A 288,358-nucleotide genomic window follows, 5' to 3' on the forward strand; every position below is an offset into this window, starting at 1 on the left:
ATACGAGTGCAGAATGGCAGTCACTGAACACATACATATGCCTCCTCCCCTTCCACAAGCTGCTTTGGAATTTCAAAATTTCTTGTGAAACTAATTTTCATTTTTTGATTGGCTCTACTGCTAATGCTTCCCTTTGGCATATCATAAAGGCCTTAGGAGCAAAGATATATCTATTTATCTGTAAAATGGGGATATTTATCTATTCATAAATAAGCCATTTTCTTAAAGTGTTGCAAAATATTAACAGGCCATGTAAACTTAAAATGGTATCTTGTAAGCACATACTTTTGTGGTCCTATGTCATGTTGCTGTTTCTAAAGACAAAGCACCATTAGTATGTAATATCAGAGTCTTAGAGGAACTTTGAGAGTCAAAAATTCTAGAAGTAGGGGCTGTGTGAAGCACTAAAAAGTGCATGAAGATTTACTTCCAGTGAAAACCCCTGATTTTTAATAAGCAGAAATAAATAAATGTCAGCTACATCATGATAATATTAAGGGCCAATTTAAAACAACAAAACAGATGCTTAATTTGAAAATATAGAATATGAACCTGAGGATGCAAAAATTTAATTCATACATGTCCTGTTCAGTTGTATGTTCAGTACAGGTAAATGTTCACAGAGAAATTATTTAAAAAAATAATATCCTGTATATTTGTCTCACAGTATCTTATTTGAGGGTCTGATCCAGGAAAGCACTGAAGCTTATGTTAAACTTAAAATACATAGGTAATCCCATTGACTAGTCACATGTTTAAAGTTAAGACACATAATTAAATATATTGATGAATTGAAGACTGAAACATTTGCATCTCTTACTCAAAATAAATCATGTCTGATAAATTATATACACTATATAATAGAATATATTGAAATGAAACACTGAACATATTGAAATGAAGCATAGATAATTTGTCAACATTTTAAACAAAATTTATTCATCCCCATGTAATTCTTTGAATTCTTGGAATCAGAATTTTCTGCTAAAAAAAATTATTGAAACATTTTTGAACAGCTCTACTCATCATCTTATCAGTTCTTAGTAAAAGCAAACAAAGGCACAAGAACTTTAAATGGAGAAGATTTGACATTTCAAAGATTTTAAACAGTCTGGCAAAAATGCTCATGTACATTGTAAATATATTGTGCACAATGACACAAATCACTTGCGTCTAATACTTTTCTTTCAGAACTTTTACGTAATATTCAATTCATTTAAAGGAAAGAGGTCTTTAATCTTCATTGAATTACTCAAGGCTTGTTTACACTGCCCCACAGTTCAGAATAAGGAAGTGTGAGGAATAGCAGTGAAGATGTTGTGGACATGAACTAAAAAGTTCCTAGTTTGCTTTAACGTAGTCCTGTTTAAACAAGACTACATTAATCCAAACTAGGAACCTTCTAGTTCATGCCTGCAGTGTCCACATGGGGGAGTTAAAGTGCAGCACTTTGGGGTTGTCATAAACAGATAGCTAAGGGTTAATGTTCTTTTACCTGTAAAGGGGTAACAACAGTAACCTGAAACACCTGACCAGAGAACCAATCAGGAAACAAAACTTTTTCAAATATGGATGGAGGGAAGTTTTGGGTGTGAGTCCTTTGTTCTTGGTCTGTTCTTTTCTCAGCTCTGAGAGTGATCTTTCTATCTCCTGGCTTTCTAATCTTCTGTTTCCAAGTTGTAAGTACAAGGATAGTAAGACAATAGGTTTATATTGTTTTCTTTTGTATTTACATGTGTGTAGTTGCTGGAATGTTTTAAATTGTATTCTTTTGGAATAAGGCTGTTTATTCACTTTTTTTTCTTAAGCAATTGACCCTGTATCTTGTCACCTTGATACAGAGACCCTTTTATGTCCTTTTTCATTCTTTTTATATAAAGCTTTCTTTTTAAGACCTGTTGGAGTTTTTCTTTAGTGGGGACTCCAGGGAACTGAGTCTGCAGCTCACCAGGGAATTGGTGGGAGGAAGAAGTCAGGGGGAAAATCTCTTTGTGTTACATTTACTAAGCCTGACTTTGCATACCCTCTGGGTGATGGGGAAGAGAGATTAGATCTCTCGGTACTTGTGTTTCCAGGACTGGAAGCAGGGAATCTCCTAGGGTTGTCCAGGGAGGGGAGCCTGGGAGGAAGTAACAAGGAAACAAGAGGAGGGGGTTATTTCCCTATGTTGTAAGACTCAAGGCATCTGAGTCTGGGGGTCCCCCAGGGAAGGTTTTGGGGAGACCACAGTGAGCTAGGCACTGTATAATTCCTAGCTGGTGGCAGCAATACCAGGTCCAAGCTGGTAACTAAGCTTGGAGGTTTTCATGCTAACACCCATATTTTGGACGCTAAGGTCCAGATCTGGAAAGAAATGTTATGACAGGAGTGCATTTCTATTTATACCCTGATAGTCCAAACTGCAGAGCAGTGTAGACTTAGCCTCAGTTTCTACATTATATTACTGTAAAAAATTACCATTTACCAGAATGATACTCAGAACAGACTGATTTCATTTTTCTGGCTACTTGAATTTTAGCAGTGATAAAGGTCATGGAAAACGTTGGCTATAACAGAGAACTCACAAAAAATAAAACATCATAATCACCGTTAATTAGCATAGCATATTTGTGATGAGTACTGAATAAGGCTAAAAAACACTTATAATTGAAACAACTGAAGTACAGACATGAGACCAAAAATGAACCCTGAAGATGTAAAGTCAGATTGTATAGACATTGGTACTATTGCCCTGACAAAATGAAGCACTGCAACGTTTTTTTTCTCTTGAAGTTTTGGCACAAAGCTTTCCATAATATCTGTTAGTGTAAGCTCCCATCTCTATAACTGATGAAATAGATGTCCTTTTAACAAGACATTTTTAATTAAAATGTAATAAAATATTCTTCAGGTTCTTACTTTTTTTTTGAAGTAGTAACAACTATCAGGGTTTCCTATGCCCTATCCCATTATTTCAGATGGACCTTCGTTTCCCTTCAATATCTGTTGGATACTTAAGTGTGTGTTGAACCTTAAGCATGTTAATAGTGTAAAAGTTGGCTGACCCCCCTTAATAGATTACAAGCAGCCAATAGGTGTGGGGGGGAAGTACTATTCATGGACACAGTAGCCTGAACTTTTTCACTATCTCTTTTCCTCTGCCTCAAAGCAGGAAGATCCTGCTCCAAACCAGTCAGTACTACCCAGATAAGGGGAACATAAAATTTTACACTTACCAATCAAGTATTAACACGCAAGGGTCTTTGTCTGAATGTGTATAAAAGGATTGTGAAATTTGTGTAAGACAGAGTCTTTTGTACCAAGGTACAGGCTCTCCTTTTTCTGCAGAATAAAGCATTTTTCCTTATCCCTGTCAGGCTGTTAATTGGCTCTCAGCTAGGCAGACCCTATATTTCGGTAAGAATAGTCTCATTGCCTTCAGTGGTACAACTCATGTGCTTGAAATTAGTCACTTTCTTGCTAAATCAGGCCTAAATATTGCCTGCTACTTGTTTCCACCACTGTCACTAGGGCCATTAACCAGGCCTAATATTGACCTAACATTGAGGATCTCCTAAATGTGACATCACCTGTTGCTTGGTTGTAAGAGACTCCCTGCAGCACAGGGACTTGCACCATAGTGATTGCCATTCTTTTCAGCCTGTTGCTGAGCCACATTTCAAAACCAACAACTAATATTAGCAGAAAATCATCATAATTAACATAATTGTCTTCACTCCAAAAGTATCAAAACAGTAGCTTGATAAGGTAGAACAGTTTCTTCTTAGGATTTCCTTTTCATTCTTTGCTAATCTTACAGTATATCTTATTATCAAAGAAAGGTGCAGCTTTTAGTAGAAAGAAAGAAGCTTTACCCCCTTATAGAAAGCAATCTTTTCCAGCACTTTTTTGTCCTCCTCAATTATAGTAATTTACAGACATTCTGGAAATAAGCTTTTTCTATCACCCTACACAGGGTTCCATAAATAAAGAAATAAATATATTTTTTTAAAAAAGCATAAAAACCTGATCAAATTCCCAATTAAAAAATCACAATGCTTTTTTTTCAAATTGCCAGAATATTTAGATTTTTTTTAAATGGACCAAATTTTAAATGGACTGGTTGGATCAACCCTTCTTTCTCTCCAAATAGTGAAAAATTAGTCAATTTTAAATAGTTCTGGTGTAAATCAAAATATAAAAGAAAAAGTTAAATTTGAAAAACTGACGAGATTTATATCAGGTGTTTTTTTTTCAGTAGCTTTATTTTCAAATAAGAAAAAATTGCATTGTGTTATGTTTCATAGACATGTTAATAATGTCTAAGGGAAGTTGAAATTATATTATATCTGGATAAGCTTTAGTGTATAGCTCTCTTGAATCAAAATGCTTCCAGAAACTAGTTGGAATAAACACATTATTATCAGCCACAATGACAGTGGATAGAAGGAGAGTGAGATATACAATAAATACTCCCCTTCCACTCTATTTTCCAACACTCTCTCTCTCTCACACACACACACACGCATACGGTCCATCTGTCTTCCTGCAACCCATGTAGTGTTGATAGATGGTATAATACTAAGAAGAGAAAAGAGGGAAATGAACTGGACTTAAATTACCACATTTTAATAAGGAGGCCAGAGGCTCATGCAAAATGATGTGCTTGTAAGCATACAATGAGAGGGGTGGAAAAAGTCACTATGTTTTTCTAGCGATGTTACTAGGTCTAAGTATTCTCCATTTTAAGTGCAGGAAATATCACTGGATCCTGCTTCTCAGTTAAAATTAAGTCTGTTTACACCACTCTGTTTATATACAGATGCCTTAAAGCTGATGAATATAAAATGTAATTTACACTCAGTTAAGCCACCCTTGCCCATCCAGAATGAAGTAAAGCTATGCTTGTGTTACTGAGAATCCAATCAATATCTCTAACCATTTCACTGTGCCTGATGTTCCTATTAACAAAGCAAGTACAATTATTGCCTTTGAATGCACAATCACCCAATTTGTGCATGCAATCACAGAAATTGCATGCGTCAATGGAGGAATTCAATTGTGTGCATCTTTGCGTGAAGACCTTAAAAATCATTTTGCTCAAAATCCAGAGTTAAATGATAAGAAGACAGGAGCCAACAATGTAAAATTCTTTGTGTCCTGACACTATATGTAAGTGGAGGCATTTTTTGACTTTTGACTTCTGTTTAAATGGAAGTTCAGACAAGATGTGAATTACATGAAGAGAATCTGTAAACACTTTATATCCTTCAGCTCCAGCCAAGCATAATCACAAGCTCCCAGAAGGCACATTGAGTGACCACTTGTCACAAAAAATGTTTTCAGCATCTTTTCAGTATCAAATTACAGTAAAACAGTGTGACAACTCCAAGTTTTCAAATACGAGCTGTTTTGGAGTAAAAACAAAACACACATAACAAGATATTTGAGGGCAGATGTCCACATAGCTTTTATTTGTAACATTAGGAATTTAGAGAGAAAGAGGCAATAAAGACTAAAAAAACAAACGAACCAAAAAAACCAGTTTGGGTCCACAGTGTACATTTAATTCATATTTTAAAATTAGGATTTGTGCACAGTGTACAACAATATAGGGGTAACAGGTTGCTAGCAGTAACTGAAGGTGTGTCACTTCAATAGGAAAGTAGCCATTTTCACATTTCACCTTTCATACTATTGTGAGACCACTGCTGAAATTTCACTCTACTTCTGTCAACTCTGCCATGAACTGCTTTTCCAAAGCATTTTCTACCATACATCTCAACAATGGTGGAAAACATGGTCCCACTTATGCTAATTGTTATATGATTGTTTATTTATTTCTATTTCTATTTATTTTAACAAAAAGCTTATTTTTTTCTTTTGCTTTCTCTCAGAAATGGAACTTATTAGCAAATTATTCAATTCTCTAGAAGACACAATTTAAACGATTTGGAATGAATATAATTGCAATGAAAATAAAATATGTTAACCATATCTTTTTTCAAACAGAAAAAACATAACTGCGAAGGGCCCATTTCTGCAAACACTATTGGCTATGGTTACTGGACTCTAATATGTCAGTTTTAGGCCTCAATTTCATATGTCACGTTGAAATAGCAGAGATGTTTGAATGAACAATTCACATGGGTTGGTACATCAATTATTAGCTACATGGGTAGTAAACAAAAGCTTTCAGTCTGACATTAATTCACTAATTCCATCTGGGTCAGATTCTGAAACCCATAGTAATACTGATTCCTCCAATTAATCTCATTGAAATCAGTTGGTCTTCAGTACTTTTGAAGGAAGGTGCCATCACGTGTCATGGGTGTCAGCACATGGTCATCTTCTTTTATTTTTCTCATTTTTAATTTTTTTAAGTGCAGGTAATTTTCTCAAATTAATAGACATACAAATATCCAGAAAACTTTGGAGTCAATAGATGTTTGACAAAAACACTTAACTAAAGAAGAGAAAAATGAAATATGACAATATAAAATCAAGTTATATATAAGCACTGGAGTTGGAGAAAAAGCTTTATTGATTCAATCAAAATATAGTTAAAAAACAACATGATACATCTAATTCCTATAGACAATTATTGCTTTTGATTTATCTTCTGATTTCTTTTAACCTTTTATTGCATTTGAATTTTAATTTCTTTAATTTTAGTAATTTCATAATTCATATTAAATTAGTTTTTGCCCCTGATCCTGCAAGAGCTTAAGGATGTGAATTACTTTACACATGTGAGTCATCTGGTTGAGATGAGGAGTATTCATATACAGAAGTCCTGGCAGGACGGGGGCACAACCATGAATAATACTGTGTTCAGAATGTCTTCTTTAATTTTCGGGGTGCTACTTCTATAGTATCAAAAGGATTGTGGATTTGAGGTTCAAAAGTACAATCTGTATCTCTTTAAAAAAAAATTAAGAAAATTCCATCCACTCATATACTACCACATGGCCGTACTTTATTTGCTTGTCCTTCTAGTAGGATTATGGCAAGAAAATGGAGAAGACAGGGGGCAGTAGAAGGAAAAGGAAAGGCAGACTGGGGGACAAAAGAGGGACACAGCAGCAAGACCATAAATGTGAACTATTGAATAGGATCAATTTAAAGCATTTCTATATTTTCCAGGATCACCTATCATCATAGTAACTCTCTAGTCACGTTATGTGTGTCTCCCTCACTAAGGTAAAAAAGCTGATATTGATAAAATAATCAGCAGTTGTGAAGGGAAAAAAACAACCAGAGGCAAATGACATTAAGTATATAAAATTGTCTTTAGTTTAAAAAAATAGGACAAAGCAACTGTTTAATACTAGGCTAATAAAGTACTTATATCAGGGGTTGGCAACCTCCGGAACCCGACTCGCCAGGGTAAGAACCCTGGCGGGCCAGGCCAGTTTGTTTACCTGCCCCTTTGGCGGGTTTGGTGGACCGCGGCTCCCACTGGCTGCGGTTTGCCGTCCCAGGCCAATGGGGGTGGCAGAAAGCGGCGCGGGCCGAGGGACATACTGGCTTCAGCTTCCCACCATTCCTATTGGCCTGCAGCCAGTGGGAGCCGCGGTCCGCCAAACCTTCAGACGCAGCAGGTAAACAAACTGCCCTGGCCCGCCAGGGTGCTTACCCTGGCAAGTCGCGTGCCAGAGGTTGCCAACCCCTTGCTTATATACTATGAATAAATGAACCATAATACAATGACATTTCTGTATGTTTAGTTTTCAGTTGATAAATTACAAGTCAATATGTTTAAAAAAAATCCCAGGAGAGAAAACTTTCATAAAGTATCAATAATACAGATGCAAAACAATTTCTCAGAGAAACCTATAGAGAGAAAAGGCCAACAGGAATCATCTGTACAAATTCAGAGGGCATAAAATAATTAAAAGTATCTGAGCAGTATCTATTAGTAATATTCATGTAATTTGAAATTCTCCCTTGTGCTGAGTCAGCAGAAATCCTATATAACTGTTAAGTCCCAGTTACAGCCTATTTGGAGGGTGTAAGTGGGACTTCAGTGGTGACTTTGTCTTGTTCTGTTGCTGGTCCACTCTGCAAAGACTCTGATGTGAAAACTGATATGTGTGGACTGAATCCTACAACTACTTCAGTAGTTCTCAGAACGGGCTCAGGAGACCACATCAGGGGATGTGTTTGCAGAATCAGGACCATAGCCTGACTTTCTTAAATAGGCAAAACTGCTGTTGATTTCCTTGATGGTATGGACTTCAGGAGCCGGCTCATGTAGAAGTGAATTTCACTCCTTATTTTTTCATTCAATGGTTATATCAACGAGTAATAATAATCCTTGTATACTGAACATGTGAAAGTGGAATGTGCATTTTTAGGTGTTCAGAATATACTACATATATTTATGACAAGAGATAAATAAATAAATTCACAGATTTCACAGATACACATCTAGAATCGAGGCAATTCCTCTGAACTGAAGATAGAACCACAAAGTCATGCCTTATCACCACAGAGCAATCAGATGGTTGCTCTTTTGAGAATGGCTGGGGAGACAAAACACTGGGGAGTTCTCTTCATATCAGCTTGACATTAAGATACTATTTATATGGTGTTTATATGATTTTCTGACTGTAAGGAGTGCAGGTGATTTTTATTATTTTTTCTCCCTCTTTTACACCATATCAGTGCACACTGAGGTCCAGATTGTCTAGTCATTATGTTGGGAACCACCTCCATCACTCATGTAGCCTACACAAAAGCCAGTCACAGCTGTAGTGCCCAAGATAGAGGTGAGCACAGAGATCACTCCTAAAGGCATACATTTCCCTAAAGGTGGTGATGAGTGGAAAGGAACAAATGGGGCCATGTTTTCTTCACAGCACCAGCTCATGTGGTGCAGTCTACACACTCCAGTGTGCACTGCCGATTTAAGGGAGGGACTCAGTGCCTACAAAAGCACAATCCCTCTCCATGCTCTCCTTGGGGTGGTGGTGCACGGCCCTCCTGGTGTATATGGTACACAACTTGGCTGTGAGTATCTACAGTTTTGTTATTCCAAGGGTAAAAAGAAAATAGCACTAGTATACTTTTGTAAAGCATCCAGACAAAATCTACATTCCTAAAACTGCTACATAAGTATTGTTTCCATTGGCAATATTTATTTTATAACTCAGCCTTGTACTGTTCCCTTTTTCATGTAAAAAAACATGCAAGTTGAGGATTTAATATACTTTTGCTTCCCACTGTGCAGCAGGTGGAAACATAAAACCCTAATTGAATAAAAAATATCCAAATGCAAAATATATGTGCTAGTTTATCGGCACACATGGCAAGTAATAGAAGAAAAGTAAAAATTCAACACTATACTGTGTGCCTACCAGAACTACTACTTTTGACTTTTTCTCTTGGGTACAGCTGCCTTCACAGCCTCTCTTTTAATTTTCCTAGAGATAAACATTGCACTCTGGGCAGAAAGGTGCGTTGGAAGGAATAGACTGGCTCAGAATCACTCACTTGAGAAGCTGAGAAGAACTTTATTGCAATGAGACAAACAGTCATGATAACTGTTCCTGGTTCCTGGGTAGATCTCCTCATCATACAGAACTCTTCCAGTTCTTGGTTTGAACTGAATGCAGTGTTGCCATCTTTCAATATTTTGCCATTTCAGGACTTATGATAAAAGGTTTTTTTTACTTTCTTTCTTAAAGCCCAAGTTTCGGAATCAATTAATTAGGTGAGAATCTCAGCTTCAGTTAAACTAAAATCAAAACCTAATAAGTTTCTAGCCCACTTGGTTGAAATCTAGAACACTTCAAAAATGACTCAAGTTCATCTTAAAGGCTCAAAAACCAGAAAATAAATAAAAAGAACTCTTCTTTTAATCATGATTTTTAAGCTAATCTCATGATTCGGGGGCCTGAATCCTGATTTTTGAAGGTTTGAGTTTGACAATACTTTGAACCCCTGACCAAAGGGGGTTCAAAGACTGTCTAGCCCTTTACCCAATAGAGGGTGACAGTCAACCAGTCATATTGAAGGGCCTAGACACTTTCAGCATACTCAGTTATGTCCTGCATATTATTCCATCTTTTAAATTTGAACCTGAAGGTTATATTTTCTTCCATTCCCCACTCTTACATATCTCTGAACAATACAGTCAATTTAATATTGTTTTAAACACAATTCTAGGCTATGAATACCACTGTGTTCGACATAAATTACTACCAATACCAAGAATGTTGCCTTTTTCTTCCATGGCTCCACATCAGCTCCTTATTTATGGCTCAGTTCAACTACAGTCCATAAGACACTGAGATGCTGGTCAGGAATATCATTGTGTATAAGGAGGAATAGGGTTGTGTATAAAGAGTTATGTATGTGTGCTGGAACTATGTTCTTAAACTACCTTGTGAAGGCAAATCTGCCTTAGATAAGGGAATATGGTTTTACCTGTGTGGATCAAGCTTTGTAATCCATTGTCAATATATAAATACATATAATTAAACAAAAGCTTCCTCTGGCCTGGAAGGATGAGGATGCTGGTAGCTTGATGTAAGAAGAAAAATGATGTTAGGCAAAGATATAGCTTGCTACAATTAAGTTGTAAGTACTAGAAAACATGTTATTTTAGTTTGTTTATTTGTTTTCATAAAAATTTTCAATCTCTTTTATTCTTGGTTGGTATTGCTTACATTGTGTTCATTTTCAATAAATTTTAAATACAAAACCATCTCAGTGATGTATATTAGGCCTTGTCTACACTACAAGTTTCAGTCGAATTTAGCAGCATTAAATAGAATTAACACTGGACCCATCCACACAACGAAGCCATTTACTTCAACATAAAGGGCTCTTAAAATCGATTTCTGTACTCCTCTCCAATGAGGGTAGTAGCACTGATATCGACATTGCCGGTTCTAATTAGGGTTAGTGTGTATATAATTTGACGGTATTGGCCTCCAGGAGCTGTCCGACAGTGCACCATTGTGACTTCTCTGGATAGCAATCTGAACTCAGATGCACTGGACAGATAGACAGAAAAAGCCTCGTGAACTTCTGAATTTCATTTCCTGTTTGCACCATGTGGAGAGCTGATCAGCACAGGTGGCCATGCAGAGCTCATCAGCACAGGTAACCATGCAGTCCAAGAATTGAAAAAGAGCTCCACAATGGACAGTACAGGAGGCACTGGATCTGATTGCTGTATGGGGAGATGATTCCATTCTTGCAGAACTAAGTTCCAAAAGCCGAAATGCCAAAACATTTGAGAAAAAAAAATCTCCCAGGGCTTGATGCAGAGAGGCCACAATAGGGACTCACTATAGTGCCACGTGAAAGTTAAGGAGCTCAAACAAGTGTACCAGAAAACCAAAGAAGCAAACGGACACTCCGGAGCAGAGCCAGACATGCCACTTCTATGCTGAGCTGCATGCAATTCTAGGGAGGGCCACCACCACTACCCCACCCCTGACCATGGATTCCGAGGAGGGAGTACTCTCAGACATGCCTGAGGATTTTGCAGATGGGGAAGATAAGGAGGAGGAGGAGGAGAAGCTTGCCGAAAGCACACAGCACACTGTTCTCCCCAACAGCCAGGATCTATTTCTCAGCCTGACTGAAATAGCCTCCCAACCCTCCCAACGTTTAAAATCAAGCATTTGTTTTTTAATGATTAAGTTGCCCTGGGGACTTGGGTTGCATTCACAGCCAGTACAGCTACTGGAAAAGCCAGTTAACATGTCTGGGAATGGAGAGGAAATTCTCCAGAGACATCTCCATGAAGCTCTCCTGGAGGTACTCCAAAAGCCTTTGCAGAAGATTTCTGGGGAGGACAGCCTTATTCCATCTCCCATGGTAGGACACTTTACAATGCCATGCTAGCAGCAAGTAATCTGGTATCATTGCATGACAAAGCCTGACACTGTATGGTCCCGGTATTTGCTGGCATTCAAGCAAGATCTGTTCTTTATCTCACTGTGTTATCCTTAGGAGAGTGATATCATTCATGGTAACCTGGTTGAAATATGGGAATTTAATTAAGGGGACATTCAGAGGTGGCTATTCCTACTGGGCTGTTTGCCTGTGGCTGAAAAGAAATCATCCCCGCAGTTAGCCAAGTGGCTGGAGGGGGGGCATTGGTGCTGAGATGTTCGCGTATGGCAAGCAGGGATCTTCCCTGATACCAGCCATGCGGTGGGGGGAGGGGTAAAGCAATCATCCCGGAGAATTGGATGGGAGGAGTAGTTTGGTTTCTGCTGCTGCATTTTAACATATAACCGCAGCACTCAACGGGCTTTGCTTGGTATGGGAAAGGAGGGCGCTGCTTTTATGAAGGTTGCAGAAGTTGAAAGACAATGGCTTACCATGGCTGCATGTGAGCCGAATTCTATTGCCCAGACCTGCGTCTGTGATCTCTAACACCAAAGCCACAGGCACTCAATATTAAGATGCAAAATGCGACCTTGTATCGAAATCACATGTGCTATGTAATGTGAATAGTGTTGTTCACCATGAAAGAATACACATATTGTTCTGTAAAATGTATCTTTTTAAATACTTCTCTACCTTTTTTCCCTCCCACAGCTGCAAATTTTTCAAGCTTTCCTCTTCCATCCTGAAGGGTATCTCAGATAAGGTGATGAAAAAAACGCAAGTGACATGAAATGTTCTCTGAGATCATGCAGTCGACCGGCAACGAAAGAGCTCATCTGAATGAGTAGAAGGACACAGTATCACAGTACAGGAAAGTGGCCAATGAACGTGAGGACAGGAGGGATGAACGTGAGGACAGGAGGGACGCTCGAGATGAGAGGTGGTGGCAGGAAGATCAGAGGAGACAGGATGCAACGCTGGGGCTACTGCTGGATCAAACGGACATGCTCGGCGTCTGGCGGAGCGTAAGGAATGGCAGCAGGATCACAGAGTGCCATTGCAGCCCCTGTTTAACCGCCCTCCTACCTCACCATGTTCCATAGTCTCCTCACCCAGCCGCCCAAGAACGCGGCTGGGGAGGCTCCGTGCACCCAACCAGTCCACTCCAGTGGACAGCCCAAGCAATAGAAGGCTGTCATTCAACAAGTTTTGAAGGGGCCTTTTCCTTCCCTCTCCTCTCCTCCCACACCCCACCCAATCTACCTTGTCAGTTCTCTCCCTATTTTTATAATCAATTAATAAAGAATACAGGTTTTTTAAACAAGAGTGATTTTATTTCCTTTGCAAGCAAGCTGTGATCGAAGAGGGGAGGGTGGGTGGCTTACAGGGAATGGGTCAATCAAGAGGGCAGGTTTTCATCAAGGAGAAACAAATGGAACTGTCACACCATAGCCTGGCCAGTCATGAAACTGGTTTTCAAAGCTTCTCTGATGTGAAGTGCTTCCTGGTGTGCTCTTCTAATCGCCCTGGTGTCTGGCTGCATGTAGTCTGCAGCCAGGCAATTTGCCTCAACCTCCCACCCCACCATAAATGTCTCCCCCTTACTCTCACAGAGCATGTGGAGCACACAGCAAGCAGCAATAACAATCAGGGCTGGCTTTAGGAAGTGCGGGGCCAAATTCGAACATTTTTGGCGGGGCTCTGGCCCTGGCCATGACTTAAAAAGAAAAAAGTGTAAAAAAAAGCCTTCCATTTCTTCCATGTATTATTTACTTTCCATAACTATATAAATAATAAAATTGTATATTATGTACATTGCATCATATATGCTGTTGATTGGTTATTAATGACTACCGTTTCACATGTGTGGGTCCCCGCCACTCCCTGGGGGTATGCACATGTGTGGGTCCCCACTGCTTCCTGCTCCCCTCATTGAAGCAGGTGTGCAGGTTACTGGCCTGGGAACTTCAGGGTGGCAGTGGACATGGGGCTGGTTCGAGGCAGGCCAGAGGCTGACTGGAGGTAGGGTCTGGCTGCAGGCAGGGCAAAGGGTGTGGGGCTGGCTGGAGACAGGGGAGTGTGGGTCGGGATGGCTTCAGGCAGGGCCACAGAGGGGTGCAGCAGGGGTTGGCAGGGCTAGAGACAGGAGTATGGGACTGACTGGCTTCAGGCAGGGGGGTGCAGCAGGGGTTGGCTGGAGACAGGGAAGGGCGGGCAGTGCAGGGCTGGTGCGGGCAGGGGTGTGTGGCAGGGGTTGGCTGGAGACAGGGCAGGGGGTTTGGTAAGGGCTGGCTGTGGGCAGGGGGTGAAGAGCTAGCTGCAAGCAGCAGGGGGCGGGGCTGGTGCTGGCAGGGCAAGGGGTGCAGCAGAGGCAGCTGGAGCTCCGGCCCTTTAAAAAGCCCCCAGAGCCCCCCCGCTATCCCAGGGCTCTGGGGGTTATTTAAAGGGCCCAAGGATCCCCTGTTTCTACCCCGCCCCAGACCTTTTAAATAGCCGTGGGAGCCCTGGGGAATGCATGGGGGCGGAGGGGCTCCGGCGGCTATTTAAAGGACTGGAGTGGCAGAGGCAGCTGGAGTCCTGGACCTTTAAATAGCCCCCAGAGCCCCCTGCTACCCCAGGGCTCTGGGGGCTATTTAAAGGGCCCGGAGAGCTCCAGCCGGGGGCACAGGGCTTGCCACTCTCCAGCTGGAGCTCCAGCCAGTAAAGCGGGGCTGCAGGGCTTGTCGCGCTCCGGCCGAAGCTCCAGCCAGAGCCGCGGGGCTTGTCGCGCTCCGGCCGAAGCTCCAGCCAGGAGAGCGGGGCCGCGGGGCTTGCGGCGCTCTGGTCAGAGCTCCAGCTGAGAGAGCTGGGCTGTGGGGCAGCCCCGCTCCCGCCGGCGCTTTGGTCAGGGGAGCGGGGCCATGGAAGACCCCGGAGCAGACCGCAGCCAGGATAAGTAAAAAAATTTAAAAGATTCCTAAAGCGCGGGGCCCTCTTAGGCTCGGGGCCCGATTCCCATGAATCGGGCAAATCGGCCTAAAGCCGGCCCTGATAACAATGGGTATATTGGTTTGGCTGAGGTCTTAGCGAGTCAATAACGTGCATCAGTGACCCTTTAAATGTCCAAATGCACATTCTACCACCATTATGCACTTGCCCAGCCTATAGTTGAACACCCCCTGACTATTGTCCAGACTGCCTCTATATGGCTTCATGAGCCATGGCATTAAAGGGTAGGCTGAGTCCCCAAGGATAACTATAGGCATGTTAACATTCCCAACAGTTATTTTCTGATCTGGGAAGTAAATCTCTTGCTGCAGCCATTTAAACAGACTAATGTTCTTGAAGACGAGAGCGTAATGAACCCTTCCCGGCCATCCCACATTGATGTTGGTGAAGCGTCCCTTGTGATCCACCAGGGCTTGCAGCAGCATTGAAAAATACCCCTTTCGGTTTGTGTACTGGCTGCCCTAGTAGTCCAGTGCCAAGATAGGGATATGGGTTCCATCTATCGCCCCACCACAGTTAGGGAATCCCATTCCAGCAAAGCCATCTACTATGACCTGCACGTTTCCCAGAGTCACTACCTTTGGTAACAGCAGCTCAGTGATTGCTTTGGCTACTTGCAGCACAGCAGCCCCCACAGTAGATTTGCTCACTCACTTCTCAACTGTGAGGGCTGCTCTCATTGTGGTATTCAGGTGCTTCGGGGTACGGGAAAGCAAGTCACAAAGTTCCATGAAAGTGCCTTTATGCATGCGAAAGTTTCACAACTACTGGGAATTGTCTCACACTTGCAACACTAAGTGGTCCCATGAGTCTGTGCTTGTTTCCCGGGCTCAGAATCGGCATTCCACAGCATAAAACTGCTCCATTAACGCCATGATCTCCAAAGCACTGGGGCCTGCGGTTTGAGAGAATTCTGTGTCCATGTCCTCATCACTCTCGTTGCCGCACTGCTGTCGCCTCCTCCTCACCTGGTTTTCCAGGTTCTGTTTCAGTATAAACTGCATGATAATGCACGAGGTGTTTACAATGTTCATGACTGTTGTGTTGAGCTGAGCATGCTCCATGCTTGCTTTAGTATGGCTTCTGCACTGAAAAAAGGTGCAAAACGATTGTCTGCTGTTGCTCTGATGGAGGGAGGGGCAACTGATGACATGACTTATGAGGAATTAAAATCCACAAAGGAGGAGGCTTTGCATCAAGGAGAAACACAAACAACTATCACACAGAATGGCCCCCTCAAGGATTGAACTCAAAAGCCTGGGTTTAGCAGGCTGTTGATTTCACGGAGGGAGGGGAGAGCAAATGAATACAAAACAAATCTGGTCTATTTCTTGTGTTGATCCACTCCATCTATCTTTTACATCTTAGGCTGGCAGCAGATGGTGCAGTACAATACCAGATTTACAATGGCGCCACTGGTGTCAGGCCCACAGTCAAAAGGAGCCCTGGCCTGCTCTTCTCCGTCCCCCGCTCTCTCCTGTGTGGTCTCCTTGCTCAGCCCAGGAAAGCCTCAGCACAAATGAAGCATTGGCCCCAGGCCTACAGGCCACAATTCCATCTGTTTGCTATCCAACTCTGTCCTGCTATCAAACAACCCTTTGTGCCATCAGAAGTGCAGACAACAGAGTCTCCTTGCCTGGCCATTCCATGACACCTACATTAATTTGTCCAAAAGAATTGCTTTGGTCTCTGCGTGCAAGGGCCTGGGAGCACGATTGGGCTCCACGACTGTTTTATGCCCTGGCTACATGCAGAGATGTTATATGTTATTTCATTCTGACTCTGTGCTTATGACATCTGTGAAGTCCTTTGCAGTTTATTGACTGTGAGATTGGGCTGGGAGAACTGGTTTGGATAAAAAAAGAATTCCTCCTCCTCAGGAACCTTCATCCATTTTTAGACCCAATCTCAAATCAGAACTTTCAAGAGGTTCTGAAATGTTTTATTATTTCTGATCTTCATATGGGGATCAGAAATTCCAAACTAAAGCAGTGGAGAGGCTGTTCTGCTCTATAACTCTGGTCAGCTCCACCTGGGTTCTTTTGAGTAACTTAGTCTTCCTTTCCAAGCCAAGATGTTTTGTGTGTAATCTGAAATGTAGCTAGAGATGCTGTTGGCACAAAGGAAAGTAAAGGCTACTATCCAGCACTGCTGTCAGGCTCATGATCTCAGCTTAACACCTTCAATCTAAACAGTCAAAAACACATTGTAGATCTGGCACCGTGAGAACGGGTGGGGTGGATAGTGAGGTGGGGAGGTAGGGACTAATGTAAGGGGGTACACATAGGTCCCCATCCTTGGCTAAAGCAGAGGGATCTTCTGCCTCATCATTGGCTGCTGTGGTGAGAGTTCCTCCCCTATTGTATGGCTGGTCAGAGGGTAGCAGGGGGTAGCAGGACTCCAGGCTGTGTATAGACTGGGGTGGGGAACCATTTCCACAGTAATAATGAAGGGGAAAAAGGGGATTCCTCCTTGTGGGGATGGAGAGGGGGACAGATCCCCAAATCATCCCTCACCTGGTTCATACATAAAGTCCCCAGTTATGGTCACCTAGCAACCCTAGCTGTGCAATATTCGAATATCTGCAGCAGAACCAATGGGAAAGGGGGCTTGCTGGGTTAAGAGGATTGGTATGCCTGGGAACCACAGCAGCCTCTGATCCACTGTTGGCACTATGGTAAGACAGGCTGGGGACGGGGCATCTGGAGTGAGGGGCTTGGACTTCCCTCTTCTGGAATTGGAGTGACTGTGTGTGGAGCCCCATGCCCCAGAGCCCCTCGACTGATTGGGGGTGAGGGTAGAGAATCACCATCCCGAGGGTGGGGGAAGCCTGGGCCACCAGAGAGTGGCAGCTCCTTGCAGAGCACCCAGCTCTGAAGGCAGCACTGCCTCCAGCAGCCATGGTATTGCCATCCTTGCTTCTGTGCTGCTGCTGGGGGGTGCAGTGCCCTCAGAGCTGGGCAGCTGGAGAGCAGTGGCTGCTGGCTGGGATCCTAGAGGCGCTGGGGCTATGAACTGCCCAGTCTACAGGTGCTGAGGCTGAGCCCCAGCAAGCCCTGGCACAAGTTAATCACTGCCAAGCTATGTCACTCGGTGCTTCAGATTTTCCTTTGCTGTGTAGACATACTCTTAGTCTTAATTAAGCCTTAACACACTAGAAAATAGGGAACTCTCAAGTCATTTTCGATATTACTCTTGTCTATAAGGTGTTGAAGCCCAAGTTTTTTGTTATATGTTCTCTTAGGCCTGAACCTACTGAAATCAATGGGACCTTTGCTATTGCTTTCAGGATGCAAGAGCAGGCCCATACAGAGGAGTGCTGAATCCAGTGCCAGAGGCATGAAGTATGATATGCAGACCACCACATAGGAAGCTGATTTTTTTTAAAATCGCTATATATTTCCTCTTTCACAATAATATAGTCTGATAATATTCTAAGCATATACACAATATAAATTTAAAAAATGTAAAACAATTTATTTCATTTTGGTTCCTGATTCTGAGGGTGACTGCAAGGAAGTCAAGCAGTGCTCCCACATGGAGTCCTATCAGATAACAGTTTTTCTTTGTGTAATATCCTTTCTTTGTTTGTTTCATTTTATTTTTTTCCCTCTACAAACTCCAGTTCAATTATGGAGAACAAACTCGTGTTAGTGGAATAGTAAGATTGTAGTGCTGAAATCAGAAAAGGCTAGAAAACTCAGAAGCTAATGTTCCAGCTTTGCTGACACCCAGTATATTTTTTCTTCACCACATTGCTTCAGTCACATTGAGTGAATAACATTTTCCATTTAATTGTTATAAAACATGTGAAAAAATGAACAGGCCTTTATATATTGTGTGTGACATTTGAGTGTCTGACTCATCATGCCACTAGATTGCCATTCCCATCTGAAAGCATCTGTTGGCTAAGAAACACTGGGCCATACGTGGCAGTGAATAGCAAGAGTGAACTCATGCCCTCCAGTTCCAATACATAACTCACACATATCTAAGAGGACTATCCTTTTCAAATTAAAACAGCATTGAATCATTTCCCCCAGTGTCATGTCCACAGACGTTACTAAGGGTGTAAATACTCTGCTTGACAATTGTACTTTGTCTTCTCCTCCAGATGGCTAATGAAGCTAAAAGAAAAGACAACATGCACATAAAACAAGCCCTCAAGAGATGGGTTCACTTTGCATAACTCTTCTCTTTCTTAGTCATTATTCATTCAGCAGATGCTTTATGTAAGGCTGCCATCTTCATATATATTATCTCCTCCTTTGCTAATTTTATCTGCACACTTCTCTTCCTTTCTACATCACTCTTTTTTCTCTCCGTTCTTGTTAGCAGTGGTAGATGGCAAATAAATAGCTGACAATAGCACATATGTTAGTACTTGTCTGTCTTTTTCTATTATACCCCTCACCATTATATCTGGTGTTTCCCAGGATCGCTAGTTGAACTTCAAAAAAAGCCTCCTTTTCTTCATTCCCTGGTAGAGGAGGCATAGCTTGAGATTATGAGAGTTTACAAATAATAGTATGTTTTCTTTTTCTTCTTCTCCAAAATCTGCTTGTTTATGATAATAAAACTTTGTCATAAGGAGGGTTTTTGACACATTCTCCTGAAAGTGGTCAGAGTATGTTGTTAGCTGATTGCCTTCAGAAACTTCTTAAGCCATTGGACACCCTTCAGCAAGTAAAATTTGTCTCTGGCTGTCTTGTGCTTTCTACTGGGATTTTGCAAATTGAATTGTCTCAGAAGACTGTGGCTGTACTAGTTTATGGGAGGATATGAGGTAACTGACATAGAAGGGCTCTGATGCATTGAAAGCCTTTAGGGACCTGGGCTTTGAACTGGAAATAGAAGAGACCTGAGAGACAGAGAAGTGACTGGAAAACAGTGGTGACATGCTCTTCTTGGCTCCTCCCATTGAAGAAGCAGGATGCAAGCTGCAGCTAGTCAAAAAAATAATAATTTAAATATCCATATTTATACTGAAATAAAATATTATATACATATCAACCAGCTCTAGCTTCTGCATCCTGCATGAGCTGGATCCTCCAAAGTAGTGGTGAGCAACCTGTGGGCCACACACGGCCTATCAGAAAAATCTGCTGGTGGGCCACCAGACAGTTTGTTTACGTTTTCACAGCTTCTCGCAGCTCCCAGTGGCTGAGGATCACCATTCCTGGCCAATGGGAGCTGTGGGAAGCAGCAGACAGCACGTCCCTATGGCCCATGCTGCTTCCCGCAGCTCTTGCGAGTGACCATGCAAATATAAACAAACTGTCTGGCGGCCTGCCAGTGGATTACCCTGATGGGCTGCATGCAGCCCATAGGCCACAGGTTGCCCATCACTGCTCCAAAGTGTTGCCACCTTCAGATCCAGATACAGTGAGTTGCAGTAATCAAGTCTGAAGGTGAAGGAACAGTCTGGCTATATCCTACTTTAGGAGGAAGAGATGAAGCTTCTTAGCAAGATGAAGATGGAAGAAGGTGTTTTTTTTTTTATCACAGATGCTACTTGATCATCTTGGCCAGATGCTGAGTTAAACGGGATCCTGAGTTTTCACACTACTTTGACAAAGAGGGGGCATATGCCTTTAATATAAAGAGAGGACAGTGACCTATCTAGTTCTTCAGGATGTTTCCTGCTGATAAACATCATTTCTTTTTTGCTTGAGTGACTTTCCATCAGTTGCTCTTCACCTACCTATTGACTTCTGTGATGTATTGAAAACTGTGTCAAAATTATGAAGTACTGCTTTAAATACTCAAGATTCTGATCCTACTTGCAAGCTAGAGGTCTCTGTAGTGAAGTGTGCAATCAGAGTCAGTCTGCAACCAGTCAGCCTACTGTAAAATGGGCTACGTTGTGTCACTCTGTTTTACAGAGCAGTTTGCTTTGCCTCTCTATTTTGGGTTCTTGTGTGTTATCACTCTGAATTCTAAGAAATAAAATAGTGTTATGTTGCATGTTTTCACCAAGAGTATTTTATGTTTTTATCTAACTTCTCTGTTTGTATTCCATGAAACAAAACCATCTCCCTTAGGCATCATGACATCTTTGTCATGGTAGTGGTTGTGTCTATGGAAAATGAGATATTTTCAATGGGCTTAATCTGTATAGTTTTGACAGAAGAGTAAGGGCATCTGGTTTCATATAGATAAGGAAAAAGTAGTGGGGGGAGGGGGACATGTTAGATCAAACTTAACGTTGAAGGTTGGTAAACTTTTTCCTCTCATAATGGGAGGTTCCAGCAAGATAGTACTTGCAGAGGTTATGAGGATGGAGTACTGTTCCTTTTGGAGGAATGTGTGCACTGAGCCATTTTCAAGGATGGTGCCAATGTCTCTGAAGGAGATGTTGATTATTTGCAATAGTAATAGACATAATTCTTCACTAGCTTCCCATGCTCCACCCTCCTCTAGTGATCTGTTTTTCAGCTTGTGGTTCAAATATTCCTGAAGGCCTGTGGTGGTTCATTGTATTGGGCGGGGGGGAACTCTTTTAGGATTGTGAGGTGATTAATTCTGACCAGTCTGAATTCAAATTTTACTACCTGAGCAAGTGCCATTTCGATGTGGCTGAAGTTTTCTGCAAAGTAGCATGAAAGCTCTTCACAGGGGATGAAGCTTTGGTCTGATGTTTCAATCACACAAAGCAGGCTGGATTAGATAGTTCAATGACGCAGAATAGCTCTACTTACTCCTTTCCAGTGGATCTCTCTCCCCAGAGAGCTGTAATTAGGTGATTCACTTGTTATTCTTAAATCTAGCCTGAATGTGTGCAGTTTAAAGGGTGCTGCAGTTATTCATCCATACTTTAATATTTGTACAATAACAATCACAATTACTTGTAATAATTGATATCACAAATACGAATATAATCATAGTTATTTGTTTGTGTAAACTGTCTTTGAGAGCCTTAGATTAAAAAAAAGTTCTTTATAAGTGAAAATTAGTTTATAAACTTCTATGCAACATGGTGCTAATTTAGTTACAAAAGTTTCTTAGTTTCCATAGTTGTGCATCTGCTCCTGCACCATATATCGCCTCTCTCCTCCTTCATCCCACTTCTTTACTACTGAAATAGAAAAATACTGAGAACATAATGTGGCCTACAATTTCAAAAGACAGTTCAGTACAATAAATTGCACTAGAAATAAAGAAGGCAGAAGGTAATCAAACAAGAATATACCGAATCCATTATCACTTGAAGAGAAAATATAAATGGAAGCAAAAATCCCCACAGATAAAGTTGACATTAGCCAGTGAGGTTAAGGGAAATAAGAGGGCTTTTACAAATTTATCAAGGGAAAAATAAATGCTAGAGAGAAAGCAAGCCCATAAGTAAATAATGAAGGAAATAAAATCAATGATGATTTTTAAATGGCTGAGCTACTGGACAGCTATATTAAATCACTATGTAACACATACACACGCACGTGCACACACACACAAATAAAGAAAAGGGGTATGTACAATTACGAATTAATAAAGAACTTATCGGTGTAGATGATGGTAGAAAGCTGGTGTGGGACTACGGTACTTTCAGAAGTGAATGTGTACAAATTAGTAGGTCCAACTACACTGCATTCCATTGTCTTAAGAGAATTAGCTACTGAAAGTATTGAGCCACTGTTGATTAATTCTGAAAAGTCATGAAGAACTGGAGAAGAGACCAGAAGATTGGCAAAAAACAGAAATTGGATGCTAATCTTTATTAGTAACTGATTATAATGATTATTATTGTTACATGGATATCTCAAAATTTCATCACTGTGGGCTAGATTATGATTTGGACTCCATGCTTGTTCTACCATGCACAGGTTACTCAGAAATTGGAGAAGGCATGCAGAAGCAAATGGATTCTTGTATATCAGATTATTCCAACTGGCATAGGTTTGTGGGATGAGGAGCAGGGGAGAGTGGGTGGTGTTACTCCATCTATCACCTGCCTTCACTGCTGGTCAGCACAGCTGAACTAGAGCAAGCAGTTTCATAATAGTCCAAATTTAGTACTACTCCAAACGCAGAGACAAAAGTATACCTAGAAATGTAATTCAGATTTGTGTCTGAGGTGGAATGTCTTGAAGGCCTACTGATGGGCTGGTGTAACTTATGTATCACTCAGTGCTCAAAGCTATGTCTAAAGTCTCAATTTTGCCCGATGCTGCCTAGGTATTGTTTATAATGCTTCAGCAAACCTTTAAAAAATGGTGTGTATATGTGTGTGAATTTCTAGGAGTTAGCTTCCAGTATGTGTAACTTCAATTACTAGAAAAATAAGAGAATAAATACTAAGAGAAAAACATTTCTGACTATATGAACGTGTTTTACTTATCCTAATGACAAAATTAATGGACCATGGGAATGTTTGTTATATTTTATATAATATAAATTTTATATAATTATCTATTTTATTTGATATATTATAGTATACCATACTGCACCCAGAAATGTGCTATGTGTTTTACAGAGCAAGTGAGAAGATATATTTTAGCTGTGAGGACTCTAATTATAGTAATGTAGTATAGCTGAGTTGTGGTACAGAGTTTCATATATACTTTCTTTTAAAAAACTCTGCAATCGTTCAAATTTATCACCATTTTATTGCCATATTAACATCACTCTATTGTTCATAGTGATTATTTAAACTAATTCTGGGTAGTGGAGATAATCTTTTGCCACTAACTACTGTAGGTCTGTAATTTGTCCCTATGGTCCAGTGACAGTCTTTCTAGTCTCAAACAAGGTAACAACTGTTCCTTCAATGGGATGGAGTCCACACCAACTGAGTATTTGTTAGTGTCCTGTGCCAAATTTTTCTTCAGAATTTGGAAACAGTGATCTGTTGCCTGATAAATCTGTGCATTAAAAGCAGAATGTTAAGAGAATAAAAAGCCAAGGGCTTGGATTGTCTCTTTGACAATGACCTGTTGAAGAGCCTAAAGAGGAGAAAGAAGTGTCCATTTACACCTCTCCATGAGCTATTTGGACCTTGGGTCTTGGCATCAGAGGTATAAATGGCTTCTTCATGCATCTCTGAATAAGTGGGAAGGAAAAAAGCAGGAAGTGGATGGAGTCTTCGATCCTCACTGTAGGGCCAATTTCTAAATCACTATTTTGTTTTACCTGGGTTGTTGTTTTGCCTCCATGTTGGCACCCCTTCTTGTTCGTTAAGTTGGCAACCTTTTTCAAACTAAGGTGAGAACTGATCATATAACAAATGTAATCTGGCTAGAGACAAGAATTATATAGGGATTGAGTGCACAGTACTCCATACTGTCTGTGCTAGGGGCAATCCAGTACATAGTCTGTGATCCAAGCTAAGAAGCTGAGTTAAAACCAGACCTATTTACCTGCTGATCCTGATTGTTCCTAATTCTCTGCACAGTTCCTGTGTTCCTGATTTTCTGCTTCCTGCATCACATTCCTGGGTCCTAGCATAGTCCTATTCTGTCCCCTTGTTCACCAGTGACATGGTGATGTGTTAGTTTTCTTGCTTGATTGTATACCTACCAACCACCTGTATTGTTTGGGATGCTTGGCTTCAGGCCTAGGTGTGTGTTTAGATCCAAGTGCTTTATTGCTGTTCACTATAATTGGTTGTGGGGTCCCTTGTTAATAAATCTTGTTTTGTTCACACAGTTATAATTGCCTCCTTGTATTTTAAGGGTCACTGTAATCCCTGGTTATAGATATGTGAATGGAGGTGGGAGGAGCAAATCTATACTGGAAAAGAGGTTTATGGGTCCATCATTAGCTTCCTATTGAAATCTCCCTCTTAAGGCCTTAACCCTTTTAATATTACAACCAATCCATTGATCAGCATAAGGTATGGGAAGTTATATATTTTCATTTTTATGGATCTACACCAAATTAATAACTCCTTGGAGCAAATGAAGAGCAGTTAGGGAATTGCCTTTTTCTGAGACACAGTTACTTCCCTCCGCAGTATACTTACTTTACACAAGCGTTCTGGCAGTGCCTTGGTCTAGCTTTAAACTAGGGAGACAATATATAAATAATCATGTAAAAATATTCAGTGCTGAGTAACCGCATCAATATTCTTAACAGTTGTGAATAGTAGGGTTACCTTCATCAGTGATAAATTTGTTTCATGTTCAGATTGAATTAAAATATTATCCATCTCATTACTAAGAGGGCAGGTCAATAACTTCTCATGCACTGCTAAGAAGACAGGTTAACAACTACTTGCACAGTTGACATAAAGGTTGTACTATGCAGCACAACACACAGCATAGCGGTATATCCTTGTCACTGTGCCAGCCTCAATTTTCTATGCTCCACAGACAAACTGGAGTTTCCCAGCTGGTAGCATAATGAGCTGGACTAGTCCAATTTCACAGAAACTTCCTGAAAAATAAGATTTGAACACTAAGGGTGGCAAGCTTCGGAGATTTATGCTGTCAGAGATGAGGCTTAAAAATAATTTAAAGAACTTTCACCATTACTGGTTCACCTTTTCACTAGCTTAATTGTTAAGTTTGATATCCCATAGTGTTTGATTGTTTGCCTGAAAGATGAAAGAAGAACAAGGAAAGCATTTTGAATTCATCAGAATATGAAAAAAAACTGGCCCATCTGTATCAAAATCCTGAACCTGAATTGCCTTTACAGTTGGCTGGCACAATGGGACACTATATTAAGCAACAAGATGTTCCAGCTAAGCCTGGGCAGATGGTCACTATAAATGTCTGTAGAATCTCAAATGGATGAGGTCCTCGCAAATAGATATGCTAATTTCATGACATTTAATAATATCATTTTTTTTCCTTCTCTTCTGCCACTGAATTATAAAAGCGTCCTTCAGAGTTATCAGGTAAAAGAAAAGTGATGCAAGGTAATATACTGAATGCTTCTGTTTCAGAAAAGTTGGGCTGCAATAGTTAAACAGATCAGCAGGAAGAGAAACTATCAATTTACTACAAATTATACTGAATATTTTCCACTTTCAGCAAGACATATGACAGTGTAAGTAGTCTGATGATTACTGGCTCACATGGCTCATGAGTCAGGAAGTCAAATTTTCTCTCAAAAAATATCTGATTCCACTGAAGTTTTGGTTTCCCATTCATCTAGTTTGCTGAATAATTCAGAGCTAAAGAGATTACTCCATCTCTAACTCAGTTGTGCCTAGTCCATTGATGAAAAATCTTTGTCACATTTGCCTGCCATGAAATGTACAAAGCCTATTACAATGGTTTGTGCACTGCTCCACTTTCAAAAATCAGATGCAAAGGAAAGTGTATCTGGGACAGTCCCGTATATGTGAAGAAGCACCCTATTGGGCAAATAGAAGTCTAGGCTGCAGGACAAGTGGAGAGGGGGATTAGGGGTATGGTGTGGAAGTCGACACACTTTAACAAATGCCGCAGTGTGTTTCCACATGAAAATCTTTAATTTGGAACCCAGAGGCAGCGAAATAATATTCAGTATGAATTACCACATTGTATGCCTCATTCCCATTTTATGACTCTCAACTGTACCTGATTGCATGTGACATCGCTCATTATTGATCCAAATATTCAGACATATAAATCTGATACTAATTCTCTGTTAATAAACAGATTCAGAAGTCAGGAAGCTGCAATTCTAGAAAACATACCTAAAAAAAAGTTTAATGAAAATCTGCAGAAATGCCTGGTGACACTTAGATCCCAATACTACAAGATGACTGTATAAATAATGACAACAATATGCACATGCCAAAATGGTCTAATATAAATTGAAAGAATTATGGTATTTCTCAAGTAAAAATGGCAAAAGTCTTCTGATCTGTATAAGTGGGCAGCTTGTGGCATACCAAATCATGGGAATAAGATCATTTGGGCTGAACTACCACCATTGTTACTCCTAATTGGTAAGCATTGATCAAGCATTACAAGATTGTAGCCTACACAATTGTAAGTAGTAGATGTGCTGAAGAAAATTACAGTCCACAATACAGCTAAACTATTGGTCTCAGTGCATGGATAACTGGGTGAAACTTAATAGCTTGTGATATATAGGAGATCAAACCAGATGATCTAGATTAGTGGTTGGCAGACTGCAGGCCACATGCAGCTCATCAAGGTAATCTTCTGGCAGGCTGTGAGAAAGTTTGCTTACATTTGCATGCCCGCCTGCAGCTCCCAGTGGCTGGAGTTTGCCATTCTTGTCCAATGGGAGCTGCTGGAAGCTGCTCAGGCCGCAGGAACATGCTGGCCACCACTTCTGGCAGCTCCCATTGGACAGAAACAGCGAACCATGGCCACTGGGAGCTGTGAGTGACAGTACAAATGTAAAGAAACTGTCTGGTGGCCCGCCAGCGGATTACCCTGACAGGACACAGGTTGCCCACCATTGATCTAGATAATTTCATGGAGGATAGGTCCATCAATGATTATTAGTCAGGATGGACAGAGATGATGTCCCTAGCCTCTGTGTGCCAGAAGCTGGGAATGGGTGTTGGGATGGATCACTTGATGATTATCTGTTCTATTCATTCCCTCTGGGGCATCTCGCATTGGACACTGTCAGAAGACAGGATACTGGGCTAGATGGACCTTTGGTCTGACCCAGTATGGCTGTTCCTATGTTCTTATGTTTTTATCTAACGATTCCTTCCAGTCTTAAACTCTACCAGTCTGTGAATATCATCAAGTTCCCTCTGCATGCAATTGAATATACACAAATAAAATATATTTTAAAGGAAATGTCAGGCTTATATTTTTATTTTTGTTTTGTTTTGTTTTTTTCAGTTAGGTTAATTAAACAAGCTTTACAGCTACATCATTTTTCATTCAAGATAATATTCTAGCAGGTAGACAGAATAGTATTTGAGATATAGCCAGATTTCATCATTAGTGGCCTGGCAGCAGATCAGTAAATAGTCCTCTTATTCATAGAATCATGGAAGGATCCTCAGGGAGTCATCTAGTCCAACCTCCTGCTTAAAGCAGGACCAATTCCCTACTAAATCATCCCAGTCAGGGTTTTGTCAAGCCTGACCTTTAAAACCTCTAAGGAAGGAGATCCCATCACCTCCCTAGGTAACCCATTCCAGTGCTTCACTACCCTCCTAGTGAAAAAGTTTTTCCTAATAGCCAACCTAAACCCCCCTCACTGCAACTTGAGACCATTACTCCTTGTTCTGTCATCTGCTACCACTGAGAACAGTCTAGATCCATCCTCTTGGAACCTCCTTTCAGATAGTTGAAAGCAGCTATCAAATCCCCCCTCATTCTTTTCTTTTGCAGACTAAATAATCCCAGTTCCCTCAGCCTCTCCTCATAAATCATGTGGTCCAGCCCCCTAATCATTTTTGTTGCCCTCTGCTGGACTCTTTCCAATTTTTCCACATCCTTCTTCTACTGTGGGGCCCAAAACTGGACACAGTACTCCAGATGAGGCCTCATCAGTGCCAAGTAGAGGGGAATAACCACATCTCTTGATCTGGTGGCAGTGCTCCTACTTGTACAGCCCAAAATGCCATTAGCTTTCTTAGCAACAATGCAACACTGTTGACTCATATCCAGTTTCTTGTCTATTGTAACCTATAGGTCCTTTTCTACAGAACTGCTGCCTAGCCATTAGGTCTCTAGTCTTCAGCAGTGCATGGGATTCTTCCATCCTAAGTGCATGACTCTGCACTTATTCTTGTTGAACCTCATGAGATTTCTTTTGGTCCAACTCTCTAATTTGTCTAGGTCCCGCTGTATCCTACCCCTACCCTCCAGCATATCTACCACTCCTCCCAGTTTATTCGTCATTGCTGCCTTACATAGGCATGTAATAAAGCTCACAACTTAGTCCAAAGTTACTTATTTTATCATGCTACTCATGCAAACTTTTTTATTCTTACCTATATGCATCTATTGGCAGTTTGTCTTACTGAGAAGTGAAGTAGCTTTGTTACAATTTTTGATGTAAGGTATGTGCAAATTGAAGGCTATATCACATCACTATACAAGTAAAATGACATAAGGTCATGTACTAAGTGCTTCTGTTTTTGAAACTGCTCTAAATAGCTCCACTATAATTGATCAGAACAACAAGGTGAGAAACTGTGAATAAACCCTATACTCTCCATGGGAGACTGTGCTTAAAAACTGATATATTGATATGGCCTTATGTTTATATACAATTTTCTTAGCTCTATAGTTTATTTATTTTAGTTTTGTATTTATTTGTGCCTAATTAGGTATCTTAATATTTCCCTCAGTATGTTACCTACACTGCCAAAGAGGAACGAAGGTTCAATTTAGTTAAAATGAATTGTAGCCAAATCAATATTTGACCTAAATAAAAATATTACTCAAGTAACTAAGCACAGGTCCAGGACAGCATCTGACTCAATAGCATTTCTATTTAAGGAGTGATAAATTATTTTGGAGCCTGTCCCATTATAGAAAAAATGTTTCCCTATATATCCCTGTAAAACAACTGAAACTGGATCATGCACATTTAAAGACTGCCTCAGGTTCAAACAACTTCTTAATCTTTCTTTGAGAAATCACAATACAACATAAGAAACCATTTTCCTCTGTTATTTCCAGAAAGAAATAGAGCTTTTCTGAGCTTGGCCTCAATTTTCCCCTGAAAACTCACAAGATTTACAGTAGGTCGATGCATGTTTCTTTATAGCAGAGCAATAGTAATTTTTTAAAAGGTTTTGATATCAAGCTATATATGTCAATGGCTGAGTCTCCAGTTCAGTGATTCAATTTGCATATTGCAAATATTTTGCCAGTTTCTTAAGTTATCAGAGTGTAGTTCTGTGAAGGGTTGAATCACAGAACCTCCCTGGGAGCTGCCACCTGATGTGCGAGGACTACTTTTACCCCTGCCTTCCCTGCTAGCTTGTAGCCCCAGCACCCTGTCTTGCTGAGCCAGACACTCCAGTCTGCTCCAACACAGACCCAGGGTCTGAATTACTTGCCCCAAAGCTGCAGGTTTACCTGAAAACAGCTAATAGAAGTGTTCCTGTTTTTAACACTCAGATACCCAACTCCCAACGGGGTCTAAACCCAAATAAATCCATTTTAACCTCTATAAAGCTTATACAGGGTAAACTCATAAATTGTTTGCCCACTATAACACTGACAGAGAGATATGCACAGTTGTTTGCTCCCCCAAGTATTAATACATACTCTGAGTTAATTAAAAGTAAAAAGTGATTTTATTAAATACAGAAAGTAGGATTTAAGCAGCTCAAAGTAGTAACAGACAGAACAAAGTAAGTCACCAAGCAAAATAAAATAAAATGCACAAATCTATGTCTAATCAAACTGAATACAGATTATCTTACCCTCAGAGATGCTTTAGTAAGTTTTTTCCTCAGACTGGACACCTTCCAGGCCTGGGCACAATTCTTTCCCCTGGTACAGCTGGTACAGGAGAATTCCCATGTTATATAGCTTAAGGTGTGATGGCAGTCACATTTGTGAAAATGGTATATGTTGGAATCCTTTCATCTGCGAGAGACGGTGGGAATTGCAGCCTATGACGTAGATGGTTTGCAATGTCTCATGTGACTGAATAGTCCAAACCAAGATTTCCATGATCTTTGGCAGTTACTGGAAATGTATATATCTTGGTTAGGAGCTGCTTGCTTCCTACAGGCTCTTTTCTCTTAAAGCTGTAGGAGCCAGCTTCTGTCATGGACTTTGACACCATAATGGAGACAATGGTGCCACTTGTTAAATCACTTGCCAAGATTTCCCACTGGTCAGGATCAATTACAAATTCCTTCTTATCTCACTTGCATGTGTCTTATAGCAGAGCTTGGTACGTCCTGTTGTTCTTGTTCCCTCTGATAGCTCCTCGTATAACATGTCCTTGGGTATGCATCCATCTTCCAACCTACTCAGATGGCACAACCAGCGCAGTCATCTTTGCTTGAGCATGGCTGCCACACTTAGTACATTTGCCTTTTGAAGAACCTCTACATTGGTGACTTTATCTTGCCATTTGGTGTTGAGTATGTGGCATAAACAACATAGATGGAAACTGTTTAAATTTTCTCCTTATGAGCATATGTTGTCCATGTTTCCCCACCATACATGAGAGTGCTGAGGATACAAGCTTGGTACACTAGCATTTTTATGGTAAACTTTTCAGTTGTTCCAGGCTCTTTTAGTTAGTCTGCTAAAGGTGATGGCAGCCTTTCCAATGCAAACATTTAGTTCTTCATCCAGTGAGAGGTTGGTGGTCACCCTAGAACCTAAATAGCTGAACTTTTGGACTACTTCTAGCTAGTCTGCATTTAAGGCAATTGAAGGATCTTGTGGAATCCCCTGTCCTAATAAAACTGTTTTCTTGATGCTAATGGTGACAGCAAATGCCTGACAACCACTTGAAAGGTGGTCCTTGAGTTTTTGTAGTAGATTTTCATTGTGGGCTATGAGGGCAGCATCATCGGTGAATAGAAATTTAGAAAATGGTATTGTATAAGTTTGCCAGTGCCTGGCTCCAGACTGGATAAGAAAAGAAAGTGAGTATGCACTTTATAATAGATTAGCACCTTTTTGACTTTGGTCTTTGACTTATGTCAGGACAGGTTCAAGTGTTTCCCATCTGATCTTGTGTGGAGATACGCTCCACCTTTCATGTCCTTAAATGCACAGTTCAAGAGTACAGAGAAGAATAACAAATCCTGGCTTCACTCCACATTTTCTCTCAAAGCTGTCCGAAGTGGGTCCATCAAACTGGACAGTTGTTCTCATGTTATCGTGGAATGAATGTATAAGACTGAACAGCGTAGGTGAACAGTGTTCATATAGACAAGTCTTAACTGACTTGCCCAAAGTCACACAGAAAATCGGGGAGTAACACAGAGGCAGATCTGTTGAAACCCGGGGTGAACATGGGATGGCAGGAGGACTACCTACCAAGAGAAACATTGAAATAATCGCCAGTGAGACAAGGAAGAGTAGTATCATTAGAAACCAAACAGAAAACAAGATTTAGCAAAGGAGTGTATGATTCAGTGTTAAAAGCCAAGGAGAATTCCAACATAAGAAGGCTAGAGAGAGGTTCTGAGATTTTAGCCATGGCATACTTCTTGAATGCAAAACATTACACATGGCTCTTGCCAAAGTCTGAATTTTGTAACAGCTATTTGAAATGTTTTCATGAAAACATATTCAGGCCCTGATCTTGCAGGAAGTTCCAAGTGAGTGGGCCCTTCTCCCTGGACAATAATTATTCCAGGATTAAGCCCATGTTTAGAAAATGGTATTGTATAAGTTTGCCAGTGCCTAGCTCCAGACTGGATAAGAAAAGAAAGTGAGTATGCACTTTAAAAACAAAATGTATTTTTTAAAACGTCCTTGAATTATGCATCATCACACTGAATTAGCTAGCATCACATTTCTTCCCCACTCCCTTTAATCAAAATCTAAATGAAATAGTTATATTAGTATCAATTCTCATTTTTGGAGAAGATATTTTGAAATTTGTACAATTTATCCCCCTCAAAAGTGTTCAGGATTTTTAAGAAAATTAATGATATATTATTCCCACATGTTTCACTGAGAAGATATCTATTACTGGACAGATCAAAAGCTATTTTCAGTAATACTCATAAAACACATCATAGTCCTTAACAAGTGTCCTTGATCAAAAAGATAAATGAGGTTGCTTATATCCAGTATAGGCTTGATTTGATATAAAAACTGAGTTATGTGACAGCAGCAATAGCTGAGTCTTACAAATGGGCCTTTACCATGGCTGAGCTTTTCATAAAGCCCTAATAGGAGAGAGGCATTTTCAGTTGTAATGAGGTTTCCTGATATCAGATGACTTTTAAATAAAATTTACATTAATGACTGACCAAAAAATGTTAACCAGTGAATACAGAAGGATTCTAAAACAGATGGCCCTGGACTGAAGTTTTTTGAAATACCACTGAGAAATCTAGTAGCTCAAAGATCTATCCCAACAAATAGACAGAGTAAACAAGAGAGTAAACTGGGTTTTGATTATGCAGAAACCTAAGACATTATCCAAAACAGACTACAGCGCCAAACATCATTGTTTGTATTATGGTAGCACTTAGGACCATCAATCAGGGATCAAGACCCGAGTGTGCTACATCTATAAGTTAAGTAGCAAAGGACGCTGTCCCTGCCCCAGTGAAAAATTGGGTGAACTTCTGGCCCTATTTAAGTTAGTGGCAGGACTCCCATTGACTTCAATGAGGCAGGATTTCATCTGTTTTTTCTTAGCTTCAGGATCATTCCACCGTAAAATAATGGAAACAAAAAAAAAGTGTAAGGTCAGAAGATAAAATAAAGCAATTTTTTTTTGTATAAGCAATAACACAAGATTTTGGCAAAAAGAATCAGGAGTACTTGTGGCACCTGAGAGACTAACACATTTATTTGAGCATAAGCTTTCGTAGGCTAAAGCCCACTGCATCAGATGCATAGAGTGAGAGCAACAAGAATGATTAAAGGTCTTGAGAACATGACCTATGAAGGAAGGCTGAAGGAATTGGGTTTGTTTAGTTTGGAAAAGAGAAGACTGAGAGGGGACATGATAGCAGTTTTCAGGTATCTAAAAGGGTGTCATCAGGAGGAGGGAGAAAACTTGTTCACCTTAGCCTCCAATGATAGAACAAGAAGCAATGGGCTTAAACTGCAGCAAGGGAGATTTAGGTTGGACATTAGGAAAAAGTTCCTAACTGTCAGGGTAGTTAAACACTGGAATAGATTGCCTAGGGAAGTTGTGGAATCTCCATCTCTGGAGATATTTAAGAGTAGGTTAGATAAATGTCTATCAGGGATGGTCTAGACAGTATTTGGTCCTGCCATGATGGCAGGGGACTGGACTCGATGACCTCTCGAGGTCCCTTCCAGTCCTAGAGTCTATGAGTCTATGAGTCTATGAGTGGAAAATACAGTAGGAAGATATATATGTGCACAGAGGACATGAAAAAATGGATGTTGACATACCAACTGTAATGAGACTAATCAATTAAGGTGGGCTATTATCAGCAGGAGAAAAGAAACTTTTGTAGTGATAATAAGGATGGCCCATTTCAAATAGTTGACACGAACGTGTGAGTAACAGTAGGGGGAAAATTAGCATGGGGAAATAGTTTAGTTAGTTTGTGTAATGATTGATCCACTCCCAGTCTTAATTCAAGCCTAATTTAATGGTGTCCATTTTGCAAATTAATTCCAGTTCTGCAGTTTCTCGTTGGAGTCTGCTTTTGAAGATTTTTGTTGTTGTTGTTGAATAATTGTGACTTTTAGGTCTGTAATAGAGTGACCAGGGAGGTTGTAGTGTTCTCTGACTGGTTTTTGAATATTATAATTCTTGACTTCTGATTTGTGTACATTTATTCTTTTGCATAGAGATGGTCTGGTTTGGCCAATATACATGCACAGTAGAGAATGCTACATATATCCATGTATCTTGGGTGCATTGTGAATAGAAGGTTGAGGCCAAGTTCTGTCAATCAACCAATCAGTGATGAAGTGTTGTTCTCTGGTGTAACTGCACTTCTGTAACTATGTTATTGCTTGTGTTATGGCTTTGATAAAATATTGTAGGAACAAGTGGCTGATGAGTGAGGACTGATGTGATTTTAGTGGATAGCAAATCTAACATTAATCTGACAGATTTTTCATTTTCATAAAACTCATGATAAAAGGGCTGAGTAGGAGTGCATTTAGAATGTTATAAGCCAGAGATCGGCAACCTTCGGCACGAGGCTTACCAGGGTAAGCACCCTAGCGGGCCGGGCTGGCTTGCTTACCTGCAGTGTCTGCAGGTTTGGAGGATCGCAGCTCCCACTGAACTCCCGCTGTTCGCCGCTCCAGGCCAATGGGGAGGGCGGGAAGCACTGGCCAGCACATCCATCAGCCAGCACATCCCTCGGCCCGCATCACTTCCCTCTGCCCTCATTGGCCTGGAATGGTGAACCATGGCCAGTAGGAGCACGATCAGCCGAACCTGTGGAAGTGTCAGGTAAACAAACTGGCCCAGCCCTCCAGGGTGTTTACCCTGAAGGGCCACGTGACAAAGGTTGCCAATCCCTATTATAAACTATTATTACATTATGGGCTACCACTATGTAGAGGATATCACTGAGGATTTGAGGAACCAAACAGGGCAACTCTTATTTAAGCATGGCAGGGCATACTGATCATTGTCAGACTTGACCAGAATAGCTTCCAACGTAAGGAGAATAAAGGTGATTATAGCCTGAATCCATATGGGAAAGGAATGCATTAGGCATAAAGTAGCACTTATAAAATGTCTGAAGAAATTACCAGATAACATACAAAAAATTATAAATTTGTGCTATAGCGTGGCAGATAAATGCCAGGTTGTATTACAATTGTTTACAATGTGATGCAAGCATGACATTTGGCATAAACAGAGGTTTTGGAGCTGTAAAACAGGAAATAATATTTGCCACCTGGATAGTTGCTGTTTTCCAAGATGACCAATTTATAATCTCTGTGCTGTGTTTTTCATCCTTAGCAGGGAATATTATGACTAATTTCAAATATGCAGTCATCTTCATTCGTGTGCTTGCAATATTATAAATCCACTAGTGGTATTTCTAGTTGAAGCAAGATGCTATAATATCAAATTAGACATTAAAATATCTAAATAGGGAGATGGGGAATATAAGAAAATGTGATATGAATATGTACCAATAAGATGGTGATGTCTATGTGTTACTATGGACACACTGGTTGAATTCATTACTATGAAATTCTGCTTACGAGTTTAGTTTTAGATAAACGTGTTTCATCTACTCTCTCAGATGCTATTGAATGGCATCACCTATACTGATGAAATATGTGGCCCATGAAAAGGATCTGATTGTGACAATCAGGGTGTAGACACCAAAAGGGGATAATAGTGGCCTGAACCCCAAAGAGTAACCAATGAATCAACTAGCTGTATACAATATTATTGTGTATAACAATACGTCTAGTTAGGTCTTTTATGAAAGCTTGTAATATTCCAAAATTGATGGTCATTATAAGATATGTATACAGTCTGTGGTTATGAAACAATGTATTTGTGTATATAGAGTACTATGCACCTGATCTGTACTACAATTTCAAATACACCTCACAGCACAAAGGGGCTCCCTGTAATCCAGATGTTTACACAAAAGAAGACATAAGTAATAATCCATATAAAAGACAAATGATGGACCATTACAGTTAATGGGAAGACACTGAGATGCCCCAGCTATCAAGTCAAGAGGAATTCCCTCTTACCCCGAATAACCATGAATCATCATATGTTGTTGGTGCTGCAAAGTGTTGCTACTGATGTACAATTATTAGTGCTGCTATTTTTGGCACTCCAGTGTTAACTGCACAAGCAGAGATTGAAGCATGCTGATTCAACAGATCAGTAGGTTATTCATAAAGAAAGACCACAGGTTAGATTTTGTGGTGAAGACACTCGGCCAGATATGTTGTTACGAAAGCATGGTACTAGTATCCCGTAGGAGCTATGGTACACTAACACATAGAATCATAGAATATCAGGGTTGGAAGGGACCTCAGGAGGTCATCTAGTCCCATCCCCAATGTATACCCATGACAAGGTACCAACTCAAACAGCACACCAGGATGCTGTCCCTTAAGTTAGCACAAAGGTGCCCCTCCTATGATTTCTCCTTTTATACATTGATACAAACAAGTAACATATTACACTCCAGGTGTTGTTAATTACTACCCTTTGACATTGTACTTGCTAGTTCGAACAAAACATCCTTGTCCATTTTCCTGTCTTCCCCTCTTTATTTTTGTGAGGGGTCAGAGTGTTATTTTAGGAGTTTGTTTATGTTGTTACTTGAGAGATAGGAGTGTTTTTGTACCTTTCTCTCCAGTCAAGAATGTGCTTACTTGGTTAGATGATACCTAGTGTGTTACTATTCTGCCAAGGCCATGCCTAGTCTGGTTCATGGCTTTTGGTTCACATTGCCTAGGGCTCCAGTCTGAGAGAAAGAAAAAAAAATCCTGAAAGCCCTGTAAAAAGGCTTGGGGTTTGAAGTGAAGGGTATACAGAAATTAAGGGGCAGTGTCTAAGTGGGAAGTTGTCTGTGAAATACTCAATCCCCTCTATGGCAGGGAGTACTCTGGAGAACTGTTGAGAGGCAATAGGTAACATATTAGAAAAGGGTATTCATCTAATATAGAAGTGTAAAGCCTGATGTTGCACCTTGATGTTTATTTTCTGTGTAACATGTATGTGTTTGCTTCCCCTGCTGTTTCACCTTTGTGATGTTTTTATTCAAGACATGTTTTGTTTATTTTTATCACAAGCCAGTGTGTGGTGTGCAGACTATGTGGAGTATACGTCCCTAAGTGAAGTGATAACTGGGACACCTGCAGAGGTGAGAAACCAGAGGGGAAAAGCTCCACTGGTATTTAAAAATTCTAGATAGATAGATTTTGGGAGACTTGGAACTGGAAAGACTGTTGGGGGTATCCCACAAGGAGTAATTAGGTTGGTGGAAGTGAGGGTGAGATCTTTATGCTTGAGGACTGACTGGCATGAAAGTATCCAAAATTACAATGCAGGCAGTGACAGAACCCCTTACTGATCTAAGTTATCCCTCAAACATCACACAGCTTATTTAATTTAATTTGCTATAATTAGCATGACAAGACACATAAGTGTTGTCAAGAAACTAAAAGAAGAGATAGACCCTGAAGTATCTGAAGGGATTGTTAAAATCTGCGCAGAATAGGTTGGTTATGCACTGCACATGGAGTTTGATCATTTATGTTTAGGCTTTGATCCCTGTGTCAGCAGTGTCCATTCCTAATCCAGTAGCAGGTTGCTAAAATGCACAAAGCTGTTTCTTCTCTCTTTCCTTTAAGTCAGGGACTGGCATGGTTGTCCATCATTACTCTGTGATGATTTTTGATAATATGAGGAAACAGCTTTCTTCCTTGTATTTTCAGATGTTGGAGTTAAAAAAAAAATCTCAAACAAACACATACCACACCTCTGGATTTGGTTTGTTCCAATTTTCTTCTCTAATTTATGATAATTGATTCTGTATTTGGTCAGAGTCTACCTTAGTTTTGTTTATATATATGTTTAGACATATTATCATAGACAATTTTTTGAGGAAATAAAAAAGGATCCATATCTTCCTGCTCCCAAGATCCTTGCATAAATAAAAGGACCATTAACCTTCTGCCCAGAATTAACCGGATGTTTCAGATTATAAGGAATGAGGACTTCAGCAAGTGTTGATATAAAAGAATTGCTGTTGAGATGTTTGATGGCATAACATGATTGGCAATTATTTTGAAATGTAAACAGTTAAAAATAAGCAACCGGGAGAAAAGCTGCCATTTAAATTCACTAAACTTTAACTAGTGTGGATTGGCATACCATTAATGGCCCATTATTTTGATAATTGACATTGTGCCCTATCTTGGAAAATATAAAAAATAAGATAGCTAAAAGTTAGTTTCCATTTACAAAGCCAGCTTTTTGGAACCCCTGATTTGTTAACCATTAATGAGTCAGTCTATTGTCAGCTTTCTTTTTTTAACACAGAAAGGTTTCTAGTGCCTCTCATGGACAGATCCTTACAAATATAAACCCTTTAGTAGAGGTGAAACTCCATTATGATCAGCCTTTGGGATCAAATAAGGTTGTTGTCATGGTATAATTCCCCACTCTGAACCTTAGCGTCCAAAAGATGGGGTACCAGCATGAATTCCTCTAAGCTCAATTACCAGCTTAGTACTTGTAGCACTGCCACCAACCAGGAATTCCAGTGCCTGGTACACTCCGGTCTCCCCAAAACCTTGCCCGGGGAGCCCCAAGACCCAGACCTTCTGGATCTTAACACAAGGAAAGTAAACTCTTTCCCTCTGTTGCCTCTCCCAGGCTTCCCCTCCCTGGGTTACCCTGGAAGATCACTGTGATTCAAACTCCTTGAATCTTAAAACAGAGAGGAAAATCCACCTTCCCCCCTCCTTCTCTCTCCCCCTCCCAGACTCTCCCTGAGAGAGAAAGTAATCCTAATACAGAGAGAAATTAGCCTTTCTCTCCTCCTTCCCTCCTTTCTCCCCAACAATTCCCTGGTGGATCCAGACCCAGTCCCCTGAGGTCTCACTAGAATAAAAAAACAATCAGGTTCTTAAACAAGAAAAGCTTTTAATTAAAGAGGGAAAAAACTAAAAATTATCTTTGTAAATTTAAGATGAAATATGTTACAGAGTCTTTCAGCTATAGACACAGGGAATACCCTCCCAGCCTAAGTATACAAATACAAATTAAAATCCTTTCAGCAAAATACAAATTTGAACTCCTTCCAGCCAAATACACATTTGCAAATAAAGAAAACAAACATAAGCCTAACTTGACTTATCTACCCAGTACTCACTATTCTGGACATACAAGAGACTATATCAAAGAGATTGAAGAGAAACCTGGTTGCATGTCTGGTCCCTTTGAGCCCCCAGAGTGAACAACAACCAAACACTAACAGCACACACAAAAACTTCCCTCCCTCAAGATTTGAAAGTATCCTGTCCCCTGATTGGTCCTCTGGTCAGGTGACAGCCAGGCTCACTGAACTTGTTAACCCTTTACAGTCAAAAGAGATATGAAGTACTCCTGTTCTATTAACCTTTAACTATCTGTTTATGACAGTTGTGCTTACAGACACCCTGATTTTATGGGGCTGGAGAGAAGGGAAACTTGATTGATCTGTGAGCGTGGAGGAGCCCCAGACAGCTGAGTGTATATAGCAAAGTTTAAGAGAAGACCCATTCACTCCTTACTATCTGAACAGGAGGAATGGCAGAAACCCCAAGTCTGAGAGAAAAGAGACAACAGTAGGAAATTGTCCTTCTTACCCCCAGTAGTTGCACATTCTAGAGGAAGAATGGAGGAAGTGGGTTCCCATGCTGGAGTTACATGAAACAGGCAAAGAAAGGAGGGCTTCAAAGGGGAATAGTGACGTTTCTGGTAACAGAAACAAGTTCACCTCAGTCAGAATTGCTACACATTGCTACTAATTCACTATAAAAATTAATTCTGCCATTTATTGTTTGTCTTCATTGATACATAATGAGACAAATTCCTCCCCATAATTATATCAGTGTCTATGATGGAGTTATGCTGGCGATGAATTTGGCACAATGTGCTTACAAACAATTTTCATTTTTGAATCTGCAGATTCCATGTCTTGGTGTAAGAAAGTCTCTACCTGAACACTTCTGAATCCTGGCAAGATCCCAGCCTGGCAAGGTCATTTTCAAGTTGCATAATTACAATACAAATTGGTTTGCATCTACTGTTCAGCATTGTGACATCAAACTAAGAAAATAATGCCAATGGCTACACTTCACTTCAGCAGCATGTCAAGAGCAGTAAAATTAGTAACAAGTATAAGTAAAGAGGTCTTGGTGGTGCCTAAAGCAAGAAAAGCTGGTGGAAGGCTTGATTAAAACTAACTTTTAGAGCAAATGGAAATCTTGATCAAATGACACTAATGCAAATCATGACTCAATCTGCATAAAAGTAAAAATCACTCAGAATTCTGACAGCTCAATTTCAAAGTGTTGTAAATTCACAGTGCTAGTTCTTGTGGAGTTATGAATATTCACACTGAAATATTATCAGTTTACTGACATATAAAACTGTTCTAGTTGGTATGGGTTTCATTGTATATATTGTGTTTCATTCTATCAGCAAGTCTATTTGAATCAATGTGACTAGATCAGGGGTCTATTCCCTGGTGATTAGCACTTGAACTCACTACACTTTGGGACATAATTAATTTACTACAAATGCTAAAGCACAAATTTTACATTATCTTATCAGTGAATTTCTAGATCTTGAAATGTCAGAAAAGAATGCCTTGCATTGGATTAAATGTCAAAGTACAAAGACAATCTCATGAGTTTAGCCACTGAACACAAATACGTTCACACTAGTGAACAATTGTATTCTGAAAGGAATTGCCACATTGAATGTAGAGAGGCCTGGTTAACTTTTGAACGGATAGATAAAGTGTTCAATATATGAATCTGTATGTGGGGCCTTTTGCTAGAACAGGTAAACCCTGACTTTTGGAATCCAATTTTATCGCTGTTTAACCTCAAGTGACTGTGTCACCAGTCTAGCAGTAAGTTGCCAGTTTTGCAATCCCTTGATTTTGCAAATGTTTTGGGTGTTGTTTAAGACCTTTATACATCTGAGTTTCTACTGTAATTGGCCACACAAAAGTGATGCATTATGATCAACTGCATGGCATTTCTCTGTTTGTCTAGGTATGAACTTCTGGGGCAAGTGGTATAGGGACATGAAACAAGCTAACGAATAAACAGAAGGTAAAAGACAAAGCAATTTTGAGTACAGGGGCTGGTGTGTCTTACCTCCCCCTCCCCCCACCAGTCTCCATCACTGGCTCTCCCTCCTAATTAGGAAGATGTTCCAATTTCATAGGGATAACCCCCGATTTTCAGGTCTTTTTTTCTTATATAGGCTTCTATAGCCCCCCACCCTCTGTCCTGATTTTTCACACTTGCTGTCTGGTCACCCTAGTCCTAATCCTTGTTACCCCTCCCACATTCCTGACATATCCCAGGCACCACTATGATCTCTTTACTTATTGCTAGTTTTACTGCTCTTGAAATGCTGCTGAAGTGAAGTGTAGCCATTGGGATTATTTTCTTATCTCTTTGTCACACTCAGTCTACAGAAGCAATACAGAGGTAACCCTCTAGTTTAATTCTGTCAAAGGTAGTTTCCTAACAGGTACAGTAAAGGAGATACAGTTAAAGGTATATGAAAAATACAATTTAATGTTCTCTGGAATTGTGGTTGAAGCATGAAGGGAAATATGAATCTTTAACACATCTGGCATGTAAATATCTTGAAATGCCATCTACAACAGTGCCATGCGAACGCCTGTTCTCACTTTCAGGTGACATTGTAAACAAGAATCAGGCAGCATTGTCTTCTGCAAATTGTAACCAAACCTTTTTACAATGCAAATATTTGTAATAAAAATAAAGTGAGCACTGTACACTTGTATTATGTGTTGTAATTAAAATTAATGTATTTGAAAATGTAATAAACATTCAAAAATATTTAAAATAAATGATATTCTATTGTTCTTTAATGGCACGATTAATCACATGATTAATCACAATTAATTTTTTAAGCACTTGATAGCCCTAAAAATCACTGATAAAGTTTGCAGACAACATAAAGACTGGCAGAGTGCTAAAGTAATGATGAGCAATCTGGATTGTGTGGTAAATTACTCCTGTTCAAACAAAATGTGTTTTAATACTGCCAAATGCAAAGCCACGGGGGGCACTCTGCCAGTCGTCGCAAGGGCGACAGGCAGGTTGCCTTCAGCGGCATGCCTGCGGAGGGTCCACTGGTCCTGTGGCTTTAGCAGACCTCCTGCAGGCGTGCCACCGAATCCGCGGGACCGGAGACCTCCCGCAGGCAAGACGCCAAAGGCAGCCTTCCTGCTGTGCTTGAGGCAGTAAAATACCTAGAGCCTCCCCTCATCTTGAGGGTGTCTTTAAGACAGGGATAGGCAACCTTTGGCACACAGCCCACCAGGGTAAGCACCGTGGCGGGCTGGGCCGGTTGGTTTACCTGCCGCATCCACAGGTTCAGCCGATCACATCTCCCACTGCCAGTGGTTCACCGCTCCAGGCCAATGGGGACTATGAGAAGCAGTGTGGGCCGAGGGATGTGCTGGCTGCCACTTCCTGCCACCCCCATTGGCCTGGGATGGTGAACCAGAGCCAGTGGGAACCACGATTGGCTGAACCTACGGACATGGCAGGTAAACAAATCAGCCCGCTAGGGTGCTTATCCTGGTGAACCATGTGCCTAAGGTCGCTGATCCCTGCTTTAAGGCATTTCATTTGGCCTACCTGTTTCCTTTCTCCTTTAGTGAGTTGGACATACAGCAGTTGTTTTGGGAAGCATACATCAGGCATGTACACACAGTGCCTGCTCCACCTCAGCTGGTGCTGGATAATCAGGGCCTCAACACTGAAGATGTTGGTCTTTGTGAGGTTACTGACATTAGTGCTATGATCCTGCCACTATATGGTGATGATCTTTCAAAGAAAATGCTGCATGTAGAACTGTATATTGGAAAACAGTTATTCTGTAAAGATTTAAGAGATAGGGCCTAGGAAATTCAGCATGCAATACTCAGGAGAACTGAGAACATGGTATGGTAGCCAGAGTATTTATTAAAATCCAGATGGAGTGGAGATGTTTATATACAATTGGAGGCTAGAAACATTGAACATGGTGTCAAAATCAATTTCTGACATCCTTACATTATAACCAGGATAGTGGATATTAACTGATTTGCTTTACAAAGCAATTAAAGCCAAAATAATATGCATACATCCAGAATGGTTGGCCTTTATACTGTGATGAGTCTAATGTACATTAGAAATCTGCAGTTGTGACAGTGCTTGTAAGCCAGTAGTTTATCACCCTTCCAGCACCGCTGATCTTTGAGCTGGCAGTTTACGATTACATGTAGGCTATGCTTCTTTGGCTGGAGAACACTACAGCACATGCAAAACAAGCCAGTGGTCTGTGAATGTTGCCTTTTCTTTCTTTATTTTAATGGCTGCTGTGCAAAGTGACTATTCAGATGGCAAGAATATTTCTATGCTTAAGGCGAGCAGTAAGAACTGCAAGAATTTTTAAAAAAACTTCTAAAAGGGAAAAAGTTTTCCACTTAATAATAGATACAGTGATAAATGTAACAACAGTTAAAAGCACTGTAGTTACTGAAAAAAGCTAGAGCCAGAAACCTCCCCTTCGGCCATAGGCAAATTAGAATTTAACAACAGAAGAAATTGTAGTAGTAAAGCAGCTTGTTCAAAGCAAAGGAATAAGAAAGGAGCCAGATAAAACTGAAATAAGTTAACAGTAAATTGTTTTAAAAAAGAAGAAGAGATAGACAAAGAAGTAGGCTTGTATAGAAAATATGTGCCTGACAATCGCAGAAGTGGAAGATATACAAGAGATGTATACTTGGTGCCAGCTGTATATATTCTTCTTCTAGTATTTGCTCAAATCCAAAAATTCCCATTATGGGACTAGTTTAACTCCAGGCACACAGCCATGTGAGTTCTAATTCCAAATCTACCATCAGCAGCTCTTGCCTTCACTAGACCAATCATTTTTACCACTGCAGCTATTTTGAATTATGAATGTGTTTGCTAAAAGAATTTAGAGTAGAATTAACCAGGATTGCCCTTAGCAATAAGTAATATAAGATTGTTATTATATTTTGCACTTTTTGGTTGGTTCTTTTTAAAAATCTGCTATTATTTAAGTAATTAAAAATAAAACAAAGGAAGCTGATTTTAGGATGAGTGAAGCTCTGAAGATTAAATAAGAACCTGCATAAACCTATGACCAAAAACATGAACATCAGACCTAGACCGAGATTTTTGAAGGTACCTGAGTGATGTTCTGCTCAGCATTGCAACATCTAACAGATGTAGGAACCTAAAGCTCATTTTTCAAAGTGAGTTAGGCACTGAGAACCAAAATCCCATTGGAAGTAAATGGGATTTTAGCTCCTAAATGACTAAATTCCTTTTGAAAATGACAGGCTCTTGAATCAGTTAGACCAGGGGTAGGAAACCTCTGGCATGCGGCTCACCAGGATAAGCACCCTGTGGGCCGGGCTAGTTTGTTTACCTGCCATATCGGCAGATTTGGCTGACTGTAGCTCCCATTGGCTGTGGTTTGCCGTCCCAGGCCAATGGGACAGGTGGGAACCGATACAGGCGAGGCATGTGCTGGCCGCAGCTTCCCACCACCCCCATTGGCCTGGGATGGCAAACTGCAGCCAGTGGGAGCCGCAGTCAGCCAAACCTGCCAAAGCGGCAGGTAAACAAACTGGCCCAGCCCACCAGGGTGCTTACCCTGGCGAGCCGCATGGCAGAGGTTGCCATTCCCTGAGTTAGACACTGCAACACTGACCACAAGCAACTCCTACATGCCTTTAAATATCTGGCTCTAAAACATTTTTGAGGTTTTGAGAATATGCCACTACCTATACTGAAAATAATATAATAAGGCCCTATATATTTACAAGCTAAATATGTGGATCCATATTTTCTTCTCTCACTGCAGTGTGTGATCACCAGGAAACAAAATTGAATAGAAAGTCACAATAGGTCTGTGTGGATAGAAAAAGTGACTACAGTTCCATTCTCTCCATCCACTTTTTGAAAATTTGACATGGTCATTTAGTCTTCTGAAAAAGTGGGGTAGGACACTTAGAAACTTACTTTTTCTTCTTTTGCATAGCACCTCCACTAGATTTACAAATGTGCAGTGTTAATGCTGTTTGAAGAAGCATTATTTCCCACCGTGACAGTCTCAATAGTTTTCCAGTCTAGGGGGAGATTTGGCTATCTTGAACAATAGTGAGACATGGATTTTTCCAGTATCATTCCTTCTGTGAGGTAGTTGTCCTAGGAAATCTGTAAATGTTGCTCAGTATACAACTGACAGCCATCCAGTTTTCTGGGGTCAGGATTATCCCTGATGTCTTGGTTTTGCACATCAGAGGTGGCAGCCTGTGACTCTCTGTACGTCAGGGGAACACACTACACTCCCCTGTTCATCTTTATAAAATGGTTGGGCGGTATCTAGTGCAAAGTTTGTCATGTCTGCTGTCTTCGGAAGGCTCATGATGTACTGAGTGTTGCTTTTATAGTGATGTTATAGGTTATAATTTCATGTATATAGTTATGAGGCTGAAAATGTATCCTCAAGGCTTAAAGCAAGCCCAGACAAAAACTGTCCAGATGCACAGGGGCAATTCACACCTCATCAGGGTGTAGATGGGACATCCCAGCCTCACCAGAACAAAAGGCACAGGCCTATGCAGCAGCAACAAAAGAATCCGTTAGCGTATCAAGGGAGTCACTCCCCTTCCTTTGGTCAGTTTGGAACTCGAATGAGGTAATGCTTACCTGACTCTGAAGGGATGGGACGGGGGGCAAAGCCAAGAGGGAAGAAAGAACATGATAAAAGGAAGAGACATTTGCCATGTTCTTCCTCTCTCCTCCACCTATATCTACTGACACCACAGCAAGCGACTGAGGTGCTGATCAAAGGGGAGAGCCTGGCTGAGGATAAGCATATAAGTTTGTGAGGACATTGAAAGTGTTAAGATCAGCTTAGAATGCATTTTGCTTTTATTTCATTTGACCAAATCTGACTTGTTATGTTTTGACTTATAATCACTTAAAATCTATCTTTATAGTTGATAAATCTTTTTGTTTATTCTATCTGAAGCAGTGTGTTTGGTGTGAAGCATGTCAGAGGCTACCATTGGGATCACAATCCTGATACATATCAATTTATTTATTACGTTGACAAATTCATATAAGCTTGCAGTGTCCAGTGGCCATAACTGGACACCGCAAGACGGAAGTACCTAGGCTTTCTCTGGGACCGGAGATATTGGCTAGTGTCATTTGGTTGCAAGTAGCAGGGAGCAGCTTACATGCCAAAGGCTTTGTGTGAACAACCCAAGAATTGGGGTTCTCACAGGAGAGCAGGGTGAGGCTGGCTCCCAGAGTCTAGGATTGGGATGACGTATCAGCTCACCAGTCCAGTTAACTCTGGAGGGGAACATCACATAGCCCTACTGGGACATAATGGCATGCTGAACTTGAGATTCAGCAGGAGGAATTCTTCCCACATCTGGCTGGAGTGAAGGGGAGGGGAAGCAGGCATCTATCCCCTATTGGGTGTGAAAAAGAAGCACTCCCTTGAAGGAATGCAAAAATGTGGTCTTCAATATTTCCTCACAAGCCAATCCCTACTTTCTTTTGTTTCTCTTCTTTGAAAACCTTCTACTTTGTTAATGTATTTCTGGAATTGAAAAGCCCATAACTCAATATGTTATATTGCAAGTGATTTCATCAGGATTTTACAGACTATCAGCTCCTGTTCCATGACTTCATCCCTTTACATCCTCAGCTCAAAAGTACATAGAACAGTTTTAGCTTTTATACTACATAGCACATTCTGATTTAATTTCCTGTCAACTGATACATTTCAGGCCACTTTTAACATTCTGAGTGTTCCCCTAAAATGTGTGCTTCAGTGATTCTGATTATTTTCCTTACAGTTTTTACCCAATAGTGTAATTATACAAATAAAACAAAACATGCCACTTTGAGATTTTATTAGTGCAGCCTCACACTAACTCCTAATTTCCTCAAGTTAATTTATCCAAAAAAATCATATACTAGATATATATTGGTGGTATATATTGTTCATCTTAAGATTTCTCAAAGTCCTATTTTATATGTGTCTATGTACTACTCAATTGTACATTATTGCTAATACAGAGCTCACCCACAAGTCTAAAAATAAGTGCTTGAGATACTTTTGACCACTTAATCAATTCTGGTATTTTTGTCTTTTACTCTAATTAGTGATTAATAGAAATAAAAAGCCAGGAGAGCAAAGATGAATCTAATCTATTGATCACCATCCCAATCAACTTGGAAATCCATCTTCAATATCTGTTCTTTTTCTGGATTTGAAATTTGTAAGTCATTAGGGTTTTGGTTTTGTTTTCTCTTGAATATTGCATGCTGACCTGCTATTGTGTTAAATAAATAAAATTAAGTGCCTGAGTTGTATTCAAATGAGATGATATTAATCTAAATGTAACAAGAAATCAATTTAGAGAAGGTAGCTCATTTTCTTGTTTCAGTAGTAAATTTCTGAGATTTATTGTACAGCTATATTGTACCATAGCTCCAGTTATCTGGTCAACTTTGCCTAGATGGTCTTTTGAAATGTTACCAATTGACCTACAGTATTAGGTCATGCTCTTGCAAGGCTTGACTTTGAAAGATACTGAAGGTAATCGGTGTCTTCCCGCAATCACTTAGCTTCTTGCAGAAAGGGGGCTTTCTTTGGCGTGAAGCAAAACTTTAGTTTTTCAATTAAAAAAACATGCTTTTAATGTGATTTGAAACTTGTTTATCTTGAGAGACCCACTTTTTTTCTATTGTTGTGATGAATGTAATCCAGTAGTTATTTATGCATCAATGGTGCTGTGGTGTAAAATAAGGTATGACGCATGCTGCAGTGTATGTATGTTCTGTAAAATTAGTTAAGTCAACTTTTTCACACTTTGTCATTCTATGTAAACTGTATTTAAATCAAGCTTTATTTTACATTATATATACATATATTACTGGCTGAGATTCTGTTCTGTGCCTCAAGAAGATTCAGGCCAGGAGCTAAGGGAAAAAGGTGGCTTTAAATTATCTTTCAGCTATCCTATTCATGTCTTCTCCAGGGTATATGTAGACTCTGCCACAAAGTAGACCAATTCTATGCAATTCCTGTCCTGAAATTAAAGCAGCTGTGAGCTGCTGAAACTTGTGCCAACTTGCTGTGGGCCCCCATGGGACATACAGCAGCTGAAGAAAGCAGGAGGTAAGTGAACTCCAGCTATTCCTCCTCTCTGCCACAATCCCCTACCACATCCGCCACAGTGCTGCAGAAAAGGAGGCATAGAAGCTACTCAGACAGCACTTTTTGTTGTGGACTTCACCATTCCAGGTGAATCCCTACCTGAGATTTGGCGGTACCTCCTCGCTTTCAATTTCTGTCTAGTAGTGAAATATGGCAGCAAATTTAACTCAGGAGCTTTATGTCCATTTTTCATTCATGGATAAGGCAGCTATCTCAAAATCATACCAATTAAGCATTTAAAAGAGGATTTGCAAAAAGAGCTTGAGAGTTAATAGAGAGTTTAAGGACAGGAAGGACCACTATATCATCAAGTCTGATCTCTGGTATAATACAGGTTATAGTATGGCATCCTGCACTGAGCCCAATAACTTGTGTTTGGCTAAAGCATATCTTTCAGAAAGGCACCTAGTCTTGATCTAAAGATATCAAGGAATGAAAATATCTTCCACTTCTCTGGGTAGTATGTTCCAGTTGTTAATCACTCTCACTGTTAAGAATTTGTATCTAATTTGAATTTGTCTAGACTAGGGGTCGGTAACCTTTAGCACTTGGATCTCCACGATAAGCATCCTGGCAGGTCGGGCCAGTTTGTTTACCTGATGCATCTGCAGGTTCGGCCGACCGCGGCTCCCATGGGCTGCAGTTTGCTGTTGCAGGCCAATGGTGGCTGTGGGAAGCCAGTGGGAGCCACAATCAGCCAAACCTGCAGACACGGCAGGTAAACAAACCAGGCCCCGTGCCAAAGGTTGCCAATCCCTGGTCTAGCCTCTGCTTCTAGCCATTGGTCTCAATATGTCTTTCTCTGCTTTTCTAGATGAATAAGCCCTTTAGTAGTTAATATTTTCTCCCTGAAAAGGTACTTACACACTCTAATCACGTCACTTCTCAATCTTCTTTCTGATGAACTAAACAGATTGAGCTTTATAAATCTTTCAATGTAAGATGTTTTCTCCAGCCCTTGAATCATTTTTGTGGCTCTGCACCCTCCCCACCCAGTTCTGCGCCCTCTCCAGTTTTTAAACATCCTTTTTAAAATGTGGATACCAAACCTAGATGAAGTATTTCATTACTGGTCTCACCAGTGCTATATACATAGGTAAAAATCACTTCTCTACTCCTACTAACTACTCCTCTGTTTATACATCCAAGGATTGACTTAGCCTTTTTAGCCACAACATTGGACTAGGAGCACTTGTTCAGTTACCTGTCAGGAGGTTCAGAAGATGTTGAGCCTTAGAGGGTACATCTTCAGAGCAGCTGGGAGGGTGCACAGATACAGACATATACTAGTTTTGCTCAGGCTAATGCACTAAAAATAGCAGTGTGGCAGTTGCTTGGGCTAGCCACCATAGTACATACCCAGCAAGTTGGGTGGGCCAGAACTACTGCATCCATACTGCTCTGTTTAGTCCATTAGCTTGAGCAGTAATAATGCATATCTGTCTACCCACTTTGAAAAGCACCATCTCAAGTTCTGTGTAGATGTACCCAGAGATAACATTTGAGTCACACTTCCTTCTTGCTTCCTTCATGCTTCCAGGAGGAAGTAATTTAATTTTGATCTGTGACAGCTCTAAATTACTCCTTCCCCAATCCTGGACTACTCTAGGGAGGGCTTAAGTGAGAATACAATCCCAAAGACTCCTAACACAACTGGATCTAAGATGTATAAGTAAAGTTCTCACTCCTTATTTCCTTACCAAGGCACAGAGTTGAAGTCAAATAATACAGTACATCGTAATGGATCCAAATGTTTGTGATTCAAATCCTTACATTGCATTATGGAATCTCTCAAGTCCAGCCTTCCAATCAGAGGTATTCACGGCTGCAGCAGTAGTTTCCACGGTAGGACCTGCTTTGGGCAATAATCCTTTGGGGCTGAGAAAGTAATCTGTGCATGCCACAGGATTCATGTTTTTATGCATAATTTTATTTTACTCATTTTAAGTCGGTCCTTGAGATGCCACTTACAACAAATGCATGTGAAGATTATGTCAATTTTAACAATTAAAAGCCAGAGGAACAGAAATATCCAAAAGGAGGTGTTTGACTTAGAATGTGTCTGTATAGCTCCAGCCCAAACCTTGTGCAATACTAAGCCCTCATCTACCTGACAAAGGTTTTTTTGGTTTCCCTTTTGTTTTGTTTTTCCAGACAAACCCTCTTGTGTCTATAAGGAAACTTTTTAAAAAAAGTTATCTGGTATTAATTTATTTGCTTTAATTAACCACTCCGGAGGCAATATACCTCTACCACATTGTGTTAAACTTTTATAAGGCTCATGTAGACACACCCTTATTTTAACTATACTGCTTCAGGCAATCCTTCCACTGCTCTCCCACAATGTATTGCCTCTTAGTTAGACAAGCCTGACAGTTTACCTGTGTGCCTTCCATGACTCTGGGTTCATTTTGATCGGATGTTGCCTCCCTGTTTAAATGCTGGAACATTACCAGACACAATGCTCCATGATTCCGGATTGTGTCAAAGTTTACACGCATGGAGTCCATTATTGCAGCCATGTCCCATGCTTCTGCATGGATCTATGCAGAGTCCCTGTACTTCCTTTCCTTCTGGGTAGGAGAGCATGTCCAGTTCCATCTTAACAGGAGTCACTGTAATGCAAAGATCTACAGGTTTCTAGCATAACAAAGTGCAGGAGCAGAGTGAATCATGAGGCATTGTCCAGTGCTGTGCCAAAGCCAAAGAGCTCCTGTGGAATTATAAAAATGATAAGGACAAAAACTAGCTCTCCCATAATGTTCCCTGTGCACATGAATACTATGAGGAGCTGGAGAGGAATTTTGCTAGGGAGGTGTCCCCAGAACTCTTCTTTGTTGTGAACAGTTTGGAAAGCACCCAGCCCACCACAGACCCTGTTGAGGAGGAGATTCCTCTGGATAACCAAGATCTCTTTGGTCTACTTAACTCTGAACCAGAGGTCCAGGCAGACATGGCAACAAAGATAGTACTCAAAACTCAGGCAAAGAGCCAATTGGAAGAGGGGATTTCAACTAGTAAATATTATATGCTGTATTACAATAAACTGCTCAGATACTACCTGTACAGCAGGATTTAAACAACTTTTTTCTGGGTGCTGGATGATTGTGACTGGACAGACATGCCTCCCTGCATTCTTTGGCTTTTATTCCTCTCCTCATTTCCCTAGCATGCTCAAAATGGAATGATCTCCAGAAATCCAAAGGCTTATATCCCTGCAATATGAAAAATCACAACCATGTGCCAACCCCCAACCCCTCCTCGTATAGCTTGATGCTCCCTTTCCATCTCAGTTGACTTTGGGGGGTGGACTGCCACCGTCCTCCCCACACACAAGAAAGTATAACTGTAGGGGTTAAAAAAAACAAAGACATTGCACGGTAGGCATATTTACTGTAGCAGCAGTGTTAAGGTTCCTTCCCCACTCTGAACTTTAGGGTACAGATGTGAGGACCTGCTTCGACACTTCTAAGCTTAATTACTAGCTTAGATTTGGTACACTGCCACCATCCAGAATTCCAGTGTCTGGAGCACTCTCTGCCCCCCAAAACTTTCTCCTCCCTGGGTTGCCTTGAGGGACTTCACCAATTCTCTGGTGAACACAGATCCAAATCCCTTGGATCTTAAAAAAAGGAAAAATTAACAATCCCTCCTCCTTTCCCCCCACCAATCCCTGGTGAGTCCAGATCCAATCCCCTTGGATCTTAAAACAAGGAAAAATCAATCAGGTTCTTAAGAAGAAAGCTTTTAATTAAAGAAAAAAAGTAAAAATCATCTCTGTAAAATTAGGATGGAAAATACTTTTTAGAGTAATTAGATTTATATAGCCCAGAGGAACCCCCTCTAGCCTTAGGTTCAGAGTTACAGCAAACAGAGGTAAAATCCTCTCAGCAAAAAAGGAACATTTACAAGTTGAGAAAACAAAAATAAGACTAACACGCCTTGCCTGGCTATTACTTACAAGTTTGAAACATGAGAGACTGATTCAGAAAGATTTGGAGAGCCTGGATCGATGTCTGGTCCCTCTTAGTCTCAAGAGCAAACAACCCTCAAAACAAATAGCACAAACAAAAGACTTCCCTCCACCAAGATTTGAAAGTATCTTGTCCCCCTATTGGTCCTCTGGTCAGGTGTCTTCCAGGTTTACTGAGCTTCTTAACCCTTTACAGGTAAAAGAGACATTAACCCTTAACTATCTGTTTATGACAAGCAGATACAGAAAGAGAAAAAGAAATTGATAAATTACTTTGCTTCACTGTTTTATCAGTGTCCTGAGTGTTTAGCTACCTTTATATTTACAGACATGAACTGAAATATGAAACAAATTGTTCAATTGTGTGCATACACACTTCTCTTAATGCACACAAATTACAAGGCATTTGAGGCTACATAAGGAGTTACAGAAGGACACGGTTATTAACTGTCAGATTCCCAGCATTGTTAATCCCTGTGATCTTGTGCTTTGTGGGATGAAGACAGTACAGGATGCTTCTTTTGTTTATAAATCTCACTATGTTGTATGTGGTATGATTAAGTGAGTGAATGCGATGCAGATAGAGTATAAAAGGTCATTTTGTCTTTTCTTCTTTCTGCCTTACATCTATCTATTAGTCAGCACTTTTTTTGGTTTGAGTTTCTTTCTCAATTTCTTTTAGGAATCAAGTGACCATCAGCAAGTGCTGCCACCTAAGTATCTGTTTTGTTGCCTTAACAACAATTGGCCAGGAAACACAGGGGATAAATTCCCTTTGATTAATTCTGAAAGGCCAAGTGAAGTACACTGAGGAAAGTAGATTCTTGAGCCAATCAGAAACAGAGAAGGGGAAATTCAAACACTGGGAGCTACTTGTCCCTTATACTTGAATGCTGAGGCAGTTAAACTATATTGCTGGAATTAAAATTTGGAGAACTGTAGGCTGAAGAACCCTGGGCAACAATAGTGTTCTCTTTTTGGCAAAAACATTGCACAACAATGCAGCGATCTTTGGTTGCCAATAGAGGTAGTGTATCCTTTCCACTCTTGCACCAGTTGAGGCGTACCATCCTAGGAAATAGCAGTACTGGAGGTCTTCTTGGATGTGGGTTTCTCTTTTTAACAGGACCATTCTCTGCCTCCTGTGGCTATGGCTCAGGCTAATGTTCTCTAATGTAAGGACAACTTGAAAAATTACACATGCAATTACTAAGTTGCCCCTTCCCCATATGGCTAGCCTGTTCTTCCAGTCTGCATTTTGTTAAAGCTGGCAGCATTGGCAAACTCACACAGTTCAGCTTCAGTTTAACTAACTCAGATGCAGGTCATTAAAGTAGGTTCAAAATTCCTCTTGCATCATTCACCTGTCCCTACTCTCTCTACACACACACATAACAGAGACCACTAACTAGTCCTACAAGAAAAGAAAATGATACCACTAGAATTATAACTAGCACCAGATAAACTAAAGGTATAGATCTAGTTCTGGCTTAGTTTCTATGATTGTGTATGATTGAAACATAACCATTTATAGCATTAATATTGCCACTGTTGGATATTTGCAACAAATCTTTTGCAAAGTTTCACCAGGAATGGCTCCAGAGCAAATAGCTAAAAAAGTGTGTTTTACAGTAAATTGTGTAATATGTTTGGGTATGATATGCATTAATACTATGGACCTCATCTTCCGCGGCATACTTGGTAGCAATTTACCACTGTGCATAGGGGATATAGAAGGGTAACAATCTGCTTTAGTAGCATTTTATGCCACCATGCGCTCCATCAGCACAAATACAAATGACTACATTAGGTACAATGCAATGGAGAATCATGCTTAAGGGCATAATTAATATTCCACTGATAAATAAATTAGACATAGTGGATTACAGATTTTTTTTTTGGTGCTGGTGGCATGGAAATAAAGGAGAAAAAGGTTGTATAGCCTAGAAAGAAAAAAATATTCAGCAATAGAAGCGGAAGAGTTTCATGAAGCAATTTATTCCTTGATCCTGCTGAGGTATTTTAAACCTAAAGTTAAATACTATTGGGCTTCAAAGAGCATCATAGACATTAACCTTTTTTAAAATATGATTAACTGTAGTTTCATGGCCCTGAGCATGTGGTTTACATTTGACAGAGTGAGCCAAATTCATCCCTAACATCACTCCATTATGGATGTATTTAGCCTAATTTCTTTGAAATTCTAGTTGTTTAGTTAATAATAAAATAAACAATAAATATAAATAAAATAATAATTAATAACCCAATTTTCCAGAGTAGGAAAGGTTTAATGGTTGTGATTTAATGTGCTACCAACATTTCAAGAAATGTTTATGCTGAAACACAAAGAGTGGAAGAATCTTAAAAAGATTACAAATAGCACCGATGAAGGCAGTGCAGATTCAAGGATATTGGTGGTAGGCTTAGAAATATTATATTTTTATTAATTAATGTTGATTACATCATGGAGACACAGACAAATAAGATTATCATTGAGATGACCAAAATTTACACATAGGCAAAGTAAGAAAAATGCTGCTTGAGAACGTATTAGACTTTGATGTAAAGGCATTTACTTGGTAGGTTATAACTTTAAGTTTTTGAGTCTCTGCATCAATTATTGTCTGACCCACCTCTCTTCATGTCTGATCTCATATAATTTTTATAATTTTTTTTTTAATTTTCACAGTTGCAGGATATACTTTAAAATATACCATTATATTATATCCATCCAAAAATATAATGCAATAAAAATTGAATTCTCTCAAGTCTACATGACCCTGTGGAAATTTTTTTTATTTAAGTTCCTTCCTATGTAATAATTTGTCCTCCTTTTCTCTATGATCATAATAGATACCTAATTCTTACGCAGTGCTTTTCAGCTGCAGATCTCAGAGCACTTTATATAATAGGGAAACTGGTGCATGGAGGTCCAGTGACTTTCCCAGGGTCACATAGCTGGCAAGTGGCAATGCTGGTAATAGATCTTAAACCTCCTGAGTCAGAGCACAGCACTCAATATAACAGGCTGCATTTTAGTCCTTTAAAATTCTTTAAAACATTCTACTTCTTTCAAATAAAGAATTGGTGGCAGGAACCCTAATGAAGAGGCCTTAAAAAGGCAGTAGGCACAGAACTCATCAGGAATAATTAAGTGACAGGGAAGAGATGGGGACTCAGGGCACATATCTGTACCAGGAGGCACTATACCCCAATAAGGGAGAGCCAATAGTAATAGGGCTGAAGTATGCACCCTAACCAGGACAGATTGGGCTGACAGAAATAAGGTAAACTAGGGCCCAGATGAAGACCTTAAAGAAGCAGGTGTTGATAAATTCCGATTCTGAAATCCTAATTCACATTGTACGGGAATAAGGTAGATTCAATGACCTGATTAAACCTGAATCTTGTTTTCTGGTACTCAGATATATTACTTATCATCTCTAGGTTTAATATCAATTTACATTTTATTAATTACACTGCTCTACAGCCAAAATGCTTCTGAAATAAATGTAGTCCATCTTTACCAATTCTGGGTCACTGAGAATGAAAATGATGCTTAAAATTGTTGATTGGCTCTAGTTTTCAAGATATGCTATTGGGTCAGTATATACGACCCTTGACTTGGGAATGGTGGAGGATAAGTGAGTTATAAAGGGAAGGGATCTCAATTTAAACCAGAAATGACTAAAATACATCTTTGACTGGATCTATGAATAAATCTATGACTGCAGTGCCAATGATTTGGAGAGAGCCAACAGATCATAGCAGCAATTGTTACTTCTGCATGGTGCCTCCAGTTGGGAAAGGTTTATCCAAACTTTCCATCAGCTATACACCCAGTACCCCACGGAGAAGGACTGCCGGTTCCTGATGCACCAGAATCATTCTCACTTGAGTCAGACGAGGAAGAGGAAGAGGATGAAACTTCTGGTCCTGAACCATCAATGTCACAGGACCCACATTTTCTCCCATCCTCCTCCTCTGAACCACAGCTCATAAGACAAGGTGAACTGAATGACCTTGTCAGGGATTTGGAACTACTCAAGAGTAAGGCAGAGCTGTTGGGCTCAAGACTACAGCAGTGGAATCTCCTGGCAGGCTACCAGGGCAAATGGAGCCCATCAATGCTTGCAGGCTATTGCTGGACAATGACAAGAGATGCTCCATTTAATGAATACAAGAGAAAAGCCAAGAAGCGCCGAGTAGACACTGTATAGGTTTAAACTATATACATAATAGTTTTTTGCCTTTTGTTTCATAATAAATTTTATTTCTATAACCCTTTTGCTGATTTTTAAAGTGTTACATAAACAAGACGGTCAAATATTATCATGTAAAGCAACCATAAACTCATGAAAAGACCTAGGTTTACAATTTATGAATAAAACTCTACTATCTACACAATATACATAGACAAAAAATGTAAAAACTTAAATATCTTAGAAACAGTAGCCAATCAGTTGTTTTAATTGTCATATTTGAATTCAGCACATCAAAATACATAATAAATAGCACATTTTATCTCTGAAGAAGACGACTTCTCAAAAATTGTAGACCAGTGTTACAGCACTAGCTATTATTACCATGAGTAATATACGCTGTGTGGAAAGGAAAAGCTACATTCAGGACCAAGGGCACCATAACTTCTGTAGAAGTGGGAGAGAGGGCAATGGCAATGGCCCTCCTCTCTCTCTCTGTGGCTGGCTGCTACCACTTTTAAAAGGAGGGGACCATGGCCTCCTGTTCCCCCCAATTCCAGTGCCTATGTTCAACACTCTTCCTTTCTCTTGGTACTTCCCCATGTGAATTTACATGTGAGACCAGTGTTATACTGTATCCTGAACTCAGGATAGTCATGGTAAATCTCCAGTAGGGCTATAGAGTGTAGATTAGTAATATTTTAAATAGGAAAGCTCCCTTTTTCTATGATAAACCGGTATATGATACCACAGAGTTAAAGATATCATCTAGTGTCAGCAAGCAAAGCACATGCTATTGCCATTTATTGGGTGTGTATGTGAGAAAGGGAGTGAAACTTGCCAAACTTACTCTCAAGTCAAAAAGAATGCATTGTGATATGAACATGACTGCCCTGCTGAGATGGAGTCCCTTAGTTTGTAACCATAATGCTGAATACAAAGATTTTTCACTAAATTCATTATCTCAGACACCACCATTCTAATGTCTTATTCTTGACTGAGACTATCAGAATAAAGTGCTGTCATGGTATAATTCCCCAATCTGAACCTTAGAGTCCAAAAGATGGGGTGCCAGCATGAATTCCTCTAAGCTTAATTACCAGCTTAGATCTGATAAGCTACCACCACCCAAAAATATAGTGTTTTGGGGCACTCTGGTCCCCCCAAAAACCTTCCCTGGGGACCCCAAGACCCAAATTCCTTGAATCTACAACAAAGGAGAATAAACCATTTCCCCTCCTTCTCCTTTCTTCCTCCCAGATCTTTCCCGCCCTGGGTTGTCATAACATTTCTTCCCAGATCTGGACCTTAGTGTCCAAAATATGGGTGTTAGCATGAAAACCTCCAAGCTTAGTTACCAGCTTGGACCTGGTAATTGCTGCCACCAGCTAGGAATTATACAGTGCCTAGCTCACTGTGGTCTCCCCAAAACCTTCACTGGGGGACCCACAGACTCAGAAGCCTTGAGTCTTACAACAAAGGGAAATAACCCCCTCCCTTTGTTCCCTTGTTACTTCCACCTAGGCTCCCCTCCCTGGACGACCCTAGGAGATTCCCTGCTTCCAGTCCCGGAAACACAAGTACCGAGAGATCTAATCTCTCTTCCCCCTCACCCAGAGGGTATGCAAAGTCAGGCTTAGTAAATCTAACACAAAGAGATTTTTTCCCCCCTGACTTCTTCCTCCCACCAATTCCCTGGTGAGCTGCAGACTCAATTACCTGGAGTCCCCACTAAAGAAAAACTCCAACAGGTCTTAAAAAGAAAGCTTTATATAAAAAGAATGAAAAAAGGACATTAAAAATAGTCTCTGTATCCAGGTGACAATATACAGCGTCAATTGCTTAAAGGAAAAAAATGAATAAACAGCCTTATCCAAAAAGAATACAATTTAAAACATTCCAGCAACTACACACATGTAAATACAAAAGAAAACAATATAAACCTATTGTCTTACTATCCTTGTACTTACAACTTGGAAACAGAAGATTAGAAAGCCAGGAAATAGAAAGATCACTCTCAGAGACAAGAAAAGAACAGACCAAGAACAAAGGACTCACACCCAAACTTCCCTCCACCCAGATTTGAAAAAGGCTTGTTTCCTGATTGGTCCTCTGGTCAGGTGTTTGGTTCCCTGTGTTAACCCTTTACATGTAAAAGAACATTAATCCTTAGCTATCTGTTTATGACATGGGTACACTAGGAGATCACCGTGATTCAAACTCCTTGAATCACAACACAGAGAAATCAGGTTTCCCTCCCCTCTTTCTCTCCCCCTTCCAGGCGTTCCCTCCCTGGGCTGTCCTGGAGAGACAGACAGATTCAAGCTCCTTGAATCTAAACAAAAGGGATTCCCCCTTTCCCCCCTCCCTTCTTTCTCCCTGTCTCCCACCAATTTCCTGGTAAGTACAGACTCAATTCCCTTGAGCCTCAACAAGAGGAAAAAATCAAACAGGTCTTAAAAAGCAAAACTTTTAATAAAAAGAAAGAAAAAAAGTAAAAGTTGTCTCTGTAATTTAGATGGTAAAAATTACAGGGTCTTTCAGCTTATAAACACTAGAGAGAAGCCTCCCCCCAGCAAAATACAATTTAAAATACTTTCCGCAAAATACACATTTGCAAATACAGAAAACAATCAAAAGACTAAACTCCCCTTTTCCCTGGTACTTTCTAAAATTAGAACAGAAGAGATTTTTTCAGGAAGATTGGAGGAATTTGTTTACATATCTGGTCCCTCTCAGAACCCAGAGAGAACACACACAGAAAGAACACACAAAACAAAGACTTCCCTCCACCGAGATTTTAAAGTATCTTGTCTCCTGATTGGTCCTCTGGTCAGGTGTTGCAGGTTCACTGTTAACCCTTTACAGGTGAAAGAGACATTAACCCTTAACTATCTGTTTATGACAAGCGCTACACAGCATGAGTCAGGGTGGCAGACACTAGCTCTTTGCTGGAAATGGAAGGTATCAGTGATCTCATTTAAACAGACCAGTAAAGTAGCCATTCCGATCAAAGGAAAAATGGAAGAGGAAAAATGGGAGGAAAAAATATAGCCTGACCTGTAGAAGGGAGAATATTGTACTCTATTCAGATTTTTTAGAAATCATCCTACGAAATTCTATAACAGGGATATAGTTTTATTATAATTACTGTAGCACTCCATGTAGCTGTGGTAAAACATTTTCAAAACAGAATGCTTTTCTGTCAGAAAATCTCAATCCATTAAAAGTGGCATGTATTGCTTTTGACAAATCTTTCAGTGGAACACAGGCAGAGTTTGGGCTAGATTGCCCACCTAAAGAGATGAACACTTCAATTTGACCTGATTATTTATTATTAATTATTATTATTACTGAAAGCTCCAACATTATCGAGGAACTTTCCTGACCAGCAATACTGCCAATAACCATGACTGTTTTCTTCTGCATTGTATACATTCACCATTCATCTGTACATTATCTTTAAAGAGTGTAAGATCTTTGGGCAGTGATTGTCTCTCCTATATAACTGTACTTCCTTTAGCACATTTTGACACCTCCTCTTTTCCTCTTTTTTTTTTAATCATTACTCACCATCAGGTGCATAGGGCATTGACTAGCTTCCACTATTCATTCAGATCTTGTGAGGGTCTGTTCAACCTTCTGAGTGTCATGATCATGGATTTGGCTTCTTTCTTTATTTTTTCGTGTAACATTTCTCTAACTGATCTTCTTTCTCTTTTTCCAGGTGGTGTCCACATTATTATTTGTCATGGAAGTTGTGTTGGTGCCATCCTTAAAGCGTATCCTAAATATGTTCACTGTCATTTTCTTACCATATTTGATATAGCTTGGTTTGCTCTACACAGGATTTCTGATGTTGCAAGAAACTCTTTCCCCTGGAATCTGAAGATCTTCCACAGGCATGTACTTTGGAAATAAGATGAACTTATCAATTTCTGGTATAGATTTCTACAACTTTGCTCCATAAAGAAGGACAGACGCAATGCCAAAATTAAAAACAATTTTTTGTATTAATGTAAATTGTGCTACTTTTCAAAATCTTTTCAAGATTATGAAAGTTGTTTTCTGCTTTTGATATTTATTGCTTGACATCTATCACAGTGTCATCATCATCATTGTACATCTCATGGCCTAGATAGATGAAATGATTGACTTCTTTTAGGGTTTCTTTGTCCACTCTAATGGCTGCCATATATTTTATCTTCCCCTTAGTGATAGACAAACCAAATTGTTCTGCTGTACCTGTAAAAGACTGTCTTTTATTCCATTAAGTAATGGTTCAAGCATTAGCCTGCTAAACCCAGAGTTGTGAGTTCAATCCATAAGGGAGGCATTTAAGGATCTGTGGTTAAGAAAACCTGTCTCGGGATTAGTCCTGCCTTGAGCAGGGGGTTGAACTAGATGACTGCCTGAGGTCTCTTCCAGCTCTGATAGTTTATGATTTTTTTTTAACGGGAGCAGGGATAGCTTAGTGGCTTGAGCATTGGCCTACTCAGCCCAGAATTGTGAGTTCAATTCTTGAGGGAGCCACTTAGGGATGTGAGGCAAAATCAATACTTGGTCCTGCTAGTAAAGCCAGGGGCTGGACTCAATAACCTTTCAGGGTCCCTTCCAGTTCTATGAGATAGGTATATCTCTGCTTATTATTATATTATTTATTTTAGTAGGAAGGACAATGTCATTATCAAAAACAAAGTCAGCCAATTGTGCTTTGTCATTTGTCCATAAAATTCCCCAGTCATCTTCTGCAGTTACTTTCCTCAGTACCTAGTCAATAACAACTGAAAACAGCATCAGGGACATCATACACCTATGTCTTACCCCAAGTGTCACTGCAAAACATTAGTTGATGTTATCACTATCTCTGATTGCACATTCAACATTATCATATAGACACTTGGTTATTTTGATTATTTTTGCTGGTACTCCAATAGTATGACATAATTTTCCAAAGACTGTCTTTGTGTACGCTTTCAAAAGCCTTCTGGAAATCTATAGCATTTATCACAAGAGGTCCTTGCAACTCTACACTCTGTTCAGTAATACGTCTGAGAACAACATTATTGTTTGCACATTTTCTCAATGTTCTAAAACCTATCAAAGTTGAAATTATTTCTTGATCTTATTCAGGATGATATTACACATGATTTTCCCAAATACTGAGAGTAATATGATTCGTTTCCAGTTACATTTTGATACTACTGTAATATAAATAAAGAATGCTTGCAAATTTCAAGAGTTTGAGTTTTTGCATCAATAATTTTGTCTGAAAATTCATAATTATGTGATTGTTATTCATTGCTTGCCATTCTGCATTCATTCTTCTACCACTTAAAAAGTTTCAGGCCTGCTGTATACTGAAAAATTAGGACAACATAGCTGCTGCACTCAGGGGTGTGAAAATCCACACCCCTGAGCACCATAGCCATGCTGACCTGACCCCTGGAGTACATGCGGATAGTTCAACTGAAGAATTCTTCCATCCACCTAGCTACCATCGCTCAAGTAACAGAAAAAAAGCCTTCCATTGCTGTAGGCTGTGTCTACATTATGCTGGCATAATCAAACCAACATCATTATGCCTCTAGATTCCCTGTAGTGTAGACATAGACATGGTCATCCGGCCAGGGAAAAGAAACTTTACCATTAAACTTTGTTACCCAACCAGATATTACTCATAATGAAATGCAAATAGTTAATGTTAATAGTTGGTGAACAATCCATAAGCAGAAAGTTTTTAGTCAAACTATTTGACAGAAATTTATGAACAAAAAATACATTTTAAGAAAACTAGCACTGATTTGTGAAGTATCTGGTACTAGAAAATGGCTGCATCTGTAACGAGAAATTCAACTGACTCCACATATGAATGCATTGACAATCTAAAAGAGTCCTTGGCAAGGAAGAGATCCTTGTACTTTATAGTTAGAGGCAAGCCTCTGAGACTGATTCAAAGCCAATTAAAGTAAGTGGAAAGACTCCCATTGACTTTAGAGGGCTTTGAATCAGAGCCTTAGTTGTAACTTTATTTATAGTACTAGCAAAACAGGTGGTCACTCAAAACAAACCACCGCATTCCGTGCCTTCCAGTCTTCAAACTAGCTTAGTCATTCTGTTTCAAGGGCTGGTCTACACTAGGGGGGAAATCGATCTAAGATACTCAGCTTCAGCTATGTGAATAGCGTAGCTGAAGTCGAAGTATTTTAGATTGAGTTGCCTACTGTCCTCACAGCGTGGGATCGACGTCCGCAGTTCCCCCTGTCGACTTCCCTACCACCGTTCGCGTTGGTGGAGTTCCAGAGTCGACAGGAGCTCGTTTGGGGATCGATATATCTTGTCTAGATGAGACGCAATACATCGATCCCCGAGAAATCGATTGCTACCCGTCGATACGGTCGGTAGTGAAGACATACCCCAAGAGTAAACTGTTGTCAGTAAATGTGTAATAGGGAAAACTCTACAAATGCATTTCATATCAGTAAAAAAAGATTAGCAATTACTGGTGTTTTGCATTGCAGCCATTTCATTAGCAAATAATGTGTGTACTTTGCATGGATAACAATGGACAAAAAAGACAAAAGAAATGCTAAACATGAAAACTCATTTGTGTCAATCATAGAGCAATTAAATACATTTCAATTAAGAAAAAATAACAGTCCTGCTGAAAACATTTTTTAGGCACATAAGGTGTGACAAGTTAAGCAATAGAAGTGCACTAGAACTCAGATATTAAAGCACACAGTGCACTCTGGCTCTATTTTCAGCCTACTTCCCCACCTCCTTTTCATTTCATCACTGCATGTTATGTCATTAAAGGAGTTATGTAATCTCGTTTGCCCATGAGGCTGATAGAGTATCTCATAAAAACATGTATACTGCCAAAGACTCTATTTGCATAAAATTACATTTACGCTAAGGACATTTAAGCAGCAGAAGTAAGATGACATGTTTTCCCAAAGAGGCTTTTATGAAAGAACTAATTCACATTTATTTACATTCATTTTCTTAAAGCTGTTCCCTTTCCTCTGCTATGTGGAAAATGCAAGTAGTAGTTCAAAAGAATCTGGGTATCAAAGATACTGTGTGGACTGACGATAATCTGTGTGCACCTAACAAGGACTGGTAATGTACTTCTCTGCATACGGGAGATCTCACTAGAATGTTTAGTTATTTCCTTTTGATACCAGCTCCAGTTTATTTCACATGGATTCTTGAAAGCAGATACATTTTGTTGTCTTTTTATCCTGCTGATTCAAAAAGTGGTATTGCCAATGGCATAACTATGTGTCTTTCCATAAAGATAGTTTAAAACAAATCTTCCAGTACCTCTCTAACTTCCAATCTTTTTTGCTGTTTTTGGTATCTATTTTCTATCTCAACACAAGCATTAGTAGGGTAGTGCTGGCAGAGTGTGGCTAACTAACTGAATCTAATTTGGAAACTGAAATATACAGATCTTTTCCACGTTTTCAAATGAACTTCAGTGATATCACTGACTGCAGATTTTTAAAAGAAATTTAGATATAAACCACACCTTTTTCTCTCTCCAACCTCTACTCAAGGTTGATTTACTAGGTACTGCTGCTAATCGCTATCTACTTTAAAATGTGTTGAGATCCAAACTATGTCTAAAATAATAAAAAAATATGAAGACCAGTCTCTTATCTCCAGAATCCACATAAATATTAGAGGAAAGAAAAGTAATGTTGTGCTACTGATATTTTTGACTCAAAGGAAATTTGTTTCTTTTATTTAAAAATAAATCTTTTCCTCATCTCCCCTGCCCCCATTAAGAGCAGCATCCTGAGGGAATGCTTTATGAGGTCGCAGTTGAACTTTGCGTTTTATGTATTTCAAAAGCGTGTCCTCTCCCAGGATCTAGATGAAAAAAAAATCCCATATTTAATCCAATTTTGTTACATTGGCTCTGTAGAAATTGATCTCTCCCCATCTACTGTCATTGACTCTAGTACCATCTCAGTACCCTAATTTCTTAGAATCAGTTTCAGGATCTGACATCTATGCATGATGGCAACACATTGTGATGAGAATTAGATTGTAAAGTGATCTTATCTGGCTAAGTTTAAAGTCTGGATTAAAGTTTAAAGTTTAAATATCATTTAAAAAGAGAGCTGGGTAAAAAACAGATTTTTTTAAAGGGCAAGTATTAAATTAAATGAAACCTTCCTTCCTCCACTGAGAAGCAAGGGAGTGTCCAGACATGGCCAACTGCAACACAATTATCATAGATATTTCTTCTTCTGCATACAGAGAAAAATTGACAGAGTGTAACTTATTAATTGTACTTCACTTCTCCCTACCAACAACCCAGTGCCAGTTACAATGTAAATTTTTTTTCTTTTGGACATTAATTAATTTGCTATCCAGTATGTTTTCTGAATCTGTGCTCCATAACCAGGTTTGGCAGTCAAAGAATCAGTTTGTACATTGTTGAAAGATTTATTAAAATTTAGAGTCTGGACTCAACAAAAACAACAACAGCATGATAAAAAATCCAACACACATACTGTAAAGACTCTGATCTTTAAAATAAATAGAACCAAAAAGAAATTGGAGGTTCATCTAGTAGGATGTATTTTGGGAAAACCATGATAACCATTTAAAATCCTTGCATTTCCAGCTTGTTCCATCAAAAAGTTTCTTAATCAATGTCTTCACCAATTGTATTTGAGAATGAAGTTAAATTAAATGATTTATGGTTTCCTGGCTGAAACTTATTCTCCTTTCAGTACATTGCTATCATTAATGATCCTAGCGACAAATTGGTTACATATGCTGTCTTTGTTAGTGGATCCTCAGACAGCTTCCTTGAAGTGTAGCTGTAGTCTGAAAAGTGACTTTCTAAAAACAGCATGGTGATAAACCACAGTTGTTGTTTTTCAGCGACTTCCATATCAAACGTATTCCGTTTTCAAGCTAAAAGAAATTATTTTCCTACTGACAGACCTACCGATTCACTCTGGGATCTGGAAGTCAAGCTGTGCTTTTTCTGCCTTGCACTCATCAGCAGTAAAAGAGTGTCTAGGCCAAATATTGCCTTGTTAAACCTGTGCAACATGACTGACTTCAAACTGTGCCTTCAATTACATCTGTACATTCATATTGCCTTCAGTAGCATTGCATAGCTTAGAACAGGGCTTGGCAACCTCTGGCACGCGGCTTGCCAGGGTAAGCACCCTGGCGGGCCGGGACAGTTTGTTTACCTACCGTGTTGGCAGGTTCAGCGGATGGCGGCTCCCACTGGCCGCGATTCACTGTCCCAGGCCAACGAGGGTGGCAGGAAGCGGTGCGAGTGAGGGATGTGCCAACTGCGGCTTCCCGCCACCCCCATTGGCCTGGGACAGTGAACCACAGCCATTGGGAGCAACAATCGGCTGAATCAGCCAACGCAGCAGGTAAAGAAACTGGCCTATCCTGCCAGGGTGCTTACCCTGGCTAGCTGCATGCCAAAGGTTGCCAACCTCTGGGTTAGAAGAATATTTTAAGACAATATGGCTCTTCAATTGGAACTTAATTCAAAATGTTGCAGGTGGTGCTTGAACCAGAGATTCTTCCAACAGACATGAGTAACAAGAAATAAAAGCTTCCTCTTTCCCTGCCCCCACTAAAGGAAGCAGATGTGACTCTAAATACACACAGGGAGCAGATGTACTGCATGAAAAGGTGTGTTTTCCATATAGATATTTTTGTAGATTGCATTCTGCAGCACCTCAACCCCAATGATTAATTGGAACGAAGGTTTCTTCGTTATGCAAGATCAAGTCATTATTTTATCATCTTTGTTCACTAACTATGTGTATTTTCCCAGGATATTAATCCTAAAATTGTCACCTTCCCCTACTAAATATAACTTTGAGACATTATATAGTGTGATAGACCCAGGCCAGTTGGGTAAAACAAAATAGTCCTATTGGTATCCAAGAGATGGGCGGGCGAAGCCTTCTAAAGGACCTCCCCACAGCCTAAGGGGAAGATCCACAGGTCCGTGACACCAAATAAGTACAGGGGACAACTAATGAAAAAACAGGATCGGGAGTGAGGTCATAGGGGTAAACGAAGGGAACCTGATGGGGACATCGAGCAGAGAACCACAGACAACGCCCACTGCTCCTCGAAAGCATCAAGGGAGCCAGTGGATGCTGCCCAGAGGAACTCTGCCCGGATGCGTGAATGGACGGAGGAGCAGAAATAGACCCCACAATCACAGGAAATCCCGTTGGCAAATCTCCTATCTCTGGTTTTGTAGATGGCTAGTTTGGCCAGGGCCAAGAGGAGGTTGACAAGGAGATCCCGCGTCTTTGTGGGGCTACTGATGGGGAGTGCGTAGATAAACAGGTGAGGGGAAAAGTGCAACCAAAAACACAAGAAAAGGTTCAAGAGGAGCTGGAACAGGGGCTGCAATCTGGTGCACTCTAAATAAATGTGCGCCAGGGTCACTTTCATATCACAAAAAGGGCAGGTGTTGGGGACAGAGGTAAACAGCGCCAAGTACACGCCCGTGCTCACGGCCCCAGGAAGCAGCTGCCAACTGACATCCCCAGCGGGCCTCAGGACCAGGGCAGAGTATAAGCTGGCCCACTGGGGCTTCTCACCCTTGAGAGGTGGTAGGAGGTCCCGTCATTTGGTATTGGGGCGAGACGCGAGGATGAGGTAGTGAAGAGTGTGGAGCATGAGCATGTACAGATATTTCCTGGCGCGATCTAGAACAGAACCATCTGCAGATTGTGCAGCCAGCTTGCAGTGAAAGAGTGGGGTGGCCGATTGGGTCTACAGAGTAGGGGCCCGATAAAAATGTCCACAGGTCCAGGGGTGGAGGGTGGGTGGGGCGTGTCCTCTCGCAGGACCCGGCCGAGGTAGGCCCGAGCAGCAGGCTGTAAAGCGCCCTTCACCTCCTGAAGTCCACGCCAGGGAGTACGAGGGCTGGAGAGCCCTGCTGAGTGAGCGTCAGGGGATCCAGCCAGTCTCCCCGGTCATAGTCCAGGAGGTCTCCGACTATGGTGACTCCTGCTAAGACCAGCCTCTGGCGCACCGTGGGGGACTTCGTCACCTGCACATGAAGCTGAAAGTTGTGTAGCAGGGGCTCCATGAGGAGATCAACCCCCACGGTGCCCATTACAGACCTGGTTGTTGAAAAGAGCTTCCAGGTCAGGAGGAGGTCTTGGTAGAAGACCGACAGCCTGGATAGGTCTCGCGTAAGACCTCTCGGATGGAAGTAAAAGAGCTGCCGGTCGTATCAGAGCCCTCGGAAGTGGCAGAGGAAGGTGTGCACCAATACACTCCACTCTGGACTACCTGCACCATACAGAAGCCTCTGCAGGGCCTGGAGGCGGAAGACATGGACTTGAGTGTGTAGGCACTTCAGGCCCTGCCCCGCCCCTCCTCCAGGGACACGTGGAGGACCCCTGCAAAGACCCAGTGCATTCCTGGCCAAAATAACTCCAGAATCGCCATCCGGAGGTTGGCCAGGAAATCCGGGGCCGGGACCAGGGTGTTGAGCCGGTACCAGAGCATGGACAGAACCAGTTGATTAAGCACCAGTGCTCTCCCTTGAAGGGAGAGACACCGGAGTAGTCCCATCCATTTCCAGAGCCTCTCCAACACCCTGCCCTCTAGACCGTGCCAGTTCTCCGGCGGAGATGGATCCATGGCAGAAAGGTAAACGCCAAGATAGAGTAGTGGACTCGTGCTCCATCGGATGGCCTGAAGCGTGGGAGGGAGGGAGCTCACCTGCCACCCGTCCCCGACCACCAGGCCAGAGCTCTTGACCCAGTTGACCTGGTCAGAGGAGGCCACCGAGTACACAGCCTGGCAAGCCTCTATCCGCGCCAAGTCGCCCGGGTCCTGGACCACAAGGAGCACATCGTCAGCATAAGCTGACAGGACTAGCCGCAGCTTCAGCTTCCAAAGCACCAACCCCATCAACTTCCTGCGGAGGAGACAGAGGAAGGGCTCAATCACCAGAGTGTATAGCTGGCCTGAGAGGGGGTACCCCTGCCGTACTCCCCGCCCGAAGCTGATCGGCTCAGTCAGGGTCCAGTTGAGCCTAACCAGACACTCCACAGAAGCGTACAGTACTTGGAGAAAACCCACAAACCGGGGTCCAAAGCTGAACACTCGCAGAGTGCTCAGGATATACCCGTGATCCACCCTGTCGAATGCCTTCTCCTGATCCAGGGACAAGAGGGCTAACGATAAACCATCCCTACACCCTAATTCCAGAAGGTTCAGGACCAGATACAAGTTATCAAAGATCGTGCGGCCCAGGACGGTGTAGGTCTGGTCTGGATGGACCACGTCCGCCAGCACGGACCCTAGCTGCATCGAGATGGCCTTCACAACGATTTTGTAGTCCGTGCTGAGGAGCGAGATGGGATGCCAACTCTGTAAGTCACCGAGGTCCCCCCTCTTCGGCAAAAAGGCGAGCATGGCTCACCTGCAAGAGAGAGGGAGGACCCCGCTCTGCAAAGACTCAGCCCAGACAATGACCGGGTCTGGGCCGAGGATGTCCCAGAACATGCGGTAGAACTCCACGGTCAGCCCGTCCATGCCTGGAGATTTATTGGTGGGCATGTGATGGAAGGCTTCCGAGAACTTGGCCAGAGTGAGAGGCAGCTCTAGTTGGTCCCATTCGCCAGTGCTGACCATTGGGAGTCCGTTCCATAGCACTCTGCAAGCGTTAGGATCGGTTGGATCCGGGGAGAAGAGAGTTGCGTAGAAAGCACTGGCCCTCTCGCACATCTCCGCCGGATCCGTGACGGGGGTGCAGTCCTCCACCAGGAGGCAGGTGACGTGCTTCTTGGCCCCCCTCCTTTTCTCCAGAGTGTAGAAGAAGCGGGAGCCGTGATCCATCTCCCGAAGGAGTTGAATGCAGGATTGAACAAAAGCACCTCGGGCCTGATAGTCTTCAAGGGCCCAGAACCCCTCCTGCTTCTTCCAGCACGCACCGCAGAGGGATGGATCCTCAGGGCTAGTGGCCAGACACCTCTCCAGCTCTAAGACCTCCCGTTCCAACTGCTCTATTGCCGCATCCCTCTGTCGGCTGGCACCCCGAGTGTAGTCACGGCAGAAAAGCTGGGCGCGCACCTTCCACAGGTACCACCACCACCGCGCCAAGGGAAAGGCATGTCTCTGCCCTCGCCAGGCCAGCCAGAAGCCCACATCCTCCAGCAAACTATTATTAAAGTGCCAATAGGCTGGCTACAACCTCTGCGCGCAGAGAGAGCCGTCACGGTGGCAAGGTGGTGATCCGAAAAGGGGGTTGGCCAAACGCTGGAGGAGTGGGCTTGAGAAAGGTGGAAATGTGACAGGTAAATGCAGTCCAGCCGGGAGTGGCACTACCGATGGGCCTCCACCCGCACGAAGGTGAACGTTGAGATGTCGTCCGGGTGGTGGTCGCGCCAGATGTCCACCAGGGAATGGTGTTCAACGATCTCCCGGAGGACGTCCGCGGCGGATGGGCACTGCTTGGTCCCCGAGCGTTCCCGTTCCTCAAAGGTGTTAAAGTCCCCACCAGGACCAGGCACTCACGAGGATCCAGGGAGCCGAGGAAGGCGGACTCCTGCTGATAAAAACGCAACCTCTCTGGGCTCGATGTCGGGGCATAAACATTGACAAGATTAATCACAAGCCCCTCCATGCAGACCCGGTGGTGCAACAGGCAGCCGAGCACAGCCTCGGCGACCCCCAGCACCTTGGGCTGTAGGTCAAGGGAGAACAAGGTCACAACTCCAGCCGTGCGAACAGAAAGGTGGCTAAGGTAGACCCCGTCCCACCACTCCAGCCACTAGCTAGCTTCAGCGGCCGGATCCATATGGGACTCCTGCAGGAAAACCACAGAGTACCCCCTCTCCCGAAAGAAGGAAAGCACCTGGCTCCTGCAGAGACCCATCCTACAGCCCCGGGTGTTTAATGTGGCAAAGATGATCTGTGCCATGAGGAGGGCTGGGGGGGATCCTCACTGGCAGACACGTCCACGGCCTCCGTCAGGCCACGCAACAATCCGTGACCTACCCCGTAGGTGTGTAAGGAGTTGTGGAAGAGGTGGACCCGCTGGTAGGTCACGACAGCCTGCTTCCCAGTCCTTTTACCCTCCCCCATGAGGGCCCTCACGGCCTGGAGGATCTGATGGAAATCCCCCCACCGCTGAAGCGCAAGTTGGAGTTTGTTACGGGAGCCACAGACGTCCTCTTTCAGCGCATGGGGGGGCGGGGTCACTGATCTATCACTGTCTCCCAGTGAGGCCCCCGTCACAGCCCTGTGTCCCACCGAGGCAGGCAGGAAGGGGGCAGACCCCTGACGTGGCATCCGATGGGCTGATGCCACGTGACCTGCCCCGCTCCCCAGTTCAACAGGGGGTGGCGTAAGGAAAACAGCAGCCCCAATAGGTCAGGACAGGGAAAAACAACTAAAACCGCTCCCTGGGGAGTATCCCCAGGGGCGGCACTGGCAGCATGGGGAGGTGGAGGGGACAAGGACAGGGCTGACATCAGGAATAGGGTAGGGGACAGGAGTAGGGTGGGGATAAGGAAGGGAACCGGGGAGGGGGGCAGAAGTAGGATCCTGAACCTCAATAGTCGGGCCACTGGAAGGTGGCCCCTCCTGGTTAGGCTCAGAGATCTGGGAAATGGGAAGGAGACCCCTAACGATGCTGGGCTCAGCCACCATGGTTTGGGAGGTAGCCTCGACCTCAGGAGACGGATGGTCATCAATGACGTCCCTGCCCAGGAAGGAGGTTGGGTGCTCCACACCCAAGAGGGACACCCCCTAGGAACCGGGTCCCAGCAGCTGGGCACCGACCGTCGCCCCAATGGGCTTGGTGGCTGTGAGCAGGGTGCCACCCGCAGCTGGGCTGATGGAAGATTCCAGGGGACCCTCAGAGGTGGGAGCAGAAGCGGCGGTCAGGGGAAGGGAACACGGGGACAAGGGGACTGGGGCAAGGTCGCCCAGATCAAGGCCCGCTGGCAGAGGGTCTTCCTCCCCCTGCGTGACCAAGGTCAGACCCAGGGCCTCGATCTCCTCGTAGATGGAAGGGAGATCATTGTCCACCACCCCAGGGCCTTCCCCACCAGCACCTGAGGCTACGCCCACCTCGGCGCTCGCAGGGGCTTCGGGTGGTAAGGGGGTGAGAGAGGCTCCCTCTGGAGCTTCCACGGGAAGGGACCCTGGAGGAGGGCAGTGTCACCTTCTGGTGCTGCCACGATGTCCCCAGCCGGCACCACAGAACAGGAGTCATCAGTGGGCAAGGCAGAAAGCTTGTCATCGGTGCCCCCCTTCCTGCTTTTCCGGAGGGTCTCCAAATCTAAAGGATGTATCGGGTCCTGAGCTTTCCGCTTGCCCCGCTTACCCTGCATTAAGGACCAGCCCTCCATGGCATCATCCTGGGGCTGGGGTCGGGTCGGGGGGCAAGGGTGATAGCTCAGGGACTCGGGGAGGCAATGGTGGGGTAGCAGGAATGAGGGAGGATTCCTCCTGGGGCAAGCCCTCTCTCACGCCTGGTGGTATCTCCACAACACCCTCTTCCACAGCGATGGACCGAGAAGGAGGAGGGGCAGCTTCGGGGGCCAGGCAGCCAGGGGTATCGGTGGTGACAGGGCTGGTGCCTTGCTGGGACTTGGGGGTCCCGGACGCTCCTCCGCGCTAGGCCTCCCCCGTCGAATAATGCACCCGGGAGTGGGCTCCCTGGTACGGGACCAGAAGGACCCCTTGAGCACCTCTCCGCCACATGCCGCCAGCTACGGTTGAAGCTGCAGTTGCCGGCAGAATGAGAGAACGTGACGGAGGGCAGGGTCCTTGCAGCCCAACGGGAGAGGGCTGATGACGGAGATGGGGTGCCCCAGGGCAGAAAGGGCGGGCAGCAGGGTGGCATTGGGCAGGAAGGGAGGGATGGAAATCAGGATCAAGTGGACCCCCAGGTCTGCCAACGGCTCCAGGGGGACGAACATGCCTCCAACCGCCAGGCCCGTCTCTACCACCTTCTGGGTGGCGGCCTCCGATGCCAGGAAGAAGACCACCCTCCCATACATTTTGGAGGCCACCACAATGGCCGTGAGACCTACCACTCTCGTCAATGCCCGCACATAGGTCTCCACATGGGGCGAGGAGGGCACCAGGAGGCAATGGACGCCGTGCTTCCTGGTCAAGGTGGGGAAGGGGCCCCGGCCACTATAGATGGTAGCAGAAGCAGCAGTCGGAGGAGCAGCGGCAGGCAGGCAGGCTGCCACCACCTGGGCATACGCCTTGGGGGCTGGGGGAGGGATACCTGTGAAGCTGGTGGAGGGAGCAGCGGGGAGGGATGCTGCGGCCGGTAGCGGGGCTGCAGCAGCAGGAGCAGTCTCTGCCAAGGAGGTCCTGGCCTTTTTAGTGGGGCCCTTACCCTTCATCCCACCCCGACCTTTCCCGCCGCCTGGGGTGGCTCCCCCCAAATCGGTAGGGTGAGGTACGTGGCAGCAGTGGAGGTCTCCCTGGTACTCGCCGCCGCCAGTGCCCCAGCAGGGGTAATGGTAGGTGGATCGGCAGTGGCAGTCGAGGTAGAGACTTTGGGAATGAACACAGGAGCAGGTGGAGGATGGGCAGTGGGAGCATTGCGAGGGGTCTCCCCCGCCGCGTCCCCTGCCATAACAAAAGCGGGGAAGAGGACAAACAACGAGGGGAGGGGAAGAAGAGGAGGTGACCACCCCTCCCCACTAGGCTGCAGGCAGGGGAGGAGGGTGCCAGAAAGGGAAGGCTAAAGGGGCGTGGGGAGCAACCAAGGACCTAGGGGTGGAAGGGTGTCAGATCATCGACGCAGAGGGGAGATCCGTCTCCTGTAGCTTCACTAGGGGATCAGGGGGACAATGGCATAGGGGGTGCAGGGAACAAGGGCAAACTCAAACGGGGGAAGGGCACAAGCCCATGGGAAGGGGGAATGGGTGCATGAGAGGAGGGGCCAATCAAGGCTAGGAGATCACGGGAGGGGATGGGAAAAAAGGGAGAGCTGGGAATGAAGTGGACCACGCGGTTAGCTGCAGGGCTGGGGCAGAACTATCAGGGCCGCAGAGGGAAATAGGTAGGGCGGACAAATGTGGCAAAGGAAAGGGGTCAGCTCAGGGTGCGGGGGTGGAGGGGTGCGCCCACAGACACTTGTGCCAAAAAAGTCAGAGCTTGGCTGCTGCTGCTGCAGGCCCAAATGATGGAAGCGGGCGTGGTGAGCCAGGTGAGCAGCTCAGTCCCCGAGGCAGGAGTCCAAAGCAGAAGGAAAACAGCCAGCGGGGATGGTGGAGGGGGCAACAATGGTGGCGGGGGCGAAAGGGAACACAGATGGATCGGGGGCAGGCTCCACGCCACACCCCCGGTGTTCCAACAGACACAGTTCAAACCCCCACCACAAGAGCACAGTTCGAAAAATACTCAGTCCAGGAATGCGCCCTCCACAGTGCTCTTCACGCGGTCTTCAGCAGCGGGCAGTCCTCTTCTGCTTCTCCTCCTCCTCTGGGCACCATCAGCTCCCCAGAAACAGCTAAAGTAGCCCCAGCAGCTCCAGGTGGTGGTGGTCTGGTGTCCAGGCAGGAGGGACCCCACTCAGATGGTGTCCTCAGCAACAAGAGCCGGGGTCCCGCATTCCCCACCTCTCTGGGAAGCAGGCCGGCAGCCCCACCCCTTCAAGGGCTGTAGGTGAAGTAACAGCAGTAACTGTGGCGGGGGTGGGGGGAGGAATCTACTAGCCAGCCAGTAAGCAGAGAGCAGAGAGGGGTGGGTGGTGGTGTCTAGCCCAGCCAGAGGAGCAGCAGGAGCAGAAACAGCAGCAGCAGCAGCAGCAGCAGCAGCAGCGAGGGCCCAGTGACTAGCAGGAACAGCAGCAGCAGTAGCAGCCCTCTCCCTCCTTCCTCTACAGCAGTGGAATAGAAGGGAGATCTACTGCCCACAGGAGAAGCAGGTTTCTGTTCCCTGAGTGACCAGAGCAGGGGTCCTCCAGACTAATGAGAACACCTGACTCCAATTAACCTGCAAAGAGTCAGGTGAGTCCATTAAGGTAATGTGAACACCTGACTAATTAAGGCCCTTTCGATACTATAAAAGGGATCACTCTAGTCAGGCTAGGAAGAGCCAAGGAGCCAGAGAAGAGGAAGTGTGGCTGAAAGGCTGGTTAATGAAGACACCCTCAAGCCATCGTAAGGGATCCCTAAGGTAAAGGTGAAGAAGGGAGAAGCAGGAGAGCTGTGGGGAAGTGGCCCAGGAAAAAGCTAGCAGCTCTGGCAGTGAAAGGTTGGCTGCCAACAGCTGCTACCATTAGGGTCCCTGGGCTGGAACCCGGAGTAGAGAGCGGGCCTGGGTTCTCCCCTCTCCCCCCAACCTGCTGCTACAGAAACACCTCCTGGGAAAAGAAGACAATCAATTATCTCTGAATAGAAAGCAATGCATTGCCACTGGACTGTTGAAGTAATCTGCTTTGCTGAGGATTGGCACAGAAATGGGCATCTTACATTGCTCAAGAAGTTTTTGATCAATGCAAGCTCATTAATTAGTTTGTCACTCCTTCAAAGGGTAGTGGATATGCCCCAGCCTCTGTAATATAGCAGATCCCTCAAACAGTTGTGACAAACTCACTAATTTAAATTAAAAATCAAAACAAGTTTATTAGCTAGGAAAAGATAGATTTTAAGTGATTAAATGATATTGGCTTAGAAAATTAGAACTGGTTACAAAAAGAAATAAAATAGCGAAGCCACAGACTAAATCCTAAATTTTACCAGGCTAATAATTCTAAAAGCAAGAGGATTTCTCTCACCCAAAATTTCACAGCAGTTCATGCTAACTGAAACATATTCCAGTTAGATCCAACCCTTTCCAAAGTCTTAATGGAGATCTTTGTTTTCCAGATGATCTTGCTTCCTTGTGTAAAGATAGGGGGGAAAGAGGCCGGTAAAGCGATGATGTCACTATCCTTCATTTATACTTTTCATGGAATCATAGAATATCAGGGTTGGAAGGGACCTCAAGAGGTCATCTAGTCCAACCCTCTTCTCCAACCAGGACCAATTCCCAACTAAATCATCCCAGCCTTGGCTTTGTCAAGTCTGACCTTAAAAGCCTCTAAGGAAGGAGATTCCACCACCTCCCTAGGTAACCCATACCAGTGCTTCACCAGTCTCTGAGTGAAAAAGTTTTTTCCTAATATTCAACTTAAACCTTCCCCACTGCAACTTGAGACCATTAATCCTTGTTCTGTCATCAGGTACTACTGAGAACAGTCTAGATCCATCCTCTTTGGAACCCCCTTTCAGGTAGTTGAAAGCAGCTATCAAATCCCCCTTCATTCTTCTCTTCTGCAGACTAAACAATCCCAGTTCCCTCAGCCTCTCTTCATAAATCATGTGCTCCAGCCCCCTAATCATTTTTGTTCCCCTCCGCTGGACTCTTTCCAATTTTTCCACATCCTTCTTGTAGTGTGGGGCCCAAAACTGGACACAGTACTCCAGATGAGGCCTCACCAATGTCGAATAGAGGGGAATGATCACATCCCTCGTTCTGCTGGCAATTCCCCTACTTATACCGCCCAAAATGCCATTAGCCTTCTTGGCAACAAGGGCACACTGTTGACTCACATCCATCTTCTCATCCACTATAACCCCTAGGTCTTTTTCTGCAGAACTGCTTCCTAGCCATTCGGTCCCTATTCTGTAATAGTTAATGAGATTCTTCCATCCTAAGTGCAGGACTCTGCACTTGTCCTTTTTGAACCTCATCAGGTTTCTTTTGGCCCAGTCCTCTAATTTGTCTAGGTCCCTCTGTATCATATCCCTACCCTCCAGCATATCTACCACTCCTCCAAGTTTAGTGTCATCTGCAAACTTGCTGAGAGTGCAGTCCACACCATCCTCCAGATCATTTATGAAGATATTGAATAGGTGCTGGAAAAATCTTTGCTGTATCATGAAGTTAGGCAGCCCTCATAGTGTACATGCTCAAGCAACTATTTTTGTATAAAACACCACTGCTGGAGATAGCTGGTGATGGTTGCTTAACACCTGACTGGGTGTTGGTCACTCTTTTGTTATCTCTGGGGAGCTAGACTGTAGGAGTTCTCCAGACTCACAGCATGTTTAAGTAACAATTATATAGCAAAGTCTCACAATTTCATATGCAATGAAGATATGTGCACTTCAACAGTATGTTAATGTTCAACAGATTATGACTTTTCAAACAATATCTCAAAAGGCATACTTAAAATATAATACTCATATAACAGTGGTGAATATGTAGATACAAAGGGTTACATAGGGTACAATATGCCATAGTGTGTTTTAGGACAGCACCAGACTCTCATGTTTTCTTTTTATTGTGATAACAGTTATTTTCTTCACTCATGTTCTCACCCTTTGAAGGTGTGAAAAGGGTTCGAAACTGCAGTTTTGCTTCTTGGCCTTAGACAATTGGGAAAATGATGCAGCTATTCCTAAAACATTGTCAGTGTTATGATGTTTGTGGTTTTTAGGATAATTGCTTAGTTGTCTTTTAAAACACGAAAAACAGGTATAAAGTATATTTTCATTGTTTTCTCAATGTGCCTAATGCTCAAATGGGCACTGTACTTGCTCTCTAGAGTTAGCTTTGTGAAAACAAAATAAGCCTATGCATAGGCAGAAGCATTGTGCAATAATATCTTCCATTTGCTAGAATTTCACTATTTTTTTAAAATATCTTCATTTTGAAATAATAAAGGGGCAACTCTTTGCTGAAAAAAAAACATAAATGAAAGCCCTGGTGCCTTTTATGCTACAGCTGCTGCATCACATGTAGTTATTAAGAAGGCACAACTAATTTCTTGCTAGAAGCAAAACAATAGATCTTCAAGTGACTTTGATTACTATTTCACATGATTTCACAAACACTTGCCACATCAGGAGAAGCAAAATGGAATTTAAACCAATTTTACAAACATGGATTTATAAAAAGTATTATGCAAACATCACTCTAAGTAGTGTTGTAGATCTAATTCTAAGTATGATTTTACACACACATACATTTTCTGGGTAGAAAGAGCACAAAACAGTCCAAAATGAAACAATTTATTATGTGTGATTAACTACCATCATATTGTTTTAGTTGGGTTGATCACAGGATATCAAAGAGACAAGATGAGTCAGGTAACAACTTTTATTGGATCAACTTCTGTTAATGAGAGAGACAAGCTTTCAAGGTTACACAAAGCTCTTTTTTCCAGTGCTGGGGAACGTTTCTGAAGAAGAGCTCTGCGTAAGCACAAAAGCTTGTCTCTCTCACAAACAGAAGTTGTTCTAATAGAAGATATTACCTCCCCCATCTCTAATTATTGTCATTAAATCTTTAAATTAATACCATGTCTGAGAAGGTGACTAAATTTCTTCTCTAATCATTAATTTGGGATTTTCAACTTCATAATGATGTTTTAGGGAGATATTTCCCCTCTCAATGCATGAATAGACACAGGTTACAGAGGTAAATAGAGTTTTGTTTATTTTGTTGTTATTTAATACAGATGATTCTCCTCTCACCAGTGGTATCCATTGTAACTCCACTGAAGTCAGCAAAATTATTCCAGATTTATTTTGTCACAGTGAGAGAAGAATCAAGCATTTTGTATTTTAATTCCAGCCCAAGCAGTAATTAATTAAATGACTAAAAAAGTTGATGCACTTGACATTCTTCTCCTTCTACTCCTCATCCTCCTCCCCACATCTTCCTCCTGCTTTCCACCCATACTTCGCCTACCAGTTACACATGCCAGTTGCCTACAGTAAGATCTAAACCTTTACTTGGCTTTCTATTGTCTAGTACATTAGGTACTAAGTGTCTGCTCTCACTGTAGCTCTAAATAGCACATGACCTTAACAGTTGCATCATTGTGATGTTTATGCATCTTTGCATTAACATGATTTGTAAAATTTGAAGAATGATTAACTGATATTTCCAAAGGGTACACTATGAGGGAAACCAATTAACTCCTTGTCCAAAGAGCCAAGACATCTCTGTATCACCAAGTAGTGTCCTTAATATGAAGTATGTCATTATACAGAGATTTTAAAATAAGACTTTTTTGTAAATTATTATCTGAGACTAGATTATCTATCCTGACTCCAGCAACATCTTGTTTTGACCTGGTGGGTTATGAAGTAGTTTTGTTTCTAATATTTAAAGCAGTAGCATGAAACCTAAATGTTCAAACAATGAGAGCCAAATTCATCCCTGGTATCTGTCATTCCATGGACTTGGGAATCCCAGCAGTGATGACTTAGGCCCCAAGGTTTTTGTCATTTCCTGTTTGAAAGAAAGACTTAAAGAGTCTGTTTTTATCGTCCAGTAATCTTTCACTTTGACTCCATATAGAACATAACTTCCAGACTAAAAAGAAAGCTAATGATTCTCAGTTTTTCTCTTCTGATAGGTTAACTAAACTCCCCTGCCCCCTCCTTTTTTTTATTTTGTGCATCTGTGCCCATTCTGTTGGCTCTTTTGTGTTAATTATTTGACTGTATTGCCTGCTACCTTTTTTATGTATGCTTCTATGGCATAATAGTTTCACTTGTTTCCTCCTTGCTTTGTTCCTGAAAGTTATATTAATTCTAAGCAACTTGGTTTAATTTCCTGTCTATTCCTTAAAAGAAAGAAGCAATCCTTTTAGAATATATTTACGCACTAGAGAAGCAGATGTGATTCCCATATAGAGAGTTACAAAACTCTGCATTTTCTGGTAGGCTGCAGAAGTTGCAATGGAATCTAGAGATGTTAAATCAACTTGTGTGTGTATAGTGGAGAGGGAGAAATCATTCAGACACCAGTTAACATGATATAAAAGTAATCGTTAGGGTCACAATCCTGCAAAGAGATCGACACTAATAGATTCTTATACCTGTGTCAATCACTTTGTAACGTTAGGGCCAATTAATATGGTTAAAAGCACACACTGGTAATAAGTACAAGTAATTCATTACGTATTACTTTAAAAAAACACGTTTAGTAAATGACACTACAGAACATATCTATTTATTGGATAACTAGCTAAAAAGCTTCCTGTTAAGCAGGCTATAAAGTTTGAGTGTAATACAAGTTCAATGAGTTGAAGAACATTTTAATATTAGTAAAATGGGTATTAGGAAGTAAAGATATAGGTACCTACATTATTGAAGATGGCAACTTAATTATCATGCAAAGATATGTGAGCGTCACCATATAAATACTTATATCTAAGTATGATAAAATTGCATTTTAAAATTACTGACCTCTCTGCATTGTCTAGGAGCAATCTGCACCTATGATAAAAGTAAATATCCTCAGCAGTGCAAGGTACAGCACAAAGGGTACAGCACAAAACAAGACAGTTTAATAGAAGCCAGATTTCAAAGTTTGCTCGTATTTGGTTTCCTCAATTCTATGATTATATTATAGGGCTTAGTATCTTAATTGCAACGACACTGGAATCTGAACTTCTGTATTTAGATGAAGTGTTAGCCCTCAGACAGGAGAGGTCACTGAAAAGGTGCTGTCTTGGTCAGATTTTTCCCATCTACTTTAATTTATAACACATCTCTCATTGTAGCTCCAAAGGCAACAAAAATCAAAGCCAACAAGTCTGCCTGACAAAAGTTAAAGCCAAGTGTCTCCCAGGTTAACTCCTCAAACAACTTGAATATTTGAATCAGAGTCCATAGTGACAGAATCAGAAGGGGTTACATTAAGACCATTAAAAAAGGAGATAGGACTCATTTATACTCCAGCTGCCATCTAAGCTTGCAGTAAATGGAATTCCAGCTGATGACCTCTTGAATGGGCTGACTCACAGCAAGACCTAAAACCTCAGCATCAGAAATAAGCCTCTTAAGAGGCATCAATGCACATAGACCATAGAAAATGTTTGTTGCTTTTGGAGTTAGAGTCTATGGCATTCTCCTAGCTCCTCACTACCCTTTACAGCGTGCTTGTGTGATGTTAGATAGCAATTCAGTGATTTCTGTTAATTCTTTTCTCACTATTATTTTAAGCTTCATGTTACCAAGATTTTCTTATTGCTGAGAGATGGCAGACTGATAACGTGGTATAGCACAGGGGGTGTCACTGAAAAGTGAACAGTTTTACAATGCCATGATATAAATATATAATTTTGGTGTAACTATAAGACATACAACAGTAAACTCCACTATAAATTACTTTTTTAGTGGTGGCAAACATAAAAATATTAATCTGTAAGCCAAAAGGGTACTTCCTAGTGTGCTGGAGAAGGCAACGTGAGAATAGCCCAGATTTTTTAGACTAAACTTCATCCACATATCTGATTACAAACCATTTTCTTAGGCAACAATGTGTGTCCGTGCCCGTAACTTACGCCTGTTGGTATGTGTTTTATATTTTAAAGTACCAAGTTGTCTGCAGAATAGATTTTGCATATACCGGTTGGTTATGTTAAAAAAAACTTAGGCTGTTTTTCTTCAAAATTTGGCCCATTATTGTTATATTGGGAAATCAGAATTAGCTAAAAGGGCAAATGTAATGAGGTTCTTGGATGTATAAAAGGCATGTATAAAGCAGGAATATGAAGGATATATTACTTCTAAATACAGCACCAGTACAGCCACTACTAGAATAGTTCTGGGGTCAGCACTTTATGAAGGCCATTGAAAAACTGGAGGGGATCGGAGAAGAGCCAGGAGAATGATGAAAGGATTGAAAAAGCATGTATTGTAATGTTCTAAGTGAGAAGCTCAATCTGTTATTAAAGAGGTTAAGTAATAGGAGGGTTAGCCACTGAAGTACATACCTAGGATTTCCACTGGGATCCTGCTTGTGGAAGCTAGCCAATGATGCCAGTATGGTTGCAATTCTGTTTTTAGTGTACTATCTCAGAGGGGTGTGTGTGTGTGTGTGTGTGTGTGTGTGTGTGTGTGTGCGTGTGCTCGAGCTGGATATATCTCCTTACAGCTCCAGTGTAGACTTACCTACAGACATCTCAATGATGGTCATTTCTGTCCCCGATGCTTTTTTATGCAAAGGATGGGGTCAATTTGCAGCTGGTGGGAGTGTCAGCTACCCACCCCTTCCATTTGTTCCAGGGCATGGAGATGTAGTGGATATTACAACACCTGCTCACTCTTGAGAGCCCAGAAGCAAGATCTATTTTGCACATGCACAGTTGTAATAATGAGGGGAGGGGCAGAGAGGGGCTCTTATTCTCCTGCATTAGCACATAGTTCCTTTCAGAGTTTTGTCTTTCATATCAACATTACAGAGTGCTTCTGTAACTCTGTGCCTGTTGGGGGTGGTGCTCCATCCTCCTCTAGTAGCACCTAGACCAAATAGAAAATAATGAATATGCTACAGCCTTAATAAAGAACAACAGGGCTTTTAGCTCATGCAGTAGAGGCTCATGGATTTAGTTCCAGAGGTCCCAAGTTCAATCCCTTCCACCCATTGACAAAGGGGAGGGCGGATCTATCAGCTTTATACTTCCCCTCACTTTTCTCTCTAAGGTATTTAGACTCAGTTTAAAGCAATGTAGTTACAGCTGCTTATTATATTTGGCCCTTACGTTACAGAGTGTCCCTCAACAGTCTGAAAACATCACTGCTAAACCAAAACCAGACTCTTGTGAATACAGCATGGACCACCAGAGAGCAAAAGTAGTAATATTCTAAAAAGAGCTGACTGCTGTTTTAAAAGAAATACAACTTAACATACATAAGTGTTTCTCTCTCTTGATTAAAAAAATAAATAAAATAAAGCCATTTACAACAAAGATTAATGTAACTCTTTGCTAACTATTGTAAAGTAATTATAAGTTTTGGATCCTGTATGATATTACGAGTTACCTCCTACTAATATAAAATACAACTTAATGCCAGAACTAATATGATACATGACATAATTCACTGTGTGCTGCTTTAAGCCACTAGAGTTCAATTATAATAGGATATGAATAATTGAAGAGTAATGAAGTGTTTCATTTTCCAGTTAAAGTTCAATGTAAGTCCATGATCAATATAGTTAAATATGAGTAAATACATAATGAAGGATAAGTATCACCATAACTTATTCACATGTTCAATATATAAATAAGTGCGGTATTTGGTGATGCCATTTACTTCATATAGTCTACAGTAATTACTTGCCATTTAGTTTTAGTACTAACCAGGGCCAGTGCAACCATTTAGGCGAACGAGGCGGTTGCCTAGGGCGCTGAGATTTGGGGGCGCCAAAAAGCGCCCCCAATTTTTTTTTTAATGGTTGACCAGCCGCTGCTGCTAGGACAGAGAGGGAGTCTGAGCTGCCAGCAGCAGCCGGCAGCCCAGGGTGTCCCCCAGGTCAGGGTGCCGCCAGCAGCCGGCAGCCCAGGGGTTCCCCCGGGTCAGCACGCCGCCGCGGTAGCCGGCAACCCAGGGTTTCCCTGGGCCAGGGGATCCCCTGGGCTACCGGCTGCAGCGGCGGCGCGCTGACCCGGGGGACCCCCTGGGCTGTATCTCATTTAAGTTTGTATATCACTTGGCAATTATTGTTATGAATATTATTACTTATGTATTCTGTGTCCAAAAATGTTTTAGGATCTGTGCAGACAAATAAAAGAGACTCACTAGCCCAAAAAGCCTGTGATCTAAATTAAAAATGACACCAAGTGATAGTGACAAACAATGGGAGCAAAATAAGGAAATGGGAAGTGGAGGATACAAAAATCAGGTGACATAGTTACTTGTTAGGTTCACATCATGTTCTGCAAAATCTGTACAGTTTTTTATATTCTCTTTCCTGTTTGTATCTAAACTGTTCCCGCATTTTCTAAACTTGAAGTGATTTTCTGTTTCATTACTAAACAGACCCCTTACAAACAATCCATACGCCCTTGTGTGTTGTTTTAAACTATTGCATGTGTTAAAACCTACTAAGACCCCACTTCTTAGCTTAAGAGCTCGTTTACACATATTTCCTATCTTACTTCACCACCAATCACCCTTAGCCCAGATCCCCAACCCAGGTGACTGTAAGCCTCTCATCCTCTGATATCTCCACATCTCTTCCATCCCCAGCAATCATGTCCTTATTTAAGTAAGTAAGTATTTTCATTGCCCAGAAATGAGAAGTTTACAAAAGTTACTCTTGTCATCAGAGGCCTTGATCCACCTTCATAGAATCATAGAATATCAGGGTTGGAAGGGACCTCAGGAAGTCATCTAGTCCAACCCCTGCTCAAAGCAGGACCAATCCCCAGACCTTGAAGTCAGTGGAAAAATTCCCACTGATTTCAATGGGTTTTAGATCAGGCCCAGAGGCTCCAAGAGCCACTTCTTCCTCTTCCTTCACAGAAGCCCTTCAACATCATATTGCCTCCTGTTCCAGCATTCAGCTCAGGCTCTCTGTTAAATAATAAAGAACTTCTGGGGTTATTACCTCAGAAAAGCAGAAAGTTTGTTACTCCTGTTTTATTGTCCCATTTGAAATAATTCTTTAAAATGTAGGTTTCTCTTGTGTAAGGTAACAAGTGACTCAGGATCACCATCTAGCCACAACATGCACGATGCTGAGAAATAAGTAGGTGTGGTGGTTGTTTGCTGACAGGTAAAGCCCTGATTTGATACTAAATACTGTAACAGACATGAACTATTAATATCTCTAGAGCTCCCAGGCCTCTCCCATTGATGGCCTCCTCTTTCGAATCAAGCAAATGGGATTTGCATGTGAATTCTTACAATGTAACATTCAAGGATTAGCTGGACAGCTCGGAGCACCTTGAAGTTGTACCTTCTGTGAACTTTAATCTTTTATCATTCTTTCTAGCAGAGCAGCACAATAGTGGGATCCTAGGTTGTACTAGCCAGATGTTTTCCTTACTAACTTGGAAGGTTGCTCTCCTATTATTTTGTCAGATGCTTGAATAGCACCTATCTCAAGTGAGATAAAGTAGAACAAGGCAAAACATCTCAACAGATACCTCCTGCATAAGTGATTGCAGGATAGGGGTTTATTTCTTTAAAACAAACCTGGACCACAATGCCTCTGAGAAACTTGACAATCCCTAATATGGAACAACTTTTTGACCCTATCCAGAGCAGTTGCTCTTACACCAGTAGGATAAGATCTGCCTACATCTGTGCTTTTGTTTAGTGTAATGGTTGCAACATAAACCTAACAAGGCTTGAATACTCAGGCTTAAGCTTGAAAGTCATCTTGATCTCTTAATCAATATTTACGTCAAACAGTTGATGAAATTCAGATAGTTAATTATAGTAAGTGACATGCATTCTCTATCCTTTACTTTTAATAGTGAACAAGAAAAAGGACTGATAGGAATAAAATTTCATTTTTTTTCATTTACAGTTGATGCAGCCTCATGGCAGCCTAAAAAAAAAAGGTCTGGGGCACAATTTCATGACCGTGTATTGTGTATAATGTATGTGATTTTTTTGGGGGGGGGCGCAAGATGGAAGTTTCGCCTAGGGCGCAAAATATCCTTCCAGCGGCCCTCGTACTAACTAAAATAGTTTTAATGCACTTAATGATCAATGAAACTATCAATTGCTTGTGGATATCAATAACCATGTATATGTTCAGGGTAAGAAAAAAGAAATAATCAAAATGTACAGTATGAAGTTAATCAGTACTTTCTATCCCCTTCAGGAAGAATATGGGTCACTTGATTCACTTTACTGATAAGTAGTATGTTCTATTCTGTCAGTCACTGTACTACAAAGCAGTAACAACTCTAAAAATTAGAAAGTGCTGTAGTTATGGTTACACATATAACCTGAACTTAGTCCCCCAAGCATATGCATTGCAGTACATTTTCTAATGTCATGATCATATATTATACTTCATAATAAAATCCAAGCAGTTGTATTCAAAGAGTGGTTAACATCAACCAAAATTCCACTTTGCATGTTCAGAATCTGAATTGTCAAATGCTTAGTCATATATAGCCAATTTCCTCTAGATTAAGTCTGTGCACTTTTACTTAGTTAGGACTACATCCATGATAAGTTTTCAACTTTCAGTATCAGGCATTCAAAGTGTAGGTGTTTTATTTATTTATAACTCAGTGCAGATTTTTTGGAGGGGGAGAGTGGTTTCAGAAGTCACTTTCTCCTGCAGTGTTTGTCCTCACACAAAAGACACACACAATCAAGCCAACTCCATTTTCAGCAAGAGATCAAAGTTTCAGAAATGTATACACTATTGAAAGTTGAGACTGTGTGATATGGTGGGCGTGGGGGAGGAAAGAGAAGAGGAGAGGACCAGGACTCCACAGACCTGCTATCTGGACAAAGAGAGGAAAACATGGCTTGCATGACTGATACTATCTACCTTGAACAGCTGTGTAAGGAATGGTTAGAGGCATGGCTCTCTACCTCTATACTGTTTCCGGAAGAGCGGAAACAGTTCATGGAAGTGGAAGAGTAGAGAAAGAGAGCATTATACATAATGAAGGGCTGCAACAAATTACAGCTTCTCTGTTTAGAACTTTAGGGACAATTCCATGGAAGTGCTGAGTTCACCATTTTCTACTGAGGTCATCTAAAATTTTATTCCTTAAAAAATAAAAAATCCACTGGACAATATATATACACAAGAGAACTCACATCAGTTTTGAATTAAGACAGCATTAGAAGTCAACTGGAAATTAACATGTTTACCAAGTGCTCAGTAGCTCTTAGGATTTGGTCTTTGTCTTGTCTAAGTCATGACAAAACATGGGGCACGTTTCAGAAAAGAGAAAGGGTGTGCAAGGTACTGGTGAAAATAAGAAGACTTCTTTGAAGAAGTAGGGTTAACAGATGTATGTTGGAGCTTGTTAATAAAATAGTTAATTAAACCTATACCTTGATATATATACATAAAATTTTAGGGTCAGGGTTACTAAACCTCTGCTGAGAAAAACACATCAAATCAGTAGTAAATGAAAATAAAGCTCTTAAACTCATTACATTGAAGTGAGATTGCTTACTGGAACTTCCTCCAGGTACAAATTTGAAAGGGAAAAGACCATCTTCGATGGAGGCAATGATACTAATAAGAATGTGTGATAGCCATCTTGGATTTTTACAACAGCCTATAGCTTAAGCTACTGGAAAAAGTTAAATAGGTCATAGTTCACTGAATCTACAATGGAAAGGCATATAGAAGAGGCAACGTGGCTTAAAGAGTTTGAAAGAACACAAAATAGAAAGGCACAACCTGAAACAGCTTTAAAACAAACAAAGCTCATTGTTTTGGGGAGCAGGGGGACATTTAGAATTTTTATTGCCTTTTCAATTGCTTTCCAAGCTTCTAATACCCATGAGGACCGCACAGTTGCTCAATTATGACAGACATGGAGACGCACAAGAACATTCAAACCCACTGAATGTTTTTGAAAATCCAAGTCTAAAGTTAAGAAGTTTCACTTCTGCTATACTTAATGGGTTAGGGAGTAAATGATATTTGTGATTCATGGCCCAACCACACACCTGGCAGCGATAAAGATCCCCTTGTGAAAAACCATTAATGTTCCAATTGACCTGTCTGCTCTGTCTCTGAAAAGTGGTATATGAAATATTTTCTTTCAGGCAAACAAGACAAGAGCAAGGCAAGACCCTGGCCAATAGTTATGCAAACTACACTTGCATGACAATTACTGAGCCAGATCATGAAATCCAGATGCAATTGTGCAATGCTGTTTATCAATTACATTTCTCAGAACAGTTTGCAGAGAATCATAGAGCTTCCTAAAGAGAGAGATGGAGAAAGTGGACAGTTGGGATAATAGTGACATTTGCTGGTTTTATGCCAACTGACAATTTCGCTATGCTAGGGGAATTCTCAGTTGGCCAGTTAAGACCGGAGTTCAGTTATTTTGTGTGGCCTGAGCAATACAATACGGTCAAAACAAAAGGGAGTAATGATAACCTGGCTGTATGTCTAGACTAGTGGCTTTAAATCTAAAGCATCTCAAAGTTCTTCACAAGTTACATACTTCTAGCTGAATCTTACACCTTCCCATACAGCTTTTTAATGGCAGAAAGGAACATGACAAAATAGTCACACAACAGTCTTTCCCACATATCTAAGGATAATACACTCATTCACTTTCACAAATTGATTTGACTGATTGATTTAATTGATATTTAGAGCAAAATATGTCAGAGGGCTCCATTTGATTTCATGATGAGCAGGGAGTTCTGTCATGTATCTCTGGATAGAATTAGGAATATAAGTTTTACTGTGACAATAGCTTTTTTATTTTTTGGCAGTTTAAAAAGAGCTCAGTGAAAGCTCAAAAGTGTGTTTCTGTCACCAACAGAATTACCTCATTCAGTTTTGTCTTTTAAAAATTCTTGGAATTTCCTGATTTTGGCTATCATCCCCTGTCCAGTCATTTCAGAATGGATCTCGTCCCTGCTTCTTGGGGGATGGGAAGATGATCCTGCTTTTCTTCCAGTTTCTCCTGAGCTCCACCACTCCTGTTGCTAACTTTTGCCTCATCAGCCAGAAGCATAATTTCTATCGAGGCTCCCAAAAATACTTCATAGATTGAGGGGATGCTGAGTAGGCAAGTGATAAGGACTAATTTCCCCACTCCCCTTCCATTCACTCCCAGAAAAGCAAGCGTTACCTCCTTATTTCTGATGTCCATCAGCCTCCTTAGTGGGAGTTCCAGGGTTACTTCCAAGTCTATGTCCTGTGTGATAAAACAGACACACTGCTGCCGCCTCTATGAGCCAAAGAGGATTTCTTTGTTCTGTGTTCCAGGTCGGATGAAAGTCAGCTCCACATCCCTTTCATTCAGTCTAAGCTCTGTACAAAACTGTACTGTGGTGTCTGGTAGATAATAAAACAATGAGAATGTATTCATGAGAAGAAACATTTGCCGCGCATTCCAAATATAATCCATCTGTGAATAGATGAACCCATATTCCCAGTAGTCTGTATAGGTTCATACGTTATAAAGAATAGATTTTTTTAAAGTCTCATTTTTCCCATTCTTAGCAATGATTTGAATCTCTTTTCAAAAATATTTTACAGATGCTCAAAAGAACAACAAAAAATAATAATGGATGGCCTTCTCTAATGAGAGCTATGAGAGAAAGCAGGTCATGAAGGAAGTTTTCTCAGATTTAATATGGGTTGAAACCAGTGTTAGGAAATGTAAATAGTCTGCATTTTTAAGTTTAAACTGAAAGCAGCAATAACATTTAGTAGCAGGATATGAAGTATGGAATGGGGAAAAAACCCACAAATTCTTCTGTCAGAAGTCATTATAGTTTGAGAAAAGAGCATATCATTTATCTGCTTGTTTCCTCATCTTTAAAATGGGAATAATGACTCTTCTAGGATCATATCTACTGGACAGAGTTGTTGTCAGAATAGATGTTCGCACTGTCAAGTGCTATTTGTTATTAGCAGAAGGAGAACTTTCCCTACTCTTACTACTCCTGACCTGAGGGAGCTATGCCCCTCAGGAGCACTCAGTGTAGCCCTTCCTCAATATACCCCACTAGTCAGTGATAAAGGGAGACCACAAAAGGAGGACAAGGAAGAGTTCTCTCTCAATTTACTCTCATTCCCCGTGTACAAATGGAAGGAGTAAAATAAAAGCATTTTCTTCTTCCATGGAAAACGAGCTCAGGAAAGATCTGGAAATAAAGGGAAAGAGGTGAAAAGATAATATGGCAAGGGGAAGAAAGAATCATGGAGAGAAGGAGGAATGGAGGGGATGAGAAAAAGACAATATAGAAATGGGAAAATAGGGAAGAAGAGAAAGAACAGAGGGATGGTGCGAACAAATAAGGGGCCAAATTTTCCAGTAGCAGAACCTGAGTTATTTCCATTTGCGTTAATGACAATTGCTTTTATGCAGTGATTAGAGAATTGAGCCTAGGAGTGGGGAAGAGGAGCTCCACAAGATAGGAAGAGGAGAGAGCAAATATAGAAAGAAACAAATAGCTGGAAACATGAAATTGAATTAAATAATTTTAAAAAATTAATTAAGAATTAAAAAAAAGCAAGACAGAAAGATGAAAAAAGAATGCTCATGTATGTTTCATGTTTCAAAACATGGGAAAATCAAAGCAAAAGAAAAGAGGAGAAACTGAGTAGAAGTTACTAAAGAGGGATGGAGAAGAAGGGAAGACAGAAAGAAAGAACACTAGATTAACATGTTAAATTAAAATAACTATTGCCAGCCATTGGCATTGCTGGGCTTAGCAATGCTTAACAGTGGTATTAACTTCCTTTCTCCCGCTAAACTATTGTACCGTTTTAGTAGAAAAATGCAAGAGCATACTGATCTATTGAACTGGATAGCCTGAGATTTAATGGAACAATTGGACAAAAAAATCAAAATCAAGGTATTTTACTGAAGTGTATCAATTATGACTACATTTGATGAAAAATGATGAAATTATTCATTCTAAGTTTCTCATTTTGTTTTGGCTGTTGTGAAAACTTTTTGGAACTATGATTTCATACTATTTTGGGTTTTTTATATATTTAATCATGATGTTTTGATAACAGGAGTTTTTTTTGTTTCCATTACACACACACACACACACACACACACACACACCCCAACCCCCTCCCATATTTTCACTTTGCCCCAAACCAGGAGAAAAAGTTTCATAATTCTGGAATTTCCTGAGAAACAGAAATTCTGTATCAAATATGTATCAAACCTCCTCCTGACAGGAATGCTAAACTTCTGGAGACTATTTTTACAGTATTTCCAAAAGGACTGGACCTGGAAAGTGGCATATCTCAGAAGGATTGCCAAACTTAATTTTGTTATCTTGGAACAACATTGTTTTGCCAAACCTGGAATCATTTGTGGGGAGATCTTTTAGATCTTCATCATCTTGAACAGCCCTGAAAACTCCAGGATAAACCTGCTGAGTTCCTCTCTAGATATGATGAAAGTTTCGATTTCCATTCCATGAGAAATTGAAATATTTTGGGATTTCTTTCCCCATTTCAAAATATTTGAGAATGTTTTCATTTCAATTATTCAACATTAGAAAAAGACGGAGTTCTGCTGGAAAAGAAATTGACCAGTTCTATTCTTCTAATAAATCCCAAGATTTTTTTTAAATGAAACAATTATGAAGCCAACACTTTCATGTTAGCTGAAAATCTTTTCATGTAGTTCTGCTGAACTGTATTATTTTACAAAGTGTAATTGGTTTAAAATTAAGTCATTATTTTTATTTTTCTTCTCCCTAAACTGTGTCATGTGTTATGTTATGTTATTTATTTTTTCATTTTAGCACATTTAAGTACAAATCAAATCTATTAGAATGCTAACATTTGAAATATTCAAATGGCATTCAGAACACCTATTCAATTTTGCAGAAACTTGATAAAACTCTGAAGTGAGAACTCAATTACAGGGATAGCTTTGATTATTTAAATTTCTCAAAACTTTTGCCAATGTACTGACAATAAGCCACAGGCATGTACTTTAGGAGCAGGAGAAAATTTAGTGGCAGGGTATTGTGATGACTCTCATGAGGAGTTTCTTGCCAAGTGCACCTATGCAACTGTTAGGCTGGTGGTGCGCATTACGTAATTTTGTGTCATCCTCATAATGTCTACAGTTATATTGACACAAGAAAAGGCTACATTTGTAATTTCTATTAAAGTCTGGTCTTTTATCAATAGATTTCTAAGTGCTTTGGGCTGGCCACTCATTTGAGCTGAGATAAGGTTACCGTTTTTGACAGGGAAAGGAAAGTTGTCAGAAACAAATAGTTTCAGAGAAGACTATTGAACTTGCAACATTCTACTGCTAGCCCATGGAGCTGAGCTCCCCAGGAGCTGCGAAGAGAGCTCGATGCCTGCTATCAGCTGAAGTGCTCAAACAGTGGGGGACAGAGCAATACCAAAAGAATAGATTTGTGCTACGGCTTGATTAGTCCATATAAGTTATGCCTTGCATCCCCTGCAGGACAGCACGCTATCTTAAAAGACTCCACTGCATTGTTTATGCTCCAAATGGTGTGACTTACCATATCTCAGCAACAGCCACCTACTTAATGAAAAACCACCAACACATTTAAACAATCTAAAGTAGCTAAAGAATACTTGAGCTGGGGGGGGGGAACAACCAAACAAAAAACAAAACAAAACAAAAAAACAGCTATTGATTTATTCAGAGGCTTTCCCAGGTGGAAAAAAGCAGCAAAGTGTACACAACCAACTAGTCAGTGTTGTGACTGGAATATGGATGTTGTGTGAAGATTTTATTTCCTGATTGATTTAATGGAGGTCTCACCAGTTTCCAAAAACAAAATAATATACAGTACCAGAGAAGGATGTACGAAGTGAAGACAAAGACCAGGGTTAGGCAACCTATGGCACGTGTGCAAAAGGCGGCATGTGAGCTGATTTTCAGTGGTACTCACACTGCCCAGGTCCTGGCCACTGGTCTGGGGAGCTCTGCATTTTAATTTAATTTTAAATGAAGCTTCTTATACATTTTAAAAACCTTATTTACTTTACATACAACAATAGTTTAGTTATATATTATAGACATATAATGAGACCTTCTAAAATGTTAACATGTATTACCGGCATGCAAAAGCTTAAATTAGAGCAAATAAATGAAGATTTGGCACACCATTTCTGAAAGGTTGCCGACCCCTGACATAGACCCTCTGTAATATATACAGGATCTTATCTCACTATGTTGATTCTATAATTAACATGAAAACATGATGTGCTATAATTAACATGAAAACATCTATCGGGTTGCTTGGACTTAAAAGAGAGAGGCAGATCTTGCAGAAAACATGCTTCTTTACATCAGTTACAAATAAGTTATAGTTTGAGGCTATGCCACCGTTCTCCATTTTGATCATTGGTGAAGAAAAAAAATAAGTGAATTGTTTTGTGCATTTATTTATTTGTTTGTAAAAACTAAGGTGAGACGATAAGGAGCACACACCTCTGACTCTGGGCATCTCTGAGAGTATTTGAATACACAGTTATAATACATAACTCTGAATTTCAGTTCTAGATGACAAAAATAGGCAATAAATTCCCTATCCCACAGTCCTTTCAACTTATCATCATCACCATCATAATACTTCCTGTGGAACATCCCATATGTCAGTGGTTAGAGCACTCACCTGAAAAGTGGGGAACCCCATCCAAATCATTTTCCCTCATGCAGCAGAGGCTGGGGGAGTTCAACTGGGGGTTTCCCACATCCCAGGTGAGTAGATTACTTGTATCAATAGAAAAAAAAAACCTTTCTGTTGATGTATAAAATGTCTACACTACAACTCTACAGAGGCACAACTTTAGTATAGTAGCTGTGCTGCTGTAGTGTAAACATATCCCCTGGTGTCAAACTCCATGAAATGCACAGGACTTAGGACACATGATTCTCCCTAGTTTAGGCAGCTCCTACTCTAGCATGCTGGCTTTTGTGGATCTCATTCTCAGGTGCCATTCTCTACCCATTCATTGTAAAAGAAGCCTAGATGCCTTACTAAGACTTTGTTGATTCCATTGATTTTCAAGGTGCTTAAAACTTAGACTTTGCAACACTCAGTGTCACAATGACTAAATCCTTTTATGGATCTGGACCTAATAGGTGATTTTTTTAGCTCAATGTGGTTTCATCTGGGTTTCCTTTGTAGAGGGTCATTTGCATTCATCTTTCACATTTAATTTCACCTCAGCCTAAGATAGCACTTGAACAGTAAATGCAATGTTTAGCAAGATGAAATTAGACTTTCCATACTCACTGGATATAGATATGTTAACACTTTATGTAGGTGGTCTGTTCTATGGAGGAGTGATGGGACATGACTCACTGCTGCGGTACCTCCAGCTGGCTGTCTGGCTGTCTGGGAAATTAGTGCTTCACCATCTTCTGGTGGTGTCTTGCCCTCGGTCGCCTCTGTTTCTGGATCCACGTTACTCCAAGAACTGCAACTTCATCTTCAGTGGCAATCCCCTCCGGCTGAGCCACACTCTATGTTCTCCCCTTCCAGAGGTCTTGCAGTCTACTGTCTGGCCACTCCCTTCAGTGGCAAACTGCAATCCATGGTCTAGCCACTTCCTACAGTGGCAAAATGCAGTCCACAGTCTAGTCCAGAGGTCGGCAACCTCTGGCACGCGACTCGCCAGGGTAAGCACCCATGCAGGCTGGGCAGGTTTGTTTATCTGCTAGATTAGCAGGTTCGGCTGATTGTGGATCCCACTGGCCACGGTTCACCGTCCCAGGCCAATGGGGGTGGTGGAAAGACACAGCCAGCACATCCCTCGGCCTGTGCTGTTTCCTGCCTCCCGCATTGGCCTGGGACAGTGAACCGAAGCCAGTGGGAGCTGCTGTCTTCCAAACCTGCCAATGCGGCAGGTAAACAAACTGGCCTGGGCTGCCAAGGTGCTTACCCTGGCGAGCCGCGTGCCAGAGGTTGCTGACCCCTGGTCTAGCCATTTCCTTCAGTGGCTCCAGCACCCTCTTTGCCCTTGCTTCAGGGCCTCAGTCTGCAGATCCCTGCAACCTGCTAGGACTTGGATTTCTGCCTGCAGCACTTCTCTGCCCAGGTAGCTTGCTGCCCTCTGCCTGCAAAGCAGCCAGTCATCATCCCTTCTCAAGCTCCAGGGAGTGACTGACTCTGCTCTGTTCTGCAACCTTTCTTATGCGGACAAGACTGGTCCCAACTGGCTGCTTCTATAAGCCCTGCTGTGATTGACTGCCTCCTATGCAGCCTCCCTAGGGCAACTATTAACCCCTTTTTAACTATTCCGCAACTGTGGGGCAGATGCCCCTTCACAGGAGGTGATAACTGTTTAAAGGCATATCTACTCATACAGCGCTGCAGTGGTGCAGTTTCATGAAGACACTACCTACCATCAGCATAGATACTCCACCTTCCCGAGAGGCAGTATCTATGTCAATGGGAGAAGCTCTACCATCAATATAGCACTGTCTACTCTGGGGGATAAGTTGGTATAACAATGTAGTTCAAGGGTGTCTGTAGTTTCCTTTGTGCAATGCTTTGGGATCGATGAATGAAAAGTGGAAATATAATACCGAGAAGAGGTAGAGATATACACAGAGATAGAGTCGGCATCTGCTTTTCATTCCCTGTTGAGTTAGGCAGTGAGGTTGGGGGAGTATGTGAACATTTTGCTTATGTGAGTAGGATACCCTTTTTATCCCCCTGAGAGATCTCAAATGCTCATAGAGATACTCTGCAAGCCTCACCTGGGGGCTTCTGGGGTTGGCTGCTTTATTTCTCTGCAGTAGGACCCTTTCCCATGCCATTCAGAGATGATTTTGGCTGACACCTTTACAGTAACCAGGCTAATGACATACAGGCCCAGGTGCAGTTGGGACACCAGTAGCAGCTGAATCCTCTGTGCCTCTGTGACCCTCAAGAGTGAGATATCAGCTGAAGTCACCCTTTCCTGTGCAAATTAGTGACATTTTCCTACATTAAGAACCATGGAATAGGGACTGAATTTTGTATAGCTTCATGCAACACACAAGACCTTTCTATCTTGTCCCTGTCAGGCCATATTCACTTGGCTGGAGAGCAGTGCTGTGCAGATGCACTCCAAAGACTAAATATCAATAAGCCTTTCTCATTAAAATGCTTATGGGGATAAGGGAAGGAAGTTCGGAAGCTTTTCCTTTTCTATTGATATATCTGTCTGTTTTTATCAGCAGCTTCAGGCATGATACCTTGAGCAGTGCCCCCTCCACACCTGCCGAATGTCTGACCCTCTTGAGAAGGCAATGATTAACTAAGGAGGTCATATTCTGTGAGATCCTGCAAGCCAGTGCAGCTTCAAACTGAACATATGATCTGGATGACCGATGGCTGCCATGCACCTTTAAGCAGGGTGGTATTTGGCTGGCTGGCCAAATGATGGGAACAGTGCTTTATGGCTGGGAGTGGGGGTGGGGATGAAAACCATTGCAAGACAGTACAGTGTGGTCACTGACTCATCCCCTAGCAATGCATGGGTTTAAAAAGGTCAGTCTGAAGCAGGGCCCACCCTTTCTATCCTTTATGTGGTAAAATACCAAGTTTGGTCAAGACCTGCTGTGGGCATTATGCTAGCCACCCCTTTGTTGACGGGCGCTGGGAGGAATTTTTCCCTTGCCACCATATTGGCTTGAGTGCAGCTGTTTTTTTTTTTCATCTTCCCCACAGCGGGTTCAGAAAGGGCTCTGTTCATGCATGGCATGATGTGCTTCAGGCCATACTTTGCAACTCATTATTTAAATGTAGGGCGGCTGTCCAGTGTAGGTGCTCCATAGGAAATGTATGCAGTGACCAGATAAATGGCTTTGAAAAGGACATAAAAAGACATGTTCATTAAAGGAACAAATGGGGTGGGGATTATCTGCACCATACATTTAGAACTGGCGGTTAGTCCCAGACATCTACTAATGAAGTTGCGACCTAATTAAACCCATGCCAAATGTCACCTGTCCATCTTTCGGTATAGCCAGACAATATGACTAACTGCATGGAGAAAAACAGAGGACAAAAGACACGCTCATGAGTCCCAGCAAGACAAGAAGAGGGAAATGCACTAGGACATTATGGGTCTTCTCAGGCAGCAAACACAAATGCTGCAGACCCTGGTTGACCAGATCCAAAAATCCCAGAGTTCTCCATCCTTTTGAGTCCTTGGATGACTCTGTGGTTGGTGCTTCTTTCAGCCCCAACATGCACCCTGCAATGCCATGTGATATCAATTACCTCTAACGCTCCATTCTAGGGGACAGCAAGGGAAACCACAGCTCTGGATACACTGAACATGAGTGGTTTGCATGTAACCACAATTGACTACATTTGTTAATTCAAATAGACATAAATGTTTACTTCCTTTATATATTTACATTTTCACACCCTCCTTTATGCTAAGAATATGTATAACTTTGCTTGTGGTGTTCTTTCACACAGATTGTCTTCATTGTTTCCCCTCATCCATAAAGTTCTAGATGTACAATTAGTACTACACAACTCTTCGCAGCACCTGAAGTTCTAAGCCCAGAAAACATACCAGCAGAGTGCACTACATTGTCTTACCATTAAAGTGTTCTTTCAAAGCCACCTGATATGAGCTCCACACTGGGCTCATATAATAGCCGTTGTGTCTGGTTGTTCAAAGTGAGAAGACAACTGCTCTACCTCTGCCTTCCACCTTGAAGGTATCTTTTTCCTTTTGCTTCACATATATTATGCAGGAGACAACACTCTATCTTCCCCCGCATATCTCTATAACTATGTAGCTATCATCTATGGGATTTCTTTCCTCACTGAGATCCAATCTAGTGAGCCAACACTGCCAGCATCCCTTCAATCTACCAAAAAGCACATTCAATAATCATTCTGCACTTGCTGAGGCAGTAGTTATTTTTTTTCCTTGGTACTCTTAAGGTGGCCAGTGTGCAGTTTCATGATCCAGGGGAGCAAGGAGTAGGCTGGGTCCCCCACAATCACTACTGGCACTTCAATGTTACCAATGGTAATCCACTGCTTGGTAAAGAATGTCCCGTCTTGCAGCTTTCTGAATGGTCCTGCCTTGTTAAAGATATGAGCACCATACACCTTCCCTAACCAGTCCACACTGATATCAATGAAGAATCCCCAGTGATGTTACATTACCATAAAAAAAGTAGCCCTTTTGTTCATGTGTGCTGTAAGCAAGTGGGGCTTGTGCCAAAATAGGGATGTGCAGGCCATCTATCACCCCACTGATTTCAAGAATCCACCTGCTGCAAATACATCCACTATAGCCTACATATTGCTGAGAGTCACAGTTCTGTGTAGCAGGATACTGTCAGTGGTCCTACGCACTTGCTTGACAATGCCTCCTTGATTTTTTTTTCAACTGCAAAGTGATTTCCCACTGGCAGGTAGAAATCCAGAACTGCAAGCTTCTAGAGTGTGATTATCACTCACTTCTTCACTGTCTTATTCTCATGTTCATGCGATGAAAGTTTGGGGCAAGCTCTGCACATTGGTTAAAAAATGCAGCCTTTCACATCCAAAAGTTCTGAAGACACTGCTCATTCTCCCAAACCTGTTTTATAATGAAATCCCACCAGTCAGTGAAAATTTCTTGGGTTCAGAAGCATTGCTCCACCATCTCAGGTGTTCTGTGATTTCCACCAACAAACTTGAATTGTTTTTGTTTTTTTTGCCTGTGTCCCACAGCAAACTATCCTTGAAGAAATCCTCATATTCGCAGTTGTTGTGGTACTTCCTGCAGGTCTGCAATACAAGAGACTCATGACGCATTTGCAACATTCATCTCAATAGTAAAGAGCTCTGAAGACTCCATTCTTCTGTCAGATGGCAGAAACAGAGAAGTGCCATGCAGGTTTGTGCCATGCAGCAGGTCCAATGTAGCACGTCTGGTGAAGACACATTACGTCAAGAGGAGAGTGATCTCCCGTCAACATAATTACTCCACCTCAGCAAGAGGCTGAAGCTATGTTGGTGGGAGAGTGTCTTCCACTGACACAGTATGGTGTAGACTCTGCATTAAGTCAATATAAGTTACATCACTCAGCAGGGTTGCTTTTTCTGCCCCAAGAGATGTAACTTACATCGACTTAAGTGGTAGTATAGACAAGCCCTTAGATACCATTTGCTTTTTCCAGTGTTTAATGACAGAGCTGATTAGAATCAATTAAGAGCCCTTGCTTCCATTTCATGATTCCTACAGTGATCTTCACTGCTGAGCAAGATGTAGATCTTGTGTGGGAACAGTGACAAGCAGCAAAGAAACTGGACTGGCAGTGAGGTTCCTCACTGCCTGCTGAAGTCACTGAGAGCTTGGATAAATGGTGGAATCTCAGAATATGACCTTGCAGCAAGCGGCAGCAGCAGTAGCATGGTGTGGTGGTATAAAGTCTATGGTGGTAGCAGAGAGAAAGAGGCAACTGTGAGTCAGTTGCAGAGGTAGCAGCAGCAAATGCATTCCTGAATTGCCACAACAAAGGGTGGAAGGTGAAACCTGCACTTCTGAACTCTTAGTCTTCACTAACCAAGGACCACCAATTGTGAGTGGAGTACCATGAAGGGAAAAAAGATTGGTGTGTAAAGGGACACTTTTTGTTGGACTTTCACACCATAAAGTGAGAAACTCGGCAAAGGACACTGCCCATCACATTGTGGGGTTGGGTTTGCTTATTATCACATGCTTTTCAATTATGGTCATAGTGTTTTCCCAAAATAATGCTGGGTGACCATTTTCCCTTTTAATAAAAGTTTGATTTTGTTGCGTCCCCTTGTGCTTGCATGAGGGGAAGTGTTGCCTCTCAGAGGAGCCTGGGGTGCTGTTCAGTTTTACCAGATTACAGGCTGGAGGCTCAAGCCAATTCTAGTTTATATAATTAGAAGAAACCTCTAGACATTAAACCCAGCCCTTGTTGCTGCCCAGTCCACCTGGCAGAAAGGTTACATAGTCATGGCCTGAGACTTGAAGGAGGAAAGTGGAGAAGAGCCAGAGCAAGCTGGAGTGCGTATGGGAGCAAGCAGGTTGCAGTCAAGAAGAATGGGGTAGAAGAGGACTGCATGAAGGTTGAATAGGAGGGTTGTGTTTTGAGGCACTTTACAAGGTATACTGTGAGAGGTGAAGGGAGCTAAAAAGGTCAAGAAGATGGCGCAGAGGGAGAGTTCAGATATTAGAGATATTTGGGCTACTTGAGTGGTGAAAAGAGGGATAACTTCTGCCTCCGTTTCTTCGTGCAATGTGCTGTGTTGCAAATAAAGCTGCTTGGGAATTTTCTATCTACTTTTTTTCCCCAAAATAATATGCATTTCCACAAAAGTGAAATTTTCATCAGGCAATTTTTTTTTCTGTTTTTTCATTGAGAAAATTGGAACAAAAGATTTCATTTGGTCAGGCTGACCCATATTAAAACATTTAATTTTTGTCAAATTGAATCCAAGTGTTTAGTTTGGTATCTGTTGGCCATTAATATGCATCCACCTGAGTTGCCATGCTGCCTTATGGGAGCCATAGTTTGAGTTCCTCGTGCCCCCATTCTCTGATATGGACTCCCCAGCTGGACTATATCTCTCAAGATGCACTACCCTCTCCCCTCTGGCTGAACTGTCAAAATACACCATGGGAGTTTCATGATCAAGGTGAATCATTGAGGAAAGTCTGGTTGGGGACCCAGCCCATACAGAAAACAGAAAAAATGAGACACTTGAAGTCCCAAAGACCTATGAAGCCCAAAAGCATAACAGGCCACTGAAGTTCCATGTTAAACAAAGTCAAAACAAATTGTTTGATTTAGTTCCACAAACCAAAATAAAACATTTTGTTTCAGAAATGTAGAAACAAAGTGATTTTTAAAGCATTCTGTTCTTTGCAACTTTCAGAGATTTCAACATTTTGTGCTAATGCAGAATGAAAACAAATGTCAAAATATTGAAATTTCCCACAGGATGAAAATTTGGATTTTCATCCAGCTCTAGCTGTCAGGTTTAAACTAATTTTTATGTGGGGGATACTGTTTCTCACTGAAACTTCTCAGTTTGAGCCTTGGTTTGGACACACATCAAAGCTCCCATTGTTTCAAATAAGAAAAAATTGTACCTCATTGGTCAAAATCTTCAGTATCTGTCCATCCTCTCCTAGAATCCACCCAAAACACTTGAGGGGAAAAAAAACCTCTTCATAGCAACTAAAGATACAGACATCTTTTCTTATTAATCTGACATTGTCTGTGATAAGTGTCATCATTAGTCAAGTGTCCAATAACTGAACAGGCATCGCATGCTTCAGATCCTGCCTTCTTTCCAGTGCATGTTATCAAAGCTGTCAAATACTTTAAAAAGGAAATATGATATCTTAATGGAAACTAAAAGCTGTGACTTACAATACAAAATGTATTGACAAAGTAACATACAGCCATACAAGCTCTGGGTAGCCCAAAGGGAATATAGGATTTGATGAGTAGGTCACTTTTTTCTAGTAGTACATTCTAACCAAAATATAAAGTGAAACTCTTTTGGGTATAAAAAAGGCAGATCCTTCAATGAAATGTTTACTGTTGGGATGGCATGTCTGAATTTCTTCTTTTTCCATTAGCTTTACTTTTCCTTGCCACCTTATCAGCCCTCAGACACTGATTCCCAACCATAAACCTCTGAGGTCTAATTCCAGACAGTGCTGATTTAGTAAACTGGAATAACTTGATCAAATACAATCGAGAACAGGGGTGGTTGGATGGGGCAGGTGTCCCAGGGGGCAGTCAGGAAGGAGAGGAGGGGTTGGAGGGGGTGGCGAGGGGCAGTCAGGGGTGGGGGATCCATGGGCTGTCAGGGGACAGGGAGGAGTGGATGGGGCAAGGGTCCCAGGGGGCTGCCAGAGAACGGGGGTGGGAGGTGTTGGATGGGGCAGGAGTCCTGGAGGGAGCCATTGGGGGGGAGAAACGGGGGGGGTGACTGGACGAGGGGGCCTGGCCATGCCTGGCTGTTTGGGGAAGCACAGCCTCCCCTAATTGGCCCTCCATACAATTTCAGAAACCTGATGTGGCCCACAGGGCAAAAAGTTTGCCTGCCTCTGATCTAGAATAATCTGCTTTACTTGTCTTTAATAAACAAATACTCAACTGCTCCCATTTGCTCACTTTTGCTCAGACCACACAAAAGAACAGAGGAGAGGGGGAAAAATAAAATAGTTTGGAGACATGCAAGTACAGGAAAAGTGCCTATATACAGAATCAACTGCTCAGCCACCATCTACAGCTGCAACTTGCAAACTCCAAGCATAATTCCCACTCTATATTTTTAAGTAACTACCACGAGATAGAAGGACTTACGTGGCAAATAGTTAGCCAATGGCAACACAGCACAGAAAAGACTAGCTGTAAAGGATAGAGAAGAATCTGGAGTGAGTTAGGAGGTGAAGGAGATCACCGTGTTGAAATAGAGTACCAAAATGTCTTCTGTTTTCCTATGGATTTCAAGCCCTTACTCTGTCCCCTCCACATGCCAACTACTCTTCTTTTCTATGGAGAAAATACAATGCAGGACGTGGCCTGAGAAATCTATGGAAATCTTTAGAATCTTTTCCCCTTCCCCCTGGTATTTGCAAAAGAGATATATGGTCTTTGGTGGTTACTTCCTGCTCTATTTTTGAATGATGAAGGGAAATGTTATAGCTGGTTCTTTTCATGCCATAAGATTTACTCCACACTTTGACATATCAATTTTAAATGAATTCCTCAATTCCAGTTGCACCTTAAAGACTAACAGATTTATTTGGGCATAAGCTTTCATGGGCAAAGAATCCACTTCTTCAGATCTTTACCCACAAAAGCTTATGCCCAAATAAATCTGTTAGTCTTTAAGGTGCCACTAGAGTCCTTGTTGGTTTTGTGGATACAGACTAACATGACTACCTGTGGTAGGGCAGCTGCTCCACCCCCATGTGAGAGGGGGCTAGAGTAGGCCAGAAAGGCTGTGCAGACTGGCAGCCAATTAAAAAAGGGCTTACTGAGAGCCAGTCAGGACTAGGCTAGGCCCTATATAAAGGCTGCCTAGGCGAGGAGCAGGCAGTCTCTCCGAGACCTTCAGAGGGAAACGTTTGTCCCTCGAGTGAGAAGACCAGTACCTGGGACATTGCAGTGCTGGGCAGGCTTGGGGGAGCAGAAGGGAACTCTAGCCTGCTATCTGCCATGCTGAAGGCCCTGAAGGAGGGGCCTAGCTGGTACAAAGGGGCTGAAGGGGAAGCGGCCCAGGGAGAGAGTGCACAAGAGGAGAGAAGGAGGGCAGGAAGGCTGCCAGCAAAGGGTCCCTGGGCTGGGTCCTCCACCTTCTCCCTTGCATGAACACCCAGCCAGTGGATGTGGTGATAGTGGACTGCACCAGACCCCTGATGGTAGGGCTTAGACTTTGGGGTGTGATTGACCACGGTGGCTGGGGTGCAGAGATCCCTGGAAGGGGGTGAGACTGGAGCTGTTGGAACTGTTGGAGGGGAGTGTCCTGAAGAGGATGCTGCTGTGTGGGAAGTAATTGGGGTCCAGTTGTTGGTGTCACTAGGCAGAAATCTAGGTAACTTGGGAGAATGGAAGTGTTAAATGAAGTCTTCTAGCTCTAGGCCTATGTGAACCAAAGTACCTCCATGTTAAAAGCTTTTGTTTTAGCCTTACTAAACTTTTGTAACCTCCTGCATTATGTGCTGACTGTAACCACCTGTGTTATGTGCTAACTGCCAAACAATAAGGCCATAGTTAGCAGGGCCGGTTAGTACTAGACACTGTTAATACTAGATAAGATAGATGGAAAGCAGATGTTATGGCCAAGGCCATATGCATGAGAAAGTAGCCCACACAGTGGGAAAGTACAGGAAGAAAGATACAACGGGGGGGGGGGGTATAAATACTAATGCCCTGCCTGCGTGCGGGTGTGCAGGATTTGAGATTGTTATTTCTCCCTTGCACCTTATTTGAGCTCAGATAAACTTGTGTTTGCTTCTCCACCCTGGTGTGTTCTTTGGCACCACGCACACCAGGCAACGGACCTCGCTGTTGCTTGCCTCGGGCACCCTGTGCCGGCAACACAGACAACAACAAAGGAGCAGAGGATGGATGGGACACCACCAGCAGCGGGTGCCCTGCTAAGGACTGAGCTAATTCCTGGAGAGACCAATGGGAAGTGCCATGGTGGTGAGTCTCAATCGCTCTACACTACCTCAAATTCTCAATTCCAGTTAAATTGCTACCAAGTAATTATCTAAAGAGAGAATTCTTTCAGAAAGAATCTTTTTTCCTACATTTTGATTTCAAAAGAGAAGAATTAACCCTTAGATATACAACAATAATGACAAGGAGCTGGATTTTCCACCCTAAAGCCTAAGGCCCCAATCATAGTCATTTACACAGGTGCTTAACTTGCCTCCCATATGGACTTATGACCAGTGATATACTAACCAAACTTAAAGCAAAGTATTTTAAATTTAGTAGCGAGAACAAAGCATTGCATCCCAGGGGAAAGAAGGGGAAGAATTTTTAAACAATTAGCCTGTATGAATGTATATTTTACCTAAAATACTGGGTCTACCTATGGTAGTAAAGGACCAACGTAAGATGTGCAGGATTGGGGCCTAAGTGGTTACGGAGCTCAAGGATCATTAAAAGACTATTGAGTAAAAGTTATTTAGGCATTTTTGGAAATCTCACTCCATGCCTTCTCAAAGTATATTAACTGTTGGAAAATGTAGGCGCTGACCTTGTACATTTTTCTCAGTTAAGTAGTACCACTGAAGCCATTACTTGAGTTGGCAAGGATGACTCATGTGAGTAGCAATGGTTGCAGGAGTGGGTCCTTAGAATGCAGGGCTCAGCAGACAAAAGTAATGTACCGGTAATTACAAGAAAAATAATAAATTACATGACCAGTGCTTTAAAGGTGTGCATAGCATAGTATGTCATCATTCACCAAAAGGAAAAGGAGAGCAAGAGACAGAATTTTCATTAATATAGATATACAAAATGAAACATTAAAAAATGTGTAAACAAAACCAAAATGGTATTAAATGCATAAATCTTACTACATTACCTGGCCAGTCAGAATGACAATCATAATTCTTAGTAAAGAAAGGAGAAAAAAGCCAGAAAGACAAAGCTTAGTGAACTTTGAACTGCATGTTTTCCATATACTGAATGATTAATACTGCTAGCAAGCACCATCCTGCAATGATCACTAATCATACAGATTTGCCTTTAGTTGAAGTTACTAGGCAATCTAAATTACTATTTGACTTGGGAATGACTAAACAAACAGTTTTGCTTCAGTGCATTTTTTTCCTCACAGAATAAAAGTTTACCACAGTTTATCATCATTCAAGAAGGAAAACTGGACAAACACTGAGTTATGGTTTTACACAGATGCTTCAGTAGGTAATAGAGAAATAAAGAAAAGGATCTGAGGCACAAGGGGCCTCATCAAGAGCCCTTTCAAGGCAATTCATGTCATCAATGGGCTTTGAACTAGATATAATAATCCTTCAGTTTAGTAAGGAAAATATTAAAATCCAAATGTATATAATTTGTTTGCTGTTTAACAGATATGGCTCAAATCTGGAACTTCAGTGCAAACTATTAAAATGTTAAGAGAAAGCTTTTGGATTCGAGTGTCAGGATCTGTAAACAGCCATCAAAAAAATGGAACAGGCCTATTTTAGTAGTTCTTTGGCTACAAATAAAATCGTGTAAGAATATTCATTCCTGTAGGATTTTAGCCCCTTATAGAGTAAATTTCACATAAGAAAAGGATTGAGATTTTTCAACAATTCAAGATGGCAAAGATCTCACACAACAATATTGTGGAAGATTCCTGCATTTTAGAGCTGAAATTTTGTCACAAAAGCGCCTCAGCTACTGTCCAATCACAAACTGAGATTTATTCTTGAATCAGCTTTAGCCTAGCATTAGCCTAGTCCAGCGGTTCTCAAACAGTGGGATGGGACCCCAAAGTAGGTCACAACCCTCTTTTATCAGGGTCTCCAGGGCTGGTGTTTGACTTGCTGGGGCAAAGGGCTGAAGCCAAAGTCAGAGTCCCACCACCCAGGGCTGAAGCCTTCAAGCTTTGGCTGGCACCCCCTCCTGGGCAGCAGAGCTCAGAGTTTGGGTTTAGCCCCCCTGCCCGAGGTTGTATAGTAATTTTCCTTGTCAGAAGGGGGTCACAATGCAAAGAAGTTTGAGAAAATCTGGCTTAGTCTAAAGCTATTTCCCAGTTCTAGTTTATACAGTTCTTATTGACAGAAAAATTGAAGTGTTATTTAAATAAAATATTTATAATTATGATGATTTGCCTCTGCCTTCAGAGCTGGGTGGCCAGAGAGCAGTGGCAGCTGCTGGCCAAATGTAAGACTAGCAGTACCACAACCTCCCCTATAATAAACTGGTGACTCTCATCTCTCCCCCCTGTCCCAACAACTCTTTTTTGGGTCAGGACCTCTACAATTACTACACTGTGAAATTTCAGATTTCAATACCTGAAATAATGAAATTTACAATTTTTTAAAATCTTATGACTGTGAAATTGACCAAAATGTACAATGAATTTGGTAGGGCCCTATGTATAAGGGCAATAAAAGTGGAACATGTTTTCCAGTTTGCAGATTAATTGCAGGAGAACTTTCCGCACATAAAGAGGAGGCATTGAAGAAAGCATGAAGATGTGTGTGGGAGAAGCAGACAAGTGAGTGATAAAGTCCTGCATAATTGGCAGAGAAGAGAGGATTTGTGAGGAAAGGGGAACATGATAAAATACAAGACTTGATAAGTTGGAAAGGGCCTTAAAGATAAGAAGCTGCTAGTATTTGATGAAGTGAGGAAAAGGGAACCAGTAGAAGGATTCAAAGAAAGGGGGATAACGGTCATAAGAATGAGTCAGAAATATGTTCTTTACTTAAAGTTGCTGTACAAATATTTAAATTCTTGTAAAATATGACTCTCAGCTACGTATGTCAGAGATTACGAACTATTTGTTGCTCCAAACTTGTTACACACCTGTAGCTGCTACTCTTAATGAAACTTTTAAAATGTTCACTAAAATACCATTATCCCTCACAGAACTTCATTTTGCAATAATTTGCAATGCTATTACCATATATATTATTGCATGAGTGTAAATCAGAACAGAGTTTAACTGATAGACTTTGTCAGTAATCTTCATTCTTGTTGATTACCAAAACTCTGTGTGTGTGTGTTTTAACTAGAAGCTCCCTCCTTGGCACTACCATCCCAACTTGGAAATAAACTTACAAACTAATCACTAGGTAGTACATTAGGTGCTATGTAAATTATAATAAGTAGAGTAATAAATACCTAATACAGGTTCCTGATCCAGAAATCTTATTAAGCATATGCTTTATGTGACTAACCCAGGGATTGGCAAGCGGCTCACCAGCATAAGCCCCCTGGTGGGCTGGACTGGTTTGTTTACCTGCCGCGTCCACAGGTTCGGCCGATCACGACTCACACTGGTTGAGATTCGCTGTTGCAGGCCAATGAGGGCTGTGGGAAGCTGCGGCCAGCACATCTCTAGGCCAGCACTGCTTCCTGCAGCCCCCATTGGCCTGGAGCGGCAAACCGTGGCCAGTGGGAGCTGTGATCAGCTGAACCTGCAGATGCAGCAGGTAAACAAACTGGCCTGGCCCACCAGGGGGCTTACCCTGGCGAGCCACATGCCAAAGGTTGCCAGTCCCTGAACTAATCCATTAACCTCAGTTGGACTACTCAGATACTTCAAGTTCACAATGAGTATTCCAACACTTCTGTGACTTTGGGCCAGATTTTCAAAGATGTTTAAATGTCTAAAGACGCAGATAGGTCCTTAATGGGATTTTCAAGTGGGAGTTAGATGCTCAAGTGCTTTGGCAAGTCTCACTAGACACCTATATGCAACTTTAAGAACATAAATATCTATCATAATCTGCCCCTGACTCCCTAATTGAGTAACACAAACTCAACTGGCCACATCCAATATCCCATTCCTTTCTGCCTTTTCACCTTATCTTAAAAGTAAACTTTTTCTGAGAAGCTTTGATAGCTTAACTAACACATAATCTGAGTAAACATAGCTGATATGGTGACTTGCAAAATCACACCGATGACTCCTACACCAAGGACATTTTCTTGTTTGTGACATTACAATTTCTTCTATAGTGATGAATTGTGAATTCACAGACTCTGGATTATAGCATCACTGAATAAATCAGTGATGATGAGCAGACAGAATAGTAAGGAGAAAGATTCAATATAGACCTGACAATAAGCATAAAGAAATGTAAAAGGATATAGGTTAAGATAATGTGTAACTGAATACAGTAACTTCTCACTTAATGTTATAGTTATGTTCCTGAAAAATGTGACTTTAAGTGAAACAATGTTAAGTGAATCCTATTTCCCCATAAGAATTAATGTAAATGAGGTGGTTAGGTTCCAGGGAAATTTTTTTCACCAGACAAAAAACTTATATATATATATAAGTTTTAAACAAACAGTGTAATACTGTACACAACAATGATGATTGTGAAGCTTGGTTGAGGTGGTGAAGTTAGAGGGTGGAGGAGAGTGGGATATTTCCCAGGGAATGCCTTACTGCTAAATGATGAACTAGCATTTGGCTGAACCCTCAAGGGTTAACACATTATTGTTAATGTGGCCTAACACTCTACAAGGCAGCACAACTGGAGGGAGAGGAGACAGCATGGTGGACAGACACTCACCCTACGTGTGGGAGAGAGAGAGAGAGATGTGCATTGCCCCTTTGAGTATGTGGATCCCATTCTAAGTACACTGCCTTTTAAAGTGTATCAGGAAGTTGAGACAGCAGCTATGGCCAGTAAGATCTCTCCATCCTAAGTCCTGTCAAGACCCCACCCTGCTCTATATGGAGAAAGGGAAAGCAGGGAGCAGGAGCAGGGAGGGAGGGTTACACTCTGACATTAGTACTTTCTTTTCCCTGCCCCCTGCTCAACAAGCAGGAGGCTCTGGGGAGCAGCTCCAAGGCAGAGGGCAGAAGCAGCACATGGCAGTGGGGGGATAGACAGCTGAACTGCCTGGCAATTGATAGCCTGCTGGGCGGCTGCCACGCAGGGAACTTAGGAGAGCTGGGAACTGATAGGGGAAGCTGATGGGGGCGCTGCCGGTCCATCCTAGTTCCAAGCCCCCATCAGCTAGCTGCAATGGGCTGCTCTTCCTGCAAGCAGTGGATAAAGCAGGTGGCTGTCAAACAACATTATAAGGGAGCATTTTGCAACTTTAAAAGAGCATATTCCCTAATTGATGAGCAATGTAACAAAACAAGGTTAACTGGGACAACTGTAGTGAAAAATTCAGCTCTTGTATCATGCAGCTCTTACATATGAAAGCATTCATTACATTTATGAAAGTTGTGTCTACATAAGGATTACAGGATGCTCATAAGTGTGGTGGTTGCCCATCAAAAATCAAGCAAGATTTGCAGGTAGGCTTGTTAATTGAGCCATTTCAGCTTGCACTGTCATATCCTAGGTGAGACCTAGGTTCAATTCTTGTGCTAACACTGAGTTGCTATGGAGGTTCTTCACTCATCCCCAGAGGAAGGGGAAACTATTTTCCCTCCTTTAATCAATATAATCTGCCAGATTATTTCAAGTAAAATGCTAACCCTGAAAGAGAACCCTGTCTATTCTTTCTTGACTAGAAGTTGCTTCTGTACAGATCTGGGCCTTGGAAATGGCATTGAACGTAGTTGTGGGACAGGACTTGAAGGGAGGAGGAAAAGGAGAGAAAAAGAAACCCTTGTAACTTCTATAGTGGATGTTCTTCAAAGTAAAGAAAGTTTTGTAGTGTGTGTTGATATAGAGACTGGCAAAATGGTACCCTGATCCTAACTGAGGCCTCTGGACAGTACCATAATACAAATAAATAAAAAAATGAGTCTCTTCTGTTGCCCTGTGGTCTCCCCTATGCCACTACTGTGTCTTACAAGCACTGTTAAGGCAGCAGAACTGCCTGCCAAAGAAAATTCCTAGCATATGGACTTTCCAGGATGGTGTAGAGCTGGTGTAACCTGCCCTATCCCACTCCTCCCTACACACACTTACAACATAATGATGGTCAGTAGGACTATGTTAATAAATGCTCAGCCCTGAGGCTTTTCAAAAAAGTGGCATACATCTATCTTCATACCTTTTTTTCCTTCTGACAAATGGATCTAAGACAGGGTGGATAATTGGGGAGAAAATATGTCTATTTTCCCTCTAATCCTCTGCTTTCAAAAGAGAACAAGCCATTTTTAGTAATGAAGAGTGGTCTTCAAAATATCCATTTAAATGGGAATCTATTCTTGAAATACAGAACTATTAAAATCTGAACATAAGGATCCAGGTTTTATGAGATGTTAATGAGTGTTGCTATATTGAGGTAATGGAACCATGCTGATTTACACTAGCTGAAGATCTTGTCCAAGATCTTTTTCTTTCAAGTGGGAGCATGAGAGGCAGAGTAAGAGGAGTGAAACTCCTGTTATCATATTCCCAGATCGATTATTTCTGAGTTGTGGGAAAACAAAACAAAAAAATCTTTCTGTGGTTGAAACATTGTTCACCAAGTTTCAGCCTGAGGGGAGATCTTCACACTAGCCTTTTAAAAAATCTTGAAAATGTGTTTCTAGTGAAAATGGTTGCCCTCTTGAACTACTTTGCTGCTCACCAGAATGCTAAAGAATAAACAAACAAAAACCTGTAAATTGGTTCCAGGATTGCTCAGCATCTGTATTTCTGCAGAGGAAAATCACCCAGACCTGGACCCACCAAAACACTTAAGCAAGTGTGTAATTGTAAGCACTGGAACTCCTTACTAGTTTAAAGTTAGGAACTTTGCTGAAGCAGGACATAGCTTATTTTCACAACTCAGAAGAAAGAGTGAGTCTACTATTTAAATGCATTCTGTAAATCTCTGATTTAATTTACAATTCACTTTAAATTTAGAGCATCTGTAATGTTTGTACAGATACTCTAAATGTGCATTCTGTACAAAGTTTTGTGCTTCCATTGCAAAATCATGAGACCATGTTGTATATTTTCACAATGGAAATGTAGATACATGCTGTAATATGGTACAGCGCACAAAACTTAAAACAGAGTGGTACTAATTTCTTGGTACTAGTATTTTTAGGCAGTGAGAATGCTGTATGAGTTCATTCGTGAACTTGACAGAACATAAGATGTCACTTTATTAGGATTACTATGTGTGAGAGAGACTTCATTATTGACTCAGATTTTGCAAAAGTTTTGAAAATAATGGCACAGATCCTAAGCTGCTGTACACTAAGTCAGTGGAACAAGGATGACTTACACCAGACAAATATCTGGTCTAGTGTAATGAGCAGTCAGCAGGGCTTTTATTATTATAAGAACAATAGACAAAGTATGCAGCATTACAGTAGAGAAAGGAAACATATTTTACAGAAGACATTATCCCAAACTCCTAACTACTCCACAGCAAAATTAATCAGACTCATAGAAGTGTAGGACTGGAAGGGACCTCAATAGGTCATTTATTCCAGTCCCTTGCTCTCAAGGCTGGACTATATAATAACTACATCACTCCTGACAGGTGTTTGAGTAACCAGTTATTTAAAACCTGCAATAAATCCATAACCTTCCTAGGCAATTTGTTCCAGTGCTTAACTACCCTGACAATTAGGAAGTTTTTTCCCTAATGTCCAACCTAACCCTCCATTGAGGCTATTTCAGCCCATTCCTTCTTATCCTGTCCTCAAAGGTTAAGGAGAAGATTTTTTCTTCCTCCTCCTTGTAACAAAATTTACATACTTGAAAACAGTTTTCTCTTCTCTTCTCCACATTAAACAAAAGCATTTTTAAAAAAACTTTCCTGATGGGTCATGTTTTCTAGAGCTTTCATCATTTTTGTTTCTCTTCTCTGGACTTTCTACACTTTGTCCACATCTTTCCTGAAATGTAGCACTCTGAAGTGGACCCAATACATCCCAGAGTGATGTTTGCTTTTTTTGAAACAGTGTTACACTGTTGACTCATATTTAGTTTGTGATCAACTATAACCCCAGATCCCTTTCTGTAGTTCTTCTGCCTAGGCCAGGGGTTGGCAGACTCTGGCACTTGGCTCACCAGGGAAGGCACCCTGGTGGGCCAGGTCAGTTTGTTTACCTACCACATCCTCAGGTTCAGCCGATCGCAGATCCCACTGGCCGCAGTTCACCTCGCGAAGCCAATGAGGGCTGCAGGCAGTGGTGCGGGTCGAGAGATGTGCTGGCCACAGCTTCCCACTGCCCCCATTGGCCTGGAGTGGTGAACCATGGCCAGTGGGAGCTGCAGTCAGCCGAACCGGCAGATGCAGTAGGTAAACAAACTGACCCGACCAACCAGGGTGCTTACCCTGGCAAGACACATGCTAGAGGTTGCCGACCCCTGGCCTAGGAAGTCATTTCCATTTGGTATGTGTGCAATTTATTGCTTCTTTCAGGAAGGAACACTTTGCATTTTTCCTTACTGAATTTCATCCTATTTACTTCAAACCATTTCTCCAGTTTTTCCAGATGATTTTGAATTTTTATTCTATTCTCCAAAACACTTGCAATTATTCCCAGCTTGCTATCATTCACAAATTTGATAAGTGTAGTCTCTATGCCATTATCTTAAATAATTGTTGAAGATATTGAACAAAGTCAAACCTAGGAACAATACTTGTGGGACACCAGGTGATATGCCCTTCCAATTTGACTGTGAACCACTGATAACTACTCATCTGGAACTGTTTTCCAACCAGTTATGCACCCATCTTATAGTTACTCCATCTGGACTATATTTCCCTAGTTTGTTTATGGGAAGGCCATGAAAGAGAGTGTCAAAAGCATTAGTAAAGTCTAGATATACCAAATCTATGGTTTTCTCCCTATCCACAAGGCTTGTTACCCTGTCAAAGAAAGCTATTAGACTGGTTTCACTCAGTTTGTTCTTGACTAATTGTAACAATACTGCCTTTGGTGGAACACTTCTGAGAGTATCAATTCAGGACAAATTGCTTGGAGCAGGGAAGTTACAGGCCAAGGCTGGGTTTACTTTACTCTAAAGGCACACAAAACAAGTCAAACAGAGAGGACTTGGGTTTTACCCCACTGGCTAATCATAAGTCACACAAGCAATTCCCTTTGACACTCCAGTTTACCAGAATCACCATCAGTGCCACTCTTTATGGGAGCAAATCATTATGAAAACCAATGCTTCAATAAAAGAAAAAAGGTTCTCCCGATCCCAAAGGGCCAAGCCCCAGACCCAGGTCAATATATAAATCAGATATTACCCACAAATCATGCCGTTGTCAGTCCTTTAGAATCTAAAATCTAAAGGTTTTTTCATAAAAGGAAAAAGATATAGATGAGAGCTAAAAATGGATAAATGGAATCCATTACATATAGTAATGGCAACATTCTTGGTTCAGGCTTGAAGCAGTTATGGAATAAACTGTAGGTTCAAATCAAGTCTCTGGAGTACATCCCCTGCTGGGATGGGTCATTCAGTCCTTTGTTCAGAGCTTCAGTTTGCAGCAAGAGGTCTGAAGCAGGAATGAAGACAAAATGGAGGGGTTTCCAGGACTTTTTATATTCTTTGTCCTGTGGAAGATCACAGCATCAAGATGGAGTTTGGAGCCACATGAGTAAGTCACATGTCCATGCATGACTCAGTTCTTTACAGGCCAACGACAATGTTTACATGTTAGTTTGAACATTCCCAGGAAAGCTCATATGTGGATTGACTTCTCCCAAAGTCCATTGTCAGTTAAGTGTTTCTTGATTGGGTACTTACTGGGAATAGTCCTTTCTTAAGAAGCTGACCAAATGCTTTACTGAGGCTACTTAGAATCAAACACATTGAGATACAAGTACATAGCCAATATTCATAATTTCAACTGCAAAAACAATACACACATACAGACAGCATAGTTATAACTTCTTTATAGACACCTCACACAACAACCTTTGTACAATATTTGCTACAAATATATAACAGTGGTTGTGATAATGATCTATATGGTCCCAGGTTATGTCAATAATGTCACACTAATCCATGTTGACTTTTACTTATCACCTTATTATTTTCTACATGTTTGCAAATTGATTACCCTTAAGGGGTAGGTCTTAGGCCACATACTTTTTTTTGCCTTTCCTTCTTAGCATATGAACAATGTTCTTCAGGTGGCACGTGACCAGGATTCACCACCAAAGTTGGTCTACTGACTGGACCATTAGCTTCCCTGTCCTGGGCCAGGTACTAATGGGAAGCACAACATAAACACTGATCCATGCTTCCCTTGCCATTCCTAAAGCTAGCTTAAGTGGCTCATCCCTCAGTGTGCTTTCTTTTGTGGACCTTATTCTTGGGTGCCTAACTCTCACCAAGTATTGTACATGGAACCTAGGTGCTTAATCTGGGGCTCTGAATTCCACTGCATGGCAGGGACATAAGAGTTAGGCGTTGCAATGTTCAGTGTATATCCACGTTGTGGATTTAGCCCAAATAATATTGAAAATTTAATCTCTCTTTTGTTTTAATTAAGTGATTTATTTAGGTGACTAGAGTAGGCAAAAGGTAACATTAAGCATCTTACCCTTACCTTCAAAGCTTTTAAATAGGATGCATTGAACTAGGAGGAGCCAAGGGAAAGATTTAAAAGATTATGATGATGTCTGAACCACAGACAGACAAGACAATCTCAGAAGCTGTGTTTTGAATGGACTAGAGGGGTTCAATGTGGGCATCAGAGAGGCTAGTAAAGAGAATACAATGTTCAAAGATTAGTGCCTGAATTTCTGCACCTCAATTCATATTTAAGCACATAAACAATTGGGTTGATTCAGAGGTGCTGAGTACTTAGTAGGAACCCCAAGTGCTGAGCACCTGTGACAATAAAGCCTCTTAGGGGCATGAAGATGAATATATATGCGTAACTCTAGACATCTACATTTGGAAAGGCCAAAATATCTTACCTAATGTCACGCATGTAAAACTCAGGAATTCAGTATCCTAGTGAATTAGCTTGCCATACCACACTAATTTAATTTCTATTGAATCTTAAAGTGTGTTTTGTTTTTTGGGACAGGCAAGCCAAAAGTTCCAAAATATTTTTTAGTGAAAATACTGATTACCAGTGAACAGATTCACAACTCCAGCAAATCTGATGCATTTTTTTTTAAAGAAGGGGATGGGGGTGGACAAAGATTGAATTTAACTGGAGTCAGGATAACTCAGCCATATTTTACACCAGCTTATAGCTATTATTATTATTATTATTATTATTTATTATTATTGAAAGATTATAAAAACTATAAGAGTTGCATGCTTAGTATGCCAACTTACTTTTATCTCAGTGTTTGGTTTTTTTTTTCTTTTTTCCTCCTCCACACAAACTGCTTTCAAAGCTGCAGCTTCATCAACTCTCAAGGAATGCCAACTAGGTCATAATTTGTTAGCAATAAGTTAACAGTTTAGGAGTTTCCTGCTGGTTTCTGTGTGTTATTGTTCTACTTTCTGTCTTTTATGTGCTAATAACTGAAATGCGTAAATTAAGTTTATTGGGTTTTGCATAGGAAGTTGGTTATTAATTTCACTGACATGAAGTTTTATATTCAGTTAGTCTTTTGAAGAAATTGTTAGGCAAGTATTGTAAATGCATATACGCACCTTCATGAATGTTGTTAGAGAACTATTTTTTTCAAAGCTATATAACATGCAGCGGACCTAGGAGAAAAGCTAATTATTATAATGTAAATGTGTAATTAGCATTTTTCATAATCAATTATATTGTACATAGACAGGCATGTAATTCCAAATCCATCAAGGCACTGATGTAGTTTTAAGACATTTTTCCAGTGGATTGTCACGTTCGTTTTAATCTTAAAATGTGCCTCCAAACTATCAACTGCAGCCAAACATTCATGGAAACAGCATATTCACAGTTGAGAGGCAGGAGTTGCCTCTCTGCTAGGGATTGCAGTCTGTCAATGCAAACTATTGATCCAGTAATATCCATTTTATTAGTGCAAAGTAGTACTCCCTTTCTCTCAGTGCTTCCTCCTTGCTGGGTAGGTTCTATGAATACTGAATGGTGAGAATGCATAAATTACTCTTAATGGAATGGTTGGCCTCTGTTTGACACTCATGGTTCTTTGTAGCTATCAACACTGAAAGTTAGCAGACTATGAAATGGGAAACATTTGTGGGTCTGTATCTGCCAAGTCTCCATATAAATGTCAATGTGACTACACATTTTCAGAACTGGAGTAAGCAAGAGGATGAAACTATGAACCTGTAAGTGTGCCTTAAGATGTGATAACTTGGCCAGAGATTTATAAAGCCAAGGGACCATTATGAAGAGGAGAAGGAGTTCTTTGGTTACCGTAGAACACATACAATGGTTAATATGAGTCAACAGTGTGATACTGTTGCAAAAAAAGCAAACGTGATTCTGGGATGCATTAACAGGTGTGTTGTAAACAAGACACGAGAAGTCATTCTTCCGCTTTACTCTGCGCTGGTTAGGCCTCAACTGGAGTATTGTGTCCAGTTCTGGGCACCGCATTTCAAGAAAGATGTGGAGAAATTGGAGAGGGTCCAGAGAAGAGCAACAAGAATGATTAAAGGTCTTGAGAACATGACCTATGAAGGAAGGCTGAAAGAATTGGGTTTGTTTAGTTTGGAAAAGAGAAGACTGAGAGGGGACATGATAGCAGTTTTCAGGTATCTAAAAGGGTGTCATCAGGAGGAGGTAGAAAACTTGTTCACCTTAGCCTCCAGTGATAGAACAAGAAGCAATGGGCTTAAACTGCAGCAAGGGAGATTTAGGTTGGACATTAGGAAAAAGTTCCTAACTGTCAGGGTAGTTAAACACTGGAATAGATTGCCTAGGGAAGCTGTGGAATCTCCATCTCTGGAGAAATTTAAGAGTAGGTTAGATAAATGTCTATTAGGGATGGTCTAGACAGTATTTGGTCCTGCCATGAGGGCAGGGGACTGGACTTGATGACCTCTCGAGGTCCCTTCCAGTCCTAGAGTCTATGAGTCTACACTGAGCACATTCCGTGTGCCTGGTGTAAGGGGCATGTTGTACGGGAGACCAAATGAAGGCAAGGGGAAGGCTAGCTCAGTAGTTTGAGCATTGGAATTGGAGAGGGATATCTTAGTTGTTTGAGCATTGGTCTGTTAAACCCAGGGTTGTAAGTTCAGTCCTAGATAAGGGCCATTTAGGGATCTGGGGCAAAAATCTGCCTAGGGATTTGCCCTGCTTTGAGCAGAGGGTTGGACTAGATGATATCCTGAGGTCCTTTCCAACCTTGATATTGTATCATTCTAAGGAAGAAATTGGAGGGGGCATAGATAGAGTACCTTGCAATCTGCTTTGATAACATTACACAGGAGGTTGCTACAAATTTGTACAATTTGGAGTGGCTATGTGGCTGCTTCAAGTTGTGCCAGGGCCTGCCACCAAAACAGAGGAACAATAAAGGTGATTTCAGGCCACTTACTTTCTCCTCTATTTGTGCACAGTGCCTTTTTCCAGCTGTACCAACTGCAAGAAAAGAGGAGTAAAAAATCTGAGTGAAAATTTAAATAAGTACATAAAATGTAGTCCAAGAGAATCAGTTATCAGCATTTTTAATCTATACACTTGTTTCCTTTTCTTCACTTCAAATTCAGCAACAACAGTGTTGATGAAACTGCAGGACATCTACCACTATTCCTTCTGCTTTGCCAGCCAGAAGGCATTAACATGAGAATGACTATCTTCCCCTCCCACCTATTCTTATGAAATATTACAATGAAGATTTCACCTAGTTTGAAAAGCACAAATCTTTCCATTTATTTTAAGTTATCCAAACCTACCCTGCATGTGTCATTCCCTTTCTGGGAAAGGAAAGAAAAAGAGCAAATTCTTCAGCCTAGCCCCTAGCTCCTTCCCATGCATATTTCTCAGTGAAATTATAGTCTGCGCTAATGGACCCTGCAGGTGGATTTGAGCACAGGATATTTAACTAGCAGATCTCGACACAAATGGCTTTCTACACCAATTGATAAATGTATTTTAAAAATACTGTAGGAATTAACAGGCTGTTCTTTCATGGGAACGCTTCTATAAGTGTGTACTGCATATATGCACAAGGTTAGTTCTGTCTATCTAAGTTCTTATATTGTGCCCTTTGTCATAGTATTTGAGCATCTATATACATAAAGTACTGCAGAAATGGTATAGAGTACTTAAAACATGATAGTTAAAGCAGCACGAGTATATACCCACAGTCCTTAATTGTGAGCTAGCAGAGGAATCATACCAGACTCAACTTCATTTCTGTTTTTATATTGGTCTTTCTTGACTTCCCTCTAGTTCTTGCTCTGCCTTTTAAAATTATGAACCTGCTCCTACAGTTCATATGAGCAGTTCTAGTGATTTAAATAGGACCACTGGTGTCGGTAAAGTCTTCAGGATTAGGGCCTAAGTTTGTGAAAGAATCATATGCAAAACAGAGGCGAAGAACAAAGATAAATTGCTATCAGTAAAGGTATCAGTAGTGAACTTCAGCGAATGATTTTACAAAGTTACATTTCAGGGACATTTGACAGTTTAAATACATCTTAAAATATATTATAGATTTGAAAGTACATTGGAACCTTCAAAATTGATGAATTCCTTAATGTACATATCTCAAGTTTCATATCCCTCAGTTAATTTCACAGAAGCCTGCTTTTTTCAAATATATGGGCCTGATTCTTCACTTACTTGAGCCTTATTTAGTCATTGAAACCTATGCAAAGTGAGCAAAAAAAGATGCAAAATGCTACCAAATAAGAATGGTATAATTTTACTCTTGTATTACATGGGTGTTTATTAACAAGCTACATGATTACCCAAAAGGGAGAAGGCTGTTGTGAATCAAGTGCTATCTTAGCTATTAATCTGATCCCAGTTGTGAGATCAGAGTGCCTCACAATCCCTTAATATATCTATCGTCACAGGATTCCTGTGCAGTAAAGAAGTACAGTTAATCTCATTTCACACTTGGGGAAGTGAGGCATGAAGAAATTAAGTAATTCACTCAGGCTGACATAGAATATCTGTGATGGAATTGAACCCAATTCTCCCATGACTCAAGATAAGGCCCTAACCCGCTGGGCCATATTTCTGCTATGTGGCCTTGTTAAGTTATACATTTTGGGATGGTGTAGGTCCTGATCCACTGCAGGTGTAAATCATCGTAGTTCCATTCAGGTCAGTGGAACTATGCCAATTTATACCAGCTGAGAATCAATCAAATAAACTAACTAACTAAACTAACTAAATCTTCTGGCTAAAGTGGAAAATCCAATTTGAAAAATGTGTACCAGCTTCTCCTTTGCACTTGGTAACTTCTGGGTGATTTCCATTGCTTACAATACTTCAATGTTACATTTATATCAGGATCTTATCCAGCATCAGGTGCTAAAGTTGAATTTTTACTTTTATTCTGATTTTCTCCAATTTGTTCACAGCTCCTTCAGCTTCTGGGTAGATGTATAAGAAACCAGTAAGTTTTGAGATATTTTTTTGGTTTGCTTTAGAGGAAAATTTCACACAGTAAACACACTCTGTTTGTTTTTCAAAGTGGAAAGAATCATCAATATTTACAATTAGCACAAATTTCATCTTTCATAATTTTTGCCGGAAAATCTCTGATTCCTTGGGAAGTATGATTAAATATGATTAATCATATCAGCCAATATCAAGGTCTCATTATGCTGAGCAACCTAAAGAGTAGCAGATAACCCATGCTATGAAGAGATTACATCTCAATAGACAAGATAAACGGTAGGAGAAAGGGATTATAATATAGAAACAATCTATCTTATGACAGGAAATAACATGTTAGCTCCATGATTTTGTTGGGAGGATTTTGAGTGGGGTTTAATTAGGTGGGGATGAACTAAATAGAAAGACGAGGGAAGAGAGAGACATGAGATGGACATAGTGTAACCAGACATCCTGATATTAGAGACTGTCTTATATAGGCAACCATAACCCCCCAGCGCAGAAAATAAGTCTCTCAAATTTTCATACTTGCCCTCTGGTCATTGGAAATGGACAGAGGAGGGCAGGGAGGTAAGAGGGTCGGTGTAAGTGTTGGTGTTGGTCCTGTTTGAGCAGGGGATTGTACTAGATGACTTTCTGAGGTATCTTCCAATCCTAATATTCTATGATTCTATGAGGGGCTGTTGTGGAGTGAAACTCAGATGAAAAGATAGAAAACAGGAAAGGGTTGGAGAAAACAGCTTATCAGCGGAGAGGGCAGAGAAAGTCCAGTCAAAACTGAGCTCTTTCTGTCTAGTGCATCTCTGGAGGGCCATCTTTTTTACAGCGAGCCTTTTGAAGGAGGATTTTTGTTTTGTTAATTAAGTCTCAGATTTACTACTGATGTGAATTGGGAAGTAACAGTAGCAAACTCAACGGAGCTAAACTGGTGTAAGTAGGAGGAAAATGAGGCCCTACATTTTGGCTTACCAGTGATTTTCAAAAATGTTATGGAAGAATATTTTCTGTACTAAAGGCCAATATATTTCAGGGGAAAATAAGTCAACAGAAGCCCTCCATTTCCTCTCCTGTGGCTCCAAATCTAACTTATCTTTTTGAAGTTTAATAGCAAAATGATCTGACTGCTGAGAGAAATATAGAAAGCCTTAGAGATCACAGTGCCTTCAGGCACAGCTACTAGATGACATCCCTACTTCTCTTCCTCTTAGGGTATGTCTACACTACAGGATTATTCTGATTTTACATAAACCTGTTTTGTAAAACAGATTGTATAAAGTCAAGTGCATGCGGCCACACTAAGCACATTAATTCGGTGGTGTGCGTCCATGGTCCGAGGCTAGCGTCGATTTCTGAAGCGTTGCACTGTGGGTAGCTATTCCGTAGCTATCCCATAGTTCCCGCAGTCTCCCCCGCCCCTTGGAATTCTGGGTTGAGATCCCGGTACCTGATGGGGCAAAAATCATTGTCGCGGGTGGTTCTGGGTAAATGTCGTCAGTCATTCTTTCCTCCGGGAAAGCAACGGCAGACAATCATTTCGAGCCCTTTTTCTCTGGACTGGTCTGGCAGATGCCACAGCACGGCAACCATGGAGCCCATTCAGCTTTTTTTTACTGTCACCATATGTGTACTGGATGCCGCTGACAGAGGCGATACTGCAGCGCTACACAGCAGCCTTCATTTGCTTTTGCATGATAGCAGGGATGGTTACCAGTCATTCTGTACTGTCTGCTGCCATTGTAAATTGGCAATGAGATGACGGTTATCTGTTGTTCTATACTGTCTGCTGCTATCATGGGTGCCCCTGGCTGAGGTCGGCCGGGAGCGCAAAGGCAAAAATGGGAATGACTCCCCGAGTCAATCCTTCATTTATGGTATCTAAAAATAGAATCAGTCCTGCCTAGAATATGGGGCAAGTGTACTAGAGAACCAGTGTATCAGAGAACCAGAGAGCACAGCCGCTCCGTGTCAGATCCCGCAGAAATGATGAGCTGCATGCCATTCACGGGGTGTGCCCCTGCAACAACCCCACCCATTGCTTCCCTCCTCCCCAACCTTCCTGGGCTACCAGAGCAGTGTCCGCCCCATTTGTGTCATGAAGTTATAAAGAATGCAGGAATAAGAAACAGTGACTTGTTAGTGAGATAAAATGAGGGGGAGGCAGCCTCCAGCTGCTATGATAGTCCAGGCAGGACATTAAGCCATGTGGGAGAGAGGAGCCCAGCCTCCAGCTGCTATGATAGTCCAGGCAGTACAGAATCTTTTCTTTACACATGAAAGGGAGGGGGCTGATTGAAGCTCAGCCCCCAGTTGCTATGATGAGGACGGTTACCAGCCGTTCTGTACCACCTACTGGGAATGACCAGGAATCATTCCTATTTTTACCCAGGCCCCCCAGCTGGTCTCACCTGAGGCCAGCCAGGAGTATTTAGCAGCTATCAAGCATATTGTACTGTCTGCCACTGGGGAGGGAAGAGGAGCGGATACTGCTCTTTACTGTCTCAGCATTGCGTCTACCAGCAGCATTCAGTACACATAGGGTGACATTAAAAAAAGTCAAGAAATGATTTTTTTCCCTTTTCTTTCTTGGGGAGGAGGGAGTAAATTAACGAGCTATACGCTGAACCACGCTGGACAATGTGTTTGAACCTACAGGCATTGGGAGCTCAGCCAAAAATGCAAATACTTTCCGGAGACTGCTGTGGACTGTGGGATAGCTGGAGTCCTCAGTACCCCCTCCTTCCCTCCATGAGCGTCCATTTGATTCTTTGGCTTTCCGTTATGCTTGTCACACAGCACTGTGTAGCCTGGAGATTTTTTTCAAACGCTTTGGCATTTTGTCTTCTGTAACGGAGCTCTGATAGAATAGATTTGTCTCCCCATGCAGCGATCAGATCCTGTATCTCCCGAACGGTCCACGCTGGAGCTCTTTTTGGATTTGGGACTGCATCGCCACCCATGCAGATCAGAGCTCCATGCTGGGAAAACAGGAAATGAAATTTAAAAGTTCACAGGGCTTTTCCTGTTTACCTGGCCAGTGCATCCTAGTTTGGATTGCTGTCCAGAGCGGTCACAATGATGCACTGTGGGATACTGCCCAGAGGCCAATACCATCAATTTGCGGCCACACTAACCCTAATCCGATATTGTAATACCGATTTTAGTGCTACTCCTCTCGTCGGGGAGGAGTACAGGAACCGGTTTAAAGAGCCCTTTATATCGATAAAAAAGGGCCTCGTTGTGTGGACGGGTACAGCATTAAATTGGTTTAAGGCTGCTAAAATCGGTTTAAATGTGTAGTGTAGACCAGGCCTTAGAGGTATTTAACCCATAGTAGGCAACTCTGGGCCCAGCAAACAATATCAGACAATACCTGATAGCTTTATGTCAGATAGCAACAAAATTCTACGTAGAAAGAGTATCCATTTTTTTAAATTGAGAAATAAGAACAACTTCATGAATATCTGCACCAGATAAATATAATCTGGGAAAATGTTTGTACAAAGCCATGTGTTACAAGGATTTTACACCCAAAAGTACCATCTACAATATGAAGTATTAAGTGTTTCAGGTAAGTTTCAAGTAAGCTATTTATTTGCTGCAAAAAAAACCAACACCTTTGTTTTGTAGTCTAGATCAGGCCACTTCAACACCAGCCCCAGAAGGGATGGTGGGAAAGGGAAATCTGTTGCCATAAAAGGATTGGCCCTGCCCACCAGGGGGCTTACTCTGGTGAGCTGGGTGCCAAAGGTTGCCCATCCCTGCAATAGATCATGAAAGCAGAAGAGGAAAAAAGAAAGACCTCTAAAATTAGAAAATATCTTTCCCAATTTAAAAGTAAGAATTTGCTACTGTGCAGTAAGACAGAAATAGGATTCCTTAACTCACAACTGATTGGCAAATAAATTGACTCAAGTTCTAAATCTTCAGCTTCACTGGTTTAAAAAATGAAATAAATATTTTTATAGCTGATATTTACCTCTATGTATATTGTTACATACCAATACCAAATGCTGATCTAGACACAGTTGAAGAAGCTAGCTTAACATGATGTTTATGGTGAATCACTCCCAATGGAAAATTATATTACCCTCTCTTGGATATCTCATTAAAAAATACAACAAAAAGTTCATTGTTTTGTGGCTAGGGAAGGAAAATTATGGTCCCCTTTGCTCCATTTTTCTAGAGCTTTTCTTTAGGCTGGAGGAGGTGTCTGTAGTTGACCCAACCCTTTCTCCATGCATTATTTTCTATGTCATGAAGAAGAAGATAAATCCCCTTTGCCCCTATTATACTAGTTTTAGTGTAATGGAGAGCTATAGCTATCAGCTATCCTGCAATCACCATATTTCATCTTAAGGGATAAAAATACAATCTGAGTGATTTGAGCAGAGAGGGAGAGGTAACAACGCTGTATACAGGAATAAATGAACACATTTCTTTTTAAAGGTGGGCCTTTGAAAGAATTGTATTGGGCAGTAGGATGTTTGGTATTATGTTGCTAGTTAATTCTGTTTTTGTAATTAGTGATCTTGGATATGCACTTTTGAGGCACAGAAGACTTGAATATGTGGAAATAGCTCAGAATGACTATTGCATAATAGTCATTGGGCTGGAGACTATGAGAAATTATTCTGTAGCCCACTGGTTAGGGCACTCCCCTGGAATGTAAGAGATCCAGGTTATTATCCCTGCCCTGGCAACATGACTATTCAAATACGTTGTACAGAGTAGAATAGTTTCAACAGGAGACATTCCCATCACAGGATATCCAATGGCCTAAAGTATTCACATGGGAGGAAGGAAAGCTGGGTTGCAGTCCATCCTCCAGAGAAGAGATTGAAACCTGGGTCCTCCACATCCCAACTGAGAGTCTTAACTTCTAGAGTAGATGTTATAAGGGAAGAGCACCACCACATCCTCTGGTTTTGTGAATAAAGACCTTCATTTTCTTTGCTTTAAAAACATATCCAAAAAAGCCAAAAATGACCCAAAACAAAGCCAAAACTTTTTTTTTCAGAATTTCTAGTGAACCAAAAGTCACTTATTCACAGAGCTCTACACAGAATTACTCCTTCGGTTTAAAATCCATATCCTGGTTTAATTTGCAATTGCTCCCTAAAACTAATTATATTTCCTAGTCTGATTCTCAGTTTAAAAGTGAGCTTGACTTTCTCCCTATACAGAGTAGCTACAATATTACACTCCAGATTACAACTTCTTTGAAATGTGAGGCTATTTAGAGACAAGATTTGGGTTAGCCCATAATAGCAGCAACCTACTGAGACAGTCTGATCCAGAGTCTCATATTTGGGAGGTAGTTTGGAACTAGGCTTCAGATTAAGACTCCTCTCTAGTAAGAAAGCAATCAAAAACATCTTGTGGATGAACATATTTTCAGTGGGAACAGAAAGGGTGCAATATGAAGGAAGCCATCTTTCTAGACAAATGGAATCAGCAAGCCCCTTACTGAAGAAGAGAATGGAGTTCCATAAGATATAGACAGTGAGAATTCAGGCATCATTGTGAGGCTAAAATTAGAGAGGGAAAAAGAGAGATCACCACAGCGATGTACTAGACTATAAAATAATGTTCACAGGTAAAATGTTGAAAATCTTATCGTTTAAGATACTTAAGGCCAAATTTTCAAGAATGGAGGCACAAGATAATATGCTTATGAAAATGTACACACAAATTGAGAAAAAGCAGGCACTGATTAAATTTAGTGGCCTAATTAGAATAGTTGGTCAAAAACTTTTGGCTGAAACTGTTTGACAGAATATAAGTGTGGCAAGGTCATCCCTGGACTCAAGATAGACTACTGCTGGGTCTCCATTCAGGTGAAACAGACTAGAGTGTTACATCCGGCACTCTTTACTCTTCATGCTGGGCACCATCTACAGCTCAACAACGAACTCAAGTCTCTGGTAGCAAATCCAGCACAACAGCCATGAACTAGGCCTACCTTCCCACAGAATAACTCTAGAAGGCAGTAGTCTTTAGTCAGGTCCTGGCCTCCATCAAATTTCTCTCACCAAACTAGAAGTCTGTGCTTCCTCGCAGCCATCTGCAAAATGAGTTGAGTTTTATACTTTTAGCTCCTTCCTTCAAGATGGACACCTATTGAAGGTGAAGTGGAGCAAGGCTGGCTGATTTCACAATTGCTTGTTAATGCTGTCCTGATGAGTATGGGAGTTTGTACACTCCATCATAATTAAGTTTTCAGCTAAATGATTCCTCCCCACACACACATACACAAAAAGCGTCTGCTCTCTGCAGAATTTTATTTTAGACTTTTCATCAAAAAGCTAAAAACTTTCAGTTTTTCCATGAAAAGTCATTTTTTTCCACCTGGGTGGGGAAAAAAAATTGAGAAACAAAACTGAAAACCCAACAACTTTCCAACTAGTTTAACTAATTAGCACATAGATGTAATGAATTTTCATATACAAATGCAGTTAATGTGAAACAATCTCAAATTTGGATTAAATATTTAGAGTCATTACGGCAGAGAATGAGAATGACTCTGTAGCCTAGTGGTTTAGGCATGCTACTCTTTAGAGAAGGGTGACTAAAAAGTCAGTGTCCCTGTGCTAATGGCTCCTCAGTTATTTATACATAGTGGAACAGCTTTAACAGACGAGACTGAGGAAGCCTTATATCAGGATAGCCCATAGTTAAATGGCTTACACATCACCGTAAGTGGGAGACTCCAGTTCAAAACCTGTTTCCCCTCCAGCAGAGGTGGAGAATTGAACCTGGGTCTCCCACATGAGTGCTCTAACCAGTGGGCTAAAAATTATAGCTGCTGTTTTTCCTTCACTGCCTTCTCTTCTTTCTCCGCTGGCCAGATTTTGAATTGGACTGATCTGGTAGGCAGGCTCTGTGTGCACCTACCAAAATGGACTCTCTGTGTAAGGGAGTGGCACACCTATCTTCCCCTGGTTTGTTGCTCACATTGGGGCTAAGGTGGGAGATAGGCATATGAAGCCTAGAGTGTGGCAGCAATGCACATGCCTCGAGGCAGAAACTTGGATACCAAGGGAACTTTGATAGTGGAAATATAGGTGCTGTGTGAGATTAGGCACCTATCAGTTTATGCGCCATCAAAGGGTGTGTGTGTGTGTATGATATTGATGCCTAAAACTGGGGTGTAGGTGTCTAAGTCCCTTTGTGTATCCAGGCCTAAGTGCCCTGCTCACGTTGACACAGTTCAGGCAGAAAACTATCAGTTTAGAACAGGGGTTGGCAACCTTTCAGAAGTGGTGTGCCGAATCTTCATTTATTCACTATGATTTAAGGTTTCATGTACTGGTAATACATTTTAACATTTTTAGAAGGTCTCTTTCTATAAGTCTATAATATATAATTAAACTATTGTTGTATGTAAAGTAAATAAGGTTTATAAAATGTTTAAGAAGCTTCATTTAAAATTAAATTCAAATGCAGAGACCCCTGGACCGGTGGCCAGGACCTGGGCAGTGTGATGTCACTGAAAATCAGCTCACGTGCCGCCTTCGGCACCTGTGCCATAGGTTGCCTTCCTCTGAGTTAGAAGTTTCCCTTAAGTTGAGATCATTATGATTTTTCAGTGGTGGTTGCTTTCCTCACTGGTAGTATGTAAAGTAGAACCTCGCAGTTATGAACACTACACTTACTAAATGACAGATTAACTACACACCTTATTTGGAACTGGAAGTACACAATCAGGCAGCAGCAGAGACATTAAAAAAAATACAGTACAGTACTGTGTTAAATGTAAACTACTAAAAAAGAAAAAGGAAATTTGAAAAACAAGGTTTGACGAGGTACCAAAACTGTTTCTGTGCTTGTTTCATTTAAAGTAAGATGGTTAAAAGCAACATTTTTCTTCTGAATATGAACATTCAAAGCTGAATTAAGTCAATGTTCAGTTGTAAACGTTTTTAAAAAATCAATATTTTGTTCAGAATTACAAATATTTTGGAGTTACAAACATTTCAGAATTACAAACAACATCCTTTCTCAAGGTGTTCACAACTCTGGGGTTCTACTGTATTATTCAAATGCAATTTCCTTTCCCCTTTTAGTCTTCCTGAAGTAAATGGTATCCCAGGGGTCGGCAACCTCTGGCACGTGGCTTGCCAGGGTAAGCACCCTGGCAAACCCGGCTAGTTTCTTTACCTAACGCATCAGCAGGTTCGGCAGACCGTGGCTCCCACTGGCCGCAGTTCGCCATCCCAGGCCAATGGGGGAGGTGGGAAGTGGCGCAGGTAAGGAATGTGCTGTCCTTGGCTTCCCGCCAACCCCATCAGCCTGGGATGGTGAACCGTGGCTAGTGGGAGCCATGATCAACCGAACCAGCCAACATGGCAGGTAAACAAACTGGCCTGGCCCACCAGGGTGCTTACCCTGGCAAGCCACGTGCCAGAGGTTGCCGACCCTGGTATATCCGGTTTTAATGTGTTGATATCATCATTAATGTTAATGTTTAATTGATAGACTTGCATAATCCTTTTTGATAAGCACTATGTCATCTGTACTGCATGTATATATCTTATCAAATTAATAGACAGTTTGATGCAGGTATGGAGGGAGACACTTTGGTATCAAGCTAGAGGATACTCTTTTGCTCACATAGACCCTGTATTTATTTTTTTTATTTTATACCTCCCTGATAATAGCCAGTTAAATAATTGGTCATCAAACAATTCACTTTGGGGTCATTCCAAGACATAAAAACTTTACTCAAACCTTGAACTCTGAAGCACTGAATCTGTGCAGAACAAAATTGCTTCCTGTTTTAGAGCTATTATACATGTGACTTTTGTGTACATGACTAGCATGACCAATTTACACAAGCCTGGCCCAATCAGTCTTGTGAGTCGCCTCTCACATTGTTACCAAAATTTCGAAACTTGCAATTCAATTAACAGAACTTAACCACCAAAGACATGCACAATTGAAAAACAATCATTTAAAATACAGTGCACCTTTATAGTGTCTTTCCTGGAAACTCTATCCAAAAATACTTTGCAGAGTTCAAGTAATAGAGGAACAGTGACCTTAAGAGATGTGGGCATGGGAGGGAAAATATACTTGAAATGAGATAAAGGGTTGAGCACAGATACAGGAAGGCTGTTTTGTATGATGTACTGCAAAATAGAATGCTTTCACACCCACTGTTATGAGGTTGTGAATGGACAGAGAAGGAAAGTTATAGCCAAATAGTCATAGGGGAGTGGTTTGATTATGTTTTTTTTATCTAAAGCTATATAAAATACATGAAACAGGACAAGCATCTCTCTAACATGGATACTGGGCTGCAATTCCACAGTTACCATTGCATTGTAAAATGGGCTTAAAATGGAGCATAAACTCCACATTTTCTCTTAGGAAGGAGCCACCTGGTATGAAATTTTATATAATGTTAGGTTTTATTCCCTTTGAATTTTGTTTGGTTTCTCTTCATATATTTTAAGTGGAAGACTTTGAAACTGGGTTCTGATTGAATTATTTCCTTGGCAGACTTGGTATTCACTGATGGCAGATAGGCATTGAAGGGGGGATAAATTGAAGGTTGCCAGGTGATGCACAGCAATTATGGCAATGATAATGTATGTATGTGAATGAAGAACTAGAGGATATGTTCTGTTAGATGGCTTAGCTTGTTGTTCCCATACTTTTGTGAACTATCAGGTCTTTTATGTGTGCAGGGACTCCATGGCTTCTTTTAAGGTTCCTCCCCCACTCTGAACTTTAGGGTACAGATGTGGGGACCTGAATGGACACTTCTAAGCTTAATCACTAGCTTAGATCTGGTAACACTGCCACCATCTAGAAATTTTAGTGTCTGGAACACTTCCTGTCCCCCCAAAATCTTCCCCTGCCTGGGCAGCCTTGAGAGGCTTTTTCACCAAGTTCCTGGTGAACACCGATCCAACCCCTTGGATCTTAACACAAGAAGAATTTAACTATCCTCCCCTCCTTTCCCCCACCAATTCCTGGTGAGTCCAGATCCAATCCCCTTGGATCTTAAAACAAGGAAAAATCTATCAGGTTCTTAAAAAGAAAGCTTTTAATTAAAGAAAGAAAGGTAAAAATCATCTCTGTAAAATCAAGATGGAAAATACTTAACAGGGTGATCGGATTCATATAGCCAAGAGGAACCCCCTCTAGCCTCAGATTCAAAGTTACAGCAAACAGAGGTAAAATCCTCTCAGCAAAAAGGAACATTTACATGTTGAGAAAACAAAAATAAGACACATTCCTTGCCTAGCTATTACATACAAGTTTGAAACATGAAAGACTAATTCAGAAAGGTTTGGAGAGCTTGGATTGATGTCTGGTCCCTCTTAGCCCCATGAGCGAACAACCCCCAAAACAAAGAGCACAAACAAAGACTTCCCTCCACCAAGATTTGAAAGTATCTTGTCCCCCATTGGTCCTCTGGTCAGGTGTCAGCCAGGTTTACTGAGCTTCTTAACCCTTTACAGGTAAAAGAGACATTAACTCTTAACTACCTGTTTATGACAGCTTCACAGCACAAATTTAGTGTATTAATAATTTAATGTGTGTAAATGTATCATGTGCACACATAAACTACATCTAGCTCTACACATGCAGCAGTGTGTAGAGTACAGACATGCCCAGCTAGCACAGATATGAATAGCTTAGGCAAGTAGAGTAGAGTTGCGTGCCTTACATGCTTGAAACCTAGGTAACAATAATAATAGGAGATATACCTATCTCCTAGAACTGGAAGAGACCTTGAAAGGTTATTGAGTCCAGCCCCCTACGTTTACTAGCAGGACCAAGTACTGATTTTTGCCACAGATTCCTAAGTAGCCCCCTCAAGTGTTGACTCACAACCCTGGGTTTAGGAGGCCAATGCTCAAAGTACTTAGTGATCCTTCCCCACCATATAGAGCCCACATGGCCCACTACTTGCCCAAACAGTGCTTTCCATATATACTCATGTTTTTAGCAGTGTAGTATCCTGCTGCATCTCCACCACTGGAATCTTTTCCCACTGCAGCAAAAGACACTGGCAGTGGGGAAAACTCTGGCATGGGGGAGGCAACAGGGAAAGGCTCTGACAGCTCCTTGGTAGTGGAGCCCTTCACTGCAGTGGGGAACGGATCCGGCAGCTTCCCCCTACCAGAGTGTTTTCTTGTTGCAGGAAAAGATTCTGGCAGCGAGGAGCTGCTGGACCCTTTTTCTGCTGCCTCCTCACTGCCAGAGCCTTTTACTGTTGTGTGTAGCTGCACACTGCAGTGAGTGTGGCTGCAGCCTGCCTATCACTGTGGCTAAATGTACCCTACACCCAGCTGCAAACCTAGAGAAGGTCTCAGTAGTCCATCCTAGTGCCAGGGAAAATAAGAGGCAAATATACTGTTGGCTTTGACATTGTGGCTATTCTGAGAGATTCTCCTTAAAAAGGAAGGTTACCACCCTCATGAAAGGTGTCTGGGACATGTCCACCTAAAGATCCACAGTCAAGTCTGGGCACATGATACATTTACACACATTAAATTATTAATATACAATTTTTGCTGTGAAGCCATGATGTCCCATCTATGTGATTCTGATAGCATCCACCTCCTTCCATGTCCAGGCCTCTCTAGTACCAGGTGTCCCTCATGAACTTTTCCACTGTCAACTGTTGCAATCACACTTATGCTTCTTTCCTTTTCCAGGATGTGGTCAAATTGTGTAACTGAAAGTTTCTTGGGTCAGCATTATGTTACAAGGGGACTTGTGTGACTTCTTTAAATTTGTTCAGATTCATATAAACAATATTACTACAGGAAGACTAGAATAAATTATGGGGAAAAGCAATTGAACACACCTGTTTATTTATGGATCCAAGGGTGCAAGTCTACAACCCAGGGCTGTGGATCCCTAAATCTCCTTTCTGTCACTAAGAGAGTTAGGCAAACAGCATCTCACTCAATATAGAAGGTCAGACCCCCCTGAGAAGTTCTATCAGAGTACCCAAGGCCTGCAGGGACCTAACTAGCTCACACCACTACTTAGTCAGGAAGTGTGTCAAGGCGGCTATCTGAGCAGACTTTGTATTCATGTCACACTGGACTCTGCTTTTCCTTGCATTCTGCAATTCCAATCTGTCACTATTCCTGATGCCTGCTCCTAGCTCCTACTTTGCTGTTGCTCTGTGCTTGATCCTAGCCTCTATTTGGTTCCTACTCTTTCACCTTGTTCCTGACCATTGGTTACCAATCCTAGCTCTGACTTTGGCTCAACCCTTGGCATCTGGCCCTGGGTCCAATCATCTAATCTTTGTCCTGACTCTGGCTTGACCTCCTGATTCTGGTACTTGGAAGTTGACTGTGACCCTAACCCCCACTTCTATTCCCTGACATGCATGCCTACTCTAACCACTAACTGCCTACACCCCAGTTCCTAAAAAATATATGGCAATGTGGACTTGTTACTCTAACAAACAAAAGCTAAGATATTTTTGTATAGGAGAAGTATATCACAGAAGTCTTCAAAGCAACTTCAGCAAAATACAGGTATCAGTATATTACTTCCAAAAACATGGCCAAAGGGAGAGGGAAAACATATGCAATTAAACAATTTAAAAATAACACCTCTATGCCACTGTTATGGAATTGTCAGATTGTTATGGAATGCCATTTATTTTTTATGTATTCATGCATTTGGGGTCACATCACTTCACAAATCATTGCATGTGGGCAGAATCTCTGATTTCCACCTCCTCACCAGGACTCTTTTAGCTATCACTGTAGACCTAGTTATCTATCTCTTACTGTTGTATGCCAATATGTAATAGGGTGTAAATTCCAAACCAAAAGAGTTAAATGAGCTCAAGAGTGCTAGTAACCCTACTGAATTCATCTTTCTAAATATCTGACATCTGAAATCTTTCTGAAGCACCTTTGGCCTTACCATTACTTTTCTTTCCTTTCTGTGTTACCTATGGTGGAGTCTATTATCCCTCAAAGGGTATCTCTACATTGCAATTAGACAACCACAGTTGGCTCTTGCCATCTGATTTATGCTCAGGCTGCAGAGCTGTTTAATTGCAGTGCAGACTTCTGGGTGGGACCCTCTCACCTGGAAAGTACTAGAGTGTGGGCTCCAGACTGAACCCAGAAGTCTATATTGCAGTTAAACAGCTCCACTGGCCAAGTCCTACCAGGCCAAGTCAGCTGGCATGGGCGAGACACTGGTTTTTAATTGCAGTGTAGACACCTGACACCCTAAGCGTCAGCTTGGATCTCATAAACAGAACAGCCTAGATGTAATTAAGAAGATTCCTTGTTCCTCTCTCTTGACCTATTTAAATGGGAGTGGATGTGGGGAGGAGGAGGATATGTGATGATGAATAATCTGCTACAGATGGCAAACTCTCTTCAGGTCTGGAAGGTTAGTCTGACCAGGTACAGAGATCATGTTATTTGGGATAGCAGACTCTAGGTTAGGGGTCGGCAACCTCTGGCACGAGGCTCGCCAGGGTAAGCGCCCTGGTGGGCCAGACCAGTTTGTTTACCTGCCACATTGGCAGGTTCCGCAGATCGCGGCTCCCACTTGCTGCAGTTCGCCATCCCAGGCCAATGGGGGTGGCGGGAAGCAGTGCGGGTGAGGGATGTGCTGTCCGTGGCTTCCCGCCACCCCCATTGGCCTGGGACTGTGAACCATGGCCAGTGAGAGCAGTGATCGGCCGAACATATGGACACGGCAGGTAAACAAACTGGTCTGGCCTGCCAGGGTGCTTACCCTGGCGAACCACATGCCAGAGGTTGCCGACCCCTACCCTAGGTCCTGGAGTAAAGAACTTTGACCTTTTATTCCATATGCTCCTTCCCTGGGGCTTCATTTAAGCAAAAAAACTTCTTTTGACTAGTTTATTCGGCTTCTCATTACACTGATCTGAGCAAGTGGATTGGTAGACAAGCAGTTGGGGGAAGGCAAGGTGGGGCTTATCTCCCATGCACATCAGACCAAAATGGAGTGCTTTTGGTGGCCCATCCCCTTGTGCTAATCTACATTTGGATTTGTGAGAAAAAATATTCAACAAAAAATAATTTATTAATAATCTTATTAATAGAATATTGGGAACAAGACTCTGGAACTCTCCTAACTGATGTGTATGGATGAAAGGAGATGAAGATTGCATTGGAGCATACATTTCCTTTAGAAGCAATGGCAGCATATTCAGGTATGTTAGAAAGCAAGGCTAGTAACCACTGGATAGGTGATCTGTTGCCTTTAAACACAGTATACCATAGCCAGTGATAAGGAACTTGAAAGAGTTGGGAGCATTCTTATGGATTACCTATATCTTATTTTTATTATTAGAAGATATTATCAGAATGTCACTTCATTGCAAACACATCTCTAATCTGCCACTCTCTTTCATTGAGATGTCATTGTCTGCTTTTCCAGTGTGTAAAGATGTGCTTGGGTCTAAATACTGTATTCAGGATTTGATCAATCTGTTACCTTGGGGATGAAACTAGACTTGGTAAATAGGTCTCTCTATCCATCTGCAACTTCTACTCAGGTTACCAACTTCCTTATTTCTCCCCTACTAATCACAAGGCTTCTAACTCAATCTGGTCTAACTCAAAACTCTCATGAGAGTTAGGGTGACCAGTTGTCCTGAATATATAGAGACAGTTACAATATTTGGGACTTTTATCTTATATTGGTACTTGAACCATCCCTCACCCCTTACCTGATTTTTCACACTTGCTATCTGGTTACCCTAATGAAAGTCCCCTCAATTACTGCTGGGACTTCTCATTTATGACAGTTTTGCTGTAATTCTGTGCCAGACAGGAATGTATGCTATCATATTACAAAGAGTATGCTGCATCTACCAACCAATATTAAAGCACTGGTGGTGGGGTACCTTGTTTAACTAAATAGCAATAAACATGAACATGGCAGGCCAAGATCTCCCATTTTCAAACAGTAACAAAACAAACAAACAAACAAAACCCTCTTTTCACAGAAAATGATTTGCTACTCATTTTGAAGTAATTCTTCAATACTAGAGGAATATCTATTATGAATACTTTGGGCTTATTTATATACAGTTCTCATGTTGCTTTACTTGCACTGGTAAACCTACAGCATTAAGGCATATTCATAAAAGTACTAGGGAGTTGCGTCACTTCATTACTATATTAACTTATGAAATCAATGTAGATAGTGGTACAATAACTGCATGTAGACCAGCCCTTGTTCATTAACCACAAGAACAGTAATGTACTCATAGTAATACCAACTTCTTAGCAGCATCAAGAAGATATTTTAAGCAACAAACAGAATGATTTTTCAGTTCTTTCTCTAAGAATTTGCTTTACTGGAATATGCATGTGTTAAGACTCTACACAGGCTTTCATTGTATGTGGGGTAGGTTTGTGGCTGGTTGTCCAGCTGCAGTCAGCCATACCCACAATACTGTTTATTTGCAGTCACTTTTGACTTACCAAAAAGTTGTTTTTCCATATAATTTATTTACATTAATCATCTTCTTCAGGAACCCTTCTAAACACAGAAAAGGCACACAGAGCATATACCTAGCATGCCTTGTCTGCATGCAATTCCGGGGCTGGTCAACTCAAATGTTCCTGAGTATGTAAGTTATGTCCATTGTAGCACAAGGTCCAACTTTGGTACTGTGAACATAGTGTCTGATGTGAACTCTCCAAGGTGGGAAGGAATTGAAAGTCTCAGAGGGATGTCAAAGGATATTAGCAAACATGAGAAGGAAAGGAGTCTACTAAGGACGTGGAAAGACTCACAGAAGTGTTGATGTCAAAGTAAGGGAACAGGTGAAACCAAAAGCTTCTGGACCAATAGGTTGGGTTTAGTTGTATACAGCTCAATCAATGCATGTTGTATTAAAAGAAATCAGGTATTTTAGAACTTTGGCATGACTCAGAATTAATAATTTCTTTGAACTCGCTTTCTGTAGGAATTTTTCAAAACTAACTATACATTGTTTCTGCATCCTTTCAAAGATTTAGAAAAAGCACACAGATGAGCCATTTAACTGATGCATGAGGACTCTTTGACTCTCACTTTACTCATTTCACTTCACTCAAATAGGTGAATGAAATTATAGATTCAGGACTTAAATTAGAAAATTTTCGTGAAAAGGCTTCAGTTTCATGGTGGACTGGAGAGGAAACAGTACAAACAAGCACTGAAAGATATGCACTACCCAAAAATGTCACTAATGCAGACTTAAGGTTGCTTAGGAGAACCCTTAGAGCCCTCTGGAATGAGGAAGCTGGCAGCTGGAAACAAGTCTCCAAAATCTAAACATCTGAAAACCAAGAAATGCAGAGTTAGAGGGGTGCTTAAATGGAGCTGCCCCTTGGAGACAGTGGGCCCACCAAAATCAGTTGGAAAATAGCAACTCACAGGATTCCAAGTGGTTAACATAGGCAGTGTGGGTTTCTGGACTGGGAGTTAAGATCCTCCACTGACATGTTGTGACACTTTTTCTTCCAGTTTGATGACTGAACCAAAAAAAAAATTGAAAAAAAAAGGTTTGTTTCAAACCAAAACCATTATTTTAATCCCTGGAAAAAATAAAGTCAATTTGTCTCATTTAGTTAAAAACTACTCACTCAGTTCAACCAGAATTCGTGAATAATTTCTGTCTCCCCCAAGCTTGATTTTTTTTCTTGTTTTTTTGGTGAAAGTACTAGTCACTAAACAAATTCATTCAGCTCTACTAGTGAAATCTATACTTCAATATGATCTGAAATGTCTCCATGAAGTTTAACGTAGTAGAATATTATGGGCTCCATTTAAGATGAACCCTAAAGTCTTGTCCACTAGCAGGGAAGCTGCTCATAATCTGCTGTGTTCACCTCTTTAAGAAAGTATATATATTTTTTTTACGTAAGAAAATTGGCACCCCAGTAGAAAATATGGCCCAAAGCAAAACTTTTGCATTTACTTTGCCTAATAAATGCAAAGTATTTTCAAAGCAGTGTTGTTCACCAGTGTGAAGAACGTAACAGTCTAGAAAATAAAAGTATTTCCCAAGTGAAGGACATTAGAAAAATCCACAATGTTGATAGATGAATGAAGAGGCAAGATCTCTGACTAGTAACATTAATGGGGACTGAAAGGTTTGTTTGCTGTAACTGTGAATCACACTGACAGCTCAAGATCAACAACAATAAATAATTTCTCTATATTCAATATCTATCCTGTTTCTACCTCCTGATGTAAATGCTTGATTTCCATTTACTAGTGCAGTACAGATGATGATAGTCAAACTTTTTTTAATGAGCTATTTTAACTGTATTTCAAAGACTAATGCGTCTAAGATGGAATTTGAAAAGATTACAATACTTGCAAGAAGACATATAGACAAAATGCTTCTAAAACTGGAAAGTTATAATGGTACTTCAGGTAACTTTTTTGAAGAGGAATTAGCAGTGTGCTTGCAACAAAATAATAAGAAATAATGGGAAATGTTTTTGCATCTTCAATCATTCTTAAAAGAAACATTAACATTCATGGTTTGCCATAGTAATAGTGGGCCTATATTATCTACATATAATGATGATGCAGTCATCTACATACATGAAGGTGCAGTCCTACTTTAAAAATATTATTTTGTAAGGAGATGATTCTGCACTAGTGAATTCTATTCAGATTATTGATGAAAGTCAGTGGGGAATTTAGTTCTTGACTTCAAATATATGAAGTATCTCGTCTTAACGATTGAGTACCATCTTTGAATTTTCAGAGATACTCTTTCAACTTGTAATTCAAAACCCACATTCTTTTTGGATCATTTATTAGTGGTGGTTATGAAGATTTCAATACTGGAATTTAAATGTAAAGTTGAATATTAATGTTTCAGAAGGCAATGCAAATCATTCACCCATAACTGAGTTAGTTCTGTGCTGAAAGTAGATGTAAAAAAAGACAAACATTGTTTCATTTTCATCAGAACAGTAAATACTCAAATATGAGTTGAGTAAGAATGTCAGTTGTACACCACCTCTTCTGACCATAACCACATTTTAAAAGGTATATTGAAAAACTCAAAATTCCTCTAATTTTTATATTAACATTTATTTTAAAGTCAAACATTGAGCTGCATCTTCAGGGTAACTTAGAATATCAGGGTTGGAAGGGACCTCAGAAGGTTCTCTAGTCCAACATGCTGCTCAAAGCAGGACCAATCCCCAGATAGATTTTTTATCCCAGTTCCCTAAATGGCCCCCTCAAGGATTTAACTCACAACCTTGAGTGTAGCAGGCCCAAGATCAAACCACTGAGGCTTATGCTTGTTTTGAGTTGAAGATAATAGGCCTTTCAGCCACCAATGCAGATGATATTTTTTCACCTATCTCCTGCAGCATACTATGCATTTTTATTAGGGAATGAACCAATTCGATATTTTGACTCAAGTGGACTAACCACCTGACTATCTTCCTCAGTTCAAAGGATGGACATGACTTTTCACCTGACAATTTACTTCTTGATAACATCTTGAGTTCCCTGGGAAAATCATGAATTCCTTTCCCTTTGGTTTGATATTATTTATTGTAGTGTGTAAGAGACCCATGATACAGAAAGGACTGCTTCCTTTTCCAGAGAAGATGAAGGGGACTTACTTGCCTAAAATGTTTGGATGGGCTGAGAGCATGTACTTTTTTGGAGCAAGAGATTGTAAAAGGAGATGGTGAAAATAAACATCATATCTTTCCACTCCTTCAATAGGCTGGTACCCAGAGGATAAGGTACTACAGAGATATATTTTTTTACACTGGGTCCAAATGGATCAGGTAAATTTCAGTTAATTATGTCAGACTTCACTTCATGAATGGGCCCCACTCTTCCACTTTAAAGACTTCCATTGATTCCATGTGCAGCTGGAGGGGATCAGAAATGGACCTTCACAATCCCTAAACAAAAATTACTTGAACTATTGGGGAAAGAATCGAGTGACTTTCAGCTGAACAGACTCTCAAATGATTTGCAACTTGGGGAGTAGACAGAAATAACCTTACCGTTATATTTCTTTTTAAAATCAAAATGATGTTCTTGTTTAACTGATACAGCTTGAACAAGTCATATCTGGTCTGACGAAGTTCACATCCCACAGCTGCGGCCACTTTTGTAACTGGCTCCTGTTGGTCCTGTTAGCAAATATTAACCCTTTTAGTATATTAAATTAATTTACATATTAAGTACTCTCCCAAAATCTTTTTGATATTAGCAAAGAATCATAGAATCATAGGACAAGAAGGGACCTGAAGAGGATTTCTAGTTCCGTCCCCTGCACTCATAGCAGGACTATATTATTTGCATCATTCCTGAGAGATGTCTGTCTAACCTGCTCTTAAAAATCTCCAGTGATGGAGATTCTACAACCCTCCCTAAGAAATTTATTCCAGTACTTAACCATGCTGACAATTAGGAAGTTTTTCCTACAGTCCAACCTAAACCACCCTTGCTGCAATTTAAACCCATTGCTTCTTGTCTTGTCCTCAGAGATTAAGAAGAGCAACTTTTATCCCTCCTCCTTCTAACAATTTTCTATGTACTTGAAAACTGTTATCATGTGCCCTCTCAGTCTTCTCTTCTCCAGACTAAACAAACCCATTTTTTTCAATCTTCACTCATAGGTCATATTTTCTAGACCTTTAATCATTTTTTGTTGCTCTTCTCTGGACTTTCTCCAATTTGTTCATGTCTTTCTTGAAATCTGGTGACCAGAACTGGACACAATACTCCAGCTGAGGCCTAATCAATGCAGAGTAGAGTGGAAGAATTACTTCTCATGTCTGACTTACTATACCCCTGCTAATACATCCAAGAATGATGTTCACTTTTTTTTCCCAACGTTACACTGTTAACTGATGTTTAGCTTGTGGTCCACTATGACCTCCAAATCCCTTTCTGCAGTTCTCCTTCCTAGGCAGTACTTTGCATTTGTCTGTATTGAATTTCATCCTATTTTCTTCAGACCGTTTCAGTTTGTCCAGATCATTTTGAATTTTAATCTTGTCCTTCAAAACACTTGCAACCCCTACCAGCTTGGTATTGTCCACAAACTTTAAGTGTACTCTCTATGCCATTATCTTAATCATTGATGAAAATATTGAACAGAACTGGACCCAGAACTAATCCCTGTGGGAACCCATTCATTGTGTCCTTCCAGCATGACTGTGAACCACTGATAAGTACTCTCTGGGAATGGTTTTCCAACCAGTTTTGCACCCACTTTATAGTAGCTCCATCTAGGTTCTATTTCCCTAGTTTGTTTATGAAAAGGTCTTGTGAGACAGTATCAGAAGCTTTACTAAAGTCAAGATATACCACATCTACCACTTCCCCCTATCCACAAGGCTTGTTACCCTGTCAAAGAAAGCTATTAGATTGGTCTGACAAGATTTGTTCTTGACAAATCCATGCTTACTGGTACTTATCGCCTTATTATCTTCTAGATGTTTGCATACTGATTGCTTAATTATTTGCTCCATTATCTCTCTGGGAACAGAAGTTAAGATGACTGGTTTGTAATTCCCCAGGTTGTTCTTATTTCCCTTTTAATAGACTAGCACTATATTTGCCCTTTTTCAGTTGTCTGGAATCTCTCCCGTCTTCCATGACTTTTTAAAGATAATCGCTAATGGCTCAGATATCTCCTCAGTCAGCTCCTTGAGTTTTCTAGGATGTATTTCATCAGGTCTTGGTTATTTGAAGACCTCTAACTTGTCTAAGTAAAGTTTAACTTGTTCTTTCTCTATTTTAGACTCTGATCCTACCTCATTTTCACTGGCATTCCCTATGTTAGACATCCAATCACCATCTACCTTCTTGGTGAAAACTGAAACAAAGAAGTCATTAGCCACCTCTGTGATTTCTACATTTTCTGTTGTTATTCCCTTCCTCCCACATTGAGCAATGGGCTTACCCTGTCCTTGGTCTTCCTCTTGCTTCTAATATACTTGTAGAATGTGTTGGAATAGTAAGGCCAGAATGTTGATCTATAACCTGTGAGTGACCTATATTCAGGAATTTCATATGTTTGAGAATTATACTATAATCCATCACAGCTGGCACCTGCAGGTCTCTGGGAATCAAGATTTTCAGGGAAAGGATCACCTCCCTTCCCCCCCCCCCCCGCCCGCAATCAGCCAAACTCCTAAAAATGTCTACTGATGTATACTATAAACAACACTGGGTGATTAATAAGGGATACTCATTATGGCAGATGTTTTCTGCAATGGATGACTCATCAAAAGATGTGTTGAACTCATTAAGAACTGTCAGTTTTGACAACCATTAATAGTAATGACTGGATTATAAATTCTTTTTTAATTATCAATCATATAACATAGAGATATCATAAAGTAAATCAGTAAATATTGAGATAAACAAAAATGTTAAAACATAGCATATGGTGAAATTGATCACAGGAAAGTATGTTTTCCTCCGGAAACGGGGTTTCTTTGTCTCACACTCTATACAAAACAAAGGCCTTGATAACTAGCTTGGGGAGTGAAAATTGCTGTCATTGCATCAGTTACAGAGAGGAGAGACACAGGGGCCAGCTGTTTTGATTACAGTAAAGTGTCTATTTTTTCTGTACAGTGATTAATTAATCTCTTGTTGATAATAATTGATTAGATCTATTTGAGCCTGTTATTCAACAATGTCAAATAGTTATTAAATTCAAACATGCAACACTCCATTGAGACTGACACTGAGGTCTGAACCCAAGACCTTCAATGCTAAAAGCATAAGCCTCTAATGCTTGAGCTAAAGAACTGACTCCCTTAACTAGCCGTAGCAGCAGATTAGTAAGATTACTATGAGGATTATCTACTAGAAAGTGACAAATATCCACATATTCCTATTAAAACAGAGAGCACAGCTCAGGCACTGTCTGGGTTACAGAGCATCCTAATGGAACAGAGTGCAGTGGGTCATAGTCCTGCCGCCTTATTTATTAGACAGCAGAGCTGGTTTGGCCCACCGCTGGGAGAATGTTACACCAACTAAAAAGGTCCAGCAGTGGGCATGCTCCCACTCACTGAGACAGTATATCCTGAATGCTGGGTTATTACCAGTTATGTGGCCAGTAAGAATTATGGACAGACCTTTCCTTTAGAACAAGAAGGCTGTCAGAGGGAAGGGCTTCTTGAGTTGCTGCAGGGAGAACTCATCTCTGGTATAGATTTATGCCAAGTCTTTGGTTAATGTTCTTGTAAGGAGTCAGTGAAGTGATGATCTCTGTTTAGGAGGTGGAGAGAATGGGAGATAGATAACATATAGTAACTTATTAGTGTTTTGTAAAGTGTTTTTTTGTAAATAATGCCTTTAATAAAGAGCTACCTTTATCCACAAGATCATGTCGCACCTTTACTTCAGTGCCTGATTCAATTAAATCCTTAAAAACATTCCTGGAAACGGGAATTTGGTAGTAAAGGAATATGATCCCTCGCCCCCCCCAAAAAAACCAAAAACCTGCCCAAACTCCCTTTTTCATTTGATTCCTTGATTCAGAATGCCCATTTATTTGTTTTAGAAAAAATAAGATTGAAGGTCAAAATTAAACAGTTTTGAAGAGAGAGATTCAAAAGATTAAGGCTCACACAGAGCTTTTCTGCCTTCTATCTTTAATTCCCAGAGTGTACGAGTCTTCTGAAACTGCCCTGCTGCTTTATTTGAATGTTATCATCACCTTTCACTGAAACTCTCATTTAAAGTAAATTCATTACCGTATGTGACTTATTTAAATAACAGGTGAAAATTAATGCCTCTAGGGCATGGAGCTGGTTGTTCCAAAATGAAAGTAGGGTCTAAGAAACATAACAATACTGTGCACCAGGTAATATTAAATAGACAGTATAATTTGACAAAGTATTTTACAAACATTGTGTAAGTTTCACAAAGATATTGTTATGTAGATGAATATTATTAGAACCAGTTTTACAGATGAGTACTCTGAGGCACAAAAAAGGTTAAGTGAGCTGCTGAGAGTTAGACCTGGTCTACACTATGCTTTTATACTGATTTTAGCAGCGTTAAACCGATTTAACACTGCACCCATCCACACAACGAGGCCCTTTATATCGATATAAATGGCTCTTTAAACCGGTTTCTGTACTCCTCCCTGATGAGAGGAGTAGCGCTGAAATTGGTATTACCATATCGGATTAGGGTTAATGTGGCCGCAAATCGATGGTATTGGCCTCCAGGCAGTATCCCACAGTGCACCACTGTGACCGCTCTGGAAAGCAATCTGAACTCGGATGCACTGGCCAGGTAGACAGGAAAAGCCCCGCGAACTTTTGAACTGCATTTCCTGTTTGCCCAGCTTGGAGCTCTGATCAGCACAGGTGGCGATGCAGTCCCAAATCCTAAAAGAGCTCCAGCATGGATCGTACAGGAGATACTGGATCTGATCGCTGTATGGGGAGACAAATCTGTTCTATCAGAGCTCCGTTACAGAGGACGAAATGCCAAAGCATTTGAAAAAAATCTCCAGGCTATGATACAGAGTCCACAGCACAGTGCTATGTGACAAGCGTAACGGAAAGCCAAAGAATGAAATGGACGCTCATGGAGGAAGGGAGCTGGGACTGAGAACTCCAGCTATCCCACAGTCTCTGCAGTCTCCGAAAAGTATTTGCATTATTGGCTGAGCTCCCAATGCCTGTAGGGTCAAACACATTGTCCAGGGTGGTTCATGGTATATCTCGTCAAATTTACTCCCCCTCCCCCCTGTGAAAGAAAAGGGAAAAAAAATCATTTGTTGACTTTTTTCGATATCACCATATGTCTACTGCATGCTGCTGGTAGACACAGTGCTGCGGCAATGAACAGCAGCATCCTCTCCCCTCCCTCCCTGGTGGCAGATGGTGCAGTGCAGTAGGACTGGTAGCCGTCCTCATCATCAGCCCGTGAGTGCCCCTGGCTGGCCTCAGGTGAGGTCAGCCGGGGGTGCCTGGGTAAAAATAGGAATGACTCCCAGTTATTCCTGGCAGATGGTACAGAATGGCTGGTAACCATCCTCATCATAGCAACTGGGGGGCTGAACTCCATCAGCCACCCCCCTTTCATGTCTAAAGAAAATATTTTGTACTGCCTGGACTATCACAGCAGCGGGATGCTGTGCTCCTCTCCCCTCCACTGTTTAATGTCCTGCCTGGACTATCATAGCAGCTGGAGGCTGCCTCCCCCTCATTTTATCTCACTAAAATGTCAGTGTTCCTTATTTCTGCATTTTTATTATTTCATCACACAAATGGAGGGACCCTGCAATGGTAGCCCAGAAGGGCTGGGGGAGGAGGGAAGCAATGGGTGAGGTTGTTGTAGGGACACCCCCTAGAATAGCATGCAGCTCATCATTTCTGTGGGATCTGACACGGAGCGGCCGCGCTCTCTGGTTCTCTGATACACTGGTTCTCTAGTACACTTGCCCCATATTCTAGGCAGGACTGATGCTATTTTTAGATACAACATAAAGGAGGAAATGACCCGGGAAGTCATTCCCATTTTTGTCTTTGCCCCCCCGTCCGGCTCAGCAAAGGTCAGCCAGGAGCACCCATGACAGCAGCAGATGGTACAGAACGACTGATTACCGTCATCTCATCGCCAATTTACAATGGCACAGCAGACTGTACAGAATGACTGGTAACCGTCTCTGCTACCTTGCAAAGGCAAATGAATGCTGCTTTGTAGCACTGCAGTACCGCCTCTGTCAGCGGCATCCAGTACACATACGGTGACAATGACAAAAGGCAAAACGGGCTTCATGCTTGCCATGCTATGGCGTCTGGCAGTGCAATCCAGGGAAAAAGGGCGCGAAATGATTCTCTGCTGTTGCTTTCACGGAGGAAGGAATGAGTGATGACATTTACCCAGAATCACCCGCAACATTGTTTTTGCACCATCATGCATTGGGATCTCAACCCAGAATTCCAATGGGCAGGGGCGACTGTGGGAACTATGGAATAGCCATGGGATAGCTACCCACAGTGCAATGCTCCAGAAATCGACGCTAGCCTCGGTACATGGATGCACAGCACCGAATTATTGTGCTTTGTGTGGTCGCGTGTACTCGACTTTATATAATCTGTTTTACAAAACCGGTTTATGTAAAATTGGAATAATCTTGTAGTGTAGACATACCCTTACAGTTAGTCAAAATCAGAGCTGGAAAAATAACCTAGGATTCTTGATTTATATTCTCCAGCTCTATTTAACAGAAAGCATTGGGCTTGATTTTCAGCTGACTTACACATTGTGTAGTCATATATATCTGTGTATAAAACACTGCTACACATGCAAATGAATGGAAAATTATGACTTGGTAGCAGCTTGCGCTTACTTTGTGACAGCCCACTTCTTGGCCAACACACCAGTGATAGAACTGGGTACCTCCAGAGCTAATAGCATCTTGCTATAGGTTAAGCTCATGGTCTTTAGATGAGGATTGTAGAAGATTCACATCAGTAACACTCACCACTGGGTTACATTTGCATAGGGGGAAATGGCTATATAAGGCTCAAGATACAAGGTGGGTGACCTAATATCTTTTATTGGACCAGCTTCTGTTGGCGAAGTTTTAAGGCAGTGGAGAATCATTCTCATTGTCTTTCAGATTAATAGATATCATTTGATGTAAGGTATCATAAAGATGCAATTTTTTACCTGAACAATTTATAAATTGTGAACTCTCCAGGGCAGAAAGCCTGGGCTCATTCTCTACTACTCCATAAATATATATAGTGTAATAGCATCATATTGCAAGTTGTCAGTGCTATGGAAACAAATAGATTAAACTTACTTAGCTAAGAGTTGGTGGAAATTAGCACACTCATTTGTGAAAGGCAATAGATAATCAGACCTCAAATCTCTTCCCAAAAGACTTACAATCTATAAATCCTGAACATGGAGAGATCACAAGTCAGTGGAGGACAAAGAGAGCTCTTCAATTTATTGTAACAAGAGCCACTGGTTGAAAGTTGAAGCAACACAAATTCAGACTGAAAATAAGGTGTACACTTTTAGCAGTGAGGGTAATTAACTGTTGGAACAATTTGCCAAGGTTTGTGGTGGATTCTTCATCACTTTGCAATTTTTAAATCAAGATAGGTTGTTTTTATAAAACATATGCTGTAATATAAGCAGGAACCAATTAATGGAAGTTCTTTGGCCATAGGAAGTCAAACTAGATAATCACAGTGGTCCCTTTTGGCCTTGGAATATATCAATTTCTCTGGTGGTTCCCACTTTCTTTTCAGTAGAATTGCAATGATTCTATGAGCAGCTTTTGTTACATTTTTAGAAGTGCCAGAAAGGACCCATGACTCTATTTGTGCATTCATCTTCCTGATCATGGGGGCCATTGAGGCTTGAAGGACGGGAAGGATGAGCAGCTTTGGCTCCAGCTGACTGCACATTTCTACCTACAAACGTGTAGGAATTAGAATTCAATCTTCTGCCTAGACTTTAGTGAAGGGTTGTTCTGCTTTCACACTTACACACAATTTGGACCATTGTTCATTAGATTCTGGTTCATAAAATAAATATACTCCCCTCAGAGGAATATAATTTACAAATGCTTACAAATATTTTAAATTAGATAGTAGCTAATTCAGGACTCCAGAAACATATCACCTGCCACCCCCCCAAAAAGAATCTCATACACTTTCTGGTTACAATATGCAATTAGAATTCCTCCACAATGGAACACAAGTAATTAGTGTCATAATTCATTGCACCTTTATGTTGGCTATGCATAAGCAATATTTTAATATATTTAACCAGAGAGGCAGACAATAAGCATTAAGCCAGTGAACTGGAAAATCAGAAGACTTACAGTACTTAAACTATAACATTGCTGCCCAGCAGGAATTTTATTAGCAACTTGCTCTAGTGAAAATCATTGCAATGTGACTTACAGTGTCTGTAATGCTACATAGTCAACAACATTCTATAGCCATCAGAAGAAAAGGTCATCATTTTACATAGTTGCACCCTATTTGAAATCTCTCTATAAAAACAAATTAACAGTCTAGAAATAGTTTTCCTGAATTCAAAATGGCTCATTCAGTGCTAAGTAATTGATTCATAAAAGTCAGGGAAATGCACATTTAAATGTGTTTAATCAAATGTTTAATCAATAAAAACAAAACTGAAGATAAATTCAACATGGGATGATACAATAGAACATTGTTACGAGAGGCACCAAAGTGTGAGTGAGCTGTCATTTGAGACACAATGTGAAAATTATGCTAAGAAAAAGTTAAGCAAGGACTTTTAGGAATAACTTCCTTTCTGACTAAATGCCTATTTGCTTCCTGAACCCACCACTTCCTCAACACATGCTTATAGATATTAAAGCTTTATTCACACTGATTTTTGCCCTCCCCCAGCATTAAATTTCCCTCTGGTTATGTGAAAGTATAATTTCATTGTCCTTAAGGGTGACATATAAGCCATTCTGTACAGAGCAAATAAAGCACAACCAGATATATAAGTATCCTTGGATCCAAATTCCCTCATCTGTGTTACAGTCTTGTAATGATCTAATCCTGCTGTTCTTTTCTTTGTGCTGCTGTTAAAGTAATCTTCAAAGTGTTGACAGGTTTTTGCAATTAATGCTTTTAAACATCAATCAACATGTTACCATCTAAAGTTGCATACAGCTCCATCTTCCTGCATAATCTTACATTGAAATAAGCACAAAATAAGATTTCAAGAGAATAGAACAGAAACAGTAGGTTCACTTACCCTCTGCAAAGCAGTATTTAATTATATTTATATGAGTTGGCAATCTGAGCTCTTCAACAAGAAATGTTTTGTAACAAGACAGCATGTTTTTAAGTAATGATAGACAACTCTTAACTCTTATTCAAAACCCCTGTGATTGATGTGATGTCAGAGATCCATTTGATATTGCCTGAAACTTATGTATATTGTTCTTTAGCAAAAATGGCTTTAACAGCTTCAAAATCAATTATTTTTCATTCAATCTCCTTAATTAAATTTTGACCAACTGACGCCTGAGGTTTTGGCCAAACAGCACAAATTAGCTTCAAGCTGTTTTATCTTGTACTAGGGATATTGTCCAGCACAAAGCTGCCCAAAGATTGACTTAAGTAAAGTTGCCATAAAGTCATTTTTACATTTCCCCTCCTGAGTTATGCCAATTGCTCCTCTGTTAGAGTTGTAGACCAGGACCAGTATTTCATTCATGGCTTTTTAAAAACTGTTTCTACATAATTCCTCCAGTCCAAAACACATTCAGTGTATTTTGACTGTGAACATGAAAAATGAAATGACCAAATTTTGTTAAATAACTGCCTACGGATATACAGTACTCTAGGTCACTTGTTCTGACTTTGCCACACATTATAGGTATTTTAATTGAATGCTAATGATACTACTGAGCCCCCAGTAAAGAAATATTCTTTCCAAAGGAAAAAAAAAAGAAATATCCCTTTCTCAGTTCTGATTAGATGTCATATTATGTTATTTTTATGATGGATAGCACTATACAGAAATATTAAAACAAAGTTGTTACATGTTTATATAATGTCTAGGGTAGATATCCTTGAGCTTTGAAACACTGAAATACATTTGTTTGCCTAATAATATATCAGTGATGGATTATCACCTCATATTTTCCTTAAAAAATGTTTTAAAACTAAAGTCTAAGAAAACAGAACCAAATGGGAATAGAGAAGTGATGAGCTGCTCACTAGCAATCCTCCTTCATTGCTTGCAAACTATGGTGGTGCTAGATAAGCAGGAGTCATCTCTGTGCTTAATCATAGGAAATGCAGGAATGACAGAAACTGTAGTGGGTTGAACCTATATCAAAGTAAAAATGTTCTTTTCAGTTTGCACATCATAGTGGATTGGCTCATAATATAGCAGTAAAATACTATAATGTCGTACCATTTGACACATATTCTGCTAAATATCATAATAGAAAGAATTATGACTAGTGTAACTTTTTTTAGACTGGAATATACTAAAACATTTTAATGAAAAGTTAAAAGCAACTTGCATGAGTGAAGACATGCTTTCATTTTCTCTTCCAATTTCAATCATTTGATTGGCATGCATCAGTATTTAAGCATTGCCAGAGTTATTAAATCAAATATCTGGGTATAGATTAGGTTTCTACAGGTAACTGGTTAAATGGCTTTTATATATCTGCCCATTTTCTACTGCTGTTGATTTTCTTATTCAGTGGCATACACTATGAGGTTATTTCTCCCTGCGCTCTCTTTTCTGCCAGTGATGTATCTAGCTATTTTACATAGTACTTTATTTACCCCTTGAGTTTCATCAGTGCACTCTGGCAGAACCCATACTCCAGACTCATGGTGGGAAAAGGTCAGTCATGAGTAGGAGCACAGAGGACTGTGCCTCATGCAACTTTCGCTCTTCTGAGGATATATAACATCAGACATTCATATAAGTATTTCTCTTTAATTGCACATTAAGTCTCATCTTCTAACAGAGTATGTGCAATCTATGCCATCGTATATTCTCTGGCTATCTGATATAATTTAAACATCTAGTAACCTCTTCTTATCATCTACTCCTTTTGATGCCCCAAGAGCATAAGCATGGTAACATACTGTGAGGACATGTATTCTTAATGCACTGGCAGGTAAACAAACGAATTCACTTCAGATGCCAGAAACTTAATTCCACTTGATATTTCTCCATACAGCTGGCATTGGCACCTGGCATTGGCCACTGTCAGAATTCCATCTAAAGGTTGAAAGTAAACAACCAGTGGGGCCCCTTGCTGATCAAAATACAAAAGGAGCACTTAAAGAGGATAAAGTCATTGCGGAGAAACTAAATGGATTCTTTGCTTCAGTCTCCATGGCTGAGGATGTTAGGGAGATTCTCAAACCCGAGCTGGCTTTTGTAGGCGACAAATCTGGGGAAGTGTCACTAGAGGAGGTTATGGAATTAATTGATAAATTCAACATTAACAAGTCACCAGGACCAGATGCCATTCACCCAAGAGTTCTGAAAGAACTCAAATGTGAAGTTGCGGAACTATTAACTAAGGTTTGTGACCTGTCCTTTAAATTGGCTTCGGTACCCAATGACTGGAAGTTAGCTAATGTAACGCCAATATTTAAAAAGGGCTCTAGAGGTGATACCGGCAATTACAGACCAGTAAGTCTAACCTCAGTACCGGGCTAATTAGTCGAAAAAATAGTTAAGAATAAAATTGTCAGACACATAGCAATAGTCAACATGGTTTCTGTAAAGGGAAATCGTGTCTTACTAATCTATTAGAGTTCTTTGAAGGGGTCAACAAACATGTGGACAAGGGGGATCCAGTGGACATAGTGTACTTAGATCTCCAGAAAGCCTTTGACAAGGTCCCTCACCAAAGGCTCTTACATAAATTAAGCTGTCATGGGATAAAAGGGAAGGTCCTTTCATGGATTGAGAACTGGTTAAAAGACAGGGAACAAAGGGTAGGAATTAATGGTAAATTCTCAGAATGGAGAGGGGTAACTAGTGGTGTTCCCCAAGGGTCAGTCCTAGGACCAATCCTATTCAGTTTATTCATAAATGATCTGGAGAAAGGGGTAAACAGTGAGGTGGCAAAGTTTGCAGATGATACTAAACGGCTCAAGATAGTTAAGACCAAAGCAGATTGTGAAGAACTTCAAAAAGATCTCAAAAAACTAAGTGATTGGGCAACAAAATGGCAAATGAAATTTAATGTGGATAAATGTAAAGTAAAGCACACTGGAAAAAATAACCCCAACTATACATACAATATGATGGAGGCTAATTTAGCTACAATGAGTCAGGAAAAAGATCTTGGCATCATCGTGGATAGTTCTCTGAAGATGTTCACACAGTGCGCAGAGGTGGTCAAAAAAGCAAACAGGATGTTAGGAATCACTAAAAAGGGAATAGAGAATAAGACTGAGAATATATTATTGCCCTTATATAAATCCATGGTACGCCCACATCTTGAATACTGTGTACAGATATGGTCTTCTCACCTCAAAACAGATATTCTAGCACTAGAAAAGGTTCAGAAAAGGACAACTAAAATTATTAGGGGTTTGGAGAGGGTCCCATATGAGGAAAGATTAAAGAGGCTAGGCCTCTTCAGCTTTGAAAAGAGGAGACTAAGGGGGGATATGATAGAGGTATATAAAATCATGAGTGATGTAGAGAAAGTGGATAAGGAAAAGTTATTTACTTATTCCCATAATACCAATTAATAGGTAGCAGGTTTAAAACAAATAAAAGGAAGTTCTTCTTTACACAGCGCACAGTCAGCTTGCGGAACTCCTTACCTAAGGAGGTTGTGAAGGCTAGGACTATAACCATGTTTAAAAGGGAACTGGATAAATTCATTGTGGCTAAGTTCTTTACCAGAAAGGGTAAAGAATGGTGTCCCTAGCCTCTGTTTATCAGATGAAGGAAATGGATGGCCGGAGAGAGATCACTTGATCATTGCCTGTTAGCTTCATTCCCTCTGGGGCACCTGGCATTGGCCACTGTCGGTAGACAGATACTGGGCTAGATGGACCTTTGGTCTGACCCGGTACGGCCGTTCTTATGTTCTTATATTCTAAGTAATATTTGCAAAACATGATAACATTTATGGCATAGTCTTTGATGCTGAGTCAAATATTCTGGGGAAATATTAGTGCCAATTTACAAGAGATTCAATATATAAAGTTTTTTTTTTTTTTGTAAATGCCTGTCTGCCTTATAAAGTCTTCCTTTTGAGGAAATATCATTTCAACATTAATATCAAGATGGAATAAAAATAGATAAGAAAATTCCAACTGGCCCACACTAAAGGCATATTCAAAATAAGTAAATAAAAGAGAGAAGAAATGTTTTTAAGCCAAACAAATATTAAATTCAACTTTCCATAATCATTTAAATATCACATTCTGGCATATAAAACATACATAAATACAGAAATGTAATTGCATATTACAGCAGGTGCTAAAAATTATTTAATATTCATTCAGAATCAGGAACAATACAATTTGATAATAAATCATCAACTGAATAACATAAGTTCCTCTCTTCTTTATCTTCATGTATTTCAGACTGCGCTATTTAGAAGGCTAGCATCATTATAATCGTAGAACAAAACTTTTTTTCCCCTTCAGCAATTAATTAGAGCTTAGCCAGAAATAAAATTAAGGCAGTAATACCAACTGAAGTTTTCAAAATCATAAGATTCTTTCTATGGGCTTGAGTTATGCTGGCTATGACTGGTAAAATGAATATTTTTCCCCTTCATATGAAATTTGTTTTTGTGTTTAATTCATAACACACTGTGTATGCTCCATCAAAAGAAAGAATAGCAATTCAAATGTATTGCAAAGATGCTTTAACTGACTGATCCATTGAGGAAAGCACAGTAGGAGTGGGTCGGCTATCAAGCAAAGACAACAAGCTGGAACAGCAGGCACTTGGTGTTCCTCCTCAAGAAACCATTACAAGGATATAGAATTGTTGGGAAAGCAAAGGTAGGGCCTCTGTTGGGAACGGAAGACTGCGGACTCTGTGATGCTGATGCAAACCAAACTGCAGATCTTTTCTTGGTTTTCATACCATTAGGTTTATATTGACCTGATAGGAGTCACCAGATGGCACTGTTAAATACAATTTTACAAATTCAGATTATTAATATGGGAATCAAGTGACTCTTTGAAGAAATACTGTATCCTTGTTCGGTAGTTGTTTTGGGGTTTTTTTAGTTTTTAAATTTGATGGTTCTTTTCAGGAAACTGTGGCAGATAGCAGGGAGTTTACTCTTTCCTTCTGGGAGCTAGATAGTGCATGTGCTCAGATTTCCGGAAGAAGGGATTGCCTGCATGCTGTTTGCAATTGTCTCTCTTCCAGGGCTGGAAATGTAAATATATATAAATAAAGTGAGCTATGCTGAGCTATGCTGAGAATATACCCAGACTCCACATCATAGATTTCTCCTTGGAAGTTGACCTGCAAGGCCCTGATGTCTGCTACATCTTAGTAATGTAGCAACACTCAGTCATTGGACATTGGTATCAGAATAAGGGGCAACAATATGTATATTTCCATGCAGGTCTACCATCTGCTTTTATGTATGATTTTATTACTGAGGTGGCTGGTTTACTGCATGATGGTATATGTAGTTTTGTTACCTGTAATCCTGTAGTGCTGGTCTAACTATTTTTATGAACAATTCATTGTATGTTTTGCAATTTGCTTATTGTCAGATAATTTTTTCATCATCATATTTATTCAGTGAATATTTTATGAACACAGTGTAAGTGTTATTAGCAAACTCTGCATAGTAAATACTTCTTTGAATATTCAGTATGGTCACACATTGGCTTACTACAGAACTCCGGACAAGAAATACTAACCTAGAAAAAAGTAAAATAAAATCAGAAAACAGAGACCCCTCCGAAAATCCTGCTTGGAAACCTCAAGTTTTGGAATTGTTGGAAAAAAGATTCTGACATACTCTCAAATTCTGGTCACTAAAAGTGCTGCTGAGACTAAACCAACATTGCACTTCACAAAGACAATTATTCAGTGCACTGGAAACGTTATCTAGTGCTAGAAGCAGAATACTATCAGACTTCCACATCTTGCTTTCATGATGTCTTTCCTTGGAATCTTGCCTAGCAGTGTACCTTCTCCCAGGATTTTTAGCTCCGAGGATAGCTATTCTGTTTACAAATACAGACACTTACAGGGTTTCTTGAAGAGTGGTTAAAAATAACACATTTTTCAGGATTTTTTTTGGAGTGCTGCCAAAACCTAAAAAGATTAAATTTAGTGTTATAGTAATTAAAAGCATATAAAACATTCAACTCCAGCATTAAATGCACTTGACCTCAACCCTGACTTGCATTTGAACTATTTCAAGGGTTGCCACCTCTGAGGTACAAAAAACTGGGACAACTGGGATGATTCTAAGCCCAAAAAACTGGACAGATGGCAGTGTTTACTCAGATCCTTTGTGTCATACAACCTTTTTTTTTTTTCCCCTAATATCTACAAATAGATTGAAGGTCCTGTTCATTTATGAACTTTGAGTCTCAATCCATCTGGCTGGGAATACCACTTGACACAAGTCTGTAGATATGGAAAGGTTGATTGTTTGTCTGTTTTAAGCATGGATCAAAAGACAGCTTTGTCCCTCCCTCTTAGGATGCCCTCACATGATTCCCTTCACTCTTCCATGGCTCCCCCAATTCCTTGTGCATGAATCCCAGGGATGTTCTCTGGTCACCTGCCCCCATGTTTATTTTATCTGCATTCCCTTTTTGCTCCCCAGTAACCTTCACCGACTTCCATGCAACCCTCTGTTGCTTCAAAGTACATTCCCCACACCCTTCCATGCCTGATCCTTCCCCTCTGCATGTTCCATTCAAGACTCCTACCATCCTCCACATTGCATGCCACACTCATTTATTTGTACTCAACTTATATGCACCAATGTGCTCTCACCCCAGTTCCCATTCCATGCAGTTCCATTCCTATGCTTGTAAGTCCTCAGCACTCCCAATTATGCTACATGCTCCACCAGTGTCTTATTTTATCTCACTAGAAACCTCACCCCCATTCCAAGATCAGGGAGCATGACATCAAGCCACCCCTCCATGTGATCCTCCAATACATGTCCTTCCCATCCCCTGCCCTCCTCTTTATGCCTCCCCTACATCTCCCCATACTACATCTTGAACTCTTGTCCTAAAACATTTGTCCTCAGTCTTCTAGCTCACAGTCCCTGCCACACCCCTTTTCTGGCTCAGCACTGCAGAAGCCACAGCAGCAAAGCCTGTGTTCAATAGTAAGTTAGTTTATAAATGTAAATATTTATATATGTTTAAAACAGATATTTAAACTTTGCATACACAATAAATCTTCCCCATCTCAACGTATTACTATTCATTTGCATAGGCCAACACAACAATATACATTGGGAGATTCTAGAAATGCCATTTTAGAGATATCAAGAACATAAAACAACAGTTTCTTTTTCTCAAAACCTATGGGCCTGAGTCTCTTATCTTTTGCCCAGCCTAAGGCCTCTTACACTGCTAAATCAATGTAAAGAGTTCTTAGAGTAAATGAGAATCAGGCTCCATAACTTAGTAATTCCTTTTCTGAATTTACTAATATTAAACTTCCCAGAAAAGTCTTCTCCTAGAATAAGATGTGGCATGCAAAATATCAAGATGACTTTTAAGATGGGGAAGGTATTAAATTTGAGATTTATAATGGGAAGCTGGCTTCAACACTACCTATGAAATGGTTGCTGCTATAACAATGATACAATATCATTTGTAAAATGGCACAGGTATTTTGCAGTCCTCCACAGGCAAGGTATGGGTATTGTTAATAAAAAAGTATCTATACATCTCACTGAGCCATCGCACTGTAGTGCTTAAAATGGGAAAATAAAATCAGATTCAAATATCATTTTAAAATAAGTGCCAGAGCAATTTGCTGCTTCTACTGCCAGTTAAAACCTCTTCTGTACTCTAAATATATTACCTATTTTCTTATGCACTTGGTAAATGGAATACACTTAAACATATTTTACAGCCTGCTCAAAATGCCACTCTCAGCATGATCTAATTTACAAGTAGAGTACTCTTCTGTTACCAGGCTTCTCTGCTGTCTACCATCCACAAAATTCTTTTCTCCTTCAGTGTTATGTGCTGGCGTCCTACAACCTTTAATATTTAACAATCAAAAGAATCTTTTTTTAAAAATACATTTACATATAAGCCATAAAAATGTAACACTGGTGGGAGCGGGGCAAAGGTAGGGGGGAAGTAAAGGTGAAATAAAGGGGAAAACAGCAATATTGTTCATTTGTTGGAAAACTAGGTCAGGTTTGAGATATTTCATCTTTGAAGTTTCAATCACAGTCTTGGTTAATAACAGTAGTTTGGCTGCGGTTTTTCAGTGGGGGTGGAGAGTGGAGGGGAATACTGTTTATTTTGCTAAGTACCAAGGAGTCTGGGATATTTATCAGTAGTCTGGAAGCTGTTAATGCTTCTGAGTGTCCAAAAACAGATTATTCTTCTTTTTATTGCTATTGTCATTGTTCCCAGTTGGTGAATGTATCATATATGTGTCAAAAAAAGGAAACATAGCAGAATGATAATGCCCATAGCTTATTTTTACCAATGGATTGTAGAAAGTCACCAAGTTCCTTTTGAGTAAGCTTGGATCAGATGAGGCCATCAATTTGTAAAATCAGTGGGGAGTTCTACTTGAAACCTAATAGTACAATATAGCCCCTAGTGATTATAGTCAGCTCAAAACAATTGAAAATCAAAGAAAATTAACATCTGTTTTTTTTAAATCTTTGGGTGAAGTAAATCTTATCAAAAGGAACATGTTCCAAATATACATTTTTTCTCATCCATTACCATGCAGACTGAAAATATGCAAGTTTCTTTCAAGAATATACAGTTTAAAGCCCTGTGATTTTAATGTACGAAAGTGGTTTTCTAGGAAGCTTTTTGAAATGGGACCTAGTATTCGACAAATATTTTCAATTAGATAATGAGTTGTGTAACAGGGGGATATTAACCCCGCATTACTTTGGGTAGATATCATGTATGGAAATAATCCCATACTAACAACAATAAAGGAGGCAACTATGGTGATGCAAATATCTCATGATTTTCACAATGTATCTGTATAAGCAAGCTCTTCACCCCATTTAGAATCAAGTCCAGCAGGCAAAACTCTCATTAACTTCAATGGGATTTTTTTTAATGTAATGTGCTTGCCAGACTGAGTCTTTTAAAAGTTCCTAGTCCATGGAAGAGCTTTTGACCTGTTTTATATGAAAAGAATGGAACAACCTCAGAGACGTAGAGATCATGGCACAAGGGGCGTGGTTCTGCTTTGCTTATGCTGAAGTCAGTGGAGTTGTGCTGGTGTGAAAATTATGTAAGAGAGATCAGAATAAGGTACAAGATTGCCTCTTTCACAGAACTGTTCATCTTTTACAAGAAGACATTTAATTGCTTTAGTCTGGAATAATACTTATAAAGTCTAGTAGGTTATATGTAGGATGTGGGTGTGGGGAGAGAAGCAGTGCCAGAACAAAAAGAAAGGGGTTATTATTCATCTTCTGTTTGTTTCCTTCCATTTCATATCAGCATTTCTGAGGAGTGAGAAGGACTACATATTTGTCACTGTACAGAAAACTTGATTATATCCAAATATCCATGAAGCATGTCAGGAAGATCTTGCTGCATATCAGAAGACAATTTAAGCCTTTGAAGAGGCAGTAGCTCACAGCAGGTGGTCCCTGAACAACCTGGAAAGGCCAAAGAGAACATATTGAAAATTGGGAAAGAGTAGAATTATGGGGAAGACATATCTGCCTGCCATTGTCACCCTACTGAAGGCATTAAAAAGAGGGATTTCTGGAGTCTGAGGGTAGTTGTGGGCAAAAAGATGGAGATGACTGGAGAATGAAGATGAAAGTAGTTTCTTCCTTTGAAGATCATATTTTCTTTTAACTCAAACTTCAACTTGAATAGCAAGAGGTTTGAATAGTTTTATCCCTTCATAACTGAACCCATTGCCACTTTAGACATTTAATCAGGAGTCTTTGCTCATGAAACTTATATCTTATACTTGCAGCTGTTCTTTGTTTGCTTGTTATCTTTGAGCCTCTTTTTTATGTTTCGAAAAAGACATGTCAATTAGCTTGGGAGTTCAGATGGATAGCTGTGTACTTGAGTAATGGAATCCCATTAACGTGCTTTCTATTTTTAAGTTCCATTTTGGACCATGCCAAGAAAAAAATGATATCATTCAACAAATATAATTATAATCTAAACCATTTTCAGAATAACTGACAATACGAAGGGGAAAATGTATACAAGGACATTGGTAGAGAATACACATCTGAAACATTTCTTCTGTATCATTGAGGGCTTGATTGTGTCCCAAGGACAAAGCCATTTCAAAGAAGAAATTCACAATTCCCTTCCTGCTTGCCCTTGAGAAGTAAGCATATGGCCCCTTTGTCCAAATAAGCACATTTGGCTCATTCTCTGGGCATGCTGCCCACTTGCTCTGGTGCACAGTAAGCATACACATAGAACTCCTTATTCCTTCATACTTACAACCAAGTCCATGTAGACCATGCAGAGGCATGAGGGAAATTCTGAACCCACTCATAGTCATGCCCATATTGATGAAGAAAAACACATATTTGAGGAACAGATAACTCTTCTCTAATACACACAGAAATAATGCAGTACTTGTGACCCATAAGTGTAATAATTTTGTACAGTTTTGAAATGTAGATATTGTAAAAATGGAATATGAAATATCAACAATAAAGAAATAATAGTAAAATAACTATGGTAAATGGAATGAATGAAAATATCATAAGGACACATTGCAGCACTCAAGCAACCCACTGTTCTCTGACAGACATTGCATATAATATTTAATGAAGGATTTTTGTAAGTTATTGGCATTCAATTTCTCAGGGATTTTTTTCAGGATAGAATATTTGTTATATTAAAGGAAACACAATATAAACGTAACAGTAGAGTAAATGGATATGGAGAATTTTTTTTCTAGTGTGCTCAGATTGTGAACGGATACATCTCACTCATTCTGCAAGCAATGAATTAGAGAATGAAGGGGAGAAGCTAACATTTGAAGAGATCTGCTTGTGGCCTGACCCAACTCCTACTAAAGTAAATGGAGAAGTTCCCACTGATTTCAGTGAGGGTTATATCAGATCTTTGTTTTCATTTTGATATATTAATTTATTTAGATTTGTTGCTAAGCTACACTAATTGTTTTTAAGCTACAATAAAACAGCAGCATCGAGTTCTCTTGGCACCACAATCTTTTAAAAATATAGCAATATAATATATGCATCAGCTACTCTACATTAGGGGTCAGCAACCTTGGGCATGCAGGCCTTCAGGGTAATCCAATGATGGGCTGCAAGACGTTTTGTTTACATTGACCATCCAAAGGCATGGCCCCCCACATCTTTCAGTGGCCATGGTTTGCCATTCTCGGCCAATGGGAACTGTGGCATCCGGCATGTCCCTACGCCACTTCCCGCAGCTCCCATTGGCTGTGAAAGGTGAACCACAGCCACTGGGAGCTGCGGGGGCCATGCCTGTGGATGGTCAAAGTAAACAAAATGTGTTGTGGCCCACCAGTGGATTATCCTGATGGGCTGTGTGCTGAAAGTTACCAGCCCTTGCTCTAGCTTAAATCAAATAACCCATCAACAATTCAGTTGTTCATAGACAACAGTCCCCTCTGGAATCCTGTATCATTATCATCCATGCATATACAATACCCTCTCCTCATAGAGAATGGAGAAAGGCTAACAAACTCAAAGTCTTACAGTCCTGGGAAAGAAGAAAGTTAAAAAGATCTGGGGCCCTCACAATGAATACTGATCACTGAAGGTATTAAAGAATTTTTCCTCTCTGAGTCTCTAAGAATGGATCTTCTGTGGTAGATTGAGTAGGAGCTTTCATACTTTTCTCATTTTAGATCCTATGTCTCCCAAAGGCAGGGTATGATCTGTAAAGATATGTTAGGGCCTCTTGACAATACACATTAAACCATATTTCTGTAGGAGATGCTTAACCTTTTCAGATGACTGAGTTTCAGTGAATAAGGTTGAGTTGTAGGCACAAAACTGGGTTTTTTTGTTTTGTTTTTTTTTAAATCACAACACAAGGGATCTGACAACACAAGGTATCTCTTGTCAGCTGAGTTTGTTCAGCCACACCTGCTACACTGCCTAGCTATGTTTGTAGTTGTGCATTCTAAGAAAGTACTGATAGCTGTTCCATATCATCTCAACAGAAGATAGAATGCCTGGAGAACATTCGTATAAGGTTATAGATAGAAGCAGAATGAGACAAGCTGGTTACACTGATACAGTCAGTGGGGTTGTACTAGTACAATCAAGGGATACTAACCACACAGCCAAAAACACAGTGACAAGAAAACCACTATGTGCCAACCTATGCTGCTCCCAAAAATAGAACTTTTAGTGGTCACAGTCACTAATCCAATGATAGACATGTTGTGTATAGACACAAACCATTTCGCTAGCCCACTGTGATATTAAATTGTTACAGAATCAACTAATTGCTATGGCATAGAATGGGCAATATTTAGTGCACTGTGGGTTTGTGCTTCTTTCTATACATTTCTCTGATAACCAAAATAGTAAGATAAGGATTTAATGATAAAGGGTAGTGACCTTTACATTCTGGACTAATTACTGCTAATTTGTCAGTAATTGCTAATTTGCCTGCCATAGTTTAAGGATAGAACTTAGAGGCAGCTTATTTCCTGTGGAGCTTTTCTTTTGATATGTTGTTTGTGAATTTCTTATGTGTCACATTTATTTAATGAAGCTAGGTCAAATACCTGCCTCAAATATAAAAAGCTTGTTCCATTAGGCTGGCTTCACTTCAGTGAGGGCTGCAGATGAATACAGATAGAAAGGTAGTCTCGGATTTTGATTCTGAGTGAAAACAACAGTCGTTCATTGTGTAATTAAATAGTAGAACTGGTGGAATACTGCAAAACAATAACAACAACAAAATATTTCTTTGAATAAAAACATGACATTTGCATCTCTGACATTCCTTACTCTTTTACTGGCTGGCTGTGAACTTTTAAATGGCAAATGTTTGATAAAAAATGTTCACAGAAAAAGACATGGATACTTGTACAAATTTGTATTCATGGCTGAAGTCTTCATGTGGCTAACTTGAAAGCTTTGGATATTTCCTAAACCATAAAATAAGGGAACAGAAAAAATAACATGTCACTTAGGTAACCAATTGTACTTCATAGAGAAAGTGGCTCTATACCGACTGGCTGGGGTACTCACCTAGAATACAGGACACCTTGCCCTACTCAGAATCAAGTGCACTCATCCTTCTACTGGTTTTGATGACATTTTTGTCAGGAAATTCTAACAGGACCAGGATGGAATTTCTATTCAAAACCAGAGAGCGAGTGAGCGAGCATGAAAAAACTATTCACCCCAGATTAGCCAATAGCCCAATGGTTAGGGCACTCACAGGGACTATAGGAAAGCCAAGTTCAAGTCCTTGCTCCAAATCAGGCAGACCAGGAGTTATTGTTATTTTTTGTGAATGCCAGCACAAATCAGAGTTAAACTGACTGGCTTTGAATATCTGATTTAACCTACGTCACAGCGCTGGTCAAGCCCTTCCTGCTTGACACTCACAAGATTGCTATGTTTGGACCCACATACTGGGCCTGCTGTAGTTTTAAGCTTCTTGTGGGCACTGAGTAGGTTTCAGCACTGGCTGTGGCCTCTCAGATACTTTACTGACATCTACTCTCTATATGATGTTCCTTCTGGAACTGAGACTCCATGGCCCAGCTACAGGACTGGAGCTGACAGCCACATACACCTGTTCCCAGAGCTCTGTCCTTGTGGGCATGTGACCAGGATCCCAGGGAGCCACACTGAAATTACTCAGTTAGGATAAACTGCATAGAATGGAGGAGATAATTCCCCAAACTGATGGATATTCCAATACTTAGATTTACCAAGTCTGCACAAAATGGCTTCTATAATACCTTACTGAAAAAACCAACAACACAGTTCCCTAAAGCAACCCAGTCTCAGGCATGCACCCAGACACCCAAGTAAAATATAAGGAGGATTATTGAAAATCTTATTCATCATATAAGACAGTTCTACCAATCCCAAAGGATTGAACAAATTACCTCTCTGGTTAATGACTATTTCAGAGCTTATCCAAATACATCCTTACAACCAATCCTTATTAACTAAACTAAAATTTATTAAAAAAGAAAAGAGACAGAGTATCAGTTAAAAAATCAGTATACATACAAACATGTATACAGTTCTGAGATCAGATTCATAGTAGAGATGGTGAGTTTTGTAGTTGCAAAGAGTTCTTTCAGAATTAGTCCATAGGTTATATTCCAATGTTCATATTCAGGGTGATCCAGATAGGATTGTAGATCTCAATCTTATGACTTAAGCTTCCTTGCATAAAGCAGATCGGAGATAAAAGGATCAGGACACAAGGGTTTTTTAATATGGTTCCAGGTCTTCTCTTGACAGCTCGGAGTCCTTAGGCTAATAATAGACAATCATGAAAATTTTGAAATAGACCTATTCCTAAACATTAGCTATAAGGATTAACATAAGACATAACATAACATATCCATTAGCAGTTTATAACAAACTGTAAAGAGACATCTAGACAATGACATTATTTCACCCAAGATTAATCTAAATGTTAATATTCCCTTTTGATCTCTGAATCAATAGCTATAGTAATAGACAGGAACTGTTTGCTTACATGGCTAACATCTCACTAGATATAAGTAAACACATACAATTAGAATCATCTCTAATTCTGTAACAATACAGGGTTGCATTTCAAAGTTCTAGCCTATCTGACAGGGAATGACCCTAATTACCATTTACATTCTTTTCTAACATATTTCTAAAGGTTGACTCTGGGTCATTTAGCAAGCGAGCTGCTTAACCCTTTCTATTGACACACTCTGTATAAGATTATTTGCAATTATATAACAGTGGTAGCAACAATGATTTGCATGGTCACATTCTAATCGGATAATGTCACAAGGCACACTGGTATATAGTTTGCCTCTTGAGGCATATATGATAGTGCAAATAGACACAGACTTTGTAGAGTATTTCTAACAATTACTGTTTAGCCGAGACAGCACAAAAGATATGCAGTTCTATGCAAAATAAGAAACAACTGTTTGTAGCTCTCTGCATAAGTTTCCTCAGGTAAACATTCTTCAGGAATTGGTCAGCATCTACTCTTCTGGACTTCACTCCTACAGAACATGCTTCTTTTTCTGTTTTGGTCGGTGAGAGGTGACTGCTTGGAGCAGATCTGTCTGTTTATAACTTAAAGTATCCTTTTTCAGGATGACTCTCGTTCACCGTCTTTCCCCTCTCAGGTGATCATTTGCTTGGTTACCAGCCCACCTGGTTCTTCAGCTCATTGACTTAGGGTGCCTTCATTTGAATAAAGATCCATGAAGGTTTAAGGCAGTGGTGGGCAACCTGTGGCATGCAACCCATGAGCGAAATCCTCTAGTGGGCAGTGATACAGCAAGTTTACATTGACTGTCCACAGGCATAGCCACCTGCAGCTCCCAGTGGCCGCAGTTTGCTGTTCCTGCCAATGGGACCTGTGGGAAGCAGCAGCCAGCATGTCCCTGCGGCCTGCACTGCTTCCTGCAGCTCCCATTGGCCAGGAACAATGAAGCGTGGCCACTGGGAGCTGCGGGCGGCCGTGCCTGCGGACGGTCAATGTAAACACTCTGTATCGTGGCCTGCCAGCAGATTACCCTGATGGGCCCTGTGTGGCCTGTGGGCTGTAGGTTGCCCACCACTGGTTTAAAGGCTCAACAGCCTCCACTGTTAGCTTTGTGTCATTCAAATTTCTGTTCAAGATTAATGTTTTTTAAAAAGCAGAAAACTGTCACAATCAAAATGGAGTTTCTACTTTGACACAAATGTATACAAAGAGTTCATAACATCACACAGAATTCATAAATTGTACATAGACAGATTCCCCGAATCATTACAATCTACCAAGAGTGAAGCAAAATAATTTGAAGAGTAGCTGCTGAATTTATTTTATATGCTCCATACCTTCACTCAGAATAGTTGCTGAGTGAGATAGACACCTACATTTATTTCGAAATATTGCCTGCTATGCTGAAATATTGCCTGAAATGTTCTTAGGCAATTTAGAGATACAGAGATAAGGTTTTTTTTGAGGAAGCATTGGGAACATGAAGTGCTATAACTTGATCAAAAGATGCAATCTTTTAATAGAAGAGAAAACTAATTACTGAACTGCTGCCACGTTTATAATATCTTAGAGACATTTTATGTATTAAGTCTGTATCTTTATTAATACCACATTGCAATGGTCCAAAAATTGTAACATTACACATACCTGCTAATGGGCTTATAACTATAGCCTTGTTGCTGAAATATTACAATATGTGGTTCGAGGGATCAGCTTTCATCTGTCAATAATTCATATTTGATAGAGTGGAAATAGTGTTGAAATGAAATTATGGAAAAAATAAATGAGAGTCATGACTCTTCAATGAGAGGGTTTCAGAGATATATCTTAAAACAGGGACTGTAAGCATAACATTTGAGATTAAGTTCATTAGCCCATCAAAAGTCTTGGACAGCTTCAGCTAATCACCAAGGCAATGATAACACAAATCTGTAAACCATTTGGAGGCTTGGATTAGACAAATATTAGTCTCTGAGAGGATTCTCTTGTGTCCTCTCTGAAATAGCCCACAGACTCCTATTTTTTTATAGCTCTGGAAAGGATCTGGTGGCTTGCAGCACCTCCATCTTCTTCAATTTGGTCTCTCTGCTGCTTCTCTTTACCTAGGGTTGCCAGGCATCTGGTTTTCGACCGGAATGCCTGGTCAAAAAGGGAACCTGATGGCTGTGGTTGGCACAGCCAACTAGGCAGTTAAAAGTTCAGTCGGTGATGCAGCAGGGGCCTGGAGCTAAGGTAGGTTCCCTACCTTCCCTGGCTGTGCACAGCTCCTGGAAATGGCCACCAGGTTTTTGCAGTCCCTAGGCATAAGGGAGGTCATGGAAGGTTCCGCCGGCTTCCCTTGCTTCTAGTGCTGGCTTCGCAACTTCCATTGGCTTGGAACAATTGGCCAATGGGAGCTGTGGGGATGGCACGTGGAGCCTCCTTGGCCACCCATGTGCCTAGGGGCTGCAGGGACCTGATGGCTGTTTCCTGGGAGTAGCGGTAAGCACTGCCAGGATCCCACACCCTCTCCCATACCCCAACTCTCTCCAGCACCCACACCCCAATGCCCTGTCTCAGTCCTGAACCCCCTTCCTGCACCCCAAACCCCTCATCCCCAGCCTCACCCCAGAGCCATACCACGGAGCCTGCACTCCCATATGGAACCCTCATCCCCCATACTCCAACCCCCTGCTAGTCCAGAACCGTCTTGTGCGTCATGAACCCCTCCTCATTTCTGGTCCTACCCCGGAGCCTGCACCCCCAGCTGGAGCATTTACCCTCTCCCGCATCCCAGCTCCCTGTCCCAGCCTGGTGAAAGTGAGTCAGGGTGGAGAAGAGTGTGTGATGGAGGGAGGGAGGATGAAGTGAGTGGGGGGCAGGACATTTGTTTTTCTGTAATTAGAAAGTTGGCAAACCTACTTTACCCTTTCCTGGCTCTTTTTTGGAATGCCTCCTGGGACAGTTTTTCTCAATTCTAACAGTACTTTCTGGCCAGCAGCTGCCTTCTCCCAGTATGGCTGGCACTAGGATGAAGTGTGGGCTGCAAATAAACCATACGTACAAGTGCACTGTATGAATGGATGGATGTTAAATACAAGTTGTTATCATGGTGAATGAAATATCTATGTATCACAGGTTATTAGCATAGTGAATGCGATATCCACAAGACAGGAATTAAACATACGTTGGCAATAATTCTGAAGAACTCTTGCCACTCTTTCTACAACTTCCTGTCTTCTCAACGAATTCTTCTCAGCATATACTCTTCTTCCTCAAGTAAAAACTTCCTCAAAAGTTAACAAATTCTCTTATATTATTTACAAATGCAATTTTGAGGAGATATTATAAGATTTGGACTTTTCATTTTGGAAAAGAGACAACTAAGGGGGGATATGATAAAGATCTATAAAATCATGACTAGTGTTGAGAAAGTAAACAAAGAAGTGTTATTTACTCATTATCATAACACAAAACTAGGTTTCACCAAATGAAATTAATAGGCAGCAGGTATAAAATAAACAAAAGGAAATATTTCTTGAGACAATGCACTGTCAAGCTGTGGAACTCCTTCCCAGAGGATGTTCTGAAGGCCAAGACTATAACACGGTTCAAAAAAGAACTAGATAAGTGCTTGGAAGATAGGTCCATCAATGGCTATTAGCCAGGATGGGTAGGGACAGTATCCCTAGTATCTGTTTGCCAGAAGATGAGAATGGGTGACAGGGGATAGATCACTTGATGATTTCCGGTTCTGTTCATTCTCTCTGGGGCACTTGGCATTGGCCACTGACAGAGACAGGATACTGGGCTAGACGGACCTTTGATCTGACCCAGTATGGCCGTTCTTACGCAATTTAAAAAAAATTGTCTATGCCTATTAAAAAGCATTTTGAAAGAAGGCTCCCATTACTCATTTAGCTGCCAGACTCCTTAGGTAAATCAGAATCAGGACCTAAATGTTTTGCAGAGTTGGGCCGAGTATTAAAAAAAATAAAAAAATTGCATGGCAGATTTATCATCTTCTTCTCTTTGTGCATCCTCTACTAACAGACTTTGTAAGCATTATTCAAAATTATTTGATGATTGATAAACACAAACTTGTAATCCTAATAATTGTTCTTAAACAATTTAGATTTAAGCATTCCCTTTGTAATTTGTAATTTGCTACTTTTGATATGTGGTTCATCTAAACCACACATGGCCAGATCTTCCACTCTCATGCTTAGTTCCTCACCCTTCAAGTAGTCCTATTAGTTTCAGTGGTCAAGTAAGTTGCTACACAGTGAAAGGGTGCCAGATTTTATCCATAATGTTCTTTCTGCTTCTTTGATGACTGTCAAACTATGAAGAGCTTTCTGGATTGCTGCAGGGATACTCTGGTGCTAAATAAATAAATAAATAAATAGATAAATAAATAATGCACATTTGTATTTGTGCAAGCAATTGTGAAACTTTCTTTTCCATAAACATTTTTGCAAACGAAAATTTGCTTATAAAAATGTCTATAGAAGGAAATAAAAGGGGGTGAAAATGGCACCAAATACCACATTTTCTGTTCAAATAAATGTTCACACACACTTTTGACAGTATAACCCAGATCTGATGTTTAGTAGTAGTGATTAGATTTTTTTGCATACTTTTCAAAAAGGGAATTGTTATTTCAGTTTGCATTATAAGCTCTGCAAGAGTGATTTAGAAAGATAACACAGTGTGATTGTATTTCAATTCAAAATTATCTTTGAAATATTCTCTAAGAATACTAGCATATAATGTATAACTATCTAAAAGTCAGATGTCAGCTGTAATCCTCCATTTCTGGGAAATAAAATTATGACATGATCTAGATAATAGACAACTGCATCATCTGTTAAGGACTAGAGTAATAAAATATGTATGAAATTTGAGATTCTCTTGTACCCTTTTCAGGCAAAATACAGAACACTTTTTACAAAAAACTGAAGTGTACACTTCTTTCATTTAATAAATCCTTGTCAATATTTACACAAAGATCACCTCATTCTTATCCATTTGAGAAGTGTAAATTGCAGTAAAAAACTGTAGGCAGGGTAGAAGGAACTTGTTATAGTTTGATGCGTAACATTTCCATTAAACAAACGCACACACACACACACACACACACACACACACACACACACACACACACACACACACACACACACACACACGGTTGTCTCAAAAGAAAATAATGAGCTTCTGTATCATATATATGGATTTAATGTGACTATTTACTATACTAGTCAGAAATATTTTTTTTTAAAAGAATGACTGTTTCAGCAACAGCAGCTATATGACCCAAGCACCATCATGGCATACGAGTATAAAAGTAAATGCAATAGTGACTTTTAAAAAAATAATCATAGGGCTCAATTGCTCTCCTAAGAGCCTCAGCCAGTGGGGATCCTCAATAAGTGGTCCCTGATTCTGCAAAGCGGTTAAGCATGCACAGAACTTTGCTCAAACAAGTAGCCTCAGTGTTCTCTCTACTCATGAGAAATAAGTTACTTGGTGATTAAGTACTTTGAATGTATGGGGCCATGGATCTCTTCTCCTGGGAGGAAGAGGGACTCAACTATTTCTGAGACAGATTCTAAACTTCCCTTGACTTATCAAGGTTCACTGCATCAGGTCGGGGATCTGTATGGGGTGCAGTGTCATGCAGTGGTGGCTCCAGGCCCCAGCACGCCAAGCGCATGCTTGGGGCAGCAAGACATGGGGGGCGCTCTGCCGGCGCCACTAGGGCGGCAGGCAGGCTGCCTTCGGTGGCTTGCCTGCGGAGGGTCCACTGGTCCTGCGGCTTTGGTGGACCTCTTGCAGGTGTGCAGTGGACCCTCCGCAAGCCGCAGACCCTCCTCAGGCAAGCCGCGGAAGACAGCCTGCCTGCCATGCTTGGGGCGGCAAAATGCCTAGAGCCGCCCCTGGTGTCATGGAAGGAGTGGATGGGTTGAAAATGGGGACAGAATGAGACAAGTATCATTTCCCCACCCTCTATGGAGCTCAGAATGGAAAGATAACACAGCCAGAAGTTATTCCTCTTTTTGGAGGGTCTCAAGAGCATCTGCCAGCTATGGAAACCCTGTCAGCACAACTTAATTGGAGCTGTGCTGCTAGGGAGCTAGGGAAGCTCCAGAGACATCATGGAGGTTATGGGGCACTGCCTGGTGGGCCCTGGATTCATATGGATCCTAGAAGATCCACATGGGCTGTTGGTTGAAACAACAGAGAAAAATCCTCACAGAGGAGAATGTCAGAGGTGTCCTCCTGTCAATCTCCCACCTATTAGTTTTCTGCAGATGGGGTTGTTCAGACCTAAAGTTTATAAAGGATGAAAAAGACGTAATATGTTGTGCAGTCCATTATTCTGCTGTGTGCTATTGTTCTTTACAGTCTCAAACATGTTTTAGCCTAATTTAGTATAACACTCATCTGATCTTAGTGTTAAAGAATCTTTCAGTTTCTCCATTCTTCTTGACACAATGTAATTTAATTACATCTATTTATTCTTCACAATTCCCTCCAAATGCTCTTAGATGATTACTTAAGGCAAAAGTATCCATTTCAGTCTACAGTGTAGATCTATATATTATTATACATACAACATTAAATTAAAAAGAACCTTATTAAGGTTGCAAAGTCAAGCACTCAAAAATTATGTGTGTTAGTCTATAAGATGCCACAGGAATCTTTGCTGCTCAAAAATTAGGAAATGCCAAAATTAAGGTTTCCTGTTCAACTTTAATTTGGCCAGCCTGAGTATATGTATTTTGAGGATAAAGTCTGTAATAATATGATCACATGTTATGTTTTCTGTAGGACCTCTGCCTCAGTGCACAGGATGGACCTGCTTTGGTAATGAAACAAGGTTGTGTAGTAAAGATGTCTCTTGTCTGTAGGACCCCGGATTATTTGTTGCAGAAGTTGGAATGCGTGTAGCTAACAAGGCAGGATAGCTCAGGGGAAAAAAAGGATGATCTCATGGTTAAGGTAGTTGAATGCTGCCCAGGAGAATCTAGCCTTGCCTCTGCCACAGAGTTGTTATATGATTCTAGGTAAGTCATTTGAACCAATCTCTTCATAGGTGGTCACTAATTGTGTGTTCCTCATTTTCTGGGTGCCCTAATTGCTACCTTGGGGTCTGATTTGCAGAAGTGCTCAACACCTAGAGCTGCAATTTCAGTCAATAAGAGATGCGCTTTGAACATACAAAAGCTGCTATATAAGGGGTTGGCACCCTCTGGCATGCGGCTCACCAGGGTAAGCACCCTGGTGGACCGGGCAGTTTGTTTACCTGCCACGTCCACAGGTTCGGCCGATCACAGCTCCCACTGGCTGCAGTTCGCAGTCCTAGGCCAATGGGGGTGGCAGGAAGTCTCAGCCAGCACATCCCTCCCCCTCACCGCTTCACGCCACCCCCATTGGCCTGGGACAGCGAACCACGGCCAGTGGGAGCTGTAGTCCGCCAAACCTGCTGTTGGCAGGTAAACAAACTGGCTTGGCCCGCCAGGGTGCTTACCCTGGCAAACCGCGTGCCATAGGCTGCCGACCCCTGTGCTATATAATGCTAAGTACTCTAAAAAATCAGGTCCTAGTCGTATCAAATTGGGCATCCAAAATTAGTGGATGCTTTTGAATTTACTCTGTGCCCCAGCTTCCCATCTGTAAATTGGGGATAATATCACTCACTCATTTCACAGGGATTTTATGAATAACTCAGATACTAGAATGATGAGTGCTATATATGCCACACATTGAACAATGAATATACAAAATATTTAATAGGCACTCATTCAGTGCATTGAATGAGGCAGGACATCTCTAGAAAAAATAGTCTCTGTTCAGATATTCTAAATTGAGGTTAGTTTGTTCATTACCTATGGTGTCCTTTGACTCTCTCCCATGTAATCAGTCAGCGGCTATTCTTTCCCTCCAGTATTCACCTCTGTGTGGGCTCTTAATTTAATCATGTTTCTGGAACTTTGGTGCCTCAGTGTCCGGCAAGATAGGTGTTCGGGGGGATCCTGCACATCAGCTGGCTCTTTGGGGAGCAATCTCCCAACCCCAGGACTCTACAAATGCAGTAAATCTAGCTCCCCTTTTGAGGTTACCCGGTGATATCCCTCCCAACATTGAGTCCTTCCCTACCCCCTAGATGGCTGTGATCTGTGTTTTCTGGGCTAGGTGTGTTTACTCTTCAATTAGATTCACCTTGTCCCATAACTGCTGTCTGTGTCTCACCAGCCTGGGGGAAAATAATCCCTTCTCAGTCAGGTGGGTCACGTGTGTTCTCACAAACTACCACCTGGCAATTTCCCGGTCTCAACTTCTCTGCTGTAACAGGCATTGGAGCTGCATCTTGATGTAAAGAGACACAGTTACTTTCTAAAAATTTATCAGAAATAGCATCCTGAAAAACTGGGACCTAGATTGGGGTACTCTCTGCCACCCCTTTCTCTGTCCCTGAGAAGTCAGCTTTGTGACTGCTCCCCTCCAGGAGGTCAACTACACAATTCCTTTTCAAAACCTGGGTCACAGGCCGAGTGCCTGGATAGATGCTGGATAGTGCCTGGATAGTGCATAGATGCTGACCCAGCCATCCCCCTTGTCTCATGTGCATCCTGCCCCAAGTGACTAGTGAGGACACGTTCCTGTACCTCCACTATTCCTTCCCTGGTTTCCTCCTCTGGGCCCCCTCCTAAGACACAGTTCTCTGTGCTACCTAGGAAAGGTTCTGTCCCTTGTTCATCCTCAAAACTCTGCCAGCTAACAACTGGGACAGTTTCCTTTACCACGGACAATACCTCTCCTGTCCCTGTGCCTGAAAGCATGTTGTCTTCTGCAGAAAAGGAGCAAGTCTCAGCCCCTCCCACACTTGGAAGCACACTGCTTCCCTGTGTGAAAGAGTCACAGGAATCCTCTCTCACCTAAGCAGCAAAGAGTCCTGTGGCACCTTATAGACTAACAGATGTATTGGAGCATGAGCTTTCGTGGGTGAATACCCACTTCGTCTTTCTGAGATCTCCTGCCCTTTCTTTGGGCTCTCTTCTGAGACACATTTCTCTATGCTCCCTAGAGCCAGGTTTGTCTCTGGTTCAGCTGCAACTTGCTGGCAGCTAACAACCTGGACAGTTCTCTGTCTGGCAGGCATTACACTCCCATCCCTTCCTGATGCAGTGTTGCTTCCAGCTGCAGTGGAAGCAGTCTCAACCACCCTCCCACCTGGAAGCATGTAACTTCCTCCTGCTGTTTGTATTATTCATCAGACAGCTCTCTTGCAGAAATAAAGAAATCCCTATTATGTGTAGTATATGCACTTACAGAGAACGTTCAGATTGGTCATACATGGGCACAAGCATAAGTTTGGTTTAAAAGGTATAATAAAATATGAAACCAATTTCCCTGAAACATACCATGTACCTCATATGTGAGCACAAGTAATGATTCTCTATTGTGCAAACTAGAATAACAGTTTACCAAAATGCTCTCACTCCATATTTTCTTCTAATATAGTTCCAAAGATATTGTAAATATAAAAGATGGTTGAAGGATCTGCCTATCAAGGTACTGATATGTTCCCTTTAATGTACTGGATGACCCCTACGTACTATAGTTAGAAACAGAATTTTTCTATCTCTGGCATTCCCACAGACACTAATAGAAATATCTTCATTAGCTTTGCTTGTTCAGGGGTTTTTTTGCTTATGGAGTTGTCGGTGTGAATAAATTGAGGGAACGACGTTCTAGATACATGAGGTTTTTTTCCATTTAGTTCTTCAAATGGTGAGGCTGTGGTCATTCTTTCCTTTTGCAGGAATGAGTTCCATTGTCTAGGTCTGGGCCAGGTCCTGTGAAAGTTCTGTGTCTCTTGTACTCACAAGCCTCCTCATGCTGATAAGACGTTTCATGGGAGCACAGTTATCATGGAAATTTATAGTTGCAGAAGGTGAGTTGATCTCTCAAGAAGGCAAAACCAATCTGATGGATGGATTTGAAAATCTGAAGAGACCTTGATCTGAAATCTGAATTCAGTGGGGAGCCGGAGTAGGGTACTGGGACAATGTGCCCACAGTCACATGTACTGCTAAACAAATAGGTTGCTGTGTTCTGTACCAGTTTGAGCTTTGTTTGGGTATGTGGTTTCATACACAGATATCCTAAGGTGCAATAATCAAATTTATACATTACAGATACATGGATCAGCAAGGATGGGGATAGCTGATAAAGTAGTGTACAATTTTCTGCCCTGTCACATATAAAAGTGGACATTTGTTTGTTGTTATGGCTATTTGGGCTTCCATTAGCACTGAGGAGTCTGTAAGGCCGATACCCTGTGAAGATTTGATGCTCTTGCTAATGGCAAATATTTTAGAATCATAGAACTGGAAGGGACCTCAAGAGGTCATCTAGTCCAGTCCCCTGCATTCAAGGCAGGATTAAGTATTATCTAGACCAAATATCAGAGTTAGTCTATATCCACAAAAACAATGAGAAGTCCAGTGGGACCTTAAAGACTAACAGATTTATTGGGCATAAGCTTTCATGGATAAAAAACTCCACTTCTTAAGATGCATATAGTAAAAATTACAGATACAAGCATAAATATACTACCTAGACCATCCCTGACACGTGTTTGTCTAATCTGCTCTTAAAAAATCCTCAATGACAGAGATTCCACAACCTCTCTACGAAATTTATTACAGTGCTTAACCACTCTGACAGGAACTTTTTCCTAATGTCCAACCTAAATTGCCCTTGTGCAATTTAAGCCCATTGCCTCTTGTCCTATCCTCAGAGGTTAAGAAGAACAATTTTTCTCCCTCCTTCTTGGAACAACTTTTTATGTACCAGAAAACTGTTATCATGTCCTTTCTCAGTCTTCTCTTCTCCAGACTAAACAAACTCATTTTTTTCAATCTTCCCTCATAAGTCATGTTTTCTAGAACTTTAATAATTTTTGTTGCTTTTCTCTGGACTTTCTCCAATCTGTCCACATCTTTCCTGAAAAGTGGCACCCAGAACTGGAAACAATACTCCAGTGAGGCCTAATCAGCGCAGAGTAGAGTAAAAGAATTACTTCTCGTGTTTTGCTTACAATACTCCTGCTAATACACCCCAGAATGATGTTTGCTTTTTTTGCAGCAGCGTTACACTGTTGACTCATATTTAGCTTGTGATCCACTATGATCGCCAGATCCCTTTCCACAGTACACCTTCCTAGGCAGTCACTTCTCATTTTGTATGTGTGCAACTGATTGTTCCTTCCTAAGTAGAGTACTTTGCATTTATCCTTACTGAATTTTATCCTATTTACTTCAGACTATTTCTCCAGTTTGTCCAGATCATTTTGAATATTAATCTTATCCTCCAAAGTACTTGCAACCCCTCCCAGCTTGGTATCATCCACATACTTTATAAGTGTACTCTTTATGCCATTATCTAAACAATTGATGAATATGTTGAATAGAACCAGACCCAGAACCGATCCCTTTGGAAGCCCGCCCATTATGCCCTTCCAGCATGACTGTGAACCACTGATAACTACTCTCTTGGAACAATTTTCCAACCAGTTATGCACCTACCTTATAATAGCTCCATCTAGGTTCTATTTCCCTAATTTGTTTATGAGTAGGTCATGTGAGACAGTATCAAAAGCATTACTAAAGTCAAGATATACCATATCTACCACTTCCTCCCTATCCACAAGGCTTATTACCCTGTCAAAGAAAGCTATCAGGTTGGCTTGACACAATTTGTTCTTGACAAATCCGTGCTGACTGTTATTTATCACCTTATTATCTTGTAGGTGTTTGCAAATTGATAACTTAATTATTTGCTCCATTATCATTCCGGGTACAGAAGTTAAGATGACTGGTATGTAATTCCCCAGATTGTCCTTATTTTCCTTTTTATAGATGGGCACTATATTTGCCCTTTTCCAGTCTTCTGGAATGTCTCTCATCTTCCATGACTTTTTAAAGATATTTGCTAATGGCTCAGATATCTCCTCAGTCAGCTCCTTGAGTATTCTAGGATGCATTTCATCAGGCCCTAGTGATTTGAAGACACCTAAGTTGTCTTAAGTAATTTTTGACTTGTTTCCCTAGTTTAGACTTTGATCCTACTTCATTTTCACTGGCATTCACTATATTAGACCTCCAATCACCACCAACCTTCTTGGTGAAAACTGAAACAAAGCATCTCTGCCATTTTCACATTTTCTGTTATTGTCTTTCCCTGCTAATTGAGTAATGGGCCTATACTGTCCTTGGTCTTCCTCTTGCTTCAAATGTATTTGTAGAATGTTTTTTTGTTTCCTTTTTTTATGTCTCTAGTTAGTTTGATCAAGTTTTGTGCCTCGGCTTTTCTAATTTTGTCCCTACATACTTGTGTTATTTGTTTATATTCATCCTTTGTAATTTCACCGAGTTTCCCCTTTTTGCTGGACTTTTTTTTTGTTTTATATCATTGAAGATCTCCTATTTAAGCCAGGGTTGTCTCTTGCCATACTTCCAGTCTTTCCTATGCAGGGGATAGTTTGTTCTTGTGAAGAAGCCAGTTAATTCTGCTGTCCTCTACCAAGCACTATCACATCAGTATTGAGGACAGTCGGATATGTCTGATTAACAAATATTTTGTATTACTGTTTTTATTTTTACCTTGATATGGAAAAAGGATGTATTGTAACCCAGAAACATACACATATTCCTGAAGAAGCTATGCATGTAAGATGAATAACTATTTTCCGGAGTAGTGTTCTTCCAATCAATATTAATTATAGCAACATTAACAGTTGCTGTGTTTCCATACCACATCACACGTTACTGGAATGACAGAAGTAGCTGAGCAGACCTGATCTGAAGCCATACAATCACTGTACCAGATTGGCAAAAGGGAAAGCTGATCTTACTCATCAGGTAAGAGATTAGCATATTCTCCAACTATGACAGGTTGGCAATTCAGCAAATACACTTCAAACAATATATGCAGATGTTTTAAAAGGGAAGAGTAAGCACAGATTCCTTCGCAAATACCTTTGAAGGCACAATGAAATGTCAAATCAAGCAACTACAAACAGTTTAAATAGGCTGGCAAAATTATTTCAGGACCTTACATAATTTTAAAAATCACTGAGGTGTAATTTTCCAATGTGTCTGAAAATGATTATTGTTGCATAGCTAACACTGTAGATAGCATAGATTTGTGATAGGTTTCACAACATTGACAGAACAGAAGTATGTTTACTAACTGTGGCTCCATATGAATGCTTTTTTTTCTGTCGCTGAATAGCAGTTAGTAAAAATTAAATTTGAAACATATTAAAGGAAAAAAATTGTGGAAGATAGAGGTCCCAGCAAATGTTCGGGTCCCAGGCCACTGAGGTCATTTAGTTAAGTCTGAGAACAAATACAGTGAAACCATACCAAGTCACTACCCTTTAAAATGTGTTTGTCAACAAATCCAAATCAAAACTAGCAAAACACTTAAAAATGAAAAGGAAACAGAATATGCAGTAATCATGTGGAGGCTTGTTCATAAACTATGGATAAATTCACTTTCACAGGGAATGTTCTCTGTGCCATTTAAACTCTGAAGGGATGTGCAGGGTGTGGGAGAGAAATGGATGAAGAGCCATCAGTGGACTGGCATCTACACCTTCATTCTTCAGAGGTCTCCTTGTCAGCATTGTATAACCTAGAATATATGGGCAGATAAGGATAGAAGGTCAGGGGAGAGATCAGAAGATTCATATGTATCCTGATTTTAATACTAATTCTTGTATGTATGTCCTAATCCCCATGTAAGTGCGGTGTAGGGACTATGGCTATCAGTCTACCATATAGGCTAGACTAGCAATCAAGGATGACTGAATTGCAGCACTTAGTTTTTTCAACAAAAGCAGAATTAAAACAAAAAAAACCCACTAAAAATGCTTTCATTATTTTGAGCATCATTAATATTGAATAACTGCCCTTAAATTAACATTAAGGAGTTATATGATAAAGTGATGTAAGTGTCATGTTGTTCATTAGCGGACTATAACACCATATATTATAGACCAATATTTCAGACTTCAAGTTTGTCACATTATGGGCAATAAACACATGCAGTATCAAATATTTGCTTTCTTTTAGACGGAATTAAATTTCAAACATGGTTCAGATTTCCCAGTTTCTCATATTAAAATCCAACTTATAAACAAATCACTTCCTATGCAGATGCTCTATATGGTTCACAAATAGAGACATGCTCAATAAAGGGGTGTCATAACCTTAGTCCCAGATTTGGACCTTAGCGTCCAAAATATGGGGGTTAGCATGAAAACCTCCAAGCTTAGTTACCAGCTTGGACCTGGTACTTGCTGCCACCACCCAAAAAATTAGAGTGTTTTGGGGCACTCTGGTCCCTCTGAAAAACCTTCCCTGGGGACCCCAAGACCCAAATCCCTTGAGTCTCACAACAAAGGGAAATAATCCTTTTTCCCTTCCCCCCTCCAGGTGCTGCTGGAGAGATACACAGACACAAGCTCTGTGAAACTACACAGAGAGACTCCCCCTCTCTGTTCCCAATCCTGGAAACAAAAAGTACTTTCCTATTTCCCCAGAGGGAATGCAAAATCAGGCTAGCAATCCAACACACAGATCTCCCCGATTTCTTCCTCCCACCAATTCCCTGGTGAGTACAGACTCAATTTCCCTGAAGTAAAGAAAAACTCCAACAGGTCTTAAAAGAAAGCTTTATATAAAAAGAAAGAAAAATACAAATGGGCTCTCTGTATTAAGATGATACAATACAGGGTCGATTGCTTAAAAGAATATTGAATAAACAGCCTTATTCAAAAAGAAAACAAATCAAAGCACTCCAGCACTTATATTCATGCAAATACCAAAGAAAAGAAACCATAGAACTTACTATCTGATCTCTTTGTCCTTACACTTAGAAACAGAAGATTAGAAAACAGAACTACTTCTCCAAAGCTCAGAGAAAGCAGGCAGACTCCCAAAAAACTTAGACACTCAATTCCCTCCACCCAAAGTTGAAAAAATCCGGTTTCCTGATTGGTCCTCTGGTCAGGTGCTTCAGGTGAAAGAGACATTAACCCTTAGCTATCTGTTTATGACAAGGGGGGAAATTACTCATTCCAAAATTAGCTGCAACAATCATGAAATCTTGTAAATTAGCATGATACACATTATTCTTTTGGCTCACTAACCTAAAAAGGCAAATTTGGTTGGCATTCCTCAAAGACAGATGTAACATATACAAAGTCTTTCCATGCAAAGTGGTAATTACAGAATTATCGCTGCATATAGTTTCTTTTACTCTGTTTCCTTGAACACTTAAACATTTATACTAAAAGTTTAAACTAGACAAGTGAAAAAGAGCTTTCATAAAGCAGGGGGGGAAGCTTAATGATTTGTACTGTAACAAGTGCAAAGCACATTTGAGATGGGCTGAAGGATTCAGTGCAAAAATCCAGGATATCTGAACATGGGACAACCTTTGCAATGTGTGGACATTCAAGCTCTGATTAAAGACAAGTGAAAGACACCCAGTGATTTCAATGATCTTTACAGAACTATGGGGTTTTTTTGTTTTTTGCTTTTTTTTTTTTAAATCTAAAGACATTCTCTACTCTGTTAGAGGTTGCTGAATTTGTTGTTGTAAATTCATTATCTGTTGAATAATTTTTGGTGAATAATTTTTTTTCATTATTCAGCCAGCTTTGATATATGGGAAAAATGTAAGTGTATGGTGGAAAGGGCTTATTGTCATGGCTTTACAATGGTCACATTACTCACAAGTGTGTGGAAGGTTTGAAGACTGCACAAAACAACTGTAAATCTCCAGCCTGATGTTGAGCAACAGGATATTGGAAGTAGTTTCATTTGATAGGATGACCTTTTCTAATTCATTATTACCAAGATACAGTCATAAGTATTTTAGGATGGTTCATTCCCCTCAAGTTAATTTGTTTTCATATCATACTGTGCCTACTGTCATATACTTGCATACCTGTCAAGTGTAGCTCATCAGGAGTGACAGTCACATCTTTGCTTCTGCTGTCACTCATCCCATCTGGAATGTCACTCAGACACAGACCAGGGAGTGAATATGGTTCTCACTGACACAATTCCTCTGGGTTTCTAGAAGCTACTGAGGAGACAGCCAAGACTGCCTTCTCCCTTCCCTTGCCTATTGCTGCTCCCTGTGCTGTCTCCTTTGTACCTAATGTGTCAGCACAGCTAGAAAAGGCAATGGTGGGAGGAAAGTGGTTTCTAGCACTAACTGTCTCACATTTACTCTCTCACCCACATATCTGCCTCATGTTCCTTATGTAACCCTTCTCCCAGGTGGTACCAGAAGTAACAAGGGCCAGGTTCAATATCAAGAGGGTTCTCTTGACATTATAAAACTGAACTGTCTTAAACCCCACCCATAAATCTGGGAAAACTAAACACCATCTCTTGGCATCTCTAGAGGCAATTCTTCCCCTTTTGCAAGCACTGAGTCAGTGTATAACAAAACAAAAAAACAGTTATTAAGAGAAGAAAATATAACAGTAATTTGGGAAAATGCCGCAACAATGACTCAAAAGTTTGCAAGCAGTAAGTGAAATCTGCTGTGCACTTAGAGTAGGCATGACTATGCAAAGACTGTCTGCTCCTGAAGTCTTTTCCACTGGTTCATCACTAGATATCAGGGGAGTGTTCATTCCAGACACTGCTTACAACCACTAAAGGAGAGGAGGGAGGGGCAACTGAAAGAATTCTAACAGGCTGAGTTCCTCCCTTTCCCTCCTTTTTAAGCCACTTCCCTTTTGTGGATGTATTTCACAGCCAGTATATTTCTAGGAAGAGGATTTTTTTTTTTAATTAGCTTATGGTGGCTCAGTGTCTGCAATAGCTCTACCAAAATATCACCACACAAAGACATTTTATTAAGGTTCTCTTTTATTGCCTGAGTACAGGAAACCTATACGGGAAGGTTAAAATTAACATGAATGTAAAGCGCTCCATTCATTCATTTAATTTCAATATTGTATTAACAGAAGTTTTGTGGCTGTAACTGCACTTTTGATTGGTTCTCTGTATTAGTCAAATGGTAGTTCTTAATAAAGTTGAGACAAACTTGAGCCTTCACTGACGAGGGGAAAGGAGCACATCTGATATGTTCCTTGCAACTCCTGGATTTTGTCTGCTACCCTCTCCATGCTATTTGCCTTGGGGAACTCTTCTTCACTCCTGGAAAGTCATGCAATACAAAAGAAATTCAGTTCAGCAGGATGCAATAGCCTTTCTACTACCTGTAAAGAGAGAGCAAAACATACCTCATAAAGAGCAGCTTCTGCATGCAAAGTACGATCTAGGCATTTCTCCCTGCTTCCCAGCAACATCCAGTCAACAAAAGAAGACAGCATCTAAATATTCTGGCCTCCTGTTGAAAATAAAGGAGTCAGTTGCAGTGACTGACATTAAGCACTTCCTTTACTTTGTGCCTTGGAGTTAGCTCTATTTCTGCAAGGTGTGGGGGACTGAGAAACTTGTGCTGATGATAACATGTTTTGTTTGATACATTCCTCCTAAGTGAGTAAAACTGTCTGCTGGGATTGGGAATAAATCCTGAATTGTCCAGATTTACAGTCTAGGGTTTGTCTTCTTCAAGGAAGATGAAGCTAAAGTGAACTATGACCACTTTACTTTGAATGAGAGCATCCACTTAGGGATTTAATGCACTTTAACAGCACACCTTAGTTAAACGGTCTCAACTTTTCTGTGTCCCAATGTAGGCAAACTGTTAATGACCAGATGCTCAGCTGGTATAAATCAGTGTAGTTCTACTGAAGTACATGAACTGGCATACCTATGACTTCAGTGGAACTATGCTGATTTACATCAGCTGAGAATCTGGCCCTAAGTGTTTCTGTGGTTTCTGTTGGATATAGTTGACTTGGCGATGGCACTGTGTAAGGCAGTGGATTACAGACAGAATAATTACTTTCCATAAGGTATTTTAACACATTCTTAATCTGCACAGTATACACTTTTATTATGTATTTACACAATAGATTGGAATGGCTGTGATTTGAAATGAAAATGATTCCATCTGGTTTTAAATAATTAAAAAGGGAAATTACTTACATTTACTTTGTGTATATGTGAGAGAGAGATGATTGATCAGAATTCAGCTGCAAAATGCATAAGCAGCAAACATATTTCTTTTTATAATGTTCCTAGCACTTTTATGTTCTCTCCTCAGCTGTTAATTGTACTGTTAACGCCACATCTCCAAACAGTCTCTCATTTTGCTTTTTTTCTAATGCAGTTCACACTATATGCAATATTCAAAATATAATTGATCAGGTTTAAAAGTGCTATATGGAAGTTGAGTATTACTTTTTTTTCTGGAATATGTGCAATAAAAGTACCTATTAATTGTGACTAATTTTTAGCTCTAGAAACACAAATATTTTATAATTAAGAAATGCATCAGTTTGCTGTCTGGAAAATTTTGAATCCAGCCTTTTTCAAAAAAGAACTCAAATGTTACAAAACATTTTTATTATATATTTTCATTTTTGGAATAGAATTCATTTTTGGAGTAGAATGTAAAACATCAGTATTCCCTAAAACAGTTCTTTGAACAGTTTGGGAAACACAGATATGTTTCCAGGAACAAGTAAAGAGAAAACTCTTCATCCTGTTTGTGCTTTTTAGTTTATCAGCAGTGCCTAGCCTTTTGTAGGTACCATATTTCAGTCATTCTGTGTATTCAAGGGGAAATCTATAAATCTTAGATTAATAGATACAGTAGAACCTCAGAGTTATGAACACCAGATATATATATAACAGTAGTGTGTTAAATGTAAGCTACTAAAATATAAAGGAAACAAATTAAAAAAAAAGATTTCACAAGGTAAGGAAACTGTTTCTGTGTTGGTTTAATTGAAATTAAGATGGTTAAAAGCAGAATTTTTCTTCTTCATAATAAACTTTTAAAGTTGTAAGTCAGTTGTAAACTTTTGAAAAAAAAACCAAAGTATTCTTCAGAGTTATGAACATTTCAGAGTTATTCATAACTTACATTCCTGAGGTGTTCATAACTCTGAGGTTGTTCTGTATATAGTTTTTCAAATGCTTGTGCACGTGTCTTTATGTGTATGAAACGTTTGCAAGATAAGTGACTAAAACAGTGGTGGGCAACCTGCGGCTTATGGTGGACCATGAGACAGTTTTTACACTGATTGTCTGCAGGCACAGCTGCCTGCAGCTCCCAGTGGCTGCAGTTCACTGTTCCTGGCCAATGGGAGCTGCGGGATGCAGGGACATTCTGGTTGTAGCTTTCCGCAGATCCCATTGGTCAGGAATGGCGAACCGCAATCACTGGGAGCTGCAGGTGGCCAGGACTGAGGATGGTCAATGTAAACAATCTGTCTTGCGGCCTGCCAGCAGATTACCCTGACAAGCTGCATGCTGCCCACGGGCCGCAGGTTGCTCACCACTGTTCTAAGGCAACAGGATCAAGAACAATAATATTTGAGTCTTCATTACTCTGTATCTGAACATTTGATTCCTGAATTTCTATTTCCAAGCACTGACTGGAAATACCATTTAAGTCATGGGCTTCTACAAAAGATCCTATGTCAGAGGAATTTCTTTTAAGCACCAGTCTGCTGGTGGGCAAGAAGATCTCCATCAGAGCCTCTCCTGGATTACTGAGCACTAGCTTTACTGGTGATATTTTACTTTGTTGGTCCTAAGAACTTCTTTGTGCATACAATAGCTTATTGTAAATATACACATAGTTGACAGGTTTAACTAATTATTAGGGTGGTTCTATAAGGAACTTTTATTATATGGATTTTCACAAATATCCCATTGATAGTATTTCAGTGGAGGAAAGCAGAAAAAATACAGATTTTAAAAAATATTCCCTTTCAATACAGGTGTTAATTGAATTTGAAAGCAAGGAACCTATAACTGATAAATGCTCAATAAATTGCTATTTAAGACTAAATAAATAAAATCCTAAATATGCCACTTGTATTTTGCTCACATGAAAGTGTTAAAATATAGCAGCAAAAAGTCAAACGGCAGTAACTGGAGATCAGAGAGCTAAGGATGGATTCTTTAAAGGTATTTAGCCATTGCTCTGCTCAGCATTGCTAGGCCTAAGTGACTTAGGTGGCTCAGTTTCATTTTCAGAAATGACTTAGGATGCAAAGTCTCATTGACTTTCAATTAGGCTTACATGCTTAAGTCCTATGTCACTTTTGAAAATGGGATTTACCCAGCTAAGTCACTTAGGCCTTGCAATGCTGTGCAGAGCAACAGCTAAATTGAGACCAAACTATTTACAAATCTTTAAAAATCTAGCCCCAACTGTTTGCAGCCAGTGTAACATCCATAGAGCTAGCTAAGATTTCAAGGAGCAGCTGCTGGAGTTAAAAGCTGACACAGATAGGAGAACATCTTATATGATCCTCACAAACTCTCTGTATGTCTATTCTTGTTAGGAGGGAGAAGGGAGGAGAGGCCCAGCCCAGATGAGCAGCAGCGGCTGTGTTGACATTGCTTTTGATATCACTTTGCCTTTTGGAGGAGAGGAGTCCCAAACAATCATCATTAAGGTCTAAGTAGTACAAAAAGGAGTCTGAGAATGATATTTGCCTGTTACTGACTGGGAGCTGCCACTTCAGTGAAATACATGCACAGGAGTACAATGTTCTGGCACCATACAGGACTCCAGAGTCACAAATAATTTAAATTCCTAACAGAGAGAGACACATAAGCCACTGGAAGTAGAAGAAAGGCCCAGATCCACAAAGGATCACTCATTTGAGAGGTGGGGAACCTCTGTTCAGATTTTTTCTCCTCCTAAGGTGGTGAGAGGTGGGGATTGAATCAGAATCCCCCACATCCTGATAGGGTACCCTAATCTAAAGATTATAATGGAGGCCTCCTCCCCCTTTCTCTCCCTACCCCCAGCCATTTTGTGTGGAGTTAGGCATGCTCTAAGCATGCCTACCAGATCAGGCCTTGCAGGCAGAATGGTGGAGAAAAACCTATTTTCCCTGGTAGATCACAATGAGCTTAGGTAAATGGGGTCCGGATGCCTAGTGAGGCAGCAATGCTCATAAGCAGAGGCAGAAACTCATGTACCTAGGGAACTTTTACAGAGACAATTTAGGCACCAACTGAGCTTAGGCATTTGCAGATTAGGCAGCAGCCAGGCTGTGTCTAAAACTAAGAATTAGGCACTTAATTCCCTTTGTGGCTCTAGGCCTAACTGACAGTGTGGCTGGGTGCATTGCAAAGGGCTGTGATCCAAATGCAAGACATTATTATATCAAAGCAGCAGTTCAATCCTGTGGAGTGGGGAATGTCCTTGTGAGACAAAGGGAGGAATTTTGGCTCACCAGCATTTTATCCAGGAAGTAGGAGGATTCAGCTTCATTGAAACTACAGCTGCACAGATGGTCAGTGGGTAACTGCAGGATACCATTTTTGTGTCTGATAGTACTGAACCTTTGCTATACAGGAAATTCAAGAGCTGTAACTGTCTCCATTTTGTTTAGCATCTATGCTGGCACCCTTGCAAGTGTTTATTCCAAGTGGCTTTACAGTATGACAAATATTATAGTCACCAGCGGGCATGCTTGCCTGTCCATGTACAATGTGTTCAGGCCTTCATTAAAATGAATTAACACCTGCTTCCAGGGGAGTGCAGTTTGCCAAAGAATATCACTCCTGAATCCTGGTCTTAACTGCTTTATCTAGGCTCTAGGGACCAGCTTTATGTTCCCCTGGCTCCACTCTATTTTGGCTTCAGCCTATCAACCCCCTCCAGCTTACCATGTTTCTTCTTATAGCTTGTATGTTTGTTAAAAATATAAACAATATCTGGCCTCTTTCAGAGCTTTCTACAGCTGCTGTCATTGAATTACCTAAGGGCTGCACAGGTGATGTAGATGTACATAGCAAGATCTCCCTTAGTCTCCCCAGGGCAGCTGCTCAGTAAAGGGGCACAATCACTTTGTATCCATGACAAGAAAAAACAAAAGATAAGGTAGGCAGACAAGCCAACTTATTAGCATTTTTCAGTTTTCCTATTCAGCTCCATTTGGGGCAGGAGAGGGGACTGTGCTGCACCTCTTAAAGGGATGTCGCAGACTTCACATTCCCTGTGCAACAAGGAAGCTCCAGGGGCTTTAATAAAGGGAGACTGTATGTCTTTAGACAAGGTGAAATGAACCACCACAATGGGTATGTACCTCACTGAGTATCAGTATTATTGTTGTTATCCTTCTTCTTCTTCTTCTTCTTCTCCTCACCTTTGTGCACCTGTTTTCTGTTTATAACCCTCTCTTGCTGTCTCATGTACAATATACAGTCTTCAGGACCAGAAGCCTGTCTTTACCTGAACTGGAAGGTACCTGGCAAGTTTCTGAGTTAAAAAACTATTCTGAATTGGACAAATAGTTTCTCCCACCTAACAGGAACATAAGTGACATTTACATTCCACTATTGTATGCAATGTTGTTGTAGCCGTGTTGTTCCCAAGATATTAGAAAGACAAGGTGTGTGAGGTAATATCTTGTAATGGACCAACTTCTACTTGTGAGAGAGACAAACTTTTGAGCTTCCATAGAGTTCTTCTTCAAGTCTGACCTGAAGAGGAGCCCTATGAAAGCTTGAAAGTTTCTCTCTCTCACCAACAGAAGTTGGTCCAATATAAGATATCACGTCACACACCTTGTTCTTCTAATATTCCTCTTTGGTCTACTTTGTACCATCTTCAGAAAATTGTGGTCAGGTATTTTACCCAGCTGAAAGAGACTAACCTTTAGAAGCCAGATATATTTACATGTGGCATACACTGGATTTTTGCAATGGCTCATGAGGGTTTTTAGTTACAATAATAAAACATCATTTTCTGCCTTCTCAAAGCAAGAATAATCACTTTATGAAGAATAAACTGTTGTGTAGAATGCACAGTTGCTGACTTTCACACAGTAAATAAGAACCCCGCCTTTCACAATAAGCCAAAAAACAAGCTAATCCCATTTCAAAACAAGGCCCAAACAAGCCAATCCCTAAGAATCCCAACACTCTCTGTGACTACATCCCCCTGGCTCGCAGTCTGGCACTGTGATGGGCCTGCTGTGCACACCTGATTCTCTCCCCCTTTGTCCCTGCTTGCCCACCCCTAGCCATTACTTGCTGGGAGCCGATCAAAAGAAAGGAAAAAACAAAAAAGCAAAAAGCTACAACAAGCAACAAGCCAAACAAGCAACAAATCACAAGCCAAAAACTAGCCAATAAGCAACTCACAAGCCAATTAATCCAAAACCAAGCCCAATTTCTGTTGTTTTGTTGTTGTTGTTGTTTTGTTTCATTTTTTTTGCAGATGGCATGTTTGGTAGAATGTTTAACTCCATATTATCCCCCTTTCTCACTCCCACTTCCTCATAACAAATTCATACAGAGTTCTCCTTTACATTTTTTTTTAAAAATCTCCTGGTGTTTGGGAGGAAAACATGTTTATGGTGACAAAGCACACAGCAAGCTTAAGTGCTACTACTGAAAGATAAGAGGATTAGTGCTGTTTCTGGGGATTTTTTTTTTTTGCCGTTGTCGTGATTTGCAAAATAAACTGCATTTGAGAAAAAGAGGAGCTGCTACCAAGAAATCTATCACTGAGCAAAGAGTAAGTATTTTTACTTTTAAGGACCAGCAGGTATCTACCCTGCCTGCCTGCTTTTTGGGTATAATGTATCATATGAACTCTTACACATTAATATTTTCCCCCTTTTGACCACAAAGTACAATGCACACAACTAGTTGATTATTTTTTAATTAAAACTTTTTGTTGGCATAGTAGCCTATATAGATAGTGACAATATTTTTATTTAACTTCTTACAATGTAATATTCATTTTTCTGTAAATACACCCTCAACTCATGAACACAGTGGGTGAAACCCTGGCCACAGTGGGAGTTCTACCATTGACTTCAACTTGGGCCAGGAATACATCTAACAAGTAAAAAGGCATCCTGGCTTATTTCTTATATAAACTTCATGGTTCCTCTTTCCCTGGGGTGAACAGTGTGCTTTTTAAAGCAGGTGATATCTCCATAGTATTACACAGTTGTGTGAACAGTCTAGTGTTTGGTTGTGTACATCTGATTATGTGGGAGAGAAAAAAAGGTTGTTTTGCCAGAAGATATCTGGAGTGTATGACTGTGTCTTAATAATTCTGAAGAAGGCTAGGTAGGCAAGTAGATGATGAAGTGTGTTTGTATGGAGGGGGGAGTCAAAGGATATTTGAATTAATTGTAAAGATATGTGTATAGAAGACATTGTGTAGGATGTACATAATTGTGATAAAAAGAAGATTCCTAAACAAAGAAATGCTATTCAACAAAAGTACTGTGAAGTTATGTTTTGCATTCAGATTTGAAATATTGCAACAGAAAATGAGTCAGTCCTGTTACATGATACTATTCACAAGGTTTAACTTCTGTCAGAGAAATGAAAATTCTAATTAGCATTTGCACATTTAAAAGAAAATGTGATTCTACTGAGCTTTCTGGGTTTTTAATTCACTACATATGTATTCAATTTATTTTGACCACATCTGCTGAGATGACTAGATGGACTAAACCAATGATATACACCCATTGCATAGGTCATTTCTTAAATTTTAATACATATATTAGCAACTGAAGACCTTTTTTTTTTTTAAAGGCAACCAATAGAGATTAATAGCTTCTCTGTCTCTATACTTTTCTCCTGAATATTCTGGCTCATTTGTTTGTTTGTTTTTGCTACCATCATTTAATCTAAATCATATAACAAATAGTCTGTCCATATTTGCAATCTCTTTTTCACAGATTAATAATCAAATGGGAAAGGTTTAGGAAGTTATATCCCACAGACCTAGAAACCTTTCCCATTTTTTATTTCATCTTTTAGGGAGCTGTAAAAGAGAATGTATATTGATGTCATCTACTTGTGAATATCACCAAATATAATTTTCACCTTAGAGATAAATCAATAGCAGACTAAGAGTACACTAAGCATTGGCAGCACATGCTAGGCCTATATCACATTAAACACTACAGGGACTGTAAATCTTAAGGCTAAACTGTATAAGCAAACAGCAAATTTAAATTTAAATCCTCACATTAAATATGCCATGGAAATTTAGCCAGCTTAAATCTTTTCAATGATATTTTTTTCTTAAAAATGCACAGTTTGATAAAATGAAGGACAGAACTAGATGATCCGGAACAAAATGAAGTAGTTCAAGAGACAACAGGGTTATTATCTTATTTCTTTTCATTGCATACATTTCCATTACTGTTACGTGAAGGTTACAGCCATCCATAACTTTCTCTGTTCTTTGAGAGCTCTGTTTGACTACATGAACCTAGAGTGATTTCACATTCATTTACAGATTATAGCACTAGGCCTTAAGTTACTCTTGCTGCTTTGGAGGGAAAGACAAACTTGGAACATGCAATTGGAGCATTTCAGGGGAAAGGCACATGGTCCGAGTCCTGGTCTACACAACGCGTTTATACCGAATTTAGCAGCGTTAAACCGATTTACCCCTGCACTCGTCCACACAACAAAGCCCTTTATATCGATAAACTGATTTCTGTACTCCTCCCCAAGGAGGGGAGTAGCGCTCAAATCGGTATTGCCATGTCGGATTAGGGTTAGTGTGGCCGCAATTCAACCGTATTGGCCTCCGGGCGGTATCCCACAGTGCACCATTGTGACCGCTCTGAAAAGCCATCTGAACTCAGCTGCACTGGCCAGGTAGACAGGAAAAGCCCCACAAACATTTGAATTTCATTTCCTGTTTGGCCAGCGTGGAGAGCTCACCAGCACAGGTGACAGCGCAGAGCTCATCAGTACAGGTAACAATGCAGTCTCCTGAGAATCGAAAAAGAGCTCCAGCATGGACTGCACGGCAGGTACTGGATCTGATCGCTGTATGGGGAGAGTATTCTGTGATAAGAGAACTCCGTTCCAAAAGACGAAATGAAAAAGCATTTGAAAAAATTTCCTAGGCCATGATGCAGAGTGGCCAAACCAGGGACTCAGTACAGTGCCGTGTGAAAGTTAAGGAGCTCAGACAAGCCTACCAGAAAACCAAAGAATCAAACGGAAGGTACAGGGCAGGGCCAAAAACATGCCGCTTCTACGCTGAGCTGCATGCAATTCTAGGGGGTCCACCGCCACTACCCCATCTGTCCGTGGATTCCGAGGTGGGGGTGGTAATCTCAGCCATGCCTGAGGATTCTGCAGACAGGGAAGATGAGGAGGAGGACAAGCTTTCAGAGAGCACACAGCACTCCGTTCTCCCCAACAGCCAGGAGCTTTTCCTCACCCTGACGGAATTACCCTCCCAGCCCTCCCAAGCCACTAGCCCAGACAATGAAGCCATGGAAGGGACCTCTGGTGAGTGTACCTTTGTAAATATAAAACATGGTTTAAAAGCAAGCTTTTTTTAATGATTAATTTGCCCTGAGGACTTGGGATGCATTCCTGGCCAGTAAAGTTACTGGAAAAGTCTGTTAACATGTCTGGGGATGGAGCGGAAATCCTCCAGGGACATTTCCATGAAGTTCTCCTGGAGGTACTCCAAAAGCCTTTGCAGAAGCTTTCTGGGCAGGACAGCCTTATTCCATCCTCCATGGTAGGACACTTGACCACGCCATGCATGTAGCAAGTAATCTGGTATCATTGCATGAGAAAGCTTAGCTGCGTATGGTCCTGGTGTTTGCTGGCATTCAAACAACATCTATTCTTTATCTTGCTGTGTTATCTTCATGAGAGTGATATTGTTCATGGTAATCTGGTTGAAATTAGGAATTTAATTAAGTGGACAGAGATAGTTTGACTGTTTGCCTGTGGCTTAAAAGAAATCTTTCCCTGCATTTAGCCAAGCAGGGGGAGGGGGAGGATGATTGGCGCTAAGCTTTTTCGAGTTTGGCTAGCTGGGATCTTTCCTGCTACCAGCCACACGGTGAGGGGGAGGGTGGCTAGCAGCAATCTTCCATGACACCAGCCACGCGGTGGGGGGAGGGGTAAAGCAATCATCCCAGAGAATTGGATGGAGGCAGTTCTGGTGCTGCACGTTAACAGGAAAGAAGCAGCACTCAACGGGCTTTCCTTGCTATTTGAGAAAGGAAGGCGCTGGATATATGAAGGCTGCAGAAGCCGAAAGACAATGGCTTACCATGGCCACATGCAAGCCGAATTCTGAGGCCCGGACCTACGTCTGTGATCTCTAACACCAAAGCTGCAGGCACTCAATATTAAGATGCAAAATGCGACCTTGTAGTGAGATCACATGTGCTATGTAAGGTGAATAGTGTTGTTCACCATGAAAGAGTATAACCATTGTTCTGTAAAATGTATCTTTTAAAATACTTCTCTCCCTTTTTTCCCTCCCTCCTGCAGCTGCAAATTTTTCAAGTCTCCCTCCTCCATCCTGAAGGCTATCTCAGATAAGGCAGCGGAAAAAAAAGATGTGAGACGAAATGTTCTCGGAAATCATGGAAGTGACCCGCCATGAAAGAGCTCATCTGAATGAGTGGAAGGACATGGTATCAAATTACAGGAAAGATGCCAGTGACTGTGAGGACAGGAGGGACCAATGTGAGGATAGGAGGGACGAACATGAGGAGAGGAGAGACGCTCGAGATGAGAGGTGGTGGCAGGAAGATCTGAGGTGTCGGGATGCAACTCTGGGGCTGCTGCGTGATCAAACGGACATGCCCTGGCGTCTGGTGGAGCTTCAGGAACAGCAGTAGGATCACAGAGTGCCGCTGCAGCCTCTGTATAACTGCCCTCCACCCTCACCATGTTCCTTAGCCTCCTCAGCCACCAGATGACTAAGAATGCGTGGGGGGAGGCTCCACGCATCCCCCCATTCCACCTCTGTGGACAGCCCAACCAAAAGGCTGTCATTTTTTGAAAATATTTTAGTGGCCTTTTCCTTCCCTCCTATTTTCCTCCCAAACCCCACCCAGGCTACCTTGTCATTTCTTGCCCTCTTTTTATAATTAATTAATAAAGAATACATGATTTTTAAATGAGAGTGATTTTATTTCCTTAGGAAGCAAGTGGTAATCGAAGAGGGAGGTAGGTGGCTTACAGGGAATGAGTTAATCAAGGGGGAGGAGGGTTTAATCAAGGAGAAACAAACACAACAGTCATACCGTACCCTGGACCGTGATGAAACTGGTTTTCAAAGCTTCTCTGATGCGCACCGCTTCCTGGTGTGCTCTTCTAATCGCCCTGGTGTCTGGCTACGCATAAGCAGCGGCCAGGTGACTTGCCTCAGCCTCCCACCCCGCCATAAAGGTCTCCCCCTTACTCTCACAGAGATCGTGGAGCACACAGCAAGCAGCAATAACAATGGGGAAATTGGTTTGGCTGAGGTCTGAGCGAGTCAGTAATGTGCACCAGCACGCCTTTAAACAGCCAAATGCACATTCTACCACCATTCTGCACTTGCTCAGCCTGTAGTTGAACAACTCCTGACTACCGTCCAGGCTGCCTGTGTATGGCTTCATAAGCCATAGCATTAAGGGGTACGCTGAGTCCCCCAGGATAACTACAGGCATTCCAACATCCCCAACTGTTAATTTCTGGTCTGGGAAATAATTCCCTTGATGCAGCCATTTAAACAGAGTAGTGTTCCTGAAGAAGCAAGCGTCATTAACCTTTCCGGACCATCCCACGTGAATGTTGGTGAAACGTCCCTTGTGATCCACCAGTGCTTGCATCACCATGGAAAAGTACCTCTTTCAGTTTATGTACTGGGTGCCCTGGTGCTCCGATGCCAAGACAGGGATATGGGTTCCATCTATCGCCTCACCACAGTTAGGGAATCCCATTGCAGCAAACCATCCACTATGACCTGGACATTTCCCAGAATCACAACCTTTCGTAGGAGCAGCTTAATGATTACTTTGGCTACTTGCATCACAACAGCCCCCACAGTAGATTTGCCCACTCCAAATTGATTCCTGACTGACCGGTAGCTGACTGGCATTGCAAGCTTCCAGAAGGCTATTGCCACTAGCTTCTCAACTGTGAGGGCTGCTCTCATCTTGGTATTCTGGCATTTCAGGGCAAGGGAAAGCAAGTCACAAAGTTCCAAGAAAGTGCCCTTACTCATGTGAAAATTTTGCAGCCACTGGGAATCGTCCCACACCTGCAACACTATGCGGTCCCACCAGTCTGTGCTTGTTTTGCGGGCCCAAAATCGGTGTTCAGTGGCTAGAACCTGCCCCATTACCAGCATGATCTCCAAAGTGCAGGGGCCCGCGGTTTGAGAGAATTCTATATCTATATCCTCCTCACTCTCGTCACCGCACTGCCATAGCCGCCTCCTCCTCGACTGGTTTTGCAGGTCCTGGTTCAGCATTGACTGCACGAGAATGAGCGAGGTGTTTATAAAGTCCATGATTGCTGTCTTGAGCTGAGCAGGGTCCATGCTTGCCATGCTATGGCGTTTGCACAATTCACCCAGGGAAAAAGGCGCGAAATGGTTGTCTGCTATTTGCATGGAGGGATGGGTGAGGCTGTACCAAGAACCACCCGCGACAATGTTTTTTGCCCCATCATGCACTTTGATATCAATCCAGAATTCCAATGGGCGGGGAAGACTGTGGGAACTATGGGATAGCTATGGGATAGCTACCCACACTGCAATGCTCTGGAAATCGACACTAGCCTTGGTACATGGACGCACACTACCGAATTAATGTGCTTAGTGTGGCCGCGTGCACTCAACTTTATACAATCTGTTTTACAAAACCGGTTTCGTAAAATCGGAATAATCCTGTAGTGTAGATATACCCAGAGTGTACACTTCATTTAGGCAATTACCTGATGATATAGTAGCTCCTTGAGGGCTCTAACAACCTAATGTAAGTTAGAGAAGTCCTGAAATAGGTCTAACTTAAATGCTGGGGTCTGAACCAGATCCCAGCTACCCCAATGATCAAGGGAGTGCCAATGTTATGCACCAGGTGGAGTTCACCTGGAGCTGAGGATCAGGGGCCTCTGAATTTAGTAACCTGAAGGAGCCATGTAAAGACTGAAGAAAAACTCACATAGAAAAATAAAGATTTTTTGCAAAAAGAACAGGAGTACTTATGTCACCTTAGAGACTAACAAATTTATTTGAGTATAAGCTTTTATGGGCTACAGCTCACAAATATATTTGTCTTTAAAGTATCACAAGTACTCCTGTTCTTTTTGTGGATACAGACTAACACGGCTGCTACTCAAAGACTTTTTGGTGAGTTTTGGACCTTATAGTTCTTCACTGAACAGTCAAGTGCACAGCCAACTTTCTCCCCATGAGAAAACAGGAACAGGAGAAAATATATACATGTGAAAGCAGTGGTGGTATAATGTGACCATAATGAATTACATTTTGTATTAATGACACACATGGTTCAATAACACCACCATAATAGCAGGAAATGTAGCCCTCACAGGAAGGAAGCTGGCTGCTGGCTGTTAGTTACTTCTTGCAGCAGGCAATGCTCCACCCCTGCTCCCAGACCACCCTCCATAGAGATAAAAAAATAGTATGCTGCTCTGGCAACAAGGAATGTGCTTAGTGTGGCCGCGTGCACTCGACTTTATACAATCTGTTTAAAAAAACCGATTTCTGTAAAATCGGAATAATCTCGTAGTGTAGACATACCCAAAGGAGGAAGAGGAGAAGTCATGTACCCCAAAGACTGGAAGGATCATGGCCACCACTCCCAAGAGGAAACAAATGCTGGTGTTGGGTGGTGACTCCCTTCTAAGGGGGATAAAATCTGCCAGCCTGCAGTGGCATCCCAGAAGGTGTGTTGCCTGCCAAGGGCCCATATCCAAGATATTACTAAAGGATTGCCAAGTAATCTTGCCCTCTGACTACTATCTATGCTTCTCATCCATGTGGGCACTAATGGTTCTGCAAGTTATGACCCTGAGTAGATCAGAAGTGATTGCACAGTTCTGGGAGTGAGAGTGAAAGACTTTTGGGCACAGGTGGTGTTCTCATCAATCCTTCTGCTCAAGGGACAAGGCCCAGCAGAGACATGCAAAACCTAGAGTGAATGCTTGGCTGAACAGAAGGGCTTCATATTACTTTACCATGTGATGCTGTTCCAAGAAAGACTGCTGAGCAGAGATGGGGTCCACCTATGAAAGAAGGAGGTAAGTATCTCTGGATACAGACTGGCTAACCTAGTGAGGTGGGCTTTAAACTAGGTTTGATGAGGGCAGGTAAGTCCAGAACCTGGGGACCTGGGTGAAGGGTCAGAATCTGGGGAGGAATATGGGCAGTTACAACACCTACAAAAGAGAGATGAGAGAATATAGAAGGGAAATCTAATGACATCTTAGACATCTGTATTCTAATGTAATAAGTATAGTGAGTAAACAGGAAGACCTAAAAATACTAATGAAGAATTACAACCTATTTGACATCACAGAAACTTGGAATAATTCTCATGGCTGGAATATTGGTATAAAAGGGTACACTTAAGAGTGTTTAGAAGTTCTCTTGGTGCACTGAGGATTGAAGTCTTTGGCTGTTCTGTTGCCATCTGCATGATTTAGATTATTTTCTATGTTTCTGTGCAATCCTGATGGACATGGTTGACTTCACCAGGCAGTGGTCAGTCCAGCAACCATCAGCTCCTCTCATGACACGGGTAAGTTGGACATGTCTTAGATCCTGTGTTCTTACAATGACATAGTGTAGGAGGCGCCACTGTTTTGAACGGGGGTATTGCCAAGTTGTTTTGTACTTGTTGCTTTGTCTGAAGATTGTGTTTGTGATCACAAGGTCATGCTCTGCACATTTGCCAAATAGAAGGATGCCATTGGAATTAGTCTTGCCCATTCCTTCCTTAACAATGGCGCTACTCCATACGTTAGAATCTTGTCCAGCTCTTGCGTTATAGTCCCCTAAGAGGATTATCGTATCTGTTTTTGCAATGGATGATTTTATTTGAACTTTATTTGATTGAATTTACCTGCAGTATCATTAGAGTTTACGGCTCTGAATATAACATAAAAATACATCTACTTTTCATTGTTAAAATAGACTGGCAGCATTCAGAAAAAACAAAAAATCAATGCTATAAAATGATGAAAATAATATTTTACCTTTTGTAGTAAATAAGAAACTAATGAAACACTCAACTACATTTCATTACCTGTAATCTTGCTGACCTAAGTAGATCCCTGAAAGAAGTGTAGAAATGTATTAGCTTCTTGACTGGCAGAACATTGGTTCTGTATGAATACATGATGCTGACATGTAACAAATAGCGCTTATTGTTAAGTAAATTATTTATTATTGAATTCTTATAAAATAAGGAATTCAATATTTTTAGATTATACTAGTTCTGGTTATTTCTCCCATAGACAAAATAAAAATAGCATATGGTGTATTGAAATCAGAACTCTTTGTTGTCCAATTCTTAGGGAAAATAGTAAATCATCTGCTTACTAAGCATAACAATGTATTTTTATTGTTGTCACTATGTTCTGTTATGTTAACCTCAAAGTAAAAAGATGATTTTTTTTAGCATAAAGCACATCAGGAAATATTCAAAACACTTCCTTCATATAATATTGAAAGGCTTCTTTACTTTTACTGTGCTTGTTGGCAAACAGTTGCAGAATGATGAAATAGCCTATGGTGATATTTCCCTTGAAAATATTTTCAGCACATGTAGTTCTGTCAAAATGATTTAGGTCACTTTTTTTTGAAAATGGTCAAAATTATTTTCTTTTGCTACCCAATCATTTGCATGATGAAAGGAATCATATTATGTATGTCTCAGTGAAAATACTTTCTACTTTTATCACAACTTCTTAAAACAATTGACAAGCCTCATACAGACTTATATAATCCTTTCTGCAATTCTTTCCTAAGAGAAAATAAGCAAGCAACTTGTACATAATCAGAACATTTTGACCTATGAGGAAGGACACTTAGAGGATATGTTGTTTTATAGAAGGAATAAAAGGATTGTTGTTCTAAAAAATGCTGATATTTTGATAGCACAATATTTATTATGATGTAGGGTTGGTTGAAAAATTTCCATTAAAACTATTTTTCAGTGGAAAATTGGGATTTGGACAAAATTATTTTCCCTTGGAAAATTGTTTTTGTTGAAAAACAAATGTATTTTGACCAAAACCTGTAATATTTTGGTTCAGAAAAGAGATGATGGTGCTTCATAGGAATTGTAGTTCAGGTGATTCGTGACCCCATTCTTCTCTATAGTTGACCTTCCCAGATGGACTTTATCTTCCATGATGTACTGCAACAGTGAGACTCCCATGAGCAGCTAAGCAAGAGGACAAATGATATGGTGTATTAAGGGAGATGTATTCTGGACCAGGAGCCCAGGCATTAGACAAGAATGGAAACCTGAGGCACTCAAATTAGAATTCCCAAGAGGAATCATGGTAGAATTTCCAAATATTTTGATTTTCAGTCAAAATATTTGGGGTTTTTATTTTTTTATTTTTTGCCAAAAGGTTAAAATTGTATATTGAAAAGTTTTAATTAACTGAAATATTTCAAGGCAGAGGAGGGAACTATTTCCAACCAGCTATGTTATTGTCTCATAACGTGTTAAGCTCTTTAAAAGAGAGAGAAATGTACATTACAATTTAGACATGACACAACAATTAAAACTAATAAATAACAAAGGAGGATGTGCTGAGAAAAGGTAATGATTATGGTGAGTCACATGGCAATATAATTTGTAATTTAAGATATTTCTATATATATATTATGCACAAAGACATACATTAAAACAGGGATCAGCAACCTTAGGCACAATCGGCCAAACCTGCGGACATGGCAGGTAAACAAACTGGCCCGCCCCACCAGGGTGCTTACCCTGGCGGTCTGCGTGCCAAAGGTTGCTGATTCCTGCATTAAAAGAACATCAGGCTCCCACCACCAGCTTCCAATTCCAGTCTCCTTGCTCATCACGTCCCTATATATATATATGGAGAGATTTGCTTGATACAAGCATGATGGAATGGGGAATGGAGGAAGATGCCAATGAATGGTGAAAGGTAGCATATAAAAGGCATGGATAGGAGACCATGAAAGGAAATTATTCCAGCCTTGTTATTGCCAACCTCACTGAGTTGTGGACCTGAGCTAATAGAACAGTATACAATTGTATACAAGTCTACAATACAGAGTGGTTTGTAGGCACTGCAATACCAGAAAAGGAGTCTGGTTCACTATTGCTAAAATACCTTATCATTTACACCTGTGCAAAGTGTAAAATGTTACCAACTTTGAATGGTGGCTTATTATGCCCACTTTACACTCTGCACATGTGCAAATATGGAGAATCAGACCCCAAAAGTTTGACATTGGCACATTTGGGGAGTCTGCAGGGATTCAAAAGGATCAAATGTGCAAGATATACTCTGAATGACTGACAAGGAAGATGATCATGGTGGCAGAATTGTGAGCAGTTTGGAGGTGATTATTTGATGTTCATGAAGACTGGACAGGAGACTTCAGTACTTTAAGTTGTAGTTAATTAGGGTGTAAACAAACAATTTGTGTTTTTAATCTGCCACAATCATTCTTCAATCATAAGTCTCTATTAGTTTATTCTTTCACATTTGCTGTGAACTTCTGTATGCTATTGAAATATGAATGTCTCATATCAATGCATTAGTTTGCTTATATGATTCAACTCTTTAAAAATCACAAAGCTTTCCTTCTTGCATCGGTCTGTACATAAGTATTGTATGAGCATGTATTGTACTTACATGGTATAAGGACATTATGAAGCAACAGTAGCTGCTTAACAGTATGGTTGAGGCTAGCTTCTGATTTATTTTTAATTCACTCACCCAACCTTACACCAAACAAAACCAATTCCCTTGAAATTACGCTTTCCACATCTACCCAGAGGTAAAACTTTTCTGAGAAGCTTTGGGGAAAAATAATCACGGGATTGTTTTAAATTTATGGGTGTAGGATGAACTCTCTGAAACACACTTTCAACCTTAACCCATTTTTACTGACATTTTATGTTTGCAAGTGTACCAGACAAACTACCTTTTAAAACACGCCAACTAAAGGTTCATGGGTAATTTTCTCTCATTTCCTTGCAAAGAAAGCTACACTTATTGGGAGAGTGCATTTCAGACTGGTCCATTGTGCACTAAGACATCTCATCAAATCAATGAACCAGTAGGATATGGCTGAGTTTTCCAGGCACCATTTCAGAATAGTAGGGAGCAGACAATCTGCCTAACATCCCAGAACAATACTTCTTGGAGGATTTAGGTGGACTGGATCTGCTAGCAGATAGTGTCACTGGGCTTCCTATCTGGTTCCAAACATCTTTAAAGAGGTCAGCAGCTGTCTTGCCAATTCCTGAAGTAGCACCCTAGTGCTGAAACAAGGTAGCAGCCAGGCTGCTGGGCTTCCTTGACAAGGCAAACTGCGATCAACTAAGAAGTAGGTGTGTGTGTCTGTGTTCCTCCCTCACTTGCTTCTGGCTTTACTTGTACCTCCTCTTCCTAATTCCTTCTTTTCACACTTTTTGCTGCTGCCCTCTCCCCAGTCTGTGTTCTTTTCCCATTTAACAGGATGTCCAAGAGGTTTCTCAAGGCAGCTCATGAATTTGAGGGGAGGTTCTACATGATATCACACTGCTCATGCCCTCTGTCAAGCTGTTACTCCACAGAACAGCAGTAGGGTGAAAGGGAAAGCCCTACCCACAGAAGTTCTGATTAATTAAGGGGCCAGCAGAAAGTGGAACTGGACTCAGATCCCCACTTATATAAAGGAGGAAATCCCACCATTCACATACTGCATCTCATTGACACATGGAATGCTATTCTATAGTGGGAGCTGAGCCCTGGCTAAATGGCAACAGGGGCTTGACTGCAGGCCACTTTATTAACTCTGGGCCAAACAAGTGGTGCAGAGTTGGGACTAAGGAAAACACATACATGGCTGAGGTCTGATCACTTTCTGTTTGCTGCTGTAAGCAAGCAAGACAACACTGCCTGCACCCACACCGCACATAACTGCAGTCAGGCAGCCTCAGCATTGAAGTCCTGAGCAGCCCAGGGTTTGTGGAGATGGATGCCAGTTGGTGTAGCAGAGCCCAGGATTCCACATTCTGAGCTGAGGTTGTGATCAAGCACCAGAGGCTGCCATAAGGTTTGGAAGGTACCATACCCTGTTCGAGATTAAGAGTGGGGCTGGAGGCTGCTTGGACTCTTTCCCCATGGATAGTATTTGATTTCTTTCCTTCTGGCATTAGACAAGAATGGAAACATTACCTCTTACCTTTCCAAGGGCTGTGAAAGGGAACCAAGAGGGTTTGGACCTGGTCAGAGACACGTGGAGTGCTCGCAAGCATGCAGTTTAGGATTTTGGAACCATGTACCCAACATTGTAGAGTCTCCACCACACCAGCAGCAAAAGGTACTGGCTGCTGCCACCACTGATACACAGAAAGATTATGCTCTTCTTCTATGCACATGGGCAAAGCAGCACAGGCACACGCAAACTCAAGATCAGGCCCCAGACAACTGCACCTGGTGCTCCCCTTTTCTGAATACTTATAAACAATTCTATTTTAAAATTATTTGGAAAGAGTGAGGTGCTGGAATTCTAACTGATCAGGCAAACATAGAGGAAAGAGAATTTTAAAAGCAGCAAGTAAAAGTGAGATTTTATAGAATGGAGACAACATTTTACTTATCCATTATCTTGTCTCATTAACTCAGAGAAGAAGAAAGGAAATTTATATTATTCAAAAATTTTGACCATTTGGGATTGTCTCTTAAAATGCATGTCTCCTTTTTGTGAAAAGGGGACAGCAGTCATACACAGTTACTCAAGCATGCTTTAGTGCCTTATAAAAATAATATAATGCAGGACACTCAATCTAAAATAGGAGACAGCATTAAGCAGTTACATTAATATGAAGTGCTGCTGGAGATATAATTCAAAGCTTTCTTTTCTGATAATACATTCAAATCCTTCTTTTCAGAAGTGCATATATCTCCTAATGGAACTCATGGGTGGTGTCTTGTGGTAAAACACACACATTATAGAGTGAAGTGCTTATATCACCTTGTGAAATGTGTGCCATAGTGAAATCCATATGTGTGTGTGTGTGTTTGTGTGACTTTGAAATGTCAGGACGAATGGCAGGGGGGCTCAAGGTCCTGTAAAGAGAAGTGCTATACTGAGGATCTCCATATGAAGATTTGCTATGTGGTATCTCCAAGATTTGGATTTTTAAATCAGTCTTACTCTTTTATTACTAGAGCAAACCAAGCCTGGAGGGAAGGAGCAAGAAAGTACTCTCTCTTGTTTTCCTCATATCAGCTGCTTCCTGTATTATGTGGGAACCAGAAGCACGTTGGCGGTTGTTTCCTGCTCACTTTCAGCTTCTTCAAAAGACTCAGGACTTGGGAGTGACAGCTCCTCAACTGGAAAGGAGAAGTTCATGGTCGATTCTTCTAGCTTGTAGCCGGAGCTCTGTGCATGCTGAGAAACGGGGGATGACTGGATGAAGATGATGAACTGACTGTGGAGGGGCTTCATCAGTTTGGACCTCTATTAAGAGCCAGTTATTGTGTCAAAAAAAAAAGTGAAACTGCATGCACTTCTCAACAATATGTAAAATTAACAAATAGGTAAATTATATTCCCATCTTTGCTTCCACGTGAGGTCCCAATTTTTTTCCTCCTTAAACCTCATTATTCATATGCCTCTACTAGTTTAATTTTAGCTTCTTTTCTAACCTTTACATAGCACATTGCACAAAATAGTGACTTTTTTTTTAATGCTCTTTCTCCAGGCATTCAACCTTGTTCTGAGTTGTTTCCCATATTCAGCAATGTATTATGTAGGGGCCATAGGAAAAACATTACCTTTTCGGAGGCCAGGATAAATTTTTTTTTGTAAATATTAATTAACAGCATAGGTTATAGTTTTCCCACAAAAGAATATGAATACTTGGTATTCTGTGAATTGGGAAACTAATCATATGATATACAAGTCATATCTATTCATTCCTCCAGGGATAGAATTCAAATTATCTTTCTATGGATATACACAGTGTACATTTTGTTTTCTACCTCACCCACTGCATTATCAATTTGGGAGATCCTCCCAGAATAGTGCTTGAAAAGTTGTTCTGTTAATCGACTTTATTATGTATTCCCCAGAATAAAAATTACCCAACTACTTATCAGCGCTTTATGAAATGGAACTCTAGGTGGCTAAAATCCTGTTTCATCATTTCATGTTGCAAATCACTGTTAACCAAAAACAGGAAGAAGATGCTATAAGAATTTATGCAAACTCTTTGTATGTGTTTAACAGCCCTTCAGCTTGTCTCTGTGCTAATTTTAGTAATACCATAACTTTAAAATAAGGTATTATATTCAATTATTCTTTTGCTCTGATGTATTAGTGAGAAAAGGAATCCTAGAACAGAGCTCCATTAATTTTTATTTTTTCTAGCTAATGTAAATGTTTAGATGTGTTATAATGTAGACAACACTCTTAAAATATCCAGAAAGCAGAAAAAAATCAGTAAATATACTACCTCCATGTCACACATGTACTTCAACTTCTGTGACTCTCTTTACATATTCGCTCAGTTTTATGGGTCAAATCAAGTCCTGAAATTCCCAACTATACTGAATATCAAGAATTTGTCCCAGGATCTCTGCAGGGAAGCTGTGACCTCCAAGTGTCTGACAACAATTAGTTAGTTCATTCTCCCATCATTGTATACAAGGGAAGTATTATCCCCAAATAACAAACTGGCATGATAAAGGTGGGGACACAACAAGATGGCAGTGACTTGCTCAGCATCACATATGAAATCTGTATTGAAGTTGCAAACTGAACCCAATTTCTTGAGGCCTTACTAATGTGGTACCTTAACCTTCAGACCATTCTTTCTCTCATACAATTGTATGTGCTGAATCTGGAGATCTGCCTGCTATTCCCTGCTCTGTCAGTGACTTTGTGTGACTTTGGTATAATAAACTTATATTTCTGATTAATTTTCTCGATCTGCTAGAAATGATTCCAGATCTATATATGAAAGTGTAATGGTGACGGACTGTGGTTGTCAGCAGCTGAGATTGAACCAGGGACTTCTGGAGCTTAGTGCATGAGCTTCTACCCCAGGAACTAAAAGCCAACTCTCTGTTAAGCAGACTCATTTTATCATTCTCTCTAAGTGGTCTTGGTGCCACTAGATGGGACATAACACCACACCCAGGAGGTGTGTGGGTTACATAAGCACTGTATGTTGTTTCATGTTTCCAGCTAGCACCATACGACAGAGCTTAATACAGACAAGATTTTAGAGACTGTTCCTTTAACCTTTAATTATGTGAATAGTCCCACTGACTACTTGTCTTGCCTTTAATCCATCTCTTTCCCTACTCAAAACTCTTCCACTATCGCACACACAAATCCCCTTTGGGCTGTATTCTGAGTGGCATAGGTGGTGCCATACCCTGCAGGCTAAGTCATGCCCCACATCCACTTCTTGCTCAGAAGAATCACTACCACAGGACCTTCTGCACCTATGGTAGAAGGGAAAAGAGTTGTTTAGGTCTGTACTTCTGTGCACCGTGCTCCTCCTTGAGAATTAATGCACTCTGAGTGAAATTCAACTCTGTGGAAAGATCAGACAAGTGGTGGGCCGCCTCCTCTTCTTCTTGCTTCCTTCTGTGGGCCAACTCTTCTTCTGCTTGTTTCCTTCGGTAGGCTACCTCTTCTTCTTCTAGTTTTCTTTTGTGTGCTGCCTCTTGGGCTGCCTGTTCTCTTTGGAAGGCTGCCAGTTTGATGCTTTCTTCCTTTTCTTTCATCTCCATCTCTTTTTGTTTTATTTCCAGTTGTCGCCTGTGTTCAGCTTCTCTGAATTGCTCTTCGGCCTCAATTTTTGCCTTAGAAGTCATGATTCCTGTTTTCTTGTGTTGGGGTGCCCTCCGGTGTTTATCTTCTGAACTGCAGGTTCTCTGTTGCCTCCTGAAGTCTGCCTAGCAACAGTGCCTTTAGCTAATTTTCAATGTTAAGTAAACCTGAAAAACCACTTTATTTGCATTTATATAGTGCTGGTACTTGCCTCCTAATGGGAGGGCTATTGTGTGACAAAAGACCCTTAACAGTCTCTTAATGGCTTCTTGCTTATTATGCAAGCCACAAACTGCCAGAGAGAGCAGAAAAAAAAATTCTCTCTGGTTCCCTTTTAAAACCAACTGTTTCTCTCTGCTAAAAAGCCCTTAGCAGAGAAGAGAAAAATATAATATTCCTACTGGCTTCTGGATTCTGTCTATATCCCACCTCTGCCACCATATCATAACCTTAGTCCCAGATTTGGACCTTAGCGTCCAAAATATGGGGGTTAGCATGAAAACCTCCAAGCTTAGTTACCAGCTTGGACCTGGTACCTGCTGCCACCACCCAAAAAATTAGAGTGTTTTGGGGCACTCTGGTCCCCCTGAAAAACCTTTCCTGGGGACCCCAAGACCCAAATCCCTTGAGTCTCAAAACAGAGGGAAATAATTCTTTTTCCCTTCCCCCCTCCAGGTGCTCCTGGAGAGATACACAGACACAAGCCCTGTGAATCCAAACAGAGTGACTCCCTCTCTCTGTTCCCAATCCTGGAAACAAAAAGTACTTTCCTATTCCCCCAGAGGGAATGCAAAATTAGGCTAGCAAATCCAACACACAGATCTCCCCTGATTTCTTCCTCCCACCAATTCCCTGGTGAGTACAGACTCAATTTCCCTGAAGTAAAGAAAAACTCCAACAGGTCTAAAAAGAAAGCTTTATATAAAAAAAAAGAAAGAAAAATACATACAAATGGTCTTTCTGTATTAAGATGATACAATACAGGGTCAATTGCTTAAAAGAATATTGAATAAACAGCCTTATTCAAAAAGAATACAAATCAAAGCACTCCAGCACTTATATTCCTGCAAATACCAAAGAAAAGAAACCATATAACTTACTATCTGATCTCTTTGTCCTTACACTTAGAAACAGAAGACTAGAAAGTAGAAACTGCTTCTCCAAAGCTCAGAGAAAGCAGGCAGACAGACAAAAGACTCAGACACTAAACTCCCTCCACCCAAAGTTGAAAAAATCCGGTTTTCTGATTGGTCCTCTGGTCAGGTGCTTCAGGTGAAAGAGACATTAACCCTTAGCTATCTGTTTATGACAGGCCTATATACCATTTACATCCCACTGAAGCTATATCTGGGGGGTTCAAGTGGGGCTTAAATAGTGCATAGGCTTTGTGATATCCCTCTGCATGCTTGTCATTACAAAAGGATAAATTTGAATGTGAGTGCAAGAGAATAGGAACATGTGATCAAAATTATTTTGCAGCTGTGACCTACCAACACACATCCTCAGGGGCTGTCTACACAGGGAAAATTGTCATCACTATACCAGTATAACTAAGTATATACTGGTGTAACTCCTCCCTTGTTAGCTGGAATAACAATAAAAAAAGACCACTGTTCTTATGTAAAAGAGTGGTTGTTCTGGAGTCATGTCAGTATAATTATATTGATATCGTTATGCCAGTATAGTAATGATGGTAAATTTCCTGGTGTATGCAAGCCTTTAGAAATCCAGTATCTAAACCTATTTCAAGGAACACATCAACATTCAACATTGAGTACAATCACCTTCATCATATGTCCCTCATTCATATCACACTGGATGAGTTTGCACATAGACATGTACCTAGGGTTGCCAGGCATCCAGTTTTTTCATTAGAATACTCAGTCAAAAAGGGATCCTTGCAGCTCCAGTCAGAACAGCTGACTAGGCTGCTAAAAGTCCAGTTGGCTGCAGCACTTGGCTTGTCCCTTTGGCTCCAAGGTGCAGTGGTGGCCAGGGGGGCTCCATGTGCTACCCCTGCCTGTGGCACAGACGCCGTGCCAAGTGCCGGCTCCATAGCTCCCATTGACTGGGAACCACAGCCATTGGGAGCTGTAGGGGCGATGCCTGCAAATGGGGGAAGTGCGTGGAGATCCCCTGGCCACCCCTGCACCTAGGAGGCAGAGGGACATGTCGCTGCTTCCCGTGAGCTGCCTGAGGTAAGTGCTGCCTGGAGCCCGCACCCTGACTCCACTCCCGCATCCCAACCCTCTACACCAGCCCTGAGTCCCCTCCAACACTGCGAATCCCTCAACCCCAACCCCCAGCCCAGAGCCTCCTCCTAGTCACCAAAACCTTCATCCCCAGCCCAACCCCAGAGCCCTCACCTACAGCCAGGGCCCTCACCCCCTCCTGTCACCGAACCTCCTGTCCCAGCCTGTAGTCCCACCCCACACTCTGAACCCCTCGGCCTCACCCCTCCCAGCCCAAAGTCCCCTCCTAAATCCCAAACCCTTCATCTCCACCCCCAATCCAGAGCTCGCACTCCCAGCTGGAGCCCTCACCCCCTCCCACAATCCAACCCTCTGCCCCAGCCTGATGAAAATGAACGAGTAAGTGAGTGTTGGGGAGACTGAGCAACAGAGGCAGAGGGGATGGAGTGAGCAGGGGTTGGGGCCTCAGAAAAGTGGTGGGGCAGAGAGTGGGGCCCCGGGGCAGGGACAGGGCTGGGGTGAGGCAAGGGTGTTCAGTTTTTTGCAGTCAAAAAGTTGGCAACCCACAGGAAGTTCTTGCACAGTCTTGCATGCTTCAGGCCTTCTGGGGGTGAAGTTGGGATCTGGCCTTGTCTTCTTCCTTCTCCCCTTTGATTTCTAGGGATCATGGAGGGTGGTGAACCCTTATCTCTTAAAGTGTTCGCCCCCAGGGCTATACACTGAGGTTTCCCTCATATTCCCTCTGAATGTTTTGGGGCACTGTGAAAGGCCTGACACTCTGCAAAGTGTGTCTTAACTAAGCTGCAAATCAGTGGTCCTCAACCAAGGGTACACATATCCCTAGGGGGTATACAGAGGTCTTCCAGAGGGTACAACAACTCATCTAGATATGTGCCTACTTTTACAACAGGCTACATATAAAGTACCAGAAAAGTCAGTACAAACTAAAATTTCATACAATGACTTGTTTATACTGTTTTATATACTATACACTGAAATGTAAGTACAATATTTATGCTCCCATTAATTTATTTTATAATTATATGATAAAATGAGAAAGTAAGCAATTTTTCAGTGATTGTGTGCTGTGACACTTGCATTTTTATGTCTGATTTTTGTAAGAAAGTAGTTTTTTAGTGAGGTATAACTTGGGAGCACACAAGACAAATCAGACTTCTAAAAGGAGTATGGTAGTCTGCAAAGATTGAAAGCCACTGCTGCAATTTCTAAATTCCAGTTATCCTTTGTAAAGTGGGGGTGGGATTTGGTAACTTCCAAGACGCAGAGGAAAGTGCTTTGGCCTGGGGCCACCTCTCAGGCCTTTGAATGCCTTTTAATTTTCTTTCCCCCTTCCTTTTGTGCTAGGTAGGGGACAGAAGCAAGTCACTTGGATAGGGCTTCCTCCTTCTCCCCTGCCGAAGTGTGCTGAAACTGTACTCTCCCCCTGACATCCCAATACACCATCTCAGGTATCCCATAGTGTAACCACATATCATGGTACAGATCAGCACTGGACACCGAGCACCCCCACATTCATCACAGTTTTCAGCCCCTTTAGATAAATCTTAGCAGGATCAGGGCTTTGGTTTCAACAAAGGAAACAGTCAGCATTAACAGTAGAGCAGCACACTAGGGACCCATTCGTTTCTTTTCTGTTCTGTATAAGTGTATGATCGCTAAATGTCTGTTATGAAGGACTGTAGTGGCAAATGATTGAAAAGTCTTTATACTCCACTCTGTGCTATAAATCTGATTGTACTGTGTGATATGGTCAGTAATTTTTTTCAAACTATTTTACTCTTTCTATTGCTTGTTGATATGAGCAGTATAAAAGAGAGAAACTTGCGTCATTCTATCACTTTTGAGAAGTAGCTCATTAAATTCTGTTAATGATTAGGAGATCCATTGTATATTAGGGAACATTGCCAATTAGCCATTGAAAACCAAACTGTTCCTAGCTTTGCATAGAGCACAAGGCAGAGGAAAGTACAAAGACTTCCCAAACACAATTGTGCATGTAAGGCGGTTGCAGTTCTCTCCATCTGTCAGGGAGGGAGACCACATCCTTTCACTGCAATGCTCCTAGAACTGCTCTGTTCTGAGGGGAATTAGCAGATAGTTAATAGGTCCAAGTCTGCAGTCCAGGGCAGACAACAATTTGGTCTGTGCGCCCCAGCCCTCAGCCAGGATGGGGCTGCACATAGTTACTGCTTCTGGCCTGCAGTAAGGCAGGACAGTAGTAAGTCTATCTGCCCAGGGCCCTCACTCAGGGTGGGCCAGCAACAAGGTAGTGACTCTGGCCTTCAGTCAGGTAGAACAATACAGCAGTCTAAGGAGGAGTAGCTCTCTGGCGAACTGTCTGATGTCCTAAATTGTGCGGGCGCAAGACCAATGCAGGCGTCCTGGCCCAAAGGTGGGGAGGCTGCCACACCCCAGGGGTGGGGTGGCAGGGGATAGGGGGACACAGGACTACCCACCCCACTGGGTCCCAGCCCAGGGCCCTAAAAGTGGTTGAGTGGCCCTGCACTAGGTCAGCAGGGAAATCTGGCTGCAACACATTGGCCAGCTTGCAGTTAGTAACACAGCCACACCCTATTCAGCTTGCCTGGTCTCCTTCCTACACTCCCAGTCGGGGGGTACCTGGGTTTCAGGTTGTCATTCGCCTCACTTAAGTAAATGGCAAGTGGCAGTCGCAATAGCTCCTTGGTGTCCCTGGTGTCTGGCAGCTCTAGCAGTCCCTCTGGATCTCTGGCACTGTTGTGGTCTCAGGTCTGGGCTCCAGCAGTGGGGAGGGAGACATCCTGCTTCTCTGGCAGATCTGGCCCAAATGAGCTGGAGGGCCAGCCTTTTCTATTTCTGGTTCCAGTCCCACACCTCTGCTTCCAGCAGGGCAGACACAGGTGTCCTGGTTCTGCACACCAGGGGGCAGTTACCCTTCACTCACTGCCTGGGAGGAAGACCATGCCTCCTTGCTACAATGCCCTTTCATAACATCCAGGCACAATATCAGTGTTCAAACTCAGGTCACTTAAGCATTCTGCAAGACCCCATGTGGTGCTGGTGATAGACACTCTAAAGTGGATGGCAAGGAGAAGATGGGAAATGAGGTGTCTGGGAGCCAGTAGATGGAGAATTGGAGGGAAAACTCAGATCAGATGAGTTGCTGGGGGAAGACTGAGTCTGGCTGGGCAAGGAGACTGAGACAAGGAGCTGTGGGGATAGCATTGACATTGGATGAGGAGTCGAGGGAAAGACACTGGGGCTGGCAATCAGTGGGTATGGGGAAAATAAGTATACAGTGGTAACTGGAGACCAGGGAAGAGGAGTGAGAGGTTAGATGAGGAACTGGAGGCTAAGACTGTCTGGGCAAAGATGCTGGAGATAAAAAAATCTGGGGTGTGGATTAGGGAACTGGTAATTGCAGTGAAAGAGACTGAGACTGGGAGCATGTGGGAGACTGGGACTGGGAGTTTAGAGTGGTGAGATTAGGATCAGCAGGGCAGAGTGTTCCATCGTTCTCTAATACTGGTCCATGCAGAGGATCACATTATCATCAGTTACTTCATAAGCTCAAGTAGCAAGATCTGTATGGTGGATCTAAATGTTCCAACCCTGCTGATGAAACACATGAGTGTCAATATGATGCCGCATGTTGGATCAGTTTACTCTTTAGAAGCCAAGGAAATTATACACACATATGTATATACCACTCCACAAAAAAAACAAAACCCAATACCAAAATGAAACCTGTGTTAAAAGAACATTATTAAGGTTGCAAAGTCAAACATGTAAAAGTTAGAAAATGCCAGAATTAAGGTTTCCTGTGCAACATTAATTTGCCCTCCTTGTTCATATGCATTATGATACAGTCTTTAATAACATGTTCAAAAGCTATTTTTTTCCCCCAACAGGACCCTTACCTCATTCAAGATGGATCTGCTGTGGGGAGTGAATCAGGGTTCTGTAGTGAGGGAGATTGTTGTCTGTAGGACCTCTGCCTCACTTGTTGCAGAATTAGGAAGGTATGTAGAGAAGGAGGCAGAAGGCTGCAGGAAGAGAATGGACAGTCACATGATTAAGGCAATTGAATGCTTCCCTGGAGAATTAGATTCTATTCCTCTTTTTGTCACAGAGTTCCTGTGTGATGCTAGTCAAGTTGTTAAACGATACTTTTTGATGGTCACTACTTTTGTGGTCCTCATTTTCTGGGTGCTTGACTTGGGATGCTGGTTTGCTGGTTCTGATTTGTAGAAGCACAGCCCACTCAAAGCTGCAACCTAAGTCAATGGGAACTGTGCTTTGGATATATAAACTGCAGCTATATAATGTTAAACACTCTTAAAAATCAGGTCCTAGATGCCTCAAATTTGGCATTCAAAATTAGTGAATACTTTTGACATTAACCATTCTGTGCCTCAGCTCCCTAGCTGTACCTCTGTAAAATTGGGATAATACCACCCCAATCTCACAATGGTGTAGTGAAAATGAATGCATTATTATTTGTGAAGGATTAAGATACTATAGGGATGCTCCAGAGAAAAGTCCATGAGGAAATTTCTGTCTTCAGAGCAGGATTTGAGTAGTATGCAGTAAATAAGGCCTGAGGCCATAAATTTAACACAAAGGAAAAAGAAAATATTTAATAGCTGCTCATTAAGGAAGCACTATCCATTCTGTGCACTGAATGAGGCTAGAGCTTTGGCAGGGGGAGGAATGTTATGTAATTAAAGACTATCATAATGTATGCATACAAATGGGTCACATTTAAGGTTGTACAGACAGCTTTAGTTCTGGCATTTCCTAACTTTTGAGTGCTTTAATTTGCAACTGTAATGTTCTTTTAATGTAAAGATTTTGTTGGGGGGGGAGGTATTTTGTATTTAATAATATGTAGATATCTATATAACATCAACATTTATATTCTCATTTTACAGTATCATGACTAACATCATAACTATAGGAAATTAATGATTAAGCTAGAGTGAAACTTCAAAGTTTGTTTCTATTAAGTTTTGTGCACATCTTTCTTTCATACTTGTTTTGCATGAGTTCATGACAAAACAGCAGAAATAGGCTCAAGCTTCTATGTTCATGTTTTCCATCCAAAGTAATACATTGGCCTTAGGTTCATTTGAAACATGTCCTCCATTTGCTGAAATTCAAATGAGAATTTGGTCTCTCGTCCTTCCCTGCCTGCCCACTGGAGCGGCACGGAGCCCGCCTGGCAGGCGGTGTGGTGAGTGCCCCGCTGAAGGAAGCCTTGGCCGCTCCCCTTCTCTCTCTTTCCCCCGCTGCCCAGGGCACATTTGCAGGGCCGAGAGTCCCCCTGCACCCACGTTCCATCTGCCCCACTGGTTTGTTTGTTCCCCTCTATCCCCTTCTGCTTCTCCGGCCGGCCCGCAGGTGTTTTTTTTTGCTTGGGGCAGCAAAAAAGCCAGAACCGGCCCTGCCTATTAAATATATTTTGTGGATTGGAGAAACTGGTCTCTGAAACAGAACCTGTGTAGCTTACATTTCGTTTTCATCACAGCCTAAAAGTACTGCTACTTTCTTTTTGCCTAATCTATATATTTAAAAATTGCAGAAGGACTAATTTAAGTGATAAACTTGAAATTTAGTTCAGAGCTAATTTTCTTGGTTTTGCTTTGATAGTATATCAGGGTATAGTCCAAGAAAGTGTTATTTTGTTTTAGGGGTTGAGACTAAAATAATTTAATTGCATCAACTTTTGATCACATTTTGTAAATTCTATGCACATTTATAAAGGTTGCTAGGATTTCATTGGATTTTTTTACATCACTATTCAGAATCATTGCTTGCAAATTGGGAATGAATGAGGAATTTTGTCAAATATTTTTCAGTGTAGTGGGAAATAAAGTCTTTGTTGAAATCTAAGAATAAGGTCCAATTTGAGGTCATGTTTGCTAAGGTTGAAATTCATTCCAGGCAGAGACAGTGCAAAGATTTTGTACCTCTTAATTCCCACATACCCCATCAAACTAAGGCTAATGTGTGACTGGAGTGGTCCATAGGTCTTAAGTTGGCCCTATGCATAGGTATGTATTTCACCCTGAAAGCATAATAAAATTTAGTTTCCTTCAGTAGTTTTCAAAGCAATCTACATTTTACAAATTGGGAAAATGAGGCACAAGAGGTTAAAGCAATTTGCCCAAGGTCACCCATCAGGCCCGTAGCAGAACTGGGAATAGCTTCCAGATGTTCTGAGTGCCAATCCAATGTGCTAGCCATTAGGCCACACTGCCTCTCAGCGATAAATGTGAAATACATTTCCTTGTATACATTTTTAAGAAAGAAAGGTGATTTTTTTCCCTTTATCCTGTGCTTCGTCCCCCTCTCACAAATGAAAAGATCAGCTCTCTTTAATTGCTGGACCATCTTATTTAATTTGCCTGGCATTTCTCAATCATATCTCAAATAAAATAAGGACAAATAATGAGAATAACTATGTGGTATTAAAAATGCTTGAGAAATTAAGAAACATATATAAGAGATACTGGAGAGACAGGTGAAATTCAAGGCTTGTCAGGCTTTTCACTACTGAAGAGGTGCTGAAATATCAAAATTTATCTCAAAGTGTTCTAGAATTTGAAGGATGTAGGAAGGGACGAGGGGAGGAACTCAAGAAAAATGAAGGCTAAATTTATATGAGAAATAGATTAGATTTAAGGGCAAAAGGGGGGCAGAATAGGTGAAAAATAAAGCTATGTGAGGTATATTAAAGAATATGTTGAGGATCAATTTTTAGAGAATGAGCAATAAGGAGGAAAAAATGAGGCAATTTCACATGGATAAGAGGTATTTCTGTTCATAACACATCCACCTTTCCAATTGTATGTATATTCTTACGTTAATTTCTGATTTTTAGTTACAAAACATGGCATAGATGTATATTGCCCATCATTAGGGGCACAAATTCCTTATGTCTCATCAGGACATATAAAGTCACTTGGCAATTTTTTTCAGGCAGTTTTGGAGCAAATTCATAGTGCAGTGCAAAAAAGTGTTGGTGCAGCACACATACAGTATCTCTTGCTGATAAATATTGGCAGCATTATAATGTAGGGGGAGGAGGTGGGACATACCCAGTAAAAATAATGAACATGTAGTTAGTGGTCTGATCCATACTGCATATAATAAGTATTAAATGGATCCTTTTAATCTGAAACATTTAGTCTCAAATTTATAGCTGGGTCAAAGTGGGAGGAAAAGGGGCTTTGCTCACTTTTAGTACTAAATTTCTTTTGGATTTCTAAAATGTTTGGAAGTTTTTAGCTCTTCCATTTTTCCAGAGTGTATTAGAACCAGAGAGTGCTGAAATATCACAAAGTAGCTATTCTTATGGTAAGTCTAGCTAAGCTTAAAAACAAAAATACACACAAGAAAGCTTGTACCCATGTACCTAATCTAAGTCTTCAAATGGAAGAGGTTTGAATAAAACTTCAGATATTGTAGAGTTTTGGTGGCCTCTGAGAAGTGTCATCCTATTTATTGATGACCTCAAACAGATTTGGAGAAGAAATATCTCCTCGTTTAGATCTGCATTTGGATTCTTGAGTTAACTGAGCCACTACATTTTTGAGGTTTACCCATTAGTAAAGGTTGAGAATCATGCTTTGTGAAAAAGGCTAGATTGTAGTATAAATGCTTGATGGTTTCCCATTAACTGAAGCTGTTATTTACCAAAAGGTTAATATGCTATGATTTTGATTCACTGGAGTTCTCCAAATCCCTTGGAAAGTTTTTGTTTTTGTTTTTAGGCTAAGAATATTAAAAAGAGAGACATGTTTAAATTTTATATTATTTACATTTAATTTTGTCAAATGTTAAAATAATTATGGAATAATAGTCATTGCATTGACCAGTCTAATATTGTCATAGCAATGTCTCTGTTTTTTTAAATTGATTTACTTCCTATAGATACATATTTACAGAAATTATCTTTAAAATTCAGTTATTTATTTTAGAGTTGATGTTCCAAGTGTTTTTGTTTTATTTTGTTTCTTGACAATAACCAGTAATTGTGAGGTATTTGCTTCTGTGACTCTTGAATCTCAATACAGAATATAATGAAAATAATGGCATTCTTTCTACATTAACTCAGCATGGAGTTATCATTTTTACATTGTGTATTTTTATTATGAAGGTATATTGAGTATGCTAGGTCAGAATATTGAAGATAAAATAATTTGATTTCCAATCTGCAAAAGAGAATTAGTCCACATGTTTGTGTTGACATGGCTCAAATAAGAGTTTATGTTTAAAGTAACTTGTCAGATATACTCAGAAACTATGTAATGGGTGCATTATACTTTTACAAATATTATCTACATTTCAAAAACCACCACAATTGGCTGTAACTGGGAACATTTTTGTTAATCTCATCAGAGACAATCTTGGAGAAGGAATTACACCCCCATTCTGAGGAGATTTCCAAGGCAGGATTAAATAATAACAGAAGTAGAGGGCATACAGAGTTTCTGAATATATCTGACATTACACATTTACAAATATTATCCACATTTCAAAAACCACCACAGCTGGCTATAACTGGCTATATCAGCAGAGATAATTTTGGAGAAGGAACTATATGCTCATTCTCAAGGCAGTGTTAAATAATAACAGAGTAGAGAGTATGCCTATAAAATTTTCAGATGACACCAATTTGGAAGTGGTGGAAGACACTTTGGAGGCCAGGATTAGAATTCAAAATGCCTATGTCCTACCAAGGGCTCAAGGTGTGTCCTGATTAATTTAGGCATCCTTACCCTTTATAGAGTTTGTATATATGGGGGAGATGGAGGTACTACCTTGGATACATTTAACCCAGTGAAGTCGAGGTTAATTTGTTCTAAAGATTGTGTTGGTGTTAAAATAATTTTCTTCCTATGATTTAACTTTGCTACATGTGATCCATTCAGTGGGTGTCTTTTTGGGTTTTTTTTGTTTTTTTGTTCGTTTTTTGCTTTTTGTATATTAGATTTTGTTGCAAGTATTTTAAAGATTAACTGTACCCAAATGCTTTGCAATGTTTATTTACCTTCTTAGTATGGACAATATGAAAGATGGTTAGACACTGATATTATAAGTGAACTTTAGGCTGATTCTTCATACATTTACTGCCCTGGGTTTCTTTGATTTATTCTGGGAGAATTTTACCCAGTGTGACTGTATAGAGTTGCACATATATTTACATTTATATACAAAAATTCATAGATATGAAATTGTTGTCACAGCGAGCAAAGTAGGGCTTTGTCACCTATATCATGAATTGTCTTGAAGATTCCTGGAGAAATCCAAGACCATGGGATTTCCCACTGCTGTAATAAGAATTGAACAACAGACCACAAATAACAAATACAAAACTGCGAAACCTGAATCGTCAAAGCCTGCTTTAGTTTTTCTCTGCATCCACTCATGTCCACTAGTGAATTTCATATCCACCACTCTCTACAGCAGAAATGATACAGCTGGTGAGCAACTCACAGATTGGGCCTCATTTGCAGAAATCTACTTTGTTTTCAGCACCAAACAACCAGGGCCTTTTTGCTCAACCAAATGGAACACTGACCACAACCCAGACCTCTGTTTTCTGATGAAAGATAGCAATGTTCCTCTGCAGGCTTCATGAACAATGCTTGGAAACGTTCCTCACAGCCAACAGTACCGCACTATACTAAATGTCAGCTTTGGAGTACTTCTGATTGTATCAACACTGAAACCACACTGGAATTTTCACAAAGTAAACTGGGTTGAATCTGATGCAGAAGTTGAAGATGGAGTACACCATATCAAGTCGACCCCAGAAAACTATGATCCCTTTTTTTCACCTTCTTCTCAAAGCTGCCGTGAAGCACGTTCCCTGTGAGCATCTCAAGGTCTATACTCCTTGCTGGCAGCAAGAGACAGAAGCACTCTTCAAACAGTATGAGAAGAACAGTTGATCAAGATGCAGCAAAAGCATTAATATAGAGTAATTGATCTCTGATCATCAAAATAGATTAAATGAATCAGTGAAGAATCATGACTTCATTCATTTCAGTCATAAAACCTGGGCTCTCCTCCATAGGTTTGGAGTTGCTGACCTGGTAAAACACCACCAACCAAAAATGTCAGCTAATGCTGTCACCTCACATCTTTTCTGTAATTTGAAGACCAAAACTGACAAGCTGACTAGGCAGAAGGTTCAGAAAGAGCTCTTTCTAAATGCCCAACAAATTCCTGCTACTTCACCACTATCATCCACATATTCTGTAGAAGACATAAAAAAGGTCCTCATAGTGACTAAAAGCAGGAAAGCTGCTGGCAAGGATGGTTTTCATCCTGAATTCCTTAAGAAACTGGGGCCAGAAGGATGAGCATGATTTGCATACCTATTCACTACTGTACATTGCTAGAGAAGATTCCAAAAAGTCGGCATGGGGTAAGAGTTTTCATCCCTCCTTAAACATGGGAAACATGGGAAACCACCAAATGATGCCACCAGCTATCACCCTGACATAACCTTAGTCCCAGATTTGGACCTTAGCGTCCAAAATATGGGGGTTAGCATGAAAACCTCCAAGCTTAGTTACCAGCTTGGACCTGGTACCTGCTGCCACCACCCAAAAAATTAGAGTGTTTTGGGGCACTCTGGTCCCTCTGAAAAACCTTCCCTGGGGACCCCAAGACCCAAATCCCTTGAGTCTCACAACCAAGGGAAATAATCCTTTTTCCCCTCCCCCCTCCAGGTGCTCCTGGAGAGATACACAGACACAAGCTCTGTGAAACTACACAGAGGGACTCCCCCTCTCCGTTCCCAATCCTGGAAACAAAAAGTACTTTCCTATTCCCCCAGAGGGAATGCAAAATCAGGCTAGCGATCCAACACACAAATCTCCCCTTGATTTCTTCCTCCCACCAATTCCCTGGTGAGTACAGACTCAATTTCCCTGAAGTAAAGAAAAACTCCAACAGGTCTTAAAAGAAAGCTTTATATAAAAAGAAAGAAAAATAAGTACAAATGTTCTCTCTGTATTAAGATGATACAACACAGGGTCAATTGCTTAAAAGAATATTGAATAAACAGCCTTATTCAAAAAGAATACAAATCAAAGCACTCCAGCACTTATATTCATGCAAATACCAAAGAAAAGAAACCATATAACTTACTATCTGATCTCTTTGTCCTTACACTTGGAAACAGAAGACTAGAAAAAAGAAACTACTTCTCCAAAGCTCAGAGAAAGCAGGCAACCAGAAAACAAAGACTCAGACACTCAATTCCCTCCACCCCAAGTTGAAAAAATCCAGTTTCCTGATTGGTCCTCTGGTCAGGTGCTTCAGGTGAAAGAGACATTAACCCTTAGCTATCTGTTTATGACACGCCCCCCAAATTGCAGACAGTGGGGAAGCTCACTGGCGGCGATTTCCTTCTAGAACTTGAAAATAAACAGATTAATACAACACATGCACCTTTACATATACTACTAAGTATATAACTAACAGACTTCTACATTTTAAGAAAACTTTTTAACTACTGAATTCTGGGACACTCTCACGGGAGAGTGCATCAGCTACTTTGTTAGAAGCTCCTGTGATGTGTTGAATTTCAAAATCAAAATCTTGGAGAGCTAAACTCCAACGAAGAAGTTTCTTGTTGTTCCCCTTGGCAGTATGAAGCCACTTTAGTGCAGCATGGTCAGTTTGTAGTTGGAACCGCCGTCCCCAAACATATGGGCGTAGCTTTTCCAGGGCGTACACAATGGCATAGCATTCCTTTTCACTGACTGACCAGTGACTTTCCCTCTCAGACAGTTTCTTGCTGAGAAACACGACAGGATGGAAGTTGTGATCTGTTGCTTCCTGCATGAGCACTGCTCCTATACCACGCTCAGATGCATCTGTGGTTACTAGGAATGGCTTGTCAAAATCCGGGGCCCTGAGCACAGGGTCCGACATGAGCGTTGCCTTAAGTTGGGTAAAGGCCTTTTGACACTCATCAGTCCACTTAACTGCATTTGGCTGGGTCTTTTTGGTCAGGTCGGTCAGTGGGGCAGCGATTTGGCTGTAGTGTGGTACAAATCGCCTGTAGTATCCGGCCAAGCCTAAGAAGGATTGGACCTGCTTCTTGGACCGTGGGACAGGCCACTTTTGGATAGCATCTACCTTGGCCTGTAGGGGGTTTATGGTTCCTCGACCCACCTGGTGCCCCAGGTAAGTCACTCTGTTTTGGCCTATTTGACACTTTTTGGCCTTAACAGTTAGTCCTGCCTGCCTGATGCGCTCAAAGACCTTTTCCAGGTGTAGTAGGTGTTCGGGCCAGGAGTCTGAAAAAATGGCCACATCATCCAGGTAGGCAACTGCAAATTCTCCCAGTCCAGCTAGTAGACCATCTACCAGCCTCTGGAAGGTGGCGGGTGCATTTCGAAGGCCGAAAGGAAGGACATTGAATTCATACACCCCCGCATGGGTGACGAATGCTGACCTCTCCTTGGCAGGTTCATCTAGTGGTACTTGCCAGTACCCCTTGGTTAAGTCTATTGTAGAGATGAACTGGGCACGTCCCAACTTTTCCAATAGCTCATCGGTACGTGGCATTGGATAGTTGTCCGGACGAGTTACAGCATTTAGCTTACGGTAGTCCACGCAAAAGCGTATTTCCCCATCTGGTTTGGGTACCAGAACCACTGGAGATGCCCATGCACTGGTAGATGAGCGGATTATACCCATCTGTAGCATGTTTTGGATCTCCCGTTCTATAGCAGCTTGGGCATGAGGAGACACTTGGTAGGGTGGGGTTCTGATTGGGTGAGCATTACCTGTATCAATGGAGTGGTATGCCCGTTCAGTCCGTCCTGGGGTGGCTGAGAACAATGGGGCGAAGCTAGTGCACAGCTCCTTGATTTGCTGCCGCTGCAGACGTTCCAGAGTGGTTGAGAGGTTCACCTCTTCCACGCCACCGTCTTTTTTCCCGTCGTAGTAGACACCGTTAGGCCACTCAGCGTCCTCTCCCTGGACTGTAAACTGACAAACCTGTAAGTCTCTGGAATAGAAAGGCTTGAGAGAATTAACATGGTACACTTTAGGCTTTAGTGAGGAATTGGGAAATGCTATGAGGTAGTTTACAGCTCCCAGGCGCTCTTGGACCGTGAATGGCCCTTCCCATGATGCTTCCATCTTATGGGCCTGTTGCGCCTTCAAGACCATAACCTGGTCTCCTACCTTGAAGGACCGATCTCTGGCATGTCTGTCATACCAGGCCTTTTGCTCTTCTTGAGCATCCTTTAGGTTCTCTTTAGCAAGGGCTAAAGAGTGTCGGAGGGTGCTTTGTAGGTTGCTTACAAAGTCCAGAATGTTAGTTCCTGGAGAAGGCGTAAACCCCTCCCATTGCTGCTTCACCAACTGTAATGGCCCCTTAACCTCGTGACCATACACAAGTTCAAATGGTGAAAACCCTAAACTGGGATGTGGTACAGCCCTGTAGGCAAACAGCAACTGCTGCAACACTAGGTCCCAATTATTGGAGAATTCGTTGATGAATTTTCGTATCATGGCCCCCAAAGTTCCATTGAACCTTTCCACCAGGCCATTGGTTTGATGGTGGTATGGGGTGGCAACCAAGTGATTCACCCCATGAGTTTCCCACAGTTTTTCCATGGTCCCTGCCAGGAAATTAGACCCTGAATCTGTAAGGATGTCGCAGGGCCAACCTACCCTGGCAAAGATGTCTGTTAGGGCCAGGCACACAGTGTTAGCCCTGGTGTTGCCTAGAGCGACTGCTTCTGGCCATCGGGTAGCAAAGTCCACTAAAGTCAGTACGTACTGCTTTCCTCTGGGCGTCTTTTTTGGGAAAGGGCCCAGAATATCCACAGCTACTCGCTGAAATGGGACCTCAATTATGGGGAGTGGCTGGAGAGGGGCCTTGACCTGGTCTTGAGGCTTTCCCACTCTTTGGCATACCTCACAAGACCGGACATACTTGGCAACATCCTTGCCCATCCCCTCCCAGTGGAAGGACTTCCCCAACCGGTCCTTGGTTCTGTTCACCCCAGCATGGCCACTGGGATGATCATGGGCTAAGCTTAAGAGCTTCCCCCGGTACTTAGTTGGAACCACCAACTGTTTTAGCGGCTGCCATTCTTCCCGGTGTCCACCAGAAAGAATTTCCTTGTATAAAAGTCCTTGGTCTATAACAAACCGGGATCGATTAGAAGAGCTGAGAGGCGGTGGGGTGCTCTGTGCCGCCGCCCAAGCTTTCTGAAGGCTGTCATCTGCTTCCTGCTCAGTCTGGAACTGTTCCCTTGAGTCTGGGGTCACCAGTTCTTCCTCAGACTGTGTACTTGGGCTTGGTCCCTCTGGAAGCGATGTAGGTGATGGGGTTGTTTCCGTTGCTGGTGAACCGCTCTCCGCTGGTGCACCTGAGGGTATTTCAGGCTCTGGCTGAGCCTTTTGGGTATGGCTGTCTGTTGCTTCTGCCAGTTTTGGCTCGCTGGCGCCCTCTGGCGTTGAGTTTGAAGATGTAGTTGCACTTGCTGGTGCTGGTTGCTGTTCCAGTTCCGGGCCTGGGACTGGAGATGCTGTGGCTGTTTTAGTGGTAGGCATGGAATCCGGGTCCACTACCTCTGTCTGGGTCTCTGGTAACACAGACGGGGCCTCTGTGGACGGCTCAGGAACAGGAATGGGTCTGGAAGCTTGCCTGGTTTGGCTACGTGTAACCATTCCCACTCTCTTGGCCCGCCTCACCTGGTTGGCCAAGTCTTCCCCCAGTAGCATGGGGATAGGATAATTGTCATAGACTGCAAAAGTCCACATTCCTGACCAGCCTTTGTACTGGACAGGCAGTTGAGCTGTAGGCAAGTCTACAGCTTGTGACATGAAGGGGTAAATTGTAACTTTGGCCTTTGGGTTGATGAATTTGGGGTCAACGAAGGATTGGTGGATAGCTGACACTTGTGCCCCCGTGTCTCTCCACGCAGTAACCTTCTTTCCACCCACTCTCAAATTTTCCCTTCGCTCCAAGGGTATTTGAGAGGCATCCGGGCCTGGGGATCTTTGGTGTGATGGTGGTGTAATGAATTGCACTCGCATGGTGTTCTTGGGACACTTGGCCTTGATATGTCCCAGTTCATTACACTTAAAGCATCTTCCATCTGATGGGTCACTGGGCCGAGGTGAGTTACTGGAGACTGGTGAGGTTGAAGGGTAGGGTATCTGTGGCTTTACTTGGGTGGTATGTGGGGTCTTTGGCTGTCCTCGGTTGTAGGGTTTATGGTCTGTGTGCCCCCTGGGGTAATCGTTCCCCTTGACAGTAGCTTTCTTGCTTTCTGCCAGTTCCATCCATTTGGCTCCAATCTCCCCCGCCTCAGCGATATTCTTGGGGTTTCCATCTTGTATGTACCGTGTGATGTCTTCAGGAACACCATCCAAGAACTGCTCCATTTGTATGAGGAGGTTCAGTTCTTCCAAGGTTTGAATGTTGTTTCCTGTTAGCCAGGCCTCATAGTTTTTTGCAATGTAGTAGGCGTGTTTGGGAAATGACACCTCTGGTTTCCACTTTTGGGTTCTGAAGCGCCGACGGGCATGATCTGGGGTTATCCCCATCCTGTATCTGGCCTTGGTTTGAAAAAGTTTATAGTCATTCATTTGCTGCTTAGGCATTTCAGCTGCCACCTCTGCTAAAGGTCCACTGAGGTGTGGCCTTAATTCTACCATGTACTGGTCTTCGGGGATGCTGTACCCAAGACAGGCTCTTTCAAAATTTTCCAAGAAGGCCTCGGTGTCATCACCTGCCTTGTAGGTGGGAAATTTCCTGTGCTGTGGAGCAATATTTGGCGCCGGGTTGTTAGGGTTGGCTGGCACAGGCAGCCCAGCTTTTGCCATCTCCAGTTCATGTTTTCTCTGTTTTTCCTTCTCTTCATTCTCTTTTTGTTGTTTTTCCATTTCTTTTTGTTGTTTTTCCATTTCTTTTTGGTGTTTTTTCCATGTCTCGGCGGTGGGCCGCCTCCTCTTCTTCTTGCTTCCTTCTGTGGGCCAACTCATCTTCTGCTTGTTTCCTTCGGTAGGCCACCTCTTCTTCTTCTAGTTTTCTTTTGTGTGCTGCCTCTTTGGCTGCCTCTTTGGCTGCCTGTTCTCTTTGGTAGGCTGCCTCTTTGATCTGTTCTTCTCTTTCTTTCATCTCCATCTCTTTTTGTTTTATTTCCAGTTGTCGCCTGTGTTCAGCTTCTTTGATTTGTTCTTCGGCCTCAATTTTTGCCTTAGAAGTCATGATTCCTGTTTTCTTGTGTTGGGGTGCCCTCCGGTGTTTATCTTCTGAACTGCAGGTTCTCTGTTGCCTCCTGAAGTCTGCCTAGCAACAGTGCCTTTAGCTAATTTTCCTTTTCTCTCTTTAGCTAATGTTCAATGAAGGGAAACCAGAAAAACCACTTTATTTGCATGCCTATAAGTGCTGGTACTTGCCTCCTAATGGGAGGGCTATTGCATGACAAAAGACCCTTAACATGCAAGCCACAAACTGCGAGAGAGAGCAGAAAAAAAAATTCTCTCTGGTTCCCTTTTAAAACCAACTGCTTCTCTCTCTGCTAAAAAGCCCTTAGCAGAGAAAAGAAAAATATAATATTCCTACTGGCTTCCGGATTCTGTCTATATCCCACCGCTGCCACCATGACATAACCTTAGTCCCAGATTTGGACCTTAGCGTCCAAAATATGGGGGTTAGCATGAAAACCTCCAAGCTTAGTTACCAGCTTGGACCTGGTACCTGCTGCCACCACCCAAAAAATTAGAGTGTTTTGGGGCACTCTGGTCCCTCTGAAAAACCTTCCCTGGGGACCCCAAGACCCAAATCCCTTGAGTCTCACAACCAAGGGAAATAATCCTTTTTCCCCTCCCCCCTCCAGGTGCTCCTGGAGAGATACACAGACACAAGCTCTGTGAAACTACACAGAGGGACTCCCCCTCTCCGTTCCCAATCCTGGAAACAAAAAGTACTTTCCTATTCCCCCAGAGGGAATGCAAAATCAGGCTAGCGATCCAACACACAAATCTCCCCTTGATTTCTTCCTCCCACCAATTCCCTGGTGAGTACAGACTCAATTTCCCTGAAGTAAAGAAAAACTCCAACAGGTCTTAAAAGAAAGCTTTATATAAAAAGAAAGAAAAATAAGTACAAATGTTCTCTCTGTATTAAGATGATACAACACAGGGTCAATTGCTTAAAAGAATATTGAATAAACAGCCTTATTCAAAAAGAATACAAATCAAAGCACTCCAGCACTTATATTCATGCAAATACCAAAGAAAAGAAACCATATAACTTACTATCTGATATCTTTGTCCTTACACTTGGAAACAGAAGACTAGAAAAAAGAAACTACTTCTCCAAAGCTCAGAGAAAGCAGGCAGCCAGAAAACAAAGACTCAGACACTCAATTCCCTCCACCCCAAGTTGAAAAAATCCAGTTTCCTGATTGGTCCTCTGGTCAGGTGCTTCAGGTGAAAGAGACATTAACCCTTAGCTATCTGTTTATGACACACCCCATATCCTTCTTCTCCATAACTAGAAAGTTAATGGAGAAAGTCATTTATGCTAACCACATCAGTCTTGCGGCACAAGGCAAGGACCTCACCACAATTGGTGAAATCCACTCAACCCATCTCTAGCGAATGGCAGAATACTTTTAATACTGGAAGCTCTGTGCTAATGCTTCTAAAACTTTGGTAAGTGCCTTTCATTTAAACTGTAAATCTAGGAAGGAATCACTCACTATGGCAGGACAAAGTAAACCATCCTAGACCATACCTGACAGGTGTTTGTCCAAACTGTTTTTAAAGACCTCCAATAATCGAGATTCTGCAACCTCTCTTGAAAGTCTATTCCAGAGCTTAACTTCCCTTTTAGTTATCCCCCCCTCACCACACACACATCAATATCTAAATGTCCTGTGTTGCAGATTAAGTTCATTATTTTACATTTGATGTCTATGTATATTCTGTAGCTAGTAGAGTTTTAATCATAAATTGTAAACCTAGGTCTTTTCATGTGTTTATGGTTGCTTTACATGATAATATTTCACCTGTCCTGTTTATGTAACACTTTAAAAATCAGCAAAAGGGTTATAGAAATAAAATGTATTATGAAACAAAAGGCAAAAAACTATTCTGTACATAGTTTAGTCCTATTCAGTGTCTAGTCGGCGCTTCTTGGCTTGTCTCTTGTATTCATTAAATGGAGCATCTCTTGTCACTGTCCAGCAATAGTCTGCAAGCATTGATGGACTCCATTTGCCCTGATAGCCTGCCAGGAGATTCCACTGCTGTAGTCTGGAGCCCAACAGCTCTGCTTTACTCTTGGGTAGTGCCAAATCCCTGACAAGGTCATTCAGTTCACCTTGTCTTATGAGGTGTGGTTCAGAGGAGGAGGAGGATGGGAGAAAATGTGGGTCCTGTGACATTGATGGTTCAGGACCAGAAGTTTCATCCTCTTCCTCTTCCTCATCTGACTCAAGGGAGAATGATTCTCGTCCATCAGGAACCGGCAGTCCTTCTCCGTGGGGTACTGGGCATATAGCTGATGGAATGTTTGGATAATGCACGGTCCACTTTTTCTTCTTTGACACACCTTTCCCAACTGGAGGCACCATGCAGAAGTAACAATTGCTGGGAGGATCTGTTGGCTCTCTCCAAATCATTGGCACTGCAAAAGGCATAGATTTCCTTTTCCTGTTCAACCACTGGCCAAGATTTGTTGCACAAGTCTTGTAGCATATGTGTGGGGCCCACCTCTTGTCTTGATCTCCAATTTTGCAGTCAAAATAAAGATGATAGGCTTTCTTAACCATAGTGGTTATACTGCGCTTTTGTGATACAAAAGTCACTTCACCACAAACATAGCAGAAGTTATCTGCACTCTTCACACAAGTACGAGGCATCTCTGCTCACTTTGGCTAAACAGAAATGTGTCCCTTTGCAAAATCAAACACTGACAAATAAGACAGCACGACACTGTATGATTCCTAGAGCTGAAATAGGGCAATTTGTTCAGCAGAGTGATGAAAGCTTCCTTATGATTGCATCATCCATGACTTCTAGGAATAACATGATGCAATTCATATCATGTATGATGCAATGCCAGCTTCAGATTGCATCATTCATTGTTTTGCCTAAAAAGCAAGTACTGTCCAAACCCAGTCATAGATTTATTCATCGATCCAGTCAAAGATGTATTTTAGTCATTTCTGGTTTAAATTGAGATCCCTTCCCTTTAGAATTCACTTATCCTCCGCCATTCCCAAGTCAAGGGTCGTATATAATAACTTATTTGCATATCTTGAAAACTAGAGCCAATCAACAATTTTAAGCATCATTTTCGTTCTCAGTGCCCAGAATTAGTAAAGTTGGACTACATTTATTTCAGAAGCATTTTGGCTGCAGAGCAGTGTAATATAAAGGCATTGGCAAATAAACTATGCAATGTTACAGCATTCTTTTTTTTTTTTTTTTTTTTTTTTTTGGTATCTGGCAGCTTTTTCAGAATCTTCTGTATGAGTTTCTTGTAGAGTAGCCAATATCAATGTTATCCTCATTGAGAACTCTTGAATGTTTGCCACACTTAGCATGCAACAAACTTTCCACATTAAGTTGGTACACGTGAAGGTCTTTGGTCTTTTGGTGCTATCTAAGGAAAGGGGTCTTAAATTTCATGTTAATAATCATACCAGGAGATTAACAAATTGACGTTCAGTAGCCATTTGACAACATTTGTTATGTAAATCAATAACGTGAAACAGGTTCACCAGATGAAGGTTGTCATCTTGCTCCCAGGAGAAGCCTAAAGACCCAGGAAGAGATGAGAGTGGGTGGTGGAGTTGGTCCACCAGGTTTAGCAGAATTATAATCAGAGGCAGTAGAAGAAAGACAATTGGCAGCTTCAGGACAGCAATCTGGCAACAGGAGAGGAGCATTTTAGAAGCAGCTGAAACCCCTGGTTGCCGTGTATCCTCTAATCTCATAAAAATCATACTTGATAAAAGACTGCAAATGTAGATCAGTTGTCAGGCATAATCTTTACTATCATTTGCTTCTAATCCCTTTTCCCTGATCCCACAGAAGCTCAGCAGTCGCAAACTCATGTGGAACTCCATTGACTTCCGTGGAGCTCCACTGCTGTGCAGAGACCTTCCTGTAGAGTTCCATGAGAGTTATGTTTGTAGTTATTATATGCCATTTTATTTATTTCATCCAGCCTAATTTAATTGATTAGCTCCCATTTATTTCTGTTCTGTCCATTCCTCAGTTTTTTCCTCTTTTATTACAAATACTTCGTTTTATTGTACTATAGGTTTTATTCAGTTTCTCCTCTTCTGCAACTATATCATATTTCTGTTAAAAATGACACAGCTAAGGGAAAATTTAAACATTTTCTCAGGGTAAGTGATTCCAAAAATTAAACTGCCTGGACTAAAACATATCATGCTCAGCTGTGGAACTTTCAAATATATTTTTGATTCAAAGGGTCATTAATTTGTTAGAAATGAGATAGCAACCATATTTAAGATAGATAGAACAGATGAAATAAGCCACACTTTCTTGATCAGGCACTGGAGTTGCAGTAATATATGTGTATAAATTTTTGGCAAGAAATGTCTTTGCTCTGGCAAATAAGCCTGTCATAGTTTTATATATTCCTTAGACATACATGGAAGACTGAATATTGCAAATACTTATAGCACTCAGCTGTAATATGAAGGTAAACTGAGGTTTGAATTTTTGAGATTAAGAGAAATGGAAAGGAAAGAAATGGGAAGTATGAACTAAGTGATGTAATAGGCAACAAGAAGGCGGGGAAAATATAAACTTCTTTCCCCTTAAATTATTATTTCAATTTTTTTAACATTTTACTGTGTTTCCTGATGCAGCCAAAATTGAAACTAAATGTGTTGTGTTTGTTTGTTTGCCAATTAAGTGTGGTGCATTACAGAGATTCACTGTAATAGACTGGCTCTATATATGTTCATGTCCCCAAATACTGCTGGTCAGGGAAGAACATTTTTAGCTGTAGTAGTAGTGCTTTATGGTTTAGGGGTTTAAGGGGTTCTAAATCAACCTCCTGTGTGATTTATCTAATAATTGTCTGTTGTCCTTATCACATGAATTTTTCTTTCTTCCTTTCTTTTTCTTTTGCTGTTAAATCTGGGTGATATATACGGAGATCATCATTCTGGCTTTTTGAGACCCCTTTTGTTCAGAGCTCGGTACTTCAAAACCATCATCTCTGTAACTTTATTTTTGTTACAGTGTGAAACTTTCTGTTGGTAGAGTGAGAAGGGGTTTTCATTCTTTAATCGTCTCTCACTTTCACACAACCACTTTGGCTTTTTTTGTGTACTCCTTTTCTGCTTGGTGCTTAGACCACTGAAATATCACTGTGCTCTCAACTGTGTTCTCTGGTTCTGCTCCCTCACACCACAAAGTCACTGAAGATCATGTCCAGACATCAAAAAATGGATGCATGGTGCAGCAGCCTTTTTTGGGCCTAAAATTTATAAGTAATGGTTTCAAGTGGATTGGAAATGGCCGAAAATGTTCTATCAAAACTATTTTTGAAAAGTAGGTTCCTCTCCTGCCAGCCCAGAGAGGAGTAATTTCAATGATGACTGCTATACACCTTCTGTGTTGATTATTGTGAATGTGACACTTTGTGTGGAAGTATTTTTCTCTATGCTTCCACATGTTTTGTTTCTGTAACTTAGTCATGCCACTGAAAATCTGTGGAAAGCCAAATTTCCACATGTATGAAATAGCCTTCATTTGCCCCCTGAACTGGTCAGATATATCTTCTATCTACTTCCCAAAGTATAAATATAAATCCTGTGATATTCAGTGTTTATTTTCTTTTCATAGTTTTGAAAATGGAGGCAGTTTGGATTTACATCCTGGAGCTTGTTTCATAGACATCAGTGTGATGACTGTACTCTTTCCCCCTTTCTTCTACTCAGTAAAGGAACAGAATTTAGCACAGTTGAAATGATGCTAGATCTTCAGAAATATGAATGTTATTATAATTATGTAATTACACATAATTGTAATTACACAAACGCACTTGCAATTATACATAATTTTAATTATACATTATGTAATTATTCATAATTGTAATTATGTTACTATGTCAGAGAATTTAGAGTTGAAAAAGACCTACTGTATTGGGTCTCCCAGCCCATTATGCTGCCTGTGCAGGATTGTTGATTACTGTATGTCAGTATTCTTCACTGCTTCTTCCAATCCATTTTGAAATGATTTATATAAGGAAATTAATGTTTTGCTATCATAAAATCATAGATATCAACTTCATTAGAAATGTCCTCATATTCAGCCATAGCTTTTTTCCCTCATTTTCACACATTGCTACTAGTTATGGCCCCAATTCAACAAAGTTTTTTAAGCATCGTGCGCTATGTCCAACAGAAGTCAGACTTCAAGTTATTCATGCTTAAAAATATTATTACACTGGGGACTATGCTCTCTTGAATTTACCTTAAATAATTCCTCTCCTTCCTCACATTCAAATTCTGCCCTTTGAGTTGTGGAGGATTCAAATCCCATTGAAAACAAATATTCAGTGAAAAACTTTGGCACACAGGGCTGAATTCTGTCCTGTGTTTCATCAGTGACTTCAATGGGCCTGCACAAACATAACTGAAAGTGAAATATTAGATCTCTTAATGTTCAAAATCTTCAATTACTTGCAGATAGTTATCATTATTTGGCCAGGCTAGAAATACTAAGAGCCAAATCCTGCTTGCCTTGTTCATGAGACTAATCCCATTTAAATCAATGATACTACCTCTGTGAATAAGGCAAATCCCCCCTTAAATCAAGGTTGGGCCTGTAGCCACAAAGGGAGCAAACTGCTCATCCCTTGCTTCTAAGGCAGATTAATCAGGCCTGATAAATTATATATCTGAAATGATGAACTCTTTAAATTTTATCATCCAACAGTATATTATTTTTTTCAAAATGTTGGTAAAATAACAGTGTGCTCTCTCTGGAACAGAAAGGCACAATTTTTACCTCTTTAAACAAGGCAAAGTAAATCTCACAAAGGAACTTATCAGGCTTCTATTACCAGAGTATCTGAGCATCAGGATTAGTCTGGACCCTCATGTTCATCACTTCAGATATAGATAAACATGATTATTTCTATGCTTATCCAGAAACATTAAAGAAAAGTCTTCAATGACCCAACTGTGACACTCTGAGAGCATTTCCCAGACCTGAAGAAGAACTCTGTATACATCTAGAAGAACAGAAGTTGGTCCAGTAAAATATATTCTCAATCACCTTCTCTCTCTGTCATATCCTGGGATCAACATGGCGACAACAACAATGCAAACAATTATATATGGATGACCTGTTTGGATGGCAGAATAATTTTCAAGATACATGCACTGAATGAAATGCGTCCTGCAAAGATATGATAAAAGCAATTGCTCTGCACATTGCATATTTATTATATGCTTATATATGGTAAATACAAATTGAGGCCTCAGTCCTGCGATCAGATCCATCCACATAGACACCTACCACTGGTCAAGCAGAAAACTAGGATGCAACTTGACAAGCTAAATTGAACTATAAGGTGTTACCCTGCACCTGCACTAGGAAAAAAGTCAAGGTTAGATCATACTTAGCGGAGGTAAAGCCAAGCTATTAACCTCAGTGGAGGTCAGACAGGATCCACCCACATTAATTCAATTACAAGACTGAGTCCATAGTGTTTTCTGCCCTGTTTGCAAACTGCCTGAGAAGAGATGGTTCTGATGCTGTGTATAAGAAAGGTGCCCATTTAGATCACTGTTGTTACCACTGTTGTTACCTCCTCCAGCGCCTCCTACCCGCAGCAGACCCCACGGATCAGCGTCTTCCCCCTCCTCTGCCCTGCCTCCTGCCTGCAGCAATCAGCAGGCTTGTGGCGATTTGGAGGCAAGAGAGAGTGGGGAGGAGCAAGGACTCAGCACACAGGCTCCCCCCCGCTTCCTCCTAAACACTGCAAGCCAACTGATTGCCCCGGACAGGAGGCGGAGGGGAGAGTGGAGGGGAGGGGGAGCCTGCACCAAGTCCTCGCTCATTCCCACCTCTCCTGCCTCCTAAACTCCGCAAGCCAGCTAATTACCCCAGGCAGGAGTGAGGGGGCAGGAGTGAGGACTCGGCGTGCCTCCTCCCTCCCTCCCCTGCCTCCTGCTGGCGGCATTCAGCTAGCTTGTGGTGTTTAGAAGTGAGGGGAGAGAGGGGGGAGGAGCCAGGATGCAGCATGTGAAGTAAAGGGGGAGGAAGTGGGAGGGGGAGAAGAGGGGGTTAAGGGTGGAGGCTTGGGGGAAGGGGTGAAGTGGGCAGGATAAGGGTTGAGCCCCCTGCCCCGGTACTTGCAGAGTAGGGGAAACTGGCTTGGAACTTAACCCCACATTTACATTAATTCTTATAGGGAAATTGGATTCGCTTAACATTGTTTCACTTAAAGTCACATTTTTCAGGAACATAACTACAACGTTTAGTGAAAGCTGCAAAGAGTTCTGTAACACTTTATAGACTAACAAACGTATTGGAGCATGAGCTTTTGTGGGTGAATCTGATGAAGTGGGTATTCACCCACAAAAGCTCATGTTCCAATACATTTGTTAGTCTATAAGGTGCCACAGAACTCGTTGCCGCTTTTACAGATCCAGACTAACACAGCTACCCCTCTGACACTTAACGTTAAGTGAGGAGTTACTGTATCATCCTTGTATCTGAAGTTATGAATATTGTCTATGGATTTGTATTTCAAACGTGTGCTGTGTTTCTCGATGATACTCTCCACGTATATTTACATCAGGGACTGACAGCTATGTGTTGATGGCCCATTAAGGACACTCAGCACATAATACCAAGCCTCTCCTGTCAATGCCTCAGACAGTTTGGGCCCTGTGGCAACACCTGAGATTCAGCAAACCATGCAAGGACATGTGATGAGGATATGTGACTGAAGACTCCATCTTTTACCAGTAACTTTCCATGTGACCTCGGACTCCATATTGGACTAGTAACTTTCCGTGAACATGTGCTGGGCTATAAATTGCAAGCTGTGACATCACTGCTTTGCCTCTTTCCTGGTCCAATTATCTGAACTGTGGATTTACAACTAAAAGAAGTATTTTGAGCTATGAACTTAGGACCTTCCAATCTTTTGGAAATTGCCAGAGAGTCTTTTGCAAGCCAGCAGTCTATTCTATCACTTCTACAAATATGAGATAAGTACATTGCAATAATTTTATGTATATGATCTACTAATCATTTACAACTCTCTTCTTTTCTTTTATTAAGAAATCTTTAGTTTGTTTACTAAGGATTGGCTGACAATGAGTTATTTGTTTAAGGTCTAAGATAAGTGTATGATCCTTTGGTAATTGGTAACAATTTTCATCATCCTTTTTAAAAAAAAATATTCATTCTGGAATAAGACTTATCTTTCAAAACTGCAATATGCAGAGGTAAAAATAATGGACCACACATTTTGAATGAAATAGTATAATGAAAATAGAATTAATATACTGATTAATTTAATTCTTTAATTGGTTTACAGACCTAATGCCTACCTAAGAGTGTAATTAATATATCTGCAAATGTTATATTAAGCCTTAGATGTGTGACTGAGCTGACAGATGTGTAAAATCACTTGTATTCAGGCACCTCTCTAATGACTATACATCTGTGGAGACAAATTATTCCACTAAGAGTGTGAAATGGATTATATGCAATAAATTTGCTCCAGAAACAACTACTTCTCTTATTTTGAATCTTTATTCAGGATTTTATATAACTAAACAATTACAACATTTAACATATAATTATAATGTATGATATCTAGAAAATATAAATTCAGAATTAGGAAGTATAACTTAAACTAAAAAAAAACATGATGCATGTTACTGTCAAAAGAAGGGAGCCTGATGGGGGACACTGAGCAGAGAACCCTGGACAGTGCCCACTGCTCCTCGAAGGCGCCAAGGGAACCAGTGGACATCGCCCAAAGGAACTCTGCCCGAATGCTTGAACGGATAGAGGATCGGAAACAAGCCCCACAGTCACAAGAGTCTCCACTGGTCAACCTTCTCTCCTTGGTTTTGTAGATGACTGTTTTAGCCAGGGCTAGGAGGAGGTTGACCAGGAGTTCCCGTGACTTTGTGGGACCATGGATAGGGAGTGCGTAGAGAAGGAGGTGAGGGGAAAAGTGCAGCCAGAAAAGCAACAATATATTCATGAGGAGCTGGTATAGGGGCTGCAACCTGGTGCACTCTAAGAAAACGTGTGCCAGGGTCTCCCTCACGCCGAAGAAGGGGCAAGTGTCTGGGAGAGGAGTACACCGCGTCAAATACACACCCATGCTCACAGCCCCATGAAGGAGCCGCCAGCTGATATCCCCGGCAGGCCTTGGGACCAGAATAGAGTATAGGCTGGCCCATTGGGGCTCCTCACCCTCCAGAGGTGGCAGGAGGTCCCGCCACTTTGTGTCGGGTCGGGACACGAGGGTGTGGACTGTACTGTAGTGGGGTGACCACCTGCTCCAGCCTGAAAGGGGTTGAAAAAGCCCTGAAGAGGGCTGGGGTTGGGCAAGGTAAAACCCTGGCTGACTGGGGGAAGTGGCTGCAGCTTGGGCCACGCCCCAAACTGAGCAACAGGGCCGTATAAGAAGGCCAGGGAAGCCAGAAGCAGCAGTCTCTCTCTGACTGGAGAGGGAGACAGGCCTGGCTGCTGGGGAACTCACCCAGGGGACTTAGAGTGAGGCAGGGCTGGGGAAAGGCATTAGGAGCTGGGAAGCCCTAGGCCAGCAACTCCCCAGGCTGCAGGGCCTAGTTCTAGGCCCACCTAGGTATTGGGCTTGCAGAGGGGCAGCCTGAGGGTTGGTAAAGGCAGCCAGTCTAGACCACTTTGCCTATGATGAGTGGCTGATACTGCAGTCTGCCCCAGTGAACGAGGGCTAGATGGAGACTGAGCAGTAGTCAAAATTGAGGAGAAGTGGGGATAGTGGGTTGGAGGTTCCCCAGGAAGGGGAGACTCAGATCGGTGGGGTACTACCAGGGGGCAGCACCCCAGTTAAAGGGACACCAGGGTCCAGGGAGGGACACAGGGGCCAGCAGTAAGGCGGATCACTGGCCTGCAGAGGGCGCTTTGGATGCTCGGAGAGCTAATTCCCTAAGGACGACCAGCAGGAGGCGCCGCAGGTGTGAGTCTGCACATCTACACGACCTTAAAAGGAATAACATACAAAGGATATAAGAAGATGGATGAAAAATGCATATATATGTGAGGTACAAGTATAGACACTTACACATTTTCTCATTATTATTAAAAATAAAAATAATGTTAGTGGTCCCCTCTACCTTAATTATCATTAATTGGCAGATTTTCTTATGGACAACAAAGCAGAAGTGGGTCTTGAGGAGAGAGTTGAAGAAAAAACGGACAGTGGCCTTACAGATCTGATGGACTCTCTATATGTAATAGAAGCATGGGAGAAAATATGGATTGTGGCATCACTGACAAAGTGAAGAAAATTGAAGTGGACAATGTGAAAAGAGACAAGGACAGATGAGAGGGAAGATGCAAAATTATTAAGGGCTTTGAAGTTTAGGATAAGGAACTCAAATTTGATAGTTCTTGGATCAGATTACCTTTTCTGGATCATTTTTTCTCCCAGGATATCCTAATGCAATATAATGTTACATCTTAATTAAAATATTTTTGTGATGCAAACATTCACTGACTGCTCAGGTAAATCCTAAATTACCTGTTCATAATGCACTGCTTTTAAGGCAAATGTTTGGTTAACTCTTAAAAAAAATTCCCTTTATTTATACATACAGAAGATTTTTCTGATTTTTATATGTCCAAATTCAAAGCTTTTGAGATAAATTTAAGATTTTATTTTTTCCCATTTCTTTGAATACTATCTAAACATTTTGAATGTGTGTAGGAGAGCTGATTTAATTTTCTTGCAGCTTTTGGGAACCAGCCAAGTACTGAACACTCTGAACTTCAAATAACCTAAATCAGAGTTGTTGACATTCTCACTGGGCAGAAGATACTCAGCACCTGCTGGAAAAAAGGTCCTTGGGCCCTGATTAAGCAATATATTTAGGAACATACTTAACTATACACACCAGCTTAGCCCCATTAAAGTCAGTTATCCACCTGCTTTACTACCTCGCTAAATAAGGGCCTTTGTGAGTTAAAGAGTTCTGGTTTTGGCAAAATGCCAAATTATTCTCATCTTTACCTTTTTATAGCTTGGCATAGTTATGTGAAAAGGCAAAATGACATAATTAGGCCAAACTGCTGCAAGAATCTTGGCCTAATTTACATCACTGATGGAAATAAACTTTAACATTGCCTTTCTTTCCAGTTATTATGACAACATATACATTGTATGTTAATCCATTATTGTTATTAGTTTCTGGTGAGTGCTGTGCATAGCATTGCCACGGAATGATGTCCAGGTCTTCAGCTGTGCAGCTGTGTCTATATGAGAATATGTTCTGCTCCTGAGGTATTTTCCTGCTTTAATCAGAGGACAGGAGAAAGCTCTGTCAAACCCTGTCTTATATCTATAACTTTGACACACATACAAATATCTCCATAACACACCATTCCACCCAGCAGCTAGATACTCAGTATGACAAAGTGTGTCTTTATAAACTAATCTATATGGACCTTAAGTGAATTTCTGTGTAGAAGGCTAATACATCAAAAAGTACAGTGAAGTTCCTCAGGGATCGGTTTTGGGGCCAATCTTATTTAACCTTTTTATTACTGACATTGGAATAAAAAGCAGGAATGCGCTAATAAAGTTTGTGGATGACACAAAGCTGGGAGGTATTGCTAACACAGAGAAGGACTGGGATATCATACAGGAAGATCTGGATGACCTTGTAAACTGGAGTAATAGTAATAGGATAAAATGTAATAGTGAAAAGTGCAAGGTCATGCATTTAGGGATTAATAACAAGAATTTTAGTTATAAATTGGGGACACATCAGTTGGAAATAACAGAGGAGAAGGACCTCGGAGTATTGGTTGATCACAGGATGACTATGAGCTGCCAATGTGATATGGCCATTAAAAAAGCTAATGCAGTTTTAGGATGCATCAGGCGAGGTATTTCCAGCAAAGATAAGGAGGTGTTAGTACCATTATACAAAGGCACTGGTGAGACCTCATCTGGAATACTGTGTGCAGTTCTGGTCTCCCATGTGTAAGAAGGATGAATTCAAACTGGAACAGGTTCAGAGACGGATTACTAGGATGATCTGAGGAATGGAAAACCTGGCTTGTGAAAGGAGACTCAAAAAGCTCGGCTTGTTTAGCCTAACCAAAAGAAGGTTGAGGGGGGATATGATGGCTCTTTATAAATATATCAGAGGGATTAATATTAGGGAGGAAGAGGAATTATTTAAATTTAGTACCAATGTAGAAATAAGAACAAATGATATAAACTGGACACTAGGAAGTTTAGACTTGAAATTAGATGAAGGTTTCTAACCATTAGAGGAGTGAAGCTCAGGAACAGCCTTCCAAGAGGAGTAGTAGGGGCAAAAGACATATCTGGCTTTAAGACTAAACTTGATAAGTTTATGGAGGGGACGGTATGATGGGATAGCCTAATTTTGGCAATTAATTAAAAATCAATTTCCAAATTATCAGCAGGTAAGTATGCCCAGTGGTCCGTGATGGGATGTTAGATGGGATGGGATCTGAGTTACTACAGAGAATTCTTTCCTAGGTGCTGGCTGGTGAGTCTTGCCCACATGTTCAGAGTTTAACTGATCGCCATATTTGGGGTCGGGAAGGAATATTCCTCCAGGGCAGATTGGCAGAGGCCCTGGAGGTTTTTCGCCTTGCTCTGCAGCGTGGGGCACGGGTCACTGGCTGGAGGATTCTCTGCAGCTTGAGGTCTTCAAAACACAATTTGAGGACTTCAATAACTCAGACGTAAGTTAGGGGTTTGTTATAGAAGTGGATGAGTGAGATTGTATGGCTTGCATTGTGCAGGAGGTCAGACTAGATGATCATAATGGTCCCTTCTGACCTTAAAGTCTATGAGTCTACATGTAGGAGATGATAATTGCATATGGGGCGGAGAATGTGAAAATACACTGATTTTTTTTTGGTTAATTTAAAAATGTTAAAATGATCAAATATTTTAAAAATATGGTGTGGGGGGAGAAAAGTTACACTGAATTTCCCCCCATCCTTATGCAAACAATCATTCATAATAAAATAAAATAAAATCTGTCTGTGGCTGATTGCTTCTGGGTTTTGTGCTGAGCTGTGAGATGAACTGACAACTTCAAAGGATCTTTTCTCTCATACTGAGAAGTAACTGCAAGGTAAAAGAAAAAAGGAGACAGAGAAAATTTAAAAGAAAGGAAAAGGTCCAACTACTGTCAGCAAGTTATGTGTTTCATTTTTTCACTTGAACAAATTAGGTGCATACATTGAAGTTTCCCATAGGCAATGTTAACTAGTGTGATCAGCACTTAGTCAGCAGATCCCTCTAGGGCTCACTGACCTTGACAGTGTTATATGGGTCATATTTTCACCATGGCTGAATTGTTTTTGTACATTATATCCAATTTATGAGGCACAACCACACTTTCCCTCAATAAGAATCACACAAGTCTTTTCTCTTTGCTATTTTTCTTCAATGACCATGTCTATCATGCATGTTTGAAGAGAAATTCCTTTCTCCAAGCTCTGGTGCAGCAAAGGACATGCATATATGTACATTTCACTGAAACCAGGCATTCTACATAATTTCAAATATATCAGGCCACTTATTGAGCCACAAGAGGACTGATCCAATGACTCCACTTGACTTCAATGAGCTTTCAATCAGAGCCACACTGTGTGTCTCCTCTACAACAATTTGCTGTAAAACCAATGTGAAGGACTGTCAATCTCATCAGACAGCCGTTTCCTTAGTGATTTAAAGATGAAATAAACAGAAACAGTTACATGGTGACCAGAGCAATAGTGGAATAGAGGATCTTGTTTTACATTTATGTGCTTTGTAAAGTTGCCAGTTTTGGTTGGACATGTTCCTGGAGGTTTTATCACAAGATATAACCTTTAATTAAAGATTAATCTTTAATTCCTGGAGACTCCAGGACAACCCTGGAGGATTGGCAAGCCTAGTATTCTATCAAATAGACTCTTTTGACACACTGATCAAGGCAGTGCTATTGATGATAATTTTTGTTTCCCCCCTTCTGCAGCCAGTCCATTTTGGAGGGTGTCATGATATAATTCCCCACTCTGAACCTTAGCGTCCAAAAGATGGGGTACCAGCATGAATTCCTCTAAGCTCAATTACCAGCTTAGAAACCTGTAGCGCTGCCACCAACCAGGAATTACAGTGCCTGGTACACTCTGGTCCGCCAAAAAGCTTGCCCGGGGACCCCCAAGACCCAGACCCTCTGGATCTTAATACAAGGAAAGTAAACCCTTTCCCTCACCGTTGCCTCTCCCAGGCTTCCCCTCCCTGGGTTACCTTGGAAGATCACTGTGATTCAAACTCCTTGAATCTTAAAACAGAGAGGAAAATGCACCTTCCCCCCTCCTTCTCTCTTCCCCTCCCAGATTCTCCCTGAGAGAGAAAGTAATCCTAACACAGAGAGAAATTAGCCTCTTTCTCCCCCTTCCCTCCTTTCTCCCCACCAGTTCCCTGGTGAATCCAGACCCAGTCCCCTGGGGTCTCACCAGAATAAAAAAAACAATTAGGTTCTTAAATAAGAAAAGCTTTTAATTAAAGAAAGAAAAACAGTGAAAATTATCTTTGTAAATTTAAGACGGAATAGGTACAGGGTCTTTCAGCTATAGACACTGGGAATACCCTCCCAGCCTAAGTATACAAGTACAAATTAAAATCTTTTCAGCAAAATACCAATTTGAACACCTGTCAGCCAAATACACATTTGAACTCCTCCCAGCCAAATACACATTTGCAAATAAAGAAAACAACCAAAAGCCTAACTCGCTTTATCTATCTAGTACTCACTATTCTGACCTTATAAGAGCCTGTATCGGAGAGATTGGAGAGAAACCTGGTTGCACATCTGGCCCCTCTGAGCCCCCAGAGTGAACAACAACCAAACACTAACAGCACACACAAAAACTTCCCTCCCTCAAGATTTGAAAGTATCCTGTCCCCTGATTGGTCCTCTGGTCAGGCGACAGCCAGGCTCACTGATTTTGTTAACCCTTTACAAGCAAAAGAGATATAAAGTACTTCTGTTTTATTAACTCCTACTATCTGTTTATGACAGAGGGAGATTGGAAAAGATTGTTCTGGCTACGGTAAACTAAGCCCTTGTGCTATCTCAAGAGCATACTCTAGAAATCAGAGTAGGGAACATTCAATCAATTGATTTTTAAGCCTCAAAAAGACAAAATAAGTATTCCGTGCAGGGGATGGTATGATAATAATTTCCCTTCTCCCCCTTTAATGTCCTCTGAATTCAAGTAGTCCTGTTCATCAGATTCTGATTGAGGTTATCACATAGCCATATATTTTGAATTTTTTTCAGCTGAATACTATCCAATAACCAAAACCTTGCCTCTGAAATTTTATGCACATTATAGCCTTCCTGGTTTGCCACCTTCTCTACATTCTATCCCTTTTCTTCATTCTACAGACTCACTCCTGATGCCCACAAGATGTGAATCAAAGCAAGCATTAATCATCTCTAAAATAACCCTACTCTAAGTATTCCTTCCTTAAGGCTTCTAAGTCCATCCATTTCTCTGTTCCTGCCTGTTAGATTCTAACCTCAGTTCAAACAGCTAACCGAGCACAAAACTTTCTTAAGGTTCAGGTAAATTACATCCCTTCCACTTCTTGATTCCTAATCAGATTTTTTTCTGCCATTGCTTATATATTACAGAATCTTCTATTGCAGAGGAAAAGAGGTGATTAGTGGCAAAAAGGCATTCTTTAAAAATTGGAAATCAAATATGAGTGAGGAAAACAGAAAGGAGCTGAATTAGGCAGGACAAAAAAAGAATTTGAAGAGCAACTAGCAAAAGACACAAAAACTAGCATTTTTAAAAAATACATCAGAAACAGAGAGCCTGCTATATAGTCAGTGGAGCTACTGGATGAGCAAGGTGCTAACAGAGGAAGACAAGACCATTGAAAAGAAGCTAAATGAATTATTTGCATGAGTTGTCACTTGTAATCCATTCTTCTTCAGTGACTAATGTAAGGGTTTGTCCCAGACTAAGGTGGAAATAAAGGAAGTTTTGTAACAAATTGATAAATTTGACAGTAATAAGTCACCAGGATCAGATGATGTTCACCGAAGAGTTTTGAATAAATTAAATATGAAATTGAAGAACTACAAACTGTAGTATTTAATCTCTCACTTAAATCAGCCTCTGTATCAGATGACTGGAGGGAAGGCTCCACAGGTGATCATGCAAATACAGGCTGGTAAGCTTAATTTCAGTACTGCGAAAACAGGTTGAAATGGTAGTACAGAACTGAATTATCAGTTACATAGATAAATAATATATGTTGGGGAAGAGTCAACACCTTGTTTGTAATGGGAAACCATGCCTCATGAATCTACTAAAATTCATTGAGGGTAGCAACAAGAATGTGGCCAAGGGTGATCCAGTCAATATGGTGTACTTGGACTTTCAGAAAGACTTTGATGAGTCCCTCACTAAAGGATAAGAAGGAAGACCCTTTTCTGGATCAGTAACTAGTTAAAAGATAAGAAACAAAGGATAGGAATAAAAGGTCATTTTTCACAATGGAGAGAGGTAAATAGTGGGGTCCCCCAAGGATCTGTTCTTGGACCTGTGCAGTTAATCATATTCATAAATGATCCGGAAAACGTGTAAACAGTGAGGTGGCAAAATATGCAGATGATGCAAAATTACTCAATTGTTAAGTACAAAGCTGATTGTGAAGAGTTACAAAGAGATCTCACTAAAATGTGTGACTGATGACAAACTGGTAGATGAAATTGAATGCTGATAAATGCAAAGTCATGCATGTTGGAAAAAAAATAATCCCAATTATGCATACAAAATAATGAGTAAATTAGCTGTTAACACTCAAAAAAAGATCTTGGAGTCGTGGATTATATTTTGAGAACATCCACACAATGTGCAGCATTAACAAATTATTAGAATCATTAGAAAAGGGATAGATAAAACCAAAAATATCATAATGCCACTCTATATTCATGATATACCCATACCTTGAACACTGTGCTCAGTTCTGGTCATCTCATCTCAAAAAACAATATATTAGAATTAGAAAAAGTGCAGAGAAGGGCAACAAAATAAGAAGGATGGACAGCTTACATATGAGGAGAGAATAAAAAGACTGGGACTGTTCATTTTAGAAAAAGAGATGACAAAGAATCATGAATGATGATGAATGATCAGAACCAAAACAAAGTAGTTCCCTTATTGAAAAGCTGATATTCTAATGCCCCAAATTTGTAGTGAAGTCTATACAGATGGATTATTGGTCCCATGTGGTGCCCATTTAAATCAATGGGGGTATATGTCAATAGAGACGCCACCCATATATTAGGTGGTAAAATGAAGGCAAAAAGACCAAAACAGTAGAGAGGGAATGAGAGAGGAGTGGCAAGAGTGACAGCAGTAAGATTGCTGCAGTGGAAATATATATGTTTACATAGTATTGGACAATGTTAAGGAACTGTGCCTGGAAGAGACTTACAGATGTGACAGAAAATAAAGTCAACTTGAGCTGGATGTGAAGTGTCACAGGCATGAGAAATTGACAGAGTGAAAGAAAGAGTAATGATTCATTGTAAAATAGCAAATTAGGGGTTAGAACCTAGGGAGGGTCATCTGGGATTGGGATTAGGTCTCACTTCATGTAATGTTTTCAAAGGGGGTTTTGTGTATAGGTGAGCTTTATTGTTGTTTAAGCACTGATCAATCAATCAATCAATCAATCAGTTTGATATATAGATATATGCATGTATATGATTTTATAAATACTTGTTTAAAACTAAATATCACTATTGATTTATGCAGCCAAGTTATAAACTTTGTTGTACAAAGCTCTGTGTAGTGTATACTTTTACTGAACTAATTTTATTTATTTTTAAAATTTCTTATTATGGCCCTAATTCTAAAAAAAAGACTTACACATGGTCTTAACAATAAGCACATGAGTTTTTCCACTAGAAAGATTGTTCATGTGCCTACAGTTAAGCATGTGTGTAAGTGTTTGCAGAATCAGTCCTTTGAAACAAATATGCTAGGTGTTGTATTTTTATTTTTTATTTATTTATTTTTATTCTGAGGTCCTGTTGGAATAAATAAGACACCTGTGAGAGTGAGGGCGAGGGGAGAGGGGGAATGCCATGTCCTACTACACAAATTTGTAGTTACTATGTGATGAAATATATGGTATATCAGATATTTGGCATCCCATATATCAAAAATTAAGATTAATTACATTGGTCTACAATTTTTGAGAAGTTGTCTTCTTCAGAGATAAAATGTGATATCTATTATTATTTTGATGTGCTGAATTCAAATATGACAATTAAAACAACTGATTGGCTACTGTTTCTAAGATATTTAAGTTTTTACATTTGATGTCTATGTATATTCTGTAGATAGTAGAGTTTTAATCATAAATTGTAAACCTAGGTCTTTTCATGTATTTATGGTTGCTTTACATGATAATATTTCAACTGTCCTGTTTATGTAACACTTTAAAAATCAGCAAAAGGGTTATAGAAATAAAATGTATTATGAAACAAAAGGCAAAAAACTATTCTGTACATAGTTTAGTCCTATTCAGTGTCTACTCAGTGCTTCTTGGCTTGTCTCTTGTATTCATTAAATGGAGCATCTCTTGTTACTGTCCAGCAATAGTCTGCAAGCATTGATGGGCTCCATTTGCCCTGATAGCCTGCCAGGAGATTCCACTGCTGGAGTCTGGAGCCCAACAGCTCTGCCTTACTCTTGAGTAGTTCCAAATCCCTGACAAGGTCATTCTGTTCACCTTGTCTTATGAGGTGTGGTTCAGAGGAGGAGGATGGGAGAAAATGTGGGTCCTGTGACATTGATGGTTCAGGATCAGAAGTTTCATCCTCTTCCTCTTCCTCGTCTGACTCAAGTGAGAATGATTCTGGTGCATTAGGAACCAGCAGTCCTTCTCCGTGGGGTACTGGGCGTATAGCTGATGGAATGTTTGGATAATGCACGGTCCACTTTTCTTCTTTGACACACCTTTCCCAACTGGAGGCACCATGCAGAAGTAACAATTGCTGGGAGGATCTGTTGGCTCTCTCCAAATCATTGGCACTGCAAAAGGCATAGATTTCCTTTTCCTGTTCAACCACTGGCCAAGATTTGTTGCACAAGTCTTGCAGCATATGTGTGGGGCCCACCTCTTGTCCTGATCTCCAATTTTGCAGTCAAAATTAAGATGATAGGCTTTCTTAACCATAGTGGTTAGACTGCGCTTTTGTGATGCAAAAGTCACTTCACCACAAACATAGCAGAAGTTATCTGCACTCTTCACACAAGTACGAGGCATCTCTGCTCACTTTGGCTAAACAGAAATGTGTCCCTTTGCAAAATCAAACACTGACAAATAAAAGAGCATGACACTGTATGATTTCTAGAGCTGAAATAGGGCAATTTGTTCAGCAGAGTGATGTAAGCTTCCTTATGATTGCATCATCCATGACTTCTAGGAATAACATGATGCAATTCATATCATGTATGATGCAATGCCAGCTTCAGATTGCATCATTCATTGTTTTGCCTAAAAAGCAAGTACTGTCCAAACCCAGTCATAGATTTATTCATCGATCCAGTCAAAGATGTATTTTAGTCATTTCTGGTTTAAATTGAGATCCCTTCCCTTTAGAACTCACTTATCCTCTGCCATTCCCAAGTCAAGGGTCGTATAAACTGACCCAATAGCATATCTTGAAAACTAGAGCCAATCAACAATTTTAAGCATTACTTTTGTTCTCAGTGACCCAGAATTAGTAAAGTTGGACTGCATTTATTTCAGAAGCATTTTGGCTGTAGAGCAGTGTTACATCACTACTTCATACCAAGAGGCACAGGTGAAATACTGGCCAGTGGTAAAATCTGTTGACTTCAATGAGACCAGGATTTTACCCAGTATGTACAAAGTGCCTTACAGTAGAAACAGCTCACGCTTATATACATTTTTATCTTTAAATAATCTGAAAGCATTATCATCTGCCAGCTACCAATTATTACATAATTCAAATACACTTTCAAGTGTGTCACTTTTGAATTAACAATGTTTTGTGAGATCCAGTGTGTAATAGAGAAATATAACAAATGCTTTTTTACTGTTTGTTTATTTCCATTTGGTAGAAACAATATAATATTCAGGTTTCCTTCATTTTAAACCAAAAAAAAAGGGGGGGGGAGAGGTCACTGATCTCCAGTATCAATTCTGGGAAAAAATATGTTGATATAAGATATATTTCTAAAATTACAGCCTCCCCACCAAAAATGTGTTTGACTGTAAAATGCATTTTAACATTTCTAAGCTGAAAACTGTTGGAACAGCTGTGATGCATTAATTTGTGCTAACAACAGTACTTGGCATTCAGTCTCAAGCACTGATTGATTAGATAAGGCTGGAATAAAACTAAATGTAGTATGGTTTGATGTGTGGCATACAAATAACTTTTTTAAAATAGGCAATGTGTTGATGATGGTCTTGGGCATGTTTCTTCCAAAAATCTTGTTGATGTCACTAGCATTGCAATAAATTTCAGTAATACACAGTAGCTCCTTTTTCTGTGCAAGTCACCTTTGCATGCCTGAAGCACTACATCCGGAGGTGCTGCCTTAAATGTAAAGCACAGATGGATTTATGGCATTTATTGTATGCATGAACATATTTAAAAATGTGTGCTTGAGTGAAAGAAAGCAGTGCTCGTCTCAGTTTCATTTAACTTTCTATATTCTAACATTGTAGACAGATTTTCAAGGTACCAAGAGTAATGAGGTGCCCAACTGGCAGGGAACTTCAGTTGGGAGTTAGGAGTCTGTTTTTGTGCCTTTAAAAATCTCTCCTTTCATGTGATTTTGTCCTATATATGCAGGTTGATTATTAATAGATAGATAAATGCAGAGATCAAGGGCTCAGCCTGTATGTGTATGTGTGTGTGTGCGTGTTCTTAAATCTCCCAAGGAAAACAGAGGCTACTGCATTCCAGAAGAGAACACTCCATGATTATGGGAAGGTGGCATTTGCACCCTGAACACTGCCCTTGCCCACCACCATCACTCTCAACATGTTTCTGTCCAGATACACATTTTGAAGTTGCCTATCTATTCTGAAAAGTGACTCTAAGCTATGGATTCCTGGAAGTTTCATGTTAGTTGCGTCTAGAAAAAATTTGCTTAATTTGTGAGTTACAGGGTGATTTTTTACCCTACCTTCCAGCTCTGCAAACTCATCCTGAGATCAGAAAATTAAGCTGGATTCCCTGCTTTTCATCACCATCACTAGCAATCAGGACAACACAGGTCAAACTTTTGACAGCTGCTCAATCTATTGTCACATTCTCCTTTTATGAATCCTGGAATACTTTTCTTTATTGTGCTCCTGATATCATTCTGATGCTGTGATAACTTAAGAAAGAATCAAACTTGATTCTTTGCACTTTATTTGGAAATTACAAAATATTACATGTAAATATAAGTAGAAAGGGCACCCATTTCCTCTGTGGAGGAGCTCTGATCAGAGATTAAAGAAGACATAAAGTCACTGAGACAATGAGATGCCCTTACCAGAAAGGCTACTGAATGTGTAACAACTTGTTGTACCAGTCTGCTGTTCCTCCCTTTCTCTGAAACAAGCTGAGTGAGAGAAGGAGAAGTGAATAAGACAAAGTGGAAGATACAGAAAAATGGAGAAAGACCTGCCCATGATAGAGGGAGTTCTTAGAGAGCTCCACACAGCTCCTCTTTAAATAAGTTTATGCCACAGTCAGATTCTCCAGATCAGCTACAGTTTATCATCAGCACCTCTTTCTAGCGAAGAGACTGACAGAATAAACCTTTAATACCCTAGCTAATGTCCTTTTTTCAATAATAATTTGCACTGACCTCTGTGGGTGTTTGAAGCTGACCAGAACTTTCTTTTTCCCATTCTTCAGATGTCTAGATAATCCACATCTAAATTGTCAACAGCAAATGTAGTCTGAATACCCCTAGAAAATATCTACATCTGTGGGTGTGACCATATTCCTCCTCCTGAGGCATTGACTCTACTAACACTGCAAGAAACTCCTTCTGCATTGAGTTCAGGGATCACGGGCTGCTATGTCCTTGTGGGAGTGTCATATTGTGAAGCAGGGAAAGTGACTCATTGCACCATTTCTTCATCCTCAGTGTACCTAATCTTCAATAATTTAGGAATTGTCTACATGGAGACACTCAGAAAAATTAATCTAAATTAACTAAGGGTGTGAATTTAAAGTGGATTAGACGAATCACATTAACCCCTTGTGTGGATATTCAGTTAAATAGTCTTAAATCAGTTTAACTAATCCACTTTAAATTCACACCCTTAGTTAATGTTTATAATTTTCCTGAGTGCTTGTCTATACTGCATGGCAGTGCGGACTATGAGAATATGAACTGCAGAGCGCACCAAAGTATTGGGATCTAACTGCCTGTGGTGTTTAGATTTTGCTTGTAATTATTAGAACTGGGAGCACTGGCTTTTATGAGTCTGAAAGGACAGGAAACAGGAAGGATGGGGGAGGAGTTGAGGCGACAGAGTGAGAGTTACAGGGGGTGCAGCAGCATCTTGGTAAAGAGGTTTCCACTTTAAAAATAAAGTCCTGTTGAAGTTTGTTAGTACCTTGCCTGGTTGATACAACATTTTGGCGATGAGGATGGATCTTCTGCCTCTGAACCCACCTGCACCCTTTCTGCAAAGCCCAGGTGAGCCTCCAATTGCTTTTACTGCCTGGATCCATATATTTGAGACTTATCTGCTTGCAATCAGTGCTACAGAGATTTCTGAAGTAAGAAAGCATGCTCTGCCAATCCGCTGCCATGGAGCAGAAGGACATCATATATTTTACACTTTTCCCCTTGCAGATGATAAATATGAGACTGCACTCGCTGCATTAAAAAACTTTTTTGTGCCAAAAGTAAATGTAGTAGCTAATCACTACAGATTTTGCGAGCATGAGCAGGAGAGACTATAATGCAGTACATTGCATCCCTGAGGAGTCTGATTGTAACTTGTGACTTTGGGAATATGGCAGATGAGATGATTAGTGACCAGCTCATTGAGAAAACAAACATGCTCCGTGTAAGAGAACGCTTACTTCAAGAACCACAATTTACACTAGAAAAAGCAATAACCATTGCTACTCAGATTGAGTCAGCTACAGCTGAAGACAAAATAATGAGCAGGCATACAGGAGGCACATTCCAGGCTGCAGACAAACAATTGTTCACTGTTGCTGCAGACAAACAATTGCAGGAGGAAAACTAATGAAAAGCCACTGAATCAGCAAATGCAAAATACAGTAAAAGTATGCTTTCGCTGTGGACCTATCATAACCTTAGTCCCAGATTTGGACCTTAGCGTTCAAAATATGGGGGTTAGCATGAAAACCTCCAAACTTAGTTACCAGCTTGGACCTGGTACTTGCTGCCACCACCCAAAAAATTAGAGTGTTTTGGGGCACTCTGGTCCCCCCTGAAAAACCTTCCCTGGGGACCCCAAGACCCAAATCCCTTGAGTCTCACAACAAAGGGAAATAATCCTTTTTCCCTTCCCCCCTCCAGGTGCTCCTGGAGAGATACACAGACACAAGCTCTGTGAATCCAAACAGAGTGACTCCCCCTCTCCGTTCCCAGTCCTGGAAACAAAAGCACTTTCCTCTTCACCCAGAGGGAATGCAAAATCAGGCTAGCAAATCCAACACACACAGATCTCCCCCTGATTTCTTCCTCCCACCAATTCCCTGGTGAGTACAGACTCAATTTCCCTGAAATTTCCCAGAAAAGAAAACTCCAACAGGTCTTAAAAGAAAGCTTTATATAAAAAAGAAAGAAAAAATACATACAAATGGTCTCTCTGTATTAAGGTGACAAAATACAGGGTCGATTGCTTAAAAGAATATTGAATAAACAGCCTTATTCAAAAAGTATACAAATCAAAACACTCCAGCACTTATATTCATGCAAATACCAAAGAAAAGAAACCATATAACTTACTATCTGATCTCTTTGTCCTTACACTTAGAAACAGAAGATTAGAAAGCAGAAACTACTTCTCCAAAGCTCAGAGAAAGCAGGCAGACAGACAAAGACCTCAGACACAAAATTCCCTCCACCCAAAGTTGAAAAAATCCGGTTTCCTGATTGGTCCTCTGGTCAGGTGCTTCAGGTGAAAGAGACATTAACCCTTAGCTATCTGTTTATGACAGGACCCCACAATATCTTGCAAGCTACACAGGATGTCCAGCAAAAGTAGCTCAGTGTAATCGTTGCAAAAAGATAGGGCTTTTTGCTAAAGTATGTCGCAGTAGCCAGTTCAGTCAAGAGGTGCATGCAGTTACAATACCAGATGTTACTGTGCTGCGTGTGGACAAAACCACTACTGCACATATTCCAGAACAGATAAAGTACACTGTAAACATTTCCACCATATCCTCAGGCAAATCACACTCTATTCAGCTAATGCTGGGCACTGGCTCAGCAGTATCTATACTACCTGATTCCATCTATTTGCATTACTTTAGAGATGTGACTCTTACTGAACCCAAACTTCAGTTGGTGTGCTATTTGAAAAACCATATTCTAGTACATGGCTGCCTGCCAGCAGTAGTTACTTTTGGTGACTGCTGTGTAACTGCAGAGTTCTACATTGTCCACAAAGGCACTCCTATCCTTGGCAGAGATTTATTGGCTGCTTTAAATCTCAGGGTAGTTAATGGACAAATTGATCTTCCTCAGCAAAGCACTCTTGAGGTACACACACCAGTTTCAGCCGAGACCCAACACCAGGTTGAGGAGAAACTCGGCTGTGCTTATAGGTTAATGCATAAAGTTAAAATGCAGAATAATGTGATGCCAGTACGACAGAAATTATGGCACTTACCATTTTCAATCAGGGAAGCTGTTTCAGAGGAACTTAGAAAACTTGTTCAAAAGGACATTATTGAAGAGATTAACTACTCGGAATGGGTTTCACCTATAGTGGTGACGCAGAAGAAGGGTGGAGGCATTTGCCTTTGTGTGGACTTAAGGGAGCCAAATAAAGCTATTGTGATTGACAGCCATCCTCTTCCTCACATTGAGGAAGTATTTGCAGAACTCCATGGAGCAAAGATGTTTTCTACTCTTGATTTTCACAGTGCATACCACCAGGTTATGTTGCATGAAGTTAGCAGAGACCTCACAGCATTTTTATTACACGAGGGACTATTTTGTTTTAAACGTGTTCCATATGGTCTCGCATCAGCCCCAAGTGCCTTCCAAAAAATGATGTAATTGATTCTGAAGAGTCAACATGGAGTTCAGTGCTATTTGGATGATATTATCATGTTTGGAAACACTACTGAGGAGCATGACAATAACCTGCAGTCTGAACTAAACTGCATCAGCAAAGCAGGCCTGAAGCTCAATAGGTCCAAATGCAAATTTACACAAACTGAACTCTCCTTTCTGGGGCATACAATTTCACAGGCTGGACTAAAACCTGATTCCAGATCATATCCTAGCAATTTCAAATGCTCCTCCTCCAACAAATTTGCAAACCTTACAATCCTTCTTGGGTCTTACCTCCTGGTATGCAAAATTCATTCCCAATTATTATGGAGAAGTTCAACCTTAGTATGGACAATGGATGCACAAGCTACTTTCGAAACGGTAAAAGACTTGATTGTACATAGTCCAGTACTTGCACTATTCAGTCCTGCATTGCCCACAATTGTAACTACTAATGCTTCTTGTTAGAGAGCTTATTCCTTTACTTTCACACTTCCCTGGTCCTTCTCGCCTGAACAGAGAGCAACAATACCCGAAGTCTGAAGGTGCAAACAATTTGATGTTTATTGGGGTGAACTTCCGGCAAGCTTAAATCCAAGTTTCTTTTTCCTTATTTTCGAATCCTAACTTACTTCCTGTTTGCCCCTAATTTATATAGTAATATTTTTAGCTATACCTTAACCAATCATTCTAGCCAATCCTAGCATATTGTAACATGATTAGCTAACCAATTATATCCCACCACCTTAATTAGTTTACACCCAGCAAAATTAATTATACAGCAGACAGAAACAATTAGCGAACCAGACAGAGACCATGCAAATAAACATAGAAAACAGTACAGAAGTGAGGATGTCACAACTACATCTATACAGACATAGTAGCAAAGAGTCCTGTGGCACCTTATAGACTAACAGACGTTTTGGAGCATGAGCTTTCGTGGGTGAATACCCACTTCGTCGGATGCATGCATGCACGGCTACCCCTCTGATACTATACAGACATAAGGGTTCTTCAGCTACTTTTATACAGACATAAGGGTTCTTCAGCTACTTGTATACAGACATAAGGGTTCTTCAACTGTGTCTATTGATAAGTGAGTTCTTACCAGACAGAAAACTATTAAACTAAATTTCCATGTACATGTTTTAGGCTCTTTCCTTTCTCTGGAGGTGATAGATCAGATCACCTTCCTAACAGCAGCAGATTGCCTTATTTCAATATGACTAAACAGGGCCTCAGACTGTCATAGTGAGAAAAGGCCCTTACACAGATAGACAATGATTTTGATTTTTTCTTTTATACCTCTATAACTAGCTAAGTGATAAGAATATACCTAAATTCTTAAAGTATAGGCCAGACAGGCTTGACTATCTATATCCTAACACTTCTGATTATGGACTTGGGGCTGTCCTCACACAGCTTCATGAGGACAACACAGAGAAGAGTGTTGTATTTGCTTCAAGGACACTAAGTAATTCTGAGAGAAAATATTCTACATCGAAAAAGATGCACTTGCTTGTATCTGGGCTACTGAAAAATAGAGAACTTACCTGTGGAGCCGCACGTTCAAGTTGTGCACAGACCACAGCCCTTTAACAACATTGCTCACCATGAAAGGACTGGGAAAAGCAGGATATCGTATTGCTAGATGGTCTGCAAGACTACTCTCTTTCAATCATGAACTGGAATATAAGCATGGAAAGAAAAATGTAGTAGCTTATTGCCTTTCTCGCTTGCCTTTGCCTTCACCAGATGGTCCACCGGAGGATGAGGATGTAGTAGTTGCGCTTATTACACGCACTCTTACTGTAGTTAAAAGAGAACAATTTCAAGCAGCTTGTTCAGCATGTCCAATTCAACAAAAACTATGGGAATTTGCATGAGAACCCCTAAGCTTAATTATCAGCTTAGATCAGTATGCTGCCACCACCCAAATTGTTTAAAACAGCTGTTTATGAGTCATTTGGGAAACTATCTCCGCCCCCCCCAAAAAAAACTCTCCCTCCCAAGTATTGTAACCCTTCCCTGGGTAACCTTGAGAGACTTCTCCACCAATTTCCTGGTGAACACCAATCCAAACCCCTTGGATCTTAAAACAAGGAAAAAATCAATCATGTTCTTAAAAAGAAGACTTCTTATTAAAAAAAAGAAAGGTAAAAGAAAAAAAAACCTCTGAGAGATAGCATACAAGCCGATCTCACAGACTACAGATTCAAAACACAGAGGATGTTGCCCTGGGCAAAAACCTTAGTTACACAAAAGAAAACCCAATTTCATTATCCCTCTAATGCATAAAGACAAAGTCACAAAAGGAAATAAACATAAGCTAATTCATTCCTTCTCCAATACTGACTACCCTGGTTGATTCCTGGATCTTTCACTCCGGCCCAGAACTTAATGAATAGAACAAAGGAAGAAATTTCCTCCTTCCTCTTGAAACATCTTGTCCCCCCTTGGTTCCTCTGGTCAGGTGTCAGCTAGGCTAGGTGAACTTCTTAACCCTTAACTGTCTGTTTATGACAACTCCCCTTTCCTCCAGCCCCCTATAGCCATTTCAGGATGTGGTTTCTTATTGAGATAGGAGTCTACAAAGGAGCAAAATAGATAATATGAGGAATCATTCATTTCTCTCTCTAAGACAATAGAAATATTTTCACTTAAACACTGCCCAACTGCAAGAGACATGGCTGATTAAATGTGGGAGAAACCAATGAGGCAACTACTCTGTGGGATAATATTCTCTGTGAAACTAAATTATTTTTCATAGGAATATCTGTGGGTCACAACTGAGGATGCCAAATTCAGGACGAACTGCTGAGAAATAGGGTCACCACAACCCAAATTGGTGGTTATTCTTTTATAAAATATACCAAGCCAGAACAAATATAAACTCCTGTTTCACCACACTGGCTAACAAGAAAACATAAAAGCAGTTTCCTCAGGCATTCTTATATCACAACCAAAAACAGATAAGTGGTTCTTTACAACCAGTCTCATCAAAAAATATGTTTTTCTGACCCCCAAAGGACCAGCCACACACCCAGGTCAATATATATCTTAGATCTTACCCAAAAATCATGCTGATGTCAATCCCTTAGTATCTAAAATCTAAATGTTTACAAGAAAGAAAGAAAAAAAGAAAAAATTGGTTAAAGGAATCAATTACATATAGTAATGGCAAAGTTCTTGGTTCAGGCTTGTAGCAGTCATGATATAAATTGCTGTCTTAAGTTAAGTTTCTGGAATACATCCACAGCTTGGATGGGTCATTCAGTCCATTGTTCAGAGCTTCAGTTTGTAGCAATGTTCCTCAAGAGGTAGGAAGAAGGATTGAGACAAAATGGAGAAGATGCAGCTGCCTTTTATAGTTTTTTGTCATGTGGCCTGTGCGTCTTTGTTTCAGACACAAACTGCCCAGCATGTTGCTTGGAAGCCTTAAAGTTCTCTCCTTGCTGAGTCATAAGGAGTATCTGCCTTCTCTCAATGGGTCAGTTGTATAGCTGATGGTCCTTAATGGGCCATCAAGAAGGTTAGGAGGTGTTGATGCCAAACTGTCTGGGGGTGTCACCCAGAAGCATAGCCCAAGTTTGAAATACAGACATACGTACATATCTATAACATACAATACAAAGGTGATACAAACATATAAACAAGATAATCATATCTGGTAAATTATAACATTTTGGCAGATATCTTACATGGCATATCTGACTGTGACTGATGTTCCGGGGGATAGTTATGGTCATTCAATTAGGGTGAACTGCAAAGAATGGGACAGACAGTCTCCATAAAGCTGGTGGATATTCCAATATCTAGGTTTACCAAGCCAGCATAAAACAGCTTCTTTATTACCTTACTGGTTACTCCATGGGTCAGCAACCAGAGACGGCTCTAGGCACTAGCAAAGCAAGCAGGTGCTTGGGGCAGCCCATTTGCAGGGGTGGCAGCCAGCAGGAATACAGCCTAGGAGCTGAGAACCAACAAAGGGCCCTGGGAGCTGTAGTTCCTTAGTTAACTTCCTGCCTAGAGAGCCAGCCCTGGAGCAGGGAAAGAACTACATTTCCCAGCATTCCCTTGGCTGCTATCAACAGGCAAGGAAGGGGGAAGGAGTATGGTAGCTGAAACCTCATGCTGCAGTGTGCTGTGAATGAAGAGCTCACTGCTAGAGCGGGGTGGCACTGTGAACGGGGTACAAGTGTGCCCAAGGACTGGAAGGCTTTGGCTCAGATATCCCCTTCAGAAGACATCCCCAGACTGGTTTAGGGATGGTGGTGTGACTCCACGTTGCAGCCGCCAAAAAAGGAATTGAGTGGACTAAATAGACAGTGCCCTTCTCTATCTGAAGCCTAGCAAGGGAGGTATGTGGATACCACTAGAATTTAAAATGAAAAGTATGGGAGGGGAGGCTCTGCTAGGGGACTTTGGCAGCTTTAGATACAGTATCAGGCACGTAGGAGGATTTCCACTTCTGAGCCATGGAAGAAAAAAATGACTTTTCCTTTCCAGATTTAGCTAATATTCAGAAAGGGAATCTAGCACCTGCCTTTTCAGATTTGAACACCTCAAAATTCAAGAGTGCTAAAGCTCAATTTGGGCAGCTATTACTTCATTTCTCCCAAATTAAATATAGTGATCCACTGTAATTTTCTGTAGAAAAAAGTAGGATAAAATTGAGCAAGAAATGCTTCCCAGTGGTTTTTAGAACTGGCATTGCTATTTTCAACAGCCATTGCTTTTTTTTTCTTTCTTTTTTTAGTTTTATTTCTTTAAAAGGAAGACAGTGATATTGCATTGGCAAATTCCCCATAGAAACAAAGAGTGGAACAAAAGAATAATAAAGGCACCTCAACTTTTCCTCATTTATGGAGGACAATCTTTATAATATTCATTCAGATATCCTCCAATCACACAAGCTGAAAATTCTTCCACTTTATTGCCGTTCTGTAACCATATGGGAACCAATCCTGTCTGTGTTCTGTGCACATCCAAAATTTCTGCTGAATGACGTGCCCTGGGAGCAAGTTACCAGTGACCCAGGGCTGAGGCAGAAGGACGGTGCAGGTGTGTGTGGGGGGGGGGCGAGACTCCAGGGCTGGGGTGGCAGTGGGTGTGGGGGGGAGAGAGCCCAGGGCTGGGGTGGCAGGGGGTGCAGGTGAGGGGAAGAACCCAGAGCTGGGTTGGCAGGGATGTATGGGTCGGAGGGGAGAGCAAAGGGCTGGGGTGGCAGGGAGGTGTGGGTGGGGGGAGGCCCAGAGCTGGGGCATCAGAAGGGTTTAGGGGGGAGCCAAATTTTTTTTTGCTTGAAGTGGCAAAAAACCTAGAGCCGGCCCTGTCAGCAACCTCTGGCACATGGCTCACCAGAGTAAGCACCCTGGACGGCTGGGCCAGTTTGTTTACCTGCCGTGTCAGCAGATTCAGCCAATCGCAGCTCCCACTGGCCATGGTTCACCATCCCAGGCCAATGGGGGCTGTGGGAATCCGTGGCCAGTATGTCCCTTGGCCTGTGGCACTTCCCACCACCCCCATTGGCCTGGGACAGCAACCAGCAACCAGTGGGAGATGTGGTCCGCCAAACCTGCCGACATGGCCCTGGTACTTCCCCTGGCGAGCCGTGTGCCAGAGGTTGCCGACTCCTGGGTTTTTCAGAAGTCCAAACAACACAGTTCCCTTAAAGTGATCCAGCTCAGGCCTCCTTTCAGATACCCACATCAAATATGATGAACATTTCTGTGAATCTTATGTCGTTATATAAAAGAAAAGGTTCTACCAATCCCAAAGGAGCGGACACATTACCTCTCAGGTTAACGAATGTTTCAGATCTTACCCAAATACATACTACAGCCAATTTTTATTAACTAAAATCTAAAGGTTTATTTATAAAAAGAAAGATGAGAGTTAAAATTGATTAAAGGAATCAATTACATACAGTAATAGCAAAGTTCTATAGCATAATCATAACCAGCAAATCATAATCTTTTTATATACACCTCACTCGACAACCTTTGTACAATATTTGCTGCAAATATATAACAGTGGTTGCGACAATGATCTATATGGTCATATGGTAATCAGATAATGTCACAATATCCATCAAGCATAAATGGATTAGCTTCCATTACATGGTTTCATACAATATAGGGTACTCTACAGTGATCAAGGATCACTACATGTCTCCTGAATGAGTAAGACTATCATAAGAGTTCCATGCTATGCTGAAAGACTGATTTTCCCTGTGGTTCTCAGAATACTAGTGTTCTTAAAGTCCCAGACACAAGCTTGCACTCTTAGGGAACCCCAGAGTCCTAAAGTTCTCTCTCTGGAAGAAGCTATACATCAAAAATTCTACATGATGGGCTTTGTGGAGTTCTCCTTATAAATTTGCCTTTTCCATGAGATTTTTGGTGGGAATGGATAAGAGAGTCCATTCGCAAAAAAATTGTGGTGGGTACAACCAACTTCACAATCTGTTAAAAAGTACATCATTTTTACACATAAATAACACTTTCTCTCCAAATTACAGCTACAAACAAGAGAAAAAGAAAAAAGAATTAACCCGTTCTACAGAAAATAAACCTAATTGCCTGGAAGTTATCCTACCATACAAGAGAGAGATTTACAAGGGCAGTGAGCATAGTATGAGGGAAAATCAGAATGTCTGAATGGGTTAACAATAATACTAGTTTGAGGATAGATCAGGATTCTGGTGAAAGATTATGGTTTAAGGAGAAGAAAGAGAGTGCCTTAACAGTCAATAACACAAAGACTAGGAAAGAAAGAAATATAGCAGAAAGCAATATCTAGAATGATTTTGATAGATTTAGTTTTGAGGCAGAAGAGTATCTTGTGGAGTTCAGTGCTGAAAATTACTGATTAATGAAGCTTGAGACCTTCCTCCGCACATACTCCCACCATAAATGGGGGCATGCTTACAGACAGAAAGAAGCAAAGCACCAAATATAAGAATTAGCGTGACTAAAGAATGAATGTAACTTGCATTATTTTCTATTAAATACAAATGTTTAAACCAGGGGTCGGCAACCTTTCAGAAGTGGTGTGCCGAGTTTTCATTTATTCACTTTAACTTAAGGTTTCGCTTGCCGGTAATACATTTTAACATTGTTTAGAAGGTTTCTCTCTATACGTCTATATATTATATAACTGTACTAGTGTTGTAAGTAAAGTAAACAAGGTTTTCAAAATGTTTAAGAAACTTCATTTAAAATTAAATTAAAATGCTGATCTTACGTCACTGGCCTGCTCAGCTCGCTGTCAGCCTGGGATTCCGTTCACCTAGGCCGACAGCGGGTTGAGTGGGGCCTGCAGTCGGGACCCTGGCTGGCAAGGGGCCGGCATCCGAAACCCCAGGCTAGCAGCGGGCTGAGCAGGGCAGGCATCTGGGACCCCAGCTGGCAAAGGGCCGGCAGCCAGAACCCCAGACTGGCCCCAGACCGTCTGCTGGCTCCTGCCAGCCAGTGTGCTGGCTGCCAGCCCCACTCAGCCCGCTGCCAGTCTGGGGTTCTGGCTGCCGGCCCTTTGCCAGCTGGGGTCCCGGACGCCAGCCCCGCTTAGCTTGCTGCCCGTCTGGGGTCCCGGCCCTGCCCACATAGAGTGGGTACCTACCTTCTCCCTGGTTCTAGCCCATTTTCTTCCTCTCTCTCTGCACTGAGATGAGGGTGGGGGTGCACTGAGCACAGGGCTGGGGGTGAAGGAGCAGGCTGGCCAGGAGCTAGAATGAGGGACTGTGCTCAGGGTTGAGGCAGGAGGTTTGGGTGTGGAGTGCTTACCTGAGCAACTCCCATTTGGTGCGAGGAGTGCAGGTGGGAATGTGGGGAAGGGGTGCAGGAGCTCCCGTTTGGTGCTCAGGGTGGGGAGTGGGGATAGGAGGGCTGGGTATGTGTGGGGATTTTAGGAGTTAGGGCAGGAGGTGTGGGGGGGTTGGGTATGTGTGGGGAGTGCAGGAGTCAGGGCAGGGTGTGTGCAAGGAGGGTGCAGGAGTCAGGGCAGAGGTATGGGGGCATGTGAGGGGGATGCAGGAGTCAGGGCATGGGATGTGGGGGGCTGGGTATGTGTGGAGGGTGCCAGAGTCAGGGATGAGTTCGTGGGGGTGTGTGTGCAGGGGGCTGGGATGTGAAGGGGGTGCAGGGGTCAGGGAAGAGGGCTGGGGGGTGGGGTGGGATCAGTGGAGGAGGTGCTCCCAACCCCCTGCCCTGAGTGGCTCAGGGCAGGGGGCTGGAGGGATATGCCCTGATTCCACCCCCCTTCCCCAAGGCCCCGCTCTTGCCTCTTTTCCGCCTCCTTCCCAGTGTGAGCAGTGAGGGTGCTGGGGTTCCTCTTCTCCCCTCCATCACAAGGGCCATCACCGGCAGGGAGAGAGAGGAGGTGGGGCACAACGCAGCACACTGGGGGAAGAAGGTGGGGGGAGGGGGAAGCTTGGCTGTTGGCAGAGCCTGCTGTACAACAGCAGCCAGCAGAACCAAGCTTGCTTCTGCCCCCTGCCCCGACCAAAGAGAGCAGTAGGCAGGGGAGCAGAGAAGAGAAGGTTGGGCCAGGCAGGATTTTTAATGGCACGCTGCTGCCTGCCGGGGTCCTGGCCGCCAACCCTGCTCAGCCCGCTGCCGGGGTTTGAGTTCGTGCCATTAAAAATCGGCTCTCATGCTGTCTTTGGCACACAAGCCATAGGTCGCCGACCCCAGTTGAAACTTTAGTGGGCAGATCCCATGATGGAGGATCCTAAAGAAGCAATTAAGCTACCCTCACTATGTAGCTAATTTAGAGTCAGTCCTAGCATTGGGGCCTGCCGAGACGGAAAGGAGTGTAGCTGGAGTGCTGTTGCTCATTAATGATTCCTGACCTATGGAACAGCAATGGCTGAAGCAAGTTAAAGGAGGTCCGAGGCTGCAGTAACTTACATCATGTTCCGAAGCAGCCCATTGAACCTCCAGGGTTCAGCCATTTTGGCATTATGTACTCAATTTTCTCCCATACCGTCATGATGGAATTCCCCTAGCTTTGCCAGGAGTGGAGCTGCTTGAATAATATGAAAAGTATTTTTCAATTATGTCCATGAATAAAGGGAGCAATTTACTCCCTTCATTTGCAGAGTCCTCTTAGTTCTTATCCATTAATATTTGGATGATCACCTGTTTATTCATGGATATATTCATTAAACTAGAAAGTTTCATAAATGATTATTCATCTGACAATTTGCACCAAAGTGCGTATTAATAATGGATTATTCATTGTTTGCTACTTATCATTTGTTACATCTCTCTTTTAAAAAGTTCCAGTTATCCAGTCGGAGCAGAACAAAGCTGCATTATTTTGGTGACTAATAACATACCATAGAGACAAAGAATCAAAATGAAAAATTCAAGACCAAACTCACAGCACAAATGTTGTTTGCATATTCTAAATAGTTGAATATTTATGAAAAACAAATACTTTAGGAGAAATCAATACCAGTGTGCAAACAATTCAGAAACAGAAAAACAGACCTAAATTCCCAACAAATTTTATTCACAGCAAATAATTCACCGAAAGGATCTCTATTTTATGCCTGTGCAAAATTCATGCAAATACAAAACCTATATTTGCATGAATAACTAGGACAACTAACTGTTTGTCTAACTACCCAATTTGCACATTCATATGACAATATATTCACATGGAAATGAAAGTTCAATGTGTCTACAAAATGAAGTCCCTTAGAAAATTTTACCTGGGGAATCAAATGAAATTTAAGTTTAAGGGTGACCTGTAGGCTACCTCTATATTTGAGCTGGGAAATATGATTTCCAGTTTGCATTGGCATACCCACTCTAGCTCTCTAGTAGCAGTGTGACCAGTTTAGCCGTGGCAGCTTGCGCTAGACACCCAAGTACATACTCGGGGTCTACCCCAGCCACACTATTATTTTTAGGCACTAACTCAAGCAGAACAAGCAAGGGTCCATCTACACCAGTGTTTTTCAAACTGGAGTCGCCGTTTGCGTAGAGAAAGCCCCTGGAGGGCCGAGCTGGTTTGTTTACCTGCCCTATCCGCAGGTCCTGCCGATCGCGTCTGCCACTGGCCATGGTTCACCGTTGTAGGCAGATGGGCTGGGCTGGCTCTAGGTTTTTTGCCACCCCAAGCAAAAAAAAATTTGGCTGCCCCCCCAGCCTTGGGCTCTTACCCCCCCAACCCGTGCTGCCCCAGCCCTGGCCTTTCTCTTCCCCCCCTACCTGCACCTCCTGCCGTCCCAGCCCTGGGCTCTCCACCCCCAACTGCACCCCCTGTCACCCCAGCCCTAGGCTCTCTCTTCCCCCCTAACCCACACCCCCTGCTGCCCCAGTGCTGGAATTTCTCTCCCACCCCCACCCGCACACCCTGCTGCCCCAGCACTGGGCTCCCCCCCCCCCAGTGCTGACTCCACCCATTCCCCTCTCGCCTCCAGCTGGTCCAGCACTGGCATGGTCAGGGTACACAGCGGGGCTCCTAGACTGCACCTCAGCTCAAGGTCCCTCCAGCCAGGGCTCCTGCCTCCAGGACTGGCCGGGACCCGGGAGGGCAGAGCCGGGGGACTGCCCTGGCAGGGGGCTGAGGAGCTGGGTCACGGTAGCCCCAGTGGAAGCGGAGTCCCAGAGAGCAGGACGCAGGCCCCACACGGCAGTGCTCCGACCTCTATGGCCCCGCTGCTGCTGCCACCAGCTTTTTTGCCACCCTAGACAGCGGAAGGTCCTGCCCCTGAAATGCTGCCTCCGACAGAGGCAGCAGAAGGTCTTGCCCCCGAAATGCCTCCCCCGACAGAGGCGGCGGAAGGTCTCGCCCCCGAAATGCCTCCCCCGACAGAGGCGGCGGAAGGTCACCTAATGGGTTGCGCCGGCCCTGGCTGCTGCTGCTGCTTCTGGCTGCCCTGCCACAGTCCCTGGGCAGCTCTGGCTGCTTCGTTCAGCTCCACCAGAAGTGCTGGGGGGCGGCCACCATGCGGCACCTGCAGGTGGCTCTGTGCGCCCCACGGGACGGCCTCCAGCCCAAGTGTCCCCCGCTCAGATCCTACCGGGCCCAGTCACAAGGTGCGGCACTGATCCCCCACAGCGTGAACCGCAGTGGCCCCAGGGCGCCCCCTGTGCAGATGCACTGCTGCAGCCAGGGCAGAGTCTAGGCTTTTGCCACCAGAAGCAAAATAAAAAAGATGGCCTGAATGCAGCTCTTGAAAATGTGCTGCCCCAAGCACATGCTTGGTTTGCTGGTGCCTAGAGCTGGCCCTACCAATGGGGTGCTGGAGGCAGTGGCCAGTAAGTCCCTCAGCACACACCGCTTCCAGCAGCTCCCATTGGCCTGGAGCAGCAAACCACTGCCAGTGGGAGCTGCGAATAGCTGGACCTGCGGATGGGGCAGGTAAACAAACCAGCCCAGCTTGCCAGGAGCTTTCCCTACACAAGCAGCAACCCCAGTATGAGAAACACTGATCTACACAAGCTGGCAATCACATCTCCCAGCTCAAATGTAGACATAAGCGCCAGATTCATGGATGAACACTTGCTAGTCTACACCATGGTAGCAATACAAAACAACAGTAAAATGCATTTAACTTGTTGGTGGGCATGTAGGAAAACTCAGCAGTTTCTTTCCCTTACCACTATAGCAGGTGGACGGGAAGTTCATAGACCTTGGCTTGTTCTACACAACTCACTGGTCAGAAAAGCTGGGTTTTCAGGTGCTTTGTGGTACTGAAGCAATGTAAAATATATTATATGGACAATCTGAAGCAATCTGGTAAAATTGTCCATATAATATAAATAAAATGATACAAAATCAGTAATAATGCTGTCTGGATGCCATGCTATTCTAAACTTTTGTGGCTATTTTTAGACTGTAAGAGACCTGTCTTTTTACAGTTATTATTTAATTCCATTCCTTTCCCTTCCTAGCTTTTTTTAGAACACTAATAATCCTCAGTATTAAGGGTTTTGTTTTGTTTTTTGTTTTTTACATTCGGAGGGAAATAGGAATTGCTATGCTGGTTCATATCATAGCTCTATTTATTTGAATGTTCTGTTTCCTTCAGTAGCCAGCATCAGATGTTTCACAGCAAGGTGTCAGAACACCACAGTAATTAAATATGGGACAATCTACCTTCTATATTAAGTCTCATCCTGATTTTTAATAGGTAGAGTTTGGTTTAAAGCACAAGGTTTAATATTCCTTCTAATATATTTTATAATTATCTGTATCTTTATATTCTTAATATCTATATAAAAGTCCAATCCCTTTTTTAATCTTGTCAAGTTCTTGGCCTCAATGATTCCCTGTGGCAATGAGTTCCACAGTTTAATTATGTTATGTGAAGAAATATGTCCTGTTATTGGTTTGAATTTTTCACCTTTTAATTTCATTGACTGTTTCTTTGTCCTTGTGTTATAAGAAAAGGAGAACAGAAGTTCTTGATCTGCCTTCTCGATTGCATTCATTAGAGTTATCAGGTTGCCTTTTATCTGCATTCAAGGTAAACAGTCCCAGTCTTTTCAGTCTCTTCATGCAAGAGTTTTTTTCCATCGCTCTACTTATTGTTGCTACCCTTCTCTGAAACCCCTTTAATTCTGCAATATTCTTTTTAAAGTGCGTTGATGAGTTTGGCACAGAGTATTCCAGGAGAGGCCACACCACTGATTGATATATATATAGGCTTTATATATATATATATATATATAGGCTTTATTTTTCTCCAACTCATTCCTTATTTGCTCTAACATCATGTTAGCTTTTGGACATCAGCTGATGATGACTATACTCCCTGATCAGAACAAAGGAGCTGATGATGGGGTCTGCAGAGGTATTTCATAATTTGAAGCTAATGTAAATCAGGACAAGATTATTACTGTTTCATCTTTGTTCTAGGGGAAATGTGTTTCATAGAGGAGTCTGAGTCACAATGCCTCTCAGGGCTAGAATGATGGAATTTATGAACCAGTCCTTACTCAGGACTGCACCTACAATTCCAATCTATTTCTTAATGACTATGGATCTTTTCAAAATTGCACTGAAGTCAAAGAAGACTCAAGTTAACATCAGTGGGCTTTGGATCTGGCCTTAGGAACCTAATTTTTAAACATGCTAACATGAATTTATGCTAACTGTAACCCAAAACTCTTCTCTGTTCCTTAAAATGGTTTAGAAACTAAGCAAAACCTACCTGAATTTCTCCAGAATCACCCACTCCCTAAAGAGGAAAATCAGCCCTCACCTTCCAGTGAAAAACAGAAACAAATGTAAATTGCATGTCACACATAAGTTGGAGACAAACCAATTCACTTTATACAATAATTTTAGATGAGAAAAGAAAATGATTCCTGAAAAGCAAGGATGGGTAATAAAATAAGGAAAAGAATAAGTCACACGTAGGTTAAGGCTGACAATAGACTGGTAGAGTCTTCTCAGTGAACTGTCTAATGTTTCTTCTGACACATTCTCTGAGGAGGATGTGATGCTGTCAGACCAGGTGCCAGCTCATGCCAAGGCCCCTAGGTCTCACTGAACACTGACAAATGCATAGCTGCAAACCAGATTGTCTTACCTGTGAGTTACTATGTTTAAAATATATGTTAAATTTATAAGAAAATGTTTAGCGTTTAGACTTTATGCTTATAGGGTGCTGCATGTATTAATCTTACTTATAACATCTGTACCTCATGTCATAACGTTACATAAAGTGTTTGCATTGTAATCCTCTGTAATTATGTAAATCATCAGACAGGAAAGGAGCTTTAATAAATGTAAAAATGATGGCTGATGGTGTTAGGTCCTGCCTACCAGGAAAGCCCATTGAACCAAATGAGCCATTGTGAAACATCAAAGAACAAATACACTGTTTATTGCTCCCCCAAACACCTATGTAGAGGAAATATGTAGTTGGACTCATCCCATCAGCTTGAGCTCTGGGGGAAGGAAATAAAAATCCTTGACACGAATTAACTGTATCTCTATGCTGCTTGAATGCTGAGGGACATAAGCATAAGCACGAGTTCCCCAGGTCTTGGCCTAGGTTAGCCCTAAAGGACATATAGAACTTGCATATTACAGGAGCTTCTATTACCCTTTTGTAACAAAAGACTATAACTCCTTTCTGTATGTATGTTTATCTGATTTAACCTTGTAAATAACTCTGATTTCTTTTCTTAGTTAATATATCTTTAGTTAGTTTATTATAGGATTGGGTACAAGCACTGTCTGTAGTTTGAGATCTGAGGTACAACCGACTTGGTGTAAGTATCCAGTCATTTGAGACTGGGAGAACCCTAAATATTGTTGTGGTTTTTGGTGTAAGGGACCATCTAATCACAAAGACAAGCTTGCCTAAGTGGCAAGACAGACTGAAACACCCAAGGGGACTATCTGTGACTCCATGTTAAGGCTGCTATAGTGCTTGAGAGGTTCACACTTGATGGTTGGTGAAATCCAATTATTAAACACAAAACAAGCTTGAGATTTGTGCCCTGATTTGTAACAGTCTGTCCTGAGCTTATGTCACAGAGTTCACTTACCATTGGTGGTACCTCCTGCTGGATGTAGCCAGGCTTTGTGCCCTCCCCTGGTGGTGCCTTTCCCATCAGCGTCTCACCCTGTGGACCCATCTAACTCCAGAAACCACACCCTCCTCATCATGTTTCAGTCCTTTGGCTGGTTCATCATACGAGTTGCCCCCCTCTGAGTTATCAAAGTCCTTTTCAACAAATGACTCAGGAACAGGAAATAGTGAATCTCATACTTGGTTAAATGCATTACAACATTGTATAAAGTTACTTATGCTTTCTACCAGGCTGAGTTAACCTAAAACATTATTTGCACCCTGAGCCAGAAAGCCAGAAAGACATTTTAGCTCTCATAGTATTCTTAAAATCACAGATGAGATTTTCAGAGATGTCTAGGGGATTTAGCTACATGTGTTCATTTGTTTGCCAATAAAATACTTGTTTACTTCAGGGTTTTTTATAGCAGTGTTGCACTGTGTGAATAAATGGAAAAGAGCTGATGTGTACTGTGCATTACAAAATTAAGGAACACTGCCACAAACTTTACTTCCTGTGTTTCAATTATGACATGATTTTCACCTTCCAAATATGTTATTAAATAGTTCCATTGTAATTGCTTATAGTACTTCCAAACCATATACTTTGCTTAAACTAGAATTTATTAACAGGCATCTGAGAGCATAAATTAGCCTTTCATTTTGTATCATTTTAATTTTTCACACCACAGTCATTACTTCCATATGAATTAATGTGTAGCTGCATATCAATTATTTGTTCCATTAGTTTACTTTGTATTGTACCTACAGCACCTGAAAGATAGTGGTGAAAGTACTGTGTGTGTTATTTCCTGAGCTATAGTTAATAGAAACTTTGAAACAAGGGCTATAATATGCTCATCTGCTCTGTGACTGCACAAGAGGAGAGAGAGAGTGCAGAAAATAAACACACTTCCTCTCTGCACCCCAGTACAGCAAGTAAGTACAGTTGTAAGTCTGAACATTCAGGAGTACAGGGAATATTGTGAACTTGTGTCCCAGAACTTAATACACTCTACAGTGGCAAGGAGTGAATGGGGGGTGACAGAGAGGGATATGTGTGTATCAAATTATGAACACCAGTTGGTATTATGTGTTGAACACATGCATAAACCAGCCTGAAGACTGTCCATTGTATTGCATCCCAGACAGACACCCTGCCCTGTCTTTCTGGCAAGAAGTTTGAAACCTCGTTGAAGGACTATCACTGAGAACCACTAGAGCTGTCATCTATGAATGATTGTTATCTGCCCACTTATCCCCATGGAACAATGGATTTTCTACAGAGATGCCCATATGTGGGATGGGGCATGATTGATGGGGTTGGGGGGGGATTCCCAATGGAATACATGGCTCAGAGATCTTTCTTAAGAACAAGGTTCTACTCAGTGCAGAGGGGTGATCAATATCACATGCAATAATTATATTCAGGACAGAGAGGGCCAGCCTGAACACTGACAAACTTCAGACTCATAGAAGTGGTGAGGTCAGACTAGGAGAGGTGCATATCAAGACTTTTGTTGTTTTTCAAAGATTTGTAACTCTCCAATGCTTTTAAAAATAAACTCCCTGTTGTTAAGAAAGTCCTTTGCGAAGCCTGTGGCCGCCTTTGTTGTTGTTGTTGCTTCCTTGCCATATTTTTCTTGAGGGGGTTAAGCTAGATATCCCAGGATTCTATAGCCTAGTAGAGTCCTGTGGAAGTAACTGGGGGAGCTTGGGAAATACCGTCTTAGATATTGTTTTTGGGTTCTAAGCTGACTGGATGGCGGCCTCTCACATCCCAAGAAACGGTGTCAGACAAGAAATCTGAGTCTGGGAGCATACCCTATAAACCCAGAGCTAGAAATAGTGATTAGTTTCTACCCAGATGCAGCTGACATGGAAACATGTGAGATCAATGAATGTGTCCACTAGCAACAAGCTAGTGACCATACAAAATACAATATCCCAGGTTGTAACAGGGGCTGTGATATGTATGCTGCAATAGGTGCCTTCCTTCTATTTGCAAGGGGTTTCAGGCCATTGAGGTAGCATTTTTTTCCATAGCTCGACACTGCCCAGAAATTAGGCCTGTGCTTCTCATGTTTAATTTAGTTCTATTTAATTATACATTTCTTTATTTGTATTACAGCATATGAGCCACTGTCTTACACTAAATTAATTGTCCTGGCTTACTTATCTCTTCTTTAATGTTTATTGCAGTTAGATATCTCTCTGCTACTTATCTCTGCATTTTGTTGTCTCTCAGGATAAAATAATCTGAGAGAGTCTTTCCAAAACATACCTTTCATCTTCACAAAAATCCAGTTTTCCTGTGCTTTGATATGTTCCTAGCAAATTGTTGACATAAGGCATCAGAAATACAAGTTAGCATGTTTCCAAGCAGCTTCCATGCTCTACTATTGATTAGACAATTTGTTTCGATGCTAGGTACATTATCTATAACATTGTGTTACTAGTCTGTTTGTTTATTGAAATAGATTTGAGACACCGTAATGTTTGCTTATCTTATTATAACGTTGGTTAAAGTTGTCCTTAAAATTTCTAGTCTTGGTGGGTTGGGTGATTTTGTTTACCAAACCTTTCACCTCTGGGACATCAGTTAAAATAATGCAAAGCTTGGTGTTAAGTCCCTGGAAGTTGTTCAATATGATGGCTTTAAGTGACATGTGCAAACTAAGTGAGTACTACCATTCCTATTCTATGTGGATAAATATCCTGTGGCAGGGTGACGACTCACTGGCAGGGTACCTCCTGCTGGTCGTCTAGAGAATCAGCTCTTTCAGCATGGAGCATCCTCTGCAGACTGGTGTCTCTCCTGCCGCTGGCCCCCATGTCCCTACAGGACCCTGGTGCCCCTCTACATCAGGGTCTGCTCCCAGCAGCAACCCACGATCTGAGTCTCCCCACCCTGGGGAACCCCCAGCCCTCTATCCCCACCTTGCCTCAGTGGCTACTGCCAGTCACCATCTAGCCCCCTCACTCACTGGAGCTGACTGCAGTCTGTAACCACTCATCATCAGCAAGGGGGGGTTAGGACCTTATGCCTTTGCCTGTCTCTGGGCTGCCTCCCTGCATTCCCAGTACCTTTTTGGCCATTGTAGTAAGGCCTACAGCCTGGAGGTTTACTAGACTGGAGCTTCCCAACTCTCTCTGCCCTCTCCAAGGACTGCTCCACCTCAAGTACCCTTCCCAGCTCCCAGGCAGCCCAGTCCTTCTCTCTCAGACAGCTAGAGAGAGAACTGTCTGTCTTAGCCTCTGGCCCTCAGCTCTCTTCTAGGGCCAGTTGTGGCTTATTGGGGCGTGGCCCCACCTGTGGCTGCTTCCCCCAATCAGCCTGGCTTTCCCCCACTGCAGCCCTCTCCCAGGGCTGTTTTATGCCCTTCAGGGCAGGAGAGGGGGACCACCTCACTACATGTCCAAATAACCAACCTACCATCATGCTAACTCTAATTAGCATCATTGTTGAATTACTGCACAGTTCTCTCCCTGCTCTCTCCACAGTATTAGAAAGCTTCTGGCATACACCAACACCAGATTATTGTCCTTCCAGGCACCAGTTCAGCTCTGCGAGCCTGTGGATTGGGTGGCTGAGCCAAAACTCTACCCATTCTCTGTTCTTTCCTGCCTCTTACTGACCCTTCCACTCCAAGGAAGAGTAATGGATTTACTCACCTCTGTGCACCTGGACCCAACATATAGGTAGCTGTGGATAGGCATAAGAGGAATTTTACTTCCTCCCTGCCCCTGAAAGCCTGTACAGAGTCAGGGACAAAGATGCATTTGCTCTTCATTTAAATTGATATAAAATATACTTTCTTTTTTTACTGCTTTTCTTCTTCTTCTTCTTCTTCTTCCTGATTTTGTGGAAATTGCCATAGCCTCACTTTATGGATTTTACAATAAAGTGATTGTTGTTGTGTAGAATTGTATTCCTGAAAATAGAAGCAACTGACACTGGAATGTGTATGTAACTTGATGGAAGAGAAACAAAACATGCCTCTTTACCACAAGGTATACAAGATCATGATACATCAATAGGACTAGAGAACCATACTTGGCAAATGGATGCTGCATGCAGTGGAACAAACAGAAGTCAAAATGAGGACAGCACATTTTAAAAATGGAAAGTGACAGTCAATCATGAATGCAGATTAAACACAAAGGTTGATGTATTTATTATACAAATTGTATGTGCACATTATGAGCAAATCTAACTAGGGATGGATGAAATGGTGCAGTAAAAGTAAAAACTGGCCCAAGCCTTCACCAGATTCATACACTGAACCTGAATATTTTCCCCAGTTCAATGATGTTTAATTAAAGAATCCTCTCCAACTTCAAGAGTCCCAATGAGTTTCTCATTCTCCAACAGCTCCTTTGTCCCTTTCTTTCCTGAAATTAACTAATATGTCTCTATCTCCCTCCTGAACAGACCCAATTCTAAGGCTGCTCCACCTTTGAAGAGCAAAATGCCTTACCTGATGAGCACTGGAATTGCTGTACCGTTCCTCAAATGCTACTGAATTTGAATATCATGCCTCTTGGTTTAGTGATGAAGTGTTGGACTTGTAGCCTCTGAGAATACAGTTTGAATTAAAAATCAGCAGTGACCAGTGTAATTGCTGGTCATAATAATAGGATCTCCCTACTTCTTATGAAACAATCCATCCCCTCCAAACACTTCTCAAATGGTTCTCAAGCCAATCAAACCACTTTCCTCTCCAGCTGAAGCTATTTCTCCAGGTGAATGATCCCCATTTCATTTTCCTTCCATCTCTAATCATTATCTATGATAGGCTACCTGTTTCTACTCGATTTATCCTCCTCCTACTGCCCCAGTTCTCACATCAATGCACCAGGGGAAAAATATTTGGGACTCAATTAAGCACAGCTATGAAGTGCTTCATAAATCAAATCAGCTCACAAGTAGCCCCCAGGAAGCTTAGTGCCTCAGTGACACAATGCCATCCCTTCTTCCCCAAGGGGCATGGAGAAGAAAGTCCTTCCGTAGGAGAGGAAAGAATTTGTGTAGCTGATATGTGACGGCTGTGGCCATGGAATGCTGCTGAAAAAATCTACTATGTCTTCAGCAGTCTCCTCCTCACTATCAGCTTTAATTAATTGGGGATAAAGAGGAGCAGAGGGGTTTGCTCGAGCAGGAGAACTTTCAGACGTCTTACATTTATGTATCAAACCCTATACTTGAGTTTTTAATTTCTCTTGGGAGTCCTTTAGACTCCGTACTCGAGACTCATGGAGTCTCTTTGTTGCTTCCTCCCACCAATACATAAACTGCTCCCGCTGTGTATCAGAGGCTTTTTTTGAAGTTAGGATTCCTCTGAGGTATGTAAGTTTATCTAAATCGAAGGTACCTTCTAATGGGCATTGTTTAGATGAATTTTCACGCTTGTACAGATTCCAATTGTTTCAGGACCATAATGTACGTACATGTAATATGCTGGGGTACCCTTAGGGGGTGAGGTGGAATATTTAGACTGTCCCCCACCCATTTTCCACTTACACACACACAGGGTGCCCTGTCCGCGCTGGCGGCTCATAAACTAATGATCTCTCCCTACAGGGTACTCACACAGGAGAGGTTAACGAGGATAGCCACTACCCTCCTACATCTCCTTTCAGCAAAGAGTGTCGGCTAGTCTCTAGGAGACGGCGCCGCTTACTCCGATTGCATCCAGTGAGATGATCAGACTGTCAGTAGCCCACATGGAAAAGGAAAGGGGAAGGGAAGAAGGGTACACACTCTCCTAGACTCAGGTAGCTTCCTCACCGGACGATGTCAGGCCGAGTCAGCCCACCATGGGTTGGATCTTCTAAAGATCCACTAGTTACCGGGCTTGCGTTAGAGTAGTCCTGGTCACGAGCTTTCGCTTCACAGGGTTCTCTGGGCGTCTTCCGGTAACAGTCACTCACACTGGTGTACACACACACACACCAAGGCCTTTATTTCCTATTACCACGATACATCTGTACCTTATGTCCGGACCCAATACTATGAGGCGGTATGACAACCCCTCTTGAGGCGGTAAAAACCCCTTAGCACCGGTGCATCTCTAATGCATCTCACTATGCATTACCTAATGCATTGCCTTATGCATTACCTTGTTGGCCAACCCAGCAGTTTCCCAGTACTGCTATAAACTAACCTGATTGTGGCTTTCCCCCAATACCACTCTGCATCTGATCTTGCTGCACAATCAATAAGTTCAGATGGCGTGAGCCCAACGGGACACAGATGTCCCCACAGACAGTCCTCCTCCGACACCCCAATAGAGATTTCAAAAGGTCTCTTACCTCTATTGTGGCGCCATGGGGTTCGAAGGGGAACGATCCGTAGCAGCTGCCCGTGGGTCAATGGGCGTTGCCATCCTGGACGAGTCCCCAAATTGTCGGAGAAAAACTCAGTTCTCGCTTTTAGTTTGGGTGCAGCAAAATCAAATACTTTATTATTTCTCAAGCAATATTAATTGAGGGAGGGAGTGCCCTAGGACACTGGGTTGCCCCAGTCCCGGACAGGTCTCTCCACAGGTAAACAATTACAGCAAGCATTTATACCTTTGTTACAGACAATAGCAAGCAATATTACAGACAATGATGAGCAACAGATGCATTTTGTTTATGCATAGGCCATCCTACTATCTTATTTTTCTCAGCTTCTGGGCGCCAGCCTACGTATTTAATTATCAGTGCAAGGTCGTAATAACTTCTCACACAGTTCTTTTCTGCTCGCCTCACACAATCCTCACTTCTACAAGTCTCAGGTCATTAGGGTTACAGCTGGCCTAACTCTTGTTAACAAACTGACATGCATTAAGATCCCCTACAAATCCTTGTCAATTCTTTCTTCTTCCACACTCCATAGGGGGTAGGAATTAGCTATTGGCCTGTCCCAGCAATTTCAGGATTCCATATTGGGGACTGAACCCAAGACTAATCGCATCTCTTACCTCTCCCTGCTCCCCTACTACATAGGAGAAGGGGACTTACTGATTGCCACTTCCAGCAACTCCCATTGGCCTGGAGCAGCAATCTGCGGCTAGTGGGAGCAGCGATCAGCCGGACCTGCGGACGGGGCAGGTAAACAAATTGGTCCTGCCTGCCAGAAGCTTTCTCTACACAAGGGGCGACCCCTGTTTGAGAAACCCTGACATAGGCCAGCTGCCAGTCTAGCCTTTAGTATTGACTTCAGTCAGACTACTAAAATACACCACGCAAGATGAGGAACGGTATCAGTCTGACTCACAGTAAGGTAAAAGTGGCAGAATTTGGCCTCAAATAAGTAAAAAGGAGGAATGCAGGATTATAATATATAGTACACACAAGCACTGTTTCTGAATAGAATTATTTGAACATTTTAATGAGCTCTGTTTTTTCTTTAAGTAGAGAGTGATAATTGGGATTGAGTGAGGTGTACTCGCATGAGTAAGAGCAACATGATTGAATCCTGAGCTCTCAAGTGTGTATTCATTTCCCTTACGTACATTGTTTGGTATGTTAATTCCATTGTATTCTATGTTTTACATATCTTGGAAGTGAAAAGGGTTTTGTGAATCCCCCAGTGGCTTCTGAACCAATTAAGAAAAAAACCTTCTAAATTATTTTCTTTTCAGAAGGCTGGAAACTTGAAGGTTTTTGTGATCTCAAAACATTTTTTTCTGCTTATAAGCTTGAAACAAGCATTGATAGTCTTAAAATTCCACAGCTTTAACTGCAGTATGTTACATTTTGTTTTTGACACATTTTAATGTCACACACAATAACATTGTGAAAAGGAAATGGCACACTATACATCAGTAGGAGCAGAAGGGAAAGAGCGGGAACTGTGTGGTGATATATGAATATTTCTTAGACTAGTGATTAGAAGAACCAAAAAAAAAAAAAAAAAGGTAATAAATGTGTGCTTTGGAGACCTGAGGCCACATCCTGCAGTTGTTGTGCACTCAGTGTTTCAGTGGTAATTTCAATTTGGGACACAATAGATTTGCGGAATCAGACTCTGTAATATTTATCAAAACTTGTTTTAAAATGAATTATATAATGGGAGGGGAGTAGCAGGAAGTAGGTGGAGCTTTGATGACAACCACTCAGTGTGCCATCCAGCCTATCAAAGATGGTGGTGAGAGTGTCATAATTAGCTGCCGCTTTAGGCCAGTAATGAATTACAAGTGTCTGAATTTGGCCCATGGTTATGTATATAAAACTACCATATACTATTTTTTAATGATTTGGGTACCCTATGAACATTTGGCACAGGGAAGCCATTCAACTCTATGGATTTAAACCAAGTGTTCTTCTGTTGCATTAGAGTTGTGAAATAAGAAACCCTGTGGCCATTTCCTTATCTGTGTTGCTAGGGTTAATAGGTTTGCCTATGATGTTGCTTAGATACACAAAACTTTGAACAGAAAGCCATGTTAATAACCTCAGTTTTGTTCTCTGGAACTAATCTGCTATTGCAAGACAATCTATTTATTTTACACAATGGTAGTAGATACAGTTTACATATAAAAATGTCTGGGTTTTAATTGTAGAGTAGTATGATATAGAAAAATGTTTTTTTGTCCTGGTTGTTAATTTAGAAATACAAATGTAAGTTACAAATTTGCTCACATAACAAACTTGCAAATACTTTCACAAAGAAAATCACTGAAGCAAGTATGACAAATAAATACTCTGGTTACAGGCCAGCACTAGTACTGGCACATACTATAGCAGATGTAAGATTATCTCATACGCTGAAAAAAAGGCTCCATGCAGGCACCAACAGTATGTAATGTCAGAGTCTTGTCCTCATGTGGAGTGAGACTGTGATAATTTTAACAAAATAATTAGCCCAACACCTCTAATACAAATTCAGAGAGGTCAATGGTATTGTCTTTTGAAAACCAGGACTGAAATGCTGGCTCTGTTGAAGTCAATGGGAGTTTTCCTATGACTTCAGTGGGGCCAGGATTTCATCCAAATACTGAAAACTTGGAAACAAATTCTACTCCCATTTCACCAGTGTAAATCTGTACCACTGATTAATTATATTTTGTTCTATTGGTTAGCACATTGATCCAATGGTTAGTTGGCAGCTTTGCCCTTGGACAAAGGATTCATTAACTTGTCAGTGGGCACAATGCCACCCAAAGAGATAGAATGGAACATAGGCAACCAAAACACCCTGTATGTGTATCAAATAAGTTTGTAAAGAGTAAGATTCTAATTTGGGAATGTTCAAATAGCTGTGCATACTATGGAGTATTTGAATAAAGAATTTATCATTTGTGGTCAGAGTGTGACCACTTTAATAAAAGGATCTGTGAAGCCAAATAGAGAAATATTTTTGTCCTGTTACACTAAGCCACGATTTGTCCTGGGGGATAATGGGAAAGAGGCAAAAAGAAGGATTTCCCCTTCTTTTCTGTCAGTGCAAGAACCTCCATGTACTGGGTGAAGAGTATCTTCTAAAACAGCTTTCATTTTAACAGGTCTTTAATCATGCGACTAGGAGCAGTGAAGACCTAAATGATTTCCAGTGTTAGTGCAGCAGCATTAGCATGTTAGAAGTAAACTTATGCATTCATTGCATGAGATGGAAGGATCTGCTCAAATAAAGTAAGAATCAATGAAAACCTGTAGTCAACTCTTATTGAAAACTTGTGATAACTATTTGAATATTTTTAACAATACTTTCAATGCTGATTTAGAATAAATTGACAAAAAATCAGCAAAATGAATGGGTATGTTGCAAGCCATCTGATATGGAAACAACCTCACAGTTGGAAGATTTATTTATTATTTTTAACATATATGCATTTCCAATCTTCCAGCAGGGCTGGATGTGCTGCTCATGTAAATCAGCATGACTCACTTAGTTTCAGTGAGGTTATAGCTACTTACAATAGCTGAGGATCTGGTCCATGATCTTCTGTATTTCCTGGTTTTGACCTGGCCTGGAGCCAGAGGTATTGTAATCTAAAATTAAATGGACATCTAATTTTGGAGGATGTGGCCATACTGAAACACATTTTTTTTAATTTTGCCACTTGCCTTCATCCTGCAGAATTTAGTAAATTGAACATTTGCCACGAATTTCCATTATTATAGGATCAATTCCCCTGCAAGTAGTAAGCATTCCTGCAAGATGCTGAGTTTCCTAAATGTCTGTTGAATTTAGTGAGAATTGAGGGTGTTCTCCATCTTGTGTAAGATAATCAGCTTTTCAGAGGAACTGGTCCTAGATCATAGGTGTCATTCATTCTGATAATAAAATGGGTGAAACTCTGTCCCTGTCAAAGGGTATAACAAATTGACTTAAATAGGGCCAGGATAAGTCTCAATTTTATGGAATTCAGTTAGAATATTTCCTATCTATCCATTTTCAAATCACCTATCACTCTAGTATCTAGACTTGTTTAAAATAGCTAGAAATATTCTGAAAGGAAATCAGCTTTCCCTTCTGCTATTAGTTTAATTGCAAGATACTGTCTTTTTCCTCTGCTCTGGTTTCTTTGGAAGATGTAGTATATATACATTATTGTGCAAAAATATGATACAAAGCAGGAACATGATAGAAAATTTTACATACACAATGTTTACAATACAGTTTATGATGGCAATGTATATTTCAGTAATGATACAATAATGCCACTCCAATCTAGCACTTTATATCCTCAAAGCTCTTTACATACTTTTTTCAGTACCTGAGATGAAACCATTCATCAGTATCTAAGAACCATTAGGAGTGCAGCTGTGAGAATTCCCACCATAGATGTTGTATTTCACCTTAAAACATTTTAATCCAAATGTTTAGATTACACTCTGAGTGATAAACACATTTTCACTGCTTCACAAAGAGTTTTGTCTGTAAATCTCTGCAAATAGTCTAATCTCAGCTAGGCTGCTAAGTAACTGTATTCTTGTTAGGGGGAATATTTTAAGGAATTTGGCAGATCACAATCTTGGCACCCCAGCAATGTGATGTGATATATGGTATGTTTTGCCAAAAGGATTTTTCACATAAAGTAAATATTTTGTAGTTGGTTGATTGAAGCCATGGAAAAGGGGATAGAAGGCAGGGGGTTTTGTGTCATTGTATCAGTAGCAGATTAACTTTTTGCTTTTTTGCTATATTAAAAATTATAGATGAAAATAAGTAGTAAATGCTGAATCAAAAGTGATTTTATGCCATGAAAATATGCTGATGTCTACTAATACAAAAATGGTGAATGGTAGTTATCTTACATCTGGAAATGAGCGAGAATGTCTTTTAGTCCAGTTGGCTAATGAGTTAGCAACATGGTGAAGTGCCAGTCAAAAACAGAATGTCACAGCTCCAAACAAACAGTAAATTGGGTCCTGCTCAAGCTGAAATGAATGGAAAAATGGATTAAAATGAAACTAGCATTAGGCCCTATATGACAGTTTAAAATAAAACCAATTATGTTTGTGACAAACAAATGAGCTTATTTCAGTAGTGATGGTGCTTTTTTTTTCTGTAAATTCTTATCCAGGGGAACTTTTTTACAATATCACTTCAGAGGGACCCAGCTGGTTTTCTGTAGAAGAAAAAGTAGAAGAAGACAGACTAGATGTGCCTTGGCAACTGTGGATTGCGATGATGTCCCCAATGCAATAATTTATCCCTGGAGGGCATAGATTCAATAATCACCCTTAATATTTATTCACCACAGGTAAATCAGCAAGGTTTATAGTGAACACAGGAGTAGAGCCTAGAGTTCTTGGTTCCATGCCTTGCTCTGAGCAAATAATATGCAGTGTAGTTGTAGCCATGTTGGTCACAGGTATTAGAGCAGGTGTCGGCAACCTCTGGCATGTGGTTCGCCAGGGTAAACCATGTCAGCAAGTTTGACCAATTGTGGCTCCCACTGCCTACGGTTCACAACTCCAGGCCAATGGGGGCGGCGGGAAGTCGGGGTCAGCACATTCCTCAGCCCGTGCGCTTCCAGCAGCCCCCATTGTCCTGGAGCAGCCAACCACAGCCAGTGACAGCCGCGATCGGCCGAGCCTGCAGACGCATCAGGTAAACAAACTGGCTCGGCCCGCCAGGGTGCTTACCCCGACGAGCCGCATGCCAGAGGTTGCCGATCCTTGTATTAGAGACACAAGGTGGATGAGGTAACATTTTTTATTGGAACAAGTTCTGTCGGTGAGACAGACAAGCTTTCAAGCCCCACAGAGCTCTTCTGCAGCTCTGGGAAAGGTACTTCCAACATCACAGAAAAATGAAAAGTGGAACAGATTCAAGGTAGAGTTGCCGATTAACACCTCTGGAGTCATAGGACAAAAAAACTCTGCACTTTCAAAAGAGGATCCTGGGACCCTTAATTCGTTACTCTGCTAGACATTAAAAATCATGGACTTAACAGAGACACTGGATTTAAGGCTTATTATAACAATGTGTAATCCACTAACACTCTCTTTTTGTCCTATGATTGCAGAAGTGTTAATGGACCTCTCTACCTTGAATGGTCCCTTACAATATGAGCTAACTTCTTATGCTAAACAATCTGTTCCACCTTGCATTGTGCTGTGATGCTGGGAGTACCTTTCCCAAATCCAAAGAGTAGTCTGTGTGTCTCAAAAGTTTGTCTCTCTTGCCAACAGAAGTTGGTCCATAAAAGATATTACCTCACCCACCTTGTCTCTCTTGGGCAAGTTCTGTCACCTGTCTCTGCCTCAATTTCACTATCTGTAAAATAGAGTTAGTACTTTTTATGGCTGCTGAATTCATTATTGTTTCTCTGATTCACAGATATAACACTGGCGCATGCCATAGGGATACTCAGAAATAAAAATAGAAGCTATGGATATTATCTTGTACACATGCACTCAAGCCATTATTTTTTTTTTTAATGACAATTTTATTACAGTCACAACTACAGGGCCCAGTCAAGTTCAGGGCCCTGTTACGTTAATTGCTGTATATAAACACATAAGACTATACAGGTTCCGTCCCAAAGTGCTTACACTATACCAAAACAATAGAAGGAGAAACAAAGGCATAGAGAAGTGTAGTGACTTGTCCAGGTCATTGGCAGAGCTGGCAATAGGTTCCAGATCCCCTGACTCCAGCCTTTCTTTTTCTGAATACTGAGCATTGTCATTCAAAAAAAAAAAAGGTTTTAAATTCCTACTTACCAATTTTCAGAATAAAATATGATTAAATCCAATATGGAGTATTAGAATTTCTTTGTTAAAAATGTATGAGCATCTTCTTGAATGTTATATGGATGTGGATGTTCAGTGTGCTGTGTTAAGGGCACAATGAGTATTCCTGTGACCTTCAGATGCATGCATAAAGGCCAGGCACAGTTGCACTATCCCCACTGAGACTCGGACCAAGACAGAAGAGGCAATGTACTGAAGTCCACAAAGGGGTGTAGCAGTGGATGAACTCCCCTCACGTGGGAGTGCCCTCTCAGTCAGTGTGGTTCTGCACACACACACACAGCCTTTTTAGACATAATTGAGCCCTTTGTTGAGGTTTTAATTGTAGGTCTGGAATTTTAGTCTTGTCACATCACATTGAAAACATACCAGAGTTTAAAGATGTTTGGATGTATCATTCTGAATAGATACTTGCTAATTGGAGTCAACAGGTACAGATGATCACTTCTAGAAACACTGCATTTAGTCAGCAGCAGCTAATAACCAAAAGCTTTATGCTGAAGTTATGAAAGGCTGAAATATGGTGCTGAGGGCATCAGAACAATGCTGGATATAATCTCACAGATGGGATTAATAGGAATGCTGCAACAGTCATAGAAGATGATATAGTAAAAAGACCCAGAGGACAGAGTTTTCTGAAAACTGACTGACTCATTTTCAAGGACTGTACAAATACTCCTTCATTCAGGGAACTATCAATGGTGCTTTCTTCAAGAACATTCATTTTAAAAGTGCTTTTTACATTATGAAGCGTTAGCATTGAAAGAAATATTCAGCTCTCCAGAACAGTTTACTATGACCTTAGGGAATGGCTGAAGGTGAGAGCAATTGTGGAGAAGGAGAAAAGGCATGAGGAAGAGAATACAGACAGAAAGGCTTCGTTAAAAACAAACAAACAATAATTATAGTGTCCTAGCTACTTCCTGCATATATGTATATAGATATAGATATAGACATAGATATATAAACAATTCTAACAAAAAATTAATCACAGAGAACATTTAGTACATTTTGCTGCCACCAAATAACTCTTATCTTGTTTACAGACATAGAAAATAGTTCTGGAAGGACCTCTGGGATTGAGATGTAATTTTCACAATCCCCAGGTCATGTCACAAAAGTGAATAACTGAGCAGCAACTAATAGCTATTTTCGAGTGGCTGTTGCCAGTATAGGACCCAGGTAGGAGAACACACATTCTGTCTAGGGATGCCTTTCCAACACTTCTGCTCACTGAGAAAAGTGGTCAGATAGCAGTTGGGATTCATTTGACTCTGCTGATGTGCCTAGCATACAATATTAATTTTCCAATAAATTAGTGTAGGAGAAAAGAAATATGGAGTGTGTTAGACCCCCAAGTTGGGCCCTAGGGCCAGACAGCAGGTGCTCCGGCCTCCACCCCCCAACGGAATTTTCCCCCAGCCCCCAGAACTGCCACTGATCACATAGCTGCTCAGAAAGCAGAACTTGTAACAGGAAACAGCACCTTGCGGTCGGCCGACCTGAGGAGGGGAAGTTTCCCCCAGACGGTTGCTTCCTGGGTAGAGATGCTGGGGGCCGATTGCCTCCCTTGTATGGGCATGAGCCACTCGCGACCCTGCAATTGGCTTATTATAAATTATGACGAAAAATTCGTTATATATTGTTGGCCCCCCCCGGGGACGGGCAGAGAGAAATCGAATTCCCGTCGAACCGTATCCAGGATTGATCACCCTGCAGTCTCTCTCCGGGCTCACGCGTTTCCTGAAGCCTGACAGCTTGCCGGCCGTAATGAAACTTTTGTGGTTTGTATGTGTAAGTAAAATTAGCTGTTAAGGATATCTGTATATCTGTATTGCTAGATAAGAGGCAGAGACTGGTTCCAGCCGCCCCAAGGCTCCTGCTAGGGGAAACCCGTTGACCAGGAAACCTTGAACGCAAGGGGGACCAGTTGAGCCTCACAATTTGTGTTTAATAAGATTAGTTGCTGCATTTATGATTACTAATAGCACCAATATCACTTTTACTAACCCCTGGGACGACCTGAATAATTACTGGGACTTAGAAAAATACCAGGGCCAGCTTCTATTTGTAATTGTAGTGTTTGTCTTATTTGTTCTAGTATTATATTGTAAGCCCAAGCTGTAACTAATTGTGTTATCCCTTATCCTTATCTGTGACTCATTTAATAAATCCTTAATCTTTAACACTACGACTGATTGCTTGCGTTATCCCCGTCACTACCCTTGGGCACTTGTCACCTCCCCCCAGGGCATCCAGTGATCGAACCTCCGCCCTATTCCAACGCTCATTACCCGGTAGATAACGGGCACCTGGTGGCCATATCGGTGGAGCAAGGGGCGAGAGCAATCTGTAATCAACATGGCGTCACGAACAGGATGCCTTCGGGAGGGTCAGTGCCCGTGGTGTGATGGGGACCGTGAGCAATCTGAGCTCGAGCAATTTCAACACTTGCAATTTCACCAAGTGGCCAGCAGACAGTCTGCGAAGCCCACCCTAGATTGGATTTGTATTATAGAATCAGGGTCAGGGTCAAAAAGCTATATGACCTCATTAACCCTGCCTGCCGTAGGATGTCTCCTCCATTGCCATCCCACCTTTAAATGTCAGCCGGCCGATAGTTCCCTGCAACCCCAGTGCACGGGGGTTGCGGAGACTAGTCGGACCGAGACACCGTCTGGCATTTGGAACGAGTGTAGCCGTATCATAAAAAGATCCGGGGCCACCGTTCCCAAACTCATACTCCCGCCCCGGGTACAGCCGGGTGATCCAGCCCACGGGTTGTTAGTCCACTTAATGAAGGAATTGGAACAGACCAGGCGGACAAGGAAACTTAGACCAGACGAGTATAAGTTGGAAGACGTGTCCACGGTCTTGTTCAGCGCATTAAACAAAACGCTGGACCTCTGTGCGGTCCTTCATGGAAGCACTATGTTTGCTGCTAAACAAGCCGCTGCTAACGACACCGACAGCGCAGAGTGTGAGATAAGTGGCAAAGAGCAGGAGGACGGGAGACCACCCCCTTATGAAGCCCCCCCTTGCCCTTTAATTTATCCCGCACTCCCCTCAGCCCCACCTGTGCCTGAGAAGAAGGGGCAGATGGAGGCCATGCCCGTTGCTATCACCAAAAGTAAGGTGGATTATTATACAGGTCAGACAGTTACGACTACCGAGTACCGAACTCGCACCAAGGCGGAGATGAAGGAATTCTTAGCAGACACAAGGCGCAGGGAGGGCGAGGCACCCCTAGTGTGGCTGGGTCGTCTGGCCCTGGATCACGGGGCAGAGATGGTGGATAGGGAGGAAGCCGCTGTTCTGGCCAAAACGTCCAATTGGGCGTCGGGGTTCCCGGGTCATCATCTCTTGGGAAATGAGGTATGGCCGCTCACCACCCCGGCCGCGGCCGTCTTGGCCATGAAAGGCAGTTTTAAGGGACTGTATGTACCTCCCGGCAGCGTAAATACACCCCATGAGATCATCTGGGCTATTGCCGGAGCGTCCATCATAGTGTGGAACCCACAAACGGTACCGTTAAATTTAGACCAGCAACAGGTTCAGTCAGGTGTCCCCTTTATTTATGTCACAGACCCCACTCAAATTCCGGTCCAACGGGACGCGGTGGACTTGGCCGTAGATGGCACCCCACCGATTGACACAGGGGGACTCCTGCTGTTGCATGGTTGGGTTGGGCAACCCCTTATTACCTTATATGAGGCCGTGTCCCGGCTCCGAATGCCACCAGCCCCGAAGAACCCCATTTCAGCCCTTCCAGCTGAGAGCCCTGTTAACAAGGGTCAGCCTAAACACCCTGAACGAACCAAGGCTGAAAGAGCACTTTTTGGGTTCCTGTTACATAAGGGGATCCCCAAGGAAGCACTGCGGAAGATGTCCGCTTCCCAGCAGCAAGATTTGGGGAAACAGTTAGGATGGAAGGACTGGGATGACTATTTGAGGACAAAAAACGAGTAGAGGCCGGGTGCGCCCCGGCCTCCACAGACACTTGGGATGATCGACCATATCACACCCTATTGGTAGCCGGTCCCAAACCCCCTTACACCCCTGTATCTTTTTTGTTGGACACCGGAGCTCAAATCTCTGTTATAAAATCCGATGTGCCTCATGTATCCACAAGTTCTACTATGTTTATTCAGGGTCTTAACAGTATTGAAGAAAAGCCTGTAGTCAGCTTTACTTTGATTCATAAGGGGTATAAGCGAAAAGTTAAGGCTTTGTTGGGAGGAACAAATTTGCTGGGGGTTGGGGATATCAAACGACTGCGATTACAAAAACAAGTCTGTCAGGCTCTGCCTGTCACCCTGTCGCCCGAAGCCCCCCCCCCTTATTGCCCCGAGCTTGTTAATAACAGTTCATGGAAATTCTCTCCCATTCCCACGAAGCCTGAAGGCATCCCCCTGATTAAGCAACTCCTCGACCAATTATTAAAAGAGGGACGGATAACACAGGCGACCGCGTCAAACTATCTATCTCCCGGCTGGGGTATCCCCAAGCCCGGCAACCCCTCTGAATTTCGATTGGTCATTGACTATAGGCAGGCAAATAGCCGAGTCCGACACCTCCCATTCGCAGGCCCAGCCACCATTCCAGAAATACGGCAACAGCTAAGCGATGCCAGTGGGAGGTGGGCCTGCACCCTAGATTTAAAGGATATGTTCTATCAAATCCCGTTGGAGGATAAACCCCAAATCCTAAATTTCGCTTTCCAGGGCGCACAGTACCAGTGGAAGGTGTGCCCTCAAGGATTCTGTAATTCCCCCACCTTGGCCACGTCCGCTCTTGCAAAAACCTTAAAGGGGGTAGAAGCCACTGGGGGCACCACCATTCTAGCCTATGTGGACGATATAATCATAATTGGGCCCAACGAACACATAGTCCAACACGTAACTAACACCGTGGTAGCCGAGCTAAGGGCCAATGGGTGGCGAATTAATGAGAGAAAAAGCCACCTCGTGCCCTCTCAAAGCTTTTCCTTCTTAGGCCAACATTATGACCCCTATAACTGTGGCCAACCCACCTCGGGAATTTTAGACCCTTGGGTTAAAGACCCACCCGAGAATAAAAAGCAACTGCAGAGACTTTTGGGCCTGATTAATTATCACCGACACTTCATTCCAGATAAACACCTTGTAGACCTGGAAACGATCCAGGAACCCCTCTCGTCCAAACGGAAACGGGAAATATGGAGTCCTGAGGCCCAAAAGAGCTTGGAACGAATAGCCACCTGGTTTGCCTCTAACCCGCTCCTAGCGCGATATAAAAGGGATTCACCTTTTATCATTACCCTGTTCTTTACACAACATCATTATGGGTACTCGGTATCACAAGACGGGCAACCGGTCTATAACTGGGCCCGACGGCTCAAGGGTCCTCAGTATCGATATGGACCCATAGGACTTATGTTACTAGCCGCAGGCGAGGCACGCATTTGGGCCCCGCTATCTAGTAAAGGGACCCTGATAGGCCCCGAGGTACACCTTATTCCTTGGCTCACGCGCCTGCCCCCCCCCAGTTTTCACGGGACCAGCCTAACTTGGCAACAGCTGTGTTATTTGGGGGAAATCACGTGGCGGGAATGGACGCTTAAATCGCTGCCAAACGATGTCCGATTCCCAGCGGCCTCGGAGCCCTTGTGTATAGAAACAAAATATGACCCCTGGATTGTGTCCGACGGGGGCACTTCCCCGACCCCCCGGGCAGGAGTTCTCTGTGCTAAATGCGACCACTTTCAGGTTGATCTCCTTCCCCCGGGTTCATCGGCGCAGCATAGCGAAGTTCATGGGGTCCTTCTCGCTGCCCGGCACGTTACCCAGGCCCATTCCGTTTCTGTTCAGGTCGTATTGGGTATAGACTCACAATTTTGTCTCAGCATCCTCACGGGAGAGGCTAACCCCACAGCGTTCATGCCACTGTGGGAGACTATCTTTGACCTTGTACGTAAGTTCTCCCGGCCCTGGTTTATAACCCATTGCCCGTCACATCGTCCTGACTCTAACCCCCTTCACTCCGAATTGGATCACAAAATGAGGGAAATTCAAGCTCCCCAAGTGTGCCTGGGGCAGCAGCCCCAGCTAAACACCGACCCATTCCTCCGATGGCTTCATGAGGATTGGGGGCATTTGCCTAGCAGCCGCCTATACAATCAGTTAGCCCTAGGTGCTCAGGGAAAACCTGAGGTACGGCGGCAGGACTGTGAAAGAATCGTGCAGTCCTGCCTTAAGTGTGCACAAACCAAGTCCCAAAACCGCCCACGTTATGAGCGGTGGGCGTACGCTGCGGAGTATTTCCCTCCTGGCGCGGTGTGGCAAATAGATTTAATGGGACCCCTACCTGGAGCCCGTCGCCACCCAAAGGCTCTGGTAGTGGTAGATTTGGGCTCCCGTCAAACTCACTGTATTCCCCTGAATACCACCACGGCTGCGGCTGTGGCTGGGGCACTGCAACAGGTAGCCGCAGCATGGGGTGTGCCCTCCGAAGTTCAAGCAGATGGAGGACCCCCGTTTACCAGCAAACGTTTTGAAGCATTAGTGCTGGGATGGGGGGCTTCCCTCCATATTCACTTAAAGTATCACCCCGAAAGTAATGGTGTTGTAGAGCGGAAAATCGGGGTTCTGAAAACCATGATACGTTCAGTTAATCCCAACGCTGACTATAAGGGTTGGAGTGCACTATTACCACAGGTTCTAATCTCTCTCAATGCAAACTATTCTCGTTGGCCTGAAATCAGCCCCAGACCTAGAGGCCCCTGGACTCCCGTATATCAGCCTGACCAACTAGTCTGGGTGGCTGAGCCACAGGCCTCAGGTCACCGAGAACCCTACGCTGCCCAAATTGTAAGTGCAGGTAAATATCCTAATACCTACACGATTGTGGATGCCCGGGGCACCCACACCTTGGTCCATCATAACTGGATAAGCAAGCGTTCCGAGTCAGGAACGAACTAACGGGGGCCAATAAGGCCGCCTTCTGTTCTGTCTTACAGTTCGCCATAGCGGCGGGAGGCCAGAACAACGATCAGAGGGACCCACCTCTGCTGAACCCGAGACGGTATCGTGTGGGCGAAAATATCCATCAGCTTCTGTTCGCAGCCTATTGGATCCAGGAAGCCCTGGGAGGAAACATCGACTTATCTTCGCTGACCTCTGATAACTGTCTTGCATGTTCCAACAGGCTGTCTGTAAATAGGCCTTTGTTTAATTTATTGCCATTAGTGTTTAACTTTAGTAGTATTAATAATCCCCTCAATTGTTCTTCCCCCTTTGCTCAGTGGCTCCCCACCGTACAATGGACAGGTTGCACAAATGATCTTTTTGACCCCATTTCCCCCCTTGTTTTTCCTATTTTTAATGAAATTCGGGTACGTCGTATGGGCCAACTCCCCTTGTCACCTGGGGAAAGGCCCATGGCATCCCACTGTTGGGCCTTTTTGGGAAATAATCGAACAGAAACCAGTTGGGTTGGGGCCTACCCCAATTGTTCCCAGTGGCAGCTGGTAGATGGAAATGAGACGGCCAGCAGCCCTATTTTCAATCGTACGTCCCCACCCCCCGTTTTATGCAGTAACCGCGGCCGGAAAATTGGGTCCGGCGGCAACACTTATAACGGCAAAAACTTCTATCAGCCCCTTAAACACACATATCTATCCCACAGCCACATTAAGAAGTTAGTTTTTAAGGGAGGCTCGGCATGTCAGGACTCGACCTTTTCCCCTTGGTTCCTCAGACCCGGGCACTTTTGGCTGTGTGGCAAGGCAGCCTATGCGGTGCTTCCTCCCAATCCTAGAGGTGTATGTACCATTGGTTCTATTTTAATAAAAGGAGGTGGCATTTACGTTAAGACCTGGCAGCCCAGTTCAGTCGGGCGGGTTCGACGTTCTTGGGGATGGTGGGAGAGGGCAAGGGGTGCGTTGTCCTCTGTAGTATCTTCAGTGGTCTCATTTAACCCCGTAGGATATATGTTATTGCGTGAGCAAGTATTATTCCAATCGTTAGCTATAGAAACGCTAGCCAACACCACTGCAAAGGGCTTTAGCTTAGTTGATCAGCGATTAGGTGAATTAGCAGATTATTCTTTTCAGAATCGCTTAATGATACAATTTTTGTTGCAATCACGGGATTTTTGTGAAACCCTCATATCTATGTATCCACAGTTTAAAGATAAGTGCTGTATCTCTCTGTCTTCTATTTCTGGAAACTTAACTGAAGTGATTAATGACCTTCAGGCCTTGGGAACTGCTGTGCGTGAGTCCAGAGAGACCTTCCGCTTCTGGTCATGGCTGGAGTGGCTGGGCCTTGGAGCCTATAAGTCTTATTTTCAGGCCCTTTTTGTGTCGCTTGTGGTGGGCCTCTGCCTCCTCTGCCTCGGGTGTGCTTTTGTTAAGGCCTGTGTTCGGCGGATGGTGGGAAGTGCCCTTATTGCCTCGGCCACTGAGACGCGTCCGCTCGTAGGAGCGGACGCTGACTCGGACACTGAGGTTTAGGTACGTTGGGCGTTGTCGGCCGGAGCATGGGGGCATGTTAGACCCCCAAGTTGGGCCCTAGGGCCAGACAGCAGGTGCTCCGGCCTCCACCCCCCAACGGAATTTTCCCCCAGCCCCCAGAACTGCCACTGATCACATAGCTGCTCAGAAAGCAGAACTTGTAACAGGAAACAGCACCTTGCGGTCGGCCGACCTGAGGAGGGGAAGTTTCCCCCAGACGGTTGCTTCCTGGGTAGAGATGCTGGGGGCCGATTGCCTCCCTTGTATGGGCATGAGCCACTCGCAACCCTGCAATTGGCTTATTATAAATTATGACGAAAAATTCGTTATATATTGTTGGCCCCCCCCGGGGACGGGCAGAGAGAAATCGAATTCCCGTCGAACCGTATCCAGGATTGATCACCCTGCAGTCTCTCTCCGGGCTCACGCGTTTCCTGAAGCCTGACAGCTTGCCGGCCGTAATGAAACTTTTGTGGTTTGTATGTGTAAGTAAAATTAGCTGTTAAGGATATCTGTATATCTGTATTGCTAGATAAGAGGCAGAGACTGGTTCCAGCCGCCCCAAGGCTCCTGCTAGGGGAAACCCGTTGACCAGGAAACCTTGAACGCAAGGGGGACCAGTTGAGCCTCACAATTTGTGTTTAATAAGATTAGTTGCTGCATTTATGATTACTAATAGCACCAATATCACTTTTACTAACCCCTGGGACGACCTGAATAATTACTGGGACTTAGAAAAATACCAGGGCCAGCTTCTATTTGTAATTGTAGTGTTTGTCTTATTTGTTCTAGTATTATATTGTAAGCCCAAGCTGTAACTAATTGTGTTATCCCTTATCCTTATCTGTGACTCATTTAATAAATCCTTAATCTTTAACACTACGACTGATTGCTTGCGTTATCCCCGTCACTACCCTTGGGCACTTGTCACCTCCCCCCAGGGCATCCAGTGATCGAACCTCCGCCCTATTCCAACGCTCATTACCCGGTAGATAACGGGCACCTGGTGGCCATATCGGTGGAGCAAGGGGCGAGAGCAATCTGTAATCAACAGAGTGCAGAAAATCTAGGCCTAGCAATTATTCTCCATAACAGACAGACACTAACAAAGGAAGTAGAGACATTTCCACTCTCTCTTTATGCAGAAATCTTGCAAGGGGGAGTAATCTATGATCCACAAACTGGTGTAGTAATAAGCATGAAGAATTATGGACATGAGAGTTGTGGGCATGCTGTAGCGATTTGGTTAAGTAAAACTACATTTTAATAACGTTCCATTTTTTTCATTATAGTTGTGTAGCAGAGTGATTCTTAACCTTCATTGCATTGCAACCCCCTTTTGACAACAAAAATTGCTACATGACCCCAAGAGTGGGGACCAAAGCCTGAGCCCACCTGAGCCCCAACACCCTGGGGGAAGGGGACACAAAGCCAGAGCCCAAGGGCTTGAGCCCCAAAAGGGGAGCCTGTAACCTCAGCCCCACCACCCAGAACTGAAGACGCTGGGCTTTGCTCTTGAGAGGTGAGGCTCAGGCTTTGACCCCGGGCCTCAGCAAGTCTAACATCAGCCCTGGTGACCCCATTAAAATGAGGTCACAACCCACTTTGGGCTCCCAACCCACAGTTTGAGAAACCCTGAGTAGAGTCCTTGCAGGGAAAACTCCCAAGCTTGACAGTATTTCAGATGATATTAGAGACAATGTTGAAAGTTCTTCCTGAGGAAAAGAGGAAGTCAGATTAGATGGTGTTGAGTTGCTATTGAAGTTTGATCCTGTTGCTTTTAAGATTAAAAAAAAAAAGGTACACTGACAAAAATGAGGAAGAAAAGAGAATAGCAAAGATAAGATACAGCCTCTATTATAATGTCTTTCTTGTTTGCAACCTAACTGCTGGGAAATTCCAAGCACAGTTGCTAGTTTTATTACTGAAGCCAGCATGACAAACTTTTATCCGTGTTTGTGTCATTTGAACTTGACTTCAATGACTTCCCCTGGTGCTTTTTTCTTGACTAGTTAATCCAGGCAGATTAGGGACAGAAGATTTGAAGAGGAAGACAGGAATGGGTAAAATAAGATGGGAAAGGAAAAATGACTTCAAGAGGGGAGATAGTAAGAAGCTGAGGTTCACTTTGCAGATATTGCTCTTAATTTTGCTGAACTCATTGGAGATATTCATGTCAACTGGTTTCTTCCTTCTGGCCCAGTCTGGTCAGGACTGCCTTTGAGATCAAGACAATGAAGTCCCAACAGTGAGATGGTAGATCTCAGGGCCTCAGAATGTAGTGGAAGCCACAACAGTAGAGTTCGCTCCTTTTCCTGCAAGCTCTTCTGCTCAGGCCACCAGTTTAGTTTAATTTAAGAAATTTTTGAACTGACTTCAGGAAGTCATAATCAGTTCACCCTATTAACATTATCTAATCAACATATGTATCTAATGATTCCAAGTATAGGTACTTCCTTCTGTTTCTGGAAAACCTGAGCTTGTTTTTATGACAACCCATGACCTTATCAGGTGCCCTGAAGATGCTTAATCGTTTAATTTAAAAATATACATTTTGTCCCCATTTGTCGTCATCTCCTGTTTATTTCTATAAACAAACAATTTTATAGAACAGTCAGATTATTCTTTTGATACCTTTCACCCACTTTGGACAATTTAAACAACAGAACTGTGACATTTTGGCTCCCTAAGAGAGTGTTCCCAAAGTTCCCCCTGTTATAATACAACCTCACACTGCCATTTGCTACCAGCTGTTCTCAAATTGCACAACTGAACTCTTGTTTTTTTTCCGTTTATGAATAGAGAGGCTAGATCTGACAGAAAACTTGTGCTAGCCACAACAACAAAATGAAGAATATCTAGATATAGATCTATATGCTAGCAGGTAATTAAAATTAGCTTCTAGTCAGTGACTGGCATTTTTAGTGGCAATGAAGTTCCTCGTTCTATTTCAGTAATTAAACAGGAGTGAAATTACTGACTTTTTAAAAAATACACACACATGTCAGTTTGTCAAATGAGCTACTGAAACAAACCTTTCTGCTACGTTCAGTTTTGGCATGATTGAGTACCAACAAAAAACAAACAAGAAGCATTCAGAAAGGGAGCCTGGCACTAAGACATATTTTGGGAGTTATCTGTAGATTTTTAGAAGTAATGTAAGACTGTAAGACAAATTAATTCCCTCAAAATATTTAGTGAAGGTATTTTTTGTTGTTTTTTTTTTGCCCCTGGAAAGCAAGGATATTAGCTTCTGTTTATCAAAGTCATATGTAGGACCAAATTCTGAACTGCTTTGTGCTTACATATTAAAAAAAAGATAATAAATGGAACTACTCAGTGACAGGAGCATATTTGTAGAACCACAAACCACTGGATGTGTGTTCCATTTTTGAACACCAGAGTCCCCACATAACTGGATTTCTACTGCTCAGGGACAAGCTCTTAGGGAAAGTAGGTGAGTTATGGTCACAGGCTAATTGCACTCATGCTGTGTCCCCTAGACATGTCCCATTCTCAGACCCCTTATCCAAAGCAGAAAAAAAATGGTGTGTTTGCCACCAATAATGTAAGACATTGCTGTATGTCAGGATTATCACAATTTCAGGATAACTGCACTCATGGCTCCCTGAAAGTGCACATCTTTACCTCTAGGGGCCCTCCTCATGTCCAAACATTGCATTGCAGGGAACTTTGCCTCTTGTACTCCGTCTAGTGGCTGCTACCTTCTCTGGACTGTCTCACTGGGTCTTCTGTGGCTCAGTCCTAGGCCAAATCACACAAGAATTTGGTCCCCTTGAGAGGTACAACTTTAAATAAATGGTCACCTGTCCCTCTTGGCTTGACTTCAGTTCCCTTACCCTTATAGACCCTAGTGCAGGACACCTCTCAATCAGACAGACTTGTATCATCCACAGTATCCCACAGCTGAAATCCCTCAGTCTGCTTATATGATTTAGTTCTGCCTCCTCTATATAAGTAGGTCAGGGGTCGGCAATCTCTGGCACGCGGTTTGCCAGGGTGAGCACCCTGGCAGGCAGGGAAAGTTTGTTTACCTGCCACATCGACAGGTTCGGCGGACCGCAACTCCCACTGGCCACGGTTTGACATCCCAGGCCAATGCGGGAGGCGGGAAGCCGCGGCCAGCACATCCCACGGCCCAAGGCATTTCGCGCCACCCCCATTGGCCTGGGACGGCAAACCGCAGCCAGTGGGAGCTCCAATCGGCCGAACCTGCCAACTTGGCAGGTAAACAAACTGACCTGGCCCACCAGGGGGAGCCACATGCCAGAAGTTGCTGACTCCTTGTCATAAATAGATGGTTAAGGGTTAATGCCTCTTTAACCTGTAAAGGGTTAAAAAGTTCACCTAGCCTAGCTAACACCTGTCCAGAGGGACCAATGGGGGAACAAGATGTTTCAAAAGGAAGGAGGGAAGTTTTTCCTTTGTTTAGAGTTTCAGTTTCAGCCAGAGTGAAAAAAGATCAAGGAATCAGCCTCTTATCAGAGTAGTAAGTTTTAGAAAGGAATAAATAGGTTTATATTTATTTCTTTGTAACTTGTCTTATGCAATTAGAGATAGAATCAAATTGGGTATTTGGGTATTATTTTTTTTTGTAACTAAATTTGTGCCCAGGGGAACATCTTCTGTGTTTGAAATCTGTTGTCTGTGAGAGTAGTTAGTATGCTAATCTCTCCCAGAGAGTTTTCTTTTACCTTTCTTTTCTTTAATTAAAAGCCTTTTTTTCTTAATACCTGATTGATTTTTCCTTGTTTTTAGATCCAAGGGGATTGGATCTGGACTCACCAGGGATTGGTGGGGGATTGGAGGGGGGATGGTTAATTTCTCCTTGTTTTAAGATCCAAGGGGTTTGGATCTGTGTTCACCAGGGAATTGGTGAAGTCCCTCAAGGTTACCCAGGGAGGGGAAGGTTTTGGGGGGACAAGGAGTGATCCAGACACTGAAAGTTCTGGATGGTGGCAGTGATACCAGATCTAAGCTAGTAATTAAGCTTAGAAGTGTCCATGCAGATCCCCACATCTGCACCCTAAAGATCAGAGTGGGAAAGGAACCTTGACACCCCTGAATTAGATCTTCTCTCCCAACCTCACCCTCAGGTGCAGAGCATGCCTAATCAGGTCCTTTCCCTTGCCTGCAAGTGGTGGGGGTTAAGCCCCATCACACACATCTTCTATTGTTCTCTTCAGGTCCTCTTCCCAGTCAGGTCTTAGGTCTGAAGCCATTACCTGTCTCTGGTTAGGGACCCTGGCCTCATTCCCTTCTGAGCTGCGGGTTTTAAGGCTGCACAGATCCCTAACTTATACTGTGATGACCCCAGCAATCCAGTTTACCTAATGGCCAGCATCTGTGCTTTTCTTTCTCTCTGATTAGTATGTCCAGTATACTGCCAGAAGTTACAAATTACTGTACACTCTTCCAAGCAAGCACATTTATTCTTAAGGTAAAAAGCATTACAGAAAAAAAAACAAGAAATACTCCTATATGCATGCTAAAACTTACCAGAGGTCACCTATTATTCTTATGGTATATAATCAGTCAAAGTCTGTCCACCCCTTGAGCAGGATTGGGGATTCTTTGGACAAAAGTTCATGTCCATTTGTGGATCAGACAGAAAGCCTTGAGTAAGTTTAAATTAGGCCTTTATAAGTCAAAAGCTCTCACTTTGTCTGTTGATCTCTGGGAAATCCAGTTTGAACCAGTATATGCAAAATACCCCACCTCTCTGAAGGTGGTTCACAACTTGAGTCATTCACCTTACTCACTTCCCACTGTTCTTTGTTCCCAGAAGAACTGTGGCAATCCTCCCTCAAGGAAAGGAATCTCTTCGAAAGTAGTGACCTCAGCCTCATCAGTTGAAACATGGACAACCCTTCCACAGTCCCATAAAATCCAGTATATCTAGGAATGGCTAGATGAAGAGGTGGATTTTTGCACAAGCATTGCAGATGAGGGTTCTGCAGGTTTTTCTCTCACCAATTTGCACTATTATAGAGAATTTCTACCTCAGTCTCCCTAGAGGCAGCTGGACCTTTGGAGTTGAAGTGTGTGACATTCTCTGGGGTACATTCTGGACTGTTGAACTTCTCTATTGCCTGTAACTCTCCAGCCCAAGCTGCCTTTTACACTGCTTTGCTTGTGTAAAGCAGCCTCTCCGGACTCTGGTTACATGCAGCCACTACAACATAAAGTCATTCCTAGAAAAATTATTTGACTGCTTTTCCACCCACTCATGAACTACACACATGGTAACACCGGCAAATTCTTAACCGCAGCCTTGCACCC

The sequence above is a fragment of the Gopherus flavomarginatus genome, chromosome 1, assembly GCF_025201925.1.
Source record: "Gopherus flavomarginatus isolate rGopFla2 chromosome 1, rGopFla2.mat.asm, whole genome shotgun sequence".
Classification (NCBI taxonomy): domain Eukaryota; kingdom Metazoa; phylum Chordata; order Testudines; family Testudinidae; genus Gopherus; species Gopherus flavomarginatus.